This window comes from Patiria miniata, unplaced genomic scaffold (assembly GCF_015706575.1).
Source record: "Patiria miniata isolate m_02_andy unplaced genomic scaffold, ASM1570657v1 HiC_scaffold_4, whole genome shotgun sequence".
NCBI classification, from domain to species: domain Eukaryota; kingdom Metazoa; phylum Echinodermata; class Asteroidea; order Valvatida; family Asterinidae; genus Patiria; species Patiria miniata.
In genome coordinates this window covers 4,159,579-4,439,213 of record NW_024037071.1, presented here as the reverse complement: position 1 = coordinate 4,439,213, position 279,635 = coordinate 4,159,579, and the positions used below count along the sequence as shown (strand labels likewise).

The window sequence follows — 279,635 nt, the reverse complement described above, 5'->3', positions numbered from 1 at the left end:
TTTGGTTGAGCACTGGCTGTTTATGCCTTGCAATTACAAAGCATTAGGCAATAATTGTGAGTGCCATGAGTACATTATGCATGATCAATGCAAAAATACACACTCTAAACATAGTCGGTGTTCGGACCTATACGCTTCATATACTTCAATTAATACACCAAGCGCGTTTCGCAACATCGTACAGGCGTGTTTATTTAACACTAAAGGAGCCGGGTTATTTTGACCATCTCACAGCCGGGGGGGGGGGGGATTGCTCCCCCTCCATAGGTTTCAGGGTTTTTGAATGATCGTCTAATTAATTATTTACATCCATCAATGGTAATTATGCTGTGTGTATATACAATACATCATGGGGAAATTCATTTTTCGCCGGATTTTTTTCGTCGGAATTTTATGTGTTTTGGTATCAAAAGATGCGCAAGACTCCAGGCTAAAAAGTCAGGAAAGCTCGGATCCGGAAAGTTTTTTTTGTGAGAGTATCTTTAGGCATTTTACAAAACAGTGACACACAGACATCCAGACACCACGACCGACCGACAGACAGCTCAGGATCTTTTAATATAGGATGGTCGAATTTAAAAAGCGAATTCATATGACTGAGGAGTCAATGAGGGGAATATAAACAGATGATAAACCAATAGTCAAACGAAGAGCAACTATTCAGCAAGTGTATCCGTTTGAATCCCTGAACCATACGCCACCAAGCCTCAGCCTCCAGCCAGGAATATTGAACAAGTAAGGTCACGTGGTGGGTGGGGGGGGGGGTTGCTAGACCGTATCTGACGCTAGAGGCACTGTTTGTTATAACGCGTACTTAGCGCTGGCGATATACTGAACTTCCGTAGACTTTATTTTCCCTCGCGATATGGCGTGAAAATTGTACGATAAAACAAAACGTAAAAAAATACCGTGAAAGAAACGGAAACGTATATGTTTGCGCAACTTATTACATTCCGCAACGGAATGAGCATTTTTTCCCCCGTTTCAAATATTTCCCGCCAACTGAGGAAGCTCCAAGATATACAGGGAGTTGATGTATAACATTGGTACACCGGTCCGTTACGGTCTGCGCTCAATGCATGACGTCGGCATAAAACACCTCCAAACATGAATGCGATTGAAATGTGCTCAGGTTTGCATTTGTATGGACATAATTCCACATCCCAAGGCGTTTTAATCAAGTTCCACCCGTCCTAAAGAAAAGAAAACATCAGCAAGAGGTTAATGTATAATAACATAACTCCGGTCCAGCGGGTCAGGTATAATCGGGGCAAAAACATTAATCGAAGCGCAGCATTCATCATGTGGTCATCCTATTAGTTCACTCCCATACCAGCGTGCAGAAAATCGTGTAACTAAATCTTAATGCCCATCAGGACAAAAACACAGGTTCCCGGATAGAAATGGCGTTTTTTGCCACCGGGGTTTTATTGGATTGGACCCGGAAACACTTTTTTTCTCCCCCCCCCCCCCGCCAACAAACTCTTCTGATATGTATGCGAGGGCAATGTTTAGCCAGTAGACGGCTAGAGCGGGTACAAACGCGCCGACCACGGTACGGAGCGATTTAATAATTCTAACTGTGTAAAGGCGCTGTGAGCCCGGTGCTCAACGGCCGGAATTTTAGTAGCACACGGTGCGGAGTTATCACCGTGTCTCCCCGTGTAATGGTTTAATATTGACTCTATTATATCTGCAAGGCATCTACGTGCATGAGTGACGAAGTACATTGAAGAGATAGCGTGTGGGGCAGGGGGTGGGCAGAGTTCGCTTCGCCTCGCTAGACAACCCATACCGTTGCTAAATCCCCGGTCCTTTTTATTGCCAGCAGAGGAAACGGAGTGGAAGTGTTAGATATAGATTTTTAGATTGAAATTTTATCAGATTTTGTATTAAACTGTACATTTTGACGAGATGCCAGATTTCAGGGGCGCCTTTTAAGCGTCCGGCTGTGGAGGATTGTTATTTTTGCACGTTATCAAGCGGTATTGTCCTAAAGCAAAGAGATGTAGCTTGATAATTCAAAATGGAAAATGTAAGAGAAATATGAATCGAGCAGGTCAGTCTAACGTCAACAAATACACTAGAAGACACATTTTCTGCCAGTGTGGCAACAATTTTTAGTGACGATTTCATTTAAAAACACGACTACCGTCACTCTTTTCCTTACAGTTGTGCTTCGTGAAAAAAACTCTTCATATGACGAAATTTGAAGCAAGATTCGTATAAGTAGAGTTTAAACTGGAACATAATAATCGAAAATTTCATAAAATAAAATGACCCTACATGAGTCAGGTCTGAAAAAAACCTTTCACAGCTTAAGCTTGGGAGTGGATCCCCCACCTCTTAGCCATGAAATGATATACATGTAATATTCTTATAAGATATATTAGTTCTGTCGCATGAAGCGTTCGGAATTCTTATGATTAATAATTCACATTATGGTTCGCACAGAATTATGGGAATTCTTCGTCGGATAGAATCACAAAAACGTCAGCGAAAAACTCCTGAAAGGCTGGGCAGAAAGAAAGTTACAGAATGCTTCTGGAAATACCCTTGAAAATACATCTTCAGGAAGAACCCCCAAATACGACACTTGCCTCCTCGCTTATTTGAATTATACTATACGACCTACTTTCGCTGAACTTAAGACTCTCAAACGGCCCCTTGAAGTCTGTAGACTGTCCATGTTTTCGCTCGGGGGGGGGGGGGGCTGAGGGAGATGGTTAATTTTCGAAAAAAAGTTGCTAATTGTTTCAAGTGGCGGAATCGGCGGTGGCTTTGTTGGTGTTGGGGGACAACATCTGACTATTGGAGGCGCTGTTGGACACTATCGCACAATAGGTGGCGCTATTCTTGGCGGCATATATCCGCAGGGGCACACAATTTGGCCACTATTGGAAACTGATGGGAGGGTATTATTGCTATTATAGCGGCTGGGAAAGGCTGACGCTTTCGTTTCCTTAAACATTAACACAGAAAAAGAAATGGTACATGTCGCCGCGGGGAACATGCTCCCCCCCCCCAGATCCGCTACTGGCCCAAACCCCGCCCCCGGTTATCACCCACCAAATCTTCGCCATCCCATCCTGACAAGCTTTTTGGTTCACAGATCTAAACGGTTCATTCTCACAGATGGATGAGTGTGATAGGAACGCCTGACTGGCGCCGATAGTGAAATGATTCGGTTATCCAAACAGACGGGCATGCAGCGGGCAGAAATCGTAGGCAACTCACAGATCACTGCGTGTTTTGACGCGGCGATCGATAGGAGAAACAAACCGTTACAGGACGGGTATGGCAAACCGCCCAGCATTTTGTACATGTTGAAAGTTATTGGGAATAAATTGGTAAAACTCATGGCAATGCGGGAATCCTCGAAGATGAAAATATGTATCATAGAGAGCAGTTAGAATTCTATATCGAAAGGAGGCTCAACTGAGCAGCTAAAGCGGTTGGAATCGAATGGCTGTGACTTTGTTTCGGTAGTACAGTGTGAATCAAAAAGGTAATTGAAAATAATAATTAGTATTTAATAATTATGAACTTGTGTTCAATATCATAATTTCAACGTATTACAAGTTCACTTTCGCCTGTACAATGAAATAATCTCAAACTTAAATTTTTTTCAAGTTATAAAGTGGAGGCCATTGCACGGTTTTGACTGTTCATTGCAATTTTGTATTCTACACCTTAGTATACCATTTCGATCTCTAAAACAATTTAAAACCGATGTAAAGCGGATTCTGGTCTTAGGATCTGAGTTTGGAAAAATAGAACCAGGTGCAAAAAAGAAAAAACACTTGGTTATAGGAGTACCAAACATGAGTTCAAATTAATCTGAATAGAGCAAACACAAACAGGTGTCTCCTATGACAGTTGGTATGGAGAAAAGGTAAACTGAAAAACATCCGTAGCACTATAGAGCAACATTGCAATAAACCCGTTACAATAAATTTTCAACTCCGACTTCGCGCCCATTGGACGCACAAGAAGGGGAAAAACAACGACCGCATCATTACTCATCTCGCAACGCCATAACAAGAACAGATAACGCCAAGCCAGTCTCCCATCATTATTACCTCATGATACGGACCCCGAAAGCGCCTGGTGCACTTAAAACCCACAGGGCCCGTCCCCAGCATTGACAATATGACAAATGTCAAAATTTTAGATTAACCATTGCTAACGAGGCAATAAATTTGTCAGCCAGATGGAATATAAGTAGAGAGAGCGCGAAAGGGGAAAACAGTTTGAGAGAGAGACAAAATAAAGACCGGAAAAGATGGATCTGTTGCCGACGGCTAGCGGTATGTCTGGTCTGTTTAGAGCCGACGGATGAGGCCAGACAAGACGCGGTATGAATAATGAACGGCAGACCGAGAGGGGAAAGAAATCCTTTATTGCGATTCATCCATCACAATAATACGGGAAAGATTCGTATATGAGCCACCAAACACCGTGTTCTCATCGTGTTTGTGTCTGAGTGTGCCCTCCGGGGAACAATGCGCCATATTTCGGCTCTTGAAATATTATATCTCATCGAAGATAAGTCAATAATTCATTGAGTGTAATATCTGTATGCGTGGCGGGTGGGAAAAGGGTGTTGCGCACGTACAACTAACTGCAGGACTCAAAACCCCAGAACACTTCGGGCAATTTGGGATATTTAAAAACTAATTTAATACAAGTTGCAAACACAAAAGATCACTGTGTTCCAGTCGTATAGATATGATGATTTTGTCATCGGGTTCTGGAATGCGCGGATAATTTACATTTCTGTCGCGGATTCAAAAGCTGAACGGAATCGCCATATTGGAATCAAAGCGAGGCTAAAATGCTTGGCTTTGAAAAACAACTGATATTTCTGAGCATGCATATGTTTATGCAACTCCGCGCGCAAGCCAATCGGAGCCGCTTTTATTGTGACGTCATTTCGAGCAGAAATTCGTCCAAATCTGTTGATTGGTTAACAGCTGCCTTGTTGGGTTTTTTTACAAACAAAATCGGGTTACCGAAGACACGATAAAAGACGACCGCTGAATGGTCAGAATCTGGCGGTCAAGACACAGTCTTGTATTGCAAAATTAATCACATAGTTTAATGCCAAGTTAGGTGCTTTGAAAGCGCACATGTAATGCGGAATTGATCTTGGCGTGTATTAAAGTCAAATGGAGTTTCGATTTCTACTCACCGCCATTACACAAATGGCCGAATAAGATAGTAATTTCGTTAATTGTTTTTCCCAAACCACACGCGGGACAGCAAGAATTCACACAATGAAAAGAGCAGCTATGCGGTCTGCCTTGTAGCAATTCGAACGTGTCTTACGTTATCTCAAGATCATCCCATCCTTTCTCATTTCTGTCAACCTGGTTTTTTTTTCTAGTTCCGTTCGCCGTTACATTAAGAGAACAGAAAGGTGATAACTTGAAGGAAAAAAAACTATAGCATCTTCTCGGGCCGAGTTATTAGTTTTGCAATCACGGCATCAGGACCTAATGGTACTGGCCTGAAAAAAAACCTCAAACTGCACATTTAATCGCTGGCATCACGCAAATTGCCGGACCCGCCAATTACTGTTTCCGTCCTGACGAATTCTAACAAACCGTTCTCGCAGATTTGCCGAAGATTTTGCAATAAGCTTCCCCCGTCCGCGCTTCGCTACATTCACCGCACCGATGCAGCTAGCTCCACCGGCGTGAAGGCAGTAGTTAAAATCAATAGCATTCAGAGGTAATTAGTGTGAACACTACGCCTTATTGCCTGGTCACAACCCGGCCAGATCGGAGATGTGCCTGCAATATCGATTCGTATAGGTGAGGTATAAAGGCAGTACATATTCCCTGAATACTGCTCCGGACCGGCATCACCAACATTGGGAATTATTCGAAGTCGAAGACTTTTTCAGTACACTACCGATTCGCACACTCTTTTTACTTTTAACAGATCCAAAGCAAATCAGATTTTGTTTTTGAAAATCTGTTAATAGTTATCAGAATGAAAAATATAAAACAATTGTTAAGTACCCTCTCTCATTGTACTAGAACGGCATGGAGAAAAATATGGTGTGCTAGGGTTGGTGTCTACAGCAAATAAATTGAAATAATACAGAACAAGCGTCGTCAAAGACAATGTAGGCCTAAGTAAAATTAAAATAGGGTAAATGAAAATGTTCCCATCAGCATTATTAATGAAACGATATTTGACACGTGGTCATGATTTTGAAAATCATACTGCACGCTTAGCGTTGTGTGGGGAAATAGCTGTGAATGACAAATTAGACGAAAATATTGGATAATTATTCAATTAATATAATTATTTTGGAAAATATATGCAAAACAGAATGAGAAGTTAGACAGAAATATTGATGAGGATAATCATTTAATTATTTTGGAAAATATGCAAATCAAAGCCTGATCAAAAACCATGTTTGAAATCTGCGTGCAATGTGAACTGCGCCGGTGCGCATTTGGGTCATATTCTAAGAATTAAACAGACTGTTGGTTTTCAACCTTGATTATTTTGTTTAATTAAAACCCATATCAACAACCTGATTAAATTTCAGCGACGAAAATCTCCCGATGCATGAATTATGACCACTCCTTCACATTAATACGCCCGATGAAGTTCATCAATTTTAATGGTAGAAGGCCTTTGGGTGTAAGTGCGGCGCGCGCTACGCGTGCAACACCCAAGGCAAATACACACAGACACGGATTATTTCGTTTCCCGCGCGCGGGAATGATTAAATATTGTCCGAGTCAAAGTAGGCCCTTGAAATGTTGATGATACAGTACCGTAACAGATTAATAACCAACGCAAGACAGTAAATTGACGTGATGACGGGACTAAGGCCAGACATTTATCAGATTCCCACCCCCCCCCCCGCTTCGAATACAAAAAAAAATCGTCCAATGTCCCCTCCTGACTGTGACTGATATGGCAGTAATTCGAAGACAGCCTCGAAAATGATGAATGGAAAACGACTTGACATTTCAGTCGGCTGGCCCAGCGATGATTGAGCGTTGAATTGTTTATCAAATAAGTTGCTGGGATCATCTTGATTGATTTTGATTTATTTCGATCCGTCACGTCGGTGACATACATCGCTGCTCCCAGGGGGACTTTGCTTGCAATGTTCCTATCATCTAAACCTATACGCAGCGATCGTTGTCCCGTAGTTAGGGGAGTCGGTGGGTAGAATTTCATTGAAGTGGGTTCGGTGTCACCAATTGGTCGCTAAAAAAGGTTTTCTTTTTGTTTGCTACTGAGACAAAAATGAATTATTGATCAAGAATGAATATGTTCACTAATGGAGGAACTCGGGCGTTTGCAATCTTCGGCTCAAATCATCTTCTCTTTTTTTATAGAGTTTTAGAACATTGCTTTCCAAAATTCAGTTCAGATTATAATTCAATGTAACGCCACCACTCAAAGATAAGCAAGAGTTCTGTAGCTTTTACAGGACTACGATGAACAAATCTGGCAAATTGAATTCAATATCAGCCCGCGTCTCACCTATGCAACCGGGCCCGAAAATTCAACAAGTCCTGTTCACTGCTAAATCGTTATCGTTTAATAGCATTACACGTAGCTTGGAGCAACATATCTCGGTATGATGTGCACAAAATGTTTATGACAATGCATCAGTTGCACAGTGGGGAAAAACAATGCTGAGAATATGCAAGCCCCTTTTAACGAGACACATACCGATGAATTAACTTAACAAGTGCTATTAAAATATGGCTTTTACTTTAGCAGAACTTATTTAAAGACATAAGTATATTTTTCCACCTTCAAGCTTGTTGGACTCCAACCCAAATGATAAAATTGTAAATGAACAATAGTCTTATTTGAATTATCAACGAGAATTATAGTCAAAAGTAAATGATCAGAATCGGTGCTAATATTAAAACAAAATTGGACAGGAGTTACCTAGGCGAGTTTGTGTTTATATACACTGCCGCTGTCCGCATACAAAATCACTTCTCCAGCATGCACCAGATATGTAAACACTTGGTAGACTGCACTCGAAAACAGTAGGCAGTTATTGGCAGCCGAAAATATGTTGTACGTTGATCGAACGGGCGGTCATGAACAGCACTTTAGAAATTTACGAATAATGAAATGCTAAAATATTGGCAAGCGGCCTTTACGACGAGTATTTGTTTCACACATTCAAAAGTGTCGGAATGGCGCACCGAAACAACAATAATAGGACTACATTACATTTCGTCAATATTTGGACAATAATCTAGCGCTGAAAATAACGTTTTTAACATTTTGTTATAGATCAGAAAAAAAACTTTTTGATTGGTATTTATTTCACTATGAAATGAGAAATTAATAAATTATACCGGTACCTTATGCAGGAAAAGTTCCTTCAAACTATTTGAGAGAAGTTCGAGCAAAATCACACAGCCACTTGTTTCAAAACTTGTCCCTTTTACATTCGCTCAAAAAGAAGCATGTGTTTCAAAACGCGGGAAACGGTCGCTAGGCAACATATCGGACTTTTATTCAACTTCACCCGATTTCTGGTTGGCGACTGACAAAAACAGACCCAATTCAAGTCTCGGTCCGTCAAAGAAAGAAAAAAAGTCGAATCGATCTCAAGGGAATGGGAGATTGCAGAGCAGTTAGACATTGTCGTCATCTGGTGGAATATCCATGATGAGATTTTTTGCTGAGTCTGTATGATTGCGTTTTTGTCCCGACGTGCTAGGCTAGATTCGATCGGGGAGGTTGGTTATAATTACGCGATATCTCGGGACCGGATCCGCACAGGCGATTATCGATTCCTCGATGTTGAGCATGTCATGACTGACTGATCAAACCAAACGGGAATCAGTTTATTGCATTTTAGACCTCATTAAAACCAGCAGGCTGGGCGGTGGCAACAACGGGAGAAAAAGAAGGAAACTTTTTAAAGGTCAGCTGCGAACTACCTCGGTGCTATATTGCAAGCCGTTTCAATAAAAATGTGATTGTCAAGGTTTCAGCCTAGGGATGTAATGAACAGTTAAATTATACAATAAAAAGCATGATGACGTCACCAAATGACGCTCGATGCATACTTCAACTCGGCATGAAAAAACGATTATGTTCTTGCTTAAATGACTTCTTACGGTGACATAAAATGTTGCTTGTTATACGGCTGGCGGATCATGAGCCGCGTACGTCAACGGTGAAAGGTACAGCAAAACAGGAAACATAGAGAAAATTGGAACTTATTAGAAAAAAAACATTATCAATTAAATAAGACAGTTCATAAAAAAGTGAAAGTAAGTGCACAGCAGGAACAGAGATCGAACACCCCATTTTGCTGGTCCCAGAGGGCGAGTCTGGTGTCCTTTCATACCTCACTGACTGACTGACCGATTGGCAATTTTCAGCCGGACGTGGCCTGGCTATAAGAGTACCCCTTAACGCCCAAGCATAAATCAGGCTAATTGAGTACGCCAGATGAATGAAAAAGCTTCCAGCAAACGGCTATTCTGAATCAATTGAATATAATTCTGTGCGCTCTACCCGGCTTTACTAGAGCTTGCCAAGTCTTTTTACTATAGCTCGCCAAGTCTTTTTACTAGTCCAATTTCTGTAAACTCATGATATTGAAGTTATATGACTAGTACCATTCGTGCCATTCAAAGATTGACATTAATAACTCTCATCGCAAGCTTGGTAGCCCTTCCAGTCTGTGTAAATTTGTTCGGAATGTTTACTGTCAAACTTCACGAGACAGACCAAACGCTCGCCATTGGCATACGCAACGACCTTTGTTTATACACGCTTTTGTGATGACTGCGCGAAAGCTCCCCAAAATCCACTTTTGAAATCGTGTTATTACCAAAAACAAAGGAGATATTTTGGGACAAAACAGTAGAAAGGAGATCGTTACTGCGATTATAACGTATTCGAATCGGAGGAAACGGAATTAATTCTGGACGTACTTCAGACCTCGTTGACACTCGGTGACATTATGAACCCAACAGTTTCCGCCCCATCAATCCTAGTCACTTTTGTGAATAGCAACTTTGATATAAGATCCGTGTTGTCAAATTTCTCCCCACCCACTTTCGATTGAACTGTCACTTTCTTCCTGCCGAACCGTCTTCCTTTAGTAGGTCCCTAACAGAGACAAAATCCCACCAACAACAGAGAACGGAACAGACAGAGATGCGGTATTACATGCAATTCGACGGTACCTTTATATTTGCCGTACTGCGAGGAAACACACATAGGCCTACACAACTGTAAAAAGACGCGAAATAGGTGACAGGTAAATCGAAGCTTTGGGCCAGGAATCTTTGTCCTACTTTACTCTGTCACCAAAATGGGACTTGGATATGGGACACCTGTTTCCAATGGGTTGAAAGCGGCTCGCGCAAGATATAGCCAAAAGGTACCGATTTACAGTAAAACGGAACTGCGATTGATTGTGGAAGGCGTTGAAGAAATCTGGCCTACTTTCTGAACAGCCCGACCTGTATAACACAGTTAATCCAGAATATGTTTACATCCGTATACATACGAAAATAGTATTACGCACGTCGCAAGCAACCCTGTCATATTATTCATATATAGCGACTTCTGATCTTGCTTACCACTGTTATTATTGATCAGGGGATACATGGCTTTATTGGATATAGGCCTACACGTTGTAAAACTGAAGAAAAAACCTAGTTAGGATCAGGTGGATGCAAAAAAATGAAAATAACTATGATTTTATATTTAGGCCTGAGGACAAGCCCTGTGCGCAATTAAGGATTCGAGAAGATATCAGAAAGACAGGTGATACGATAAAAGGTTATACATCCTTGCAATGATATATGTATGCAGGCCTATACATACAGTGCATGTATATCTAGGGTGGTGTCTATATCTAAATGTACAGAAGGAAACCCACTTTTGACAGGAATTTTAACCTACTTAACTTATTTGAACTTTCTAAAAATGTAGTGAAGTATAGCTCTTCAACCATACGTGGTGAAAAAAATCTTTAAAAAAATCGAATAGTGTTATTATGCTAATTTGAATACAAGTCACCAAAATCACTGTTGTCTACGTGTAAGTCTAGTGTACTGTGTTTTGTCTTAAAATCAAGCTCCGGAGCTCAGTAAAGCGGATGGAATAAAGCCGTCCATGGACAAACAGGTTTGGCACATGAATTTTTAAACTATCATATCTCAGAGACAAAATATGCATTTGCAATCATCTTTTCGTCACTTATAGTTTAAGATCAATATTTTAATACCATAACAATTGAATTTTGGAAATGTGCCCAACAAGTAGGTGAAAAGTGCTGTCAAAAGTGGGTTTCCTTCTTTTTGCACCACTCTGTATACAGACGATATCGCCAAAAAAAAATTGGAAGACGTATTCTCGTAGTTGCAGTATTAAAAATATATAACAAAATGTATGCATGCAATAAATTCCGAATATGAGCTAATCAAACTTTGGCATATCTCTGTTCTGCATATCTCTCAAAATGTATGCATAGGTATTTATTTTTGTGTGTGATATCTAGGTTAGGGTAGAAACAAAAACCCAACTGTTTAACAGTGAAAGGTTTGCCAGTCAAACTCTAAAACATCTTCGAAATAACTACATTTGCGATTTAATGATGTTGTCTTCATCTCCAACACGATCACAATTTGTACTTTAATACCTTTCAATGTCATTTTCACTTGGGTGGCTGGGGTGTGCTGATTGAAATAATCCAAAACCCCTACGCAGAACAAAGCTTTTCCAAACCAATTAAAAACAAATTAGGTGCAAATAAACGCTCAGGTTAGACCTAACGTAGCACGTATAATTGTTCAGGATGGCGTTAAACTATCTTCTCGTTTTTGTTTTACCCCAACCATCGGAAAATGTCAATATTTGTCCACGTGGGTTTTTCCTATGATGAACCTTGGATATGTTTCCTTTTTTTGCGTAGGAGGTCATCCTGTACGACACTTTACAAAATAATCTAATAAATTCCCCAAGGAGAAGGATGCATTGCTGCGACGATAATAGAACATGCTAATGGCGTATGGTTGCTGGTGGCATTGGTATGGGGATTATACAATGCCACACATCCATTACACCTCAAGCGCAAGGGTTCAACTACTCCCCTACACACCTGATCAGAGTGTTTATTGACACGCCGACGGTGGGACGGACCGACAGGTCAATTAATTTACCACTAATTCTGCGTTGATGATAATTTTGGTCATCGCTGGATAGGCTGTCGGGAGGCTGAGAGTTATGCACACGGATTTTGCATTTAAGGAAGAAAGAAAGAAAGAACTAGAAAGCACTCAGAGAGCGCAAACCTCCGCCTAGGCTACACAATTCCCCGCCATATTGTCAGTACACCCAAAAGAAATATACTCGAATAAACGGTGAGGAATCCTTTGAAAAAAACCTGGATCCAGACCCAGATCCGGATCACTTCCAAGTAATTGATTTGTAGTTGTACCAAAGACCACCCATAAAAAAAATTCTCATGCAAATCCGTCCATAACGTTTTGAGTTATCTTGTCCACAGACAAACCAACCAACCAACCAACAAACAAACTAACCAAATCCGATGAAAACATGACGTAATTACAACCGAAACAAAACACAGCGAAACCCCGTTCAGCTTACTCTCAGTTCAGTTATTAAAAAATTTATTTTGGTGCCCGATGTTGTTAGTTTTGATCAATGATATATCTTGTTATTAAAAAAATGGCACATATCCAATTGGAAATAATCTGTTCGTCAACATTAGCCCATTTGTGTCGGCTGTAGCATACCATTAATTTCGACTGAAGCACTTTGGGCAACAACTTAAGTTCTGTACGGAAAATATCAAAGGTCGAATTCACGATTAGGAAAAAAATCAATCTCTCTAGAATAATAAGGTAGGTGTGTAAAGTAAAGCTTTAGGTTTTTAAACAAGAAATCTGAATGGAGGGAAACACCAAAGAATACGATACATCATCTTTTAAACTTAGATATCATATTATTATGGGTTAAATAGTTTTAACCCTTCAAAAATAATTCACGAAAATGTAATAATAGTTACCAGAGTAATGAACATGTTGGAGTCAATCATTAATTAATTTAAATCGACCTCACCTTTACGTGCACTTTTGAAGTGAATATTGTGTTTGTGAATATTTTGAACGCGTTCCACACACCTTTTTTTCTCTCCGAACAGTAGCGATAAATTATGCACGATGGGACTTCGATGTTTTCCGTGTTGCTGCAAGAAATTGTTCCCATCGATACATACGGCCCCGTATTAACTTCACTCTAGCGAAACGATTCGGGGCCAGAAAAAAATTGCAACGATGAAAGAGCCTTAAAATTTTGGGGAGATGCTTGTTTCTTTTTATGGCAATGGAAGACCTATACGAAGACTTGTGTTATGATGGTTGAATTTATAACAAGATTATTGTTGTAATTGACTATATTCACAATGGAAAATAAAGCAGAGGCAATATTTTTTATATTTCGACTTTGCTGTAGCCAATATTACAAAAGTATGGTTTGTACTTACAAAACCTTACAAAAATGTCATTCCTTTTTTACATTCAGCTTGATCTATTTTCTGCAACCAATAACTAGGTAGAGATAAATGTGGTATGATAATTACAAGCTTTGAATATCTAGTGAAAGACGTGCAAAACGTATCTATAGCTCCAAAAAAAAGTCACGCAGTAATGTTAACAATTACACATTGCTCTGCGTCGGTGGTGGCCTCATTCCCTTGTCCCCAGCGCTTATAACCTCAAATTTCTCTGAGCTCTCATTGGAAAGATTTTTTTTGCAGCCGGTGACCCCAGGTCAACACTTCCGTTCGCGCATTTCATCTGACGCCATTAATCAGGCGGTAACCTAACCGCGTCACAATGTGTCGTAAAAGGCCAGAGACCTCGCAAGAAAATTTGATTTTAATCTTGCGTCTTCTCCAAAAGTATTATGTGGACAGACTTGGGATTTAATGCAAATTCTCTCCCCACTATCCAGCTTTCTAACCATGTAGAATGTTCCTGGGACCTGGGAAATGATACATTTAAATCCAGACTAAGCGAGTCGGAACATCTCGAGCTGGGACCCCTCGCTGTCAGCCACACACAAGACAATGCACATGAACACACAGGCCAGAAACCTAGCAAGGAAATTTGATTTTAATCTTGCGTTTTGTCCATAAGTATTGGGTGTACAGACTTGGGAGTTGCTGCAAATTCTAACCCCATTATCCAGCTTTCTTTTTAGAATGTTCCTGGGAAATGCCATCGCCAGAGACATTTCAATCCAGACTGAGCGAATCAGAGCAAATGTGTTTTAAAAGAATTTATCAAAGAATGCAACGCATTATGACCAGTTTAATTCTCTTAAGTGACTGCGTTATAGGTTGGGAACAGAACAAATATTGTCCCCGAATTCCAAAATGCGTGTTTCTAAAACACAACATATACCTGGATAACGACTTGCATTTTAATCGGTTTCCATGACAACAACGGTGATGCAAAAAAAAAATGGTTTTGTTATATGATAAGAGTCATGAAATGTCTGCCGATTCCATGGCATTCCCGAGGTTATTATTCTTTGTATGGGGGGGGGACCTCATTGTGTTTTCAGGTCCTGATAGGGCGTGTCGACAATTTTTGTTGTCATTCTGAACCTGTATTTCAACTCTTAATGCCTTCAAAAGTTGCACGAAATAAAAATGCAAACTTATGGAAAAGATAATTAACTTTGAATGTTAATTTCTACGTTTTGTGAAACTTCGAAACGGTGTAAGGTTATAATTTGTCGTCACTGCTCAGTATAGAGGCTTGCCAGATTATTCTCTCAAATAATATAATCTCTCTTTTTCTCACCAATGAAAAGAAACACTCGAGCGAATGATTCTCAAAAATGAAATCATTCCCTATCTGCCAAGACTTTTCAACCTGCAAATCTATATACGATAGAATAAAACATATGACTCCGGTATGAGTCGAGCGAAGCACGAAAACTCATTTGATATCTGCCTCACAAAAGCACCCGACCCGTGTGTCTCTCATTTCATCTGTCGCATCAGAACAGAAACTGTATCTTGTTCCTTGGGAAGACGTGTTTTCACAAGGCGACGGCCAGCATGGCCGAACGCTGCTTCATGACGGGGCCTGAGGGGGCAAACCCCGGGCAGCTGTCGGCCGTACCGAGTAAGTCCGTACAGCCTCGAACGGCACGAAGAGAAACAGTAAAAAGGCCACTAAAACATTTTCGCTCTTGACTCCCCGTCTCTTGTTCTACTCCTGTTCATTTTGGTGCGGGGTTTGATTGAAGGGAAATCGATGATAACGGAGTGAGCAAAAATAATGACTGAAGAAAAAAAATGACCGATGGATCAGCAGGTGCGTCAGTCGAACACGTGCGAAGAAACTATGAAAACATCCTTTGCTCCTAGGATAGATAATTAAATCAAAGTAATTTATACGAAGATATTAATTTTTTTCTAAATTCCGCATATTGAAGACAAATATGCAGGCACATATATCATAAAGGAATGCATACCTACATCGAATTTAAGAAATCTGGAATTATTGATGTACGCAAGATGAATTGCACATGGATTTCAAGCTCAAGAGCCGTGTCGTGTCCGATTCTAATTCTTCACAGAAAAAGTGCAGATGGCCACTCAGACAAGAGAGATGCAGTTGCCCTATGTGTTCATATACGCATAGCTGACAAAGCAAATACGTTTCCTCTTTTTTTCCTTAGGGTGGGCAATATCCGTTAGTGACCTTGAAAACAGTAAGGCTTAGTGTGCATAGCCGCACAATGCCAAGTAAAACCTGGACTCGGGGATTATTTCATTACGCCATTCCACACACTCACGCTTGAGAGGAAACTTTCCCTTAGTGTAAACAATTTCAATGGAAGCCGCATTACAATTCGCCCCTTAAGTCAAAGCTTCATCTCAGGATGACCACCGTAAAAGGACTTGTATAGGCAGGCCTATAGGAATGCAGTCAACGACCCTGCTAATTATGACGTACACTGATTGTGGGGACTTGCTGTAATTTCCTTATTTAATACAGAGGCTTTCCTTATTTAATACTGAGACTTGGGAAATCAAAAGACATCGGATGTACTGGTTTGCATGAGATAGTTGCCGTCATATCTCACAAGTTCCTGTTGTGAACTCTTTGTGCCCGTCATTCGATACCCTTCATCATAGCGCCCGACGCACTTTGCATTAAAACCATAATAAGTCAGAAGGCAATTTTTACGCCTCCCCTCCACACAATTTTTTAGTCGGGATGCGTGTGAGGATAACGCATGTTCTGATGGCTGCGGATACAAGATGATTGTTTGTTCATGCGCGATCCGAAACCGAAAGGAGTACAGAAACCAGACATTAAATGAAATTGGAAACGTTTTAATTACCAGTATTAACACTCAACAATGAAGTCATCATTGGGCCCATTAGCTTCTTAGGTTGCACATCCGATGGGTTTTATGCACTAAAGGGCTTCGTTTGTTACTCATTATGCACGGTGTGATATCGACGTGAAGTGCAAAACGTATTTCGTTTTCCAAACATCTACTGTTTTTTTCCACCCTTTTCCAATGTAACAGTCACATTTCATTTGACTACGCTATAACATCTACAAAGCTTAAGGGTGATGTAGGCCTTTAAAGGGCCCATGTAATATAATAGTTTTAATGCAGTACTTGAAAATGCACATTGTGTCCCATTTAACTGTATTTTCAATTTTCTTTTTGCCATTTTCAACCGGGGTGTTTTGGTGCATTTTTGGTTTTTATGCTAATGGTAATTTCCATATTCATGAGCAAAGTGTGATGTCATTTCAGGCAAAAACCTCAATGTTATACAGCTGTTCTATTTCAGCACCAAAAATTGCCAGAATTTTGGATATTTTGCTGTCGTAAGTTTTCTGTTGGTGATTTGTTATTGTTTCAATACGTGCATGACAGTAAGTCAACTATCAAACCTCTCTCACACATATTTTTAATGAGTACATTTTTGGTTTCACAAATTTGAAAACAGAAAACCCCTAAATTGAACAGTGTCTGCCTAAACTGACATCACAGCAAGAGCGCCTTCGGTTGTCAAGAAAAGCATGGAATATTTTAAATGCTTAAAGAAGTGCATTTTTGATTAACCAAAAGGAGATGTCAAATAGTTTTAAAAGTAATGGAAAGTCGCACGAGATCATGTCCCAAGTAAAATTCATGTCGTGATCCCTTTTAGTTGAGTATTCTGCTGGCGGAATCGGTAGGCCTCCACGATCGATATCCGTCGCTTTTTGGTCTGAAGCATTTCACACGTCCACTTGGGTGATACGGTTTAATGGCCCCTGAGTGCATTTAACTTAATTGAAACATCAATTAAACCATCACATCAATGTTTGGCAACGCCAAACGTTATAAGGCAACATCAGTGCTGACAACAAACTGCTGTTGAGTGAAACGAAAGCGAACGATTGAACTTCGAGAAGAAAACAACATTTACGACCGTTTGGGATCAGTTAAAATGTCGTTAAAATGAATAAAAACGAGGGACATTTACCATGAAAATCAAACATAAATCAAGTGAAATATATTTTGTAGATTATGTTTATCCGTTACAATATTATGCAGTTGCGATTGAAACCAATCTTTGCAAAATGAGTACAGTTACACCTGGGCCGGCATTCTGTTATACCACTCTTGCCTCGGATTACATTTAGTTTTGGCCCGACTGCAAGTATATTCGACTCGGTTAAAGGTTACAATATTTAGCGATTCGCGAAATGTGAGTTCAGTAACTCAACTCCTTTCACGCAGTACTTCTTAAATTTACTTATGGTCGCGACTTCTGAAAGCCGACTGATTAAAGGAACTATTTCTCAGATTTTGAACGCATGCTATATCTAGTGAAATTATGGGCAACTGACCAAATAAGTATCCAAGTCTAGTAAAGTAGGTCCCAGGGTGAGGGATGGCTATTCACTTGATGTCTTTCATGTATCGGGTCTAAACAACGGGCCGGATAAAGCCCATTCATTGGCGTTACGGGTATCCTACATGATACTGCCCGACTGACAAGGAGTAGTCAGTCAGTGAGCCAGTCAGATAATAGAAAGAGGACTATTTCTTGCTCTCTTGAAACAGAAAGTATTTCGTACGGACCTTGTGCGAGATATGACACATGGTGGAAGCATCCACGCACTGATTGCCACTACTACAGTTTATATAACCAGACAAACACACGACCCACTGTTTGCCGAGAGACAACAAAACAGAAGACAAAACTGGTGTATGCACATACTATCATCCAAACAATATCCAGTGGCTACGGGGCGGCGTAACCAATAAACCCAATGCCTTCACCGGCCTTGGTCGGGGTACGAGGTACTCCATTTATTCCTAAATGCAAACATTTCGTTTGCTTTATTTGTCAGCGGGGATGCTGCGGTTTCTCATTTTAGTTGGTGTATCAGGAGCGAGGAGGTATTTGCAGTGCAATCTATGGGGCAGGCAAATAATATCCAAAAAAGGGAGAGCTATACCATATTATAAATTTACATGCTCAGTGTGTAACATTAACATTGGTGTGCAATAATACAAAAATAGGGCACACGTGACAAATCACTGTTTCATCTTTAGCATCAGGACAAATCAACTTCTAACTTTAGCAATAGGGACTACAATCAAATGCTTGTAAGTTGTTTTGAAGTAAAACAATTAGAACAGTCTCTGTGAAGCGATTATTTTTTGAAAAAAAGACTTTAAAACGATCAAAGAGGCAACATTTGCAACTCATATATGTTGGTGCTGTGGAATTTAAAATCGATGTAAAAGCACTATTCATTACCACGGGCGCTTTATGTAAAATTCACGGTTGTTTAAGCAAGCTCCACTCCCAAACGAAACACATATAGGTTATCCGTAGAAGATTTTGAAGAAAAAGAATCCCTTCAATTTGTGCCAGAAATTGAAAATACCCCAGGCGGAGTAATCTTGTCCCAGTATCTAATCCACCTGTTATCGTACGTGACACCACCTAATGTGCTCTTAGCTAACATTCATGCATGTGTTAAGGAAATAGGGCATGCGATTGGGGCTTCAGGTCTTGCACAAAGTATGCCTCGGTGACATCCAGCGAGTGTGGTATTGTGATCGAATCCTCGAAATACCACGCAAAGAAAAGTGCAGAAGTGCACCCGATCTTTAGGCCTATGTTACATACTCCATCAATATGGTCAGTGAGTCAGCCTGAACACTATATACTGCTGTTTTTTCGTGTGCAATTTTGTATTGCAACAGTTTATAAAAAGGTGAGAGTTATGTGTTTCAGAAAATACATCTTGGTATTCGTCCAAGGCGATGTATTAAAACAAACCTTTAAATTATCAGTTACATGGTAGTAATTCTCTTTTATTTGTGAGCGGAAACACTAGTTTGCTGTTTCGAACATTTCTCGTCATATCTAGATTAGGCAGATACAAATATTAAAAAAAGGAATTTTAGTCCCAATATTATCTCCGTATCTGGCTGAACTTTGTTGGAATCAGATTTTGCTTTTGAATGAAATTTCGCTTGCTTGTCCAAAAGATCTTGTTGGATGCAAAACGTTTGACCACTGCAGATGCAAAAAAATGTAAGTGGCATTTTAATATCCGAGAAAAATGAAACATCATCTTACCTTGATCAAGATCGTCTGATATTCCAGGCACAATAAATTGTAATCACAGGTAGTTGGGAAGTTCAACAGTGTTAACGCTCGAATCCCTTACAGACTCGCCAGGTTAAAGTAGCTTGATCTCTCGACCGCTGATCTGCCGAAGCTTTTAAACTCTCGTCGGCTTGTTGGATGTTGCCAGACTGGAAGATAACCGTCAGAAAGCCGCGACAGTTGGAAACAATAATATTGCCAGCGTCCAGCTAGCTGAACCGCCACGGCTAAATGGGCAAGTTACGCCTCCACGCTTATCCGCTACGTCACGGCGCACGGGCGCGCGAATCACTGCGCGCGAATCTCGGCGGCGGCGTTGACGTGGTCTGGCTTATTCTTGTGGGTTGGGTAAAATTAATCTGCGAGTGCGCTACAAATGTCGCTTACGCTCTCTCAGAATTAACACTCCAAGCCATATTGTTGCATTTATAATAACGCAACAAAAGTCTGCCTGTCATCCCAGAGTTTGCATTGCTATTTCGTTTCGGCTTGGACGGCTGGATGTTGTGGGCGTTATTGGTAATTGGAGTTTGGAGTGAATAGATGAGTAATGACGCAGGCGTGACCAGGAGAATTTCGTTTTTGAAAAGTAGGCCTACAATAGAATGGTTAATCTTCCGGTTTTTCTTGACCCAAAGTGAAAATTGATTAATCCAAGCCAAAGCAATAGACCGGAAGGCATATCACTGTTCCTGGTCACGCAGGGCTACCTCTGACGCGGCCGTGCATCACCTAGCTGTTAACTGTTAATGATTGGCGAGAGGCAACCTTCGTGCTGCAGCCACCTGGCCATTACAGCCGCTTGCAATAGATGTAGCTGTTTTACTTTGTATACGGTCAATTGAGAGAGAGTTATGTACTCATTATAGTTTCACAGAGTTGGCGATTCGCCTTCTTGTAAAACTTCTAGTTCGACATTAACGTTATGAAATCTCTTGGTAGGGCGAGATTGTACTTAGCTGGTCCCCAGCGCCTAATCAAGGGTGCTCGTACCCTCGACTTTTTGTGAGCTCTCATTCGACAGATGTTTGTGTAACCTTTGACCCAGGGTGAACACCTCCGCGTATACACTTCGTTCATCAGGCCGGAGGCTACCCACAGTGCTTAGCGTTTCCTTCACACAATTAAGGATCACCAACGGTCGCCTTCGCACTTGGGTGCGAGTGTCAATCGGTACGTTTTCGTGACACTAGAAAACCCGGTCGAGTACATGTACAGCTGCATGCACAGACACATAGAGTGGCCACCCCCAAATAAAAATGACCGTGCTACGCCACTGCGTTACGTCAGAATAGCTAAAGTGGGAATTAAAGACACTGCCATTACAAAGTACGTTCCTGCTGTTTAATAAACATTTAATGATTACATGGGCAGTTAGGTAAACAACACGTGGGAGGTGCACTTTCAGTGACAAGCGCCCCCACTGCAATAATTTGGAGAAAATTGATTGAACAAAGTCCTGATTAATTAATAATCAGGGCTTTGTATTGGAGGCTGATTAAGAGGAGTCGGAGGTTTACCAATGTCTGTGTCACTTTTCCTAGAAAATCCGTCCGCGAGTTTCTGCAGCACATGTTCTAACTATCCACTTCGTTGCCCAGTCATTCATCAGATAAACCAATGAACCACTGCAATTGGTATAGGCCTATTGTTGGTATTAAGTTTATCATCATTTTAAACGATGACTCTTGGGCTGGAAAACGGTTTAACCACAAAATGGTAATACGTGAAGTTGGAAAGGTAGTGAAAAAGGAGATCGTGAACTTTTATGTAACTGTACTCTGACAATTTGATGTTTTCGTGATATTAAGGCGAGAAGGAACTCCGGGTAAAACATTGTCCTAAAAAATCTTGAGTTGACGGTATTCTCCATACTCGATAGCTTCATTCATTTCTGGAATACGTACCTGAAAGGCAACAAAAAACTTCGCTGACTCGTAATGACGATGTTAACAAAGAGGCTTTTCAACAGTTCTCTGTAAAATGCAAGGCATCCGTGGGTTTTCTTTGTATCAGACCTTGTAATATTGATAGTAATGATATGGAACACTAAATCATGGCCAACTACAGACGAAATTACACCTTTAAAAGGAATGCGGTCTCTACTTGGAGGTTAAGTCTCCATCAAAACTGACTGCGTTGAGGCTTGTTGGACAAGGCATAGGTTCGTAGCCTAATCACACTCGACATGCGAGATTTAAAGATATCGGTGACCTGTATTTGTCTTTAATCAATAATGAAGGATTAATGCACAAAGTGGCCCTTGTTGTGGAGTTTTTGCATCATTGTATTGGTCAGCTGTCATTAAGGGAATTTTCACTAGACACTTTTTTTGAAAACGATTATTGACAACCTTGATTCCGGTTGATTTCTTACTCTGTAGCATATTAAACTCGTCATATTTTTGATTAATGTTATCGTCTAATGTTCTAATGTCCCGAAGACGTGTCACTTAAAATAACAAGTTCGTGAAACATGTAACCGTTGAAAAAAAATATAGAATATGACAAGTACTTTTCAATGCAATATGTGTCTGTTGTGTATTTCGTATTCGCTTCTGAACTTACATCAATGCACACTCAGGAATGTGTCTTGGGAAAATCGTTTAAAAAAAGTTGGAATCAATATAATTTGAATGATCTTTTCTAGACATTCCGTCATTTTTTCGAACTGAATTTTCAATCAGTGCTGCAAAAACCATTTTGCTCATAAAATCACAATGTTTTACCCTCAAAAATCCTCTCTTTAAATTAATATTATCGTCCAACAGGTTGGGGAAGGTATGCCGGAATTAATAGCAGTGATTTTTCTTCTAAAAACGATCATAAATTTACTAAAAATTTACTAAAAATTGAATATACATTTTAATATACATTTAATATATTCAAACGCCCCGGAGGCGAATGTGCACAAAAACGATCTTTGACACAGGTAATTTTCCAGAAAATGTTATTTTTCAATCATTCACTGTATTGGGTTTTTCCCTGTACCCTTTCCGACGCAAAGTCTATCTTATAAATATTTTCATTAAAGGGACGATGTAATGTATTTTTCTTTAATGCAGTCCTTGAAAATGCACATTTGTGCCCCAGTTAACCTTATTTCCATTTCTTTTTTTACTTTGCCATTTTAAGGGCAATTTGGTGCCTTTTTGGTTTCATGCTCATGCAAATTTCCATATTCATGAGCAAAAGGTTTTTTCAGGTAGAAACGTCAAGGTTACAGTTATTGCAGCACCAAATGCTGTCAGTTTTTTGTGTGGATATTTTGCCGTCGTAAATTTTCTTTTCTGTGGTGATTCATTGTTGTGGCAGTACATGGCTGTCAGCCAATGAGCAAACGTTTCTCAAAGATGTTTTCAGTGAGCAAATTATTGAGGCTCGCAAATTGAACAGAAATACCCTAAACTGAGCAGTGTCTTCCTGAAATGACATCACAGCAACATCGCCCTCAGTTGTCTGGAAGAGCATTGGAAAAGCATTGAAAATGCGTGATTCTCGTAGCTATACGCAGAGCCAAAAGATAGCGATAATAATAATCATTGTCAATTTTCTCCGTACGTTCAGTTGAAGCTAACGGTGCTTCCGCATCCGCGGTAACCCATTACACAAAGCAGTAGCCTGAGAACACAGCGTTACCCTTCCGTAGATAACATCACCACGAAACGTGTTTAAAATTCGACCCAATTATTCGACCCCCCGACATTCTCTCCCCTTCCCGTAACGAAGGGAACGGATATTGCTGTGAAAGAACCCATGCCTCAGGCATTAGCTGACATTCAGGAACGTACCAAACGGGTATCTCAGCGATCTAAAAGAGGATTTGTTGCGTTTATTTTGTTACATCTGGAACTGCTCATCTTAATTCACACGTGGTAACGCGTACTATGGAATGCTATAGGGATGTTACATACGAATACATATACCAGTTACAAGATAAGGCGGCATTTTTTTACCTGTAGAGACTCGACGTAAAAACCGACACGAACAAGTATTTTGAGACGTACGCCACTTCAAGCATAATTCGCGATCAAATTTGCAAAGGTTGAACAGATTTCACCTTGGGCGAATTTCGCTGTAAATGCTTCGTGCCATCAATTAAAGGTTGCAAATAGGTCCAAAATGACCTGGAGTGAGCTGACCAAATTACCTTTTTTGTATGCTCTCCGTTTGCTCTCTTAATAGGGAGTGTTCGGACCCTTTCACTTAGTGTTTGTAGCAAGTAATGGTCAAGGCTCTGAACGGACTTTGAACTTGTATTTTGTGGTCAAAAAATATATAGGGATGAAATTTGACCGGATGTTTTTTTCTGCTTTGCAAGGGAGTAAAGGCATCCTTTTGTTTTTCAAAATTTCGATGGACATCAGGACTAGTTTTTAAGGGTTGATCATCTTTGGAGGGGCAAATCTTCCGAAAGTTTACGATTAGGCCCCCTCTTACCCCCCCCCCCTCAAAAATAAAAATGAACCGAAGGTAAGAGTGGTTCAATCAAGCTTTAATTTAATGTCTGTCTTTTCTGAAAGAGGATTACAAATGGATTTGTGATTGTGAGGAATCGTAGTAAAGGATGAATGATTAAGGACTGGGCCTACTGACTGTAAAATGGCTACAAAGTGAAAACCAAAATTGTCCTGCAGACAAGATTTACACAGTGTCTTAAATGACAGGATTTTAAGTCGTCATCCTGACAAGATAGTTTGCCAGACTTGCCAAGGCAGCATGTTCTGTCTTATCAGGATTACGAATTATCTCGTCAGGGTGACAAGTTAAATCTTGTCATTCTAGGGTCCATTTTAATCTCGTCAGCGTGACAGGTTGTGGATTTCAGTGTTGCAGGTTGGCGCTTGGTGGGGCACATTATTATACGGTGAGTCGTCCTATGGGTGCAGACCAGTAAATAGGCCCGAAATTGCCTACACCCGCCAAATCTCGATTTGCATGCACTCAAATTGTTCGGTATTAGAGCATTTTGAGGGCCGAGAACTTGAGGATTTGTAAAGAAAAAAGAAGGGTGGAAGCCGTTCAGAGGATTGCGAGCTCGTATTTCTGTGAAATTTGGATGAAAGTAGGCCCTAAAATGGCTCCATTTTGCAATGGAGCGTTAGGCATTCTTTTTCAAAATGGCGATGGGCTTCAGGACTACTTTTAGGGGCGATCATCTTTGGATGTAATTTTTCCCCAAAACTCATTGGTTAACCCCCCAAAAAAATTAACGATGATTGAAAATGAAAGGTGTATTTCAGACACCTTGGAGAATTGGAAATATTTTAAATACATTTTGGGGAAATGGGCGTATTATCACTGAAGTTCATGGCTGTCTTTTTTACTGGTGTCCAACCCTATAGCTTTGCATTCGCATTTGCGTAAAGGGTTAACTGTCATTAAGTTGTGGGTTTTTTTTAGGGCGGGGAAGAAGAGGAGAGAAGTAGGAGGAGGCCGGAAAACATACGGCGCCAGATCCACAACATCACAAACCACCAGATCACTGTAAGAAACTGAACCCCTTCTATAGGTAAAACCTTGTAAAAAGTATTGAGCAATTCTTCGTCGTCAACCGCCATTTCTAGATGCATTCTATCAGTTGCCACCTAAATTTGTTTCTGTGTCAAGCCAAAACGGGCGCATTCTGTTTTCAGCGGGGAAATTAAGAACGGTGCGAGCGCTGATCAGCTCCGACGTTGCACCTAAACAATGCCATCGTCTTATCGTCGGGAGGAACGATATGGAAGAGGGAATGGGCCCTTTTCCTGATTAGTAGCTAACCCACAAAATGACATTTTGTCATTGATCAAAAAAGCAGGCGGGGGACTTTTAATAAAAGTACGGAATGGAGCGTGCGGTCCCTATTGCGGAAGAGGCAAATTATTACCCCCATTTGTTGAAGCAGAGCAATCAATGATTGCAACCGCGAACGGATATAGCATCGGGGCTCGCTCGCCTCTGCCGGCCAGTTTAGGTTTTAATAAAATAATCCTTGCAACCGCCTTCAAATATGACTTCAATTATAGCCAAAGCTCTTAATCACTTTAGAAAATGCACGAACCAATGGGCGTGGCTTAGACTTGCAGGGGGGGGGCTGTGAAGCCTTAATCCCTGTTGTACATTTGGAAATACAGACTTGTAAAAGAAAAATCCTGTACAAACATTGAAATACATCCTTGGTTTTATAACTTGGCATTTATGCTGCAGCTGATTGCCTCTGGGTACTTGTTTCAAGAATTGTGTTCCAAGCCCAAAATAGGTTTAGGCCTAGATCTTGAGCGAGTCCATGAAATAAGCTTTACCAGTTTTGCGTGTTGAAATGAGGAATTGAATGTCTATATTAATCGAATGTGACGAAACAACTGGTTACCATTTAACAATTGTACATCAACTTGACTGTTGAGATAAAGTTTTATAGCTGAAGGATGCATATAGTGCGCGCCCGAAGGAGTAAAAACACGTTCGTCTAACATCTTTTCAGAACCACACATACTCACAAAATAGATTTATTCACATGGTGCTACCGCAAACTTATCTTGTCTTAACCTCAAAGCAGTTACGAAATAATTCTTTGTCATATTTTGCAACTAAAAAAGAAGAAGACGATTGCATTGTGACCAATTACTTTACAATGAATAAGTGTAATCGTCGCGATGGATCTTCTGATTTAGCTTTGCTTTCCTTCCGGGTGGGGTCGCCGTACACATCTGACGCACTTCTATACGCCTTTGTGACGTAAATAATATGCAAGACAGTATGCGATTGACGTTATTAATGCCGCGTATCTTGATCGATTTTCATTTTTAAGATTTTTCATATGTAAGATTTATTAACCTGCTTCGTTCGGGCAATTCTGACCGATCAGAATAACCCTCGTGGCATTTGATGTTGGGGCTTCTGCACACGAACGAGGAGGGGAATGATGTAACCATAACGTTTTTATAAGTCGTGCGCTGATTCGTCCCGGCGTAAAGCAGCCCCAGATAATATTGTATTTTGTTTAATTGTCACCAAGCGGCATGACGCCAGCACCGATTTACCAATGTTTTATGTAGAAACAGAAAAAATCACTGGTATTTGGTTGATTTTCTCTCTTCAAACATGGCATCACGTTCCTTCCCAATTAACATATGTAAGAACAGGTTTATATCTATAAACTCATTACATAGGAACCATGTTTTTCAATTGTCAATTTAAAACGCTTGTAGATTAAGTTGGAGCTTTAATACCAGCCATAGGTTTTATAGATTGGTCATAAGCGACTTCTCTTTGGCGAAGAAATATTTCAAGGCCTATTTCTATGAAATATCCAACCTCGACGCACATACTATACCTAAACAAAGCGGAAGAAGCACAAGAAGCAGCAGAAGAAGAAGAAGAAGAAGAAGATGAATGACACATGTTAATTTGTGTTGTTTAATTTGGCAGACCGACGACCCCTTTCACACAGCTTAATTGAATATGTTGAAGACGTTTCACGGAAGAGGATACCCGTATTTGATGGCTTGAGGCAGTAATCGCATTATTCTAAGGTCATTCACCCAGGACTCAATGAGACGTGTATGATATCCACGCGCTCTTATCGGCTTCAACATAATCGGTTTGTGGGGATGGACGTTGAAACACCACGATCATTCTGAATGCAAATCCAAGACATTCTGCGAGAAGACAAAAATACAGAACTTTGAGCAAAAACCTTGTCTTATTTGACGAGGAAAACATTCAAACTTTGCTGTGATATGTACATGTACAGCGGTCATTGTGAGTTCAGAGTTCCAACTCTGAATCGGACTTTCGGCTTGTATCTCTGAGGCATTTGGATGAAATTGGTCCCGAAGTTCGATCTATTTTTGCGATAAAATGTAGTGAAATGAAATGAAATGAAATGAAATGGAGGATTTTTTTTCTCCTTCTTCGAGATTGAATGTGATTAACATTGAGGATAAGTAACAAATAAAAAGAGTTATTGGTTTATAAACCATATAATTTGTTTGAGAGGCCTACCAATTAGGACGTTCCTGTTTTTGTTTTTTAAACTAAGCAAGAACAAAACGAAATGGACACCCGCAATTTTTTGTTTGGGAAGCCCAACATTTGCTTATCTTTGCCACAAGCCTATATACAATATTATGCATAGCGTACTACACATTATGTATTGTGGGCCAAGTACTCTTGCTAGAAGTGGTGTTTTGTCAGTTGTAAGACAATACTGGAAAATGATCTGATGAGGAAGCTAACGTAATAAAAACTATTATCAACCGTTCGGTGAGAGCTGAATAATCGATACCCCATTGCCGAAACTGTTAATTATCGGTATAGGGCGTTATAAATTATGTAAAATGTCAAGAATAAACTTACTGTCTTGAGTGAGTCTACTTAAGAAAATTTGCTCTTATTGCATAAACGTTGTCGTCTTCCCTGCTATCAAAAATGGTCCATTCTGCGAAAACAACATGTTCCAATTTCATTAGATGTTCAAGTAAGTGTTTGCAAGACAGACACAATCGATAAGGCTCGGTAGAAAAATACGTGAGGTGGTAATATCACAAGAAATGTACGGTGAATGGCCGCATTTGTTCCCGGCATTGTTATAATTAAATACTGGTGTGAAATATCGATGGTTTAATACAATTCAATTACCATTAAAAATGGATGTTTCGTCACAGTAAGGTTCAGATTCTAAATCAAATTTAAAGAAACATGATAACTGCACCTGATGCGAGTAGGATGATTTTCAGAAACATTTCCCATCCCTCACGGTTTTAATATCCGTCAGGATGATGTCTCTGGCTTCAATACGTCAATGATATCATCAATAATAGCCGGCTATCATGACTCTCACACCCTATAGTCTTTCGTTCTTACTCGCCTATTGACGATCATTCAGGTCATTTATTCCTCGCTCTTTGAGGATTACTCGCCACAGACGAAGAGCAAATTCTCCCCTTTACATCAAGACACCCATCCATCATTCTATTCAGCCCCCAACTACTTGGGACCCCTTTTTTCATTAATTTCGGACCTTTTTTTAATTGCTCTGAGAGGGGGCAAGTTGAACAATATTGGGCGTCGATCACCCAACTCACTGCGCGTCGTATAGACGGCGTCTGCAAGACGAAAGCAGGCGCTGAGCACACAATGTCACACAGTCATGCTTCGCGGCAACTTTGTCTACTTAACTGGTTGATTCATCTTAAAAACGTTGGTCTTATGAAGACTGATTGGAGTACATTTTGATAACTGCAACCTCTTGGAGGATGCTGAGCGGGCAAAGTCCGATGTGGGGTGTTCTTAAGACATTTCGCCACAAACCATTTGTGACAGGATCCAGCAAATCGGGGTTTAAGGTCATTTTGTTTCACTCACTAGGTTTTCATTTGCTGTGAAGAGAGCATACTCTTCTTTTTGTTTTGCACTCAGTTTGACATCTTCCTAAATGCAGACATTTTATTGGTAAAAATAATGACTGTTTCCTTTGATTTCCTCAGTGTAAGATTAGCCCTGGCGATTTGTGACTCACTCTGTTTGTTTAGGACACATTTTTGCACTCTAAACCGCTTGTGCGTTCGGTACGAATAGCCCGAAGTATATAAAGCACGCGACTTTTATCAAGATTTTCAATCTATCTTGATAAAAGTACCGATGTCTTATAATTGACTACCTATACCAGTCATCGCCACCATAAATGTCTTGACTGTTTACATAGGTGAGTGAAGGCTGTGCGAGTGAATGTGATTTTGTTTAAGATGGATTGTTGCAATTATCTCAAGACAAATGGGCATGTTGACAAACACATATTGGGGTGTGTGAACAACAAGAGAACATGCCTTGGGTTGTTTGTTCTCTTTAAATTTATGTTTGCTGTCAAAGTAATTAATGAGCCCCAAACAAAAGGCGGTGACAGTCATTTTCAGCGGGAGCCAATGGCGCGCAATTTCCGATCACCGTTCCAGCCTGTCTTTTTGCAGAAGCCGGCTGATCGTGACAAAACTGCACGTCGGCGAGAAGGTGGGAGATTCTGAAAAAAAGGCAGTTATCTCTCGTTCATTAAAGTGCATCTTTCATAACAAACGCAAGGAGGTATTTGAAGTACGTGCCCACAACAACGTGTATTTTGAAACAACTGTTTGAACCAGATCTGCTGTGAATATAGAATAATGCCGGTTCGTTCTGTAATGCGACGATATTAGTTGATTTCCAAGAAAATTGAATGTAATAAGCTGATTTGTAGTTCTTACTCTTGTTTTTGTCACCGAGTTTTTTGCCAAGGCGCTTATGGAAACTTCCCGGTTCGTTACAAACGTGAATGAAGAACTCAATTTAAAATTCGTATTTAAACAATACGACGGGACGGCCAAGGCGTCAAAGTGACGTTACAACAAACTCATAAAGTGTGACGTACAAATTATTTGTTTTTCTTATAACTGAGGACGGTTGATGCTCCACCTGTCGGAACATCATAATTGATTCGCGATCCCATTCTTAAAGGTACGAACAATCCCCTTGGCTCAGTGGTAAATGAACCGCACCTAGCGAAAGGTGAGTGCTATCCGGAAGCATTTTTACCATTGCCCATTGTTGTTGAGAGCTTTTGTTCTTGAAGAACCCTAACCCTCATCTAACCCTAACTCTAACCCTAACCCCAACCCTAACCCCAACCCTAACCCTAATCCCAGTAACCAGAGTTGGCGCTCTTCTATTTTAGAATTTAAAAAATGGACAGCCAAAATGGACCTATGTGGTTCCCACCCCCCCCCCCCGTTCCCGAACCCCGCCCAACCTGTGCTCTCCTCGGCTAGCTTTGAGCGTTCACATCTGAAGATTTCAGATGCAGCTCAAAATGTATCCATTTCATGTGGTTTGGAAAAAACATTAGTTTTAAAAGGAAATGATGCGCATCCGTTTTTGGACATTTTTTCTTCTGTCCTTGGTAAGAACCCACAACTTTCTGAAATCGAATTAAATTGTTCAGAAAAGAGCCGATTAAAAAGCTAAATACCCTTTTCCTCATTTTTATTTTGTGTTGTGTGGAATTGGATTAGATATTGTGTTGCATCTGAACTATTTATAATTTATTTACTGTTTGCAGCTTTGCGGCATCAAATTATGTCAAATAATCAGGACTCATGCCAGCAACAATTACTTAAAATAAATTGTTTCACCAAAACAAAATTACATAAAAACACGAGTGGAACGAGCTCCACCTTCAAAATCACTCGCCTGGAGAAAATCAAATGACGTCAGAAAACCTACTTGTTGTTTTCATACTGCGGGGAAAGGAACAAATTAAGAAGGATGAGGAGGCCAACAAGTAACGATCGACCAAGGAACCGTCTCGTTCATCTTCGACTTTTCCAAGCAACCATTTCTTCCGTGCCCCCAGTATCGATTCTAAATCAGGTGACGAAAATCGACGCTTTTGTAAAAAAAGGACAAAAAACATGAAAATCGACGCAGGTTGTATACAACCGGAAAGAATATTCCGTTGAATGGTTAATATTTATCTTTGCATAGATTTCGGCAAGCATACACGAAGAGTACGAGCACGGAAGCCTTATTCCGTGAAATGCAGTGGTGTATCCGGGTTTCTTGATTCAGAACAGGGGGAGTTTAAAATGGCTACTCTTATGAAAACCGGCCCGAATTCAAAAATCGGGGAAGGGATATAATAACAGCGGTTGTGAGGTGGTTCTGGCGCATCAATTTATAAAAGAAACTAATCAAAGTAACTTTGGTAAAATGACGCAATGAGGCAGTTGCCTCCCTTGCATCTCCCCTTTGGATACGTCAATAACGAAACGTCCAATCGCAGGGTAATGAAAAGCGCTTGTGAAATTAGAAAAAACTTAAGTCGCTGTTCTAGTTGTCTAGTCTTCAGGTCTAAAGATTGTACATTGAATACGCACCTGCCGCAAGGGGGCGTTATCAGAAACGAATCACTATCATCCGCGAACCGCTCTCGGGTGATAATCGGTTCGTTTAAAAACGCCCTCTGTCGACGGGTGATTGCGCTTCCAAAATACAACAACGTCAAGACCCAAGACGATAATGTCAGGCGTCGCGGGCGTGTCTGTTGTTTATTTACAGCAGCATAGACAATATAGTGCGAGGCTTCACCTCTGGGGATCACCCCCAAACCATGGACGTCGCAGGGGGGGGGGGGGGGCAAGGGGGCACTACCCCCCCCCCCCTCCCCGGAAAACGAAAATTTAAAAAAAAAGAGGGGAGGGAAACAAGGGGGGGGGGGGAAGGAGAGAATTCCCGAGCATACCTCACGCGCTTTATACATGCACGCATGTTGCCTACACTCGGACTTCTTGGGTTCGAGTGACAAAGTTCCCAGTAGTGGACTTGATTCATCTTGTTGACAGCGCCCCCTACCGCCGCGGCGGCTTAACGGCGCTTGCCAGGGATAGGGACCGGATGCTTTGGGGGAAAAAAATCCAGTCTTGTGCCAAGACTGTACAGCTCCACCGCTCGTGCCAAGACTATACAGCTCCACCGCTCGTGCCAAGACTATACAGCTCCACCGCTCGTGCCAAGACTATACAGCTCCACCGCTCGTGCCAAGACTATACAGCTCCACCGCTCGTGCCAAGACTACACAGCTCAGTTCGACCTCTGGTATTTTGCTGCAATGTGTCGTGGAAGGGCATTATTTGCACTCGGTGAGTGACGTAGTCACAGGAAGACGGGACTGAATTTCTCAAAGCTAGTGGAGCATACAAATCAATATTGACCGGCACAAAGACGGGCTTATCTGATTGTTTGGTTCGATCGCTTACGTCTTCGAACATTTTGTCCTCTTTAAACATTGCTACAATACTCTGAGCAATGGAATGTTTACCAATGAGTTTAGAGGAATACGAAGATGGATCCGTTTTTTACCCAGTTACAAAGCTAAAACTTTAAACCAACAAGATTTTTTTTAAGTCAATGGTTTTAACCAAACGTAAATTTCCCGTCAGAGTTGTTTTTAGGCGTTCCATTCGAAGGCGTTTGCGGTACGACTGTATTTTTTTGAGCAAATGTATCCATGGAGATACAAGTTACCTTTTATACATTTTATATAATTGTTAGCTTTTATAGAATTGTTATTGGCAAGACAAATGTTTGACAACTGTCATGCTTTGAGATGCGTTTCGTGGCCGCCTCGAAGCCTTGTTCATACTTGGGGTTACACATCACAATCGCAATAACTATTTCAAAGGAAAAAATGTGAAGGCTCACGCACCAAAAAATAAAATAGACAAATAAAACTCACAAGACTTACGTTACCTTGGTGACAGGTTGGTAAAGGTAAACAAATTAAGAAACAGAAAGGATCTTGTCTAAGATTGAAGTCAACAGGGCCATATTTGGGCCTTGGGAAGAGCTCTGCATGTCGTCTTGGTTTTCGGACCATTAGTGGAACATGTCAGAGTGTATCTTTTCACCGTTGTTACCTATCATTTGTGTTTCTCTGGAGACGAGGTCAGGTGCGCAATGGTACGTCCTTGCACAGAGTAATTTGCCAGTGATTAGGGAAGGACTCTACCTCGTTCCCAGGGTCTACTTTTAATCTGGATACAAAGGCAGACCCTGGGATAGTAACTTGCTTCCTGTACTCTGATTCGATCGCACAGTAGCGAGTAAGCTGTACCGTGTGTACTGGAGGACACTGCCAGGGGTGAAAATAACACAAAGGGTATTACGTGTTATAAGGTTGATTGTGATCGGCGGTTGAATCGCCTCACCAACTATTTCCCCTTGTCCACTTTGCCACACTGTTATCATATTCAGTGTAAAAACTTCATCATGTTGCATTGGATGGTTAAGATTATAACATTGCCAGGGTGAGAGAGAGCAGCTAATGGTAGCGTTCTGCTCGACGCGATGGGGACGAGGTTGGGAGGGATTAGTCTGCTGGGGAGTCGTGTACGTCATATGCGGATGCACACCAACAAGAGGATAAAAACCCGCCGACCTTCCCTGTGTTAAGACTGGTTACGTAAGTCTCCAAAAGAAAGCCTGGTGGATATAAAGGGAAAATTAAGCCGACTGCCTCAGATGATTGTGAGATTACTAAGGGAGAGACTGGCTCAGAAAGCTACCGTTGTGTGCGCACTTAGCACCCACGGAAACACATTTTTATTTCCCAGAGGCAAACTTTTGGAACATCGCTGTTGAGTGCAAGGTGAGTGGTTTCCATCAGTTTATAATCGGGCCTTCACTAAGTGTTGTTCCATGAGACTTATTTTGTGTCAGCATAATGATTTTTGAGATATGGTATTAATGTATGCAACAGACCGAGTGTTCTTTTTCTCTAAAAGATACATGAAAGACACCGATGGAAGCAAAGTAGCTAGTGTACACGCTACGCTCATAAAACTAGTTCATTTCGTCGAAGTGATTTTGATTTGTTTTGTGTTTCGATTTGCGTTTTCTTTTCTGTGTTTGTGTGATTGGTTGGCCTATTTTCGTCTTAATAGGTCATTTCTCAGTTCAATCAGAACATCTAGATGAGATGTTGGTATCGTCAATTTCAAAAGAAATGTTCATTGTACAACTAAAATGAAAGAACCAAATTTTCTTCTTGTCTCTGAAATAGGGATTAACACCATTTAGACATAACTTTAGAACAATTAGGTGACGTCAAAATGTGGCTATGTTTTTAGACTCGACCTTTCGTGGGAACATGGTGAACATGCTAGAGCAAACAATCACAATTCCATTCCAATTATTTGCGAGTCTTGCTCTGAAAGAGAAAATCGTTCTTCATTCAGGCGATATCGATCTCATCGATTCTGATATGTTCCTCTTGAATATACACTCTTTGAAAATGGTGATACCATAGAGCGAGGAGTTCCTTGCATAGAGCAAGGCGTTTCTTGCTATATGGTGATACAGAAGTGCTTGTCAGTAGATGAGAATTCTTCATACATGTATATAAATTACCATCTTCCTCGCGTGACAAACAACTCAAAAGTTTACTTCAACACGGGCGGAAATTCGCACTGAGTTACACTGTAAAAACTGACTGCACCTAATGCACCTGTGCACTAGCACATTTTGTCCCAAAATCATGAACACTTGAGGCTCTTGACAGGAACCCGAGGTAGTTGAGCCTATATGTTTGCAACAACACAAAAGTGAAGCTCAAGTGCATGAGGTGTTAGGAAGTTGCCAGTTACGTATCACATGGTGTACTTGAAGCACCTGGGGTGACAGTCGGCTTAACCTCAGGTGTGTTTCATTCAACGTTGACTCTTCACGTACATCAACTTGTTCGATTCACGTGCATGACGCGGAGTCACTTTTTACCGAACCCAAAACCGACACTTTCTGACGATTAGGCCAAAAAAAAAAAGTCTCCGGTTTCTGGTATGGAGCTGGCCCCTAAAGTGGTGCGGCGACGCGGCTTTTTTTTTTTTTTTTACCTGTTTTTTTTTTTTTGGCTTCAAATGTCGGCTGATGACGGCAAATGGTGCCCGACTAAACTTAGTGCAAATATATGGGAGTCCAGAGAGGCCACATAAAGCTTATTCTCGATCATAACCCTATCTAAAAACACGTTAAAATTGTGCAGCAGCAGAATTCCAGTCAAACCAGTGAGTTTGGTGGTTTTGAGACATCATCTTGTATTGAAAAAAAAAACTTTTTCATTTTGCCGACGCGCATGGCTACGGTGACGCGCGCGCATACCAGAAACCGGAGACTTTTTTTTTTGGCCTTAGGGGCCTAGTGGCTATCGAATCAAAATAAAACTCATATTTCATGTACATGTATATTCACCACCTATATTTATTGTACGTTAAGACCAGGCGCGGTTCTAGAACCAATATTTGGGGTGGGGGGGGGGGCTAGCACGGTCGATCCAGAATTTTTTTCAGGGAGGCGTGCTGAAATGTAGACCAGTTATTTTTTCCAGACACTTAGGCCACCGAAAATCAATAGGTTGGGGGGGGGGTCACGACTATTTCTTCTTTAGGGGGAGACCGTTCGCATGTACATCACAATCCTTCTTTTTGCTACTGCATTTTGTTTTTTACGGAATTTATTTTGGGGGGGCTAGACAAAATTTTGGAGGGGCTACAGCCCCCTAGCCCCCCCCCCCCCCCCCGTAGAACCGCGCCTGGTTAAGACACTATGAATCTGTTAAGAAAAGTAAACACAATCACACAGCATTAATCACCCTGTCTTTTTCAAAGTAAAATACTGTTATTCAATTTTGTTTACAGACAAACTTTTGTGACGCCGCTCTTACGTAAGTTGTAGAGCAGAACAATGTTAACTTCTTTGCTCTGATGTAACATCATACATGAATATTACTTGGACATTACCTAAAACCAACTAAGAATTGTAAAGGACACACAACAAAATGGACATATAAAAAAAAATTGAGGTTATAAACAATCGCATATGAGTTTAGGGAAAGGATGAGTTGAGGGAAAGGACAGTGACAAAAACGTTGAAAACAGTATAACAGGGAATGGTGAATTATCCGATATAACAATAATGAGCAATAACAAAGGAAAGGTATGCGATAATTAATACGCATTCTGCAGTCTCTTGGTGTATGGTCTACATACATATCTCTCTTGTAGCCTTCGCAACTTGCCAGTAAACGAAAATGAAAGTATCATTCGAGCGACGGTGAATCACCGGTATTGCGCTTCTTCGAATTAAATGCCGGATTTTCGTTTACATAATGAATGGCTCAAACTCTAAATTGAAAGTGTTGCCTTAAAAAATTGCAAGTCTGAAAACTAAGTTGAGCAAACAATAATTAGAGACCACGAACAAAATCAGTAAGGAGTGAAGACATGAAGAATGGTCGATAACAAAGCTGCATATAAATTCATAACTTGAATATTCAATAGGAGATCAATTTTATTGACCCGAAATGTTTACCGTCTGGTGATGAAGAACCTGCTATAAAATAACATTTGAGGACGAGATATTGAACAGAATCGGAATCACTCTCCCATCACATGTTACAATCAACATTCCCACAGCCTTGTAGCCAGACATCACTTCGTCATTGCCGGAGGGAACCAGACAGAAACAGTAGAAACCAGTTTAACTAACCGGATTACCCAACACGGCTATAGCTCTTTGTTCGACGATAACTGCATTCAATCAATGCATTTGATTGGCATTACAATTTGACTATAATCCAGATAGTACATGTACACATTGTCACCGCCAGCTTTCGCAAGTCGACGTATTTATTTCAATTTTATTGCAACTAAGGCCTATCGCCATCATGTATTAAACAAATCGCAATGTAAATTAGGGTTTAGACAAGTTACGCGAATGAGATTGCGAAGCGATGACATTAGGAAGCATGTGTTAAACTTGTTTTTGCTGTGACGTCATAAATTCGTGTCGTCGTTCGCCTTCGCGCCAAGAATATGAACCGCGCCTTAACATCGTGGTTCTTTGGGTTCTTCATGTCGCAGAAAAGTTGCGATCATTTTGGCGTATCGAAGCTTTGGGTGGGGGGAGCAAAATGCTTGCTGTACCCGTGAAATTGTTTACATACAGCAGTCCGTATATAGTGATATAAGCTTCTTTTGCATGCACTTTCAAGGCCCATCTGATTCAAGACCGAAAATTGTAAGCCCAAAATCGAAGACAGGTCGAAAACAGGCTATATTATACGCAGACTAATGACCCGTCTCTTCTGTATAAAAAAAGGCATTGGAAACGGATAAAGGGACACAAACTGACAGCATCAGGCGAAGGACAGGAAAACAGGGGCATTGTGAGCGGCTTATTTACGCCTTTAGTTCCTGAAGGAAGCCGAAGAAGACCATGAGCATATCAAAGATTCGGTTAGTCTCTAATTGAGCCGAAGCGATACGTCACGGAATGCATTTTTTTTTAACCAATCAATTTGACTTGTTAAATGTTCATTAATAAGGAAGTGGGACTTCTGGGCTGATAAGAATAATCCATACATTAACTACATTGGACCTGCTTGGTCAAAGATTCAGTTGATGACATTGTCCATGCATGAACTCAATGGGTGGCTTGTGCGTAAAGTGCTCGCCTCTCACCAAGGTGACCACGGTTCGAATCCGTTGGTTCTCCCCTGTGCCACGAGGATTTTTCTCCGGGCCCTCCGGTTTTTCTCCCTCCGGAAAAATCAAACACTTTCGATCTCAGGCTGTGCTCCGTGGTCATATATGGGTCGATGTGGCCGGCAGCCATAGGCGCCTTTACGTGCCAGCGGCCCGACCACGTTGTAGCCGCGTCCTTCGCAATTCAGCATACCAGCTGCGAGTAAGGATGATTAGCCTCCCAAATTAGTATTATTTTTTTTATAATGAGTGAGTTAGTCAGATAGACATTCAATCAGCTACGCATTCAGTAAGAGTACGCTGGCCTCTGCTGGTCGGACAAAAAAGTAACAATCCAATCTTTGGTCTACTATTGTACGGTAATCGAAGGTAGGCCCTGGGAACGAGGTTGCTCACAAGGATGCTCTTACAATAAAAAGAAATAACTTATACCCAGTGAGACAGTCGATCAGTGACTCGGTCAGAAGAAAACAGGCTAGCCCTGTGGTCCGTTAAAAGACGAAAACAAGGCCCTCGGATAATGGATTTAAATATTTGCGCCTGGTGGTCTAGTTTAATATAACCCCGTGCTCATTTAAGTGATGGTCGTAAACAGGCACGTTTTCAAAAGTCCAAAGACTACCGGTAACTTTTGATGTGGTTTGATTGAAGGCTACATTGATAGCTGCAGGGAATGCGAAACAATACCTATTTTCTTTTCAGGTACTTAAGCCCCAACATCACCGTTCTTTCCAACCTCCCAAGAAGCCGCAAACGGGTGTTGATGAGGTGTTATATTTTGATTATGAAAACGGTTATGGCCCCCAAAGAGTTTCAATTTCATTTTCAATTAAAGTCAATGTATGTAACAGAGTACAGTCAATTACTGTATGTTTAAATCGATGCTACTCATCCCTTTTCCCTCTACGGATTCATGAAATAGTTAAAGAAAGAAAAATAGACAAAGAGAGCCTCAAAGCATCAAATAAGCCCTCGCCTTAGCACAATTACATAATTGCAGAAATTGGACGACCTTGTGGTATCGCATGACAGCTAAACAATGGCAAATTTTAAAGAGCTGCTAAGCACAGACAATCTTTGCTCAGCCGAAACAGGTTACCAGCCAAAGTGCCATGCAATTAATATTGCTTATGGCTGGTACTATGCTGGTGTTTGCTATACGTGCCTTAATTTACTGTTAAACGTTTCTGCTATTGGCTTCATACAATAATTGTACCTATATATGGACCACGAGTAGTGGCCATCTACAATGTGTCGAGTAACAATTTAGCAATTTATTTATTTTAAGCCTGGTGCCTTGAAATGGACTTATACCTTTTTCTTTAAAAAAAAATAGAACCTTTATTTCGCGTTTTAAGTACTAGGCTGGTCTGTATCTAAGAAGACTAAAGTGATCCTTATTTTTTTTTACAGGTTGCAGACAAAGCAAAACAGCCGTCGACATGAAGGCACAGCTAGCACTTCTTCTAGCCCTGGCCGCAACCGGCTACTGTTATCGTGAGTATACGATATCCGTGTCTTTTGGCATATAGGAAATGTACACATGTATTCATTTCATAGTTTCGCCTTTAATAACTTGTGGATGGAGGTGTGGACTAGTTCAAGTCTAAAGATCAGACCACGGTCTACAGTAGCGTATCCAGCTTTTCGTGCCGGGGGGGGGGGGGGGGGGGCAACGACGTCTGAACCGTCTTACCGAACTTCTTACAATAATTTTAATTTTTGTTTTATGATCGACGCCATCAGTTGCCCCTTGCCTCCCTTCCCCGCTGGATACGACACTGACGGTCTGCAAATTGCATTTTGTGACCAAGTCTTGACGCCGATTTAAACCGACAATAAAGCTGTAGGCCCTTTCTAAACTGCGTTTCGTCATTGTGTTTGAAAATGTTTTAAATTGGACACATAATAGGGGCCTAATACACTTTGGGTGGCGCCTTGGCCTGTCGCCAACCTACATTACGTCACATTATAGCACTGTCTAAATATTAATCGAGGGAGGCAGTTACGTTCGTATTTGTAAACTGTAGACAAAGCCATATCAAGAACAACAAGGAGTACAAATCACAATATGGTACGGCAAGCGTTTTTACAAATAGAGGAAAACGCCTTCAAGCTAAAAGGTGGTTTTCGGTCGCCGGAAAATCAAAGTATTCAAAGATTGTGTCAAGCGTGTGCTAGTTATGCAAACGTATCATCGCTAATCTGTTGGTACATCCCCCACCCACGTAATTCTGTCTGATCCTTTCAGGTTTTGTGTCCAAAAAAAAGTTGCGGGGGAGTTCTGCAAACAGTTTATTTAACCCCCGGTCTCTTTCATTTTTGCCGCTTGACAATTGAAGTAAAGCTTGGGCGACAGGCTGCAAATTTCTCTAACCTATCTACTCAAGATGTCAAGACCTTGGTGATCCGGGAAACAAGTGGCTTCACAAACTTTCCCTACAGCATACGTCCTCAACAAAAACAAAAACGAGCTCGGAAATTTACAACAGAGGGCGCTGTACAGCAGGGGTAAAGCAGGCCGCCGCAGAGGGCGTGTTTTTAGTCGATGAGCGCAGCCGTTTTAAGACTGAATTTTGGCAAAATATCACCCATTAGTTCTCAGAATCTCATTGACATCTTTCTTGGTTTCACAGCCTCCAGGGAGACGCGATCTGCCGACTCAGCCTGTAACCCCAACCCCTGCTTCAATGGAGGCATCTGTATGGACATGGGCGGTTTGTTCATATGCGTCTGTGAACCCGAATACCTCGGAATGCGCTGTGAAACTCGTGAAACCCCCGGTAAGATAGTTCAATTACCGAATGGTACATGGTTAAATAACAATTTAGATGTTTATCTTGTACTTCATAAATTAAATTCTAAAGTCTTAACCGCTTTCTTCATGCATTACAATTGTGTGTTTTTTTAGAAAATGGAACGTAAATCTCTGAATGAACGTAGTTAGAGAAATCAAAGGCGTTTATCAGACACAAATTCGAGGCATAGGCCTAAATGGTCTCATTTCTATCTAGATGCTTGCGAATCAAAAAAAAATGTGAAATGTTCAGTTTCGTGAGCCAAAATAATGCAGCCAACCCAAATGGAATAGTATTGTCCTTTAATTGGTTAAAACATTCACCCAGAGAAATTTTAGCTTTATACATGAACATTACTGCATGCATAAAGATATGAAGGTGATTAGCGATGCGAACTCCATTACCCTTTTGAGATAAAAGGTGGGCGTTATTTGAAGAGGGTAAGTTACTAAGGTACCCTAATCAAATAGTATCCCTCCACCACATCTTGTAAATGCTAATACACTGACCAGAGGATCATTTGCTGGATGGTATCTAAGCTGACAATGACCAACATTTATCATAACAGTGGCCTTGGAGGAGGAGGATCCATGTGCGACCAATCCTTGTCTTAATGGCGGACTGTGTTACCGTCAGGATCGTCATGGGACGAATCATAGACAGTTCTACTGCGTCTGTAATGGAGAATTTACCGGCAACTTGTGTGGTATGTCGAGGCCTTTGGATTACTTTCTGGTGCACGTTTGCACTACTACATGTAGATGTTTTAGTCAGCATTTGATTCGAAAATAGACACTGATTCCTTGTTCGTCTTCACACTCGTCTTCTGAATGCACACTCGTCTTCTGTAGTTTCTTGGCCTATTGGTAAAACCTGTAAGTTGCATTTCAACATCTTCAGTGAAACCACAAGTAATATCATGAACATGAAGTCCGTTTTTGGTTTACAATAAATGATTGTCGTTATTTTAAAAATAGATATAATCAGCAGTTTCTAATCGTAACTGAATCGTTTCATGGCAGACTTCATTGCCTGAGGCGAGAACCGTGAGTCCTGTTTGTATGCAAATTTGTCATGTAGATATTGTAATCCAACAGTTTAATGCGTTCCAATTGTCGTCATTCAAGACAAACACTATAGTACATGTATACATTATCTATCCTTCACGTTGTTATCCTTTCTTTTACTGTTTTGTTTAACCAGATGCCCAACTACTGACGTCTGCTGCATGTGATGGTAATCCGTGCCAAAATGGCGGTGTATGCTACCCTAAGGCGGACTCGGCGTCTGGCTACGCTTGCCGGTGTATCGACTCTTATGGTGGAGCCAATTGCCAAATGCGTAAGGACATGTAGATTATATTCAATGTACATTGTAGTCAGTTCGCAGTATGCTTTGGTGAACTGTTTTTGTGTGTGTGTGGAAGGCTCTGTTTGAGAATAACATTCACAACCAGTGACGACATTATGGTAATAACATTTGAATATACATGTGCTTGGACGATGCAATCTTGGCTGTTCCCAATGAGTGATTACCTTGATTGTTTTTAGTTGATGGAATATCTACATGAATCCGCTGTCGTCAGCCGCGTTATATTTGGCTTTTTCGTTGAATATGGTTTTTCTTCGCCTCGGTCCACACCCAAAACAATGTATTCATTGATGTATCTCTACTGAATGTATAGCGGCTAATTATATATGAAAAAAGATATTATATTTGTTGATCTTAATCCTGCATTTGTTTAATCCTTGCAGTACCATGTGATATGAATCCATGTCTGAACGGCGGCGAATGCTTCTCCGGGTATAGGAACAGAGGCGACTTCATGTGTAGATGCCCCAAAGGGTTTAAGGGTGAACACTGTGATGTCGGTGGTAAGTACAATTCCTTAAGTGACGTTCCTTTCCCCAACTCCTCTCCAAATTCTTGCATTTAAACGAACGGGGTCAACTTGTACAGACATAAATCTGGATATTATGAAATAACCCTTCACCGCGATGTAAAATTCTAGGCCCCCTCCCTCTCCCCACAAATAAAATCTGAATCGTTGATAACCATTGTGTGAATTAACTATTCGTTCAGTTGATAAGACCCACACCCATAGGGACCCATGAATTATGACGATTAAACACAGTTTTATCTGGTTTCTGGACCCGCGGATATCTCATGAATATTTTTAGAAGATCCCTGATGTGGTTGTTTACGATTACGTCACACGCTGAACGCGTAAATAGCTGGTTTTCATTGGTGGAAAGTTTTAACATTTCAATGGTATACTGAGACAGCGCGCATACCAAAAGCAACATTTTGCTCTTGAAGCTTCAATAAATGGGAAATATGGTATCAAACACTACCTTTAACCTCTGAAAGAGTCAACGCTTTGTTTGCCCATATGGGCTCATTTATATGCAAAACCAAGTGAATTAGATATTTCGATGAAGGTTTATATGTTTGTTTTTTCCACTTATGTTTTGAAGACCCATGCATGGATAACCCGTGTGGGGAAGGGAACATGTGCAAACCGGAGAGTGATGGCGGCTTCAACTGTATGTGTCCTTGTTCCCCTGGAAGCACATGCGTGAACCGACCCAATGGAGGTAGGTCCAAATTACACGCTTTCTTATTTTACCTGCTGGGACTGGGTCCATTTCATGGGACAGTTTAAATTTGCTCAGCAAGTTTATTAGTTATAAACAAAAATGGCTGAGAACCAGTATTATGCAGTATCCACACTGCATTACATTGTGATTGATAACACCTGTTTGAATACTGAACAGATATTCTGTTTGTGCTTAGCAATATTTGTGACATTGGCCCCCATCCACAAGCAAACTGTATCGCGTTTGGATGGTAACTTGTCAGGTAAACAAAAATGTGCCCAGTATAAATAAAATAATACGCTTAGCAAATTCATGAAATAGTTCCAAAATGAAAAGCCTTGAATCTGTATTGGCTATATGACTCATAGTGTTCAAGTCACAGCTTTGGAAAGCCAGTTTGAAGATTATACATGTACAGTGTTATCAACGAGTCACCAGACTTATTATCGAGTGACGACAGCCTGTGGGCGGCTTACAGAATGTCGACAACGGCTTCAGACTTGCCTTCCAGAGTCATGGCTATCTAGGATTGGGAGCAACTCAGATCGACCCAAAGAAATTCTGGTTGACTTTTGTAATCTTTTATCTCGTATTTGTTGATCAACAGGGGATGGAGAGGTAGATGGTGGAGATTCGGAAACGGGTACAGAAATACCAGATGGTGGTGAAACGGACAGCGGCTCGTCTGGTGGCAGCGGTGGCAGCAATAACAATGGTGGTGAGAATTCTATTCCACAGGTCGGTGGAGGAGCTGGTGGTAGCATGACAAGTCGATGCAATGTTATGATGAGACAAACTAATAGTTGTAACAACCATGGGTATTGTCACGAAGATGGGACTTCGGCAATATGTCGATGCTACTCTGGGTTCCGGGGAGTGACGTGTGCGCAGGTCGATCCAGGTAGTGGCTCGAATGGTGGATCGGATGGCTCTGGGTCCAGCGGTGGTTCCGGAGCTGGGACGGGAAGCGGTGGTGATGGTTCTGGTTCTGATAGTTCTGGATCCGGAGGTCAGACAGGAACTGGAGGTCAGACAGGAACGGGAGGCGGTAATACCGGTTCTGATGGGAGTCCTATTCCACAGGTCGGGGGAGGATCATCAACCGGTGACATGACAAGTACATGCAATGTCATGATGCGACAAACTAATAATTGCAACAACAATGGGTACTGCCATGAAGATGGCACCTCGGCAATATGTCGATGCTACTCTGGGTTCCGGGGAGTAACGTGTGCACAGGTTGATCCAGGCAGTGGCTCGAATGGTGGATCGGATAATTCTGGTTCAGGCGGTGGTTCCGGAACTGGGACGGAAAGCGGTGGTGATGGTTCTGGTAGCACTGACTCTGGTAGTTCTGGTTCCGGAGGTCAAACTGGAACTGGAAGCGGTGGTACAGGTTCTGGAAGTTCTGGTTCCGGCAGCGGCTCTGGTGGTCAGACTGGAACTACAAGACCATGCGTTGAAATGATGGGACAGACCAACTATTGCAATCGCCATGGGTACTGCGTTGAAGACGGCACGAGTGCTTTTTGTCGTTGTTACGAGGGGTACCGAGGTTCCACCTGTCAGCATGTTGATGATCCGAGTTCGGGAACTGGTTCGGATGGAGTTTCGGGTGGCGTTGATGTTGGGACTGGTAACTCCGGAGGTCAAGGAGATGGAAATGCCTTGCCTCAGGTTGGACAAGGATCTGGTACAGGTTCCGGTACATCCCAGGTGATTTCTGTACCGTGCGTGGTCATGATGAGTGAGACGAACAACTGCAGCAATAACCAAGGCTATTGCGTTGAGGATAATACCGGTGCAAAGTGTTACTGTCATGATGGGTTTGAAGGCGTGATCTGTAATCGACGCTCACAAGTTTGAGCTTAAAATCAGTCGGCGCGATATTTCAGAAATGAGCATAAGTAGTGTTCTCACTTCTCACTATATCATCCTTTTGAGAGAATATAAAAAACTTAGTTAAATCTGGGGTACGTTCTACTTACGCAAACACTGCTAACGTTTGCAACGTTTGTGCAGGAGGAACAACCGTGTTGGCAAATTGTTGGCGAACGTGAGCAACAAAGGCTAACAATTCTTCTCGAATCGCTTCTTCTTAATGGCTCTTTTCCCAAGATAAGTGACTTAAATGCAGTGAGCTGCCGGAGCTGCAATTTGCCATTTTCAACATCCAAACACTCTAATAATTTAATAACACCGGCGAAATTTTACTCGCAACCAAATTTTGAGCCATTGAAAATATCGTTTTTCCCGATGATAGTATCGTCCTAGCGGGTTGGCACGTTCGCATAACTATCGTTAACGCCAACGTTCGCGTGAGTAGAACGCACCCCTATATTGTAAAATCTAACATCTTGCATTCGTCAAAAACTTATTATGGCTGGAAAGTATCATTTACGTCAACAATTATTTTAAATGTAATGTGATTATGCATAGGTATGTATATGGTTATGCTACTATCTTCTGCCTGTTAGCAAGTTGATACTATACACACAATGTTGATAGAAGTTATGAAGTTAATACAAAAACTGCTAATCACGAACTTAAAAATTTTATATCCCGGTGACGGTGGATCTGAAGTAGTTTTAATTGAAACGCTAAAGGCAACTTCTTCTTCAGGGAAAACTGAAACTTTGTGTCCAAAGGGAAACGGGAAAGGAACTGATTTACATTTTTATTTCGAATTATTAAAGAAGGACAAACCCGGTATCCCATCCTACTTAATAGACTGGTCAGGCTTAAGGATTAAAGTAACCTTTTAACTTCTATTATCTTGTTGTGATTACAAACATTGTTAGCCGTACGCTTTATTACATTTACACAATGTATACAGTAAATGAAATCAGAATAGAGTTTTATGATTTTTTTTTTTAGATTTTTTAAGTTTTGTAATGCTGGACCATTTGTATATCATTCTAAAGGTCGAGTCTTTTTAATTCCTAACTTTTAGCGAGCTGAACCGAATTTTTATTTTATCGATGGACAACGTTCGCCCAAAAACATATGTTGTTTAAAGTCGTTGCCAAAATCCTTAGTGTGAAATTTCGCTTCGTGTTGATGTGACTATAAATACTAGGTTGTGCGCTACCAGAATCGTCCGAGAAACTTGCTTCGTTGGGTAGGACTCGAACCCACGACCTCCTGTTTACTGACTCAGATGTATTAATAATTGATCACTAGCTAGTACGGTACTCGCTGTACTATCGGAAGATCATCAGTACTTGTTAGGTCGTAAGTTCGAGTCTTGAAGAAGTAAGCCAGTGAAGTCTTTTTGCTTTGCTTTGTTGGCGTGTTTGTTTGTTTGTTTGTTTGTTTGTTTGTTTTCTGGCTCCCGAAAGCAATATACATCGTTTACCTTGTACCCTAATCTTCTATTCAAGAAATATCAATATGAATGTACCGTCACCATATTTTTATATTCCTATTTGCAAGAAAATAGACTCACTTTTTGTATGAAAATATATAGAGCAAAGTTCATAATGATACTTGTATGTTAAAGTGTGATAATAAAACTCTCGCACAAGAATATCTTTGTTATTATCAAAATTATTCGACTATCTGATCTGGTTTCAATTTCATCACGTCCAGTGGCGTACCCGGGATTAGGTTGGGGAGGGGGGGGTCCGGTTCAAAAAAATTGACGTTGGTGGCGCCACTTGCACCACTAGTATACTGCTCGAAAATAGGCCACATACATATGACCAAAGTGAAATTTCTTTGCCCGAAATTGAATAAATTGCAACGGGTTAGCCCTACATTTTTCATCAAATTTTGCCAAAAATGACTCTTCTCCAAACGACGCAGAAATGTCTATTGATGCATGGAGGGTATCATACAATATTCAGACTGCGATTATTTGGAAGATTTGGGCACAAATTATCGATCGATTGAGCAAAAAAATGATCTTATTTTTCACTGTTTTAGACCAAAGTTTTCCACGCATTGTTCCTGTCTAACTGCACATCTGTCCAGCAATCGAGTTGAAATGTCTTCTAAAGTCCCTCAGGAGTCTTTTCTGGAAGTTTGGCGCAATTATTTTTTTGGCTAAAATTGAAGAAATTTCAAGGGGTTAGCCTTACATTTTTCATCAAATTTGGCCAAAAAATGACTTTTCTCCAAACGACGCAGAAATGACTACTGATGCAAGAAGAGTATCATACAATATTCAGACTGCGATTATTTGGAAGATTTGGGCACAAATAATCGATTTATTGAGAAAAAAATGATCTTATTTTTCACTGTTTTTGACCCAATTATTCGACGCATTTTTCCTGTCTTACAGCACATATGGCCAGAAATCGAGTTGAAATGTCTTCTAGAGTCCCTCAGGTGTCTTTTCTGGAAGTTTGGCGCAATTTAATTTTTTGGCCAAAATTGAAAAAATTGCAAGGGATTAGCCTTACATTTTTCATCAAATTTGGCCAAAAAATGACTTTTCTCCAAACGACGCAGAAATGACAACTGATGCAAGGAGAGTATCATACAATATTCAGACTGCGATTATTTGGAAGATTTGGGCACAAATAATCGATTTATTGAGAAAAAAATGATCTTATTTTTCACTGTTTTTGACCCAATTTTTCGACGAATTTTTCCTGTCCAACAGTACATCTGTCCAGAAATCGAGTTGAAATGTCTTCTAGGGTCCCTCAGGTGTCTTTTCTGGAAGTTTGGCGCAATTTAATTTTTTGGCCAAAATTGAAAAAATTGCAAGGGGTTAGCCTTACATTTTTCATCAAATTTGGCCAAATAATGACTTTTCTCCAAACGACGCAGAAATGACTACTGATGCAAGGAGAGTATCATACAATATTCAGACTGCGATTATTTGGAAGATTTTGGCACAAATAATCGATTTATTGAGAAAAAAATGATCTTATTTTTCACTGTTTTTTGACCCAATTTTTCGACGCATTTTTCCTGTCTTACAGCACATATATCCAGAAATCGAGTTGAAATGTCTTCTAGAGTCCCTCAGGTGTCTTTTCTGGAAGTTTGGCGCAATTTATTTTTTTGGCCAAAATTGAAAAAAATTGCAAGGGGTTAGCCTTACATTTTTCATCAAATTTGGCCAAAAAATGACTTTTCTCCAAACGACGCAGAAATGACTACTGATGCAAGGGGAGTATCATACAATATTCAGACTGCGATTATTTGGAAGATTTGGGCACAAATAATCGATTTATTGAGAAAAAAATGATCTTATTTTTCACTGTTTTTGACCCAATTTTTCGACGAATTTTTTCTGTCCAACAGCACATCTGTCCAGAAATCGAGTTGAAATGTCTTGTAGGGTCCCTCAGGCGTCTTTTCTGGAAGTTTGGCGCAATTTAATTTTTTGGCCAAAATTGAAAAAATTTCAAGGGGTTAGCCTTACATTTTTCATCAAATTTGGCCAAAAAATGACTTTTCTCCAAACGACGCAGAAATGACTACTGATGCAAGGAGAGTATCATACAATATTCAGAAAGCGATTATTTGGAAGATTTGGGCACAAATAATCGATTTATTGAGAAAAAAATGATCTTATTTTTCACTGTTTTTTGACCCAATTTTTCGACGCATTTTTCCTGTCTTACAGAACATATGGCCAGAAATCGAGTTGAAATGTCTTTTAGGGTCCCTCAGGTGTCTTTCCTGGAAGTTTGGCGCAATTTAATTTTGTGGCCAAAATTGAAAAAAATTCAAGGGGTTAGCCTTACATTTTTCATCAAATTTGGCCAAAAAATGACTTTTCTCCAAACGACGCAGAAATGACTACTGATGCAAGGAGAGTATCATACAATATTCAGACTGCGATTATTTGGAAGATTTGGGCACAAATAATCGATTTATTGAGAAAAAAATGATCTTATTTTTCACTGTTTTTTGACCCAATTTTTCGACGCATTTTTCCTGTCTTACAGCACATATGGCCAGAAATCGAGTTGAAATGTCTTCTAGAGTCCCTCAGGTGTCTTTTCTGGAAGTTTGGCGCAATTTAATTTTTTGGCCAAAATTGAAAAAATTTCAAGGGGTTAGCCTTACATTTTTTAACAAATTTGGCCAAAAAATGACTTTTCTCCAAACGACGCAGAAATGACTACTGATGCAAGGAGAGTATCATACAATATTCAGACTGCGATTATTTGGAAGATTTGGGCACAAATAATCGATTTATTGAGAAAAAAATGATCTTATTTTTCACTGTTTTTTGATCCAATTTTTCGACGCATTTTTCCTGTCTTACAGAACATATGGCCAGAAATCGAGTTGAAATGTCTTCTAGAGTCCCTCAGGTGTCTTTTCTGGAAGTTTGGCGCAATTTAATTTTTTGGCCAAAATTGAAAAAATTTCAAGGGGTTAGCCTTACATTTTTCATCAAATTTGGCCGAAAAATGACTTTTCTCCAAACGACGCAGAAATGACTACTGATGCAAGGAGAGTATCATACAATATTCAGACTGCGATTATTTGGAAGATTTGGGCACAAATAATTGATTTATTGAGAAAAAAATGATCTTATTTTTCACTGTTTTTTGACCCAATTTTTCGACGCATTTTTCCTGTCTTACAGAACATATGGCCAGAAATCGAGTTGAAATGTCTTCTAGGGTCCCTCAGGTGTCTTTTCTGGAAGTTTGGCGCAATTTAATTTTTTGGCCAAAATTGAAAAATTCAAGGGGTTAGCCTTACATTTTTCATCAAATTTGGCCAAAAAATGACTTTTCTCCAAACGACGCAGAAATGACAACTGATGCAAGGAGAGTATCATACAATATTCAGACTGCGATTATTTGGAAGATTTGGGCACAAATAATCGATTTATTGAGAAAAAAATGATCTTATTTTTCACTGTTTTTTGACCCAATTTTTCGACGCATTTTTCCTGTCTTACAGAACATATGGCCAGAAATCGAGTTGAAATGTCTTTTAGAGTCCCTCAGGTGTCTTTTCTGGAAGTTTGGCGCAATTTAATTTTTTGGCCAAAATTGAAAAAATTGCAAGGGGTTAGCCCTACATTTTTCATCAAATTTGGCCAAAAAATGACTTTTCTCCAAACGACGCAGAAATGACTACTGATGCAAGGAGAGTATCATACAATATTCAGACTGCGATTATTTGGAAGATTTGGGCACAAATAATCGATTTATTGAGAAAAAAATGATCTTATTTTTCACTGTTTTTGACCCAATTTTTCGACGAATTTTTCCTGTCCAATAGTACATCTGTCCAGAAATCGAGTTGAAATGTCTTGTAGGGTCCCTCAGGCGTCTTTTCTGGAAGTTTGGCGCAATTTAATTTTTTGGCCAAAATTGAAAAAATTGCAAGGGGTTAGCCTTACATTTTTCATCAAATTTGGCCAAAAAATGACTTTTCTCCAAACGACGCAGAAATGACTACTGATGCAAGGAGAGTATCATACAATATTCAGACTGCGATTATTTGGAAGATTTGGGCACAAATAATCGATTTATTGAGAAAAAAATGATCTTATTTTTCACTGTTTTTGACCCAATTTTTCGACGAATTTTTCCTGTCCAATAGTACATCTGTCCAGAAATCGAGTTGAAATGTCTTGTAGGGTCCCTGTGGCGTCTTTTCTGGAAGTTTGGCGCAATTTAATTTTTTGGCCAAAATTGAAAAAATTGCAAGGGGTTAGCCTTACATTTTTCATCAAATTTGGCCAAAAAATGACTTTTCTCCAAACGACGCAGAAATGACTACTGATGCAAGGAGAGTATCATACAATATTCAGACTGCGATTATTTGGAAGATTTGGGCACAAATAATCGATTTATTGAGAAAAAAATGATCTTATTTTTCACTGTTTTTTGACCCAATTTTTCGACGCATTTTTCCTGTCTTACAGCACATATATCCAGAAATCGAGTTGAAATGTCTTCTAGAGTCCCTCAGGTGTCTTTTCTGGAAGTTTGGCGCAATTTATTTTTTTGGCCAAAATTGAAAAAAATTGCAAGGGGTTAGCCTTACATTTTTCATCAAATTTGGCCAAAAAATGACTTTTCTCCAAACGACGCAGAAATGACTACTGATGCAAGGGGAGTATCATACAATATTCAGACTGCGATTATTTGGAAGATTTGGGCACAAATAATCGATTTATTGAGAAAAAAATGATCTTATTTTTCACTGTTTTTGACCCAATTTTTCGACGAATTTTTCCTGTCCAACAGCACATCTGTCCAGAAATCGAGTTGAAATGTCTTGTAGGTTCCCTGAGGCGTCTTTTCTGGAAGTTTGGCGCAATTTAATTTTTTGGCCAAAATTGAAAAAATTTCAAGGGGTTAGCCTTACATTTTTCATCAAATTTGGCCAAAAAATGACTTTTCTCCAAACGACGCAGAAATGACTACTGATGCAAGGAGAGTATCATACAATATTCAGACTGCGATTATTTGGAAGATTTGGGCACAAATAATCGATTTATTGAGAAAAAAATGATCTTATTTTTCACTGTTTTTTGACCCAATTTTTCGACGCATTTTTCCTGTCTTACAGCACATATGGCCAGAAATCGAGTTGAAATGTCTTCTAGAGTCCCTCAGGTGTCTTTTCTGTAAGTTTGGCGCAATTTAATTTTTTGGCCAAAATTGAAAAAATTTCAAGGGGTTAGCCTTACATTTTTTAACAAATTTGGCCAAAAAATGACTTTTCTCCAAACGACGCAGAAATGACTACTGATGCAAGGAGAGTATCATACAATATTCAGACTGCGATTATTTGGAAGATTTGGGCACAAATAATCGATTTATTGAGAAAAAAATGATCTTATTTTTCACTGTTTTTGATCCAATTTTTCGACGCATTTTTCCTGTCTTACAGAACATATGGCCAGAAATCGAGTTGAAATGTCTTCTAGAGTCCCTCAGGTGTCTTTTCTGGAAGTTTGGCGCAATTTAATTTTTTGGCCAAAATTGAAAAAATTTCAAGGGGTTAGCCTTACATTTTTCATCAAATTTGGCCAAAAAATGACTTTTCTCCAAACGACGCAGAAATGACTACTGATGCAAGGAGAGTATCATACAATATTCAGACTGCGATTATTTGGAAGATTTGGGCACAAATAATTGATTTATTGAGAAAAAAATGATCTTATTTTTCACTGTTTTTTGACCCAATTTTTCGACGCATTTTTCCTGTCTTACAGAACATATGGCCAGAAATCGAGTTGAAATGTCTTCTAGGGTCCCTCAGGTGTCTTTTCTGGAAGTTTGGCGCAATTTAATTTTTTGGCCAAAATTGAAAAATTCAAGGGGTTAGCCTTACATTTTTCATCAAATTTGGCCAAAAAATGACTTTTCTCCAAACGACGCAGAAATGACAACTGATGCAAGGAGAGTATCATACAATATTCAGACTGCGATTATTTGGAAGATTTGGGCACAAATAATCGATTTATTGAGAAAAAAATGATCTTATTTTTCACTGTTTTTTGACCCAATTTTTCGACGCATTTTTCCTGTCTTACAGAACATATGGCCAGAAATCGAGTTGAAATGTCTTTTAGAGTCCCTCAGGTGTCTTTTCTGGAAGTTTGGCGCAATTTAATTTTTTGGCCAAAATTGAAAAAATTGCAAGGGGTTAGCCCTACATTTTTCATCAAATTTGGCCAAAAAATGACTTTTCTCCAAACGACGCAGAAATGACTACTGATGCAAGGAGAGTATCATACAATATTCAGACTGCGATTATTTGGAAGATTTGGGCACAAATAATCGATTTATTGAGAAAAAAATGATCTTATTTTTCACTGTTTTTGACCCAATTTTTCGACGAATTTTTCCTGTCCAATAGTACATCTGTCCAGAAATCGAGTTGAAATGTCTTGTAGGGTCCCTCAGGCGTCTTTTCTGGAAGTTTGGCGCAATTTAATTTTTTGGCCAAAATTGAAAAAATTGCAAGGGGTTAGCCTTACATTTTTCATCAAATTTGGCCAAAAAATGACTTTTCTCCAAACGACGCAGAAATGACTACTGATGCAAGGAGAGTATCATACAATATTCAGACTGCGATTATTTGGAAGATTTGGGCACAAATAATCGATTTATTGAGAAAAAAATGATCTTATTTTTCACTGTTTTTGACCCAATTTTTCGACGAATTTTTCCTGTCCAATAGTACATCTGTCCAGAAATCGAGTTGAAATGTCTTGTAGGGTCCCTCAGGCGTCTTTTCTGGAAGTTTGGCGCAATTTAATTTTTTGGCCAAAATTGAAAAAATTGCAAGGGGTTAGCCTTACATTTTTCATCAAATTTGGCCAAAAAATGACTTTTCTCCAAACGACGCAGAAATGACTACTGATGCAAGGAGAGTATCATACAATATTCAGACTGCGATTATTTGGAAGATTTGGGCACAAATAATCGATTTATTGAGAAAAAAATGATCTTATTTTTCACTGTTTTTTGACCCAATTTTTCGACGCATTTTTCCTGTCTTACAGCACATATATCCAGAAATCGAGTTGAAATGTCTTCTAGAGTCCCTCAGGTGTCTTTTCTGGAAGTTTGGCGCAATTTATTTTTTTGGCCAAAATTGAAAAAAATTGCAAGGGGTTAGCCTTACATTTTTCATCAAATTTGGCCAAAAAATGACTTTTCTCCAAACGACGCAGAAATGACTACTGATGCAAGGGGAGTATCATACAATATTCAGACTGCGATTATTTGGAAGATTTGGGCACAAATAATCGATTTATTGAGAAAAAAATGATCTTATTTTTCACTGTTTTTGACCCAATTTTTCGACGAATTTTTCCTGTCCAACAGCACATCTGTCCAGAAATCGAGTTGAAATGTCTTGTAGGGTCCCTCAGGCGTCTTTTCTGGAAGTTTGGCGCAATTTAATTTTTTGGCCAAAATTGAAAAAATTTCAAGGGGTTAGCCTTACATTTTTCATCAAATTTGGCCAAAAAATGACTTTTCTCCAAACGACGCAGAAATGACTACTGATGCAAGGAGAGTATCATACAATATTCAGACTGCGATTATTTGGAAGATTTGGGCACAAATAATCGATTTATTGAGAAAAAAATGATCTTATTTTTCACTGTTTTTTGACCCAATTTTTCGACGCATTTTTCCTGTCTTACAGAACATATGGCCAGAAATCGAGTTGAAATGTCTTTTAGGGTCCCTCAGGTGTCTTTCCTGGAAGTTTGGCGCAATTTAATTTTGTGGCCAAAATTGAAAAAAATTCAAGGGGTTAGCCTTACATTTTTCATCAAATTTGGCCAAAAAATGACTTTTCTCCAAACGACGCAGAAATGACTACTGATGCAAGGAGAGTATCATACAATATTCAGACTGCGATTATTTGGAAGATTTGGGCACAAATAATCGATTTATTGAGAAAAAAATGATCTTATTTTTCACTGTTTTTTGACCCAATTTTTCGACGCATTTTTCCTGTCTTACAGCACATATGGCCAGAAATCGAGTTGAAATGTCTTCTAGAGTCCCTGAGGTGTCTTTTCTGGAAGTTTGGCGCAATTTAATTTTTTGGCCAAAATTGAAAAAATTTCAAGGGGTTAGCCTTACATTTTTTATCAAATTTGGCCAAAAAATGACTTTTCTCCAAACGACGCAGAAATGACTACTGATGCAAGGAGAGTATCATACAATATTCAGACTGCGATTATTTGGAAGATTTGGGCACAAATAATCGATTTATTGAGAAAAAAATGATCTTATTTTTCACTGTTTTTTGATCCAATTTTTCGACGCATTTTTCCTGTCTTACAGAACATATGGCCAGAAATCGAGTTGAAATGTCTTCTAGAGTCCCTCAGGTGTCTTTTCTGGAAGTTTGGCGCAATTTAATTTTTTGGCCAAAATTGAAAAAATTTCAAGGGGTTAGCCTTACATTTTTCATCAAATTTGGCCGAAAAATGACTTTTCTCCAAACGACGCAGAAATGACTACTGATGCAAGGAGAGTATCATACAATATTCAGACTGCGATTATTTGGAAGATTTGGGCACAAATAATTGATTTATTGAGAAAAAAATTATCTTATTTTTCACTGTTTTTTGACCCAATTTTTCGACGCATTTTTCCTGTCTTACAGAACATATGGCCAGAAATCGAGTTGAAATGTCTTCTAGGGTCCCTCAGGTGTCTTTTCTGGAAGTTTGGCGCAATTTAATTTTTTGGCCAAAATTGAAAAAATTTCAAGGGGTTAGCCCTACATTTTTTAACAAATTTGGCCAAAAAATGACTTTTCTCCAAACGACGCAGAAATGACAACTGATGCAAGGAGAGTATCATACAATATTCAGACTGCGATTATTTGGAAGATTTGGGCACAAATAATCGATTTATTGAGAAAAAAATGATCTTATTTTTCACTGTTTTTTGACCCAATTTTTCGACGCATTTTTCCTGTCTTACAGCACATATGGCCAGAAATCGAGTTGAAATGTCTTTTAGAGTCCCTCCGGTGTCTTTTCTGGAAGTTTGGCGCAATTTAATTTTTTGGCCAAAATTGAAAAAATTGCAAGGGGTTAGCCCTACATTTTTCATCAAATTTGGCCAAAAAATGACTTTTCTCCAAACGACGCAGAAATGACTACTGATGCAAGGAGAGTATCATACAATATTCAGACTGCGATTATTTGGAAGATTTGGGCACAAATAATCGATTTATTGAGAAAAAAATGATCTTATTTTTCACTGTTTTTGACCCAATTTTTCGACGAATTTTTCCTGTCCAATAGTACATCTGTCCAGAAATCGAGTTGAAATGTCTTGTAGGGTCCCTCAGGCGTCTTTTCTGGAAGTTTGGCGCAATTTAATTTTTTGGCCAAAATTGAAAAAATTGCAAGGGGTTAGCCTTACATTTTTCATCAAATTTGGCCAAAAAATGACTTTTCTCCAAACGACGCAGAAATGACTACTGATGCAAGGAGAGTATCATACAATATTCAGACTGCGATTATTTGGACGATTTGGGCACAAATAATCGATTTATTGAGAAAAAAATGATCTTAATTTTCACTGTTTTTTGACCCAATTTTTCGACGCATTTTTCCTATCTTACAGCACATATGGCCAGAAATCGAGTTGAAATGTCTTCTAGAGTCCCTCAGGTGTCTTTCCTGGAAGTTTGGCGCAATTAAAATTTTTGGCCAAAATTGAAAAAATTGCAAGGGGTTAGCCTTACATTTTTCATCAAATTTGGCCAAAAAATGACTTTTCTCCAAACGACGCAGAAATGACTACTGATGCAAGGAGAGTATCATACAATATTCAGACTGCGATTATTTAGAAGATTTGGGCACAAATAATCGATTTATTGAGAAAAAAATGATCTTATTTTTCACTTTTTTTGACCCAATTTTTTGACGCATTTTTCCTATCTAACAGCACATCTGTCCAGAAATCGAGTTGAAATGTCTTCTAGGGTCCCTCAGGTGTCTTTTCTGGAAGTTTGGCGCAATTTAATTTTTTGGCCAAAATAGAAAAAATTAAAAGGGGTTAGCCTTACATTTTTCATCAAATTTGGCCAAAAAATGACTTTTCTCCAAACGACGCAGAAATGACTATTGATGCAAGGAGAGTATCATACAATATTCAGACTGCGATTATTTAGAAGATTTGGGCACAAATAATCGATTTATTGAGAAAAAAATGGTCTTATTTTTCACTGTTTTTGACCCAATTTTTTGACGCATTTTTCCTATCTAACAGCACATCTGTCCAGAAATCGAGTTGAAACGTGTTCTAGGGTCCCTCAGGTGTCTTTTCTGGAAGTTTGGCGAATGTAATTTTTTGGCCAAAATTGAAAAAATTGCAAGGGGTTAGCCTTACATTTTTTATCAAATTTGGCCAAAAAATGACTTTTCTCCAAACGACGCAGGAATGACTACTGATGCAAGGAGAGTATCATACAATATTCAGACTGCGATTATTTAGAAGATTTGGGCACAAATAATCGATTTATTGAGAATAAAATGATCTTATTTTTCACTGTTTTTGACCCAATTTTTTGACGCATTTTTCCTATCTAACAGCACATCTGTCCAGAAATCGAGTTGAAACGTCTTCTAGGGTCCCTCAGGTGTCTTTTCTGGAAGTTTGGCGCAATTTAATTTTTTGGCCAAAATTGAAAAAATTGCAAGGGGTTGGCCTTACATTTTTCATCAAATTTGGCCAAAAAATGACTTTTCTCCAAACGACGCAGAAATGACTACTGATGCAAGGAGAGTATCACACAATATTCAGACTGCGATTATTTGGAAGATTTGGGCACAAATAATCGATTGATTGAGAAAAAAATGATCTCATTTTTTACTGATTTTGACCCAATTTTTCGACGCATTGTTCCTGTGTAACGGCACATCTGTCCAGAAATCGAGTTGAAATGTCTTGTAGGGTCCCTCAGGCGTCTTTTCTGGAAGTTTGGCGCAATTTAATTTTTTGGCCAAAATTGAAAAAAATTGCAAGGGGTTAGCCTTACATCTTTCATCAAATTTGGCCAAAAAATGACTTTTCTCCAAACGACGCAGAAATGACTACTGATGCAAGGAGAGTATCATACAATATTCAGACTGCGATTATTTGGAAGATTTGGGCACAAATTATCGATTTATTGAGAAAAAAATGATCTTATTTTTCACTGTTTTCGACCCAAACTTTCGACGCATTTTTCCTGTCTAACAGCACATCTGTCCAGAAATCGAGTTGAAATGTCTTCTAGGGTCCCTCAGGTGTCTTTCCTGGAAGTTTGGCGCAATTTAATTTTTTGGCCAAAATTGAAAAAATTGCAAGGGGTTAGCCTTACATTTTTCATCAAATTTGGCCAAAAAATGACTTTTCTCCAAACGACGCAGAAATGACTACTGATGCAAGGAGATTATCATACAATATTCAGACTGCGATTATTTGGAAGATTTGGGCACAAATAATCGATTTATTGAGAAAAAAATGATCTTATTTTTCACTGTTTTTGACCCAATTTTTCGACGCTTTTTTTCTGTCTAACAGCACATCTGTCCAGAAATCGAGTTGAAATGTCTTCTAGGGTCCCTCGGGTGTCTTTTCTGGAAGTTTGTCGCAATTTAATTTTTTGGCCAAAATAGAAAAAATTGCAAGGGGTTAGCCTTACATTTTTCATCAAATTTGGCCAAAAAATGACTTTTCTCCAAACGACGCAGAAATGACTACTGATGCAAGGAGAGTATCATACAATATTCAGACTGCGATTATTTAGAAGATTTGGGCACAAATAATCGATTTATTGAGAAAAAAATGATCTTATTTTTCACTGTTTTTGACCCAATTTTTGACGCATTTTTCCTATCTAACAGCACATCTGTCCAGAAATCGAGTTGAAACGTCTTCTAGGGTCCCTCAGGTGTCTTTTCTGGAAGTTTGGCGAATTTAATTTTTTGGCCAAAATTGAAAAAATTGCAAGGGGTTAGCCTTACATTTTTTATCAAATTTGGCCAAAAAATGACTTTTCTCCAAACGACGCAGAAATGACTACTGATGCAAGGAGAGTATCATACAATATTCAGACTGCGATTATTTGGAAGATTTGGGCACAAATAGTCGATTTATTGAGAAAAAAATGGTCTTATTTTTCACTGTTTTCGACCCAATTTTTCGACGCATTTTTCCTGTCTAACAGCACATCTGTCCAGAAATCGAGTTGAAATGTCTTGTAGGGTCCCTCAGGTGTCTTTCCTGGAAGTTTGGCGCAATTTAATTTTTTGGCCAAAATTGAAAAAATTGCAAGGGGTTAGCCTTACATTTTTTATCAAATTTGGCCAAAAAATGACTTTTCTCCAAACGACGCAGAAATGACTACTGATGCAAGGAGAGTATCATACAATATTCAGACTGCGATTATTTGGAAGATTTGGGCACAAATAATCGATTTATTGAGAAAAAAATGATCTTATTTTTCACTGTTTTTGACCATATTTTTCGACGCATTTTTCCTGTCTAACAGCACATCTGTCCAGAAATCGAGTTGAAATGTCTTCTAGGGTCCCTCAGGTGTCTTTTCTGGAAGTTTGGCGCAATTTAATTTTTTGGCCAAAATAGAAAAAATTGCAAGGGGTTAGCCTTACATTTTTCATCAAATTTGGCCAAAAAATGACTTTTCTCCAACCGACGCAGAAATGACTATTGATGCAAGGAGAGTATCATACAATATTCAGACTGCGATTATTTAGAAGATTTGGGCACAAATAATCGATTTATTGAGAATAAAATGATCTTATTTTTCACTGTTTTTGACCCAATTTTTTGACGCATTTTTCCTATCTAACAGCACATCTGCCAGAAATCGAGTTGCAACGTCTTTTAGGGTCCCTCAGGTGTCTTTTCTGGAAGCTTGGCGCAATTTAATTTTTTGGCCAAAATTGAAACAATTGCAAGGGGTTAGCCTTACATTTTTTATCAAATTTGGCCAAAAAATGACTTTTCTCCAAACGACGCAGAAATGACTACTGATGCAAGGAGAGTATCATACAATATTCAGACTGCGATTATTTGGAAGATTTGGGCACAAATAGTCGATTTATTGAGCAAAAAATGGTCTTATTTTTCACTGTTTTCGACCCAATTTTTCGACGCATTTTTCCTGTCTAACAGCACATCTGTCCAGAAATCGAGTTGAAATGTCTTGTAGGGTCCCTCAGGTGTCTTTTCTGGAAGTTTGGCGCAATTTAATTTTTTGGCCAAAATTGAAAAAATTGCAAGGGGTTAGCCTTACATTTTTCATCAAATTTGGCCAAAAAATGACTTTTCTCCAAACGACGCAGAAATGACTATTGATGCAAGGAGAGTATCATACAATATTCAGACTGCAATTATTTCGAAGTTTTGGGCACAAATAATCGATTAATTGAGAAAAAAAGGATCTCATTTTTTACTGATTTTGACCCAAATTTTCGACGCATTGTTCCTGTGTAACGGCACATCTGTCCAGAAATCGAGTTGAAATGTCTATCAAGATCCCTCAGGCGTCTTTCCCTGAAGTTTGGCGCAATTTCAATTTTTTGGCCAAAATTGATAAAAAAAATGCAAGTCTTACATTTTTCATCAAATTTGGCCAAAAAATGACTTTTCTCCAAAAGACGCAGAAAGGACTATTGATGCAAGGAGAGTATCATACAATGACTGCCATCATTTCGAGAATTTGAGCTCAAATAATCGATTCATTGAGAAAAGAATCTTATTTTTCAGTGATTTTGACCCAACTTTTAGACGTGTTGTTTTTGTCTGTCGTAATCGCTTGACTGTAGCACAATTCACTTTATTATGTGCCACACCCTGAAAATTAATCTAAAATAAAAAAAAATAAGACCAACGTCAATGTAAATTTGTGGGCAAGGCAGTTTCATGCTCAATAATCAATGTTTATAAAAAAAAACATACTTGGCACGTATCTCTTACAGTAATTATATACTCCGAATAATAGCAGGGACAAAGTATTAACTCATCAGAGTTCAAACATATTGAATAATAAGTGTACAACAATTGTGCAGCATTACAATTAAAAGCCTATAAATCAGATTAAACTGAAATTAGTTTGCCTTGCAATGTATGCTTTGTGTAGCCTCATGACTGGTGAAGGGCACGAGAACAAGTGGAACAATTTTAACAAGATGAAAGTTTGAACTAAAGTTTGTCTCGTCTGAGTCCTTGCCTAGTATTTCATTTTATTCGCGGAATTAAGTCGCTCGGTTTCTCATTCTTAATGACGCAATTAAATTTATTTTGAAATTCGTAACACTGTTTAGCTATAATTTGCATTGAAAGTCATCCAGTGACGAGTAATACTCAAAGTATGCTTGCTAAGCTATTTGATTTCTGCCGTGATGTTATATGCTTTGAAGTTAAAAACGATATTCAAATGCAGCAGCATAATATGCAGATATTGAAAGAGCATGTATGGCATTATACACATTTGCGATGTTTTTTATAGTAACATGCCAAAGAGGGCATTTTATTCCGAACTCCAAATCTTCATGAACGATTGCACAGCGCCCTCTTTTGTTATTTTATCAAAATAACAACGGTGTCCTAGACCAAACATGGCGCTGAATTTCCTATTGGTGGATTGTCACCCTGTCCAGGCTTATATTTTGGGCATGGATTTCTGGTTTTTTTGTTTTTTTTTGTTTTTTTAAATGCCATGGTTTCAAAATAAAAAGGTTGCAAGGATAGTCGGAAAATAGTCGGAAATAAATAGCTTTCAATTATTAAGCTGTTATGCAACCTAACGACAGTGTATGGCACAAACTATGTACAGTGCGTTCAGCATGCATATTCATCATACGTCAGACGTCATTCGTCCGACTCGGAAGCGATATCATCCTCCCTAAATTGTCACTATGGCTTTTGAAATGACACTTATGGCTTTTGAAAAGACATTGTTTAGTGCGATCGTGTATGAAAGTAAATCAGTGTATGAAACTAAAGCATTTGAGGTGTCGATCATACAGTTACCAATTTGATTTTAGTCCTGTCAATTTGATCCAACAAAGTATTCGTGAGCAAACTTGACCTTCTGCAGCTCTGCGTTTAGTCTCTTGATGAAGTCATCGGGTTGGATCACGAGCGCCATCTGGAGACCAGCATTGTCCATTCGATTCTTCACCTGACAGTTACGTCAAAATAATTGTAAGCATGTAACAAACACAAAGCAACGGTTTAAACGTTTTTTTATGTTTTATGAGTATGTGTGTGTTGAGCTTTGTATATGATGTAGGGATCAGGTTGCAAGAGATAGTCACTGGCTATTTTCTCTGTAGCTGGGTATTTCTTAGTTATTTCTTCTCCTCTCTACTTTTTTTGAGCTACAAGTGCCTTTGGTGCTGTTGATGAATCGTGTTTTTTTTTTCATAACCAAAATTAAATAAACAGGTAGAAAGCACTCAGAGAGCACATTTCTTTATTAAGGCTAAACAATTCCACGCCATATTGTCAGTACACCTAAAAGAAAAACTGGCATAAATGGTGAAGAATCCTTTTAAAAAAATGGATCCAGACCCAGATCCGGATCACTTCGAAAATCGAACCGATTTGTACCTGTACCAAGGACCACCCCTAAAAGAATTTCATGCAAATCCATCCATAACTGTTTCAGTTATCTTGTTAACAGACAAACCAACCAATCAACCAACCAACCAACCAACCGACAAAATCCGATGAAAAAACGTATCCTCCTTGGCGGAGGCAATAATAAAAAAAAAATTGTATGGTCATACCTGGTCTCGCTTACTAAGCAGAGACACTGGTTCGCCATCGATCTCTGTAATGATCCAGTCACACAGCCTCTCACTAAACGCTCCCTGGGCTCGAGTTGTTAGTTTGGCTTCAGCCGCTGGTCCACTTTTCGAGACGTTGACCACCTAAAAGAGGACCACAAATCGAGTACATGATGTTGAATTACAGTTCTTAAGTTTTCAGGCTGGTTCTTCGCAAATTTGCGAGAGCATAGCAAATATTCAGCTCCGAATTCACATTCGGTCGAACACATTTCAAATGTAACAACTCACGCCAGGATTTTTAGCTTTGCATTCACTTTCATACGAACTGGCATTTAGTTAGGCTAATACAAGTTGCGTTCGATTGTTTTTAAAGTAGGCCCATATGTTTGTTCCGTGATGAATAATTGAATGTAGAAAATACTCAATTCGGGCGATTTACAATGTACTGCGCCACCAAGAGTTTGCCGTAGAGAGTCCATAGTTTTAAACTTACGGTCGACAAAACATGGCTCATTTAGTGAACGAGTGTCAGAAGACAACTCGAGCTAATTTGTTAAAGATTGGGCGTAGCGTTCTGTCGCCTTACACAAAAGACCATTTTGATCAAAAGAAAAGAAAAGGGCAGATGCTCGAATCACACGCTTATGAAACTACTGACCGAAATGTCCCGCGTTGCCTGCGCCATTAGTCGACCATCTCCCACAATGCACTGGGAAAAATGAACTCTCCGTGGCAAACTCTTGGCGGCGCACTGCATTGTGAATCGCCCGAATTGAATTGGTGCTGGTAAATACCAATGGTTATGCACTTTGCTACCTTTTTGTTTAATAAGTCATATTAGACCTACCGATACACACTGCTTATCGAGTGTCTATAGAAACATCCCTGGACTCCCTTGAATTCGCTTGAGGCTCTTAAAAAGGTCTCACTGGACTTTTATCCCCAACCTCTGTGTTCGGCAATGATAAATTTGGAAGCGGTGTCTAAGAGCTTGGTCGTTATTTTTTGGGCACTAAAAAGCCATTGCGCACTGTTATTTGATTCCATCGACTAAATTGTAAGTTCATGTCCACTATTAATATAACATACCCTGTTGCCTTCGACTTCCAGCCCCCAGCTTTCATTGACAGACGACCGATGCAGGTTACGCACTTTGGCGTGTGGTAAGCGTCTGATGACCAGTAAGATCTAGACGTAAATGAATCAAAAATAAAAGCTGGTTCTTATCGTTCTAATTTTCTTCTATTTTATTACGATTTTTATTGGTGGACGTGGATAAGTTTTGTGTAAATTGGTCTAATGGTTTGATGTTATTTTTCATGTATTTCATATCTGAAAGTTAGCCTTCGGGTTGCCAAATTGTAAATATTACCAAAAACAAACTGTGTGTACCTCATCTACAGCAGATGTTGCAAAGAGCGTATTAGTGACCGATGGATCCACGACAATTTGCTCATTAATCTGCCTTAGCTGGTCCCCGACATGAAGCTTCTTGGCTACCTCCGATTTCCCAGCTTTCCAACCAGCAACCCTGGGGAAGAACAGGTTTGATATAATGAAATTCCATAAAAGGGAAGCCATTTGTTGTGGCTACAGCCACTTCACATAGACGTGTGTGTGTTACTCCCGGCCGCAGCCAGTTGATTCGGACACAGCCATACTAGAAGCCGTGTGCGTCGTGTCAATAGGCTATCATCTACAGTCCAAAAATTTGGCCACCGGTATCAAATGATCGAAAGGAGCAATATTCAATAGTGATTTTTGGCAAGGTATGCACATCTGAGATGGAAAATGTGTGATAACTTTGCAGTGTGATCGGTGGCAGTTTTTAGGGTGTTATCCCTTTTCTTTCCAAAATGGCCGCCAATATGCTTGTTACTGAACTAATTGCATGTAGTAACAAGCATGTTTTGGTCGCCGTTTTTATTTATGAAGTGATAACACCCAAAAAGGTGCCACCGCTGCAATGCTATCACGAATTTTCCAACTACAGGGGTGCATACCTTGCCGAAAATCGCCATGAGCATTATTCCCCTCATTTGATACCGACCAAACCCCCAGGCTGATGGCCTAGAACGCTTGAACCCATTCAAGGGTTCGTCAAGTTACAAATCAACTAAAATACAAATGGAAATCTCCAAAAATGTATCACTTGACACATCTTTAGAAAATGACCTTCTCTTATTGTTTTCTTCAAAATGGCAGCATGTCATTGCCATCTTTAAACCAAGTAAAATTGTGAACAATAATTTGGTCGGTTACTTTTTTGGATAACTGCAAATGGTTCACTCTATTTCCTGTAAAACCAAATGTGAGTATTTTACTTACCACACGTAGTCAGCTATTCGCACAAGCCCCAATGCATTATCCAACTCGCTCTTCTTCAAGACAACAGGGAAGCCGTCCTTGTGACCAATCTCCCAACGCAGTGTGCTGCAAAGTGAAATGTGACCTCGCTAAGTTTACTTCTTAACTTCCGTAAGGTTTGAAAATGAAGACGCATCAATATTCAAGAGTGCACCGGCTTGCTGTTAAACTTTTCGGTTTAAAATTAAGTTTGTGTGTACGATTTGCTATATGTGTGATTGCACTTATCGCCAATGGTATTTTTACTGAAGGGCACGTACAACGGGCACATTCACTCGTGCAAAAACTATGGAAGCGAATATGATACTAAATGAAACTAAAAGACAAGTACACATAACTTGAATCTGTCATGTATGTACCAGTCATGAATGGTACAAGTAACCGTTCCCTCAGAAAAACAATTCATAATAGGAGTTGCGGATTTGGCAAAAAGATCCGCTCGCCTTAGGGTTTTTTTTACAATGTGCTTGTTACCGATCTGATTGGTCAATGCGCACTGTTTAATTGACAGGCTGCAAGTGTCCATTTTGAACTATTATACTTACTCTATCAACAAAGTTTCTCTGTAATTTGGACAGTATTATATTTGGCACTTACTGGACATCGAAGGAGTCACCACCGTGAACTGGTGAAGGCAGTGGTCTATTGGATAGATTGAGAGACACGTTGCTGTAGGACCCGGCCTTGCGTAAGGCAGCTGGTGAGTCGGGCGGCGAAATAGCCGGGGGAACAACAACACCTACGCGTCGAGGCTTTAAATTCAGCGGCTGAGGTAGGGACACCTTACGCATGGCGTCCGAATCGTCTTGCAGATGTAAGAATCTCTTGTTGGTCAACAATGGCGACATCGGCGGTGCTTCAGTCACGCTAATCTTAGGCGCGGGCGGCGTGTGCACGCTCTCCGAACGTGCGGGCCGAATGCCGTCTTCAAACCCGCCGGAGTTCCTCGGAGACCGATCGTCCGGGGAATCATGATTCGTGAGATGAAACCCAGGGCATGTGTTTCCCCTAATTCTGTGCAAGTTTCCTCTCGGTGGCAGTGATGGAGGGGGCCCCGGGTGAACCAATTCCTCGTGGTCTTGTTTCCCTCTGAGATTGATGTAACGAACATGGGAAACGTCGACCACGCGCTCCTGGTGCATTGGCGTGTTCTCAAGCCACGCGGGTGGACTGACGTTTTTTTGTAAGTTAACGTATCCGATATGCTCTGTAACATAAATAACAATAACAATTTACAGCGAATGAGTTGATTCGTCCATAAAAAAACATAACAACAGAGACATCGACCACAACTTTTTTGCGAAACAGTGGTGAAAAAAATACAATATTTTTTACTCAAGCAAAGTATTCATGGGAATGTTGCTTAGTTTAACTCCTTTTTAACGTAAAACAGTAAGACTTGAGGCTGTGCATGGTGGAGATACTAAATAATGAAAGGTTTGCGGAAACACCATGTGCGAATAATTTCTCAAATAAGAGAATGGTTCTGAAAAAAAAACAGACGTATAAACTCAGTTTATACCTCTGGTTCTTTTCAGAACCATTCTCTTAGTTGAGAAATTATACGCACATGGTGTTTCCGCAAACCTTTCATTAAAACGTAAAACAGACCTAATCACATATGCTACTGTAATATTCTCCCTATGTCCGGCGATTTGTGTTCTATGTCAAGTGCATTAAGACAAATTGCAATTCAAGCGCATATAAGCCGTTGGCACTTGTAAACAGAAGGTCATGGGCTCGATACCATGGGCGTCGCCAGGATTTTTTCTAGAGGGGGACAAAACATATTTTCCCAAAAAATTCCTGTATTTCTCAACATATTCTCGATTTCTCAGTTTTAGAGGGGGGCAGGGACATTTTGCCCCCCCCCCCAACTCATTAAATTTACACCACTATGACTTCGCGCCTCTTTTTCTCTTTTCTTTTCTTCTTTTTTTTTTTTGGGGGGGGGGGGTTTCCAGGGGGCAAATGCCCCCCTTGCCCCCCCCCCCCTCGCGACGCCCATGCTCGATACCCCTTAGTACAGGCTTGTGAATTTCTCGTTCAACTCTTGGAAGCACCGAGTATACAGTAGAAATAAAACTTCCTCGACGGAAGGCCAGATACATACATGAAAACAATATGGAAGAGGTGATGGATAGTCTTATAAAACAATGGTTACGCTGGTACTGGCATAATATTGTTCAAACTTATTTAGGGTGGAATGCTGTATCACAAATTAACAGGTTTTGCCTCGTTGGACAGAGAAAATAGGTGGTCTAACAAGATCAAACACTGATAGTTGAGTTTGATTTTCAGTAGGGGTTGATCCAGCTTTGAATATTGGGGAGGCAACAGTCAAAGGGAGGGGTTACTATAGCAGGTACTTCATTTCTCTATACAAGACTTTCCTATTTTTTGTGGCCCAAGGGAGGGGTCACCTACACTCCCCCATCCACCATTAATCAGGTGACGTAGTTGTGATGATTTTCCACAAAATGTAAAAGCTCCTCACCTGTGCCATCTGAGTATGAGTGTGTGATTTTGCTGAATTCAGCCTCTGTACTCCTCGGCCGATCAAAGTTAAAAGCAAACTCTTCATCACCAGAGTTACGATTTGCGCTGCCTGCTGGAGGCGAGGAGAAGCGTGTCCGATTAGGCTCCTGGCTCTGCTGGAGGTTTCAAATGGAAGTTATGCATCAAAACATAGTTGAATCACAATGAACGTAACACGTCTGCGAGTGCAACACCCATGATAATGATGATGCCTATTGCAACACTGAGAGAACCAGTCTATGGAATACAAACTCCTTGTTTCTATTGCGCATGCCTAGATCAAGGTACTTTGCATACTAACAGGTCACGTGTGAGGGTTCGAATCCATATAAGGATAAATAGGCCATATTTCACAGGAGTTTAAGTTTCATGACACCGGTGTTTGGCCATCTTACACTGCAGGATGTCCCTGGTCAGACTAAGTCAGCATCCGGGTTCTACCTGGCGTTATTACAATGGTCAAAGTTGTTACATTTTTCGGGTCAAAATGACACCTGTTAAGATCCTTGTGCGGGCCAAGCTCTGAGTGTCATTTTGGCCCTTGGCAAAAGTGTAAAAAGTCAAATGCTGAAGGGGGACGCATGGGGACATGTACTCAGGCCTCCAAAAGTAAGAGACTTTATTTGTTTGTACTTTTAATTGACATTTAAACCAGAAAAAGAGCGAAGACGACTGTGTTTACATATTGTGCAGTGGAATTTTTATGAAAAAAGGGGGGGGGGGAGATTCCCCAGCGACAACTGATGTCCAACCCCGCGCCTCCCATTTTGCAGGTTTAAAACGGCCGATGTAGCGTGAATATCCGACTACATGAAATATGGGCTCATTGGTAGTATTGCACATGAGTATGATAATAGCCTATGTATAGATCTTTTTACAAGAGATTGACTTGTCACGTGTGAGGGATTAACCAATAATTGGGAAAAGAATTCCGATTTTAATAGGGGTCGGATTTTCATATGACACCGGCCGCTATGTGCACTATCATATTCTTTGACACTATAGACCTTTATCATGGTGCCACCATTTCAGTCATGTACCCTGTATCCAATAACAGTATGCTAATGTTTTGGGGGTTTTTTGCAAAAAGGAACCAGACTATTTTTCCTTCCAGCCTCGCTTTGGTTACGTTGATTTGAATGAGAAAAATCCTAAATGGCCTCAACATGATAATGGTCTATTGTCCTAGACCCTCCAGCGCCTTCTGCCATGCCTAGACTTGCATCCAGTCTTTATTAGCTTAGGATACGCATCCCATTCTCGTGAGGCAAGACCCGTACCTGAAATAGGTCCAATGCGCTGCCCCTGCTAGGCAACGGCTTCCTTCTTCTTTGGCTTGGCACTTTGCCATCTTGACTTTCCAGTCCAGGGGGTGGGGACAAAGGTGACGGGGGCGGGGTCGGGGAAGGAGGAGGAGGCTCCTTCCAGCCCAGACGAATAAAGACGTCATCGAAGGCATTACACCATGCAGTTAATTCGTCACTGAAAAATCAAGACATAAGATGAAAATCACATTGAGCCTATAAAATACAATAAAAACAAATGTTACAACTTTTAAGTCAGATATATTTGTATTTGGCATTTTATTTAACAATTACAGTATTTAGCTTCCTGCTACAAAATATTTGAATGTGTAATTCATATTTTTTTGGAGACTGTACTATTATGTTTTTTGGCCTTTTGACTGACAGCCCGTGATTACAGCTATAACAGTAGTCTTGCGGTTTTATTCTAAGGTTTTCAGGCTCTCAATAACTGCCGCTTTTGGCTTTCATAGTCATCATAAGTTTCCGTAAATTTTCAACAAACCTTGAATCGGCCTCCAAGTACGTCATATCTTTGTCTTGGAGGATACCGAGCACGTGAGAGTTCTTGTGCTTCTTGGCGGGTATCAACATGCTGTGAATCTATTACAGAGAAAAAAACACAAGTCTTTAATCATTCTTTCAATTTTTCCAGCTGCAAATATTCTGAATGTAGGCCTATTAGTGTAAACGCCTTCAATCGTTATTTTGAAAATTAGGGATGGAGAAACGAAGACCATACGAACTGTTCTTACATTTAAGTCTAAGAATTCAAGAGCTTTTCATCATCGTATGCCCCAGTCAGCAAACCACGCCCTCGCCTTTTGTTTAATCTTCTGGAGCATTCTGTTCATTAGAATCGCTACAATCAGAGCAAACAAATTGTGTTGATTCCAAGTCAAGCAGGCCTAACCCACCCGACCACTTACTCAAAATAATTTCATAAATAATTAAAATATGACATTTTAACTAAACAAAAACAAGTTGAAATATGGAAATTGGGACGTGTGCCTTCTCTAGACACAAGACCACCACATTTGACTGATGTGAGGACCTACCTTAGCATCTTTGGACACCGAAATCTGTTCCACAGTCTTATGTTGACTCCCCGATGGGGCTTTATATTCTTTGATGTTCTTGTAGCCACTCAATGTGAGAAACTTGTGGCCAAAACATCTCAAAACGTAGAATCGTTTGTTTTTATCCTATGACGGTAGAAAAAGATGGTTCCGTTGTTAGGAGTGTGATTTAATTTTTTTTTTAATGCACAAAAGATAAAGTATCTTCAGTCTGTTTTACCTCAGTGCAATGTTTTTTTTTATTTCTATAGCCCCATCTCTAGTGGCATGAATATCACTGCTTTCCTTTAGCGCATTATTATATTCGTATTAAAAACTCTTCTCTCTCAATAATCCATTGAAGAAAGTGTCCCGAAAGACATGTTCTAATTTTGTTCTTTAAACAAGACAAGAAGTTATATTTTACCTTGAAAGATATCTGCGTGCCATCTTTCCTATGCACTTGTTCACCGAGGGTAAGATAGCCGGAGTGGATATGTTCAGTGTCGGCGAAAGCTTTTGGCTGCTCACGCTCCATAATGTCGAGGAAGAATCTGTGAGAAAAAAATTATAGGAACATTCTTTAGGTGCAGCATTGTGATTTTATTTTTATCATAAATGACTGTCGTAAAATGGGTCACGCTCACAGAATGGAAATGGAACGTAAAACCACCGGTGCGTTCATTTTGATTGTGTATTAGGATCCTGTTTTACAAAAATGTATATCTCGTTTGATGTAAAAAAAATAATAATAATAATTGATAAAAATAAAAAAAATTAAAAAAAATTATATCAAGATAAGGCATTTCAGAGTTGCGTTCCATGTGCTATTTTCGAGTTTTACTTCGAAAACCAGATTTTTTTTTATTCAATTGATGTGTTCTTAGTAGTATAAAGGTTATTCACTTTTGAATGAGACATCGAAAGACAAAATCCATAAACGTTTTATTTATTGAACTATTTATTTCAAGAATTTGAAATACTGGCTGCCAGACAACGATTCGGCTCTCGCACGAGGGCGGGCTAATTCGTGCCCAAAATGAAAGCCCTTTTTCAGGGGTTGCAGGCGCCCAAACTCGGAATAAAGTAGTTTGGTTGGTTAAAACAAAACAAAAATATTAAAAATTCGTTAGGGGAAAACAAATCTATATTTTGAAGAGCGCATGGTATCCATGTTAAAGTTTCCAGTAAGTCCCTCAACATGCGCATGCGCGTCGCGGTCATCAAAATTAAAAATGATTACAAAAACAAGCATTTTTCTTCAACTGAAAATATCTCTCTTTAATACCAAACGGCACGTGCTCAGTAAGTATATCCGTGCACGGACACGACCTACCATGCCCGACAACAAATGTCAATTGTCGGGCAGCCGACATGTCAAAACTACCAAAGTAGCAACAACCGAGGCACTTCGCCCCATTGCCACTTCGCCCCATTGCAAACTTTGCCCCATCCCCACTTGCACTATTCGCCCTATGATTGCAGACCAGTAAATAGACTTCCATTTACCTCAATGAAAATTACGTGCACTTCCCAGAAATTTAAAAATACTCACAACTCTGCAAGGTTTTTGAGACACACATCAAATCAAAGCTTTTTCTTCATCTTTTATTTTCCGTTCTCAAAATGACTTTTGAGAGAAAAGACCAAAGATGATCACCCCTAAAAGTGTCCACGCCATTCTAACAAGGTTATCTACGCTCCATGGCAAAATAAAGCATTTTTGGACCTATTTTCTTCGCAATTTCACAGAAATATGAGCTGGCAGTCCTCTGCACGGCTTCCATCCTTCCTCAAGTTCATGGCCCTCAAAATGCTCAAAATACCGGAGAATTTTAGGGCATGCAAATCGTGATATGGCCGGCGTAGGTAATTTGGGGTCTATTTACTGGGCTACAGTACGCCCCTATATCAGCCATGTAGCCAACTTCGCCCCATAGCAACTCACTCTGTTGCAAATTTAGCCCCTCGCGAATTTCCCAATAACTATAATTCGCTCCAGTATGACTTCGGCCGGCTGCAACTTTCCCATTTGTTTGTGTAGGTGTTTAGCGATGGATATAAATTTGCCGAATAATTGCCATGCAATTTGAGCTTTGTTCTCAAGCGCAGATGGATGCAAAAATTTAATAAGTAGCCCTTTGTCATTGAAATATTTTATGTCGAAGAAGTGTCTCGTTCCCCTTACAATTATTCATATACTTTATCCCACGATTTATTCCCTACCGACTTTTGCTGATCCGGTCAATAATGCCGCGTTGTTCGGTCGACCATGTTCTCCGGTCATTCGAAAAAAATAATAATAACTGTTCAAATGGCACTTATCTTCTGGCAACCTACCTTGAACTTTCACTGAAGAGATCGCCGAGCGTCTACATTTAACCATTTAAACTGTTTTGGGGCGATTTACAATTTGCTCATGAAAACTTGCGCTAATGTAGCAGAAGTGTGTTGAACTTATAAAGTATTTCTTGGCCGGTGACTATCCGCAGGCAGAAAGTCATTGTTGAGTCACCGTTTTACTCCAATAAATGTATTATAGTCTACATCAGCGTTTGATGCACCTTTTACTAACGGACAGAAAGTTCCGTGTGCACAGCAGCGCCATGGAATGTTGACCCTGACATCATCCTCCAGATCCACAGCGGTTTTGAAATTGGTCGAGTTTCAATGAAACCCATAACGGGGAAAGTACCACGAATTTGAATAATAAAGGATCTGATGTGATGCAATAATTATGGCACCTGTATTGGACACGTCACTTTTAACTAGCCACGAGGATGTTTGCGATAAATTGAATACATGTATAATTAATCAACCCCTAAAGACCTTTAATTAAACAAATCAACTGTACATCCATAATGAAAGTCCACTCAAATGACTTATAACAAGATCAACGACCGCGGTGGGATAAAATGCCCGCTCTTTTGATGAATTCATCATGGCAGTTTCACGCTAGCGTCAAAATTCAAAAGTTTACCCTAAAATGTGGCATTTCGAACTGCGCGGTTTAATCAATACATGTTTCAAAATATATTTACGGCAGCCGAAGCATTGACACCACTCAGAACGTAGTTTCTAGTTTTATACGTATACAGGAGCATACATGGACTAAAGGATTCGGGTACAGATCAGGCTGTAAAAACAAAACTTACCAGCAAACTCACCAAGTTGTCGACCAGTAGTCCGACCCTTCGAATTTTAATGATCGCAGAGATATTTACAGATGATAACGCTGTACTCTATAGTAGTTAGTTTCACACGATATGATTCCCTTTTGATAGCTGCTAGTTCAAATCCACTTGATAGTTCATTATATACACCCGGTATCCGCAAAGTGTACATTTTAATGGCTGGTGTTGTATGACGGATGCGGAAACCATTGTAAAGTACAGCAATAATACTCAAGGCAGGTAGGTTAGTGTGTGAGCGCATTGAGGATCGCTGGTGCATGCATTGAAGGTCATAGTGCACGGCATATATTTTTTCCCAAGCGTTATTCTTGGTTTTCACTTCCTCTTTGGTGGTTTGTTCGCCTAGGTAGTCCCGGACAATCGTCAACCTGTCGAGTGGGTGCAAGGATATTGCAAACGTACATGCGTTCGCATTCATGGCGGAAATTGTGTTATTTTTATAAATGCAGAGAGGAATAGGACCAGGCTTTGTAATGAATGGTATAGTGAAGTTGTAAGGCCCGTGCTTTTCAACAAATGTCATTTTGTCCATGTTCTATTTTAGCGGGGGGGGGGGGAATTCCGAGACAAGAAATGTTTAAAATAAGACTTTTATTTCTTGGTTGCTTTTGAGCCAAAACACATCCTCCTTGCAAGACACTGTTTTCCGATCCCTATTTATTGAATACGATGAGGGCGGGAACATGTCGTCTTTTTGCGACAGCTGAATAACTATCGGGCAACAATAAACCTAATTCGAAAACAATATTTTTCCATAACTAAACGTGGGTCGAATGTTAATCGATGTTGTATTACTAGCGAAATAGATGGCGTCCGGATTTTTCATCGTCCTCCTTCCCAAGCCGCCGACACAAATTTATGCCCTTGGTGAATGCTAAGCCAATTATTATCTCAAAACAACCGCATAAGTCAGCCTCTTATCTGTATTATAGTCATCGTTTCGGTTTGCGGTAACACCATGTGGTAATAACTACTGCTTAGAAGATATTAGTTCTGAAAAGAACTTGTCCTGCTTGTTATCAACTTTGCTAAGTAGTTTTTTGTTCCGTTAAGAAAAGTCCTGCTGTAAGTTCTAAACGAACTTGTCTTTGGTCTCAACGTTTCGACTAGCCTGCTCTAGTCATCGTCAGGAGACTGAAGATAGTTGGAGATGCTACTCCTTAAGTAGGATTTGTTAGGATTGGGAGTGCTTGCTGGGCATGCCCTGCTCGCTCGGGTGTGTCAGTACCGAAACGATACCGATACCCCACCATGCAAAGCCTCAAATCTTATATATTATAGTCTTGGTTCAAAACGCAAGTGATCGATTGTGAATCGCCTCGCGCCGGCGCAGCATCGCCGTTTGTTTTCGCAGTAATGCGAAGTCACACGAGATACCTCGAACCGAAAATTGTCATCACCGATCACGCGAGGGCGCACTTCAATGAAACTTAGTCGTACGGGCAGCGGTAGGTCATTTATCGATAAGAAACGTCTTGGACCAAGACTAGCAGCTATGAAAAATCAAAACGTGTTGAATTATCCTATAATTGAGATGAGCTATGCTTCTTGGCAGTCCCCAGTAGCACAATCGTTTAGCGCGTTGTACTTATAAGACAGTAACCATACGCATTGCCATGGAGAGATGCAAAGGCTGTGAGTTCAAGCCTCACCTGGGGAATTGTCTGGCATTTTTTGCTTTTTTGAAGAAAAAAAATCCATTTTATTATATCTTTACATTAATGAAGTAATCAGATGCAAAAGTATGTTCTTATTCAAAATAAAAAGCGAAAGCAAAAGAAATTGATAAACAAAACCAATCTTTATTCAGAGACCATCCACACCCATGACGTCTTCTTGCTAAAAGAGCAGTGCACAACATGCGTAAAACCTCGCTCAGGCCAGCTGCATGGGCGTCGCCGGAATGGGGCAAGAGGGGCACTAACCCCCCAACCCCCCCCCCCCCCAAAAAAAAAGCAAAAAAAAGACAAATATAAAAGAAAAGAAAAAAATTGAGGCGTGAAGTCATATTTTCATTTTAATTTAATACACAGTTAACAAATGGGCGTCTGCGTCTGCATGGATGTCAATGGGGGGGGGGGGGGGGTTAACCGCCTTGCCCTCGAAACAAACTTATAAATTGAGAATATGGTAGAGAAAGTACAAGGATTTGGAATACGGTAAAACTATTCTCCAAATCACACAATGAGAAAATCAAAACGTTTCTAACTTGGGCATACATTTTTTTTTTACGTGTTGACATTTTTCCTTGCTCTAAGGAAACGTTGAACTAATATGCAAAACGAGCTAAATTTGTAATGTAACGATTTTTAAGCATGCAAAATCTAATGAACTAATTTTTATTGGTTGTGTTTACACTTGACAATTGAATCCTTCTGAGTATTAAAGCAGTTGAAATACTGTTACATAATACATTATTAATAAGAAAATCCTCACTTTTCTGAGTATTAATTGATTATATAAATTCATTCTTATTTTGTTTTTTTTATGTGAAACTTTTGTGGGGTGGTCCATGGTTGAGATGTTTGCCGAATTCAACTAGACTAATGATCTTCGAAAGGAATAAGGAAGGGGAAAAATATAGGTATAGCAGACAATTATTTAATAGGCTCCAAATTTCTCGCAAAGGAGAAACTCATGATTTGCATACCTTAGATTCTTTGTTGTTTTGGGGTTTGTGTAGATTTGTACACAACTGAAGAGTGGAGGCTCGATCTGCACAGGACTTTGAGTTTGCGTTTCTGTGAAATTTGGATGAAACGACGCCCTAGAATTGCTCTGTTTTCCAAATGGAGTGGGATCATTTTTCAAAAATGGTGGCGGACCTCATTAGGACTACTTTCAACTTTCATGTAAACTTCCCAACAAAAGTCATTGGTTAACCCCAAATGAAAGATGATGAAATAAGCTTTAGTTTGATGTGTGTCTCGATCACCTTGGAGACATGTCTTTTTTCAGATTGTTTTTAAGTGATGGCATTTATCGTTGGGGTCTATAGCAATTTACTTACTGGACTGCACCCATGGCTCCGTGTATAAGTACCCCCTCTACGGTTGCAAAGGGAGAATTGTGAAAGCGCCATATATTGCTCGTGCACGAAGTGAATAAATACGGTAGCTAATTGTATCTAAATTTTATGCAAGTGAAAGAAACACTGGAATATGTATTAAAAGTTCATGCATAGAAGTTATCCCAGATGTTTAATTAAAATAAGATCAATTCGTTTCATGACTCGTTAATTCAGTCTTCTTCCTGATCCTCAGTGGACACTGGCTCATACATGTGAAGGCGTTTGGTCCGTTTACGCATTACGGCAACCAGTGCGCCGAGTACCAGCACGCAGCCAACCAATAGGCAGACAGTTGTCAGAAGGACTGGCAGCTGAACAGACGCCATCTTAGATGTGGCTTCTGAAAAAAAACATTAACAATTCTTACAATGTAGAATTTAATATAAGTTTGCCAGTGTCAGCTAACCAAATCCAACCTAAAAAAAAAAACCAATAACTTTTATGTACATCTTTAACAAAATAAAATAATAATAAATAAATAAATTAGGGGAAAATAGAAACATTTGGAAAATTCCTTGGATTGATGATAGAAACTTCAAGCAAAGAAAATGTTGCTCCATTCAGACAACATCTCAAGACACGTCTGCTAAATCTGCCTAAGACCGATACAAGTCAACTCTACCTATTGCATCCGCCACATGATCCCATCCTATACCCTAACACCCTACCCCTTCGAAGCCATAGGGCGATATCTAATAGTTATACGACCCCACTCTGCCTAATTAACCACGTCCATTAAAAATCATACCCTTCCCCATCCCAACACACCACACCCAACCCCACTCCGCACTACCCCCATCTATCCTATCCAACCCCACCCAAAACCCCCACCATGTTTTACCCGACAACCCACCCACTTCCCCCAACCCTATTCAATCCCCACCCCACCACAACGCACCCTTCTCCACCCCACCCAACCAACCCACTTAAGTCAGGTTCCTTTGCCTACCTTTCCCTTCGTCCTGCTCCACTGATATGGGTCCCTGTGTGATGGCATAAGACCGGGAACCAGACGCAGATCTTGCGTGGCGTCTGCGCAGACTGAGTGGCGAGCCGGAGGTACCATTTTGACACCCAATAGCACACCGAGAGCCTGCATCGCTGGAGTTGCACAGGAGCATGTCACAATGAACGTACACCTTTAGAAAGGGGAAATGTTCTCAAATCGAGTCAAAAATCACACACCCCTTTCCCTATACAGGTGTGAAGTATACACTCTTTTGTCACACTTTGCGAAAACAATAGAGAATGGAACTTAGAAGACCTGTGGCAAGTTTACTAGCAAGTTTAGAAGTAGGAATGGATATTGGCAAGTTTTAGGAATGAGAATTTAATGGACAACTGACAAGCAACCAACTAGGAACTGGAATAAGAACTTACATAGAAATTGCTGTGTTTTGTTGGAAGGTCAGTCGGCCCACTAGTGCAATGAAATACCCAACCACCCCCTCTTTGTATTCTCAAAAGTAAAACAGATGAACAAAACATAAAGGGTTGTTGATCATGTGCCCCCGTTGCTAGGCAACAAAGCGCCCTCTGTTGTTAATGCACAGAGATCTATAGCTCAAGGAACGATTGTACCTACCACAGGCTTGGGTAGGGAACCGACAAATGCAAAGGCATCAATATCAAAACGTTCGATGTCTGGGTGGAGCGATGGATGCAATGCCACAGTGTTGTCTCTGATGCACCTGCAGTGAATAATGAATACACTCTATTTTTCATCGTTGTGGTTCTCGTATTTGGATATAATTTCGGAAGCCTTTTGGTAAAAAAAAATCATCTTGACCTCCCTTTCACTTGGAAGAGAATTAAAGTACAACCAGTTGTTGCGAGGTGAGTAATAGAAGCCATACACGGGCATATTTTGCTCACATCCCAGGATAGTCAACGGAAACACTTCGCATCGCAACACCGATAACCGTTAGTTATTGAAAACAGGAATCGATGTAAGGCTACTGTAACAATGATGAATACGTACGATTTGGAGTTACAATTTTGGAGTAATGTTTTGTTTCAGTAATTTATCAAGACTCGGGACAAAACAAAACCTATTTATATCCATATATAGCTTATTTACAGAATAACCTGTAGCTTAATTGGCTGAACCTTAACATTCTCGTGCGGGAACTTTGATTTGTTCAAGCACGGAGTCCATCAACTCACCCATCTTGGATGAAAGTATAGCCATGGAAATCGTCAGGGTTGGTGGTCGGAGTGGCGCGACACGTCTGAACAAACAGCTGCAGTCCAGGTTCGCTCCAGGTCCGGGCCTCGAAGTACAGCTTGTTACCCATCCCGACGTGGACGGGGTAGTCAACGGACTGGTAGGGCCTGGCATAGTTGTTGCTATGGTAAAGGCGGAGGGAGAAGTTGAAGGTGCCATAGCCATCTTCGCGGAATGTGATCTTGGAGATATCGGGACGGAAACTGAAGATGGAAAGAGGACAACAGTTTCAATACTGTCACAGGATTCTGAATATCTCAGTCTAGGATTAAACCACAGTAATATCCCCCCCCCCCCGAATCTCAATATCTCATATATCGGATTTGGTCTTAGTTCGGCAATCCATACACTGGATTGGAGTCACAATAGCTAGGTCTCGGGTACACTCTGCCTAGTTCCCTCCAACCCACCCAGGTTAAACGATCCCAAGCTTCCAAGACAATTATGTGCTGTATGGACTGGAATACCTCAGTATATATGTCTCGGTTTATAACCCACCTTAGTTCAGCAATCCCCTCCGAGTCCATGATGCACTGGACTGGAATCTTGACGTCTTGGTCTCGGGTTATAACACTGCCTGGCACAGGAACTGCCTCATCGTGGATGATGTTGGAAAACATCACATTGTTCTCTCGAACCTACCAAAACAAAACAAAAATTGCAGAAAAAAAACATGAAAATTGAACATGGGAAGACGTTTTAAAAGCACAATCACACCACATTCATAAACTCATATGCACGAACCGGGGAGTGCACATATAAAGTCCTACACACTGGAGCGCTTGTAAATAACGTCACTTGATCTAAACATTTTAAAAAGACGTTTCCCTTAGGGTTACATATTGCGGAAAGGATCAAAGCAAATGCTGCGTGTGCACACTTTCCATACAATTTTTAGTTGCAACTATTCTGGTTTGGTAACTATATTTAAATCAGATAAGATTTGAAGGTAATAATAAGATAAAGATCTCTTTTGTGGGTTTAGGACAGTATGCTCTTATCTGCCAGTTGTCAGGAGACAAGGAATTCCAACGGTAAATAGAGGTTATGGTAAGACTGGAAGCGATGAAGTCACTTTTTTTTCTCAAAGGCCTTTTCAAATTGGTATAAATATTTTACCAATCAAGACATACGGACATACCTCAATCAGTTGTAAACCAGATTAACTTTTGTTTATATAACATGGCTAACTCTACCTCCATGAGAGTCCCACATCGGTCGTATGTTGTCGCGATCTTGACGTGGGTGGCGTTATGATGACTACCGACGCACGCCGAGTCCAGGAAATGCAAATGAGATGCCAGGGCTTCACCAATCATGGATCGGGGAATGAAAACTGTCATGCCAGAATCGGAGCAGTCCATTGAGGGAGATGGGGGTGGTTGGGTCATCATCACGGGTGGGCGAACAGTCATTGAAGTGGACTGTGTCGTGCGTTGTGTGGAAAGTTGGCTGGTGAGAACCTCACCCAAGAGTGCCGTCGAATGGGTATACTGGGGAGTAGTCCCTTCACTCGCCGCTGAAGTGGCTGCCATGGGCGATTGGGCACTTGTCCAACCTAAGAGGACCAGCAACAGACTAAATATCAGGCAATTGTTTAGATTTTGGCCAATCCGCTCTTTTTCCTTTTTTTTAAATGAGCGGAACATAGCGACGAATCAGGCTGTTTTTGGTGCAGTTATAATTCCTTTTCTCTCCAACTCTGGGAAAGGGTTTTGAATCTTTCCAAAGTGGAAAAGCAGATCATGTTTGCATCTCTACTTTATTCTCAAATTGTTTTTTAACATACCTCTGACTGTCAGATATACACAGCGTACTTCACTCGTGTACCTGAAAACAAATGTTGAATTTACATTAGCTGCGACATACAAATGCTTGCTTTTAAAGTCTGTTATTTGACTTTGGAAAATGTGAACTTAACATGAAAGTATTGTTAAGTCGAGCCTGTCCAGCTAAGCAAACACAACGTTTACTTGTTACCAAATATGTGCTCTTTTTTTACACATACATACAGCGTCACAAGTGTTTCCGATTTTAATTCACCCTATCCCAATCAGATTCATTCCAAAATCAACTGTGAAGCTTTTTTGACCTAAGGAACACACTAGGGGGCGCTAGTTTCGTTAGAATAAAGAAAGTGTTCTCAAACCAAATTCACCATATTGTGCGATCGTGTCCGACTTCCCATGACTTGTGTGTTATTTCCGGCCATTGCCGAGTGCATGATGGAGGATTCAGGAAGTTTAATACCAAAAAAATCCCAGGAGTTTTTGAAAATGAAGTAAATTCTTAACTTACCCGTCCGAGTCTAACGCATTGAAGCAGAAGACATGAAGTCCAGTTTGGTTATTGGAGGGTGTCCAAGAAGCCGTGATGAAATGTTCATTCATTGTGCTGGGCACCAGTGAAATGGCCGATGTTGTCATGCCAACGGGCGAGGTCGTTTCGATCTCGATTATTCTGCAAAAGGGAACCGGATACCAAGACTTTAGTCTTGGGGATCTTTCTTGTTTGTAATAGTTTTCCATTTTTTTATACTAACTTATAACTTAAATGTTTTCATTCATTCCCTTAAGGCAGGTAGGATTTGGTGTAACATTAAATGACATTGTGGCATTCTATTGGTTGAGAAACGTTCCTGAAGTTCATATGTACGAACGACCTCATTCATTCCGCTAAGTACATCACCACATGTAACCGGTAAAATCACATCATCGTTCTCAACGACTTGTGAATATTTTTTGTCACCGTTGTAAGTCATCACAAGTAAACCGTAAGCCAATCATAAGTCGTCCAGCCTAAAGTCAAATTGACTTATTGTCACGGAATTTTGATCAACCTATGATTGACTTACGATTGATTCTTGAATATAGCTATTTGACTTGTGATTGTCTGCTGATTAATTTGCATTTGAATTGTGTCTGACTTGTTATGCGTCTTGACTTTCAATTGGCTTGTGATTGATTAAAGATAAACTTGTGACTGACTTGTGATTTAACTTGGAAATGACAACTGTGAGTTACTCGTCATTGAAATGTGATACAGTTATTTCAAACACTGCAACTGACATGTGATTGACTTGTTGCTGACTAAAGATTGGCTGGCATTGACTTGTGATTGATATTGTGATTGACTTGTGACTGGCTTAAGATTGGCTGGCATTGACTTGTGATTGATATTGTGATTGACTTGAGATTATAGACAGATCTAGGCACGGTAATCGCTGTACACACACGAGGCCCCCTTCAATGGCGAAAGCATTGTGCAACTATTGTGGAAAGGTACTGCACCGTTTAATCACAGATTTTAAATCATTCACCAGAGCGGACTGATATTACTTTGTAATTAATGCTATGTCATGGCTTGCATTTCTCTTCACAAGTTCCAAAAATTGAGATTTTACCTCGCTTTCAATTGAATATGGCCGACTCGTAAATAAAACCAATTGGGTTACACTCACTGAGCACTGGAAGCCCTTGCCCGGATCTGCGTTCTGAACACCTGCCCCGGCACAAGCCCGAAGCGGGCACCCTGGTCAGGGCTGGGGTTTATCAGCGCCGGTTTGTCATTGCAAGCATCGCTGCTCGAGTAGACGTTGACAAGGAACTGGAGTGGGACTTTGCTCTTGGAAATGACGGCGGTTGGCGTGGAGAAGTCTTCGATCACGAGAGCGATAGCATACCATCCTAATGATGACGACACTGCGTTGATGGACACGATACATGTATTCTGGATTAGATGGAAATGACAATCATATTCCTTGAAATGATACCCGAAATGGATGAATGAGGGGCTAAATTTATGCTATTTCTAAGGTCTGGTTGAAAGGAAATTAATCTAATGTCGCATTTTTCCCGAGAAAAGACGTAAAACCGGTTGTTTACTTCTGACGCTGCAAACATTTTGTGGCACACACATGCGTATTTCCATGCGTAAATATAAGTCTCCTTCTTGGAAGAGGAGTTTCCCCCAGCTTATTTGTCCGTATATATGTCAGCCGATCACTTGCATAGCCAAGGGTGCCCTAGGGGACAAGTTCTCCCCTTGCCGCTAAGGTAGGCCTATGATTTTGAGTATGCACCCTAATAACATGCTCGTTCCCCCTACCCACCCCCACCTCAACCCCCGAAAAAAATGGCTACGCCACCGTCTCAATGACGATTCAATGTAGATGTGCGGTCACGACACGTCCGCGTGTCTGTGTACGCATAATGTACAAGTACACAAAGTACATGCTGTTTCCCGCACAATGCAACAATGGGACATGTGCGACTGGAATCACGACTAGCATCAAGAAAGCTTGATTTTTTAGTAAAAAAAATGACCTCCAAAATTCGCTCTCGCAAGATAACACAAAAATTGTCAACTTTTAAACGATAGTTGCTTGGACGTTTATATTCTACTTTAAAATGCTCTTTCCAATTAATTTCATTTCCTTTAAACGCGTTTTGTAGCCCAAAATTATTGGACGCATTCCAGGACGTAGTATACCTTTAATGTTGGTAAAATGGGATTCATGTCTGTTTAGACCCCCAAATGGAATTCGTTTTCCTGAAAGTCAAATTTGAGTAACAAGCAGCTGTAATACTTCAAACAGTTGCAGCCTTGTTTTTGGTACAAAGATACCTGCATAATGAATTCGATTAAAAATCGAGCCTTTTTAAAACGCGTTATTTGCGTTCAAAAGTTAGACTCTAGGTGTATTCACCGAATCCAATAAAGCGCCTGGCATCGGAGTCACGCCTCCTCTTTCAGCTTCGATGGAGGGCCAACGACATCGCACTACATCTCCATCTGGATCCCCCTCTGAAAACGTGTCAAATAATTACATCTTTTGTTATTCTATATCTCGGTAAAATGCATCTTAGCTAACTTGCATTCACTAAAACTTTATATCACAAATTGGCTCCCGATTATTTGTGTTCCTCTATTCAGCCCGTCTCTTACAAGCACGGAGAATAGTTATACTAAACAGCCAGACTGTGCAAAAAAGGTGAAGTTTGTACACGTGGCGTTAATTCGCACAAGTATTACGTTATTTCGCAATACGTACGTGTTGCGTTATTTCGCAATACTATTGCGTCATTTCATTGCGTTATTTCGCAACTCTATTGCGTGTTTTCGCTGTACTATTGCGTTATTTCTCAATATATTTATTGCGCTATTTCGCAATACTAAAACATTGTTTCTCTTTCAAGACCTGGCACGAACGGGCTTCCATATATGGGGGAGTTGATAACGAAATATTACTTGGAATATTGAGCGTTACACTGCATCCTTGCTGTATGCGAGACACTGGCATCCATGATGTAACTGGGGACGAGTTGATGACGCCGTTGTGGGGGGACAGATCAACGTGAGCCTCAGCGCTGTACGCGTTCGATCCCCCATTATGAAGAGAAATCCAACAGCATGTAGCATATCTGAGGAAAAAAAGGATATTAAAAATATGTTATCCACATAACACTCTATTTTATTTACAGTTGTATTGACCATTGCAGTACCTACATGGGCTTTCTATGGTGGCTTTCGCGAATATTGACGTCATATTGACGACTTGCCTGAAATCGCAAATATTGACGTCAGTATTCACGACAAACATTTACGTCTCGCTTTCCGGTCTCAAAAAAGTAACGTCAAAAATTTCACGTCTCGCTCTCCGGTCGCGAATGGGTAACTCTTTTTGCAGACCTAATGCTTGCTACCGACCCTGTCCAATATAGTAATATTCAATCAATCAATAACCCACCTGATATCAAATTCAGTTAATCCTGGTTCGATGGTAAACCTCGTGTGTCCCACTCCCCTCTGCCAATTTTCAGCCTGACTGTAGTCCGTGCATTGATAGTCGACGGTCGATATCTGTTGTTGACTGCACTGCTGACACTTTAAGTTCTCTGCCGCAACAATCAGGGTACCGTCAGTGATGTGCGACTCGTCGCATTGCGATTGGCTGAAACCGACCATCCAATTGATATCAATCTAAGTATAAAAAAGAACCCACTTATGATCATAAAACTTAAAAAAATCGTTCCGCGTACGGTATAATCAAAACTCTGAAACAGATGTGACTGTTGGTTCAATACGGAAGGATGCAGTACCAAATGTCAGAAAGATGCCCATCGATGATGGAGTAAAGACTGCGGTATTATATAGGCGATGGGCTGATGGTTATGGTCAAAATCATCTCCCATGAGCAATTTAGAATGGTTGGCCTTTATTTTAGGGATTATTAACTAAACACATAAGCCCACGACAACTATATTATAAAGAACCCAAATCAACTTCGATTCCATTTTTGGAGGGGGTCCGAAATGAATACAGACGTAGAACGAAATACCGGGGCTCTGTTTATTTAAAAAGTTGGAGAAATAATCACAACAGGAGAGTCATATAAATTGCAGTGAAAGCTTTTGCAGTCAATGACAACTTTGAATTTGGAATTACATGTTGCAACACTATAGGCCTATTGCTTAAAAGGAAAATCCTCTTCTAGGGCGAGGACACATATTTCATGAGAGGTATAAGTTGCAAAAAACAAATTTGTAAGATATTACGTCTGTTCCTAATTCGTATCAATTCGTACGCTGTTAAAAATTTGCCCGTAATTTTACGGTAAAAGCATTGCCAAAAGGGTTGCCAACAAAAAACCGTAAAATTACGGTCAGTTACGGGTTTCCTAAAATGACGGTGGCCGCAATTTCAACACGAATTTCCCGTAGGTTTCACGGTTATTTGCCGTAAAGTAATGGAATACAAAGTGGGGCGGCGTCGGGGATGGATGCAGGGGTAGGGAGGGGCAGGCGCGGTTCTAGAGAAAATATTTTTTTTGGGGGGGAGGGCTAGCAAGGTGGATCCAGAATTTGTTTCAGGGAGGCGTGCTGAAATGTAGACAGGTTATTTTCTCTGGACATTAAGGCCTCTGAAAAAGGGGAGCGCTGATAAAATCCTGGTACCATATTTAAATAGGGGGCGCCGTTCAAATTCGATGATTATTAACACTAGATTACAGAATGGTGTACCGTATTTTGAACAGCCGAACATTATACCAGTATAACTTTTTTTGGGTGTCACAGGAGGGGGGGGGGGGGTTCGACTTATTTTTTAGGAATTTGTATGGGAAAAAAAAAATTGACAGAGCTGGGGGGGGTTGACCCCCCCCCCCCCACCCCCCTGGATCCGCGCCTGAGATGTGTATACGAATCACAGCTTTACAAAAGGCGGCTGTGAGGGTTTGAATGGGGAGGGGTTCTGAAGGGTTACAGATACAAAAGCATTGTGAATCCCAGCATGCATCGGGGCACCAAGTTTTACGGGAAATTCACGTAGCACGTTCTTTCTTGTGACGGTTCGAGTAATAACGGTAATAAACCGTAAAAACTACGGGAAATGGACAGTGTTTTTACGGGTTTTGTTTACAGTGTAGTCTAAGCAGTACAGTTTAAAAGCGAAATTCCAAATTATACCGTACCCTTCATGCGGAAGGAGCTACAGTTTTGATTTATCAAACACGGCAAATTGTAAAAAGCATAGGCTTTAAGTGTCATCGTATTTCACTAAAATTAGAAAACAAAGCTTGAAGCTCTATATTCTTCGAAGAGGATACAATACATCAACGAATTATTTGAAGGCGATTAAAACTATTTAACAGGGGAGGGGCGAAACTCGAAAATGAGTAAATTGAATGAAACAATACAATTTTGTATCGGTATCAGTCATCCAAAAAAAGCAAATACCAATTTGAGGTACGGTTACTAAAAACAATGTACTGTATATAAACTTTTAATTCGCCGATTTAAGACCTAAAATATGGCCCTTCATGAAAAAATCACTCATTTTCCCAGTAACTTTTTGAAAATGTAGTTTTTCGCCCAATGACATACACACTAAAATTTCATCTGAACATTAACAAACTTTCTATTTTTGTGAAATTGTATTGCTTTAAAAGTTGAGATTGGGGTCAGATTGCTGCAGGTTTCGTCATTATGCCAGATGTGTCCCCACTTTACAATAAAAAAAATTATGATTGGCCCTATGATTGGGAAGAAAACAAGTGCGAGTGCACAATAAGCTATGGCCGTGTTACAAGAAGTCTTGCATAAAATCTATCAAAATGATCCCTGCCAGAGCTGAAAAAGTGACGCCGAAAAATGCCACGCCGATGGCACATATGGAACACCATATCTTTGGTCAATTTTTTGGGGACAGACAGGCAGACACCACAGACAGAGCGACAGACATCAGGCAGACAGGTCCCTGACAAGGGCGGATCCAGAACACAATTTTTTGGGGGCCAAAAAAAATTTGGTCCCCCAAAAAGTGGGTCCAAAAATTTACGGCGTGGGGTTCGGGGCCCGCCTAAGGGCCCCGAAATTTGTTTGGATTCTAGATGCTCTGTGGTGCGATCTGAGGCAATTTCTGACCACTTTAACCAATGTTTTTTTGAGGAAAAGATGGTGGTGTACTCATTGCCTGCCTTTATTGCGATGTCACATAAAAAAAAAAATTGGTTTCGTTTTTGGGGGGCCATGGCCCCCTTTGCCCCCCCCCCCCTGGATCCACCCTTGGTCCCTGAGTGCCCAAAATTCTAATCAAAGTCTTTTCATGCGTCAGGTCTACACAATTGGCTAGACTTTGGCGTTATGGGATACTCCGGTACGATAGCACGACCCGGATCTCTTTAAATCACAAGTGACAGTAATTCAGATTGGTATAAAGAGGACACTTTAGGTTATGGCCCACTGAACCCGTTCAAAAAAGACGACGATATCGGAAAACCTGTTTTGGCATTTAAAGTTCATGCATTCTTTTGGTGTGGCAGTGCACGAAAATTAATGTTCAAACGTTTTCGCTTATTTCTACTGTTATAGAACCCTTTAAGAACATTCAAATGATACATCATTGAGGTAAGAAATACATCACTGCAGTAACAAATTAAATTGGGACATCCTGGTCTAACTCCAACAACATCATCGTGCAATTGTGTCAATATAATTCTACATATATTTATATAATTCCAATCAAATAAAATACTAATCTGTGCGCGTAACAAAATGGTTAATTATTTTTTCCTAGCGGTATAGTTATAGGCCTCGTCATTTTGTTGAAAATCACAATAATTGTCTCAGGGAAAATCCATGAAATGGATTTTTGTCAGCAGAGCACAAACACATTAAGAATAATAACCACAATTATTTGATAAATGTCCTTACCTTGTTGGGTTCATCAGTCGCCCTCCAAGACAGAGCCTCGCCCCTGAAGTGGGAAGACTCTACGGTGTCGGTAAGAAACGCCTGCACACCCCACAACAGGAACACCAACGAACCGAACCCGCGAGCCATACCTTACTCTGATGTGCTCCAATTTAGCGAGCCTACACACAATGTTTTCACAATTCGGTGGGATGCACATAAAAGCACAAATCACGCTCCTTTTCAGGCTCGGTTAACTCTGGAGACTTTTATAAAGCGCAATCAATATCCTATTTCCTCAATTTAAGAGAAGACAATATTGAAAAATTATTCATTAAACCTCAGAAGGTACCATTAAAGAGAGAGGGATGTAGTGCATTCAAGAAACACATTGTCGCAAATGACAAAAATTGAAGTCAAACTCTTTTCGATTTATTACATTTTTTTTCAGTTTCTTACGAAAGAAACGAACAAAATACGTAGTATGTAAGCCTTCAACATGTCTGTAAACGAAGCAAACGTATGCTTAATACCCTTTCTCGTAATTGAGTATCGGTCAACACCCATTAGGGTAAAATCGATTCGTCCATCCACAGTATCCAATTGAAAAACTTGAAGTAGGTGATAAAAGACTCGCGTTGGAGGTTTAGGGCAAGGGCACTCTCTCCTCCCTGTAGAACAATACAAAACAAAACAGAAATATGGAAGGCAAAGGGGGAAGGAAAAGAAGATGGTTTGGGTCAATAATTGCGATGTTAATTTTTAGTATATTGAACATGATAGAAACTTTTGAACAGGGCAACTTAGTGCAAATGCTGCCCCCCCCCCCCCCCGTTTACTTACGTTATCTGTAAGGCTTTAGAGAAAAGAACAATAGTATCAGTCTTTGTCGGAGCCATCAGTAAATAGTGGTTTGATTATCCTCCTTATTTAGTTTGCATCTTAAGTTTCGATGCTGGATTTCAAGATCTGTTTATACAGTGGTTGCAAAGGGATCAGTCAAAATCAGGCCAACGAGGCTTGAAATATCAACTTTCGATACCGGAAATCGAGATCCAAGCAGCACCGCAACAACAGAAACATTCATTTCCTCATTCATTGTACAATTTGGCAAGCCATAACGAAGGTCATTAGAGGTGACAAAACCTTTTAAACCTTTTTAAAGAGCAGAGTTTGTGCGAGGCTTGAAAAGTTACACACACTGAATAATTGCCTGGGTTAATTTCACCCAAGCAATGGTGAAAACTGCAACTACCCAAAATTTGGATTGTGCTTTACCTAATTACTTTGGTTAGAATTTCTGTTAAATTGGCGACCAAAACTTGTGGTCACACAAGACCAAATAAAATTTAGTCTGGTTTTACCACAAGTTGGTTGAATTTAACAGAAATTCTAACCCAAACAATTGGGTACAGGACAACATTATGCGTACTTGCAGTTTTCACCCTTGCTCGGGTAAAATTAACCCAGGCAATTTTTCAGTGCAGGATATCTTCACTTTGACAGCTATTGATATATAAGGCTAAAGAATATATACATCGAAATTCATTTTCAATTTTGCTCTTTCGGCTGCTGATGCGCCTAACAGGCCAGATTTAGGCACTCACCTTCTTTTTTTATTCAATGAAATTTTTTTTGAAGTGTTAGTACATCATTGCCGAAGTGCAGCCTACCGACAAGCTGCATGGACACGCCCAGCAGCACTTTATTTAATCACCCCAATAATTCGTGAACTTTTATTTTATAGAGACGAAAACAGTACTAAGGAAGTGTTGTACATAAATGATATTACACTTCCCGAAATTGGAATACATTGTATTATTTTACAGGAAGACCCACCCCAGTTATCTCTGCTTGTTCACGTCCCAGATGTCAAGGAAGTCAATTCCCGCTGGTAAAACGCGGACTGACTTGATGAAAATGTTATCATCATAAACACAAAAAAGGCCTGCATTGTATTTCGTGATAAAACAACCTATGCATTGTGCCAAACCGAATGTATGTTTACCAATATATATATTTTTTTTATTCTTAAATATTAGGCATGCTTGATATATATGGTGTAAAGCATGAGTATGGATACAAGATGGCTTCAGTCTACTGGAATATACCCTGAAAACGATATCATCGGCTGACATTAATATTTGTCTTCTTCTCCTCCTTCATTCATTCATTTTCATGATGACTTGATGAGTTGGACCCATCTGTCCCTGTTGAGCATAGTGTTGGAAAGAGATGGACCACTCAGACCAGTTTCTAGCTCGATGGATGTTTTCAGGGTCATGTTGGGACGCCCCTTTTCGTACGAGGAGCTTCAGGATTCCAGAGGAGAACTTGACTAACTGGCTCATTATGTCGATAAATGTGACCGGCTAGCCGAAGGCGACGCTGTCTGATGGTGGTTGAGATAGGGGGAAGGGCACCATACAGCACAGAGTTAGGGAGATGTTGTTGCCAAGAAACGTTCTGAACAGCCCGCAACGTCCGTGTACAGATCCGTGTTTATGTTCACTCGGATTATCCGTGTTATTTTTAAATGAGGAAAAACATCGATATAGAACAGACCAGTTAGGTTTGTACATTGAGTCACTAGTACTTTGTACTCATCTTTCCATACCTCTGCCAAATAGCCAACTGGTATCACAATAATCGTCTACATTTTTTTCCCCCAAAATGACACTTCATGATGTTGTATCCGTCGCGAAAGTGAAAGTGTAAATTCCAACGATTCACATCAGGCATTTTCCGACTGAGCCTCTATAGTTTGTACGGGAAACATCACCCTGCCAAAATAACATACAAATAAGACAGCTTAAAATAAAGTTCTTACGCTGGTATAGTGCTTAACGTTTTATAGTACTTGCATTTACTTTACTTTTACTTGCACCCTTCACCAATACTGACAATCGAAACAATGTTTCGTCCCAAGAATGCATCTAATACAAGTTATACAATATGCCTAAAAGGCCTACTTATATGGAGCTAATAATTATTATCACAAAATGCAATATAAAATTCTCGAATAAAAAAATGTGAACATATTTTCTGGATAGTTTCTGTTCACTCGAGACACTGACAATGAGGCCCTGAGAAGTCTGTGTAAATGGGGATTATCTGGGTAGTGCCAAACTTATTTACAAACTGTGTAAGTTTACAATGAAAGTCTAAATATACTGAACATCCTTGCAAAATACACTGAACATCCTTGCATAATGAAATATTTAGAGAACTTTTTAAGACTACCTTTCCAGTTCTCATCTTGTATGAAATATCTTTTTAAAAAAACTGAGGAGTTTTGAAGGCGCAACCCTGTATTTTACAGGTTTCTTGGACGATTGTGTTACTGGTAAGGGTTAGGGTTAGGAATAGGAATATGTGCAGTCGGAACATAGGGGTGTCGGAACATAGAGATGTAACCCCTCAAACCATAGATGTTTTTTTTCTGTTGTGCTGTCTTGCACACGTTCGATGATTTTATTAACGTTATACACTCTGTGTACGTCACGTGATCCAATGCTGTGTCAGATTTGACTTGAAGCTTTTATGGGTCAAAATGACACTTCTCTGAGTCAATTTTCCTGGCCATTTGACTCGGAAGTTGTCATTTTGACACACCAAAAATATTGCATTTACACCACGAAATTGTTACATTTACACGGGAAAAGGGTCAGTTTGACTAAGAAAAGTGTCAGGTCAAATCTATTTAACCCAGATTCAGGGTCCAAATTTTACGAGTGTATAATTTATTGAATTTTGGACAGCAAGTTAATTATTGTAGGAATGAAAAATGAGACATGTATAACCAATTTGTCCGATTGGACTAAAACCTGGCAGATGTATTAAGCATTGTATGATGTTTCTATGGAACATGTTGCTCGATCGTTGCGTCAGCATGCATCTTTGTTACTGATACGCAACCCAAGCAATTCTTTTCATGATTTTCTGCATATTTTAGCTTTGATGAAATGTCAAGATGTAACAGTGCGCCCTGATTGCGGCGATATTAGTGCAGTGAAAGGTATTTATTATTTTTTTCACAATAGAGGCCGAGGCCGCCTTTAACACCCTTGTGCAATTAGCATGGTCTATCAAAGTACAAAATAATGAACATCAATTAGAACTACCTGGTACATCCTTGAGATGATGTTGTATATACAAATTTACTGTCTTCTTTTTATTTCTTACTAGCAATCTGGCGAGAGAATACGAAAATCGTTATTTTTAGTAGCGCTAAATATACATATACTATATCACTAACATTTACTATATAGCCATACACTCTGCGACGCGTATTTCTTTTTTCCTTTTTCCCTTGAAGTGGTAACAGAATTACTAAAAACACTAAAATGCTTATAACACTATTCACGGATGATATAAAGTGGATGATAATAAGGGAATAAATTTACGCTTGGTCGGCTTTGAAGGCTAGACGCTGATAATGACCCAAGTCGAAGCGTCTAGACTCCAAACCGGTCTTAAACATAGTGTTAATACCGGACAAGCACATTATTTATTCCCATTCATAAATACAAAGAGTCAAAACATCGTTTCCAACGATTTTGTTCAGCAAGTTTACTTTATGTTTTTGATATGTGCCTCTCACAAGTAGTGAACTCCTTATAGAGATTGGCGCACGCGTGGCGCGTACTGAGCCATGTGGCGCACAACGCAGCTGTGTCGGGGAACGGCAGCTGTGTCGGGGAACGCCGCTGTGTCGGAGAACGCAGCTGTGTCAGAGAACGCAGCTGTGTCGTTGTAGCGTGAGTTTAGGACAATGAAATACTGACTCATTGGTAGTATTGCGCATGCCTGAGTAAGAATTCGTTCATCAACCAATAAAAGGGTATATAGAAGAGACCATGATTTCATAAGAGTCCAAATTTCATGTGACACTGGAAAAGTGTTTAAGACCAACCAGCCGGTGTTTTATCAACCGTTAAGACCGGCCACGTGACGGACTCTCGACCAATAGAAATGGGTAAACTGTCTTAGGTATTCATGAATTACATTTAATACCGAATCGGATGAACCCTCCCCTGTCTCCCGGTGCATGAGAACAGCCTATGGAAACCTCTCCTGAACTCTTTGTATTTGAACGCATAGATGAATGGATTCACCACCGAATTACAAAGTATCACCACTTCACTCAGATCGTAAAAAAGTGGATCAACGATAACATTAAAGGACAGTAAAGCGTAGATTATGTTTACTGGTATCCATGTTATGCAGTACGCTGCCGCAACGAACATGAGAACATTGATAACTTGTCGTCTGGCTTGTAGCAGCCCGTCCACCGCCATACCGTTAGCCCGTTGTCTTTGCGCGCTGCTGTTGATGCTCGCCAAGATCTGCGTGTACGGCACGACTATCCCTACCAAGTTGACAATCAAAGCAAACCCGCCCGTGGCCACCTGAACGACTTGCATGAATACATCACTCTCTGCAGTGGCACACTGGTTCAGTTCTGCGTCGTAGTAGACTGATGTCAGCCCTACTACAAGAGCAAGCAGGAGCGAAATAGTCCAGATGGCAACCAGGGCTTGTGCTACTCTGGCGTTTGTCACGTAGTTTGGATAGTGAAGTGGATGCACGATAGCGATGTATCTCTCTACGTTCAAGCAAAGCAGAGAGAAGGAGGACGCCAGAGCGAAAATATAAAATGATATCCGGTGGTAGAACAAAATACACGTAGCTGAATTGATGAGCGTCACAGGGACATATCTGAAATGAAATATCAGATTGGAGACGCAAACAAGCGCATCAGCCACTGCCTGGTGAGCTATCAGGAAGTTGGTATAGGTATGTAAGAACTTCACGCCAATAATGGTCAGGACCACCAGCGTGTTGCCAACTGTTCCAACGATACTAAGACCAATGTGTGCTGCGAATATGTAATCACTGCTCGTAAAATTGAATAGTTCATCCATACCTATATTCTGCAGGTTATCAGGGTTTCTGGCAGTTGTGACAAAGAACTACCTGATGATTGTCCACTTGTGAATATCAAACAATGCGTTGTGGTTATTCGGATGGTTTTAAGTTTTACTCCGTGTCATGCAATGATGATGGGAAGCAATATCCAATTTCACTGAAGCGTAGGTCAAACAAAACTTTGCGATCATCTAAAATGATCGGTGATGTCTTCTTTAGCTTGTGTATTCACATTGCAGGATGCTAGATGCTCTTCTCGTGGGGGTATCCCAGCCAATTGCAAACAAGCAATGATCCGATGATCAATCCCGCTAGACACTGAGGCAGTTCAGGCATTCGTGCCTGGTCTACAAAGACTAAGGCCTAAAGGATACAAACGGGGAAAAAAAACGACTTAAACGTTGCGTCATTTCTAAAATGTTATTGTAGTCATGTTGGGGTACAGCCTTGAAATAGCTCGGGATCGTGAACATGACCGAAACAAAGAAGGAAATGCAAAATAGCAAGACACACAGGAAACCTTATTGGGAAAACAGGTATAAGAAAACTTCAGTTATTTTTCATTTAATAAAAAGATAAATCGATTATATAGAGAAAAATCATGCAAGCTGTTAAGGCGTGTACAGTAAATGAACGATAGAGTACAGAAGTGACTTTATATCTGAGAAGTATTTCTTAAGCTTATACTCGGCTGATTTGTGGTTTATAAAAATTAAAAATGTTATAATTCAAATCCATCACTTATCATACAGCAGTGGAAGAAAATGAACGAGCAATAGGACTATTTTGTCAAGGCTTACTTCCAGCTGTGAAAAAGTCAGATTTTTTCTTAAATGTAAATATAACTAAATGACTTTAGAAAACGTTTATCTGAAAAGGGACATCACTATTGTTGAAAAAAATTTAGTAACAGGTACGGTCTACTTACCTTTGAGCGTTCTACCTAGGATCACTTGCTTCAACTAAATGGTGTTCGGTTGCCTGGCTAGCTGAGATTTATATATGCTATACATGTAGGCCCTGTAACTTGTTTTCACTCTATTTATAGTAGTTCTAATTTTCTCTCGAGTAAAACTTCAAGAACTGTTTCAAATGCCAATAACCCGATCACAAATTACAGGCCACTTGGTTTACCATAGCAGTAACTATTGAAAGGACCCGACGGAGCGCCCGGGGTGCCTTTGCGTTGTCGAGATCCCGATAATAAAGGTGTCCGTCTCAGAACATTGTTTTATATCCCGCCAGGCAGGTGTGGACAATAATCGCCAAGGATGTCATCATTCATTATTAAAAACTAATAATTCATTATTAAAACTAATCTCAAAAAAATTGAGTTCTTCGAGTCACCATGGTTTTGAGAGTGACGATCCTAGCTCTAAGCAAAGTCCACATCCTGTTCTTTCGACAAACAACACCGTGATTAACCTCGCCCTAAGCAAACCATTTATAATTTAAAACCAAATTTGTCAAAAGCGTATCACATCGCGATTGCTTTGGTCATCAATCCAGCTGGGACGAGTGTCTTCCGAGGAAAACTTAAAACAAAAACACAGTTTACGTCGTAGATTGCTTTTGAGATTTGTTCACTAAATGCCAATGGCTGAGCTGTAACACAATACATGTATATTTAGTAAGATTACACTGGGGCAATTTGGAAAAAAAATTGCCATGTGCGAAATGTAATTATCAAGCATGCGGTAATCTGCAATTGGGTTTAATTATCGGCTTCGACTCAACCGAGTGTTTGAGGAAAGCTGCAGGCTCTCCAGAAAGTTAGAGTCAGAAATACACACAACTCCTGTATTATATGACTTCGAGATAGCACAAAATTGTCATAATTTAGGATTTGCTGTGACGGTCATAATAATTGCTGAACGCTCAAGAAGCAATACATCATCTCTGTAATTTCCCCAGAGTGAAAATTTACTGTTTTCGAGTCAAATTTCACTCCCACAGACTAAACTGGGGACCAGACATTTTAGACTGAAATCGAGATTACTGGAGTTACCCTTTTTGCAAAGAATGTTAATTAGATTGATTTTCACTTTAAATTTTTCGAATCCAATCCTTGGAATTAGGGAGTTATTTTGAAAAGCTTAACCCGAGTTCAAACTGGCCTCCTGCCCCTTTTGAGCACAACGGTGAAGGCAACAAAACCCGGAAACTTTTCCCTGGTTTTCGTCAAGTTTTTGTCAGCAACAGACTAACATGAACCGATGGACATCCCTTTGTGATAGCACTTCGATATGGTTATTAATTTGAATGGGAAAAAATCAAGATGGCCGGAACATGATAACGGTCTATATCCCAAACCGTTTTGAACACGTGGTTAAAATACTCCACACAACGGTTCTCGTTCAGTTCTTTACAACTGAGCACTTTGAACAAAGGATAACCTGTCATAACAATAACACCGAGGACCTGAGCCAAGTCCTCGGAGGTGATCGTGAGCAAACTTTATGGGGCATGTCAAGAAAAAATGTCAGTCCTCGCATGATGGTCCTCATATGGATGTAAAACTATAAATGATCGATGGAAATAAATGTCAGCATGTAAAACACTGATATTTGTGCTCATTTTATTTCTGCACTAGAAAACGGGCAATACAATGTAGCGTGTTTTCTATCAGCCTTTTTATACGTGTCAGAAGCATTAGGATAGCTACAAAAATGTGTTTGTAAAATATCTTCTTTCAACTAAATGAAAGCAGCTTCATTTAAGGCGAAAGATTAGGATAGAGAGTACCCAATTTCAGCATAGCCCAGATTTGTCAGCGAATACAAGTCTTTAACTTTTGAAGAAAAAAAAATTCCCATGATTATTGTTTCGAAATGTTGCAATCGATACGAAATAAATTGTATTTGTCCTTAGTTAAATATCATCTTACAGATCGTCTGTAGCTTCAGTGGGGGTGCAATAAATAATTACATCACCTATAGAACGGGTTTTCAAGTACATGTACATGTAGTTCATATTTCTTCTCCAATGATTATGACATTTTACCAGAATAATACATGTACAACATAGTGTCTACTTAGGAATTCACTAACACGCCAGACTTCAGGATGTCTCATTAATGAATACATTTTAAAACCTTTTTTTTGTTTTAAGAACGAAGAAAAATTGACTGGAGCGGGGCTGGAACTTGCAATCTCCGGATTGCCGTTCCAGTGCTCTACCAACTGAGCTATCCAGCCCTATGTTGACGGTTCCCCACTCTGTCAAGGTCTTTGTCAATGTCATTTTTAAACATGTTAAATCCGATACAGTATTCTACATCTGTCTACAGTCGAAGCCTGATAAGAAGAGCACTGTTACATGTAATACAACATCCTCCTTGTAACAAGCAACATTTTAGGTACCACGTCTACAGTTTTCTTTGTTTTCCATTACTGCTTAGGTACCTGTTATAACACGGCAGAAGTCCAAGGGACTGTGTTATAAAGGTGTTCGATTGTGTATACATTTAGAACTTCAGGCCCTATAACCCTTCAACCGCACAAATACAATATTTATCTTTGATATTAAGAAATGTTCGTAAAAAGTTTCACTAAACTGGTATAAGTTTTACCTGTGCTTTTTTGTTTACTTTACAAAGCTTTCAGCATATGTTTTGCTTATTGTATAGCCTATGCAATACACCATAAAAGATAATAAGCTAAACACGAAAGTAAAAGAAAAAAGCACAACTACAAGATATCTAAGAAAATAAAATCTGCCAACAAAAAACCGGCACTCCCTTAAGAAATTTCAAATAAAACAAGGATACTAAAGTCCCTCTGTAATAGGTAAAGAAATTAAGGAATTTCAATATAGGAAAAAAATTTAAGATATGTAAATTAAATCTTCTGAGATTACAGAAATGAAGGTATATTTCCAGGCATAAGATGTCTGGGTGAAAAAAAGAATTTCTCTAAATTTTGAAGTTCACACAGCACAACCACAAACGGACTTCTACCAACGTATAGATTAACGCCTGCACAGGTATAACAGCAAATTCTTTTCCCCCTCCAAAATACCCTGAAATATTCACCCTCAATTTTATAAAAATATTTCAAAGAGATGTTGACAATTAGGTAAGTAAACATTCTTAGTAGAGTCTGAAATTCTGTAAGAATCACTTCAGTTATCGTACAATGTTAAAGAAAGAATATCTGTAAATGACAAACCAAAGCGTCCCTAGCCATGTTAACTAACACTGTCACCAATTCCCTAAAAGATTATTCAAAAAAAAAAATTATATCAGCCATAGCGCTCCCTTTTCCAATATGTCTGATATGGCAATTCACTGCAAATATTGCATTGGATCAATAATTCCATTATAAACGTTTTAATTTTTAAAGTCTTTTTTACAAATTCGCCCTGAAAATGACAAATCAAACCAAGAAATCTGCATATTTAGTTACAGAATAATTCATAAATTTCGGATTATTGCAATTGTTATTTGATGGAAGTCCTTTATGTGAGCACGTACACCATAGGGCCGATTTAGCCGACTACATGTAATCCTATACAATAGCACTCCTCACCAGCCAACGACAACCATAGGGCCGATTTAGCCGACTACATGTAATCCTATACAATAGCACTCCTCACCAACTAACCATAGGGCCGATTTAGCCGACTACAGGTAATCCTATACAATAGCACTCCTCACCAGCCAACGACAACGCTAAGTCACAAGTGAGAGCGTGTCAGTCAGTTAGTTAGGTACAAGGAGAATACTAGGCTGGATCTCTGAGACCAGCACAATGTACACAGACGAATACAAACAACACACTTTTAAACAGAAAAACGTAAGCACACGTCCCATAATTTAAAGGGAATGCAAATCATTGGCTTTTGCTGTAATTTTCAGAAATGAACTATTTGAGGGGTTAGTATAATAGATCAAATATTGTTACGCTGATATGTTTGAAATTTTGTGTTCGAAAATGCTGGAAAAACCAAGACAAACAAAAATGTTCAAGTAGTCTGGTTCCCTGACTCCACTAAAGATAAAATGGATGAATTTATAGATGCCAGAAAATTGTAAGGTAAGGGAACCGGTCTAGCTGCTCTGCACCCGTTAATGAACATGTAACAAATAGCAAACAAAATTTAGACCGAAAAAAGGGTAAATTTGTAGCAGTAGTTGAAAAATAGTTAGGTTTTTCCAACGGTGGTCGGCCGACCACCATTGGAAATGTATACAAAAATACAATTTTCTTGAAAATGACTTCACACCTGGTGCCATAATTTTACAGGATGCTTTAGACTGTCATTTACCAACATCCTAGTAAGGTATTTACGATGTTTGCAAATGTTGTATATTCCCTTTAAGAGAACATAATCTTTCAGGAGTATTTTAGACTCAACGAAATGTAATTTTGAGGTGCACACAATGATATTTAATCATATAAGGACATTAAAGGTGATTTCATGATGGACATGACAGAGTGGATTTTGCGTGTGGAGTTTTCACTTGAATGACATGATTGTATTCTTGATGATGCCAACACATTCATGGAGCTGTTCTTCAGTTATGACAAGGGGCGGAGCAAAGCGAATGATGTCACCATGGGTCGGCTTGGCAAGGAGTCCGTTGTCGCGCAGCTTTAAGCAAACTTTCCAGGCGTCAAAATCTGACAGAAAACAGTACAAAAACACGTCACAACCGTCAGCACAACTGTCACTACTGAACCGAATCAGGAGTTCTCGATATACATTATTTTCCTTCTAACAAAATGTCCTAGCCATACATATCAATGGTTTATGTCCCTAGACATTGGAAGTAGGAGGTTGCAATTTTTTTTGGACCATTATGTATATGAATAGGAAGGGATGATCTGTACCTTCAGTGTCGCGTATGACGATGGCATTAAGCAGGCCCTTGCCTCTCACCAACGTCACGATATCTTTATCCAGTTTGTTGAGTTCCTCCCTGAGGATGACCCCTAAACGCTGCGAATGTTCAGCCAATTTTTCGTCCTCCAAGACCTATACAAATGGAACCAAAATCAATCAGATGAAATCCTTACACAATCGTACTAATTTGGAACATTTATAAAATTTGTGATTATGAACGCTGTGCATGGACAGCAGATGAAACCTTGGTACCACTTTGGAGGGCGCCAGTGAAGGACAATATATTGTGTAACGTTCATCATCGTCAGGTTGACTCTTGTCGAAATGCAACAATGGCGCGCCATACATCACACTCGCCCATGGCCGTCCTGATCTCAGCTGCGGAGGCTAGCCCAGTGTCCCGACACAGCTGGTCCACGTAGGTTAACGTCCGCCCACCTCGAGAGGCTACTCCATGTGTGGGTTCCTGTGTTTTTTGGTTGGGGGGGGGGGGAACTAAATACCATGCAAGAAATAATTGTTCCATACCTCCAGGGAAGCTATAGCCACCTTGCATGCCAGTGGGCAGCCGCCGTACGTTGAGCCATGTTCGCCTGGCTTAATAGACAGCATTACATCATCGTCAGCAAGTACCGCAGACACCTGACGAGCACAGACCACAACACAATCAGCATTACAACGACGACCACTTGCTGTACTAAACTTGTTGATAATTGCTCAGATATCATTACTTCTTTTCAAACTTGGCTGTTATAAATTTAGTTGAATGTTTGAAACGCACCAAACATGTTTGACATGTATTTTAAAATTATAAACACTGCGTACTCGGTGTTACCCCCGATTGATTGTGAGAAGAAAAAAAACACTCGGGTGGGACTCGAACCCACGACCTCTGTTTACAAGTGCATATGTCTTACCACCTGACCACCAAGACATCTCACAATCAATCCGGACAACACTGAATATGATTTAACAGCTTTATAAAATATGTCGGTGAAGAGCAAAACCCAATTCTGAATCAACTATACGCAAATCCTATTGTACATGTATTAAAAACCTTTACATACACCAGCCTAAATTGCATGCCCAGTCAAGATGTTAGAAAGGCCGCCAATCTAGATTTGCGGGCCCCGCACCTGTTAACAAATTGACAAAGACCTTAACAAAATGTTAAGAACTACATCTACACACCAAAATATTCTTTCAAGGTAGCTGACCAGCTGATATTTAACATTAGATGCATATTAGAGCCAATGTTCCAATCATGCGGGTAAAGTAACTGTCAACGTAAATGTGGCTTTTTTTAAAAGGGTTTTAATGCGTGTTAGTCCTCATTTCTAGCGTCATTGTGCCGGTAGCTAGATGCTTAATTAATTCGTAGGTAGGGTTAGAGGCGTCTGTCTCCGGAAAAGATCGAGATATCACCGATGTCAGCAGGGTTAGGCTTAAGTAATATATTCTCCCTGTTGACGAGACAGACGTATCCCCATACTGCGGTTTGGGCACTGGCACGGCGACGTGACTTTCTACCGTAATCCTTCTGTCTTTCTATTTATTATGATGTACTTTACATTTATTGTTGATTCTGTAATGCGCTTTTGATCATTTATATGCAAAAGGCGCATTATAAATTTTAAATTATCATTATTGTTATTATTATCTGACAAACAATAACACCTTGCAACTTATACATTATTTAATAAAATCAAGGACCTTTCTATTTTCATCTTCTCGATACTGCTCATGGGACCCATGGGAGATCAGTTCTGATAAAAGGACTGAATGGGCCACCCAGTATGGGGAAGAAATCAATACATAAATAAATAAATAAAAATAAATATTAAATAGGCCAAAAAAAAAAGTCTCCGGTTTCTGGTATGCGCGCGCGTCGCCGTAGCTATGCGCGTCGGCAAAATGAAAAAGGTTTTTCTTTCAATGAAAGATGATGTCTCAAAACCGCCAAACTCACTGTTTTGACTGGAATCCTGCTGCTGCACAATTTTAACGTGTTTTTAGATGGGGTTATGATCGAGAATAAGCTTTATGTGGCTTCTCTGGACTCCAATGTATTTGCACTAAGTCTAGTCGGGCACCATTTGCAGTCATCAGCCGACATTCGAGGCAAAAAAAATCAGGTAAAAAAAAAACAAAAAAAGCCGCGTCGCCGCACCACTTTTTGGGCAAACTCCATACAAGAAACCGGAGACTTATTTTTTTTGGCCATAATTGAATAGGGAAAAAAAAAAAGCAATTCAGATATTTGGTGTGGGATTGAATATCTGATGTATGACCAAATGTTCGGATGAGTATAATCAGCACAGCCCTAACTAATCCGCAGACTAGCACAGCTACTCACAGGGAAAATGCCACCTGACAGCGCCTTGCCGAGCAGTACCATATCAGGCCTCACATTCTCATGATCTACACAGAGTCGCTTGCCGGTCCTGCTTAGCCCAGTCTGGACTTCATCCGCAATAAACAAGACCTGCGAGGTCAAGGACACAATGGGAACAAATAGATCAATATTCCGCGGTTTTTATCGTCGTCATTTGTATGGACTTGGTAGGACCATGAAGGTTTTACCCCTTGTGTCTAAGGCCAAAGAGTTAACATCTTCACAATTTAAAAATTAATTCTTTCACAAATGTTGGGGTAGCAAACACTTCAACTGAGATAGAAACAAAAACTAGTAAATAAATTTGGGGGCTAATCATCACTTATTCGCAGAAGAGTAGCTGAATTGCGAAGGACGCAGCTTACAACGTAATCGAGCCGAAGGCCTGTAAAGGCACCGCCACACGACTCATGTCTTACCTTGGATCACTGCCAGAGATTGAAAGTGTTGATTTTTGCGGAGGGAGCAAAACAAGAGAACCCACAGAAGAAAAAAACAGAAGAGAAGAGAATCAATGAACAATTCTACTCGCGAATGACCCGAGCCGGGAATCGAACCCGGGCCGCAGCGGAGAGAGGTGAGCGCTTTACACACTGTGCCACCCATGCCACCAGGTATACAGTTTCATCCGTGGAATGTTTGAGATTTTTAAGGGGTTTTGAGATTATTGGAATCAACTAATGTAACCCAATAACCGATACATCAATAGTTTAATCCAGTAACTGATACTTGTTGCAACCCCAATATATGCCATCCTGAATACACCTGGCATAAATGACATGTAGCTGACACTTACATTGTTCTTGCTGCAGAGCTGTTGCACACCGGGTAGATACCCAGGGTCGGGGACTACCACCCCGGCCTCCCCCTGGATCGGTTCTACCATGAATGCAACTACGTTGGGATCCTCAAAAGATTTCTGAAATGACAAAAAAGAAACAGGCATGTTTCAATAAGTTGTTTCAAAGGTAATATACAACAATTGCTTTGCTGTAGTTTTCAGAGATGGATGGATTTTGGGGGTTAGTGTTTTATAGCAAATATTGTGTCCCTGACATGATTTAAGTTTCGCGTTCATGGATGCTGGAAAAACCAAGCCTGTTCTTGTAGTCTGGTTCCCTGACCCTACTTCAGTAAGGTATTTCATAATTATTAGCTTACCCTAACCCTAACCATATCCCTACCATTTCCTCCGTGTTGCCTGATTTTGACAACCACTCGACGCAAAGAGGGACCAGTAATTTCACAATACTTCCCCCAAATCATGTTGCATGTGTATACAATGCCCTACCTCCAGCGCTGCCAGGTCATTGTATGGTATGACCTCAAACCCTGGCATGTACGGCCCAAAGCCTTCGTAACTGCTGGGATCCGTCGAGGTTGATATAGCGGCCAGCGTACGGCCCCAGAAGTTGCCCTCAGCAAAGATGATCTTGGCTTGATTGGCGGGCACTCCTTTAACTGTGTAACCCCACTTTCTGGCGAGCTTGCAGGCCGTCTCGCCTGCCTCCACTCCTAACATGCAAAATCAATAAGCAAAGATCAGTCAAGTCTGTCACAAGCTAATATGGACTTGTGAGGACAAGTTAGGACATTTGATAATTGTAATGGACTTGTGAGGACATGAGAGGGCTTGTTATGAACTTGTGAGGACTTGTGGTGCACGTATGAGACTTGTGATGGATTTGTGAGGACATGTAAGACTATTTGAGAACTTGTGGACTTGTAAATACTTGTGATGGACATCTAAGGACATCTGATGGAGTTCTGAGGACTTGTGATGCACTTGCGATGCATGTTTGAGGACATATGATGGACTTATCAGGCCATGTGAAAACGTGTGAACTTGTCAGGACATGTGAGGACTTGTGATGACGTGAGGACTTGTGATGCACGTTGGAGGACGTGATAGACTTATCAGGACTTGTGGACTTGTCAGGACATGTGAGGACTTGTGATGGACTTGTATTGACATGTGGTGGATTTGTCAGGACATGTGAGGACTTGTGATGGACTTGTAAGGACATGTGGTGGACTTGTCAGGACATGTGAGGACTTGTGATGGACTTGACAGGACATGTGAGGACAAGTGATGGACTCAACTGCAACACTGCAAGCAACAAACCTGTATTCATTGGCAGCACCTTGTCGTAACCAAACAATGATGTGATATACTGCTCATAATGTCCCAGGATTTCGGCATAAAATGCCCGTGACGTCAGAGTAAGGACCCCGGCTTGTTCCTGTAGTGCACTCACAATCTTGGGATGACAGTGGCCCTGGTTAACAGCGCTGTATGCACTCAGAAAATCATAGTAGCGTTTGCCTTCAACATCCCAGACAAATACACCTGTTACAAAGCAAATCAGAGAGAGTGATCCTCAAGGTTCGTTAGCACTACTTTTCATTTAAAGGTGCACTTTTTGTCCATGGATCACCAAAATTTAATGGGTAATTCCATGAGGAAGTGGACATAGCTAAAAAAAATGAATTTATGAAATTTTCAAAACTGCAAGCATCAAAGCTGCAAATGTGGCATCATATTAATGCGTAAATACCTAGACAATAGCCCTTGAGGAGACATTTTACAAATTTAGGGGCCAATGTGTGACTTTAACTGTCCCTGTTACCCTGGTACTTTGCAATTTACCATCAAAGTATCATTCAGAATGACTTACATCAAATTTTGTACAGGACGACTGTACTATGGAGTGCATCAGAAACATAAAATCACAGATAAAAAAAAGTGGACCCTAAGGCAAGATTACCATATGCGAAATTCACTCATTTTCCTCTGTATTGACTAACAAGCCCCCAGATAGCAATTTCATGTCATCAAAGTCAATTTGAGCAGTGAGAAAATACAAGCATTTTCTTAGAAAACACTTAGAATTTTTCAGTCCACTCTCATAGGGTTTGTACACAGAGTGTTGAGTGAACTTCGTATATGGAAATCTTTCCGACCCAAATTTTATCGAATGACCCACATACATTACCTTTGCCCTCTCTCAGGGCCACAGGAAGTGGTTGATAGTTATGCGCACCATAGCGAGATTCTCTGTCAAACACCTGTTGGGAAGATATGGCCAGCCCGCTTTGTGATCTCACAGCAGATGAGACTGAGGGGCTTTGAAGAAAGCTTCTACACAATCTGGACAGCATGCTGTATCAAGTTTTTATACTCCCTGAAAAATCTGTGACATAAATATGAACAGAAACGAGGTTAAGAATGTAGTATCCAGACGCCACTTCAGCGGTTGTTTACAAAGTCTATGGAGAGTCAAGAAGATTTTTGTAAGTATTTTCTAACAAGATTGGATATGTTTCTCAGTCCCGGATCCTGACCTTCATTGAGATGATATACGAAGAATAAATCAGTGTCAGGATGCAACATTCTTTCCAAAATGAGATTTTTCAGATTTGACACTTTTGTGAATAATGGCAGCCCAAATTCGTCCGAATTCAACCCGAAATTACAAAGACCTCTGAAGGTAATGAATTCAACGTTTTTGCTATATTAATATAATAATAAATAATAACACAGGTTCTTAGCTATATAGACTAAATATTGCGCTTTTAAAAAGATGGACTATTAAAAAAGCAGTTATGCCTAAGTTAGCATAGAATACTTGGGAGAGATCATTTCGCTCTTGATTTGATTTTCTGCTTCCTCTGGCCACGCACAGAGTATATTGAGGCCACACACACACTGAACATACGGAGGAAGTCCTGTATGGGGCTACATCATGTGATATACCCGTTGCTAACGTTGATTACAAAACCGCCACGTTCATGGGTGTCTCAGCTGCGAACAGGACGGGCTGTACTAAATAGCCTTGGGGCATATTGATATTGCTAGGCGGCCTAATCTGCTAACAGTAACAATAAAATTCAACATATGATTCCATTTCAGCACCAAACCAACGCATTCAGGTATATTTTACTTACCTGTATTTACTTGTGTTGACTGGTACTAGTACAGACAACACGTGCAAAGTACAAAAATACGGGTAAAAACAAAACTACGCAGTGACCCTGGATTATTATACCCTGCAGCTAGCTGGATATCGATTTCCACGTTGCTTTAATAATTATTCTGCTGATGTTTCAGGATTTCAATCTCCCCTCTTCAGTACACGACTACGTCTGGGTACGCGACAAATTACCTGCTTGATCAATTATAGAGGGCGCTATATACAGTTCACAGTTGTTCGGCTTTTCGGGCGGGCTCATCGAGTTTCAGAGCTCAAGTTACTCTAGGAGGGGGTGGAGTGCAAGTGGAAGGGGGATGTGATACCCCCGTAAATCGTTTTCGTCGGCAAAGAGCGTTATATAGGGCCACATGCTGGATTGTGTCCAGTGATCGTCCACTTCATTTTAATAGTGCCATTTTACTAACCCGCAAATTTGTGGTCAACACCCTCCACCCGCCCCTACGTATTGTTGTCAAATTGTGTATTTTGTACATGAGAACAAATCAAGCCTTTTTTTTCTGAAATGATGCTGGTAATATATAGTTTTCGATGGGGCAAGCTGGGAGAGGACCCCGGAGGCGAGGCTGCGGGCGTTGTCCATAGAGTGCAGTTAGTACTGGACCAGTTTGTTTGCGAGAAGGAGCCAAGTTGATCGAGCCTCAGTAATTTCCTTAATTGTTCCCAGCGGGCGCCTGGCCATGCTCTTGCATGCAGGGATTTCGAGGGGAAATCCCTTCACCGTCCAGGGGCGAGTACAGGCCTGGAGATCTAGACGGCTATGGGTCATACTGTGATCCCGGATCCTGAAGGAAGCATTAGGCCTATGTAAAGGAATATTCTGGATTTAGCTTGTTTCGCATGTTGCATGTGCATTTTCTTATACACTATATGTATAGGTGTAGGCTGGATTTCTGCTTTGATGGAAAACTTTGCTCTTCTCCCCCGTAAATTTTAGCGAATCAATTTATTCAGATAATCAATTAGGCCTACATGTATTGGGCAGAAGTTACACTAAGAATTTGTATTCAGTCAATGAAGAGTCAAATCCGAGTATGGTCGAATAAAAAAAAAGCCAACAAGTCGACGAAGGAGAAAACAACGGATACATATGCATGAGGCACTCGTTTTGCCATGGTGAACCAATCCATCAATAATCAGTCATATCATCGGTCAACCAACCATCAAACCATGGAGCTATAAGCTCGATGTCAAACCATGGTCAAACGTACTTCACTTTTGGATCCAAATCACGTTGTCTACCAAAACCTATAGTATATCCACTTACCACTGTGAAAGGAGACGCCTTGCAAAGGGTGCGGATGTTTGACTGCACCAATTTTGCGAGAGTAAAGCAATTGATTGAAAATATAGTTGTAGAGTTTCTTTTTGCATGAGTCGTTTGGTTTTGTCGAGGCTGCAGATGAGATGTGGTCATTTGCTTTTCTCACTCGCTCAAAGGTCATCACAAACAAAGGTCGACCGCGATATGATGGGTCGAACCATGGTCCAAACACGCGGGTCAAATCAGCTTTGCGGGCGCCTAACCTAATCAGAAGTGTTCATATTGGTCGAAAGGATTATGCGAAACGAAACAATAGGGCCTTACAAAATATTGGAGGTTAATTACCCCCCCCCCCCCCGGCTGGCTACTGCACTGAGCTGTGTATAGACTAACCGTACAGTGTTTAAACCATTAGTAAACAATACTTGAGTCTGCAATTCATTTCCGTTTTTCAGTTCAAATTCAGTTTCATTCAGCTTTGCTTCAGCCCACTTTTTAGTGCAGTTTGGGTTTCAACATCAAAGTGTAAACGTTGACCTGCATCTCCAGATTTAACATGATGCAAAAAACACGCCAGCATTTGGAATTGCTGTTGAATAAAGTCACGCATAAATTCTCAAAACACATGAATCCGGTGAATCGACTTATCTTCCAAAGAAATTGACTTCAACTGAGTCTCCATATGCATTTGCAGCCGCACTTTATTTTGTTCACTACATTATTTAAAAGGACCTCTATAAACTGTGAATGGATCAACGTACTTGCCACTGTTTTTAAATAACAATGTGTGATGTTTCAACTCAATAACCAATAACTCAAACTTATTAGAGAACATTTTCATTCGCATTTTTTCAATGTTAATTGACACAACCGGATTTTCCGTTTTTCCTTTTTTCCAAGGAGGCTTAAGTTCGTTACGTCGTTCGGGTAATGAAAAATATTGTTAATGTTTAACATTAATTTCACAGATATCAAAATCAAAAATAAGCTGCAACTGTACTTCTAAGACTCTATGCATTAAAAGCATTTATAAAACTGGGTAAATACGAAGCAAAAAGTATATAAGGCATAGTTCAGTTGTTAACGTTGCTATCGCCGGACTTTTCACGAACAAACCGAAGTATGCAATTGAACCCTAGATGCATTCTGAACTACATGTATGTGACATTGGAACTTAGAAGTTTGCCAAGGATTGAACATCTTTTAGCCTCACACAAAAGGGCTCACCGTCTCATCAAGTTAGAAAGAAATGAAGGCTCTGGCATTGATAGCATGACTTGTCTAATAAAACGTGTTCTTAAAAAAGTTCAAAGCAAGAGCAAAACGTTTTATCCTATATAAGATTGTGTTTATATAGCATATATAACAGTACAATAGAACATGCAAGAAATCATGGGCAACATGGCAATCGAGGTTGATGTAATTGGCTTATGTATTATAATTACACTATCAATAAAGCAAATTTATAATGTTACAAAATTCCGTGGAACAACAGTCCAAGAACCGTTTCAATTGTTTTAGATGGCCAAATTGTCAAAGTGTGCTTGTCCTTTGGTTGAAGACAGACGATGAGAAAAAAATGATATCATCAGCCACTGTGCAACACTTGTCTGGCTCACTCTAGCCACTGTATCTGTAGCGGAAAGGAGTCACAGGCAAGCACGTTAACCAGAGAAGTAACTTTGCAGATGAAAAACAAAATATGTTATATAATAATGTTGTTTCTTTCAATTATCATGCACTGATGCACTATAAAAAGCATGCCCCCACTTTTCCTCTGTATTTAGGAATCCCGCTTGTTGACTATACAAAACGGATCCCGTCAAGGACTTACCCGGAGCAGCTATCTGACGGGCGGTATCGGTAGTATGTCCAGCAATTAGCTGAGTTCAACTGATCCTTGCAGCATGCATTCCAGGGACGAACATCATACCGCCAATGCTGAGCAGTGCTCCAGATACTGGCCGGGCTGTATCGATCGGCAGTTCCTCCGCCAGGTGGGCCCACAATGATACTCCCACTGGATCGGTAACAGCACTGTTGGCCAGAGCCCGAAGATGACGGGCTGGCGGATCTATAGCAGGAAGCAGCGCCGGGATGGTTGGTAGAGATGCCGTAATTGGACTCATCGAAGTTGGAATCACCTCTAGCCTGTGATGCGGTGCAGGGGCAAGGGCTAAGACCTGACGGTTCGTCCTGTAAGATACTCAGGAAATCGCTGCATGCGCACAATACTAATGCCGGAGAGGTCAGGGCTACGAAGAGCAACACCAGGTTCTTCATAGTCATGCTGTCAATAGAAATACACAATGAAAATAAGAAAGAACATTACTTTTACTTTGATTTGTAATTGGGCACTGCAAGGATTGTACTTTGTCGACGTATGCAACCAGCAGCGATTTTGTTGATCTCTGTACGAGTTCTCCGTTCCGCTAGTCCACATGTATTTTAGATTTTCGGAAGTGAGAGGTAATTTTTTTGGCACGATATTTCTCTTACACGTCATGCAATTTTTCAGTTTCCACAAGTTGAGATGCTGGTAACAATTTTACCAAGGTATTTTTCGAGGGTGATATTCATGAGAAATCAATGTACCAACTTGAAATAGTTTTCAAAATTTTGATTTTTACACGCAAATTTTCCTATTTGAGGGGGCCGGAAGCGCGCCACCAAGGTTCAACTTTCAGGGTCTCAAAATCGAAGGCCACTACTTTAATACCGGAAGAGCTTATCGCCAGCAAATTATACGAGACCAGCAAAACTAGCGAACGACATAATCTGTTTTGTGGTATAGTATCCATGTGTCAGCGAAAATGAAAGATTAGTTGTCACGCAATCTACTGAAGATCTTGAGATTTTGTTGCATCAAACGAAAAATACACTAAAAGCAAATTTAATATCATGTACGTACCACATACTATCATCCGAAGCAAAATCAAGTATTTATTATAAAGTATGTTACTGACTCAAAATGCGTAATAATGATATGCAAACCAGATTCGCTGGTAGAACCCTACACATGAAAATAATATGACTTTACCTGACTTGTACGTGGTTGTATGTCTCTAGCTCTCACAAAAGTCGCAGTAAGTTCTTTATCTGGAGTAGTTCTGGACGTGCACTCACAGCTGATGGAAAGGATCTGACAGCGCGTCGCGCCTTTTATACAGCTAAGTTTGGCACGAAACCAATGTTGACCGCCATGTGCGAGTATTAGCTATAATCACGTGAACTTGAGCCCAAACATTTAGAATTATAGGCAAGTATATGCCCACTGTTGTTGTTGTTTTTTGTTTTTTTTAATTCTGTATCTATCCTTGCAGGAGACACTTTTTTTTTACGTGATCCCGGATCTTGAGGTCAAGGAAAGTCTCGCACGCGAAGTTTCTGGCACTTGCTTCACGTGCGATGTGGCACGTAATTGTTGTGTTCTACGTCGTACAGCAAAATCTTTGCACAAACTTCAAGAAATCATATCAAATCGATTGACCCGTAATGCTCATTAGCAATAAACAAATTCTATTTCTCGAACTTCAACTGTGACAGTGACGACTCCAAGTTCCTTACATTTCAAATAAAGAAAAAACCAAGAAAGAACTAATAGAAACGACAATGTCGATCTCGTTCTTGATCATTTGATATTAAAAAATACGAATCGATTTATTTTTCTCAGTGACTTCGCAATAAAGGCAGACAATGAGTACACCGCCATCTTTTCCTCATTGGTTAAAGTGGTCAGAAATTGCCTCAGATCGCACCACAGAGCATCTTGAATAAAAAAATATAAAAATTCGGAAGCGGGCCCGAGCCCCACGCCGTAATTTTTTTGGACACACTTTGTGCGGGCCAAATTTTTTTGGACCCCCCCCCCAAAAAAAATTGTGTTCTGGATCCGCCCTTGAATCACTTATGTCATTTTCCCCTTAGAAACAAAGATACAAAAACCATGACTGAAGTTGTCCATTTATTTCATTGTAGGCATGCAAAAGAACATTGTCTCATAAACACTAATTCAGTCTTTCAATTCAATTCAGTTCTGTCTTCAGCTCATTCAGCCATGAACAGGTATATTTAATGTGCACTTTGCTTTTAAGTTCTCTTCTCAAAGTTTATAAACGTTGATTTGCATCCCCAGATTAAACACGGTGCACAAAATACGCCAGTATTTGGAATTGTTGTGGAATAAAGTCACGCATAAATTCTCAAGACATTGAATCGACTTATCTTCCAAAGAAATTGATTACAGCTGAGTTTCTTCATATGCATTTCCAGCCGCACTTTATTTTGTTCACTACATTTTAAAGGATCTCTATACATTGTGAATGGATTAACGTACTTGCCACTGTTTTAATTAAGACATTTTAATGGTATAGTCTTTCGTGCGTGTTTTGGGGTTTTTAACCTTTGATGTTTCAACTTAATAGGAAAATCAGAGAAAATTACATTCGTATTTTTGTCAATGTTAGTAGTCACAACCGGAGAAGTTTCACTATCTCACAATTTGACATCCATTTTCCTTGTTTCCAGGTGGCGTATGCCAAAGCTTGGTACGTCGTTCGGGTACTATAATGTTTAACATTAATATCACAGATAATTGTGCAAAATCAAAGATAGGCTGCAAATGTACTTTAAGAAAAAAAGCATTCTATTACAATCTACGCATTTAAATGCATTTATAAAACTGGGTAAAACGAAGCAAAAAGTACATGAAAAAAACATTAAAGGAACACTTCACTGCAAACTCTTCATAAACGACATTCTATAATTCAGTTGCCTGCGTTGCTTATTAAAAATAAAACTTGTAGTGTTCTTAAAAAAATTCAAAACAAACGTTCGTCCGATCAAAACGTGACTCATCCTTGTAACAGTAAAATAGAACATGCACGAAATTATTGGCAACATGGCGATTATTGTGAAGTAATTGTCTGATGTGTTGTAATTATATCATCAATAAGTCAAAGTATATATAATGTTTAACGTTTAACATATCACATCTGTTCAGCATATCACATATCACAGACATGCATAATCAAAAACGGGCTGCATATGTACCTTGAGCCTTCTATTACAATCTATGCAGAGCAGAATACTATAATTAAACATTAAATGCATTATAAACTGAGTACATACGAAGGAAAAAAAGTACTTAAAAAAGCATTAAAATGAACACTTTACTGCAAATGTTCATAAACGGTATATTCTAGTTCAGTTGCTTGCTTTGCTAGTCGTCTGATGTTTCACGAGATTTGTGACTTGAAGGAATAATCAACCGATTTGTGTCAATGAATCCTAAATGCATTCAGAATGTAACATTGGACACCAATATATAAGTTTGCTGAGGACAACGTGTTAATCTCGCACCCAAAGAAAGAAGTTAAGGATTTGGGCTAATAAAACGTGCACTTTTGATGTTCAGATCAAAAACAAATTATATATCCTTTATTACATTTTTTTGCGGTAACAGTACACTATGACATGCGAGAAATGATTGGCAACATGGCGATTTTTTAACATAGAGGTTATTGTTACGTAATTGGTTTATGTATTAATAATATTAATACATTATCATTAAAGCAAATTTTAATGTTACCAAATTTCGTGAAACAACAGTCCAAGAACTGTTTAAATTGTATACTTTTAGATTTTAGATGGCCAAATCGCCAAAGCTAGTGGTCACATTTTGGTGGAGATGAGCAAAACAGAGCCACCAAGCCACAAGTCTTGTCTGGTCGTCACTCTAGCCACTGTATCTGTAGCGGAAAGGAGTCACAGGTAATTACACAATAAGTAACTTCTTCACACAAAAAGCAAAAAAATATATTAGAATGTTGTTTCTGTCAATTATCATGCATTGATGCACTATAAAATAAAATGCCCTCACTTATTTCCCCGTATTTTGAACTAACAGAACACCCCCCAACATGTTGACTGTTGTTCATAACAAAACGGGAGTCAGGTTGGCATAGCGGTACTTGCCTCGATCACCTTCCACCACTTTGACCCGGGTTCGACTCCTGTCCCTGGGCCAATGTGTGGATTGGGCTTTCGGTCCCTACCTGATTCCGTGGGTTTTCCTCAGAATATTCTTCTGGGGTTTTCCTCCCACCTCTAAAACTGTAATTTCTTCACATTGTCCTCTTTTTACTGGGCCCCCATGGGAAAGCATTGGATTTCACTACACACTTACCCGGAGCAGTTATCGATCGGGCGGTATCGGAAGTATGTCGCACAGTCAGACGAATCCACCTTACCACTGCAGCATGCGTTCCATGGAACAACATCATACCGCCTGTGCCGCCAAAAACTATAATTGGGGCTGTATCGATCGGCAGTTCCTCCGCCAGGAGAACTAGTAATGATACGCCCAGTGCTGCTGTAACAGCACTGTTGGCCAGAGCCCGAAGATGACGGGCTTACCGATCTGTAGCAGGAATCAGCGCCGGGGTGGTAGGTACCTATGAACCAATTGGACGCCTCGAAGTCGGAATCATCTCTGGCCTGTGATGCGGTGCAGGGGCAAGGGCTAAGACCTGACGGTTCGTCCTGTAAGTCACTCAGGTAATCGCTGCATGCGCACCACACTAATGCCGGAGAGGCCAGGGCTACGAACAGTAACACCAGGGTCTTCATACTGTCAACAAATACACAAATGAAATGAAATTACTTTTCTTTACATTTTTAGTATGGCACTGCAAAGATTTTTTTTCTTCACCTACGTAGCTTATGCAACCAGCGAGCAGCGATTTCTTGTTGGGCGGCGGGTGGGGGGGGGGGGGGGGGGGGGGGGGGGGGGGGGGGGGACTGGGGCCACGTCCACCTGACCAGCTACATAACTGTGGGATTTAGAAAAGCAAGGGGGTACACATGAAATAAATGTGTACTTATATTTATTTTATACATGCACGTCGTATTACGCTCATTTTCCGCATATATGCATTTAAGTGAAAAGCGATGCCGACAAGCAATTTCTCTGAGGTTTTTACTATTGAGAAATATACATCAAGACTTTATTTTCATTTTGGTTAGGCCTAACCTATACGCACTGGGATAAATTATCGGGGGGGGGGCGGGAGGGGGGGGGGACATGGCGTTCCCCGCCCCCCAAAAAAACATTAGTTGGGGACCCATCCCGCCCGAGATCTCCGCCCATGTATGCATTAATGATGTGCATCGGGTCGGGTCGACCAGGCCAAACCGACCCGAAACATTAGAGATATAAACCGAATCCGAACCGAAACCGATCTTAACTCCCTCAAACCGACCCGACCCGACCTGACCAAAAAAATAAGGTAAAACCGACCCGTACCGACTCAAAGTTACTGACTCAAAATGCGTAATAATGATATGCAAACCAGATTCGCTGGTAGAACCCTACACGTGAAATATGACTTTACCTGACTTGTACGTGGTTGTATGTCTCTAGCTCTCACAAAAGTCGCAGTAAGTTTTTTATCTTGTGAATACTGGACGTGCACTCACAGCTGATGGAAAGGATCTGACAGCGCGTCGCGCCTTTATACAGCTAAGTTTGGCACGAAACCAATAATGACAGCCATGCAAAATAATGGAAGTATTAATGACAGCCAATAATGACAGCCATGCAATAATCACGTGAACTTGAGCCCAAAAATATAGAATTATATAGGCAAGTATGTGCCCACTGTTTTTTTTTATTTGACTGGATTAACGCACTTGCCACGGTTTTAATTAAGAAATTTTAATGGTATAGTCTTTCGTGCGTGTTTTGGGGTTTTTTAACCTTTGATGTTTCAACTTAATAGGAAAATCAGAGAAAATTACATTCGTATTTTTGTCAATGTTAGTAGTCACAACCGGAGAAGTTTCACTATCTCACAATTTGACATCAATTTCCCTTTTTTCCAGGTGGCGTATGCCAAAGTTTGGTACGTCGTTCGGGTAGTATAACATAATGTTAATGTTTAACAATAATTTCACAGATAATTATGCAAAATCAAAGATAGACTGCAAATGTACTTTAAGAAAAAAGCATTCTATTACAATCTACGCATTTAAAAGCATTGATAAAACTGGCTAAACGAAGCGAAAAGTGCATAAAAAAATTAAAGGAACATTTCACTGCAAACTCTTCATAAACGACATTCTATAATTCAGTTGCCTGCGTTGCTTATTAAAAATAAAACTTGTGTTCTTAAAAAAATTCAAAACAAACGTTCGTCCGATCAAAACGTGACTCATCCTTGTAACGGTAAAATAGAACATGCACGAAATTATTGGCAACATGGCGATTATTGTGAAGTAATTGGCTGATGTGTTGTAATTATATCATCAATAAGTCAAAGTATAATGTTTAACGTTTAACATATCACATCTGTTCAACATATCACATATCACAGACATGCATAATCAAAAACAGGCTGCAAATGTACTTTAAGCCTTCTATTACAATCTATGCAGAGCAGAATACTATAATTAAACATTAAATGCATTATAAACTGGGTACATACGAAGCAAAAAAAGTACTTAAAAAAGCATTAAAATGAACACATTACTGCAAATGTTCATAAACGGTATATTCTAGTTCAGTTGATTGCTTTGCTAGGCGTCTGATGTTTCACGTGATTTGTGACTTGAAGGAATAATAAACCGATTTGTGTAAATGAATCCTAAATGCATTCAGAATGTAACATTGGACAACAATATATAAGTTTGCTGAGGACAACGTGTTAATCGTGCACCCAAAGAAAGAAGTTAAGGATTTGGGCTAATAAAACGTGCACTTTTGATGTTCAGATCAAAAACAAATTATATATCCTTTATTACATTTTTTTGCGGTAACAGTACATAATGACATGCAAGAAATGATTGGCAACATGGCGATTTTTTAACATAGAGGTTATTGTGACGTAATTGGTTTATGTATTAATAATATTAATACATTATCATTAAAGCAAATTTTAATGTTACCAAATTTCGTGAAACAACAGTCCAAGAACTGTTTAAATTGTATACTTTTAGATTTTAGATGGCCAAATCGCCAAAGCTAGTGGTCACATTTTGGTGGAGATGAGCAAACAGAGCCACCAAGCCACAAGTCTTGTCTGGTCGTCACTCTAGCCACGATATCTGTAGCGGAAAGGAGTCACAGGTAATTACACAATAAGTAACTTCTTCACACAAAAAGCAAAAAATATATAAGAATGTTGTTTCTGTCAATTATCATGTATTGATGCACTATAAAATGAAATGCCCTCACTTATTTCCCCGTATTTTGAACTAACAGAACACCCCCCCCCCCCAACATGTTGACTGTTGTTCATAACGAAACGGGAGTCAGGTTGGCATAGCGGTACTTGCCTCGATCGCCTTCCACCACTGTGACCCGGGTTCGACTCCTGTCCCTGGGCCAATGTGTGGATTGGGCTTTCGGTCCCTACCTGATTCCGTGGGTTTTCCTCAGAATATTCTTCTGGGGTTTTCCTCCCACCTCTAAAACTGTAATTTCTTCACATTGTCCTCTCTTTACTGGGCCCCATGGGAAAGCATTGGATTTCACTACACACTTACCCGGAGCAGTCATCGATCGGGCGGTATCGGAAGTATGTTGCACAGTCAGACGAATACAGCTTACCATGGCAGCATGCGTCCCATGGAACAACATCATACCGCCTGTGCAGCCGAAAACTAAGATTGAGGCTGTATCGATCGGCAGTTCCTCCGCCAGGAAAACTAGAAATGATACTCCCACTGGATCGGTAACAGCACTGTTGGACAGAGCCCGAAGATGACGGTCTTGCCGATCTATAGCAGGAAGCAGCGCCGGGGTGGTAGGTACGTATGAACCAATTGGACGCCTCGAAGTCGGAATCATCTCTGGCCTGTGATGCGGTGCAGGGGCAAGGGCTAAGACCTGACGGTTCGTCCTGTAAGTCACTCAGGTAATCGCTGCATGCGCACCATACTAATGCCGGAGAGGCCAGGGCTACGAAGAGCAACACCAGGTTCTTCATACTGTCAACAGATACACAAATGAAATGAAATTACTTTTCTGTACATTTTTAGTTTGGCACTGCCAGGATTTTTTTCTTCACCTACGTGGCCTATGCAACCAGCGAGCAGCGAATTCTTGTTTGGCGGCGGGTGGGGGGAGGGGGAGGGGGGACTGGGGCCACGTCCACCTGACCAGCTACATAACTGTGGAATTTAGAAAAGCAAGGGGGTACACACGAAATAAATGTGCACTTATATTTATTTTATACATGCACGTCGTATTACGCTCATTTTCCGCATATATGCATTTAAGTGAAAAGCGATGCCGACAAGCAATTTCTCTGTGGTTTTTACTATTGAGAAATCATACATCAAGACTTTATTTTCATTTTGGGGGCCATTCAGAGTTTTCAATGTTTTAAAATTTCGATCTTTTTTCCAAATTGTGGGGGGGTGGGTCAAGCTAAATAATTGAAAATCGAAATTCACTTTCCATGGAAAAAAGATTTAAAAAAACAAAGAAAGATAGATCTTTTGACTTGCCTGAACTACGCGCAAGCGTTCCGATATCGCGATGCGTGTTTCTTTTCCAACTTTGTGTATGTACTGTCAGTGGCGTAGCCAGGATTTTTTTCAGTGGGGGGGGGGGGGGGGGGGGCCCGCTGGGGGGGGGGGGCTGGAACATTTCATGGGGAGGGGGGCGTCATGTAGATCAATGATAATTTTTTAAGAAACTCAAAATCTCAGTGGGGGAGGCGACTTGGGGGGCGACAAGGTTTCATGGGGGGGGCTGTCGCCCCCCACGCGCCCCCCCCCCCTCCCCCGTGGCTACGCCACTGCAGGTCATACAGTTAAAGTTTATGTAAACTTGTATGAAAAGTAACTCCCATGATCTATTTGACACCAAGTTTGTGTTAACTTGCCGGTAACGCCCTAAAAAATTATCCAGACAAATATGTTTATTTTGTAACATTTCATGTTCGTCTGTCGGTCTTCTATGCTGTTATGTTTACTTTTAGATACCTTCAATGGTACTATGTTTAATTAACCTGTTCATTTGTTAAATTAAACTAATAACGCACATATAGTTGCCAAATATGGCACTAACAAGTTTGAGGTCGGCAATTTCGTCTTTAAAAATCTGGGTACGTCGGGTTACCGTACACACAATTGTCCTGGAAACAACAGTACCAAATTACAGAAAGTCGTACGCAAGAGCTCCCCAGCAACAGTGGCGTCACCAGACTTTTCAGTCTGGGGGGGCACAGGGGGGGGCACCAGCATTTGATGGGGGGGGGGGCACTTAGGTGGATACGGATCGCCGTCCTGGAGGAGGGGTCTAAGGGGAGGGGGTGCCCCCCTCCCCTTTGGAAAATTTTCGCATACGGAGGATGGGCTAGATGCAAAATGGTGCCACATTTGATGCTAAATTCGATCTGAAGATATCTCCAGAAATTGCTATTTTTGAGGTAATGATTTTAACAACGCGCAGAATTTTGCAGAGGATGGGGGGGGGGGGGGGCACCAGCATTTGATGGGGGGGAACTCGGGGGGCACTAGGTTTCCCAGGGGGGGGGGCACGTGCCCCCCCTGGCCCCCCCTTGGCGACGCCACTGCCCAGCAAGTATCGCTGACGCCATTATGATTCCAAAATTTCTCACTGTGTCACACAGTGAAATAACTAAACAGCGTCGTTGTATTGTGAACACATAAAAGAATTCAAGTCGCGTTCTTTCACACTTTCTGCAAGTCGACATAGATATCCTTGAACCACTGCCCCTGCTTTGCATAACAAGTGCACACGAACTGAACGATTCGACTTTTATTCAAAGAAATTTCTATATACAGTCACCAGACTCTGTTCAGTAAAAACCCCGTCAAAACGAAAGCAAACAATCCACGTGCATAACGCACGGCTACACCATCGTACAGTGTGGCAGGGACACCAACAAGTAACACAACAACTAAATTTTTTTAAAAAGTTGATAAATATTCTGATTGAATTTCGTTAAAAGATACTTGTTGGTGAGGTATCACATATTCTAGCAAATTGATAAAATGTACAATATTACAATATGCAATTTTGAGAGAAATGGGCAAAATACTGCATAAATAATTTTACTTGATTATATTCATAATACACAAACCGACAATTTTCAATTTCAGACCCACAACGAGAAATATTGTTAACACTGGGCTTATTGTGAGGAGTTGTGCTGGGAATCCATGAAGATGTTATTTTTAAAGCCCCAGAGAGAAAAATGCAAACCATAAAAACAAACAACCTAGTTAACATACATAGGTCTACACTCACATTAAATACACACACTAAAGAAACAACAAGAAAATACCCGGGAACAAAATGAAATAAGACACAATTTTACATTGACGATAAAATAAATATGACTGCAATAATTCCTCCCTCAGTTTTGAAAGATAAGATTCACAACCTTCAATAGTTAAAACTTTTTCTAATTTTAACACGGTGACTTCGGAGAACATCAATGAGGCAATTGAACAGTTCTATTATCTTGTAATCCATGTGTCTAGGCCTATCAGTTCTAAGTTTCAAGTGGTGAAACGTTAAAGGCTGTGCGACGGAGATGCCCTGCAATTCATTCCTGAAATTATTGTTGCATTCCCCATGAGTTCATTAACTTTATATTAGAATCAACATTATTATCTAAACAGAACTTTCACACAGTGACTTTACTGGTTTATTTAATTCGTGGGGATTCCTCCAACGTCAGGCTTTTCCTTGGTTTCAACACCGGTGTCGGAGTCTCACAACACTAACTGGGGGAACCAAGTATGCCAAAAATTCTAGCTGAACCGAGTGGACACGGTACGAGCTTTCGCTTCGCAGAGACGGCCGGACTGAAGCGGGAGCGGACCGCTACAGTGACGGGGAAGCAACAGCTGGACGGGGCCAGCGAGTGTACCGGATCACACTATAGTTCGAGCCATGGTGTGCATGGTCAACCGGGGCCAGTGGCGCAGCCAGGAATTTTTCAGTGGGGGGGGGGGGGGGGGGGGGCGCTGGGGGCTGGAACATTTCATGGGGGGCGTCATGTAGATCAATGATAATTTTTTTAGAAACTCAAAATCTCAGTGGGTGGGGGGGGGGAGGGGCGACTGGGGGGGGGGGGGGGGCTGTCGCCCCCCTACGCCGCCCCCCCCCCCCCCCCGTGGCTACGCCACTGTGTACTGTACATGTACGTCATGTAGGCCTACGTGTATCCAATCGCTATACAAACTGGACTATTCAACCACTGGACTCCAAGACTACGAGGACCGCAGCCTGTGATGTGATGTCTGCCCAAACCTGATGTTTTCTTTCGCTCGTACCCCCGCCCTGCAAACAGGGCGGGGGGGGGGGGGGGGGTACGAGCGAATGTTTTTCTCAGCTACCTCACGTGACAGGCACAACCTCGTGTGTCACATGTCATCCACCTCATCCAGAAAACGACAAAACCACGGTCATCTTTGTGGCTTCCAAAACTGCAACCTGTCATTCCCAACAGCATATCAGCTGGCAAAACACAAGAAAACTGAAGGTCACCAGTGCAAAAGAGGAAGACCGACGGTTACACCTCTATGTTCCGACACCCCTATGTTCCGACTGCACATATTCCTATTCCTAACCCTAACCCTAACCCTAACCCTAACCCTCACCCTAACCCTAACCGGGAGTAACACAATCTAGGTTGTCGGAATATAGGGGTGTCGGAACATAGAGCAGTCACCAGACCGACAACTTCACGCCGTCACTGAACTAGACACACATGTACATCATGGTGTTCAAGTACATGTACATGCAAGTGCATGTACATGTACATGTTCAGTTTTTTATTAATCGAAATTAGGGGTGGGTGGGTGGGTCAAAATAATTTGGAAAAAAAGTCGAAATTTTAAAACATTGAAAATTCTGAATGGCCCCTTGGTTAGGCCTAACCTATACGCACTGGGATAAATTATCGGGGGGGGGGGCGGGAGGGGGGGGGGACATGGCGTTCCCCGCCCCCAAAAAACATGAGTTGGGGACCCATCCCGCCCGAGATCTCCGCCCATGTATACATTAATGATGTGCATCGGGTCGGGTCGACCAGGCCAAACCGGCCCGAAACATTAGAGATATAGGGGCCTAAACCGAATCCGAACCGAAACAGATCTTAACTCCCTCAAACCGACCCGACCCCGACCCGACAAAAAAATAAGGTAAAACCTACCCGAACCGACTCAAAGTTACTGACTCAAAATGCGTAATAATGATATATATGCAAACCAGATTCGCTGGTAGAACCCTACACATGAAATATGACTATACCTGACTTGTACGTGGTTGTACCGTCTCTAGCTCTCGCAAAAGTCGCAGTAAGTTCTTTATCTTGTGAATACTGGACGTGCACTCACAGCTGATGGAAAGGATCTGACAGCGCGTCGCGCCTTTATACAGCTAAGTTTGGCACGAAACCAATAATGACAGCCATGCATAATAATGGAAGTATTAATGACAGCCAATAATGACAGCCATGCAATAATCACGTGAACTTGAGCCCAAAAATATAGAATTATATAGTCAAGTATGTGCCCACTGTTTTTTTTGTTTGTTTTTTTAATTCTGTATCCATACTTGCAGGAGATACTTTTTTTGAAAGTGATCCTGGATCTTGAGGTCAAGGAAGTCTCGCACGCGAAGTTTTTGGTACTTGCCAGTGTTGGAGCAAAGGCTTTGACCCTCAAGGCCAAGGCCAAGGCCAAGGCTTTGACCCTCAAGACCAAGGCCAAGGCCAAGGCTTTGACCCCCAAGCCTCGAGGCCAAGGCCAAGGCTTAACCCTCAAGGCCAAGGCCAAGGCCAAGTTTTATTTAATGACCACTGATATAGAACTAATTATAGTCACATGAGTGACACATTATCACGCAAGGGCGGATCCAGAACACATTTTTTTTGGGGGGGGGGGGGGCAAAGAAATGTTGGTCCCCCCCCCCCCAAAAAAAAGGGGGTCAAAAAATTACGGCTTGGGCTTCGGGGCCCGCTTAAGGGCCACCTGGGTGCTTATTCACAAAGCACCCGTAAATGTTTGCGTTGCGGGGACCCGTAAGTGGATGTTAAGGGCACGTAAGACTTGCGTTAAGTGGTATTCACGAAGCACCCTTAGAGTTCCCTTAGTGGACCCGCATGTTGCGGGCACCCGCAACTAATTGGTTGAACATAAAAAAAAACACATGCCAAGACATTTATCCCATTTCAGAGTTCTTGCTCGTAGAGTCGATTAAAGATTAACTTTTCTTTGTTTTCTGAGCAAACAATCAACACCAATCAAGCATGTCTTTAAGAGCATGTTCTTCCACTCATTTAAAGAAAAAAAAATGAATCACAAAAATTTATCAATGCTTTCAGAAGTTATGCATGTGTTACAAACGTAGCCCATTTTTATAGCTGTCCTTGAATGTCATTGGAAGCTATTGAGTTTAGTGAGAATCATATTACAGACAAACTTTAAAATGCCAACAAGACTTTAAAGGAAACATGCAGTGGAAATTCAGCTCATCTTGTTCTCTTGCACATTATTATGTGTCGCAACAATACATACAAGATCGTAATACTTGTTTTCGTTGGAAGTGACAAGAAAGTGGTAGTTTTTCAATTGTTAGCAAATCCTTTCATCAATACAATCGCATGTAAGCCCCCCCCCCCCCCCCAAAAAAAGTTGCCGGTTTCTGGTATGGAGCTTGCCCAAAAAGTCGTGCGGCGACGCGGCTTTTTTTTTTTTACCCGACTTTTTTGCTTCAAATGTCGGCTGATGACTGCAAATGGTGCCCGACTAAACTTAGTACAAATAGGCCTAGGCCTATATGGGATTGGGAGTCCAGAGAGGCCACATAAAGCTTATTCTCGACCATAACTCATCTAAAAACACGTTTAAAATGTGCAGCAGCAGGATTCCAGTCAAACCAGTGAGTTTGGCGGTTTTGAGACATCATCTTTCATTGAAAAAAAACCTTTTGCATTTTGCCGACGCGCATGGCTACAGCGACGCGCGCGCATACCAGAAACCGGAGACTTTTTTTTTTTTGGCCTAACCAATTGCAAATGAGATCAAAGAAAGTCGTCGCCTGAAATTCCCCTCGCAGTTTAGGTTTAACAATAATGCGAATGACTCATGTCCTTTTGGTTTGACAGCACTTGATTCACGATCCGGGTGGTGCAGCTAAAAATAAATGTTGTATAGGCTATTAAAGATTCAGAAACTCCAGACAAACAATTTTGTGAAATGGTTTACAGTTATGGTTACGAGAAGAAAGGACGACGTGCAGGGTTGAACTTGTGTAGGCTTAGGCCTATTCACACTACCTTAGTAACACGCAGGTGTTTATGGTAAACATACATGTTTATATATAAACGCAGTGCATGTTACCAAGGTGGCCTGAATAGTAGGATTTATTTTTTAGAGATGTGTGATGGAAACACAAGACCGACATTATTTTATGATAGAAACACACATTGCAAATATACTTGTTGAATTATGAAAATTTGTGTAAAAAAGGAGAAAGATTGCAAATTGCAAAGACTAAACAATTAATCAATTGGAGAAGTGCTGGCTATGAGCTAATACATGTATTTTGATGGTCCTTCTGAGGGAAAATTATTTAATATACCAAGGTTTGCAGTTTGCTCTGAGTGCTGCACTTTTCTCTATATCGATTGTGATTAAAAGTATTCACACGTGTTCGTTTTAAGTTTTTTCTGTTTTTTTTTAAATATAAAATAATAATTATTTTACAGTTGTGTCAATCAAACTTGATGTTATTGCCGAAATCAATGTAAATAAAATTGTCTCTTTAATTAGGCCTATATCTCGGGACAAGGCTTTCCATTGAATTTGTGTTTTCGTGATTTTCATTGTAATTGCAGGGAGTCAAAAAGGGAAGTCAGTTGCATTTTCTCCTTTTTTGGGGGGGGGGGGATGAAGTTTATAGTTAACATGTAAATTCAGTATTTAGTGTTTGGTCATCCTTGGGCCATGGGGTACATCCGTGTCGAAGATTGGGGGTGGATATGACCCCAAATCCTCCACTTGTGGAAATTCGGGGGCGAAAGGGGGGGGGGGGGAGGCTGGACACACCAGATGACGTTAGGGGGCTCTGTTTATGGTAGCATATATATAGATTTTCCCAGCCAATTTCCTGAAATGTTCATTCACTTCTGAAAATCGGTCATTCATTTTCGTCTGAATTTGAGAATCGCTCTGAACACGCGTTTCATGCATTTCCGCTATCAGAGCATTCGATTTCATTTCCATTCAATCAATTAAGTGATTGAGCAGCACATTTCGTTTATGCTCATTCAGATTCGTTTACAAGACTTCCTTTTCGCTTTTAGAGGGCGATTTCAAAAATTAGTCATTTTATTTCACTTTTAGTTTAATGTTATGTGATGCAATCTGCTAATGTTTGAATGTTTAAGTCATTCACGAAATTGTATTCCAGAACTCTGCGCGAAAAGGTATGCTCGCGTAAATGAATGCACAGGTAACGTATTTGGCCGTCTGTTTCTCAAAACCGAATGCACGGACAATGAAAACGATTGAACTTTCGTTGAATTGAAATGGGATTAAAGACGTGCATTCAAATTCAGACGAAAATGAATGACCGATTTTCAGAAGTGAATGAACATTTTAGGAAATTGGCCGGGAAAACCTATTATGGGCGCTATTTTGCTTTTGTCGCACAAGGAACTCCTTGTCAAAAGTGCATATGAACAGTACAAACATAACTCCTTCAAAGTTACCCACAAAAAAGCTTCGAAAAAACTAGTGGCGACTCGACTGCTAGTGTCCAAACAAGCTGTTTAACATGATAAGCAAGTAAAAAGTGGAACTTACTGCAAGAAAATAAAGAAAAGTTTGATATATATTTGTACACAAAGCTGTAGAGACACTTTTGTTCTGCTTTGAATGACATCACGCTTTGGCTCATGAATATCGAACTGTTCAATAGCATAAAAATTAAAATGTTGAAATTTCTCCCTTTGACTACTACAAAAGAAGGTTGAAAGTCAAAGTAACATGGCAAGAAAGCTGTTTTTTATCTATTTAAGTAATACAAATTTTTTTGCAGGTTCCCTTTAATAATTGAACTCAAGACGGAAACCACTGTCAGAATGTGTGCTTTCAATATATAAGAAACAAGTTAGCTCTTTTTAAAAAAAAATATTGATGGGATTTTTGTATCCTTTCCCATGCTCTTCATTCAGTGGAGGTGGGAAAGTCCACGTTTCATTGTACTCAATGGGTGTTCAGTTTGCATCACGTGATGAGTGGTAAACAAGTTTGTGATCGTTTTATTGAAATAGACATAACTTAGGATTAGACTGTGCAATTTAAGTGAAATGTTCACACTTAAAATCCCATAAGATGTACTTCGTCCCATAAAAAAGGGCGGCAGTCGCTTCCCAAAAGTGGAGGACATACCTATTACGGCATGGAGCGGGCCCCGAAATTTTTTGGATTCTAGATGCTTGCTCTGTGGTGCGATCTGAGGCAATTTCTGAGCACTCAAACCACTTTTGTGAGCAAAAGATAATCCTTTAAACATCATTTTTTGAGTTTGGAGTCATTGAATCAGCTACTATAGAATCATTATGTAGGCTACAATTTTTATTCGGGGATAGAAAAGTGTGTGTGTGGGGGGGGGCAACGATATGATATCCGCCACTAAAAAAAAAAAACTGGGGGGAGGACTTGTCTCCCATCGATTTACGCCCATGAAAATGGAACGCGCCAAATATTTTGAACACATTTTTCAAATTCGGTCACTTTCTTTTTAACTCATCCTATAGTTGGTTCATCCGGTCACGGAAGATGAACCGGCACGTCGATTCAGTTCGTAGATCCAAAATACATGCCAAGAGTGCCGCCATTGTGACAATCGAGATGATCCACGCAAGTTGTGGTGTGCTTGCGGGACGTCTGGAGGTCCCGCAAATTTAAGGGTGGTTTACGGGCACACGCAGATTTAAGGGGGCTTCGTGAATAACGCGCAAGTGCTTAAGTGAGGGTTGTGGGGAAGTTGCGCGCCCGCAAGCATTTACGGGTGCTTTGTGAATAAGGACCCCCAGGGCCCTGAAAATTGTTGGATTCGAGATGCTCTGTGGTGCGATTTGAGGCAATTTCTGACCATTTTAACCGATGTTTTTTGAGGAAAAGATGGTGGTGTACTCATTGCCTGCCTTTATTACGACGTCACATAAAAACAAAAATGGTTTCGGTTTTTTTTGGGATGGCCCCTTTTGGCCCCTGGATCCGCCCTTATCATCACGAATTGCTCGTTACGAAGAACAACATTTCTTTAATTGCAATCAACATGCTCGCATAGGCCTACACCGTTTTATGACTGCACTGTATCTATTAAAGTATAAGTTCAGGTCTTCAATATGGTTTAACTAAACAAAATAATGATTTACTTCTATATTGACACACAATTCTGCCAAGTGTAACAAAAGGGGGATCCAAGAAACTGATTTGGGAAATTTTATTTGCTGGCCCAACATGGTCAGAAATATCAGCATTATCTAAAACAGATACATGCAAATCTTTAGCACTTATCAGGGAGACATATACAACCAATCAGATCTATTCCATAGTTATATGCAATTAAAGTGATCATCTCATTAGCCCCACAAGTGTATGGAATATTTTTGCAGCAAATCTACTACAATGGTAACAACATGTGATGCTATAAAAGTGGAAGTGTGCCCAACACACAAATCTACAGGGTGCTTCCCTCCTCCATGGTAATACGATTAAAATGGTAACAGCACAATTTCGAACAGATTTATCTAGAAAATGCAAAAATCTATGGGCCTTGAAGAGCCTTGACTCAAAATTGCAAGGCCCTGAATCCTCAAGGCCAAGGCCAAGGCCAAGGCTTAAGCCCTCAAGCCTCGAGGCCAAGGCCAAGGCCCTAAAATCCAGCCTTAAGGCAGCCTTAAGGCCAAGGCCCAGCATCAAGGCACTACATCACTGGTACTTGCATCAGTGTGATGTGGCCCGTAATTGTTGTGTTCTACGTCGTACAGCAACATCTTTGCACCAAACTTCAAGAAATCATATCGAATTGATTGACCCGTAATGCCTATCAGCACTAAAACAATTTTATTTCTCGAACTTCAACTTTAACAGTGACGACTCCAAGTTCCTTACATTTCAAATAAAGAACAAACCAAGAAAGAACTGAGAGACTTGAAATACATTGATATTTACGTCTTGTATACAACTTTCAATAATGTACAAATATTTGCAGAGTTTATTTCAAAGCGCGATATACGCCATTATGAATTGTTCTCATTTGCAATACTGCTCTCTCCTTTATAGTGGCTGCCCAAAAGCAATGTCGACGGCTGGTATATAAGTATAGAAACAGGTGTTCTACTAATTTTATTCTTTACAGTTTCATTACCGGTGCAAAGTGTGTACCTTTTTCAAATGGATATGTCACGTTTTGGAAATACACTCTTCAAAATGGAAATTAGGAATTAAGTTCTGCTCACAAAATTTGCACTCACTTTCTTACTTTGATTTGGTTTTGTTGGGGCTGAGATGGGTCGCTTGCACAAAGGTCACCACATACAAAGGCCGACCGTGATGATAATGGGTCCAAACTTCAACCGGCATCTCTGAGACAACACGCAGGTCAAATCAGCTTTGCGGCCGCCAAACATGATCAGAAGTGTTCACCATGGTCGAGATGTTGATTTCAAACGAAACCAGGGCCTTGACCAGATCCTCTGCGTCTTGGAAACAAAATCTTTTGATCTGTTTTCCTGCTTTTCTGACAAAGGACAATTGGCCACTTTTTGGCCTTCTGAGTAAATTCTGATTTTTCGGTAGCAAATCTTGATTCATTCTTCGGATAATAGGCCTATACTAGGCTTGGATAACGACAGTTATGCCGTATTTACCTCTCAAAACATTTTTTATACAGAAATCTACTTCGACTATAGGTCTATATGAGTGACTTCATAACAGACATTTCCATATTCTCGATAATTGTTTAAGGATAATATTGATTTTGTTATTGTTTTGTTGTTAGTTTTTTGTGTTTAAAAAAATGACTTCCACGTCATTCACCATGCAAACTTTACTCCAAAAAACCTTTCGTGACGCTTGTCCCCAACATGCCCGCACTTTGTATCATATCACTAACACATTCACAAGCTTGAACACCGTGAGCATTTTTTTCTGTTCAAGGTTATTCATGTTTACTGAGTACAGCAACAAGACCTCTGCTCAATCAATCTGTAGATTTTATGAAGAAGAAAACATCAAGAATTGGTGTAACCTGGATCTAATTTGTGGGTGATGACGTGTAACCCATATCAGTGTGCGCTTGCGCAGTTGAAATACCGAACTGGCTTGTTTCTGAAGTTCGTGGTAGTCATTAGGTGGAAATTGAAGGAGAAATAGAAGACCAAGATGTCTTTTAAGGTTTTCAAGTTGTGTGAATAAACTTAAATGACTAATTAGTATGAAAGAAAAACTATATATATATTAGGTTGACCGTTAGACTGAGCCTGAGCCCCACTAAATCTAGAACCCATCGGCTGTAGGCAGGTAAACAAACGGCAACTAAGCCAGGAGACCTAGAAACGACAATGCCGATCTCATCCTGGTCATTTGAAATTAAAGTTTTTCAGAACATAAGGCATTGTTCTTACAGCTCATGCAGCCATGAACATGACGTATATGTGCACTTTGTTTTTAAGATCTCTTCTCAAAGTTTAAACGTTGATTTGCATCCCAAGATTAAACACGGTGCACAAAATACGCCAGTATTTGGAATTGTTGTGGAATAAAGTCACGCATAAATTCTCAAGACACACGAATCCGGTGAATCGACTTATCTTCCAAAGAAATTGATTACAGCTAAGTTTCTTCATATGCATTTCCAGCCGCACTTTATTTTGTTCTCTACATTATTAAAGGATCTCTATACACTGTCAATGGATTAACGTACTTGCCACTGTTGTAATTAAGAAATTTTAATGTTATAGTCTTTCGTGCGTGTTTTTTGGTGTTTTTTTAACCTTTGATGTTTCAACTTAATAGGAAAATCAGAGAAAATTACATTCGTATTTTTGTCAATGTTAGTAGTCACAACCGGAGAAGTTTCACTATCTCACAATATGACATCAATTTCCCTTTTTTCCAGGTGGCGTATGCCAAAGTTTGGTACGTCGTTCGGGTAGTATAACATAATGTTTATGTTTAACAATAATTTCACAGATAATTATGCAAAATCAAAGATAGACTGCAAATGTACTTTAAGAAAAAAGCATTCTATTACAATCTACGCATTTAAAAGCATTGATAAAACTGGCTAAACGAAGCGAAAAGTGCATAAAAAAATTAAAGGAACATTTCACTGCAAACTCTTCATAAACGACATTCTATAATTCAGTTGCCTGCGTTGCTTATTAAAAATAAAACTTGTGTTCTTAAAAAAATTCAAAACAAACGTTCGTCCGATCAAAACGTGACTCATCCTTGTAACGGTAAAATAGAACATGCACGAAATTATTGGCAACATGGCGATTATTGTGAAGTAATTGGCTGATGTGTTGTAATTATATCATCAATAAGTCAAAGTATAATGTTTAACGTTTAACATATCACATCTGTTCAACATATCACATATCACAGACATGCATAATCAAAAACAGGCTGCAAATGTACTTTAAGCCTTCTATTACAATCTATGCAGAGCAGAATACTATAATTAAACATTAAATGCATTATAAACTGGGTACATACGAAGCAAAAAAAGTACTTAAAAAAGCATTAAAATGAACACATTACTGCAAATGTTCATAAACGGTATATTCTAGTTCAGTTGATTGCTTTGCTATGCGTCTGATGTTTCACGTGATTTGTGACTTGAAGGAATAATAAACCGATTTGTGTAAATGAATCCTAAATGCATTCAGAATGTAACATTGGACAACAATATATAAGTTTGCTGAGGACAACGTGTTAATCGTGCACCCAAAGAAAGAAGTTAAGGATTTGGGCTAATAAAACGTGCACTTTTGATGTTCAGATCAAAAACAAATTATATATCCTTTATTACATTTTGTTTGCGGTAACAGTACATAATGACATGCAAGAAATGATTGGCAACAAGGCGATTTTTTAACATAGAGGTTATTGTGACGTAATTGGTTTATGTATTAATAATATTAATACATTATCATTAAAGCAAATTTTAATGTTACCAAATTTCGTGAAACAACAGTCCAAGAACTGTTTAAATTGTATACTTTTAGATTTTAGATGGCCAAATCGTCAAAGCTAGTGGTCACATTTTGGTGAAGATGAGCAAACAGAGCCACCAAGCCACAAGTCTTGTCTGGTCGTCACTCTAGCCACTGTATCTGTAGCGGAAAGGAGTCACAGGTAATTACACAATAAGTAACTTCTTCACACAAAAAGCAAAAAAATATATTAGAATGTTGTTTCTGTCAATTATTATGCATTGATGCACTATAAAATAAAATGCCCTCACTTATTTCCCCGTATTTTGAACTAACAGAACACCCCCCAACATGTTGACTGTTGTTCATAACAAAACGGGAGTTAGGTTGGCATAGCGGTACTTGCCTCGATCACCTTCCACCACTGTGACCCGGGTTCGACTCCTGTCCCTGGGCAAATGTGTGGATTGGGCTTTCGGTCCCTACCTGATTCCGTGGGTTTTCCTCAGGATATTCTTCTGGGGTTTTCCTCCCACCTCTAAAACTGTAATTTCTTCACATTGTCCTCTCTTTACTGGGCCCCATGGGAAAGCATTGGATTTCACTACACACTTACCGGGAGCAGTTATCGATCGGGCGGTATCGGAAGTATGTCGCGCAGTCAGACGAATCCAGCTGACCACTGCAGCATGCGTTCCATGGAAGAACATCATACCGCCTGTGCCGCCAAAAACTATAATTGGGGCTGTATCGATCGGCAGTTCCTCCGCCAGGAGAACTAGTAATGATACGCCCAGTGCTGCTGTAACAGCACTGTTGGCCAGAGCCGGAAGATGACGGTCTTGCCGATCTGTAGCAGGAATCAGCGCCGGGGTGGTAGGTACCTATGAACCAATTGGACGCCTCGAAGTTGGAATCATCGCTGGCCTGTGTTGCGGTGCAGGGGCAAGGGCTAAGACCTGACGGTCTGTCTCGTAAGTCACTCAGGTAATCGCTGCATGCGCACCACACTAATGCCGGAGAGGTCAGGGCTACGAACAGTAACACCAGGGTCTTCATACTGCCAACAAATACACAAATGAAATGAAATTACTTTTCTTTACATTTTTAGTATGGCACTGCAAATATTTTTTTCTTCACCTACGTAGCCTATGCAACCAGCGAGCAGCGATTTCTTGTTGGGCGGCGGGTGGGGGGGGGGGGGGGGGAGAGACTGGGGCCACGTCCACCTGACCAGCTACATAACTGTGGGATTTAGAAAAGCAAGGGGGTACACATGAAATAAATGTGCACTTATATTTATTTTATACATGCACGTCGTATTACGCTCATTTTCCGCATATATGCATTTAAGTGAAAAGCGATGCCGACAAGCAATTTCTCTGAGGTTTTTACTATTGAGAAATCATACATCAAGACTTTATTTTCATTTTGGTTAGGCCTAACCTATACGCACTGGGATAAATTATCGGGGGGAGGGGGGGGGGGGGGCGGGAGGGGGGACATGGCGTTCCCCGCCCCCAAAAAACATTAGTTGGGGACCCATCCCGCCCGAGATCTCCGCCCATGTATGCATTAATGATGTGCATCGGGTCGGGTCGACCAGGCCAAACCGACCCGAAACATTAGAGATATAAACCGAATCCAAACCGGAACCGATCTTAACTCCCTCAAACCGACCCGACCCGACCCGACAAAAAAAATAAGGTAAAACCGACCCGAACCGACTCAAAGTTACTGACTCAAAATGCGTAATAATGATATGCAAACCAGATTCGCTGGTAGAACCCTACACGTGAAATATGACTATACCTGACTTGTACGTGGTTGTATGTCTCTAGCTCTCGCAACAGTCGCAGTAAGTTCTTTATCTTGTGAATACTTGACGTGCACTCACAGCGGATGGAAAGGATCTGACAGCGCGTCGCGCCTTTATACAGCTAAGTTTGGCACGAAACCAATAATGACAGCCATGCATAATATGCAAGTATTAATGACAGCCAATAATGACAGAATTATAGGCAAGTATGTGCCCACTGTGTTTTTTTTTTTTTTTTTTTTAATTCTGTATCCATACTTGCAGGAGACACTATTTTTTAAAGTGATCCCGGATCTTGAGGTCAAGGAAAGTCTCGCACGCGAAGTTTCTGGCACTTGCTTCAGTGTGATGTGGCACGTAATTGTTGTGTTCTACGTCGTACAGCAAAATCTTTGCACCAAACTTCAAGAAATCATATCGAATTGATTGACCCGTAATGCCTATCAGCACTAAAACAATTCTATTTCTCGAACTTCAACTTTGACAGTGACGACTCCAAGTTCCTTACATTTCAAATAAAGAACAAACCAAGAAAGAATTAAGAGACTTGAAATACATTGATATTTACGTCTTGTATACAACTTTCAATATGTACAAATATTTGCACAGTTTATTTCAAAGCGCGATATACGCCATTATGAATTGTTCTCATTTGCAATACTGCTCTCTCCTTTAAAGTGGCTGCCCAAAAGCAATGTCGACGGCTGGTATATAAAGTATAGAAACAGGTGTTCTACTAATTATATTCTTTACAGTTTCATTACCATGCAAAGTGTGTACCCTTTTCAACTGGATATGTCACGTATTGGAAATACACTCTTCAAAATGGAAATTAGGAATTAAGTTCTGCTCACAAAATTTGCACTCGCTTTCCTACTTTAATTGATTTGGTTTTGTTGGGGCTGTTCTCGCCCCGGACGGTGAAGGGATTTCCCCTCGAGATCCCCGCATGCAAGAGCATGGCCAGGCGCCTGGCAGGGAAAAAGGAACTCACTAACGAGGCTTCAACTTGGCTTCAACTAATAAGGCTTCAACTTCTTACTTTGATTTTGTTTTGACGGGGCTGGGGCTGAGATGCTAAATTTGGTCATTTACTTAAGGGCAGGGGTGGCGGAACAGGGCGGGCCGGCCGTGGGTGGGGGGCAATTTGGTCATCAGGTTACTAGTGTCGTATTTTTTCCGGATTGATATTTGTAACATAGCTTCTCTCTAATTGTAAATTTTGGACTCAAAATGCTCTGTGGTGCAATATGAGGCGATTCCCTGCCACCTCCCCCTGATTTTTTTTTTAGCAGTATGTGTTTAAAAATGTAAGAAAATTTGTTTTATTTGTTGCAATGATACTCTTGCTCCTGTAAAGTTTCTTCTGTTTTCAAATTTTAGAACATGTTTACAATGTATATATTGTTCCAAGATCAATGCTTTCTGATGTTTAACCATTATTAGTAGTTCCTAAATGTTTTATTACAAATTGAGATTTACTTCAAGTTGTCAATATTATGTGCGAGAACAAATCGCATGAACATTTATTCATGTAACGATTCATTGAATTCAAGTTTGAAGTCAGTGTGATTTAATCAATCTAAAACTAAAACAGGGAGTTACTCCATGTTAAGTTCACACTTTCGCTTTGTATTTCGAAAGCTAGCTAAATGTATTCTCCCCTCAACATTTCTCTTTCCAACATTATAAACCCGACCATGCGATGTAGAAAAACCTACAGCTTGTAGAAAAGAAAGTGAAAATGGTGTATATGCTCAAGTCATAATAAACTAATCATTTTTCCTGAAGTGTTTTAGTTATTATTATTTTTTGGCGATAATATAGATTAAACAATGGGGAGTTTTTTTGTCTTGTTTGAAAAGGTGTGGCTTTGCATGGAAATTTATTACCGGGACTACACAACTCCAGTAATTTCAAATCCAAACGTATGCGTGGGCCTACCCCCACGAATCAAAATGGTTCGGTCTGTTTATAATTACACAGTGCTGGATTATGAGAGCCGCATGAATGCGTAGTCCGCATGTCGGTAAGAATTACGTTTACGACAATGAGTTATTTATCAAAGGTCAACTACGGTTCACTTCGACAGCGCTCGTTGCGTGCACCATGTTGCGTTACGTTGAATGAACATCAATGCGAATGAACGTGTACGTTACGCGGTGCTCTTGCTGTGTGTACGTACATGTACATGTACATGTATCGTGTAGAAGCCTACGGTACGTCGTAGCGTATTATTACGCGTTGCAGTACCGTGAAATACAGTGCGGCTTGTTTGACCCATCAACCAACGTAAAAACTCGCTTTGTTTGCCGTTTTCCGGCTGATAAGCCAAAGCCAACCCGACAAAATGGATTCCACTTTTCCCATGATGGACGAGTGTGTAACGGTCAAGCAGGAAGTCGTATCTGATTACGAAACGTCACAATCAGTGGATAATGAACAAGGGAATTTATATCATGACGGAAACCATGATCATGACAAAATGCCTGCAACATGGAGCATGTATGCAGAGAACGTTACGGAATCGTCTGAATCCAAAAGCACCGTGGATGGTAAGTCATGCTTTTCGAAAGAATAACGCCATTCACCGGCGCGGCAGATTATTCTCGGATACCATGGAGGTATAGGCCATACCGGTTTTCGAGGGCGTAAAGGATTTATTTCAAGCATGTTTCAAGCATGCAAGAGAAAAATACCGGCATCATTAGTCCGGACCTACTAGGTTTCCATATTTTTGGGGGCCGGCGGTGGAATTAACACGTACCGCACACACAAATCAACTGGTTGTGTGTTATGGTATGTGCGAGTACGAGTACGAGTGCGTCGCGCCAAGTTCAAACCGCCTCAAAAACTTGATGCCTTGAAAATGGGTGCACGGAAACATTTCCATGGGTTGCACTGGACTTACGTACGGATTCTCAGCGGCTGGCAACTAGCTAGCTGCCCCGACTAGTGTTATGATGGTGTATCAAGGACTTTACTTTATTCCCATGAGCTCCAGTATCAAATAATAACTTCGATATTCATTCATGTATATATTTTCAAAGTCTTGTATTTGTTTCTAAAAATAAGTGTTAATTCTTAACTTACAGATTAGTCCTAATCTTATGACCCATAGAGCTGTATAATCTTTATTATACAGCTCTATGTTATGACCTAAAAAATGACTGCGTAATTAACGTCATAATTTGTTGGGTAGGCCCTACGTCGCAACATTTTACGTATTGTAACGCACTGAATTTGTTGCGCAACGTGAAATGTTCCGCAACCAACGCAATGATGAACTTACGCTAGTTACATGTAAGCCTTATTAACAGTATTACAGTAATTCGTATCTGCTACCATTTATAAAATATCGACAGAGTCATTTCGAATATTATGGCGCAGTAAAACTACAGGCCGACAATTAGGGAGATCGAGCGTAAATGATCTGCGCTAGTTTCAGCTACAGCCGAAAGCATTCAATTTATTAATATTAAGGCCAATGATGCGAAACAAACGTCACGATTCTTTCGCAGCGAATTGCGGTGTTGCATGAATTTAGGTTTTATGAACTGTGAATCGGGCCGTGGGCGTTATGTATGAATTTCTTCCGTGTCGCCACAAAATCGCACGTGTTCGCATTCGTGCCAAGTATGAACCGACCCAGTAACTGTGGGGCGCTAAAACTCATTTTTCTGAATTTCGACTTTGGAGATCGAAGCGAATGAGCGTTTTAGTCATTACCGTGATTTTGGCATCTTCTCTTATTCCTCCATGGACCGACCGAAGTCAAAATTGGAAAAAAAGGAGTTCTATAGTGCTCCTGGGTCTAGACCCGGCCGCGATGGTTTTTTTATATAAAGAAAACTAAAGATACTTGGGATTTCTGTGTACGTGAACCTTGCGATGGGACTTTTTGTTCGCCGAGTAAATGAACAGATATATACACACGCCCAATATCCAAACCTCAAATGAGCGAAAGACGCGAAATATTCAATATGACAATTAAGTTTTTTGCAGTAAAAATCTGCCAAGGAAATGAATACAAAAACTGCAAAAACTCTGCAGTACGATCGTCGCAAACCGTTCTTTGTACACTTCATAAACATATAAATATATAAAACATATATAAGGATGGTAGTGGTAGTCGGCATCATTTTAAGAGCGTTGCATTTAAGTTGTTTAATAAATATCTCCAACTAGCCTCAATTTTCATTTCTTCCGAACGAATTTACAAAGAATATGATATCCTTGAACGAATAATGTTTTTAGAAAAGGCATAAAGAGGCACTGATTTGAAAAAGAAAAAGGAGACTTCGTAATATTGAGCTTGTTCCACAGGTGGTTTTTTTTTCAGTCACAAGGCGGATGAAATCAGTTGTTTTTATTTTACATCCATATTTATTTATTCATTTTTAGATTCTGATATTGATGATGACGCAGCGGTGATGACGGACAGAAGAACTAGGTGCATAGGTATGGAACAGAGTGATTAAATGAGTTTGGTCATAGAGGTTTAGCCTGTCGGGTTAAGTTTTTTTCTTGAGAATCTGGAAGTGTCTGATTTGCATAATAATTTTAAATCAAGCGAACCCTAGGCTTTTTTGCTAGGATGTAGCCTCAATCCTGCAAAATCCTCCAATCGGCCTCATGGAAAAATAGCAAATATAGCCTCAATCCTGCAAATTCCTCCATTACTTCTTGAATATGGTCCACGGAGGGGTGACCACTGCCTGAATCCTGCAAAATCCTGCGGCAGTGACTGTCAATATGTTGAGGCTTGGCCAGTGACATCCTGGGGCAGTACCAAGGACTTCAAGCATAATACAGGCCTATATTTATGCATGGCTGAGCAAAAACAACACAGGGTCCGGCCCAAGACCTTGACACAGTGCATCCTACGAAATCAGTAACGCACTTTTGCAATGTAACCTCAATCCTTCAAATTTTTCCACTTTGACAAAGAGGATTTTTCAAGGATTCAGGGCGGTTAGTGTTAATCTTAAATCATGCTGCAGAAAGTTATCATGTATGCCTACCTCTTGGCCTATCAGACTGGGTACTACATGTAGTTGAGAATTTTTTTTTTTTTTACCCATATATGCGGATAATTAGGATGATCAATTTGAAGAAAAAAATTACAATAATAATGTAACCCTAAAAAGAATCATCAAAATTTCATATTATCTTTTTAAAGATGCCCAAGGGAGTTGGGGCTAGTGTTAAATTGACTTATGTTAACATTTCAGGGGATGATCTATTTCAATATGACGCCGAGTCAGATTCTGATGAAAATGACACCAACACATTACAGCATCACAAACAAGATGTCGGAGAGAAACTTCCTTGGACCAGGCAGGTGGCTACAACAGAACTCAGGCCGTTTTCTCCAGCAGTAGCTGGTCCAACATCTGAAGCATCAAAGACCCTGGAAGCACCAGTAGATTTCTTCCACCAGTTTTTCCCCGAGGAGCTTTATAAAGAAGCACAAATTGAGACGAATAACTACGCAGAGTACTATCAGGAGAAGAGGAGAGACCTGGGACGTGACTGGTGGGAATGGACTGATACAAGATGGCATGCTGTTGAATCTAAACAGGACATCAAGAAGTTCCTTGGCGTCTGCATTACTATGGCCGTCCATACTTTGCCAGACCCTAGAGATTATTGGTCAAGGAAGAAACATGTCTGCAACACGCTCATCGCCAGGTCTGGTATGACCATGCATCATTTTGAACGAGTCATGAATTACTTTTATCTCAGTAACCCGTGGCGAGACCCCGAGAAGATAGCAAACCCTGAACGGCGAGTCGAGGCCTGCAGTCGTGACCCTTTGTACAAAGTCAACAAAACTCTCCACGAGCACGTCAAGAGATCCTGCAGGGCTCACTACCAGCCACATCGAGACATGGTCATCAAGGAGCTCACAAGAAATGTCAAAAGCAAAACAGACATTAAGACAAAGGGCTGGAGACTGCTGGTTCTTAAAGATGCATACACGGGATACATCACTGATCTCCAATGGTATCGCGACACTGATGTGAACTCCGAAAACAGCAGTCAAGGTATGACTCAAGAGAAGGCACTTACCGGCCTCGTCAAGAATCTGTCAGGCCTTGGACACTGTCTGTACGCAGATAGTGTGTTCATATCTCCTACAATGGCAATGTACTTCACAGAACTTGGCACTCATGTAACCACCGACTGTTCCAACTGGCCTGGTGACATCTGCACCAGTGGAGACATTGAAGTAGGCAGCACTTTGTCTGTTCAGTACAAGGTGGTCACTGCGACAATGTGGAAAGGCAAGCGACTCAAGCGATGCCTGTCAACAATGCATAATGGGCAGATGCAGTCGGTAACCTTAAAACTTTGCCATCCAACAACACGAGAGTACTCCATCAAGACGGTACCTTGCCCATTGACAATTGCAAACCACATGACTTTGGTGGGTATCTTGCCACAGTGCCTGCTTTTGTCGGAAGGGACTATGGTACAGAAATTGACCAACTCGTGGTGGAAGCGACTAGTTTGGCTTCTTATCGACATCTGCATGAACAATGCGTATGTTATGTGGACAGAAAGCAGAGGGAACTGTCTGTCATTAACAGAGTTTGCCATGGAGGTAGCTTCCAAGCTGATGGGTTATCCAAGCAAGGCATGCCCCAAACGGTACATTGAGGTGAGCACAGTGCCAGCTACATCCGAGGAAACAGCAGAAGCAAGTAGCTCACACAATGCCGCTCAGAAAGCCATGGTGTCCTACTCTATGGTGCCAGAATTTCAAGTTCGGTACCCTGAGCTGCAGCCAAGTGCTGTCTCGGAAGCATCCGACTTCCAAGAGGTGGTCCAACCAGATCGAAGCTCACCGGCCCATGAAAGCACCGATGCTGACACCGATGAACATTGTCTAGTCAAGTTCCCTGGTAGAGGTCGCAACTGTAGGCAGTGTTGCGCAGATAGAAGGAGAACCCGAAGTGGGCGGCGACGTGACACCCAGTTTGGTTGCAGCGCATGTCGTGTCAACCTTTGCCGCTCTGGCTGTTTTGTCAGGTTTCATGAGGCACATGGAATCAACATATCAGCAGCTTCGATGGCCGAGGTCAGGATGCAACCTGATCCGCCACCATACAAAAGAATGAAGCACTCTTTCTGAACATGGTAAACATGTCTCGAGATTGTGGTTTCAAAATCAAGCCCAGCAATTAACTTTATCATAACTACCACCGATTTGGACTATAAGATTGTTTCTCATAGTTATAAGATAATAAACAAAATGTATTAACTGCTTTGAGAAATGTAGCAAAACTAGCTCTCTGAGGTGATCCATGACATGTTCCATTTTCCTTCAATGTCACTCTCCAGTTGTACTGCATCATATGTTAAAGCAGTCGATATCTGTTGAATATAACATGTGTTAAAGTTGAATGCTATGTGCATAGTACATTTCAGAGAGAGGGTGCCGTGGAACAGTCTATTGGGCTGTGGAATAACAAATACCAAGTGACATGTTCTGGGCCAATCAAAAGACAGAATCTGTGGGCGGGGGTGTTATAAAAACAGTGTCATTACAGTGTAAATGAAGATGCTATATCTCAAATTTTTGTTTCAATAAGAAACTTGTATTGAACAAAGCTTAAATGTTTCAGTAATTATACATGTACACATATTAGATGTGCACTTTCTATTTATAAACATTAAAAATAGACAAACATTTTAGAGAAATGTTCAAATGAACGTACACTAAAGATGAACTTCCTTGAGAGTACAGATGTGAGACAATGTAACTTCAAAAATTCAACCATACACTTTAAACAAACTTTCATCAAATAATGCATAGCCTATTGACCTAGTAACTTTGCTGTATTTGAAATAACACATATTAATTTTGCTATCCTATGATGTAAGACCAATATATGCAGTCACCTAAACTCACCAGCAGTAGTAGAGGGAACAAAAGAGCGTGGTACATGTACAATGAATATCATCAATATCATCAAATATATCAAAAAAGCAAATAAGTTGTGTTTTTTTGTTAATCTGTGATCAATTTATAAATTTGAAGAAAAAAAATTCACTGATCTATCTAGCTGTTTTGGCAGTCTTCGGATGTGTTCATTTTGAAATAAGTAAGGTGTTTTAAAATAATTTTTAAAATTCAGCGGAATTATAAAGTAGCATTGTATACATGTAAGTAACCTCAGCAATTTATGCGGAACTTGAAGTCATAGACGCAGCATAGAAGTTTTTATGACATCTTGACAATAGATCATGTAAGTTATTTCAGTTTTCTCAATTTCTTAAGATATGGCGGACATAATTGAAAGATGATACATGCGTTGGTTTGGGCAAGTATGGATAAATAGGTACAGAAGTTTGCAACAACAAAAATGGTGCCCCACTATTGTGTTTTCCATTTTTTTTTAAAAGGCTGTTGAAAGCAGAGGAAATTAGGAAAATGGCGATGAGCTTGAAAGTTTGGTCTTAAGTTGTGGAGGGCCTGTCTCAATCCATGTGCTGGAGGAATTTCCAGACAAGTTGCAGACATCGTATCGGATACAGAGTTGCAAGATTGTGAACAATTTCCCCGCAGTCTTCCCGCAATGAAGTTGTCAGTATTCGTGAGTCAAGCAGTTGCTAATGAAAATGTTCCCGGAACATGTCCGGGACGAATGCAGAGCTTCTACCGGACAAAGTGAATGACTCTACCCGCAACTTGTCCTGAACTGGTCCCAGATATGAATTGAGATGGGTCCTAAGATTACTTTCTTAAAACTAATACATGTACATGTTACTGCACTCTTAAACAGTCTTCATAACGTATTTATCCTAGCTTGAGAACACAACCAAGCCTGACGCATGTAATATTGATAGTTGTTCTTATAAAAATTGAAACAACTTAAAGAATTTTTCAGATGTTTGTAGGCTTATATAAGTTAAAATATTGATTGAAGCTTGCTGCTACATATTTAGTGATGTTCTTGGGATTTACTTGGTCTTTCTCCTTTGGTGCTGAGTGATGAGGTGCTAGCTTTCTGTGTGGAGTCCATCTTGGATTTCTTAGGAGGCGGTTGAGTTTCATCTTCCGAAGAGCTTTCCTGTGATTGAACCAAAGATGATAACATTCCTATTAGGTGTGGCCAGTTATCATGAAATACAGTGGAGAATTATCTGCTTTACACAGATTAAACAAAAAAATTAGCAAAATATTCTGAAGACTCACTTCTTCGGAGCTGGAGCCGGAGGCCCTGTCCAAGACGTCTTGAAGTGCTTGTTGGTTGATTCTGAAATCCCTGGATGTACTGAGCTTCACATGCTGCATCAGATCAACCTGTGAAAGAAGAATCCAGGGTCTTCATGGGTGGCTAGTGTGTAAAACGCTGGCTTCTCACCAATTAGGCCCGGGCTTGGACCATATGTGAGTAGAGTTGAGCGTATCCTGTGCCACGAGGATTTTTCTAAGGGCTCTCCGGTTTTCCTCCCTCCGCAAAAATCAACATTTTCGATCTCTGGCTGTGCTCCATGGTCATACAGTGGCTGCCAAAGGCGCCTTTACATGCCTACGGCTCAACCACGTTGTAGCCGCGTCCTTCGCAATTCAGCTTCTCAGCTGGGAGTGAGAATGATCAGCTCCCAAACTATTATTATCATTATCTCAGTTTGTTATGCCTGTGTTACATTGTAGTTTGAATGAGTGGTGAAAACATACAAGATATTAAGATTCAGAAGTGTTGGAGAAAGAGACAAGCTATGACGTCATTCCTTCCCCCCCCCCCCCCCCCCCTCCAAAAACAACCTTGGGCCAATGCAAAATTCCAAAGGCAATCTCAGCTCCCCGGGGAGTATACAGCTCAATACAGCCCTTTCGACACAAAGCAGCTAAATCCAACCACAATAACCATCTCTACACTCACAGGTACCCATTTATACCTGGGTTGGGACAAGCAATCAATGACAAAGTACCTTGCCCAAGGGCACACGCACCACAAACCCAGGCTGAACCCACAACCTGCAAAATCACCCGCAGACCACGCATTCAATGCTCCAGACCACGAGGCCACGGCACTCCACATGGACTTACTTTAGATTTCTTGGACAGTTTGATGAGGTACTGTTCAAACTGTTCAATAGCGTAGACCAGTGCCGGGATGCCTTTGGTCTCTCTCATGACACCCTTGGCTTTGCTGTCTCCTTCCCCTTTCTTCTTGTCCTTCGCTTTGCCTCCTTTAGCCGTGGCATTGTTAAGTCGCTCGCTCTGTGAAGTCTTAACGACCAAGAAAAAATTGGACTGAAATTTTGATTTCTGAGATGTTGAGATTTTTTTCTTGTAAACTCATCATTTTAAACTGGTAACTGTACCCCTATTGGTAATCAACACGGATGATGACCAAATGGCCAACCCTAACTTCTTATCAGCTGAACAACTGTACACAGCTCATTTGGACAAATTGAGGAGCAGGAAATGATTCGTTACATTCCGTGTTATTTTGTAAAAAAAAATCAAATATCTGAAATATCCAACTATATACATATTCTCTGGAATACTGCATTTATATTATAATTATCACGTAGTGGAGACGTTACCTTCAGGATAATTGAACCACAATAGAGTGCAGCTGACCTACGAAGTGTCACGCCTCTGAAGTGTGTCACACGCCTCATGCTCGGACACCAGACAATTTTGTAATCAAATGCCTCCGGCTAAAAATATGTTTCGGGGGTTGTTTTTGTGTTTTGGTCAAGCGTTTTAGCGACCTCGGTTCTGCGCAGAGATGCAATAGCGCCACGCAGCGGAGTTCTGCATGAAAGACAGTGGTGGTTCAATCAAACATGTTCCTGGTTATGGTCGCAAAAACAACCCCCCCCCCCACGTTATCGACTAAAACAAACACCCTCGTCCCTAGGCAAGCCAAGGTTACATTATGATGGCCTTTGCCGCTTGCACTGTCTCACTCCCAGCTTTTGTGTGATCTTGACATCTCCAGTACGTTCATTTTGAAAAATACTCTTTTGTAAAAAAGGTTTCATGTGAGCATCAGGAGCTGTCAACAGTGTGTTTAATGTCCCTCCCAGAGATCTCCCCAACTCTCCCTTTGAAACTCTTCCGCGAATAGTGCACGGATTCCACTGCAATTTGAAAACCTCGATTTAACTTTGAAGGATGATGATAGAATATTTGGAACTGCATTAAGGTAAACTCCTTGTTTCTTTGGCTACTACCTGTACCTGAATGTAGTTGATCATCCCATAGGCATACTGTGTGAGCAGTGTGGCAACCGACTTGATAAGCTTCTCAAACCTCTCAGGTAAGTGGCCAGCTTGTTGAGTGTACACAGCCAGATACTGAAGAGAATCAAGGAAGAAAAAAGGAAGACCATCTGCTAAGACTGAGAGAAGGATGCCACAGAACCACCGCTAGGATTAAGAGAAATTACCTCAGCACCTAACAGAGTCCAGAGTTTGTCACATTCAGTACGCCCAACTTAAACCTTTTTTATTTTAAAAGGTCTTTGTGTTAGATGAACAATTGGAATAGCAAATCATGTTAGAAAAACCTGTGACAGAAATGCAAAACTCATCTTTTTAATTGTGTAAAGCTTTTGTGCGGCTATTTTCATGTCTGCATTTGTGTTTGAGACAGATGAATGAATAAAACTGATTCATCTAAACCAACACCAACAATCAGTATACATGTACAAACATTTTGTTGCATTCATTGCAATTACAGAAAAAACCTGTGACAGAAATGCAAAACTCATCTTTTTAATTGTGTAAAGCTTTTGTGCGGCTATTTTCATATCTGCATTTGTGTTTGAAACAGATGAATGAATAAACTGATTCACCTAAACCAACACCAACAATCAGTATACAAACATTTTGTTGCGTTCATTGAATTTACAGCTCAAAAGGTGAAATTCCACTCCATCTGATTTCAATATCTTCCATGATAGCGTACATTTGTTCCAATTTTCTGCGCCTAGGATGCGAAAGAAAGTATTCCACACAAGGGAATGAGGAGTTAGCACTCTAGCTCTATTTGAGTTAGGAAACATGATCTTGGATGAGTCGACATAGAAGAAATCTTACTATTCTGTTACTCTACTACTTCGGATTGTGGAAAATGTGCAAGCAATTTACTCACATATTTACAGAGAATTGTCAGAGTTGTGTAGATTCTGGTGACGGCTTTGAACGTGGCATCGACACACGGGCCGACGGGAATGGCCGATTGGATTAACTCGTGGAACGTGTTGGTTAAGCGGCATAGTCTGGCACACACTATCCTCTCACAATCCTCATGCTGAGTGAGTCCGTTGCCATCCGTGTCTATCCAAAATCAATGAGATAATGTTAGGAACGCACTGTCCTCTGATAACATTGTCAAAACAGAGTTAAGTGGAGAGGCCAGTACGACTGATACCACAAGCATGTACAGTCTATCCATAAATATTAAAAAATACCAGCACTCTCTTTTTGCAAAACTTATCTATATAGTCTGAAGGTACAGTCAGTACTGTTCAAAATCAGGAGTGAGATTGGACAAAAATGAAAAATCCACGAACTTCGGTTGACATGTATACATGTAATGTACATGCATTATTGTACATTTACTTGTATAGATGTACATGTATTATATACACGTACATTTTTACATGCGCGTATGTCCGTGTATATGGCATGCACATTTTATGTACCGAAATTTCTGTAATGGTTGCAATTTTGTCGCTTCTAGAAAACAAATGGGAAGAAAATTAGGAAAAACCTTTCTGGTCACAGCTGAAACTCACCACAGAGGAAAATCAACACAGCTTCAAGAACGAAAACAAAAAACAAAATGAAAACTTTCCCGTAAAATAAGGAGAGAAGGGAACTAACCTTTATCGGAATCACTGGCAAGTTCGGCTTTCATGCGAAGTAAGACCCATTCTGTCTCCTCTAGACTGCGGTCAATCTGAGACATCAGCAGTAACTGTAACAAGGTAAGAAAACCAGAAGAAAAAAACTGAGCAGTGTGGCCACTCCTTGAGACCTTTCCCAAGATCGCTGGAATTCAGGCAAGGCCTTGGAAAAGGTTCTCCAGACCTTGGGATTGTTTTGGGTACGAGTGTGGATGTGCAAGACGTTAATTGCTTCATTTGGTTGGCTCTGCATGTGTGAAGTATTTGTACAAATAGGTGTTGGCTTCTATTAAGATTCATCATCCTGAAATCTTGGAAAATGTTGGACATTTTTCTAAAATTATCTTGGGATTTCATGTTTGATGAGTGGTCACAGTGACCAATCAGAAGGTGCGAAACACAATCCTGCTGGAACTGCAAGGGGGAGAAAAAAAAAGAAATACGGCCTGCGTAGGAAAGACGAAGGCCTCGAGTTTTTCTAAGAGGATATATTTTTCAGTAGAATGAGGGTCATACCAGAACAGTTGGAGCTGCAGTCTTTTTGTTGACAATGGAGTAATGAGTGCTGGGTTCAACTACGACTTCCTAAAAAAGAAGACGATAAATTCAAGATGTTAACATGTAATTTATTCAAATCTACAAAAATGTACAATACCATTTCAATTTGCTATTGCGGTATATTTGATAGCATTGCTATTGCACCCCATTAATACTTGCTACTTGGCTATATTTGATAGTGTACTATTTTACTTGTCAATATTTACTATTGGGATATATCTCATAGGATTGCTATATTACCTCATCAATACTTGCTACTGGGCTATATTTGATATTGGGCTATATTTGATATACTATTTTACCTCATCAATATTTGCTACTGGGCTATATTTGATATTGGGCTATATTTGATATACTATTTTACCTCATCAATATTTGCTACTGGGCTATATTTGATATTGGGGTATATCTGATATACTATTTTACTTTATCAATATTGGGCTACATTTGCTACTGGGCTATATTTCATAGGATGGCTATATTACCTCAACAATTTTGGCTATTGGGGTATATTTGCTACTGGGCTATACTTGCTATTGGGGTACATTTGATAGCATGGCTATTTTACCTCATCGATATCACCAATTTGACTGTGTATGTCCTGGGCCACGTCCAGCAGCAAGCTGACTGAACTGTTACATTGCTGAGTCAACGTGAATAACATGCTCATCAAAACTTTGGCCAGTCCCGAATCATCTGGAAAAATGAAAAAAAGAAACCAAAGATGACATTAATACTAACTCAATCACCGTCAATAAGATGTTGAATAACGGGTCACATTTACTTTAAAGCTGTGTTCCCCGTCCTTAACAAATTTTAAAAAAATTATCTTGATACATTATTAACTTGTTTGTTTTATTTCAACCAAATACCTTTTTTTCGCTTTTTTCTGGGTGTCTCCAACTCCACTTTCTTGGTTGCTCGAGAAGGGGGTTAATGTCACCAGAAATACTACTGGACTAACACATGAATTTCGTTGACTCAACTTACCAATGTTTTGTTCCGCACACACTTTAGACACCCAGTCATGTAACTGCGCAAACTGAAAAGACGATTTGTCAAGAAACAATGTGTGATTTGTTAAAAGGCCATGTTGGAAAAACGTGAATTAATGAAATGCAAATGAAAAGTTTAGCCCTTTCAGATATTCATGGATTTCAGTGTTCTTTTTTTCTACTGTTGGGCATCTGCAAGGAGAATACCTACAAGAGTTTTATGTTATCAGTCTTTGCAATGATTATGTAATTGAAGAAAGCATGGTGTTACTTATGAAAGCATGGCGTTACGTATGAAAGCATGGCGTTACGTATGAAAGCATGGCATTACGTATGAAAGCATGGCGTTACGTATGAAAGCATGGTGTTACTTATGAAAGCATGGCGTTATGCATGAAAGCATGCGTTATGTATGAAAGCATGGCGTTATGTATGAAAGCATGGCATAACGTATGAAAGCATGGCGTTACGTATGAAAGCATGGCGTTACGTATGAAAGCATGGCATAACGTATGAAAGCATGGCATAACGTATGAAAGCATGGCGTTACGTATGAAAGCATGGCGTTACCTATGAAAGCATGGCGTTACCTATGAAAGCATGGCGTTACGTATGAAAGCATGGCGTTACGTATGAAAGCATGGCGTTACCTATGAAAGCGTGGCGTTACGTACGGGACTTAACCTCAAATATCTCTCCCAGTGGTCTCCCTCCAATGTAACCATTGATGACGGGGTACATTTGCGTGGAGCCCATACCAGCGACAGCAGTGATGGGATTTTTATATGACGGACTTTGTATTGTCACACTGTTTTAACGTGTATTTGAGTATTTTTGGTTTATGTTACCTGAGCTCCGTTTGAGTGTAGGTGCTTGGACAGTAACATGATGATGTGACAGAGCTGTATGGCATCCTTGATGGAGGAACTATCATCATCGGCAGTCAGTATTCCCATGACGAGACGCTGACAAGAAATCAATGTTAGAACAAACTCAGTCAGTTAACTTATCCCCGACAATTAAAGACACAAAGGATGATTTACGTTTATCCAAAAAGTAACCAACTGAATTATTAATCTAAAAGCTTACTTGGATTAAAGATTGTAGCGGTACTAAACACTCCGTGAAATTATTCCATCTGGCTTACTGTCATTTGCCAGAAATCAAGAAATGTATGTGATTTCCAATAATCTGATCGTCGGAAATAAAGAGTTCTGTTTTTTTGGTTTTGCACTGTTTCACTGACAGTGTAATATCCACTGAGCTGGCAGTTCAACAGGTCATGTTTTGAACAATCTTCTTTGGGATAGAGTGTTTTTTTTGCCGGAAACGAACAAAACGCATGAAGGCAAATGATCTTACAAGCCAATAGTGAGGAAACCCCTAATGTACCTGCAGCTTCTTGATGTGTAGATGAACCGTGTCCTCCTCCGACACCGTGTTTCGTTGACTTCCTTCGGCATTGAGGTTAGGGTCAATCCGTCTCAGATAATCAGCAACACGGTGGGAGTATCGACTACAGACCACACTGACTGCTGTAGACAGGCCTTCCAGGCACAGCGATGACACAGCTTTACCCTAGGGTCAGACAACAAAACAATATTGTGATTCTAATTCAGTGCTCCTTAGTCTCCAAGTGCTTCACAATATTACCCCTGTTCGTCGGGCCATGAGAGCAGTTTTCTGCCACATATCTTGTGGTCAGCGCAATCTGGTCTCTACCCTCGCATGTATCCATTTATACTCATGCATGTTTACGTTTACATACCTAAGTGTGAAAACCTGTGAAAAACACTCACATGTGAAAACTTCTTTAACTCACACTGTGAAATTTCTTTCTATGATTCCCTTGAGCGTTTCTCTTCATTTTGTGACTGATAAACCTAACCCAAAAATGTCTCGAAACCTGTTTTCCAGAGAGGGGGAAACCTTGTGTGGACGTGGGCAAGTCCACACAACGTATCTGAAACCTGGTTTATGTGGACCTCTTTTGTTGGGAAGTCCACACAGTGAATGTAATGCTGGTACACAGGTACCCATTTACACTCCTGGGTGGAGAGAGGCAATTGCCAAGAAACACAAGCAACAGTCAGGGTCAAAACCCTGTATGCTTTTATGAAGAACACTTAACAAACGTTTGCCCGACGTGCTAAGTTTTTTTTTTTTTTTTTTAATAATTTTTTTATTATTATTATTATTATTTTATTAAAAACCACAAATCGTGACCCAAAGGTCAAATTGCATGTGATCATAACAATTAAAACTTTAAAATATATATTAAGAGTACATGTACATTAAAAAAACTGTAACAAAAAATACAGTTTATGTGGACATAGGCAATAAACTGGGATGCAATCGAAACATCGTGCCTAAATCATTACTCGATGTTTTTGTCATTTTTCACAAAGCAATTGTTCATGAATATTCATACTCTGCCTATCTTAAATTTTAATCCACCAAAAAGATTTTACCTTTTCCTTTTTGCCTTGGTCTGCTGGTGTTATGATGTCTGTAGTAAACTTGTGCAGAAACACTCTGAGGAATAATTCATAGTTAACATCGTGAAAAAAAAAACACAGGACATTTTTATTTAGTGCTCTGAAACATTTTAGATGTAGCATGGTCAGGGTTGCCAGTTGGGTTTTGCTCCACAGCTTGAAAACTACGGCACGGTCACAATACATCATACATACACACGTCGCAAATATAACACACGTGTTGCGTACCTCAACAATACATCCGTTCGTGTAACACGCTAGCATGGTAATCCCTATAGAGCAGCGTGTGCACAATGATTTGCGACTCGCACACACTTGGCTTCGACTTAGGGCGTCCAATTATATTTCTTTGGTTCTCGTTTCCGACTGACCCTATTATCAGTTCCCGATAACGCACTTAGCATCATCTAATCCAACCATCTATACAGATGCAACTGCATTTTTGTAAAGATTTTTACATTTTTGTAAACAACTTTAAGAACCACATAACTAGAAAGGGATGGCCTTATCGTTCACGGTACAATGTGAACGTAGTGTATCTTTGAATGAACGTTACATGAGGGTGTTGTAGCCTGCAGTCTTCCGTAGTTCAGCTTACCTGGAGACTAAGCAGCAGAAGCGATAGAGTTTCTCCTGGTTGGTCCCCGCTGGTCCGTCACAATGCCCCTTGTCGTTAAGTTGCTGGACCTTCTGAATGGCGGTGCCGACGACGTAGCGAACAAAGTCCGACTGTTCACGTAGCACGGCGAGGCACTCCTGATTGTCGGGATTGTCATCCCTGCATAGGCAGGAAACGATACAATTGTGATTCGCAAAAAGTCAGGTAGAAAATCCAAAATGTACGGCCGGCCCATGTACAAACAGCTGTAAGTTTGAACGGAATGCCTTGCGGGCCAGTAGTTGGTGGAACCTGGTTCATGTTGATTTCAACACGGGTAGGTAAGACGATAGTTTGAAAAGGCCTTATAAAGCAGATTTAATCTTAAAGGTGTTGTACAACATTTGCAAGTATTATAAAAAAAAAAATACCAAGTTTTTGTGAAATACCTCACTTGACTGTAAGTATACAATAGTCTCAAGCATCCTGTGAAAACTTTGCACCCTGGTGTGCCGTCATTTTCAAGAAAATTAAATTTTGTATCGATGTTGGGAAAAAAGGGCTTTTTGTCTTCAAATACTACCCCCATGACCAAATTTAGTTAGTCCACATTTTGTTACATATATCTGCGAATTTGGTTTATACGTAGGTGATAGTGCCCTCTAGGGGAATAAGAAACAAATTCAATCTTGGAGAAAGACTACTCTGTATGACAAGGAAAGTTCAATGCCTACGTGAATAGGGCCTTCATCATGCCGGCCACAAACTTGACGGACAGGAGGCTACGAACAGCTTTCTGACTCGCTTTGTTCTTCTGGCCGCTTTTCTCTCTGAGTATCTCCGCAAGCTTGTGGTACTTGCCATAGAGCTGCAGTAACTGCTCTCCACTAGTGGCAGCGCTAAAAAGGATCAGAACATATTAAAGTTATTAATTACAGGTATTTAAATTCTGCAATTAACATTTGACAAGGCTTAATACCTTCTTTTGTTGCTTTAACCCCAACCTTCCCTATTCCTCCAAAATCCACTCAGAAAAATGGAGGATTTTGCAGGATTGAGGCTATATAGAAAAAAATGTGTGGCTGATTTTGGAGGATGCACTGTGTCAAGGTCTTGGGCCGGACCTTGTGTTGTTTATGCTCAGCCGTGCATACTTTTAGTTATAATTGGAAATCCTCCGCACTGCTCCAGGATGTCACTGGCTCTGCCTCAACACATTGACAGTGATTGCTGGAGGATTTTCAGTAGGATTTTTGGGTAGGTAGTTTGCTATTCCTAATTAGTCTTGGAGGATGACTGCATTAAGGAGTGCATCAGAATGATAAATCATAGATGACAGCAAAATTTAGACCCCAAATTGAAAGAATTTAAATGTATTCACGCAATTTAGGGGCACCTATATCTGTAACACTATATCTGGCAATTAACAACAATCCAACATTAGCTTGATCAAACATCAAAAACAAGGAGATATGATTGTGGGGTTTTTTTTGGAAGAAAACATGCAGTTCATTCAAATACTACAAATTGAAGTAAATATTATAGTAACTTCTCTTTTGTGCCTTACCTGCGGTCATTATTGGTGGAGTTGTACACCATAAGCACTTCATACACACCTAAGACTAAGTTGGCAAATATGGTATTTTTGACTCCTACGCCGCTAGTCTGGGAGAAATCCGCAGATTTGTCCTGATGCAAGAAAGTGAACAAATATAAAAATGATCTCATTGATCAAGTGAATATTCAAATATAATTTTTGTTCAATTTAAATATTCAAAAATGAGAGAGGTCTAATGGAGATGACGAAAAACGTCCACGATGTTATTTTAATCATTTTAGTTGGGTGGTTTTGTTGAAAAAATTCTGTTGAAATCCACTTTCACACCCGATTTGAGAACTTCCATGATCAATTGAATATTAGTCCAAATTTCTTCTTTGATTAAAATCGGTCAAACATCATGACATATATAGTTCTAATTGACTCTTTGTAAATTTTGACGAGCACAGGTTTACCCAAATCCTGATCAGACAGCCGCATATTAATCTTAATCAGCATATTTTGAATATTCTAATTTTTGATCAAGATCAAGTTGGAATACTGGAATAACTAAATTATTCAAAACTGAACAGCCCTAAAAGCTGGTTTATACTCCATGCAAAGCGGATTTGACGTCATAAAACATTCGCTGCGAAATTCACTGGAGTTGAAATGTGTTCAACTTTTGTGATTTCACAGGACAAACGTCTCTTAACATCATAAATTCAAATTAATGCTTTTATGCTGTGTATGGACCGGCCTTAAAGCTTACCAATTCAAAATCTTCCAAGTCACTCTTAATCATGCGCTGGGTGAGAGAACTGAGCATCTCTTGCTGTTGTTGAATAAGGCTTCTTAGATGCTCGTCATCTTCATCAACATCTTCATCATCGTCATCCTCAGCTTGCAAGATCAGCTTCTTGCATCGTAGGACGCAGTGACATAGCGATTGCAATAGGTGGGACTTCACAAAGAAAACAAAGCAGAAATCAATTAATAACAATTATAAAAAATAAAACTGGTACGTACAGTGAATGTAGCACTTTTAGTTGAAATGGTGGAAAACTGTACCGTTATCACGATAAAATTCAACACAAGCATAAAGTGGGGAGATTTTAGATTTCTTTTGAAAACAAAAATGTAGAAATCTCGAATCGAGGCAGAATAGAGACAATCGGCAAAGTTTCACACTGACCAAATTTTGCCTGCGCCGTCTTTAATTTGTGATGTTTCAAAACTTCAGTCCATTTCTTTGTTCAACTTTAACTTGTCAATTTCTTTGTTCAACTTTAACAATTTCTTTGTTCAACAAAACTTCAGTCAATTTCTTTGTTCAACTTTAAATCTCATATTTGTGTATATATATATTTTTATTTTTTAATAATTGTATAATATTTTTTAACCAGTCCTGTAATTGGCGGTTTGTTCTGCTGTTGGATGTGGATAATAAATAAATAAATAAATAAATTGTTTATTTATCAAATGGTGCATCTTACCACCGGTTCCGTGCTGGAGACTTGATCTGCCTGTGCCATGATGCACTGATTCAGCTTGATGGGGGGAAGTATGTCCTCGTCAGGTTCGTAATACCGCGTCCACTGCTTGCTCAGCATCTCGACAATGGTGTCCTTCAGCTTGGAATTGTTGTACAAGACTTCGTACAAACCCTGACAATAAATCCATACCAAACCAAAACAGTGAATGACAAATTGCACTGATAACATTTTCCAAGTCTATTAAAGATTTGGTTCCATTACATAAACTTTGGAATATTGGAAAACTTATTTTGAATCTTTTCTGTTGAAATTTTCAAATAGGTGATCATCATATCAATTGTTTAACCAGTTCGCGCCTGATGACATACATATACCTGCAAAGGTTTGGCGGTATTTGGAACGGATGATGGATAAACACGCAGGGAGCGAGGCCGAAAAATATGTCAGCGACTTGCTTGCAGCGAGCCAGGCCAGAAATATAAGTGTGCTGCCCGAGGGTGATGGCTTCAACCCGCCTGGTTTGAGGCCGAGTGAAAAGTAATCCCGTAATCCCGTGCCTCGCTTCGTTCTTGTCAAAATAATCCTAGCGCGAACTGCTTAATAATCAACAAGGTTGTGTTCACTGAATTGAAAATGAACATTTAGACATACTGCAAGCTAAAATGAACCAATCAGTCTCCGTACCGCCGTAAACTGCCCTGCTTATTACTCCCAATACCACCCCAAACTGCCCTGCCTATTCAGTGTTTTTAAAATACATCTGTGAAGGGCAAAGCCCAATGTTGAATATACATCACCCCAACGCAAATTCTATCTATGAATAATGTAGTACAGGTGCCAATGTGTTAATATACAGGCTGACCCCCAAAAAATGCAACTCTAAAACAATTGCCTTTAAAAAAAAAAAGTAGTCATTTTTCATCCTGTACCCAAGTACCTCAAACAGTGAAACATTTTGCTGTGCAATTATCCTTCAATTGTGCAATTTAATTAGTATTTTTACATATTTATGATGGTGAAAGAGTACAAAATGGGACAAAAAAAGGATCAGATGCCTGTTCAGGTGGAAAATAAAAGGCATTTCCATCAAATCAATTTTTACTCTTGTCATATTATGTGCCGTGTTGTTGTAAGGATTAGGACATGCACAAAAAGGTACGGTGAAAATCCCTTACTGTGGTATTTTTTTGTGTACAGGATGAAAAATGACTACTTTTACATAATTGGCATTTTCTCAGCAACCCAAAGTGCTATTTTCATGATTGTTCTAGTATTTGAAAAAAAAGCTTTAAGCTTTAATCTGATACCAAAAACATACAAATCCACCAATCCCTTCTTTTAAGGCAAATGTTTTAGGATTGCATTTTTTTGGGGTCACCCTGTGTAGTTTGCATAAACTGCATGTGCATGTTTTACCTCATACAGGATAAGTCTAACGTCTGCCTGTTGGGTGAAGCACCGACGGAGATTCCCAAGAATCTCAAGACACACCATGGCCTCGTAGTGGCTGGGCTGGTGACTTCTGGTGTGGATGTCTACCAAAGTCTACAGCATTCAGATGAAAATATGCATCAATAACTTATTTTGGAAACAAAAAATCTGCGTAATGCCAGAAAAACAATTGTGTGTTCACGGCTTAGTCCTAAAAGTTATCCAGGCACATAGGTAGGAAAATAATTGTATACTGTAATTTGTTTATGTTTGTCTGTCGGTTTATACTCACTTTGTTTACTTTAGGATATCTTTAATGGTATTCTGTTTAATTAACCTGTTTAATTGTTTAATTAAACAATAACACACACATGAAAAATTGCAGAGGAAAAAAAACTGTGTATTTTCTAAATAATAATACTTTATTTTGTTTGGCCAAATGTGGCAATGAAAAGTTTGAGATCGGCAATTTGGCCGCGAAAATCTAAGAAGGTTTACTGTAAACCCACCTTTTTTTTCGGCCTAATTATTAGTAACATGCCCCACAATAAATAACATGGATAAAAAACTGGGGAAAGATTTTCACATACGAAGTTCACTCAACACCCTGTGTACAAACCCTATGAGATTGGACTGAAAATTTTTAAGTGTTTTCTAAGAAAATGCTTGTATTTTCTCACTGCTCAAATTGACTTTGATGACATGAAATTGCTATCTGGGGGCTTGTTAGTCAATACAGAGGAAAATTAGTGAACTTCATATATGGAAATCTTTCCAAAACTGGTATGTGTACTCTCTACATAGGCATGGGGCACGTGTCTTCAAACAAGTATAAGCCAAATACTCTTTACAGGTTGTAACAGTTTGAGAAGATCAACGGGTTTTTTTTCTAATAAAATTTGACATTAAATTTGAGATTACCTGACTGGAGGACGACATGTAGGACTGGCTGGAGAGCTGACTGGCGGACAGACTCTCATAAACCTGGAAACTTTGGAGAATCTGAAGATATCCCGAAACGGCAATTTTACGGGCGTCGCCTTGTCTGTGACAAAACGTAAGTAAACTATTTCACTAAAAATGACGAAATAAAATCAGGATTCAGAAACATTCTAAAAACTGCCCCAAAACTTAAAAATTTCAGGAAAAAATATTTGTACATAAGGAATACGCCTTGCCTAATAGTCTAAATTGTTTGCTTGATTGAATAAAACTAACGTCCTTCCTGATGGTGTGTTCATGTAAGAAGTATAGCCCAACTCCCTACTATTGCATCGGGGGGGGGGGGGGGGGCTGGGATGGGGTTCGAACCATGAGAATCTCATATTACAATGCACATATTTCTTCTTAATATAAAAATGTCTTGACTATCAAAATCGCAATTCACATAATTGAATAATGCGATAGATATAGATACAGTATATAACACTTGAAATAATGAAAAAAATGGAAATTCTCTTCAGAAATTCATTTAGGAATTCATTTTTCATTTCACAAAAGAAGAATACTTTTCAACAACACTGAAACCATTAATTTGTGCCTTTTTTGGAATGAAAATTATTTTTCGAGTCAATTTTCATGTGAAACACAGTAGATAGTAGTGTTGTTTCAGTCCATTGCAAGTCTTCACCCCACAAGTCCATCACAAGTCCATCACAAGCCCATCACAAGTCAAATCACAAGTCCATCACAAGTCAAATCACAAGTCAAATCACAAGTCCATCACAAGTCCATCACAAGTCCATCACAAGTCCATCACAAGTCAATCACAAGTCCATCATAAAATCCATCACAAGTACATCACAAGTACATCACAAGTCCGTCACAAGTCCGTCACAAGTCCGTCACAAGTCCGTCACAAGTCCGTCACAAGTCCGTCACAAGTCCGTCACAAGTCAGTCAGACTCAAGTCAAGTTACAAGGTCATACAAATACAATGCGACAAAGGCAATGGTATTCCTTTGTCGCTGTTCGTCCCCCGTTCCTTGTCATTGGAAAGACCTATGATGTTATGAATTGTGATGTACTTATGACCGGAATTGTGATGTACACAACTACAACACTGAGCCCCGATGAGAGACACTGACCGTGCGAACATTGCCTTGCGGAGTACCAGCATGAGGGAGTCTTTAAGCGACACGTTGAGTTTTGTCAGTGGTTGCACAGCTCTCAAGAGCCCCTCGGCTGAGGATGGAGAGAGGAACGCTAGGTAGTCCAACGCTTCCCGCACCTTGCGGAGCGAATCGAGGAGAATCTGCGGGGCTGAGTTGACTGTATTGGCAAGAAGACCTGTGGAAAATTGGTTAATAAAGCACATGGTTCATTCAACAGCATGTCCAGAGATGCCAACTTTACAGACTACAAAAGAGTAATGATTCTTCCTGCAAAGAGTAATGCTAATGTAAATACATAGGACAACAGTCAAGTTTAAGAGTAACCACAGAACTTTTCAGAGTAACCACAATGTTGGCGTATAGGACAGCTGAAAATTTCAAGAGTAGTAACATGCCTCAAAATCCTAATAATTACTCCAAAAGAGTAATGGTTGGCATCTCTGCATGTACCCAAAAAGTGTTTCCTCTGAATTTTTTTGAAATAACAATACAACCATGAGGTAAGTTTTGAAATTTTTTAATTGAGAAGATACTCCCAATCCTTGGCCTAAACCGCTACGAGTGTTGTTTAATTTCCTTCATGCCTCACTGCACAATGGTCAATTGATCACAATAGCATTTTTTGGACACTGTGACCAAGTTCCTTGCCTTAATCAATTTCTGTGCTGTGTTATGTAAGCTGGGTAAAATCAACACCAGAAGGAATTGATAAGAACTCAAAACAGAGGTTGATAACGTCAGAGCAATCCGAGTGGAGACTCACCGATATAATGAGAGACTGGTGCCGAGCCTTTGGTGACGATGCGGTTGAGGAGTTGTTCCAAGATGTCTGGGCGTACCATCTCATGGGCCTTGAAGGTGGTCAGCAGGACCTGGCAGCCCAGGGAACAGGCTTGTTGGTTGGGACTGTTGGTAGATGCCTGGTGCTCTAAAAGTGTCGCAAGGTATCAACAGAACTAATGTTCATCGAGCAGTTTGGAACCAGGGGAGGGTGGATTGGGGGTGTGACCTGGTAGTTTTAGGGTTAGAGACTCATGAACAGGGGTCAGAAGTGGGATCCAAACTGCAGGTAGTTAAATTGTACCTTTCGGTAACCTACCTGTGGATTTTCCGAGAGGTCCGACCTTGGGCCCAAATGCATCCATGAGCGTGAATCCCAGCTGTACCAATCCTTGGGTCACATGATCCCAGCCGTAGGAACTGTGCAAAAATAATTTTAAAAAAACCCAGAATAGTGGTTACTGGATGCCAGATGAAATGGTTGAGTTTGAGATCTTTAGAAAAAGAAAGTTCAGGACACTTATGCAGTGACTTGGCTAGTCCACTCTCCAAAATTGTGTCTGTACAGTTAGTGCTGCAGCCGAACCATCTAACTGAACCAAAATGCTGGAAGCCCGATGCTACACCTATCATTCCAGTTATGGGTTGTGCTATGGCCACCGTATAAGGGGGCGTTGCCCGTTTTTTGAGCCCATTTTTTGTTGAAACATGATTGCAATTTAGTTAAAATTTCTTTGAGTCATTACACAAAATTGTAACAATATTTTGATATTCATGTGCACCACCAAATAATTTTTTCTCTGATTTTGTCTCCCAAATTTGAATTTCACAACCAAATTTGGCTCAAATTTCAAGCCAATGGACTGAGGCACATAAAGACTACTAGAAAACAAACACAATCAGTATGTATACATGCGTACTTTCTGGCATGTGACATATGCGTGCCTGTGGAATGGCAAGAAGACTAAACGGTTTGAAATTTATGGTCAAAATGAATAAAAGACGGCAGCCCAAATAGGCCATAATGATAAAACCCTGAGATATTTCGGACATATTTTGAGGGCGCTGTTTAGTCCAGGTAAACTCGTTCTTTATTGGACACAATTTACCCAAACAAAACAGCGCCCTCGTATTGTGTTTGCCAAATCTCAAAACATTTAACGAGATGCCTGTTCCTATACTTTACCTGTTTTGAACTGTATCCAAGATAAGCTCGCTCACATCTGTTGATATTGGGGCCAATTCTACAGAACAAATAAACAAATACATTGTGTTTATTTCCTGCATATATAAAGATTGGGTTAAAGGCAAGCAAACATTAGAACAGTCTATGATGGAACCAGAATTTCAGGACTTTCACTCTTTACCTGCAATCCAATGAGATGACTTTTGTCTGGCCGCATCTTTGAAACTTTTCAAGATGGCACTCTTCAAAAAATCATAGATCTAAAAAAATCAAGGAGGAAAAAAATAAATACATTTGCTGTCTGTCAGGAGTCGTAAGGCTGGCTCTAAGGTCATGCGAAAGGGAAAGCAAAGTGAATGTGACGTCACAAATCATTCGCTGTGAAATTCGCCAGAGTTGAAATGTGTTCAGCTTTTCAAAATTGCAGCGCAAAAACTTGATTTTAAAAAACCCAGTGTGTTACTTATGCCATATCTAGGATTAACGCAACAAATCTGTTATGCAGTTCAAAATTAAATTACGATCAATTTTCACAAATCTTAATGTAGCTGTGCGATGTTTTCATTCATTTAAACATCTTGGACGAGGATGATAACAGCTTTTACGATGGCTGTTTGTTCTGACACAAAACGGTCATTAAATCATCTCCGCCGCCATTTTGAAAATAGTCTGGCCCGACTTTCTTTCAGAATCATGTGGCAACTCTGAAAATACTGTAACAAGTAAAACTCATTTACTTCAAAAAACAAAGCTGTGAGTTTGTGAAGCTATCCGTGTACATGTACTTACTGGTTCTTCAAATCTATGGATCTGAGCTACGGAGAGCGCCAATGCGACATTGAACGGTGACAGAATAGCTGAACTATCAATCATCTGTCCTGCCTGTGATGCAAATAAGAGACAAATTGAGGATAACGAGGTTTACAAAATACAACATGATTAATAGGCACGAAGTAAAAAAATACTGCAAGTAAAACTTGCGCGATCCTACTGGCATCCTGGAAGTTTGTATACATGTACAGGCAGTTAGTAAGGACAATTTTCAGTGACGGCCTTGATTGTCCACCCGGCAGGTACCAGTTCTCAGGTGAATGGGGAGTTTGGGTGAGACACGGGACTCCGTGCGGCCTAACGTCAGTGAGTCTTGGTGCATTCCCCTTGCCACTGCAGCATGCAGGGTCATTAATAGTAGACCTACTACTGACAGATGTTAGAGTAATAGTAATACTGAGCTGAGCTCTCCAGAGACCTCGTAAATATCAGTATTGGAAAGGATTTTTTTTGACATTGGCCTTCTCTCCACAGACCACTCTTACCTTGAGAAACTTGATAAATTCACGGCCAAGTTCCTGGTCTTGCTTGACGGCGAACGTCACGTGGAGAATGACCGTACATGTTAGAGTAATAGTAATACTGAGCTGAGCTCTCCAGAGACCTCGTAAATATCTGTATTGGAAAGGATTTTTTTTGACATTGGCCTTCTCTCCACAGACCACTCTTACCTTGAGAAACTTGATAAATTCACGGCCAAGTTCCTGGTCTTGCTTGACGGCAAACGTCACGTGGAGAATGACCGTACCTTCCATATGACGCAAAGCATCCTGGGATATGGTGTTTAAGGCTTCGGCATTACTGTCAATTCAAAATGAAAACCGAAAAATAAAATTATTTATCAAATTAAGGTATGCTCACGCTGAAAAACTAATTTGTATAATTAACATGCGTCCCAATGAATCGGTCTTGGTTTCACGTCGATCTCTGATAAAAGTATTTTGAATGAAGATCTGCCAAATCCTATCAGTAATGAAAAATTAAAATGTTTTGTGTCCCCTAACCTAGTCCAAACAAGGTAAATAAACTGAAATAACAAAGTGGTTACTTTTGGCTACATCGAAGAAAAAAAATGAATGAATCTTCTTACAAATGTTGATCTCTTTGTTGGTCCTTGCAGAGTTTATCCTGTTCACTGATATAGGTTGTCAGCCCTTGCAGTACCAGTTTCTTATGGCCCTGTAGATCAAAACAAGGAATTGGAAAAGACTATACTTTCATGAAATTAGTCCCGGTAGGCGTTGGGCCAGCAATCCTATCTGAACTAGAAATATGAAGTCGGTTTGGACTTTTTGGTGGCAACACGACAATGGGTGTTCTTAGTCTCTGTGAGGGGGCTAATTTTAATTGTTTGCTGCCACGCTGTCAAGTTGCTTTCAAAGGCACAATTTTGTCAAAATTTTAACCCCCACCCCCATTATTTTATTTTTTTTGGGGGGGGGGGGGGGGAGGGAGTCGCACATGCCTTGTTTGAACTGTTGGGACAGTCCCCAATAATCCCCAACAATAGTTGGGACTGTGCCAACGATAGCTGGGACTGTGCCAATGATACCTGGGACTAGTGTCCCAAGAACAGTTGGGACCATTGCCATAGGTGGTGCGTAACAGAGACACTAGCCTGCAGCACATTGTACTCGTACCTTGGTTGATAGGAGGAGAAGTTGATACACCAACGGTGGTAGTTCCTGCAAGTCAACATCCTTGCACAGTCTCAGAATCTTAGTGATGACAAATTTCAGCTGATCGCTGCTCAGCGCAACATCCCTATCAACAAGACAAAACATTCGGGCTTGTTATTAGTCAATGACAAGGGATCCAAGTGTTTCTATCATTTTTAATCTTCAAATAGACCAATCGAGGCATGCTATCATTGACAGAGGACAAAGCCATTCCTTTTTTTTTCGTGAGCGTCAGGCATCATCAGCAATGCGTTCAAATGCCATTGCCAAGTGGACCCCCAACTCTCCCCTTGTAACCGTTGAGGGGGTACTTGTGAACGGAGTCTATTGAAGGAGCGCATAGTGTATACCTAACACGTGAATGACTACCAACCTGAACATGGCAGCCAGATGAATGACGCAGTGTGGGTCCCATCTACTAGATGTCAGGGTGTTGATCACGTGCTTTTTATATTCCACTCCCGTCATGTTGTTGTTGCCGTAGGCGACCGTTTCCTTGGCAGCGAGAGACGAGATGATTTTGGGGAGGAGCTCAAAGGCCCTGTCAAAAAAGTGCGGGAATGAGAAATCAAAGAAAATATCAGGAAAAGGACACAAACAACACACACTTGGAATTTGTCTTGACATTTTGTGATGAAACTATATTGTAAGTGCAACATATTGTAATAATCTGAAAATGTATGCAAAATATAGATGTTAAGCCTTTTCCCAATGATATACCACAGAAAAGGATGTGCTTTCAATTGGCCTATCACGGTAGAATTGCCTTAGAATCGGGTCAACGCAACTTGTGAAATATAGGCCAATAACAGATATACAAACGGACGCAGAACGTGCAACATCTGAGACAAACAAAACTTAGCGTACAAACATTCTATAGGTTTGTCTCAGGGGCGTCACTAACTTCCAAACGGCAATAAATCACTCTGAGTTTTTCTTTATTCTGAGACACTTGCTTTGTTTATCAATCTCTTCATTTTGTTTAGTTTGTGCCTGTTTCTTACTTTCCACTCGTTGGGTCTTTGGATTTGACGGCATCCGTGAACACACCAGCTAGCTCAGCTAAATGACTTGCTGGAAGACTGTCTGTCTGCAAGAAAAAGATCAATAAAAGATGCATGAAACAAAGAGTATCTTCAGAAATTCAGGGTATACATATCAGGGTTCCCATAGGATGCATAACGTGCATCAGCTGTGTCGTATTTCTAACACGTCAACGGTGCATATATTTGGAACATTTTCAACACTGCGCAATGCGTGCTTGATTGCGTAAAATACGCACTTGCAGTTTTCCTACAGAGATGGCCGTATTTGAGAGAGACCTATTGCATATATACCTCCATCAGCAGAAAACCGACGATCTCTGACGCTACTCTGTTGGTGAGATCCTCTTCTTGCAGTAAACTGATTGCGGTGTTGTAAACATACAGCCTTCTCCTCATAGCGATCTGCTCACTACCACTCGCACCTTGGAAGATGATACGTATCAAGTCTGCAACATTGCCTCCATCACGTCTGCCGGCGTGCACATGAAGCATCTCAGATAACTGAACAATGAATTAAACAGCAATATGCAAACATACATTCTGTGTAAAGTTGTCTTTAGTCAAAACCAAATTTGCCAGATTTTGTTTCAGTAACTTTCACATGTTTTTCTGCAATCAAGGTTTCAGTTATAAACAAACATGACAGGTACTCGAATTGCAACCAAAACATAACCACAAAATGGTGATCATTTTCAGGCATGCAACTGGGAAGTCACACCAAAAAAAAGGAAACTCAAATCTTTCCCAGACTTTGTACAGTGTTTTTCTATTTTCAATGGCACACATTGGAAGTGAAAAAAGAGGAAATCAGCTGATCCAAGGAAAAGTGGCATGCCTGCATTTTGGGAAACGAGCGGGGTCCTGCTGATTATGGTCATGTGATCATGGTGCAAACCAGATCTATGATTTGTAGGGACACAGAATTTGGGAACCAGACTGGCGTGTCTGAGTAATTGTCCATGTTAAATCACGCACCGCATCAAAATCATTTCTGTCTTTTAAGATGCAATGATTTGACCATCACCTCATCATTGGTTGCTCTCTTCAGCAGTCTCATCAGCTTATCCTTCTCTTCTTTGCTGGCAAGGTCTAGCAACTCTTTGCCAAGAGTCATGATGCATCAGTTCTGAAGTCCTCCTGTGATAAATTCAACCAACCAAATATAAACATGAGATGTGCCAAACTCAAGTCAGTAACTAAACTTGAGTATCTATATATTCTTGAGTTGCAATGTTCATTGACTGCACTTGACTACTTCACTCGGTGTCTTATTAGCTTGGCTTGAGTAACTCCAGCTCTAATGCCTATCGCATAGGCATTAGAACTGGAGTTACTCAAGCTAGTGTCTTAAAAGCTATGGAATATATAGCCACACAAGCATCTCTGATATGTACCCAGGTGACATTTCTTCTGGTGAAAGTCGTCTAGTTTATTAAGCGACAAAGTTCACCAGAAGAAACCGCTGTGACAGTGACTCGCACTTATAATCTGTGCTAAAAGAGGTATTAAGTCTCATTTCCTTCCAAATCAAATCAAATTTACTAATCAAATTATCATAAACCTACATGTAGCTCTACTGAGTGGACCGCTATAGTAATGCGGGGGGTACCGTAGTTCCAGCGCTCCACCATGTCCACTCATAAAAAATATCGTCCATGTACCTGTTTTTGAAACAATCAAGTTTTCAAGGTTTGACCTAAGGACACACACACACGCAGAGTACGTACGATTATCATACCACACAACCAGTTGATTTGTTGTGTGTGCGGTACGTGTTCCACCACCAGCCAAAAAAAATTGTAAACCGAAGGCCATGTCGATGTTTTTCTCTTGATTGAAATAAATCCTTATACCCTTTATAACCTGTTCATCGAGGATATTTTTTTATTAGGCCCAACATAGATCTATAATAATTATAAATACATGTAAGGTCAAGTTAAAAAAAAAATCAGTTGATCGTCCAAAGCCCGCATCTTTTTTTTGAAGCCGCATCCTTTTATTCATTATTTCTATTTTTTTTTGTATTATACATTACTCATTAGGCCTATAGGTCCTATTGTATTATTAATTAGGCCCTATTTTTTTCTCACCTCAAAAATCTATTTTTATCTAAGTAAGAGTAACACCTACTTTAAATCTTACATCTAGGGCCTAGGCCTTCACATGGCCTTCTTCTAATTCTATGTTAAAATTTAGAACTGTCATTTCTTTGACCCTTTTTTTTTGGGGGGGGGGGCAAATTTTGTTCCCCCCCCCCCCCTTCATATGCAGTGCAACATTTAGCTTGAGTAACTCCAGCTGACAATAAGTGTCAGTGACATGCTCATGCTACATCATACATGTGAATGAATATGACATGTATGAGCATGTGCAAGTTGCAACGACGTTACAAAAATCAAAGTGCGTCACGTTTATACTTATATGATATATCGGTAATCCTTACTTTTAGGACACCTCTATTTTTTACGAGTTCTGTTCAAAACTGACTTTTGCAGATGTCTGTCCAGTACCAAAGTGACTTTTGCAGGCTAAAGCAGTCTTTAGAAGTCAAGAAGGTGTCATTGCCAATTGTTCAGATGTGCCACGAAGTATCAGAATGTCAATTTTGAGTGTCATTTAGTCAACTGTTTTGGTGAGTCTTTCCCTTCCTATATAGGAACGGGGTCCTAAAAGTAAGGATTACCGATATATCAACAATATCATGGCCCATGCACTCACTCAGACTACCCTGCGTTTTGTACCAAGTTGTTTAAAACATTTTGCCAGCTAAACTTCATCAGGCTAGTTAATTAGTTGACACGGAAACAACTCCAAGCAAGTCCAGGGAAGTCCAACAAAATCTTTCACTCAGCTTATTTTGCGCGCGCGCGACCGATTGGTATCGCTTGAGGGCGCCGTTCATGGCCCACTGTCAAAAAAAAGAACGCCCCTCCATTAAAATAAAAAAAACAAACACCAGCGCTAAATGCCTATACTTCAAAATTCTTTTACAAATACTCAGAACTCTCACAGGTATTTGAGCTGCACAGAAAAATGATGATCAACATGTCATCTTTCATTTTCTGTTTATTTTTTGTTGGGTTGACCATTGACTTTTTGAGAAATTCTCACCCAAAGAAGACGACCCCTCAGAAGTATTGGAAGCCCCAAGTCCGGGCCAGAGCTCATTGCCATATCTCTTTAATTCCCCAATTTTATGACTCTAAGAAGTCTGTAATACTGAATATTTTGAGAGACTGCATGGGCTCGGCGGGTGGGTTTTGGCCTATTAACCGGTGTGCACCCATAATGTCATGTCCATCCATTCCTAATTAAGAACCCCCTCATTTTTTTTTTTTTGGAATTTTGACAAAATTTGTTTTCTGTTGAAGGCCGACTCTGATGCCTACTCAGTAACTCAGTTAGTCGGGTTTGGCAGTCAGTCAATCCGTAAGGGTACGTCATTCATTCGGGGAGTTAGGCCGTCAGTCAGTAGGCCAACGTCAGCCAGCAAGTCAGTCAGTCTTGCCCCCCGCCCCCCGCCCCCCCCCCCCCCAAAAAAAACCCACATAAATTGTCGGGGGACATTTCCACTAACTTCCGTCTCTACCCACACAGCCCCAGCCATGATGCAATCAGTGCAGTTGCTTGCAGCATCCTCGTAGGTTAAGGAAACCACGACGAAGGAAAACAAGAGAGATACATGTACAGGTATTTAGGGTCATTTTTCACAGTGTGTTTTAATGTAAAAAAAAAAAAACGCATCATACAGCGTACATGTAGTATGATCATAATAACAACAGTGGAAGACGAAAAAAATAGGACTTAATGAAAGAATTAAACTGTATTAGTATATGGTAATTATGTACATAAACCCAATATCAGTGTTTTCCCCGGGCGTATATTTTCCCAGACGAAAAACACCGAGAACTAGTGGGCACACCAACAAATATTTATCAAAGCTTCAATGCATTATACACTGTACATTCATAAAACGTGTATCGAAAGCAAAACTTATAAAATTGTTAATAAAAATCGATATACCAAACTTTGGTTAATTCATTTATTATTTACACGAAAAAAAGTTAAATCCTGCCAGGACCAAGAACACGGTGCCTCTCCTCTTTAAAAATTGAATTTCATTCGAAATCGCAAAAATATAGTGCTTTATTTCAAAGGTCTTTGGTGCCGATCCACAAAGCTTGTCTCAATTATTTACGAAGAAAATTGAAAAGAATTTTATCCCCCAACATCTATAATGCGGTAGCCATTTTTCGACTTGGTTATACGAATTTCCAACAGAGCCAAAACTCTCAACAATTAACCATTCACATTGTGAGAAATCCATGCTCACATTTCAACTCTACGAGCATACCAACTCTTCAGAAAATGACTGGCATCGATGGGCGCTCCCTGGAATTTCTTCCCGCGACAATTACTCTTTGAATGCAAAATGTTCAAGGTGTACATGTAGCTAGCCGCGTGTGCAAGTTCATATTCTACTCTTGAATCTTTCCAACTAATAATACTTTACAATAAAAAAAACACCTTAAAAAAACCCTTTTACTACCCTGCTTCTATAACTCATTATTATGACATACAATATCTATAATTTCAAATGATAAACCCAAAAAATATCCATTTAACCGTGAAACAACATTATAGGAAGTTCCATTTTGTGATTCACACAAAGTTCTACGTGTCAATTTACATTCCTAAAAAGGCTTAGTTTGATTAATATCGGAATACGTTATATCTTAGGATATTTACACTTGAATTCATGTGGGAAATATGCCTTGTGTAATACATGTAGTTTTTAGGTCATGTACAACAAAAGTCAAATTCGTAGTTATCAGCAAATCAATATTAGTTTTGAAGGATAAGTGTAATTATAGTATACAAAACTTATAAATTCAAACAAACATCAACTGGAACGCTTGTGCTTATTAGACACCTATTACATACATTGTTATTGTGGATCAAGCAAATAAAATAAAACACTGAATAAAAAAACGAGAATGACTGTGCAACATCTATGTTCAACAAAGTTTAATGTATTTTCCACCGTTCTATCCAAAGAGAAAAGGTAAGACACAAGCAGTATCTGAAAAGGCTAATATAAAATGCTAAATAATGGGAACTAATCACAATTTAGTGCGCCATCAAGAGACACAAGTTTACCCCAAAGAGGTCTGGGGGCGATGACATCTGCGCTCAAAAGAATTGGATATTTGAAGCCAATAAGAGGTGTCCTGTTTCTTGGGGAGTTACATACAAGTATTATTATACTTGAAGTATTGTGCCAAATGGCGTAATTATGGGGCCCATGTGCACTTCCCCCCGGATGTTCGTGCCCCCTCCAGTGCCCCCCCCCTTTCCCCTCCCCCCCCCCCCCCCCATTTGAAATCTTGAATTGAACAGATCTAGAATTAAGTACAAATCGCTTGCCTTCAGGAACCCCTTTGAAAAATGTGTGCACTCCAGGTGCCCACTCAGAATGTTAGCCTTTGTTACACCACTGAAAATAAAAAATAAAAAATTGTGCTCCCCCCCTCCCCCCCCAAAAAAACCCTACCCAACCACAAACACATTTTTAAGCGATTTTCTAGAATGGAAATGGAAATATTTTCTTGGCTGTTGTAATAATATGCATAACTATTTCTTTGAATCCACAGATCTTTGTTTTCCTGGTACACTTTTAGAAACGATTCAAGAAGATGTGTTTGGCCTACGGGCCTGAGCTCTGAATGGAATCAGAAGCGTTCTCCGACTCACACTCCGTGAAGACAAAACTGTTAGAATTATGATCGACGTTGTTCAAGGCAGTGAATTTGACCGGCATGCCGTCCACGGGATGGGGCGTCGGTAACTGCGTCATCTTCAGCGAGTCGGGCTTGAGGAGCTCCCAGTCACAGCTCCGCGCCAGTTCGATGACCATCATGCGCATCAGCATCACGGCGAACGACTTGCCGATGCACGACCGTGGCCCACCGCCGAATATGCAGTAGTTGTAGCGGTCGCCGTTGCGGTCCTCGCACCGCTCTGAGGAGAAGCGATCGGGATCGAACTTGGCCTTGTCTGCGAACGTGTCGGACAAGCCAACAGTCTCACGGATGCTGTATAAGACCGTCCATCCAGCCGGAATCTGCTTGCCCTGTAACGTAACAAAAGTACCAACGTTATATTCAAGGCCATTCCGAGTTTTCCCTGCGCACTCCATGAGGCCCCCTTCAATGGCGAAAGCATTGTGCAAGCTATTGTTCAAAGCAACTGCCCATGACGGAAAATCTGAACAATAGCTGGGCTGGTTACAGACAATTCCGAGCACGCTATAGCAATTCTATCACGAAGCCCCCCTTTAATGGCTAATCATCCGTCACACTCACAGGGCAATTGCTTTGGACACAAAGGTATACACAATGCATGTTTTTCCACTGAAGGGGGCCATCAGTGTACACTGATCACGTGCCCAGATTCGCCAATACGTAAATGAGCACTGACGAATATTGAAGCAATTTGCTTCGGCAGCTTGATGGTTTACAGGCTTAGTTTTCGCGTCCCTTATGTTCACCTTCCCCTTTCATTCACATTAGATTTGCCTGAAGAAAGGCATGATTTCTGTGACACTTAATTTGTGATGCAGCCTCAACCCTTTACGTCGTTTTGAGAGGAATGATGTCAAATTACTCTGGTCAAAGAGGACTTTTACAAAGTACGGCTCCATCAAAACCGACTCCAATCAAAATTGGAGAGAAAAAATCTACAAGAAAAGGCTCCACGACCTGCTCGTTGAAGTAGGTCCAAACGCGAATTTATGAAAGCAATTACTGCCCCACTGAGACCGTCTGAAATTGATGATGTCGGTGTCACACGCATTCTGGGTCAAACGTGAAAAGTTCACACCATTTTTTGGCCTGGAAAGTGTGACCTATGAGAGCAAAAAAATTCCTTCACTTGTAAAACCCAAGGACAAAAAAAGGACAAACTACCATAGCATATGACGGTTTGATGTGCATGATTTGCGCGGTATTCTTATAAATATGTAAAACTATCTATTCATTTTTCGCTGCCTTGCGTATTATATGAATCACTGCATTCAGCGACATGTTGATAATAATCTGAATTCGTATAATTATCACATTGCATTTTTTTGCTTAAAAGGAACCAGAATGAGGAACGACCGATTATATGCGTTAGAAAGTCATGATCACATTTTTTCGTTTTTTTTTCTTTGAACGGAAAAAGTGTACCTCTAGCTCTTCAGGATAATGTAAACACCACTTCCTAACATTTTAATTGATTGCTGTAGATGAAGGTATATGGTAATTGATATCTATAAGAAATTCTGCCTACTTACGTCCAACTCAAAAGTACGGAGGGCCTTTCTGAAAGCGGCTCCGATGGGTGGCGACATCCGCAAGATTTCCTTCACTACATTGGACACGTACTTCAACTGGTTCATGTCTTCGAGCGACAGCGGACTGCCGGCCTGTGTCATGCCGTGGTCGGCTAGCTCACGGCGGACCCTGGCCAGGACGTGCTTGTTGTTGTGAAGGTCGCGGAGGATGCTGCAAGCGGCACTTGCAGTGGATGCGTACCCAGCCACGAGAAGATCGATGGCGTTGGCCACGATTGCCTTCACGATGAAAAGTGAAGAAAACAAATAGTTGCTTTTATAACATGCGATGACTTACCATTTATGGCATTTGCGTTGATAAGAACAATTTACAACAGATGTCTGTACTTGGGGTTTCAATTATTTTAAGAACTCGGAAAATGTTAAAAACTAACTGTTCCGCTCTTGGCTTATAATCATTGCATTGGTTTTGGCAGAGAGAAACAAAACTCGGTCATCGTTTCCTTGTAAACTTTGTTTACATCACGGTTGATTGTCTCTGACGATGTTTCAAAGGATTCACTCCGGTTCCGCCAGCACGGTTCCCCAAAGGGCAACCAATACTGGGCATTTAATCCAAATACATCAAAGCATTCGTGTGTAAAGTCTGCAATGTTTCGTAAATTATAAAGAAACGAGAAAGCCCATCAAAAACAGCATGACTGGAGTAAACAATTGTTTACCGGAGTTGAAGGAATCTCCCCGGTCTCTGTGTCCTGTTCCATCAATATGCGCAATGCATCCTGGGTATCATCATTGTCCATCTTACGGAGTATGTTTTCCTTGATTCGCTTGGCAATGAGGTCACGTGCTTTCAGACCCTGTGAACAGAAATTGGTCACACATTATTACTAATAGTACATACGTCAACCTAAAGTGGAAGAAGAATATTGTGCAACCCAGCGTTATCGATAAGACTGTCTTTTTTGTCATTATGGTGTAGGCCTGTACAATGTCGTAAAGTTGAGTCCGTTTCACTTAATAGGCTTTTAACGAGGGAGATTTTTATTCAAATAACCATGTTGCAAACAGTACTGCTGTGTTCCTTAAGATTAAGGGATGTATGTAAGCTGGTTATTGCTCAAATCGTTTGCATTTCCATCTGTCCACTTTTTGCTGCCACTGTTTCATCTGACATCTTTCTTGTGTAATTCTGGCTGCACTCCTTCATTTCTTCTTCCTCCATGAGTGATATAAATGGTGAAGCAAACGACCCAGCTAACAAAAATAAATTAGTTTGAATGACACTGGAATGTCGCAAATTACAAAAAGTTCAACAGGGACAGGAGAAATGTCACACTTTGGATCCGAAATTCATGGAAAGACCCACAGTGGAATCAAAAGAGTAATTCCGCGTTGCTAAAAAATAAACAATGAAAACATGTCTTCCGCACTCCTAGATTACGCCATTTGACACTCTAAAGCTAGCGTTGAAAAGTTAAGATCAATTGGAGAAAAATCTGATATTGCACACAACACCACCTTGAAAATTTGAGATTTCTTGTAAATATTGCTCAACGGAAGATCAGGGTACGACATTTCGGTCCTTTAAAAACCGAACAGCGTGAGAGCTATATGCCTAGTCTTGATTTCAGTCACACATATTTCTTACCATGCTTCGGCTCATAATTCGATAAAGTTTACTTTCTGCTGGAAACACGTATACAGGATAATCAAAAATGGCGGCCGGGTTGGTTGGACAACAACTTTCTTAAATTTAACTCCGTAAGTGTAAGAAGTTATGGGTTTCCTATGACCTCGGGCTTTGAAATATTCTATGTAAACAACAATTGAAATCAGTATATTTTGGCGATCCTAGGAAAAAGTGTATGTACCTTTAAAATCAGAGGCAAAACGTGCGTGCCAAAATGATTTGTTTGTTATAAAGTTACATTGTGTGTTTGTTATAATGTTACATTGTGTGCGCTATTTATAGCTGCTCATTTCGTAACGTTCCTGAATCTAAGGCAAAGGCCGTGGTTAAAAAAAGACTTGCAAAACAAACAAGAATTGACAGAACCAAGAGAAAGAAAGAGAAAGCGGGAACGTTTCAATCAAATCAGTGGCGCCTGACACAAGAATACACGCACGACAAATTTCCCTGTTCAACGAAAGTAGGCCTAACCATACGACACGCAAAAGTACGGGGAGCCCTACAATCTGCGTACGGCGGGTGAAGGTCGAACGGGCAAGACACTCCTGTAACTGTGCGAAAACAATGAAGAATCGGACAGAAAAATTGAATGGGAAAAATATCCCAGTTTGAAAACACACCCAGTTGTTGACAATCAATTTACCAATATTCGGGATGACCTCTTCTAAAAAAGTGTGTCATTTCTATTGACACAAGCAACAAAAGCTAAAAATGTTGACGTGCAAATTTCCGCATTTTGAAAATATTTGCTGCTTACAAAAGACGTGTGAGTCGAAAACGTGATTTTTTTTAGTGAGGGGTAACGTTGCGCAAGTAGTACGGCAGATAGTGGGATTGTTCATTTGATGATAAAAGCAAGGAATTTGGCACACAGCCAGAGTATGCCATGAGAAATATATTTGGCTATAGGGCCATAGCATATTTGTCTTTTGAAAAAAGATATAGGTAGAATAACAATTAAGCAGTGCCAGCCATTTTGAAATTTTTGAAAATTGCATGTTATTCTGCCTATATTTTTTCAAAAGACAAATATGCGATGGCCCTTATAGCCAAATATCTTTCTTAAGATGACTGTGTGCCAACTGCCATGCTTTTATCATCAAAGCGAACAATCCCCACCAAACAATTTTCCCAATCTGCCCACTAAAAGTATCTAGAGGTGGCCCGTTGCTGAAACCGCGTAGGACTACCAGGATTTTTAGAATCGGTGTTTTCATTAAAACGATAATTCCCAAAACTTATCCCTTTTCGATGCTTTCCCTTCCCCTGGCACAGGGGCCAATAATAACCATGTCTCCCTGCACTAATTTGCATGGAATGTTGCTTTCTGCGGCTTGGCACGTGCGTGTCGGGTCACAGGTACAAATCTGGGCGCCAATTGCTATGTGTATTGATTTCAGCGCTATAGATGTGTCCTGGGGGATTTGTTCAAGTTTACACACATCCCTTTCAGGAAGTTTTTCCCTCACTGTAAACTACGGTCTGTGAAGGGAGCGACCGTGTACTTTCCCCCCTCGATACAATGTTATATATTTCGGGGGTCTAGTGTTTGAAGCAAACCGCTTTACTATAGGCCCCTTTTGTGCCCCAAGGGAGTTTTGTTGACAATGACGGATACTTGGTGTACTTGCGCTACAGTCCAAGCTGACAGTTATGCACTCTGACAGCTACAGTTCAATGAACTCGGGTAAAAGTTGCGCTATTCCTGTCAGTATTTCACTGCTATACCGTTTGGCAGCTGGGAAAACTGTAAGCAGCTTCCAGAAGGCCTAAGCAGCTTCCAGTAAGCAGCTTCCATAAAAAATAGCTGTCCGAGCAAAGCACACATGAATATGCTTTTTGATCCAAAAATGTGTATACATTTCATTGAATAAGCTATATATGATTGCCCTATCTTTGTCCGTGTGTAGTTGTTTAAGTCTTGTCCTGTCCCAGGGAAAGCTACAAAAGCAGTGCTTCACCTTTTTCATTTATGTTGACATCGTTTAATGTTTATACTTAATTACATACTGTCTGTGAAGAATGTTTTGTTTACACATTTTTTTTTGTATGAACTGTCACTGAGGATGTCAATGTAAAAATAAATGTCGAATTGATTTGAAACAATATGACAAACTATCTTATCTTTCATTAGAAACCCAAAGACACGTACGGCATCAACTGGATCCAAGTTCGGATAATTAAAAAAACCCATACCTATCTTTAGATCAAAACGTTTCTATTAGCCTATACAATATTTGTAAAAGTATACAAAGGCATTGTAATATATTCACCTCGTTTGTTTTGTTTGTATAATTTTTGTTGTTGAAATTTTTGTTGAAAAATATCACAACCTTGATTGTCATGAATAGAGATTCATGAGAAAGTAGTCTTGGTGTACCGTTTATTAATTCGCAACCACTTTCAATGTCAATTTTCAATTCTGACGGAGAACACGCTTTTTCAAGTTTTAGTGAAAAAATTAATTAATTAATTTTAAAATATTTGTGTTGGACCTTGGGCAGGCAGTATGCATGTTTGCTCACTTATGTAACAGTATCATGCCTTAACACAACATATATGACAAGTTGTCATTGCATAATAACATTTATTTCATTGTAAATACCGTGGCGGCAAGGTAGTGTCGTGACAATATTTACATAAGCAACATGAGGATGAGACAAAGACATAATTTGACCAACCTAAACATCTGAACATTTCAAGATTGACATAAAAGGAAGTGATGACTCCATAATAGGTAAGTGTCTCTTACATGCAAAGTATATGCAATTTCTTTTTAACCTCTTGGGGCACATCTTGGGTGGGTAAATGTCTTAAAATGAGCTTACCTTATTGAAGCCACCTCCAGGTATGTTGATGGGCAAGCAGAAGAGGCAGTAAACGATGTCTTCAAAGTAGTCAATCAGTGAGGCAGTCTCTGACTTGCTGCAGTCGAAACCGCACAGGACTTTGCCAGCGACCCTGAAAGTCAGAGCTCTGCACTCGGGATACACTGCCACACCATTCGTAGCCTTGCACCAGTCGTTGATCGTCTCAATGATGAGAGGCTGCACCAGGGAGACGTAGCCGGACAGCGCCGTGTGGGAGAAGGCACTGGCCACGTGCTTGCGGAGCCTGGTGTGGTACGGGCCTTGGCTCTGCGACAGACAATCGGAACCGAAGATGATTCTGGTCGTGGTCGGCCAGTACGAAGTCACGATGTCGTTTTCGCCGTGGAGAATCTTACGGATGTTATCTGCGCCTCGGACGCGGACCGTTGGGCGGCCGAACAGATGTGTCTTAAAAATTCGACCGTGTTGCTGGAACTTCTTGTCGTAAAAATCTGAGCCCTGCGTAAAAATATCAGTGAAATGTAGAGTAAATTTAAAACACCGAGACTACTAAAACAAGTTTTACCCACCTTAGACAAAAAAATATATGTGAAGGCAGTTTTGTTGACAATATCATCTATCCCTCAAAAAATAAAATACTTCAAACTTCTTCGTCATGTTCTTCAGTAATCTCATGCTGGTCAACTTTCATAGCCCAAGTTTCAAATTAAATCTTAAAAGGTGGCCATTTTGATATTCAAGATGGCCGTCATTTGGATGCTGGTTAAAATAATAAAGGAATTCAACCTTAAGAAGATAACAATTATTGAAATATAAAAATAAAATCCTTTTAACGAAAACAAAATCAAAATTACATTTCATGGCGTATATACTTTGGCCGGTTTTATTCATGTCAATTTCAATTGTCTTGCTGCTACAACTCAAGATATTTTTAATTGATATAGTGCACTATCCTAAATGGTATTATTTCCCACATTGGAAAAAAAAATATTTAATCGCATTACAGAGTAAACACAAGTTCACTTGTGCCTGGACAAAGAATGGTACGTACAAAAAGCTTTTATACTCAAACAAGATCCGCTATTCGCAGAAACTTTGTGTGACAATGACATGACACACGCCGACACATTACATTGTAAATGATATTTTTTGAAAGCCGTGCACATGCCAATCGCTTTCGTTCGTTTTACGAATTACACAGACAAATGATTATACTTTGTAATTCAAAGCTTTCATGTTCTCGCAAACGTTCAATACCCAATCCTGTCTCGATTCCTCTAACATTAAACTGTACGCGTTGATTAAAAAAATCAACGCACAACAGCAAGAACATTAATACGTTGATTCTTATCATCCGTAGTCACATTTTTTAGTCGTGGGCTAACCTCTTTTGAATACCAAGCGCGGGTTCTTGAAACAAAGAAATTGTCAGGTACCTTAAAAAATACCCGGCTTGGTAAATCTAAATCAGTTTAAGAGGCCATGATTCATAAAGAACTCTCGAAATGCTTGTAGGTGAACATTCTTGGCACAATCAGGGAAAACGAAACGACGTTGTTGTTGTTGTTGTTGTTGTTTAAAAATGAGAGGGTAAAGAAGTGGCTTTTTCTTTTTAAGGCGAAATAGAGAATACGGGATCAAAATTTTGTTTCCTGGTGGAACTGCGCCTGCCTTCATAGCCTTCTGCATGCAATCGTTATATGCGCAAAATGCCTAACCCTAACGGTGGACAACGAGCCCGGAAAAAAGGTACACTTCGAGAATAAAGACACCTCAAAGACGGATAATGCTTAAAATGGTCGTCAACTCGGCAAAAGTGTTCAGCAATTCGAGAAAAGCTTACCTGAAGAGCGAACGAGATGGTTTCTCCGATCAAGGGCCATCCCATGCCACCGTCCGGCAGAGGGGTATCGAAAGCCGGATCCCTGCTTAGGAAGAAGTACTCGTACCACAAACGACGCATCACGAGTAGCAACACCATGGGCAGTAGAAGGGGTAACGCAAGTGGAACAATGTACTGTCCCACCGTCCCGATCATCGGGGTATCTGGTGTCATATTGGCTGTATATCTGCTGAAAGAACGTGGATATATTTTGACAAAACTTTGAGATGCCTTCGTATTTTCAAGCAATTTTTTTGTTGCTGGTGCTATCTCTGTCCTGCGTGAACTAAACTTACCTAGCCGAGGTGCTGTGAAATTTATACCAGGAAAACAAATCTATTTTAGTATGAATGAAATGAACTTGTGAACCCAAAAATTGCTCGTGAAAACGAACTTTTACTATCGGTGGGTAAAATGGCTCAAGTTCAGGGTGAGTTCAAGCGAAAAGAACAACATGCCAAGTCGGCTTTGTCATGGTAACTAGCTGAACCTGTTTCTTTTGACTATTCCCAGCGAAGGAGGGTAAGCAATCTAAGGTCATCTCACAGCCCTGACCTAGAGGCTGATTTGGGTCACGGAATAAAACCCCCTCCCCTCTTAGCACTATCAGTGCCGAGTCAGACAGGCGGAGTTGCTTGTCAAAAGATTGCGAGTGAGCAGGATGGATAATTGTGACGAATGCAAACCTACAACATGTGCTACAAACACAAATTACTGTATAAGAGAATACATACAAATGATTAATTCCATGATAAGATACAAACACGATACCCAAAAAGGTCAGTCTCGACCTTAAATTTTCCATTCGATTAGCTCATAAGAGAAAATCAGCCTTAAAAAACAATCCCCACAAAATCACTGCATTTAAAACGTACTTTCATTTCAACAACAATAAATTTCATGGTGAAATTCATATTGAATTGTAGTAGTATCACCCATGGACCCTGCACCCAAATAGGGAGTCTGGTCCCTGTCATAACAAACCTCAACGCCGCAGCTTTTGAATTTTGGAGTTTTCTGGATTGTCACAAATGAACCGTGTACGTTCACGTACATTGTACGTACGTGGTTCTCTGGGTGTACTTTCAGATTCTATGTGTAGCGTGCTTTGTTGGCCATGAACTTAACAAAATTGGGGCGGAGATAATCGAGCTACTATGACCCACATAAAAGCTGACGTACCGCCCACTGCACCCTGACCCAGTAAAAAAAAGTTGACGTTTAAATTTGCCCACTTTTAATCAATTAATGCTGTGGGTCTGAAGTGCACATGACGTTCCACTTGCTGGGAATGTCCTACACCCCTCCTTTTCTACGTTGACTCCGTGTTGCTGCCGAGATAGACAGAGATCATTGCTGTCATGTGCTCACTTTTGTAACCGTTGTTACTTTTAGTCTCATTTTCTTTGGTTATGTTTGTTTGGTTTTGTTGTTTTTCATTCACACTACAAATAATGACACTCCACTGAAGTCAAAGTAATAGTGACAAACAGCATCCTTGAAAGTATCTGCGCCAAAGAAAATTGAACAATATGGTGAGAAAAAAATGTCTGTCACCCTGAATTCAACCCTGGCAAAATGTACACCGGCTGAAAATACATCGATGTCCTGAACAGTTTGGGGTGCATTGGTGGAATCTTTTGCTTTTGGGGATTCTTTTTTGATATTGTGAATATGTTTTAAGTTTGTCAATTTCTTCACTTGTCTTCAGTTCAGGAAGTCGTGATATTTTCCAGTTATGTTAATGAACGTATTGGCAGGCTTGAGTGTTTATGGACATCCCACTATACTGCAGTGACGTAGCCACAATGCGTAAGTGTTTTTGGCCTTGCGAAAGACTAAAATGCAGTTTAGTAATATCCTTTCACCATGGCTGCATACTGGCATAAATATTGATTAGAATGTGCAAGCCATTATAGATCTTTGTGAAATCAATAAACCACCAGTTTCATTTATCCTATATGACTGTCAGGGTTTTTTTGAGATTCTGTCTCATCCACTTCAGCCTCAGTATTAAACCCACACAGAGGCTGTTTAAAATAACCAACCTATCATTGCAAACAGTTAAACTTCAAGTACTTGCCCAAAAGTTCACCGACATACATGCACCCTAAAAGCAGATTGGTTGAAATAACCAATAGATTGGTAGGATTGGTAGATATGTGTCCAACCAATCTCGGTTTGGTCGGACACATTTCTGCCAATGCTACCAATATATTGGCTATTTCAACCAATCTGCTTTTTCATAGGGTGTGGGAATGAAATATGGGTATGGACATTTGAAGAAACACAAGTATTTGCAGTTGAAAACCAACAAGAAAAATGTAGATTAACATAGCATGTCTTTAAAATATCCAAGCACTAATATCGACTCCTTATAACGAAAAAATACACACCAAAAGTGTTTTCTCTCCGTCCATCAACAGCTTAAAGTTGAACAGAATAAACATAAGTTTGAATTTTAGACAAGAAAAGACCGTTTCCATTTTAACTTCAATCCTTGCTGCATGTATTTTCTCTGCAAGTGTTAAGTCGATCCCCCGTGTCAGCGTTATGATTATGAACAACTTCCCAATTGATTCTGACTGGTAATCAGGATAAAACCTTTTGAGTTTTATTTGTGGAATTATAGCACAAAACAAACGTACATCTGATTTTCTCTAACTATACAACAGGTTGTCACACACACAAAAATGTACGTGTAAAACAAAACATCTACAAGTAAATCCTTAAAGTACCAGCTTCGGGCTAAGTTGGGATGGTATGGAGGGAGATATGCAATTAGTAAAAACTAAAATAAATCAAAAGGGCGTTCAAAAGGAAACAACTTACTAGATTAAATTTAAATTGGACGGGTCTGCGCATCTTGAGCTTGGCCCGAATTGGTCACAATATCGCCTTAAATAATAACCGATCCACATGATCCATATCAACTTTCATCTTCATGTGAACAATATGTAAAACATCGACGAACGTTTATTCAAATAACTGGTTTTTTTTGGTAAAACAGAAGTTGGTTTTTCAAGTGTGCGTCAAAAAATATATACATTATTTGCATTTAGGCTTGAAGGAGCGCAACAAACATCGAATCGACATCAGGGCGACTTACCTTTTTTTAACCGGAGTTCCGCGCTGATCACTGACGAGAGTTTTCTGAACTACTGCCGAGTTGCAGCTCTCTGGGTACCAATGGCCTTCGCTGTGTACATACCTGATCCCTAGAAATGCTGCAAATAACGTCACAACAGCTTTATCTAAATACAAAACATTATTGTATCAAGGACTGTCGCAGGGTATTATTACGTAATGTGAAAGGGTTCAATCATTCAAGGCCGTTTTGAGTAAATGGTATTTGTTGGGTTTATGCGTTGCTTTATGGTTTATACATGGCTAGGAATCTAGGGAGTGATGGTGCTTAGCAACAACCAGGCAAGAAACAGTTCTAATAGGTTTTACAGTTGGGCAATTCCGTAAAGTCTAATTCTCTGCGTACATCCGACCACAGGGTGTACAAGGTCATTAAGGGTGGTGGTACCTTAGTTTGGTCTGTACTGAATTGTTTTCTACTCATTAGATGTCACATTATTAGTGATGTATCACATTCACTTTTCCAACAGAAGCTCATTAAAGTGTCTGACATGTTACGACAATTGCGCAGTTGTTAAAATTTCGCTCAACAACATCAATGTTCGGAGAAGACCTATCAAATGGGAGTGTCCTTTTTTGTATTTTTTGGGCCTTATTAGGGAGTATTTTGTCTATTTTTTCTCTATCTGCCGCGCATGCTGTCAGACCCGTAACTCGTTAACTCATAGTAGTTCTCTTTTATTGTGAAGTACGCTAAGTGGCAATTACAAAAGTTGGACTTATCAAGCAATTTTCAAATAGGCATAATTATTTTAAGAACTCTTTCAAAGAGTATCTTATCTCCCAATATGTAAGATACGTTTTTTTCCTTCTGTTTGTTCTCCAGTGTTGCCACCTCTCTTGCAGATTTAGGGTGTTTTTTCCCCAGACATTTTTCTTTATTTCTGGTCAGATCATTTTGTCCCCTTTGTTTATCATTGTCTTTGACTCTTTTAGCTTTATTAATTATTTCATGTCTTTGTATTCTCTTCTTAAGGCACTCCGCTACAAGCCTTGGCTTATTAGGATTTTGCCTCCACAATACCATCTTATGCATTCTGATATGTATTGTTCAGTATGGAAATAATTGTAATATTGAATTGAATTATACGCCATGATTATACCATTCCGGTGCGCAACATTCTACGAAGAGTGTTGCATGGCCGGCTGAACTAAAGAATGCATTATTGTACTATACATGTATATAGAAGCTGTCTATTGTGTCGATTCTCCAAAACCTTGAGAAATCGAAAACGTGTCTGATAAGTGAAAGACATTACGAAATTACACGCGAAAACATAGTTGAAAGTGCGGTTAAAGAAACGTATTCACAAATTTCATCACAAACGTCATGTGTTATGCACCAAAAGTGAGCGAACTATGCAGGCTAGGTAACAACGAAATAAGAAATTTGGCAATTAATCCTATGCATATCGAAAAAAAAATCATAGACCCTACACCGAACAAAATGTCAGTTAATTCACACTTTCAGATCAGCCAGGTGTTATTTTGAAAGAAAACTTTTGGAAGTTGCCACGAAGGGATATCAATCAAACAGAGAAAAAAATAATTAAGGTAAGGAATTCAGACATAAAATAACAGAACAATGATCAAGTTGTTGATAGGCCCTTGATTCTTAAATCTTAAAACGCAACAATCCGAAGGTGAAAACGAAACCTACTTCGTTCGAAAAATCAAATGAAATGCGAATTGTAATGTATAGCTTAATTTTTCTAAATAAACGGGGAAAAATACTTTGAATGCTACCTGCTAATGTGGATAAGAATATAGCGACTTGATGAGCGTCTACAGTCGATAGAGACTGTAATTGGATAATACAATAGACAGTTTCGAAACAACACAGAGATTCTGATGTTCTGTTTTGAAAAACTTAAAAACGGAAAATAATTGAGGTAGTTATTTACCTTATGTCTGTCCACCTTATTGGCCGGAGATTCACTTGTCCACGACTACGCAGTTTCCAGCGTGTGTGTCTTTTATATAGACGCCGAGCACCGGTGAGATATCCTTGCTGCAAGTGGTACCCTTGACATCTGCGTGCGGACGGCTGCATCATTGTTATATCTCAACGGTGACCTACCAGTTACTGCCTTCTTGTCAAGGTGACTTTGATTGCTCAATATTATGATAAATGATTTCACACCATCTGCTTGGCTGTCACTACGAGTACAAAACAGCTGTTTCTTTTCTTTCTTCGACTCCTGCCTACTCCCTGGCGCTGTGATTGGTCCACCGCGGAGCACGTGGCTCGTATCTGGAGGCCAAGGCATCTATGGTCTTTTGAAGCTCGGGTATTGTTTACCTGTACCTTTGTGCTAAGCTGTGTGAACATGCGACTCTCGTTACGTGTCTTACTCTGAAGCTATGAGGGCTTTGACACGAGAAGCATTGCCAAGTTCACCGTAGGACAGGGAGTATAAGGAAAGGTCAACTAGAGGACACACGGTAGAGGCTACGCACATTTGATACTATCCGCCTTCGGGGATCATCGAGCGAGGCAGGATGAAAAAAAGGTGCAAGCTATCTCATTGTTACAGCAGCATTGTCAAGGGGGTAATAATCGATGTTATTAAAAAGCTGAATTCAGGGTTAGGGCGAGAGGGACCTGACCCGGTTTTTGAAAACTACGGCTTTCAAAAAATTCATGATTTATAATCGCATCTTCGCGTTTGCTGCGTTTTCAATAATGATGCGTCCCTCGTTTCTGTCGCCCCTTAAGTTCAAATTATTGATGATTGAATATCTAGCCCAATCCCGCCCTCGGCTGTACAGATCGACGTGTTTAGCTCCGTCACCTAACCCATGCGCTAGTCTTAGAGTGTTTTTTTTTCTTCATGCAACACTATCTTACATGATGGTGTCAAGATCTTCAAAATCAAAGCGAGGCAAATAACGCAAACACGAATGATGCTTAGCGTAGTTTTTTATGCGTGAAAATGGTACACTGCAGATACACCTGGCACAAAAAGGAACTAAGCAATTATTATTATCATAATTGATTGGACATTTCTCGGTGAACAAAAAAACGAAATAAATGTTTTGTCACGGAAACTTTCCGGTTCAATTTGATACCTCCTTTGGTAACACTGTGTAAGAAATAACAAGAGCGCAAGCGCTGGAGCTCCTGAAACCCTAAAACTAAAAGTTGAACTTTGCGAGATTCTCAGTGGGCATTGCAACACACATTAATTAAACGCGGGGCCTGCATCATTGCAGTTATCCGGTTGGTTGATGAATCCAAAATATATTTGTATTGGTATGGTATTGTTTTTATCGCTATTTGCATACAGGTTAGGTATACAATGGAAATGGCTGTGGCTCATTAAACCTAAGATTGTATATAAAACATCAATTGCTGCTAATGTCCGAGATTTTTGTGCTTAAAAGGACCAAAAACATCGTCATGACTGCCACAGGACATGCGATCCAGCAACTTGTCGAAAGGTATACCAAAAAAGATGCCGGGCTTGAAAGAGATATCATCATTGCGGTTGTTATAAACTGTTTATTTTGCTTGAGGTTTAGGTAAAAATCCGATTTTGTAGAATGTCTAAAAGTCTGTTCATGATGCAACTGTAAAAACATTTTCCGCACTCACAGTGGTCAGGGTCATTGTGCTTTCTGTACCTTAACATGAGTGAGTATTATGCTAAAAGTTTTTGCTTGAAACGTTTCGAAGGGTAAAAGCGATTGCATAAAATTTATACCACGGCGGCGCAACTCGGCATATTTTTTTTTTAACCATGGAAAAACTTCCTTCCTCCATACATGCTTCAACTGCACAAGAAACGTACATCGTCATTTTCTTTGAAAACCGACAGAAAACGTAGGTTTCACGGTTTGCAAACATTTGCTGTAAAAGTACAGAGAAGAATTGGTGTAATAATGCATGATATTGATTTACAATATTTGTGTGGGTCTCAACAGTAAGTAATAAAGGTTACAAATTCAAACTTTTTCCGCAATCGGGCAACAAAAAAGCGTTTGGCAAGGCGGGATCGAACACTTTTTATGAAAAGTAATGTCGAAAGGGGTTTTCTACTTGAATGACTAAAACGCCTGAAAACGAACTTTTCTCCTACGAAATAGGTTAGCCTATAACAAATTTTATTTTTTAAAAGAAAAAAACTTGGTGTGAAGGTACATAATTGTAAATGAGTATATATGAGGCTATTCAAGCCTTGGCAAGGAAAAACAACATCAAACGCAAATATGTAAATACAGATTATATCAAATATATTGGTATGATAAAAAATGATGATGAAATACATGGCTGATTGGTTCTGCGGCCTCCTCGGCACGTAGAATACAAGAGGTGTGTCATAACACGATGAAGAATTTCCGCAACTACGACCCATTTCTTTTCCCATCGTTTGCAGCCGTCAGTTGACGACCAAAGCTTATTCTTTGTCCAGATTGTCATCGGAATCCACAGTCACCGAATAATTGTGAAACTATCCCAGTCAGGTCGACGTGTGAACCCTGGCAAGTCAGCATAAATATTTTTCACCACCAATTTTTGTCAGTATTTACGAGGCCCATGGGGGCAGACGGCCCAGCCTGACCCGCGTGGCCCAGATTCTATGAACCGCTCCCAGTAATCAACAGATCCCTCATCCAAAATCGTGGTGTCAGATGGGGACAATTTCCGTAATTTGTTTTTCCGTTGCAATCGGATGCATGATTCATTTCCTTGTAAACACATAAATTGAACTGAATTGCTATCGCAGGACTGAATTTATTTGCTACGGGGTACGCACGCTGACTAAGTGCCAGGAGGCGCCCAAGCCCTGAAAATGGGGGCGGCGATCCCGGGGGCATGCCGGGGGAATGCCGGGGAAAGTTGGGAACATTCTCCCGAATGTTTTTTTTTTTTGCTGGAGGCGTAAAATGTGTGCCGAAGTTACCTGAATTTTCAAAATAATGTTCCCCAGCTCCAAAAAAGGGGGCATCGACCACAAAATGAGCCTAAATTGAACAATTCGTATCGCAAGGAATCTGCAAAAAGCGCGGATACGTACGTATATGGGCCCTGTTGTACTTGGAAGAGCGCCCATAATATGCGGATGGCGTCATGCTCCAGCTTTTCATGCTCCAGCTTTTCATGCTAGCGGTCCCCACAACCCCGTCAGGAAATTGCCGTTCCTGATTTTAAGTATAGGGTTCCGACTTTGAACGGACAGGCACGCAGGATATTAGTGTTATTCTATATTTAAGCTGAGACAGAAACCCACAAGAGCTATAGGAGCAACATCACTCCAACTTGAGGAGAATTTGGTACATCCTTGCTCCGCCTCCTCCCCGCACAAGACAGGCATCTTGTGCTCCGGTTGCCAACGGACGTGCGCAGTCTCTCCCCTCTCCAGGTACTAAACCCATCCAGCACGCAGAACCAATTAATGGGATGTCAGCTCACCAAAACTCCATGTGTCACATTTCATTTTTTTTTGCTTTGCCCAGATGGGCTATATTTCAAGATGATAATTGGCATCGATCACATGACAGCTCCGTGAAGTAGGTTGGTACGTGTACACCGTGACCTTTGGGTCGTTTTCGACTTGGAGGCGTGCGGAGGCAATGCTACCGTCAATCACTGAGAGACATTAAAGGGAAAACAGCTGGTAAAACTGGTGGATCTGTAGCCTAGTTCTGGTTCCTGGAGACGGGGAAGCTGTATATACCCCCCCCCCCAAGGATCAACAATAATTTACAATGGCAGGATTTCTTAGGCATCACAAAAATTCAAAACTGAAACGATTCAGCTTGAGCCAGCCATTTTGCTCGGGTTTTAAAAAAAAGAAAAGGTTTAATGTTCAATTCAAAGGAAGGACGGGATCGAATTAATTAGTAAACGGCACCTTATTCGTGAAAGATACCACGAGAGATGTGGCCGTTTTAGCGGAGTCGCTACCATTATGTACATCCCTCCACTCGACATGGTATGATCCAACCCCACCCCCTCCCCAACCACTCCCTCCAAAAAAATGTCAAGACAGAAAACAAAGGGAGGTGTAGGTTACCTTTTTTTAATGTCCCCAAATGATATTATATTTTGAGGCCCGAGAACCAGTTATGTTTGTTTCAAGAATTGTGGAAGGAAATCCGCAACAGGATTGGGGGAGTACTCGGTCGGTGTGCCACTATAGCTGGAAAGACCTAACTGAATCTTCCAGGAACGACAGTTTTAAGTGAAATTGTTGAAATGCAAAATTGTTCCTGTATTTTCCCCCCGGGGTGATTGCTGTATGATACATACTAACCTTTGGCACTTGGCGAAATATTAGATATGATTTCTGCATACTTTGCCCTTCCAAAAAAACTCCGCCAAAAATGTGGATGTCAAGACGGGAATGCTTCAGTTAAGAGGTCATTGACCTCCAGAACACGGAGCCACTATCCTGCATGCCCTGTAGGCCCACGCCATTCTTTTCTCGCGTGTGTTGTTTCCATACCAAGAAATCCTATACATAATCTGGTTAAGTGCATCGAAAACTAACAATAATATGGTTGAATGAACTTACGAAGACAAAAATGTGGAAAATAGTGATCCTTTTTATTGATTTATTGTGCAATATTACAATTTTGACGCAATGGCATCTTATAAAAGTCAGTTCTGAATTACTAGTTCTGAACAAATGCGGATCCGGGGGGGGGGGGGGCAACGGAGGCCATGCCCCCCCCCCCCCACCAAAAGAACCTGATTTTGTTTCAGTGACGTCGCAATAAAAAGGCAGGCACTTCGTGCACCACCATCTTTTTTCTCAAAAGAAAAATGGTAAAAGTGGTCAGAAATTGCCTCAGATCGCACCACAGAGCATCTAGAATCCAAAAATCCCACTTTTTGGGAGACCAAATTCTTTTGCCCCCCCCCCCCCTAAAAAATATTGTGTTCTGGATCCGCCCTTGGTTCTGAAGTGTTTTCGTCCTGGCAGTTCACTATTGAGTACTGACCCGGCCTGTATCTGTAAAGTAAAGTACACAACAACTTAATTGTAGCTCTCGATTGTATAAGCGCCCGCAGATATAAATAGTCCTGAAAGCCGAAAAGATATCTTTTCCAAGTAGAAAAAGCAATCGTCATGCCTGCTACGTTTTGAACAATTGTGATTTTTATGAAATGCGTCAATGCGCCGGTATTTTTGTACATAGAAAAAAACATACCTGTCCTATTGTAGTCACACGTATGTGTTACTTTCATTTTCATTCATCCTTGTCTCCCACACGCAAACACATGAACTGCTCTTGTGAAATTTGTTTCCCTTAATATTTACAATGACACAAGCAAATAACAAATCAGTGTATTCAACATTTTAGCGCCAAACTGACGCTACTATTTATAATACATCCCTCTTGTAGAGTCGATGCATGGGAATCATAAACTGTTTACAACTTGAGGTATGGATTTCCCAACAATCGTATGTTCTCTTATATTCACTCATATTTTACTCTAGTCATGTGAGATGGGTCTAGATGGAACAAATTGTTCAAATAAGTAGACCAAAACGTGATACAGTGCTTTTAATATTCAACAAACATAATTATCAGATACTAGTTTTGAGTAGATATAGCTTTTGGTCACACGTATTCGTCACCGTTTTGACGAAGTGCTAATGACAAATCCGTCAAAAACCGAGATAGGCTCTCTTCTGAGATGTTTGGATATTCAAACATTTTTATCATATATCCTCTGCATGCTTACAAAATTTCGAGACATAAACTTCCATCGTTCGTTAATTACGCTAATTACACAAAGTAGTGAAAGTGCGACACACTCAATTTTTCGTTTTGACGAAGTGTCGAATCTCTACTCGTCACTTAGTCTCATCGGTTTAACACGCGTGCTACAGTTAGATTTATGTTATCGTGTCGTCAACAATGTTTTGATATGAAAAGGACCAAATGCTGTCCGAGAAAAAAATTACATAAGCTGTCATTTTGTCATCACTAAGACGAAGACGCTTAGTAATGATGATAGCCAACCCCATCCCAATTGTCTTGAAACAAATGAGACGAGAACATCCCTTCATTTCGCTGCCTCCGGGTACCACTGTCAACATTTTTGGCAACGGCCGCAACGAGGGGAAATAATGAAGTTCAGGTTCGGGTTCAGCCCAGGTTCGGGTTCAGCCCAGGTTCAGATGAAAGCTGATCTACGTCAAATGTCGCTACTAATATTACTCCATCACAATGGTTGGCCCTTGGGCCGACCCGCTTGCCATGTCACAACTGATTGCGTGCAACATGTCTGACAGTCCGAGAAATCTGACGTCGATCGCTTCAATTTAGTTGGCACAATCCGGTTTTCCAACTGCACACGACCCTATATCAGTGTGATACTTTGTATTTTGCCACTAAAGGGTTTAGTCTAATGATTTTATTTTGGCGTGTCTTCCATGAAAGGCATTGCCATTTTGCTTTTTCTTTTTTACATCAAACCTACAGAAATGCCTTCCTTCCTGCCTCAAAGTTTCCGGCATGTTAACAGTGGACCTCATCACCGTTGACCCGGTGTTTATCATTTCAGCCATTATTGCGGCGGGAACCAGTACCAAAAGCAAGAGGGGTAGTTGAATGAAAAGTGGGTCGATTTGTTCTTTTTCGTCCGTAACAACAAAATGATTAAAAGCGGGGAGAGTATTACCATAAAAGCGGTTGTGAGGTGCAGGCGCTTTCGTTTCTGAAAAAGTGATTTCAACAACTCGGAAACCACCTTTTTGAATACCGGACCCGGTAAATTTCATGACTTTCAAATTCTTCTTCAGGTTTCCAGACCATGTGTTATTGAAGTAACAGTTAGTGCCAACATTCAATGGCATGACTTTTGAGGTTGGCCTCCGCAGGTGTTACAAACTAGGTGTAGGCTGTGGCCAGACGAGACAATTTGATTCTACTAAAACAGAACCCATTCAGTGAGGGATGCTAAATTTCACAACAATTAATGCGGCCTGACGTTGCAAACTTTACAAGTTCTTCTTCAGAGGCAAAATGACAGAGATACAAGAAACAAACATGTAGAGACTCACAAGCATGCAGGGCTAAGGGAAACACCAAATGGGATTGGTGGGGCACATATGAATACCAGCGTAGGTGCTTGTCAAAAGTTATGATGACGTCATCGTCCGAAAGGGCGCCCACCAAACTTCAAGTATTGTACCAATCCTCTAGTATTGTACCCAAAATTTGGGAGCAAAAGGATCATAGCCGAATGTTCAGTTACATGGTTTTCGTTTATAACGCTTGCCGAAATTCCTTTTCGTGGCAATTTTGGGGTGTAACTTTTTGCAGCGCGCTGAATGAGAAGTGAGAAAGGAGAAAACTCTGTGTGTCACCGTTAGTCAATGTAACAGACTTGCTCTTGTAATGTCAGTGACGTGAATTGATAAATTAATGTGAATTGTAAGGAATCACGATAACTTTACATTGTGGCCGAGCTGGTGAACGTTCTGGAATTGTAGCAAACTTTCTCCTATCCGGAAGGACAAAAAGTATGTTGCATGCATGTGGGAGGACCAGGCCTGGTTTATCTGCCCGTGCGTTAATCCGCTACTGAAAAAAATGCTGTCTGTCCCACGACAGGGTTTCAATAAAAAATCTGTACTTTCTGCATCTGCTCAACAGCAATGCCAGGGTAAACTCGGCACTCAACAAACACGACAACGGGAGGCCTACGGCGAGGAATGATACGCCCCGCGTCCAACTGACAAAACTGTAAACGAGAGTTGGGCAACTGTGTTGTATTACATGCCACTATTTATGGAACGCCCTCCTTGTATGACCTGTAACCAAATTGGGATCACTGGCTGTCCATCAACTTTCACTGTAGTTTATTTACTAAAAACCTTTAGTTGTTGATTATGGAAGGGACAAATATGTACACCCAAGAAATTTAACGGTAGAAAACTATCAGAACGGACGCGGCAGGCATTTTACGCGAACACAATCTGTGCCATGAACAGCGTTCCTGAATTATTTTCCGGGCATTTACGGGCATATTATTTTTTTGGAGGACAGCTTCGACAAACATTTGCGTTAGTCAAAGCCCCGTCTCCTAATAATTCAGAGTCTTTTGTACTTTATTTACGCAGGATTAATCCTTGAACTTTCAATGAACCGTGTTTTTTCTCTCGTCTGTGACGCACTGGTGACGTTTTTGGGCAGTGGCGTAGAATGAGGGTGGGGCATCAGCTTTGAATGCGGCCGGATCCGACCGGAACCCTTTTTTTCCGGGGCCGAATGGCCATGGCGCCAGCCGCCACTCCAAATTCGAAAAGCGGAAAGGGGGTGGGGGACCACAGGACCTCATTTGACGCTCAGATTTTTCCCCTATAAATGTCTCTTTTTAATATTTATATTTCACATAGGCCTACTCTACCTAAGTGCGAAGGGAATGCATTATCAGAAATCCTCTGTTTGTTTAATTCCCTGAAATAAATAAAAACAAGATTATTCGGTGTGAAGTAATCTAAACATCCCGGGAAACGTACACGGGCAATGGAAGCAAGGCAAGGGGAAGTCTCTTTATAATAAAAATACTTTGAAAAGAATGAATTTCGCTCCCGACCAACCCGGGGGGGGGGGGGTACCGAAACCTACTACAGTATTCAGACGAAACCTCCGTCGCCGCGCCATTACAAAGGAAACTCGTCCCGTACACGATCCATCACGTCACAAAAATACAATCCTGGGGTCGAAAGTGCACGACCTTCCGTTAAAAAGCATATTGTTCTCCCCAAATTCCTTTCCACAAAATACCTTTTCATAGCGAGCCCATACGACCTTGTTTCTCAGCAACAAACCCCAGGTTTCATAACTACATCTATTTCGTAACTATATCTTCACTGGGCCGTACAGTTGAAACTGCTTTGCATCACGCTGCGTGACTGGCACATTGTTATCAAAATAAGGACACCGTCTTATTTACCACAAAAATTGGTCTGAACAAACACTGATGGCTATCATGCCAGGCTTCTGGCACGAAAGAAATGACACGGCGTATCAAGGTTGGAATTCTGACCCCAGTTTCTGAGTACGGTCTCCCTGTTTTCACGGAGGTTATCTGGAGGTTATTTTGCGACGACCAGAGGTTGTTTTGTTGCTACATCTTTCCGTTAGCATAATGAAACGAAACTGATTACAAAGCTAGCGTTCTATAATCTATTGATCAGTTTGCAAAAAGCAGGGAAACGAAAGTTTTTCGATGGGCTCAGCCAATCCGCTCAATCTTTGGTGTGGGAAAAGTTGCTGCTCTTTTAGTTTCATTTTGACATGACGGCCACGAATAAAAGAAATCAATCGATCAGTCCATGATTCTCTTTCTCAGTGCTTCCCAAGCATTTGTTTTTCATCCAAGTTTACCCTACTATAATTGCAACTTGTGGCTTTTTCATAATCAAATCACTGATATTCTTTGAGATTGAATTGACAATGTATCCCCTCCCACAAACACCGTGTCAAATCTACTGCAAGGAAGTAGTCAATAAAAATGCCACAGAAATGAGAACTCGGTAGAGACACCCGCAAATTACCCTGGCTTGTCCGTCAGGAAGCTATTACCGAATAAACCAACACGATCTGTCATTGCCTGCCTGACAGATTTACGCACGAGTTAGGTTTGCGGTTTAAAGCACGTTCTTGTCACTCGGCCCTTTTCTGCGCGCGACCTACAACCGACCCCGGCAGTTTGCAAGCACTCGCGCGGTAATACCCGAATTGACCGAGGGGTGAACTTTACAGAAACGGGACAAGGGAAGGTAGCCAGCTAGCTAGGGAATGGCATGTGCCGGGGCCCGGGACCGTCAGCGGCATTTCAAACAAGAAATCCCCGTGGGGTACGGGTCTCGGGAAACGAAAGTTGAAGGAAGTTCTGCACGAACAACACACCTGCGACTATCCGGAATACTGGGAACATGTGACGTCAGTCCACATTCTGTGTTTGTTGAATAGTCTGCAAACATCGAACGCGCACAAGCAAAACAAATCTTTTAAAAACAGGTTTACTTTTTTCCCCCTGGGGAATATAGGCAAAACAGAAAACCATGAAGTGTAGCATGCCCGAGGATTCTCGTCTTTAAACCCCTATTATTTGTAAATTTTAAGAGATCAACAATCGCGTGAAGTGGCGTCTAATTTCTCCCCCCCCCCCCAAAGTTGAGAGGGCAAGTACTCCACAAAATAAATACAATTCGTTGTTCTAGCTCTACAGGCTAATGGATGTTCCGAACTTTAAAGTAGCCCGAATGCCTTGAAATTTTTTTTGACTCGATCCTGATTTCTGACACTGATCAGTGCATGACATTGGCTCGAAATCACAAACACATGGGCGGCAATTTCCTCTGAAAATGCTCCAATCACAAGGCTTCCTCCAACGACAAGGCATCAAACAATAAATACAAATCAACAACGCCACTCATCCCCGTTACCTTTATTCATAATCCTTTAAACAGAAGACGGTGAAGTGAGTGCCTTCTACATAAAGTAAAAATCAAGCCTAATCGTTAACAATACCAAGTCGACAATAAAGTAACTGGTCAATAAATGATTGGATATTTGAACTCTATCTGTGCCTTCATCTCAGTTGAATAAATGATATCTGGCTAATTCTAAAAAAAAAAGTTTACATTCATCTTAAAAGTGTAACGAACACCATTTGCAAACATTCAAGAATGAAACCGTCAAAATATCATGAAATGTCCTATTAAATAATGGGATCAAGCATCTTGAGAAATCACTGCGCCTATCATTTTCGAGAAAAGAGTAGCAACCATCATGTCCTTGCGATGGTTAGGTCCAAACCATCGTGCTTGCAATGCTTTGCGTCGAGAAAAATAAAGATGCATTGTTACAGTTTTCTCAAAAAGTATATCTACTGAGCTGAAATTTCGAAAGGTATTTAATATCCTGCTTCAAATTTATTTTACTGTACCCTGAATCGGCAAAACACATTTTGTTTTGTAAATGGTGTACATTTACCTTCAATATCTTGCACCTACTTCTTACAAAAGTAACTAGTCTTTTATGGTGACATCGTCATCATTGTGGCCAACTTAAATTAAGAAAAAAAGGAGAGACTTGAAGATGATACCTAACAAATATCAAATCCTTCTTTAAGAACTTATGCGATCTAATTTTACTCTTCACTTGTTATGACTGACACAATTACACAAACAGATGTGTATTTTGGTCTATTTGTGTAATGATGCTGAAATGATGGAAACTGAATACACATAAGAGAACAGTCACAGAATCATATACATAGACACGTTTACCAGTTATAGTGGAATTTGTTTCTTCTTTCAAATTGGTCAAACATTAAGATGGCTTTCATTACATGAGCTACCTTTTCTAAAACCTTTGTGGTCATGTTTAGAATTTATCATTCTTTTCCCTTGATTAATGCTTAGGCCACTTTATAGTTCACTTTTTGTAATCTACAAAAGCACATAGAAGACGTACGCATTAGGCTAAATACAAAAATAATCTCAAGTTGGAAAAATACCTGATTGTAGCTGGAAGCACAGTAACATATGCAAGCAACCTGCACCGATTTTATTTAAATCTTCTCAGGGAGAAAAAAACAAAACAAAATCTTTCTTGGACACAAGAAATCATTTTCAAATTTCTCCACATTTCATACACACCAATATTGACAGGGACAAATCAATGCGATCAAACCACATAATAATCTTAATTATCAAGTTCATCGAGGAATACCCAAATTGTCAGACAGGAAAAAGGAAGACAGTGCATTTTTTTTTGTTTTTTTGCATAAGGCACTTTTGAAGAAAGTTAATACTTATGACATCTATTGCAAAGAATTTTACTCAATAAACCAGGATTTTTTTTTTACATTCTACAAACTACGTACTATTATTACCACACAGGCCTTTACCTACTACATGATTACAAACCAACTCAAGAGGGTTTATCAAAAGTAGAAATACCACAAACAACATTTAATTTTAGGAAAATATACTCTATCTGGAAGACTTCAACAAAATGGTTGGTCAACCATTTTAAAAGAATGTTCCATCTCCCACCCCTGCAAAGAGGCACATGGACAACTTGTCTTTAAAGTTCTCTTTTTTTATAGTTAATCTATTGTTAAATACTGTAAGGTTAACGCTACAAAAGAAATTCCAATCACCGATTATATTTTCAATTATTGCTCAATTTTAGTTCATGATACTCTGAATTTTTTTTTCATGCAGGAAAATACACTTTGTGTTACAATGTTTGTTTGTTATAATTTATACTGTCATTTTTCATCACCAAAAACTACAATACATTTTTTATCTAGTATCCATGGTTATATCAACAAATCAAAAGGTATTCTAAATCGTCTCTAATGAAAAACAAAAAAACCCAAAACTACATTTACTTTGTAAAGGTAGTTTCCGCTCATTTGCAACCTTCAAGTTGGATATTTGATTTGCTTTAGAAACTGTCTTGCTTGAAAAACAGTTGACTCCTCTTAATACACAATTTGCGGACCTAGCTACAATGTTTGTTGTATCCACATTTTGTCTGAGAAGGGTGTCGGTCTCATTCATTGTACACAAACGCACGGTTGGACCCGAGGCCATATTTTCACCATAGCCAGAATGTTGTATTAATGAGAGTCAACTGTACCTTTTCATCCGAGATGCTCTAGGCATTGAATATCTTCTTGACTGTGACGCCCGGCACGCTGTAGATGAAGAGGACGACAAAGGCAATGATGATGATTGCGACGAAGAAGCCAATGATGTACCACTTGTAGTTGTTCCAGATGATGAACTTGAGCGTCTTCCATGGCGAGGTGAACCACAGGAAGGATGTCTCAGGACGTCTGTTGGAAGAAAGTATATATCACATCATTTCACACTTTTTAAGTTAATAGGATCATTTTTTTTTTAAAGCAACGAAATTGCTCAAAATCTCTGCTTTTGCTGTAATATTCAGAAATGGATGGATTTGGGGGTTAGTAATTTACAGTAAATATTATTACACTGACGTGCTTGACGTTTTGGGTTCGTAGATGCTGGAAAAACCAAGAAAAACAATCGTGTTCTTGTAGTCTGGTTCCCTGACCCCAATTAAGATGAAACAGAGCAATTTATAGAGGTAAAATTTTTTGTTATGGCAAACACATCTTTGCTTAATGATCTGTCAAATTATGAAATTATGTATAGCAAAAAAAAACAACCCAATAAATTTGTCTTGCATTTTGTGATGCAAATCAAGGAAAAACACTGACTGCCTATATATCACTTGTTAAAAAAGGATAATTTTTGAAATACTAGCTGCATGTAGGTTTTCCCACACAGCAAAACCTTTCAGCTCATTATAATTGTAGGTTTTTTTTCCATACTACAAAGCCTTTCAGCCCATTAGAATTGCTGTAATCTTATAACGTCTTGTCTTCTAAATTTATAATTACCATCAACCTCAACACAACATTAAGGGATTCTCAACATTAAACAGGGACAAAATCTTTCCTGGATGTTTTGATTTGGCCATTCACATATCAAAACAACTCTGCACTATGTGCACCAAAAATGTTTGTGCGGGAAAACTTCAGATGGAGGCGAAGAAGCACGTCTTGGTGCCTGCTGCTGCATGTATCATCCAGAGAGACACACCAATTGATTGGGATTAGTTTACCTGGGGCAAATTTTACTCTGTCACTTGCACTTACTGCGAGTCACTTTGACATGATGTCAACAAGTTGCGCCGAACCATCACCCAACAAAAACCATTGGGACAAGGACGCAAACAGTTTTTCTCAACAGCTTTTTGATTTGGGCCTGATTGCATTCAATAACAAAGTATCAGAAGTGATCTATGTACTGGGCAGCGATCCAACTGTTTGGCTCTGCATGGAACCAACCACACGTCTTGCAACAGCTCTAGAGTTTAAAGGAGGAAACGGAGGTCAGTCGCAGGCTGAGGGGGAGGAGGCGAAGGGAAAGGAAATTTGATTTACTAGTCTCTGAAGGAATCAAGTTGGAAAACTGAAGTGCAGGCCTCAATTCAAGGTGTCAGAAAGTACGAGGTTGCGGACCTTCCACAAAATTGGCTTTAGGGTGCAGACCAGTAAATAGACTTCCATAGACCGCAGTGATAACTACACCGATTCCAAAACTATTTAAAATAATCACAAGTTTCTGAAGTATTTTAGACACGCATCAATTTAAAGTTTATTTCATCATCTGTCACTTTTTGTTCAATTTTATGGGGGTTAACAAATGACTTTTGGGAGAAAATTTATTCAAAGATGATCATCCGTAAAATTAGTCCTGAAGCCCATTGCCATTTTCAAAAGGATGCCTACACTCCATTGCAAAATAGAGCAATTTTAGAGCCAAATTTCATCCAAATTTCACCGAAATATGAGCTTGCAGTCCTCTGCACCGCTTCCACCCTTCTGTTTTACAAACCCTCAAGTTCATGGCCCTCAAAATGCTCTAATACCGGAGAATTTGAGGGCATGCAAATCGTGATTTGGCCGGCGTAGGCAATTTAGGGCCTATTTACTGGCCTGCAGCCTTAATGAGTAAAGGACTCCGTGCATGAACATTCAACTTGACGACAATAAGTAGTTAATTGCAATTCTGGATTTGAATGGACCGGTTTTATTTTGTGTATGTCCAAACTTTTGGAACTCCCCTTCCCCCCACGCAGGTTTGGTTTTCACTTACAAACTGACGTTAACCAACGCCAGTGATCTGAAAGATGTTTGACCTCTAGCAACCGTGAGTAGCTCAAGCTTCTTCCACTCCAACGATTTCAGCTTCAGTTATTAATTCATTTTGCAGGTTCCAAGTGTTGGTTATTTTAACATGGAGGTGTCGGGTTCAATTACCGGCAATGACTTTTGACCTTTTGTTTGCCTGCTCCTATCAAGTTAATCATCTGCATCCTGCGTCAATCTTGAGTCAACTTTCCTGGAAACTGGCATTCCTGGGCAATTTTTGTTTTCTTTGCCAGGCGATCAACGGACGGGAGGGGGTTCAAACAGTCACAAAAATTCAAAATATTTGCATTTGATTAAAATCTGTCTGTAGCTTTGTCACGTGCAGGACGATTGCTACGTCGTTGACAATTGAGTCCCTCCAGATTAAAGGGGATAAGCCGACGGGAGAGGATTCTTTAATAACAATGGATTAGCGATGGGAAGGATCAGGGTTGCTAGTTTCTGAAATACTAGGTGAGACACAATTACTGAGATTACTGGCTTGAGCTCATCGATGGATCCAAAGGGGTGTGGAGGGTCCCCCCCCCCCCCCCCCCCGATCCACCCTTGGAGCTGAGGCTAATCTCTACAACGATTTTGTGTGCCCTTATTTCAGTCTTGATATGATCAGTACACTTGCTCTTGATCTTTGTTTCCACAAGCTTGGCAAAGACACTAATTTCTTTTCCCCGATAATTATAGTTACACTCATCAAAATATGGCACAAAATCTGAGTCATTTTTTCAAGTCCATGCCCAATAGGTCAGGTTCAGGGCAGAGTCATTCTTCAGTGCAACTCAACTCAACTCAAACGGCAATCTGTTTTGCTTTGACTGGAAGTCTGAGTCACAATTAAAACACAACTCTGTCTCCTGCCCCCAGACGGGAAAGTTTAAAAGACAGAAATTTCATAGTCAGTCTCATCCATCCACCTCACTTTAACGACTAAAAAACATTCAACAAGTGCATGTTGGCCACCGAGTAACCAAGGACTCTTTCATGAATGACACAACAATGACTCTCTTGATTGTCCTTGGATTTCTTTAAGGAAATGACGTTTACACCTTTTAAACAGAATAAATTCTAAGTACATTTACAAATTTTCCAAAACATTTTGAGGACAATTATAATCAAAGAAATATACCTCCACGCGATCTTCCTTTGAGTTAAACATACATAGTACAAATCATTAACAATATTTTCAAACCTATATAATTTACAAAACCTTAGAAGCACTGCAGTGCAATCAAGTAACGTTTTTACTTTTTTAATGACTGCCCGCTATTTATCAATCATTGTTGATTTATACTGTCAATCACTCCATCCTGCAGACATAACGGGCAGGAGCCAGCCTTTGTAAAACGGCTAAACATTTAAACGGTATTTAAAATATGTGCTAAACGTTTACAAAAATAAACGGAAAGTTACATCCTTAGATTTCGTGCAAAAGTACCTTACAACAATGACAAAAAGAGAGTCGGGCAAAGTCTTGAACGTCATTGCTCCCCTTCTGGATTCAAATCCTCAACCAGACTTTTTTTTCTGCATTGAAGCTTCAAGTTACAAGTGTACAAGTACAAGTACAGACCTACAAATTTCTGCCAAATGCAAAGTGAACCGACATCAAGATTTTTTGGTTGAGATGCAACAAAGTTCTTACACACAGAGAGAGTGCTTTAATGAACAAATTATATAAGCACACAATATGGACAATAATTCACTAGTTCTAAGACTTTTACCAATTCTCCCAAGGAGCTGTTGTAATTCTCAAACTTTCGCCACTTGGTACAAATTCATGACCAACTCAGACTAACTCTTCTAAATTTATCCCCTTACGAAAACAAACACCACCCACAGAAAAACAAATCGGACCATTTCATTCCCACATTGAATCCGGAGATTAGAAAACAATTCCGATAACGACAAATTTATGGCCTGTTGATTGTTGGGCAAGCTCCCTTAATGATGGGGGTTTTCATTTACCACTTGCGCCTACACTGGCACTCAAGCGGGAGTCTCTGCGGGAGAGGTACATTCCAGAAAGCTTAGCCGCTGACTGATTGAAAAAGCTGATGTGATGAAAACCGAGAACAATACTGCACACGGACTCAAAAAAAGTTTCAACAATAATGCACTTGGGCCAGGAATTCTCTTGTGTTTTCCGATGATGCCAAAACACACAATTGAGACCAGTGTGGGTTTTTGTATTATTCTGTCAATCAAGACTGTGTGAGCCACAAAGTCAGCTGCTGCAATGGGCCAGCTCATCAGAACGAAGTTTAAACCGTGCCACAGCTCATGGGGACAAATAAATGAAGACACCAAGTTTCTTACTGAAGTGTATTGTATTTGATGTTTTGCAATAACTGGGCCTTGTTAAATTGGAAACACAATGTTCAAAATGTGCTTTGAGAAAAGTACAGGCTTTAACCCCCCCCCCCGAAAAACAATAAGGTAATAGTGATCTATGACAAAAACTAGAAAGCACTCAGAGAGTGCAAACCTCCGCCAAGGCTGAACAATTCCCTGCCATATTGTCAGTACACCCAAAAGAAATACTCGCATAAATGATGAAGAATCCTTCGAAATAATCATGGATCCAGACCCAGATCCGGATCACTTCTAAAATCTATACTGATTTGTACTTATACCAAGGACCACCCCTAAAAAAATTTCATGCAAATCCGTCCATAACTTTTAGAGTTATCTTGTTAACAGACAAACCAACCAACCAACTAACCAAATCCGATGAAAACACAACCTCCTTGGCGGAGATAAATATGTTAGAAGCTTGAAACTGGAATGATTCTTTTTTTTTGAGATTGACCTTTCAGCAGGCTCTTTCTAATGGAATTTTTTTTTTTCTCACAGAAATCAAATATGCATCACTTTGGGTCCAACAAAACCAACTGGTCAAATACAAGCATAGGAAATAAGCAAGGGTCAATCAGACATATTACTGTTGGAAAATAAGTCCATTTGTTTTTCAAAAGGAAACCACTTGTTTTACGGTGAAAAAAACACTGAATATTGTCTCAACAATTACCATGCAGTCAAGGTGTTGATGACATTTCAAAGTTTGTTAACATTTGATCTAGGGGTCTATGATTTAGCCAAGTGAGCTCCTTAACCTTTACCACCCAAACCCTTCAAAATCGAACTGCATGTTTTGTTGGAATCTGTTGGAATGAGTACTGAACAAGTAAACTAATTATGCTTTATAATTATGCTTTATATGGGGTCAGGCATACCACCATAATCAGAGTCCAACAGTTTGGGTGTGGAGTTTACCATATGGTGTTGGATTTTGCAAGAGTGAGGAAGGTTCCTAGTAAATCACTGAAGGGGGTTAGGGTTAAACAAGGGAAACAATCTATCCAACTTTCACTGAAGTTGGTGACATCACATGATAAAAATCCACTTGTTTAACAACAGATTCCCAAATAACATTTCCAGAAAATCACACCTTTGTGTTTCAAAATGCTTACATAAACATCTGTAGATATTTAGATAACAAATCATGTGATATGCATTTCGTAAGTGACTGGTATTGCATGGATGCCTACTTTTAACAAAATATGCAAGAGGACTTTTCAGTGTTAGGCTTTTCAACAACGGGGACAGTTGGGAACAAGGCCTTAGACCCAACAAATGAAAATATAGACAGGCACAGCTGATCAACACAATCATAACAGCACAATTAACATAGTCCGACTCCTAATATGGTGCGAGAATTGTGCAATATGTATTAAATTCACTGTGCATTAAAAAGAAATTTGAACACCTTTTGTGAATTCAATAATGTAGTTGTCTTTGCCTTATAGCTTTGCAATGATTTACAGTGTATGATTACAACATTAAGACGATCGGCATCAGTCGACTCTAAAAAAAAAAAAATCAACAATCGCAAGAGAAGAAAATTTTAACATCTGCGCAGTGACAGAACATGTTCCCGACAGGAGCATGGTTGCAATTGTTTTGTGTCGGAATGCCGCTTGTTCCACGAGAATTTCACGAGCTCTCAGTTTTCTGACCCGAGCATGACTTTTCTGCTTGATGCCGTAGCGGCGCAAGCAAATCGCAGGTCGACCCAAGAGCTTAACAGTGTTTCCTTTGAATGTAGTCATCTGTGATGTTTGCTGAGCTCCAAATGGAAACTGTTCAGGCAAACTCTTGGTAAAGAGCTGTCGATAAATATATAATGTGGGTAATATCAACTTACTTTGGTGGATCCAGTGTCGGGTTAGCGTTAGGATCATCCCTGGCTGTGCCAGCTGGTCTTTCCTCGGCCTCCTGTTCAGTTACTATCTCCAACTCAATCTCCAACTTGCCCTAGGGTCCAGAAAAAATATTACATCTTGAGATTGAGGAGACGCTCAGGCACATATCCTAGATGGGATAGGAGGATGTTTCCACCTTTTCTGACCAGGGGAGTGGCCAATGTATCACGCCCCCCCCCCCCCCCCCCCCCCCCCCCAGATTTGGTTGCTAAAACATAAGATCTTTGTTCTTGGGAAAAAACTTGTAAAGACAAGAGTAGCATCCAAGCCACTCCCATGTGAACGTACGTCACAAAATCTTCGCAGCAAAATTCGTTGAGTCAATTGCAAATTTCTGACAAGTTGCAGTGCGAAAACTTGACTTGTGGAGATTGTGGAGACGCCCATCACAACTCTGTGCCCGTTTTTGAGCCTCGTTTGTTTAAAATGAACTTGTGTATACAGCTTTTGTTTGTGTACCTATTTCTGAAGCACTTGTTGGTATTTGTAAGTACTTGAAAGTATTTAAAAGTGTTAATGTTCCTGGTCTGTTCCGCCAAATGCACTTTATCTTTGTGAATTTAACTGTGCTTAACTTTTTTTAATGTTGACAGGGCCCCAATGGAACCAGTTTTTTAACTGTAAACAAATGAAAAAATAGCAAAAACCCCAAAACACCCCAGCCCTCAAAGCGTTGTGAAATATACAAATGTACATACGGTGAGTTCCCGTTCTCCGGTCTCTTCACTCATGCACGGCCACCAGCCGTTGACACGCTTCTGCTCAAAGAGAGACACCATGGGGACTTCCTTGCCTTCCTTGTTGTCAGGTAGCTGCTTCAGGCCACACTGACGGGATTTCTTCTTGGGCGCTGGCATGCTGTTCAGGTTCAGTTCCAAGGTACCTGAGAACACGGAAACATGGCACATTGTTTCACCGTACTTTCTCATCTCCCAGTTGAAACTTGTACGGGGTGTCTCAATAACAACTGTTGCAATCAATCCATATTCATTAAAAATACTAGCTTATCTACAGAGTCTGAAGGTGTAGAAGATACTCTACACAATGGTCTTTATCCCATCTTATTTGGACATCCCAGTCCAGAGATACAGCTCATTAAATGAAAGGACTTGAATTCCAAGTTGAGCCACTTGGTATCAAAGGCATTCACAAACAAAGAAGGTGAATAAAGTGGCCCAAACAGATTTTGACAGTCTTTGCAAGCTTTGCCGTAACTTTTAAATAGAAGGTCCAAAATCATACGCAGCAAAAATCCTGCCAAGGGTAAAGAAACACTATATATCATTTAAAAAAAATGAATTTTGTTTCCTAAAATAACCAACATTGTTGGAGACATTTGTTTTGGAGACACCCGGTACGGTACATTTAATGGTTCACTTTTGGGTCTTTTCATGAAGATGGGGAACATTTTGCGACATTATGACACACTTGTAAATGAAGTATACATAAGAGTTGACTCAGAACGACCGAAGCAACTTTGTTTGTTTCAAATTTTTTTTAAAGAATGTATTGGAGCATTTTGGTGCTACACAGCATGATATTTTTTAAATAACAGCTACCTGACAAGTCTAAAGGACACTTACAATTAAAAAATAAGTCAATACTTATGTGGATCTGTTAACATCTGAAGATAATCACTGACTGAAACGAAATGAAAGTGAAGACTGGCTTACCCAGGAAGTCATCAGCAGAGAACTTGTCGTTGTCCCACACTTGAAGGGTGAAGACCGGTGGCACGTGGGTCTCAGTCTTATCCAGGCTCCAGAAATGTTCCTATCAGCAAAAAGGAGTCAGGATGGTGAACAATCAGAACTTGATAAGTCTCCTAAAAAAAATCCCATCTTCAACTTACCTCAATTGGACTTAGCTACAAAGTATACTACAAAACACAACTACTAAAAAAAACCTAGAAAGCACTCCAAGAGCGCAAACCTCCGCCAAGGCTAAACAATTCCCTGCCATATTGTGGCAATGTGAGATCCTTCGGTGGGGCATGAGAAATACTCAGATGGGAAACAACTGAAGCGCTATGACCGCGAGTGTTAGAGGACGCCATCTATTGACATGCTTGTCAGTACACCCAAAAGAAATCCTCGCATAAATGGTGCAGAATGATTTAAACAAAATCCTGGAAACCAGACCCAGATCCAGATCCAGATCACTTCCAAAATCTAATTGATTTGTACTTGTACCAAGGACCACCCCTACAACAATTTTTATTCAAATCTGTCCTTAACTTTTTGAGTTATTTTGTTAACAAACCAACCAACCAACCAACATGATAAAAACATAACCTCCTTGGTGGAGATAATTATTCGGGGGGGGGGGGGGGGATTTAGAAAAGGAGAAAAAAAAAGGTCTGTTGAGTGCTAGTCCCCTGTAGAGGAGTAAAGAGGACTCACCTGTAAAAATAACCCATTAACAATTTGATAAAATTGGTAAATAAAAAATTATCAAACCAAGAATTGATTATACCACAGATGATTAATATTTAAAGTAAACAATTAAAATATTCCATTTGAAAGCCAGTGACAAGTAAATTTATAAACAAGGGTTTGTGTGTTTAGAAAGAACTGTTTGAATAAGGGAATAAATTTATGTTTGGCCAGTTTAATCATGTACATTTAAAACTCGTTATGGGCCTGGACGCAGATATTTGGTTTGGGCCATTATCCGCGTCAAGGCCCCTATCAAGTTTTTAACATACTGTTTCATACTGGCCAAAGACATATTTATTCCCATTCACAAATACATTTCGGTCAAAAAGACAAAACAAGTCAAAAATTTCAACGATTTTTTTCAACAACATTACCTCACGTTTTGTGAAACACCCTCTGGCCATGTCTATGGTATGGCGCACGTAGTGCTAAATATATATTTTAAAACCACTCATGTGACAGGCTCTCGACCAATAGGAATTGGTGAACTGTCTAAGGTATTTTTCAATTTAGTTTTAAAAATAGATACGGATGTTAAATCTTGTAAGGATTTGTGCAAAAAATTCCAGAATTTTAATACTTTTAGTGATCTGTGTGATTAATTTCCCCAAGGTACAATTCCATAATTAATATATGTATAAGACAAGATTAAAGTGTTACATAAGGTCAGCAAAATATTACTTTTTTCAAATATAAAACTTTAGTCTATGAATTGTGCCTACATTTTTTTAAATCAATGTTGCAAACATGTAAAGTTTAATCAATACGATTCTTCCATGATTATTTGTTATCAAGATATAATCCAAGGAGTTCGATGGAATCTGTTTCAATAATTTTATTATTATCAATAAAAGAATTCCTTGGGGAATGAATTTCGAGAATTACTAAACAGAGTGCAGTTAGTCTTTCTTTGTATTTAAAAAAAAAGTTTGATTTTATCCAATCAATAAATAGTGACTGAACAGAATCAGTAAAATAATTAATTTCATGTCAAATATTGTAATGTCAGTGTTAACATAGAGGCAACACAGTGCCTGGTCTAGTGGTTCTATTATTAGCGACACCCCAACAGTTCTGAAGTCTTTAATCTTAATAAGACCTTTCACACACACCCTAGGGGGTTAGGGTTAACATTTATAACTGGGTCAGGGAAAATTAGAGGGACTATCATCTTTAGCCCTAACCTTCCTCAATCCTCCAAAATCCTCCAGACAGTTTTTGGGGAAGGATTTTGGAGGATTTTTGGAGGATTTTGGAGGATTTAGGCTGAAGTAAAGGTTGATTGTGGAGGCTGCTTTGTGCCGAGTTGGTAGGCTGTACCCAGCATTGTTTATGTTCATCATGCACAATTGAGCCTTGCATTATGCTCGATATCATCCGCACTGCTTCGGAGTGTTATCAGCACTGCCTCAACCCATCAACAGTGATTGTTGGAGGATTTTGAAGGATTGAGGCAGTGGTCACCCCTCCACTGAACAACTTCAACGATTTTGGAGGATTAGGGTTTGAATCAGTATTTGTCTTGATGGTGCTAAAATTGTCGTCGCTTGAATACTTACTCCTGTTGGAAACAGCCGCCTCTGAGGATTTATAATGTTATATTTAGACAAATTGAAAAATACAGAGTTGTAGGTTCCACGTTTAACGGGATCATTATAGCTAGAGACATTGGAGTTGACATCATGAATTTAGATTTGGAATTCAATCTGGTCTAAGGAATGGGAGACTTTTGAGACGGTGGTGGCAGCAAACACAACAGTTCTTTGCAATTGTCTATGTCATGTTTAAGATAAAGCGCGCATGCTCAATATGACGCAAACAATGGAAAGAGGACCGGTGTGTTTGCTGCTACCAACGTCTCAAAAATCTCCCATTAAAGGGTAAAATGTTGGCTGAACATCTATGACAATACCAGGGTTTGTTTGATTATCTTACAACCTACTACCCAATACCGACGACTGCATTTTCCACCGTGCAAATACTACTTCATTCTTCATAAACAAAAGAACAACCAAATTTAACGCAAACGCAACAGAACGGCAGCATTTAACTAGATACTCTTGTTAAAGCCTTCCCTGTCCGGCTGACAAATTCAGCTACACGTACGCCATCACAGCAGTCAAAATCAACCAAGCGACTGTTTTCAGTAGTTAAGAATTCCCTTATTCACTTGATATAGCCATGCCTTGACTGGAGGTGATTGATATGCCAGCTGTACCAACCAGTTACATCTTTTGATGGAATTTGACTAGTACGTGTTTAAACAAATGTGATCTGAGAATATTTCACAATTTTTTTGTTCTACTGTTCATATGTAAGAGATTTAGAAACAACTGAAGCTAAATGATACTGAAATGGAGAATTGCGAAAAAAATGGTAAAGTTTTTGAAGAACGTCTCAAGGAAACAAAGGAGATTTTTTTACCTTCTTCCTGATAACCATGACTTGCTCGGGAGGAATGTAATCAATCGGGAAGACAAAACGCCAGTTGAAGTTGCCTTCTCCGTTGAGGGAACGATAGTGAACATCAGTCTGCTGCTTGTCATCCTGACCGCGCATCCAGCTACAAAATAAGACAAGGTTTTTCTCAGTATTTTACTTAACTCTTTCAGTGCCAAAGTCGTACATGTACGAGGTATATTTGTTAGTTCGAAATTGCCAACCTCGTACATGTACGAGGTAATGTTCGTACTTAAAATCGCCAAACCTTGTACATGTACGAGGTAGAGTAAGCATGTTATCACAAGGGGGAGCTCTCACTCTTTCTAATAATCCATTTTCATTCAGGTACGACCTGTATTTATTTGTTAATTCGAGTTCTTGCGAGAGGGCGCAGCACTGACACTCGTATTTTCTGCAAAATGTGCGGAATTCCCCTGTGTGCAGGACAGTGTTTCAGGGTGTATCACTATGTACGTGACTACTATTGACTTTCCAATGTACCAAGGATATACCATAGAGCAACGACAACAAATTTAGTGAGTAAAACTTACTTACTTTTTTTTTTACAGAATTTTGAACAATTAAAAAAAACCCTCAAAGTTGGGCACTTTAGGGTTAAACTTTTCAAATTTGGCAGGCACTGAAAGAGTTGATTGACATGTCAATAAATGGGATCTACAAACAGCCATAAATTGTCAACGGAATTTCCGATTGAAGTGCAACAACCAGTATTGTAAGGAGAAGTTTATTCTCTTTCCTAATACCTACAAACCCTCATTCAACCTCTGCCCAGTTCTTTCTCATTTTGCCAGAACGCCTCACAAATCTGACAGATAGTTAAAGGACTTAAATTTTTAGCAGTTAAATTTTAATTAACATGCAAATTAGCAGCTATTTTGCATGAGACTTGAGCCAATGACTGACCCTTTGACATAGATATCGCTCATCTTCTCTCCGGTGATGGAGGTTTCATCTAGGATGACATCCTTGGTGTTCCAAATCACACATCGCAGCACGTACCTGAAGAGAAAGTCACGCAACATTTGTTGTATCCAATTCACAATCCAAGAAAATCCTGTTTGATACCACTATGTGCATATAAAAATGACAGCGTTCTTGCTTGACTTGTTAACAAGCATTCTCTCGTTTGCGAGAGTATCATGTTAAGTACACACATGATCTTTGTTAACTATTGTGGGGGGTACTTGTGCACGGAGCCCATACTAAAAAGAACTGCCCAGAATTTGCCTCATTTTATGAACTAACTGAACTTGATGCAAGATTTGGCCTTTATAGACCTTTATCATGCTACCACCATTACAGTCATGTTCCCTGTATCCAATAACAGTACTGAATGATAATGTTTCTTGTGCAAAAAAGAACCAGACTATTTTTCCTTCCAGCCTCGCTTTGGTTACGTTGATTTGAATGGAGGGAAAAAATCAAGATGGCCGCAACATGATTACGGTCTATTGGACATACTTTTTGGGCTGACGTGGCATGATGTCTCTCGGTTCGCCTGGTGGACCCAGAGTCAAGGGGAAGACGTCTATCCACATCTGCAGCTTGCCTTGCTCAATGCCCGGCAGCAGGGGGCTGTAGATCGGCCTGGTCTCCAGATGTTCCTTGACCAATCCCTGAGCACGGAGGACGTGGAGTGCCAGACGCTCATCGGCTGGCCCCTCGTGGTCAGTGTGGATCTTGTTCAACTCTGTCAATGAATATCAACAAAACATGTAAATATTGACATGTATACAAAATAATGAATGAAAGGTTTGCGGAAACACCATGTGTGGATAATTTTTTCGGCTAAGAGAATGGTTGTGAAAGGAACCAGAAGTATAAACTGAACGTTCCGGTCAGTATGCCATGACCGTCTTCAGGAGAGTGGCTATACAAAATAGCTTAAATGCAGGTGCACCGTTGGTTCAAACTAAATGAAGCAACGTACACGTACATGATGACAGTAGAATACCCAGGTTTAGGGTCTTGGGTAGGGGAGGAGTTTCAGAATGGATGTTTTTGAAAAAGTGGCCTAGACTTCTTTTGCATTTTTCATTTTTTCATTTTTTTTGGGGGGGGGGGGGGAGGGAGGATTATAACCAGCTTTTGTTGTTTGACAGATTCAATACCTCCTCCATTAGGAAAAAAATAGAAGTGTAGACAACATCACACACTCACACATCTTCGTAAACACCCTGGCAATCGTGCACCCCTATTGTACCTAATCATTCCTTTGTTTGTAACTTTTTAGCAACAACTCTCATTAGTTTTGTACACGAATCTCAATTGTGGACGTTCGGTCAATTGTGGAAATCTTGTTTGTGCCCTAACCCTTTTGTCCTAGCCCCACGATTCCTGGTCTTTACATACTCACCAAAACCATTCCTAAATACGTCTAACTGTAAATCTACAGCCAATACCATGTGCCAGTAAATATCTTTGGGGAGTTTTCGTTTACAAGAGAGCCCAAGCTTGTGCATACTCAATGGAAACTTTTTCCAACTCACCGAAGTCAGCCAGGTTGTACATCTTCCCGTCGACACCAACTTTGGTCGCTCCGTAGTAGAAGGGCCCAGGAATGTTGTTCTTCTTGCAGTAGTCGTCCAGGATCTCCATAGGCTTCTGTGTGTCACGCCATTTGTTGGGTCCGGTCCTGCAAGTCATTTAGATCATAATTTCAGGGTAATTTCTAAAATGAAAGACCAGTTTTACAAGGCTTGCCTGTAGAACCTACACCACAAGTGTATCAGTCTGGTAAGGTGTGTTGCATGTGCTTCCACGATACATATCTGGGCAATATATTAACCCTAACCCTTTTGGAGGATTGGGAATGAATGGTGTTTGAAGAAGAGGAGGATTTTGGAGGATTCAGGATGAATGCATTTTTTGAGGCAAGAGTGTCTGAAGATTTTGAAGGATTGAGGCGCTTGGTATCCTCCATTTGAACATAAGTGCAAAGTTTTGTGAGGATTTTGGAGGACTGAGGATTTTTAAATTTTGGGCGATTTTTGAAGGATTGAGGATGGTTCCTAGCAGAAAGGGCCTGGGGGGTTAGGGTTAGGTCTCTGTGAAAGTGGCGAAAGTAGATTGATCGTTTCCATCATGTTACCACTACAGCTACAAACTTTTTGACCATTCTGAATTCATTTAGTAGAAATGTGTGCACTCTTTGAGCAGCTTCACTATACGCCTGCCTTGTCTTGTCTTCCAAAAGGTAATGTTTTGGACTTACACAGCGTAAGTCTGCGGCAGTCCACAGCTGGCGCGATACTTGGTCAAGTAGCGGTTCTCCAGATCGATGACGGTCTCTCCGATGATGTCGTCTTTGCTCAGGAGATCATGATCCCAAACAGACACAGTCAAGTCCTTGTGAACTGGCAAGAAGGTCTTGATCTCAAACATCCTGCAAATCAAATACATAGATTTGATGTCATTGTATAAATGTGATCCATCATCACAAAAAGAGTACAAAGTCAGACTTTTTTTTAGGAATTGAGATCTTTGTATTTCTGGATTTAGCGGGAACAAGGGCTCTCTAATAGGATAGAACATTTGGGGGTACCGAGTTCAATAACGGAAATATAGATCACAAACTATACTAAAGTTGTAAAAGCAATTGTTGAGAAAATGGCAATAAAAAATCCCCCAGTTGTATTATTGTGACTGAATAAAATGGGATGAAAATAGGTTTTCAACAGGATTTATAGGACTTAAAGGGAATATACAGCGCTCGCAAACATCTAACAACAAAACTACCAAATTATTATGAAATACCTTACTGGACTGTTAGTGAATGAGAGTCTAAAGCATTCTGTAATATCATGGCACCTGGTGTGCTGACATTTTCAAGAAAAGTGGTATTTTTGTATCAATTTCCAACGCTGGTCGGCCGAAAAATGGCTTTTTTTCAAATACTGCTCCCAATTTACCATCATTTAGTTAGTCTGAATTTTGTTTGCAATCTATTACACACCTTTGAATGGGTACAAGCCAGCTAGACTGGTTCCCTGGCTTTACAATTTTCTGAGGTCTATAAATTGCTCAATTACAATTAAGTGGGTAAAGGAACCAGACTACAAGAACATAATTGTTTTTCACGGTTTTTCCAGCATCTACGAACACAAAACTTGAAACAAGTCAGTTTAACAATGTTTGCTATAAAATACTAACCCCCAAATCCATCCATCACTGAAATTACAGCAAAAGCAAATGTTGAATGTCCTTTAAGCAAGTCTAGTTGCATTCCAAAACCTACATGTATCTGCATTCAGGAACCATACTCACTTTCCAAAGACTGGGTTGAGGGTGTTTGGAATATAGTCATCGTCCTCACTGATCTTCTTCCTGCCCAGCTGCACTTTCAAGAACGGATCAGACTAAAGAAAAAACCCCAAAAAACCAATTATACTTGAAACAACTTGAATGAGCACAACATACAAGGTCTCTCGATCTTGAAAATTGGAGGTGTCATAACGGTTATGAACATGATGCAGTTGAATTATTTGGCATTTGGCATAATTATTTAATGGTGATCATACTGCATAATTTATTAAGAAATATACTAGAATACTATTTGCATAGTTGACTACCCTAGTCCAACCATCACTGACTAAACAGCATTTGATCAGAATTAGTCAAGCTATGGTTAAAGATACAAGGGATAATTTGTTTTTTGCACATTTTTTTTCGTTTCCAGCAACAAAAGTGCTCTAAATCCTATAGAGTGCGTATTAACAACTAACCTGTAGACGTTTTAGTTCAGTGGCTACTACACATTTTGAGAAAACAGACAAAACATGTGCACAATTTTTGGGGTCTTGTAACTGGATTTCGTTGCTAATGCACGTACAAAAAAAAGCATGCCTACGCGCACATTATTTTGAAATCACAATCAATGTTTTCTTTCTTCTGAACGATACCATTACAGGCGGAATGATTTCAAAGGGTACTTGATACCAGTCTCATCTTCACTTTCAGCAAAAAAATTCTATCATTATATCGGTAAGTAGTTTTCGGGATAGTTGCAAATAATTCTACGTGGTTTGAAAAGAAGTTAAAGTGGAGTGCTGTGGCCTCATGGTTCAGGACACTGGATTCGTGGTCTGCAGGTAAAGCTGCGGGTTGTGGGTTCAAGTCCAGCCGGGGTCATGGTGCGTGTGCCCTTGGGCAAGGCACTTTGTCACTCATTGCTTCTCTCCACCCAGGAGTAAATGGGTACTTGTGAGGGCAGAGTTGGTTTTTGTGATTGCATTAGCTTCCTTGCACCTAACAGGCTGCATCGAGCTGTATACTCCCCAGGGAGCTGAGATGGTATTTGGAATGTTTCATTGGCCCAATGTGCAGGGATAATATGAAGCGCCTTGAGCACCAGTCCTGGAGGATACGTGCCCTTTATAAATACCCACTATTATTAAGGTGCTCATCAAACTTGGACTAAGTCACTTACCAATCCGTTGGGATCCTGTGGCTGCAGATCAATGCCTTTGATGACATACAGACGGACGACACACTCCACGGGGTTGCTGGGGGGTAGATGCTTGAAGACCTTGGGTGGAAGTGGGGCCTTAGGGTCTCCGGGCAGAGGATAGATGCGGAATAATCCCTGCGTTCAAAACACACATTCAAAAGCTCAGTGCAGGTCAATGGACCTTATTCACCAGAAAGCCATTTTGGTTGGGTTCCCTGAATGTGTTTATGAATTGTGATCTGTTCAATAGGATGGTACCGGACTAATTTTGACCGGCTCCACAAAAAAGGGTATTAAGTCGCGCTAAGCATTATTGTGTAATGGCCTGATCAACATTAAGAGGGTCAGGGGTGTGAGTGACCACTGATAAAAATAGCTGAAAACAGCTGAAAAAGGTGTAAAAAAGCTGAATTTTGGAGACCTCCTATACTTTTGTACACAGCAAGTGAGGGAAAAAGCTGAAAAAAAAAGGTGAAATCCAAAACCAAAAAAGCTGAAATCAGCTTTAAAGCTGAGATTTCACACCCCTGAGGGTGAACATTTCAAAATGTGATTTTCACTTTTTATCATGAATGACATCTACAGTTTCAGGTTTCACTCACAGAAATGTTGATTTTGATGTGGAAATTTTGAGTGGAAAAAACAACCATTTTGTGTGCATAGTTCTGTTGTTCTACAAGAAAGCCAGCTTTTTCAAAGCCCATTTTCTCAGTGGTGTAATTTGAATTCCAAGGAAGTAATTGATATGCAAATACGTCATATCTCCAGAACGGGAGGGGCTATGGAGCTCTATTATATACCAAGTGAAAGCTTAGGCCTACATTGTCGGCTTTCCTGCCATGTATATAACTCAATTTCAGCCTTTTTGCAGAGCCGGTCACATTTATGCATTCTAGCCCCACTTCCATTTTTTTTGTGGCTTAAAACATTAGGGTATGTTTCATCACAAATTTAAAATGATTCATTAGCTCTGACTGGTGTAATGTGCAATTAACTTTATGTCATTGCTTTCAGTTTTCTTCGCAAGTTCCAAAAATGAAGATTTAACCTCACTTTAAATTCAATATGGCCGACTCGTGAATAAGGCCCATAGGCTCATGTTCAAAGAATAAAAGGAGTGAGATTGAAGAAAATAAATAAAATCCATGAAAAATATTTAACAGAACGGAGCCCCAGAATGCGGGGTCTATCTGCAGAACATGTACCTGTATGGTTTTGCTACAGCAGGTCAATCCTTTACGGTAGCTCTTAATAAATTATGACTAACTTCCTCCTTTTCAATTTAACAGTTTACAAACTTTATCTGAACTTTCTTACCAATCAAACTTATTATTTTTCCCTAGTCTGTACATTCTTGTGCAACACTCACTTTGAATTCTCCAATACCACTGGATTCCTCGTCGTCTTTATCCTTGTTTTTTCCTCGGCTCAGTTCATAGGTGTTGCAGAAATCCGAGAATTCATTGTACGGGTCCTGGTTCTCCAAGGGACCAGTGTAGATCTAACGGCCAAGAAAAATAAAACCCAAAAATATAACTTGCCATAATAAACAGAGCGTTCCCCTTCAACAATACAGCTCCATATCTAGTATTTCACGTTTGTAGTTTTACGAAACAAGATCGGAAGATAAAAAGCTTCACTTTACAGGTGATAACAGACGACATTGTCCTTATCGTTATTAAAATTTATAAACACCAAGGAAACCTGATGTCCTTAGTTCATCCTTTGTTGAAAACTGTCCTCGAACATGTGTGTGCTCAGTCTACGAAAGACTGTTACATTACAGGAACAAAGGGAAAGACAATGCCTTGTCCTAAAATATAATGGTAAAATACGACTTGGCGCGCTTGTGAGTGGTGACAAGGCGCCCTCTACTGTTTGTGCATGGAGTCTATCATGAGAAATTCTAACTTACCTCCAGTGTGTCATATCCTCGCTCTAGGTAGTCGCCACACTTCTCCACTTCGTCGGTCGATGCGTAGTACTTGGACCACCAGTCGATCTCATCCTCATTGACCTCCTGTTTGATGATTCAACACACACAGAATCAAAGATTATATCATTGTATGAAGGAAAACAAAGACACATTCAAATTGTAAATTACATTTCTATAAATGTATTTATTTCTCTATTTGTATTTATTCCTACTCTACTCATTCAGAAAACAAACACAAACAAGAAGATGGTAGATGTACAGTCTATTATTACCGTCAACATGACAATCACTGTCAATAAACATTTTCTCAATTCACTATGTTCAGAGTGAAACTCCAACATGCCATGCCACTGAATAAAGACTTCAGTCCCAACTCAATGAACAACACAAACATGAATGCACGAATGTACATATTTATCTCATTCAAATGTTGTATCCATGATGTCAAAGTGAACCACCATAACATAAAGGATGCTACAATGTCTTCAACTTTTCCTTATCCTTAGCATTTTGATGTAATCCATGAGGTATGTCAATTCAAAACTAATATTCTTCTAAAAACCTTCCAAATGTTTCGGAAACCAAAAAAAAAAAAAAAAAACGGTTAAGAAACTATTCAAAGAATCGAAGATTACAATTTTTGTCATTCCATCCGTATTTTCTTCCAAATCATCCATATCAAGTGATATTCGTATGGATGAAATACAACAGTATGGGCTCCATGCACAAATGCCCCTTCAACGGCCAAAAAAGGAAAGTTAGGGGAAACCTAGGCTGGTTCCCATTCCATCCATTGCGGACTTTGAATGTAACTATATTTATGGGAGGCGGGGACTAGTCTAGGGGAGACCATCGAAAGAGACATTCGCACGCATCCGCGGGTCGACGATGCTTGATGCTCAACCCCGGTAAGACGCTATGGCTTAGCTTTGTGCACATTCAGGATAAATCAGCCGTGCGTACTTCGCGCACGAAGCAGTACACACACGCGGTGTGTTCCGTCCATGGGGCTTTCAAAAGTGGCATAAAGCGCCCTCGTTTGTTGGCGCACGGAGCCCATAGGATCAGGTTATGCCAACCGTGTGACCATTCCAAGTGTTGGGTCTGAAGCAACACTCCTTTTTTTCATAATATAAAAAAGGAGCCAATTGATAACAATGAACATGATAACAAACACAAGGAACAGTGATGATTTACCGGAATAAATGGCTTATCCGAGTCAGAGGATGGCAGCTAGATGAATTATGGGAATTGAATGGCATTGTTAGTACAAACAAAAGAACAATTGAAGAGTCCTTTTGCAAAAACAAAAAATAGTTATCTCCATTTTTCACCTTTTTGAGAAAATCCGCTTTAAAACAACGCAGAGCCCATTACATGTGCACAAATGTGGACTGCCCATTAAGTCATATCTTGAGAACTCTTGACAATTTCACTTGAAAAAGATTTTTTATATTGGCGTTAAATGGCTTTTGCAAAGGAACTCTTCAATTACATGTAGGTTAATTTTTTTTGTTAATAAAAAGGTCAATACCACAAATTGTCCATCGGATAAAATTTCCCATGTTTAATTGTGACAAGAATCCTGCAACCCTTTCAACATGGAATGACTCCTAATTTTCACAGCTGCTTACACCATTAAATATGGGTGTACTGTGGTGTTAAATTGGACACAAAATGTCACCCCTCTACAAATAATATAAAAAAAAGATACATGGCTAACAATTACCAAGTTAACCCAGTCACAACTCCCAGCCAATGAACATCATCTCATAAAAAAAAAAACAACGTTGTTTTGGCTCCAAACAGAATTTATAATATTCACAATCTACAGCTGACCATTTTTGTTTTAATATTGCAATTTTGTTATCATCTATTGTTTTTGCCTTCCAATACTTTTAATACCCAATCACCTTCAAGTATAAACTTGCCACCTGAATTTCCTGGGAGCAGAAAAACTTGAAATTTCCTTATTTCTATCAGAAGCAAAAGTTTTCCTTTTTTATAGGGTCCAAGTGGGGGTGGGGGAGGGGTTAGAACTTTCTTCATACCACATACCTCAGATGACCAAAACTACCTTTATAACTAGTCTCGGCCAAGACCTGCATCTTCACACTTTACCTCACAACAAATGCACACTTGGAAAAAAAAAAGCTAGGCTTCGTATTTGGCCAAGGAACTGAAGAATGAAATGCTGGTTGCTGGGGGCTTCATAAGCTTGCTGGGGCCGCTTTTGCGATTTATAGAACTGCAATTATTTTTTGGACAAAGAAACACCTACCAGCAATGTATGCACCCTTTTGCAAAGCAGCTTGGGACAGCATAGGATAAGCAACATACAACAGATTTTCAAACCATCCAAAAACCTTAACCAAAAACCTTAACCATAAATCATGATATTATTCATCATGATATCTGACCCACTGATCTCTATGAATAATTGTTGGCTACTCCAAGAAACAAAAAAATGAAGCCAAATGCACTGGTTCCTGATCCCTCTGTTTGAATGGGAGGAAGAGCCAGCCAGTCTCAACCACTCCCATCATATGAAAAAAAAAACTAAAATAGAACTGTCTTAAAGCATACCAGTATGCATTTTTGTTCTGAACAGAAAATTTACAAAACTACATTTTTTTCCTGTTTCATATATATATTCTTCAAACAACATTCTTCACAGTTTTAAAAAGGACCTCACTTTAAAACATTTTAGTCACTGTTCTAGGACATGATAATCTTTATGAAAATTACTTATTTTTGGCTGGGTGGGGTAGGGTAGAAAATTGGAAGGAATTTTTAATTTCTGCCCCAGCTCTACAAACTCAACCAAACGCGTTACATTCACAGAAACCCAACACCACACATACACAGCGCTCACAAAAAAATCTCTCAAATCATGGCACCGAGAAATCCTCTCCAAACTATCCTTCTACAAATAAAGGAGAAAAGCAAACCAACAAATAAAAACCCAAATGCCGAGTCCAAAATGATGAACCCTCCATATTCCACAGACCGTTTGGTACCGGTACTGAGCCACAACACCATACCTACCGGGATGTAACTGATGTGTTTTTTACCAAAAGCCACCATCCGTTTAAACTTCTGCAACGGCATCCAATGGTGTTTCAAAAAGAATCACACATTCAAATGACGATTTCAAACAACTTTAAGCATAAGGTCGGAAAAACATTCAAAGCATATCGGTTCTATGTCACTGAACGTCAAACTCATGTCACGAACTGGATGTTAGCGTCTCAAAATGGCGTCATCCTAGAGACGACGAGTTGATATATTGACTCTAATATCACTGTGTTATTTCCGTCTACTTAAGAATTAATTCCATACATGGAGAGTTAATCTCCCCAACTCACCCCCTGAAAAAGGAAAGTTCATGTGGACCATTCTATAAATTTAGGGTCCAAAATATGACATATTTCCTGTCCCTGTTACTGGTTCTTTGTAATTTACCATCACAGCATAATTAAGAATGACTTTAAAAAATATTTATTTGACTGCATTGCTATTCATAACCAATCTTGGAAGATGACTGCATTAAGGAGTGCATTCAGAATTTTAACAAGAATCAAAGATGCCAGATGCAACAGGGGCAGGGAAAAAAGTGGACTGCAAATTAATAGAATGACTAGTATGCAAATTTAAAGATGTCATATTTGTGAGGCGTTCTGGCAACATGAGACAGAGCTGGGCAAAGATCAAAATGAGGTTTTGTGGGTATTTGGAAAGAGAGTAAAATTCTCCTCACAATACTGTTTGTTGCACTTCAATTGGACATTCCGTTGTTGACAAGTTATGTCTGTTTTAGGTTTGCATTTATCAACATGTCAAAAAAGTAAAATACTGAGGAAAAGGCTTTTAAGGTATCGAGTTTGGTATTTGTTAAAATGAAAGATGCCAATTGTTTTTCCGGACAAACCTTTTTTCCCTACAATTTGTATTCTATTTCTTTAAAAGATATAGCAAAGATTACAAATATGAATAAATCCACTACGGCCTATGCCCAGTTCCGTCTCATTTGTCACATTTAACATGAGCAAAACAAGGCTTGGAATGTTCCTGCTCCAGAGATTTCTTGGGCACATTGAGCTGAAAACAGGACACCTCAATAAAAGGTGAGTTTACGTACCTTCTTGACCGTCTTGACTGCTTCTGCGGCTGGTTCGGCCTCAGTGGGCGGTACTTCCTCAGGCATGATGACCACATGATCAGCCTCGCCGGCACCTGTGCTGCTGACTGTACTCCCTCCCCCTGGAGTTCCGGTGCCCGTCTGTCCCGCGGGCTTGGGGCCTGCAGGTACCTCATCTAACAAGCACACAAAGCATATATCCGAATGATTACCAGTGTTAATATGTGGTGTTAACCCTGAACACTGTTCTCATCCACATGAGATATAAACTCAGGCTTGGTTGGTTGGTTCACACGTGGTACTTGACCGTTGAGACAGCAAAACCTAAAACGTCTCAAGACAAGATCAGATTGTAAGCATTCTAAGACACATGTTTGTGTATGGTGTAAATCATAGACAAACTTTCTGCAGCACCTCTCATTGGTTTTGTACACAGGACTGTTCTCACTTCAGGGATGCAACTGGAAAGTAACCAAAAACAAGGAAATTCCAATTCCAAGATTTTATACATTGTTTTTCAATTTTGAATGACGTAAAAAACTGTAAAAGTAAAAGCAAGGAAATTGGCTGACCCAAGGAAAAATTGCCTGCCTGTCACTTTGGTATATGTCCTCCATCATAAAAAAGGCATTTCCTTGTGTGCGTGTGTCCTTTATTTACACCATAACATGTGCAATTCCAACTATTTTATTACCAAATGTATCTGGAAATAGTGAAGGTTTGCAGTAACACCATGTGGATATCTGTTTTGGGAAGGTGTGTGGTTCTGAAAAGAACCAGTTGGTTGGTAAGGTGTGTGGTTCTGAAAAGAACCGGTTGGCTGAAAAGGCGTGTAGTTCTGAAAAGAACCGGTTGGTTGGTAAGGTGTGTGGTTCTGAAAAGAACCGGTTGGCTGGAAAGGTGTGTGGTTCTGAAAAGAACCGGTTGGTTGGTAAGGTGTGTGGTTCTGAAAAGAACCGGTTGGCTGGAAAGGTGTGTGGTTCTGAAAAGAACCGGTTGGTTGGTAAGGTGTGTGGTTCTGAAAAGAGCCCGTTGGATGGTTTTTACAACCAACCGGTTCTTTTCAGAACCACACACCTTCCCAAAAGAGATATCCACATGGTGTTACCACAAACCTTCTCTATCTATACTACCACCATGCAAAGCTTCAAATCTTACATTTTAACTAGAAAATTCATGAATCTAGGAAGCACAAGAAGCATACACAAGTTGATCTGATGAAAAATAGGTGCAATTTGCAAAATGGATGTTTACACAATGAACACCGATCTCCTGAAAGTCACCCTCAGATGTACAAATGACAAAAAAGCTCATTATGAAAGCACACAATATGGGCCCCTCACAGATGGCTCAGTAACAAACTGTTACACAAATTACAGTGTTAATAGTTACCATAATGGTAGAATTAACAATATTAGCTTGCTAAATATTTCCCATTGAACATACAGGTAAGTAAAGATAAAATATTATAGATCTTTAGCATTAAAGAACATTAACCCTAACCCCTTGAGTGATTTACTAGGAGCCTTCCTCACTCTTGCAAAATCCAACACCATATGGTAAACTCTACACCCAAACTGTTGGACTCTGATTATGGTGGTATGCCTGACCCCATGTAAAGCATAAACAGTTTACTAGTGCAGTACTCACTCCAACAGATTCCAATTTTCAATTAAAGTACACGTACCAACATTCATCTATAGAAAAAACCTGACCGAAATATCAATGACAGAAAAATCGTGAAACAAGTTGTACAAGTTTTACAAGTAAGCGTTCTATGTGAGCTACTAAGAGTGCATATCAAAGGGTGACATCAAACTGGACAGATAATATCTCATGTTTGAAACAAGAACACTAATCATAGATTTGTAAAAAAAAAAAAAAAATACAAACAAAGCTTGCTCATTTTGAACTTATACCTTAACTGCAAGTTCAATTATTTTTTCGGGACCGATTTTTTCCTTCCATTTCCCACGTTGTAATGTCTCTTCGCACTGCATTCCTCAAAATGATGTGATATCAATGTCCTAGGCCTTTTACACACGTCTCATGGATTCAATAAAGGTATGAATTAATGATTTCAGAAGGCAGAGTAATGTTTTGCGTAGCTAAATGCACTTTTAGTGTGGGATAGTACACGGCAGCTCTAACCTCCACTTGTGCTGTGGGCACTTTCAGCTATTCTGTTGACACTTGCACTTAAAAGCTCCCCCATCAAGTTGGCAACTGCCTCTGGTTCCATTTCATCACTGTCTCCAAAGAGTAATTCTGGAGAAAATGAAAGGAACCAACAAAACCAGTTGGAAACCCCACAGATATCGCATCTTTGTTGTTTTTAACTTTGATGATTTGGGTTTTTTTTCTTACTATACAATCTGTTCTTACAGTATGATTCAGTTACAACTTACACAGCAGTCTTTATGTTACTTGTGTCTACGATCGTTTGGTGGATTTTAGCTCCTCGTGCTTTTGACTTTATGCTGATTGTACAGCATATCAGGTTGTTGTGGTCTTATTCCTAATTGAACCATCCTTTACAAAACATGGGTTCTACATAGTGAGTGGGTCTACAGTAAATTAAACTGCTACTCATTCACTCTGCTATTCTGTCCACCTTGATAATATGTCTACCTGCCTAATCTAGCTAGTTTTGGGTCTGGCCAATGAAATATCAATGTTTGTAATGGCCTTTTGTTCATATTTGACACTTTCACTGTACGTCCCCCGCCCACTTTATGTCAATTTGATTGCAATATGTAATGGCAAGTAGGAATGATGCAGAATCTACTAAATGTTGATCTGATTATGCAGAAATGACACAACTATGACCGACAACGCTCATTTACTGATCAAATCCAAGTTAGGTTATTCCGAAATATTACAATATTCTCTGGCAAAGTCTCCAGTATAAACCTACTTGTTTCATTTTTCTAGATATGGTTGAGAAAGTATTTCACTCACAAACATCTGACATCTTTTTACATCTACATTACATGTAACTTAACCTATGGCATCATATCATAACCTGTGTCTATTGATACAACAATATATATAAAAAGCTGATATTACTGCAACTTTTTTTTTTTTTTAAATTGCCTAGGTGCAGTGTAATCATAACTGTATGCATTACTTTTTTTCTGTCATTTCTCAATTCAAACGTGATCTTTTAAACACTGGTTAAACTAACCAAATTAGTGCTCACAACTTAAAGAAGTTATCAGTAAACTAAAAAAAAGTGAGGTTGTCCAAAATCCTCTTTCCCATATAATAGTTTACCCAACTGAATCAAGAAGGGAAACTCAGGAAATGAAGACTTAAAAAATAGCCTTCAGATATATTTTTCTATTTGCTAGACACAAATCCCAGTTAGTCATGCCATCTCCTCATGAAATTGGCAAGTACATGTATGTGTTAAAGTTTATGTAAGACAAAAGTGCCGAAGGCGATTGACAGGTATGATTACATGTAGGTGGTGCAATACTGCCACGTTTATGACAACACTTTCTTTATCAAGGGAAAACTGTAGCGTTCTCACTTCAACTTTGAAAACCAAAACAATGATACATTAAATTAGTGTTAATTATGAGTGTTAGTTATCCACAGCGGCCTTTAAAACAAAAAAAATGTGGCTTCCCAGTTTCCTGCTAATGAATCAGCTTATCAACACTGCAGACCCTACTGAGAAAAGACATTTACAATAATGTATAACAAGCATGATAAGTGAAGAACAAAGGAAGCCCGCAAGAATATTAAACCCCAAAAGTTTGCAGTCGTGTACACAGTGAATGCCAAGTGATTGTTCCAATTTGATAACACACTTGTCGGTATAACATGCGTACCAGTATGGTGCTGCAGTACTCAGTGCAAGCTGTACAATTCATGCTGTTAGTTGCACGTGGGTTCTTTCTACAAATTTTGGGTCCTTTTGTTTTACTGTCCCTGTTACATCTGACGTTAATGCAGTCATCTTCCTGGAGTGACTACGAAGAGCATACTATCTACCTAACAAATTTGAAGTCATTCTCAATGATACTTGTACATTGTATAGGCAACTAAAAAGTACCAAGGTAACAGGGACAGGAAAATGCCACATTTTGGACCCTTAATTTATAGAATGACCTACATACATTTAATAGTTAGCTTCTCTGGCTGTTAAGGTCACCAACTGGCATGCAGGCAAAGTACATTCATGAATATTCATGACTAAATAGTTTATGCATATTCATGAATATTCATTACTAAATAGTCAATACACTGTAGCAGTATTACTCATCAAAAATAAAACACTCATCAATGTACAATTATTTCAGTTAATTTCTTAAACTGCACTGAAAAAGTGAATAACATAAAAAAAACTATAAGATGCTTTATTTCTTGGTTGGCTGATCCAAAGGGAGTGTACCTTAATATGCCAGCATACCAGGATCAGTATTGACAGTTATGTAATAACAAAAACTGAATGGCATTCACAGATATTAGTTCCAGTAAACCGATTCCACTTAGCAGAAATACAGCCAAATCGGGCCTGTTACTGACAGAATACCAATTGTTTACTTATTATGGAGAAAAAAGTGCTTTTCTTTTTAAGTGAACAGTTTAGAAAAAGGCAAGATCACCAGAATTGGTTACCATTTTCACTGCCATAAAGCATGAGCATTATATTAAGAATGAAGACAATTCATGAAAAAAAAAAAGAGATAAAAATTTTGTTATTTTCAATGTGTGGTGTAGAGAGTAGTTTCAGATGAAACAGACTATAAATAGCAACCTTTTCCTTGGAGTAGACCGGTGTCTTCCTGAGCACCATCGGTGGCTGTGGACCCATCCAACTCTGAGGAGGGAATGTCTTTGACTGGAATATCAATGCAGACTTGGCAACGGACGACTGCTTTTTGTGCTCATCCAAAACAGATTCTTCAAATCACCAAAACAATTTAGAAAGGCCCCCAAAAAAGTCTCCAGTTTCTGGTATGCGCGGGCGTCGCCGTAGCCATGCGCGTCAGCAAAATTAAACAGTTTTTTTTTTTTCAATGTGAGATGATGTCTCAAAACCGCCAAACTCACTGGTTTGACTGGAATCCTGCTGCTGCACAATTTTAACGTGTTTTTAGATGGGGTTACAATCGAGTATTTGGGCCTCTCTGGGCTCCAATACATTTTGCACTAAATTTAGTTGGGCACCATTTGCAGTCATCAGCCGACATTTGAAGGGAAAAAGAAGCCGCGTCGCCGCACCACTTTTGGGGCAAGCTCCACACCAGAAACCGGAGACTTTAATTTTTTTTGGCCTAAGATATTATGCATAATATTCCTTGAGGCTTCTTAGTAGTAATCAGGTCGACTGGGTACATTCACATTTTGACAAAACAAATCTAACTATTCCTATTCACGCTTTATCTAGTCAATGATGTTGGGTAAAAAGTCATTTTCGTATTAAAACTCATACACCACCAACAATCCATACATTTTGGCGGGTGCACTACGAAAGAACATATCCTCTACTGACTTTGTGCACACAATACGTCCCTTCGTGGTGCGACCGACGATTTATTTATAATATCCCATCCAAAGTTTGCATGTTTCAGAAGACAGCACTTAAAGATAACAATAAGGAATATTTCTATTATGTTAGTATCTGCCAGAAATTGTCAAAAAGGGTGCAAAACATACATGTACAAATATTGAAATTTGAAAGTAACTTATTCTAGCTTTACATATTGTATACTGCAGCATTCCGTGAGACCGTAGGTTGTTCGGAGTTGACCACAGGAATATGTTGACAATAAAAATCACTGATCTGGGTTATGCCAGGGAATGGTGTTAAAAATTGGAGATTTGATTAAATATAAACTATATGACCCACAGCAATTAATCTAATGACCATGCATGCACCTGAACACAAATATCAACAAAATAAAACAAAAACAAATAAACAAAAAACAACAGCATCATAAAAGTTTCATGTCAGAGCACTACATGAAAAGCATCAGTTACACTTGTGTTTTTGACAAAAAATATTCACTTCAAATTCATCAAACAAACCGCAAAGGAAAACTGACTACATTTACTCTTTGATCCCCCATGCAAATGGCCTAAATTTCAGCCCAAACTGCCAACTTTCAAAACTGCCAACAAAGCAACAGACCACAACCGACCAATGAAGGATTTCTGGCAATACACGTACCATTACATGTCCTCAATGAGGTTAAAGTCTGCAGATTAACGGTTCGGTTCCATCAATAATCAATTTTTCTTTAAAATTCAGGATTTGGAAAAGGACGATTTGGTTAAAATACCAGGATTTGAACGATATCAATCAAGTTAGCACATTAAAAACAATGGTTGCAGTAGCAGGGCTTTGTGACGTGTGTCTGTCTTTATCAAACACATTCATAAAGAAACTGGAATGTTTGATAATGAAATGCTACATTTTGGTAAAAAAAAACACTAAATCTCAATGCCTGATGTAGCTGGCAAGAACGGTGCATGATTGCTGTTAATGGCAGTGGTAGAAACAATTGGATGGACATCACAAACATAATTTGTTTATAATACGAGCCAAATGTTGATGAGGCAGTCTGAGAAAATGAAGTCATCAGGCATGTGGTTAGTTCTAGGATTATGCTGAGAAACGAACTCACCTTTATTACTGAAAGATACGTTAGGGGACAATGAGAAATTAAACAGGCGGTAACTTTGAGGTTTACCTCAAGAATTTACAGGTTACCTCTAAGCAGGCGGTAACTTTGAAGTGTACCTCAAGGTTTTACAGGTTACTTCTAAACAGGCGGTAACTTTGCGGTGTACCTCAAGGTTTTAAAGGTTACCTCTAAACAGGCAGTAACTTTGCAGTGTACCTCAAGGTTTTACAGGTTACCTCTAAACAGGCGGTAACTTTGCGGTGTACCTCAAGGTTTTAAAGGTTACCTCTAAGCAGGTGGTAACTTTCAGGTGTACCTGAAGGTTTTACAGGTTACCTCTAAACAGGCGGTAACTTTGAGGTGTACCTTAAGGTTTTACAGGTTACCTCTAAACAGGCGGTAACTTTGCGGTGTACCTCAAGGTTTTAAAGGTTACCTCTAAACAGGTGGTAACTTTGCGGTGTACCTCAAGGTTTTACAGGTTACCTCTAAACAGGCGGTAACTTTGAGGTGTACCTCAAGGTTTTGCAGGTTACCTCGTGGTTCTACCTTGATTTACCGCTTGTTTAATTTTGCATTCTTCCCTTAGGGAATACACCATAGTTAAATAGTGAAGTCTTGAGGTGACTTGTAAAGAAGAGAAAGTCCCGATATTTCTAAAAACGAAACTAACCTCCGTTTCCAGTCTGCTGTTCCGGTGGTGGCGGAGTGCCGCTGGTCGGTTCCACGGCAGGGGTGACGCGATACTCGGTCAGATTCTTGATGACGGATATCCCGACTATGGGTTTACGTCCGAAGGCGCGGTGATCGCGAACCTTCAGGTTTATAGGTGGGGTGTACAGCTCTTCCTTCGGCAGGTCCTGCCAAAACAGAAGCTCAACTTTATCTCTGTTCTTCTACATGAGACATTCATACCTTACCCTTACATTAACCACTGAATGACCAAAAAAACCTTGCATCTTGCCACCACAACAATTCAGTTAGTTATTTGTGATGAGTTCACTCAAAATCAGATACTTCTATTGGGCTGTTTTTCATATAATTTGCAGGTTTTTGCACGGTTGATATCTTAAACATGTCTAAAATAAACTGTAAAGTTCCAGATCTTAAATCTACATTTTTCCTCTAAAGGTGATGCAGAACTGTTACAAAATTTGAAGAAAACAAAATTCATAACCTTCACTTTTTTCTCTTAATTTCTCTGTTTTCATGTTTGTGGAATCAAAAACATTAAATGGGAATAATTTTGCCGAGGAATGTCTGTCTTAAAAAAAATATTAAGGCTAAATTGTAAGGAGCAAGATCAACATTTTAACAATATTTAAAAAAAAATATTCAACTAGCTGCTAAAAAAGCCTGATTTTACATCCAAGCATTTTAGTTTCCGACTACTCAAAAATGTAAGAATAATCTTGGAGAAACACCAAGTATTTATCTTTTGACTTACTACTTCCATGAAGAGGAGCGGGGAGTCAAAATTGGGATTCTTCTTGGTGTTCTTGATGACCTTGGACGAGATGATTTTCCCACCAACTTCAAACTCTATGCAGGGTGAAGTGACCGATGATAGCTGGAACTTCTTCATGTTACGTACACCCCAGCACAGGAACTGAATAAAGACAAATAAAAAGACTTCTTATAATAAAAATAATAATGGATACCTACATGAATATAGTGCTTTTAACTAAAATTATACTGCTTTACATTATTAATATCCCTGATCATTGGGTCGATAAAACTTTTCAAAGGCAATCTCAGCTCCCTGCAATCTCAGCTCCCTGGGGAGTATGCAGCTCCATGCTGCCATTTCGACGCAAAGCAGCTAATATCAACCACAATAACCGTGTTTGCCCTTACAGGTACCCGTTTTCTCCTGGGTGGGGAGAACCAATGAGTGACAAAGTGCCTTCCCCAAGGACAAACGCACCACAACCCCAGGCTGGACTTGAACCCACAACCTGCAGATTCCATCCTTCAAGCAGCATGATGTTTTCAAATTAAGTTGAATGACCAAATATAATTAGCATTGCATCTATTCGAACAATGACATTCCAAATCTGAAGAACACAAGTACAAAAAAAAAATTTGGCACGTGCACTGCATTAAACAAGGTACCCAAAGAACCTATCAACATTTCTGGGGAATGAACGACAGTCAACTCAAGGCAATTATCCCCCTCAGAGTAGGGTCACACTACGGGCTCCGTGCATAGGCAGGAGATGGCAGTCTGTCACCGCTCACAAGAGTGCCACTTAGACAGACACACCGTGTGCGTGCACTGCTTGACGCACATATGGCGCAAAGCACGCAAACCATCTTTGCGCGAGTGGTCTCCCCAAAAACTCTCTCTTTGTTAGGCCAGTCCTCAAATTAGAATCCTTTCCCGGACCGTTTGTGGTTGAGCCCGCCCAGTGTGTCGAAGGGATTGGGACTTTTGGTGGAACCGATTTGGCCCGGATTAACTCCACCAGGCTTCTGCGTCACGCTCTGGTTCATCACAAATCTCCCTGAGTCACCAGTTCGAACCCATCGGGGCTTCACGCTGCAGTAACTGGGCGGCTTCCGACTTCATACCGATCAGGGTGAAAGGGATTAGCTTACCGGGCCCGGTACCCAAACGGTCTGTAATCTGATGGCTGGCCTTACCAAGTGAAGGGGGCACTTGTGCATGGAAACCATTTGCAAAATCCTGAAAGATTGTGAGCCTTACCTCGACCCCAGTCCTCTGCATGACAGGCCGGATGCCATTAGGCACTAGGTAGAGGTCTCCTCGCATGGGTGGCATAAAGGGCAGGTCTGATGTCTCCGACTGCAACGTGACAATCAAACCACAACATGAAGCAAAACATTACCAAAAACGACCTTCTGTGAATAGGACCCTATTTGTATCACTGCCTTGAAATTGATTAATTTCAAAGCACAACTTAAAGTGTACCATTTTAGTCAATGTGGGTACAAAGCGTTAAAGTATGTACACCTGGGCCCAATTTCATGTCACTGCTAACCACAGAATTCTGCGCTTACCATCACCATTGTGTGCTTACCACGCTAGCAGAAAACTTCTGTGCTAAGCCTGTAAGCACAGAATCCTTAGTTACAGGAGGTATGCATGCGCAGAAGCCAAATTCCTAGCTAACCTGTGAAATACGCTTACCGTAAGCGAAGAATGTTCTGTTATAGTAAGCAGGGATTTTTGCTAATGGTATTAAAAAGCAGAACCCAAAAATTGGGCCCTGATCTTTGATTTTGGTGTTAAAGGGTAGTTATATTAACCCTTACCCTACTTGACCCTCCAATGCATGCCAATTGTGCCTCAAGAAAATCTCCTATGTTTTTTGCATGGCCCTCCAATATCTGCCATGTCATTTCAAGGGTAACTGGACAGGCACTCCAATACATGCCACAGAGAACAATGAGAGTCCTCTGATAACAAAGTGAGTGCCCCCAGCTGGTCAGTATCAGGCACCCTCCAGGGCCTCCAACTCCTGCCAATTGGAGCCTTCACTGTTAAGACTTGTTATCTGCCAAATAACTGCAGCTGGAGGGCATTGGCATAACCAACTGACATGCAGTAAACTACCCTCAGAGAGTAAGGGTTAAGGGCTAAAATCCTAAGCCTGAGTTACACTAAATGTCTAAACTTACAAACTTTACTGCAACTTTTCCTGGATATTGATTGATATGACTCCTGATGTAATTAATCAATGTCCTACCATTAAGAAGAGTTCAAACGAAGCCAGTAGTTCTCCGGCGGTTCCTTCCCCCATGATCAGGGTATACCATGCCAAGCGCGCTACACGCTGATCGGCACTGTCAAGCTTGACCATCGGCTTCATCACAACACGTCCCATAAACTCATCACTACCCTGTAACGTTCACACGAAAAGTAGGACAATCAGTCAAATATGTTTCAAATTCATTTGACTGACTGACTGACTGACTGAACAATGTCTTTAACTCAGACTTTTGGGTCCAGATGGACTAGGCAAACCTTCTTTTTGTTTTGTTTTTTTGTTCTAAACAACGGCCAGTGTTGTAGTTGAGACCATCACAAGACCATCATAAGACCAGTCACAAGACCATTCACAAGACCATTCCAAGAACATCACAAGACCAGTCACAAGACCAGTCACAAGACCAGCACAAGACCATCACAAGACCATCACAAGACCAGCACAAGACCATCACAAGACCAGTCACAAGACCAGCTCAAGCAGAAGACCAGCCACAAGTACCAGGGCATGACAAATGACAAAGGAATGCCTTTGTTGCAGTTCGTTTGAATAGCTTGTGACTTGAATTGAGACTGGTCTTGTGATGGTCTTGCAAGGTCTCGACTACAACACTGAAACAGCCCGACTCAAAATTGTTTATCCAAAAATTGTGAAACTGAAAGCTTACAAATGTATCGTCGTCGAAGACTTCCACCACGATGTCAGGTGGATTGGCGGCGAGGATGTTGGGATCTCCCGGTATCTCAATCTCATCGTAGATGAGGGTCTGGTCCCAGTGAGGGCACAGCGTCTTCTTCTTCAGTTCAGTCTTCTGGCTGCGGTTCAAGAAGCTCACGTAGGCGAATGGATCTACCAAAAACGGAAACCAACGAGCAAGATTTAAAATAAATAAAACAAGATTTGTAGGGAGTTACGCTGAAGTTATCATTGGAACTATTTTTCCTATGAGAGTGGCCCATCACAAGGCTCTATCTAAGGGCCACTCAAGGTGAGGGCTACACAAAGAAGGGATAGAAAAGGAAATCTAAGCTGGCGTTCATCTCCGGTTTCCTAGGTATGACATGACTGATTTCCCATGGATGGGCTGCCAGTCCATCGCGGGTTACGCTCCAACTAATGCCGGGTGGAGAGAGGCAAGTAAAGCGGCTTGCCCAAGGACACAACATATGACCAACAGCTGGATTCGAACTCCTGACCCTCTGATCACGAGTCAGCAACCCTCACCACCGGGCCACACCATTCCAGTAAATCTGTGGTGGGAGTGTGGTATATTTGACATCTAGCTAACAATCAGCAAGTATCTCAGAACTCAGAGAAGTGCTGTTCTTTTTTGGAATTGCTCCGTTTGGCAAATGGCACATTCCCAGCGGTGTTCCAATGTAGGTCTGGCAGACCACAACAATTTTTCTATTTCGACATCGTACAAAGTACATACCAGAGAAGCTGTCGGAATCAGCAGCAATGAGGTCCCTCGCTTGATAGATGTAGGCACGAAGCTGATACTTGTTGGTCACTGTAGAAATGTAAGTACCAAATATTACAAATCGGTATTGTGCGATTTTAAGATTTGCATTATTTCATTGTAAGGTTGTTTTGAGAAGAAGCCTTTTGCAGTTAGATTGTCGGAATTGAAGTAAAATCCATCACCAGTCCAGTCGGAAGTAACAGAAGATGAACAATCTTGAGACGGGAGTTGAGACGGGGCGACCTGTAAGGAACTCGACTAGAAAACTGAGAACTGTACCTGGTACAGTGAAGTGGCTTGCCCAAGTAAACAACATATGACCAACAGCTGGATTCGAACCCCTGACCCTATTTGCGGTTCGAACCCCTGACTAGAAAACTGAGAAGTGAACCTGGAATCTGATAAGTCTATACTCACCGTTGAAGTTGAGGAACATCCTTGGCACAGAGAGACTGGCTTTGCTTTCTTCATCCCCACTCTCATCATCCTAAATAGAGATGATTAATTAGAATGGACCATCACAACCTGCTGGCCTATTAACCCCAAACTGGACATATACCATTTACTGAAGCAGTTTAGTAAGTTTACTTCATTTAACAATTAAAAGACTGTAAACATATCCTTTTAGAGCTGTAGCAATGTGGAAACTTAAGCCAATAACCTTCATGCCATGTCTGTTTATAGAACCAAAATGGCTCCATAACAGCGCCTCATTTGCTGATAAAAATTCTGCAAGTACAACTTGCGCGATCCCCCTGGCATCCTGCCAGTTTGTATACATGTACAGGCAGTTAGTAAGGACAATTTTCAGTGCCGGCCTTGATTGTCCACCCGGCGGGCACCAGTTCTCAGTTGAATGGGGAGTTTGGGTTGAATGGGAAGTTTGGGTGAGACACGGGACTCCGTGCGGCCTAGTCTTGGTGCGTTCCCCTTGCCACTGCAGCATATGCTGGAGTCATTAGTAATACTGAGCTGAGCTCTCCAGAGACCTCGTAAATGTCCATATTGGAAAGGATTTTTTTGACGTCAGCCTTCTCTCCACAGACCACCTTTCAAGTTTGGCTGGAAAGCCAGGGGGATAATAAGGCCTTTTCAGTTGTAATGAATCACAGTAAGGTATCACAGGCTGAGAGTGCATTCCTAGTTACCTTGCCCATGGAGAAGACGGCCTTAGCTTTGGGGGACTCTGCCACCATCTTGCGATGCCATCTGCGGCGGCGTACCAAGTCCATCTTGCGCTCCGTGGCATGGAACTTCAAGTTGAACAGCGGTGCAAACTCCCAGCCTTCTCCGAGATCTTTCTTCTTCTTTTTCTGTAAATCAGAGAAGCGTACCATAAGTAAACGTGGGCCAATATACTATCTATGCTCTTTTGATAAACTTGATAATTTTTTTTTCTCCTCACAGAATGGCAACATGTTAGAATTTAACAAGAGAAACTAGTTTTGTTTTGATTTTGAAAAAGAGGTTTTTATTTGGGTTGTTTTTACGCACAAGCAGATCCTGCACTAGGCGTAGACTGTTTCTCACTCCCTACATGTACATCATTGATACTGATAAGGGGACAGGAACCAGTCTACCTCTGGATAGCTAAATTTCTGTTGAGTCACAAATAATCTAAAATTTATAAAGCAACCCTTCCAAAAATAAACCTGGGCTGAAGTCTTATTTATCTTCAATGTGTCACTCAAAAGTGAATATCTTTCATATTGCTAAAAAAGTATTCATATATTGAAAAAAGAATGGGTAAGAAACTCCAATATAGCATGAATAGTACATCTTTAATACTTCTGCTGTTGCCTACTAGGCTCCATTACCAATTGGGAAAGTAATGTGTAAACAACAAATTGCAATATCTATAAAGAAGATTTGGCGTTCCAACAATGCTAACAGAATCTGATAAGATTTGTCACTTGCGTTACTTACTTCCAGTGCCTTGGGGTCAACCACCAGAATACGTGGTCGGACCCAGCGTCGACGACGACACAGATGATAGGTCTTCTCCACGGCTCCCCAACTGCCGATGGTAGCCTCCACACAGTACTCAAAACCTTAGAAAATTGAATCATTATAAAACCTTAAACATGCATTTCATACACAAAATACATATTTAAGTAAATACTGCTTGGGATTTGCAAATCAACATCAATCAACATAGGCCAACAGGGCGGCATCGCAGTAAATGTGCCACAGGTAAAGTATTAAAGTCTGTTTCTACGCCCATCTTTGATCATGTGACCAATAAGGTCACGAATATGCACGAATTACCTTCTTATAATTGATCATGGGACCCATGAGGTCATGAATATGCATTACTCTTCAAGCTCTGTTAATATCCAGTTGCCAGGCATTCTCCCACTCCCCATATCCCTCCCCCATTCATCACTGATCATGTGACCCACGAGGTCATGAATATGCATAACTAACCTTCTACAACAACAGCTCTGTTAGTGTCCAGCTGCCAGGAATCCCCCCTACTCCCCACCCATCAATGATCATGTGAGGTCATGAATATGCATAACTAAGCCTCTTCATCAACAGCTCTGTTGATGTCCAGCTGCCAGGCGTCCTCCCACTCCCTCCCTCCTCCAATCCCCACCCATCATTGATCATGTGACCCATGAGATCATGAATATGCAGAACTAACCTTCTTCATCGACAGCTCTGTTGATATCCAGCTGCCAGGCATCCTCCCACTCCCTCCCTCCTCCAATCCCCACCCATCATTGATCATGTGACCCATGAGGTCATGAATATGCATAACTAACCTTCTTCATCAACAGCTCTGTTGATGTCCAGCTGCCAGGCATCCTCCCACTCCCTCCCTCCCTCCTCCAATCCCCACCCATCATTGATCATGTGACCCATGAGATCATGAATATGCATAACTAACCTTCTTCATCAACAGCTCTGTTGATATCCAGCTGCCAGGCATCCTCCCACTCCCAGCCTTCGGTTGGTTTGATCTCATCGCGGGCAGCGCAAGCATCTCCTTTCTACAAATAATGAAAAGAAAAGAAGGAAATTCCAGAGGGTAAGTTCAATCAAAGACCACAGGTTAACAAGTGGTCGATTCATGCGCATGTACGAAAAGTCCAACAAGGGTCTCTAGTCCAACAAGGGTCTCTAGTCCAACAAGGGTCCAGATGATCCTGATTCCTTGCTGTGGCCTGTAATGTGCGCCATTGATAACCAGTGACGCAACCAACCTCATTAGGATGCTCCCAAATAGTGGACAACATCAATTAAATCAGCATTGACTATTTACCTCACTTTGGAGCAGTGCAGATGATATTCAGTATTATGTAAAGGTTAAGGTGAAGGTCCCATAGCCATTACTGGCCCTAGGGGCAGTGGGATGTTAGAGGTCCACTGTGTCTTGGGCGCAGCATATGAGTGGCAGTGCCCAGTCCTCTCCTCTCGCCGTCTTACCTTCCCTGAACGAATCAGGTACCCATTTCACGGTTGGGTCGTCAGAGAGAGTTTTCCAGTTTTTGGTTGGAATGGGCTTCAAACCGCCAACCTCCTACTCCGTAGCTCCACGCTCTAACTGCTTGGCTACGAGGCCCCCCTAGTACACTATAGGCCTTAACTATACATGGCTGCACATAAACAATGTAAGGCACATCTTAGGACCTTGTCACAAATGCATCCTCCGAAACTAACCGGCATGTCCAAAGTGCCTGGTTGGATTTTTGTTGGATTGAGGAGGGTTGGGGTTAATGCAACTGAAGTGAATGACTTTACCACAGAGGTGAACGGCACAGATGACGTTCCCCAGTAGCCACCGGGTATGTTTCTGGATTCATGTTCGTAGACATCCTCCAAGAACTTGGTCATTCCAGCATCAGCATCATACAACAGACTGCAAAATACAACCAAAAAGTTCAGAGTTAGTTTCTTGTACCAACAGTTATTTGACTTTCCGAAGGAAACAGCTGCCTGCTGTCACAATAATTATTCAAAAAAAACACTTGTGAATCAACTTTTCCATCCCAGAGTTGAACAAAACCTCTCGGCATAATCAAGGCATCCAAAGAACAGTGAATCCCATCTTATTCTATGTTGTTAAAGCTGAACTGCATAATGCTCTTCAAAAACTTCAATTTTATTCCAATAAATGTTTTAATATTTTCTATTTTGGACGTCTGCAATGTTCTAAAAGAAAAAAATTGGGGGGGGGGGGGAGGTTTACAAAAATTGAATGACTAAGGCTGCCAATAATTTGAAATTTGTAAAATAATTATTCCAAAACTAAACAAGGGCCCCCTTTTTTTTTGGTAAGACGTCTCATTCAAAAGCGAATAACTTTTGTAGTGCTAGAAAAACAGCAATTAAAAAAAACCTAAAATTTTAGGGTGAAACTTTTTAAAAATGGGACCGAGGGAATATCTGTAAAGTGAATCCAATGAAAGTCCTTGGCCAAACGAGGTATTTCACCTGAGTTCTGGGCTGACATGCCAGTCACTTTCCCAGCGCCAGCCTTCTGGAGGGGTGAAGCTCTCCTTCTTCAGTTTGATCTGCCGAACAGAGAAGCCAATCAAATTACATCTTGAATACTCGTACAATGTTACACTGCCGTTCTAGACATGTGCATCATATGCAAGTGCATGCATGTTGGACATTTTTGAGGCATTCTGGCAAACTGAGGTCAAAATGATAGTCGGTGGGTATTAGGCAAGAGAATATAATTCTCCTTACAGTGCTGTTTGTTGTTCTTTAATCGGACATTCTGTTGACAAGTTGTGGATATGTGAAATTTGCAATGACCAACATGTCATAAAAAAGCACATACTGAGAAAAAAACCTCCAAAGTGACTGTTTTGTAAGTCGTGAGTATGAAAGATGACAATTGTTTATCCTTTTAACACTTTTATTCCATGATTGCCACAGCATTTCTTTAAAATACGTGTAGCAGACATATATCAAAGACTATAAATATCCATAAATCTGAAAATCGACACAAAACACCACCATTTTTTATTGCATTTTCCTCCACTATTGCCTGTGCCCAATTCTGTCTCATTTTGCCAGTACGCCTCACAAATGTCATTTGAAAATGAAGTTCACTATCTTAAATCAATGGCTGCACAAACACGTACGGATAACACATGCATTAGGAGAGTCAATTTTTTATTCAAAGCTTGAATCCTTAAAGAGAGCCAATATCACTGCCACATATTTTTGTTCATGCCGAGCCTTAACAACTTTTTGGACTTACGATACACCATTTTTCTTACGACACTAATTTTCTTGTGATATCAATTTCATAATGCAAAATGCAATAACATGACAACTTCTCGCTGACTGTTCAGTCACCGACGACCCTACTGTGAAATATTCACAACTTAGGGCTGAAGATTTTCCATCCAAATAAAGGGCCAAAAAGCGCTAGATAACCATCACCTTTGATCACTGATTTTGTTAGGCTACTGGAGCATAATGAGGGAGTGTGTGGCCTAGTGGTTAGGGTTCGTGACTCATGATCAGAGGGTCCGGGGTTCGAATCCAGCCGCTGGTCATATATTGTGTCCTTGGGCAAGGCACTTCACCCCCACTTGCCCCTCTCCACCCAGGAGTATAAATGGGTACCGGCATTAGCTGGGGAGTAACCTGCGATGGACTGGCATCCCATCCAGGGGGAGTAGAAATATTCTCAGTCGTTTCATGCTACTGAAACCGGAGATAAACGCCGGCCTGATGAGCCACATTGGCTCGGGACAGACTTTACTACTTTTACTGGAGCATAATACTCTTTACACCGTCAAGATGACATACCTTTCCTGTGGAGTCAGAGAACTTGGGCCGTGGCAGAGCTCTGCTGGTCCAGTTTCCTAGAATGCTCATTTGATTCTCGTACTGAAAAACACAAAACAAAGGTGTTATATTTCTAGAGTCTGGTACTGTACTATTGTGTCGGCATGCAAAAAAAGTCTTACCTACTGATTTATCTGATTATTCTAATTAAAAGTTACAGAAGTCCAACAGTTAAAACAAATAATAACTTGGCAAAACAAAACAATTGTTGTCTATTGTGCTGTGGTTCACGGGTCTGGTACACAGCGTTGTATTCGAGTCCATCACAAGTACCTCCTCACCCGTCTGGTCAAAAGTCCAGTCACAAGTCTAGTCACAAGTAAATCACATATCCAGTCGCAAGTAAACATAAGTCCAGAACCAAGTAAATCACAAGTCTAGTCACAAGTAAATCACAAGTCCAGTCGCAACTAAATCACAAGTCCATCGCAACTAAATCACAAGTCCATCGCAAGTAAATCACAAGCCAGTTCCCAAGTCCAGTCGCAAGTAAATCATAAGTCCATCACAAGTCCAGTCACAAGTAAATCACAAGTAAATCATAAGTCCATCACAATTCCAGTCACAAGTAAATCACAAGCCTTTACACAAGTCCAGTCACAAGCAAATCAGGAAATCTTACACATACAAGTCCAGTCACAAGAAACAGGGAATGAACAATGACAAAAGAATGCTTTTGCCACAGTCACATTTTAATATTTTGTGTCTTGAAATCCAACCACGAGGACCCTAAACTGACTTGCGATGGACTCGCGACAACTTGTCATGGACTCGACTAACACTTGTTTACACCCTTGGGGTCAAATTTAAGTTGAAATGAGAAGACACTGGTAATCTCACTGTTTCAGCAAAGACAGCGATGGAGGAATCGGTCATTCCTTTCTGGAAGTTCTCCGAGTCGCCCTCCAGGCCCAGCCACAGCTTCATGCGTAGCATGCCCGGGATCTTCTTGGCTCCAATGTTCATGGAACTCTTGCCAGCAAACTGAAATCACCAGGAAATAACAGAAATGAGTACATGTTTTATGGTTAATCACATGGATGCAGTGCTAGAGATAACTGTTTCCAAATATGACGTACATTTTACATCTACAAATATTGACGTAATCAATTAAATGTTTTTCGTTCCACAACATAGGTGTCCAGTGCATTTTTTTTCCCAGTGAAAATAACACATCTTCAAGTGACTGTTGTGTTCAAAATGTCATTTTAGAATCATAAAGTATGCATAAGGTAATATTTAAAAGTTTGCATGCAGTGGTTTGAGCCATTCTGAGGTGGACGTTTTGCAGTGACATTGTTTTGTTGCCGGTAAAGGTAACGTGTAATGGGGGTATGATAAGTGATAAAATGTGGAAATATAAGAGAAATTTTGGCCTTTAGCAAATAAATCCCAAACAAAAGATATAAAGACAAAGTCTTAGGTGTGAATTCAGATGATGATATCGACCGGAGAGGAAAGTGTAACATGTGCATCAGAAATTGAAAAAAAAATATAAGAGTGGGCAATGTTTCGTTGATTTAGAACATGAAACAGAGCAACATCATGATCAGTGTGTATAACTCGGGTGAAAAACAGTGGTATGATTTCTATTTTCTCTGCATGAAAAAGAAGACAGATTGACAAATTCTTTTAAGCAATACCTAAGTGGAGTGACAACAATCATGACAAAATCCTATATAAACAGATCCTACGCTGTCTGTCTGTCACGTTTCTGTAAAAGGCCCGAGGTGAATGCTGAAGCACAAAATGCGGTCATCCAGTGTATGCAGGTCCTTAAATAATATGCTCCGATTTCACTGTCCTCTGAAGTCATCATTTGGCGCGTGAAAAAAATGATTTATTTGTGTTGTTGTGCTTTTTTGGCAATTTGTTTCTTCTAGACTTTCAAAAGTTAAATATTACAATATTATCTCCATGAAAACACTCCAAACATATCGCTATCTCGCAAAACATAACGTTCCATGATGAAAAATGTGCCAAAATTGCTTCACCAAGGTTTATCACGCCCACTTGGGGTCAACATGCAAATTGAGGTCAGAGTATTACATTAGTGTATAAATACAACTCCACCAAGTTAGCGGGTGCCGCACGAAGTGCGACATCCCGCTAGTATATTAATATTATTTCAAATTGAAATTTAACTAATATTGCAAAAACGTCTTTGATGAAATAAGTTTCCCACTCGCCATATTAAGATGAATACTTTTGACAATTCTTATTTAATTTAAGTCAAAAGAAATAACAGACACACCAAGCAAATTACTAATTTTGTTTCAATACGCTTAAAACAATGTACATAGTACTTGTACACTGTTTTTAGCATGTTAAAACAAAGTGAATTTGATCAGTTGATGTATAGTACATGTAAGTGAATAAACAGAACACCTGAATGTTAAGAAAAGACCTTTAATTAGTTATTAAAGGGACGGGCAGGGGTTAATTATATCTATAGACCGATCTGGGCTGCTTCTCCCCAATACAGGGACTCTCCACAGCTCGCTACGGTGCTTCACACAATGCAATTCTCTTGTTCAGAGCTTTGCAAAATGCACGTGTAATATGCGCACATGCATGCAAGCGTCCCAGTAGTGGTGAAAAAAACCCCAAACTGTAACCATTATTGTAATAATTGAATTAGTGTACAGACCAATAAGCCTCTGTACTGATGACGTCACACTTTGTTTACATGTGCGCTTTTCTATGGGAGCCTAGTATGGGGGCCGGACAATTCATAGCTCCATAGAAAAGCGCACATCTAATCAAAGTGTGACGTCATCAGTACAGTACAACACACATTCATGTCTATCATGAATGCCCCCTTCAACAGCCATCTTTCGGATAATCTGTTATAGGATAGTTCTGTTGTAGTACAGCTAGCACAATCATTTCTCCATTGAAGGGGGCCTCCATGATGGAATTGACAGCATGCCCAAATTGGTCTATAGGAAAACTGGGAAGGGGCTACAGAACAGATGTCTCTTGCATTAACGAGGCCTCATCAAGCATACAGTAACAACACTGACCAAAAATACACCCATGTATGTATTTAAAAACATGGAAGTCAGCAACGAAATCCAATGCAACAATTCAGCAACAAGGTGCATTCCTCCATCACAACTGCCTCCGGGCAATTATCTGCAACACTGGTGTTAAGACTGGTGTTACTAGTGTTAATTACATATACACTTTACGGGGTTATTCCATGCAAAATTAGTGAAATTTCATAAAATTTGTCTGGTGTCAGACTCAACTTTGGATGAAACATTGGATGATTTTGGTTATTACCTCACTCAGATTACCCAGAGTTAGCCACTTGTCGTTTTCAATTTACTCTCATGTTCTGCTAATGGCTAACCAAGGTCAGAACCGACACACCCCGCTCACGGGTGAGGCTATGAACTAGAAGCGCTTGGTTACACTGGATAAGAGTGCTGGATATGACTCTTCCATAGACAGACTTTCAGATTCTTAAAATCATTTCTTCTTTGACAAACTGAACAATTATCAGAACAAGCAATAAATGTGATTTTCAAATCCATTGAACGATTTTCTTAAGATTTGTTAAGAGGGCCAGTCTAGTGTCCTCATTGTACCTACATGTATCTGAATGACCGACCGACCAACCGACCGACCGACCAACCGACTGACAGTCACTCATGACTTACACTGACTGTAGACTGTTGGAGAGAGCTGGGCAGTGCTATCATATAGGATTACCTCGTAATGCCAATAGAGTACCGAAGTGTGAGGTCATTTAGAACCAGGAAGTATTGTGCAAACGAATGGAGTACGCGCGCGTGTTGGTTCACGGGCTGAATCACGCGCTAATGTCTTTTACCCCACACATTATGCGCGTGATGTATTCACTTCGGTACTCTATGAAATGGCTAAATTCTGGCCCATTTTGTTAACAAGTGCATAACAAAACTTCCAGTGAATTGTCATTTTGAATGGATTGAATAGAATTTTGTGCACTCTGGGTCTAAGCTTAAGGCTACTGGCTTTGCTCTGACTTATTATTTACATCTAACTATTACTTCGATCCTCAGCTAACTATACAGTAAATTTTCCTAACCAGCCTAAAAACCTTCAATGTTAGTGCACCTACTCCATTAGGTAAACCACTACCACTCACTGCAACTGGTAATCACTATAGCAGTTGCACGTACTTCTGATGAGAACGTTTAGTATCTCGAACAAGCACCTTGTAGTTCAAGTAATTCTCTAGCTCATACCATTTACCATAACATGAACACTATTCCAAACCAAGTCAATGTAAGAAGAGGAAAAAAGTACTGGTAACAGAAATAGGCCATATTTTTGAGCGAATGAGAATGCTGCAACAACGACATTTTCTCGATGCCAATACTAAAAAAAATATGTTGACAAGGCATTTTTGTAACATTACCTAAATCCAGAAATCAAAAGGTTTTGGACTGTAGCAATGCAAAAATGTGAGATAAGCTTCGCATTTGCTTAAAGGGCCCATGTAATTTGTTTAAATGCAATCCTTGAAGATGTACCTTTGTGTTCCATTTAACTTTATTTGTAATCTTCATATTGCATTTTCAAGGGTATTTGAGTGCCTTTCGGCTTTCCGAAAATTCAGGAAAGAAAAATCAGTGTCAAATCTGCTTTGATAAAAATTCACCAAGGAGACACTTTTTTTCACAAATGTTTTCAATAAAGCAAAATGTTGGGTTTACAATTTGAAGAAAAAAACCCAGCAACAGCGCCCTCATTTGTCAGGAAAAGCATGAACCATTTTGAATGTTAAATAAAGTGCACTTTGCAAAATTGGTTACCAAAAACGGATATCTCGTAGTTTTTCTACATTGCTCAAAGGAATGAACATTTGCTACAAATCTGCTCCAGTGTAAAACTCACTTCGTGGACCCTTTAAAGCCTCAAACAATGGGCAGTTGCAACGCCCTCTATCGCTCACGAATAAGGCCTATTAAAACAGTGATGGTGTCAAGGCATGCGGCATGTACATGTTAAGTGAAGTGCATGAGTAGCAGGCATGTAACCCTTGCCAGACGAGAGCTTGCGTCCTTTAAAAGAATCGCTTGCCTACCGTGGATGGGCCTTGCTCTGGCGGCCGTGGGGGGGACTCGGGCGTTTCTGGCGTCTGTTGTTTTTTGGGGAAGAAAACTGATTAACTACATGTGGCATACATGTATCAAACATGCCACCTCCAAAATAATGACCATGACACTGATACAAACAAGACAGTGGAACTCTGCTAAAGCTCCATGTTTTCTGTTTTCAAGTCCGAAATGAACGTGAAATGAATTAGTTTCTTATGAAGTTCGAGCATGCAAAACATACGCTAAAATGAAAATTAAGTCAAAACAAACGGAACAATCTTTAACTGCTCTCAGGAACTAAAACAAAATGAAATTCAAAATGAAAAGATATTAATTGTGTGAAAAAGACAAACTGTCATTATAATCAAATTTTGGAAGGAATGCAGTGTCCAGACGCCACTGCTTTGGTTGTGTAGAAAGGCTATGGAGAGTCGAGTGCATTTCAAAGTATTTTCTAACAAATTGGAAATGTTTCTCAGTCCCAGATTCATGTTTTTTTTCCAACATTTTTGCAATGACTGACCTTCGTTGAGATAATATATGACAACAAAACTTGGCGTCAGGATGCAACAGCCTTTCCCAAATTTCTTGCCCTGGCCTGGACTATACATACATTGTAAAGTACAGGTATTCTACTGTAAGGAAAACTTGAACCAAGTTGTTGGGACGTTAGAGAATCCCTTCAACATGTTTGGTCCCCACAACTACGAAAAAAGTTCAGTACGTCGCAATTAAATTACTGCTGCGGATGAGAATGGGAACTTCGCTTGATGAATTGGCATTCCCATCCACATTTCGCAACCAACTTTCCCCACATTTTTCCTCTCAAATTCACAGCCAAATCGGTGCGGAATCGATGTTAAAATTAGTTCGAACCAGCACAAAATATTGTCTCATTTTTGAAGTTATCAGTCCAGGAACAACAGGGCAATGTATGTATGTGAATGAAATGTACAGTAAATGTAAAACATATAAATTGTTAACATCATAGTTATGTTATGTTTTATTATATTAAAGGGTAATAAAAAGAATAGACAATTTATATTGAAAATATTTTGTCAAGTATCTAAAAAAATTCAGCCGAAAGAAAAACATTTGACACTTTGCTATAGTTACAAGTATAGGAGGAGGGTTACCCAATTAACCTGTCGCGGTAGAATTGCGTCAACGCAGCTTGTGAAGTATTGTCCAATTACATGATGTACAAATGGACGCATACTGTGCAAAATCTTAGACAAACAAAACTTAATGTACAAAATTCCATAGAGTTGTCTAAGGGGTGTGGCTAACTCGCAAATTGTAATAGGTCAATTAAGATCTCCGCAAAAACAGGCTGTGAAAGAAAGACTTTATATGGATACTGTTGGAAAATTGCAAAGTTACTGTTTAGACGGCCCGATACCAAAAAAAGACAAAATGGAGAATAAAATTCATGATTTTACCTTCAAGAAGATGCTGTTGAGCTTGCCACAGAGTTTACCACAGGCATCAGCATGGAGACCAGAGTAGAGCAGATCATAAGCAGGAATACGATGGTAAGCAATACGCTTACTGCCGCTGAGCATCCAGATTACAACATCTGGCATGCTGTTTTGAGGCTGAAGGGGACAGACATTTCAATTATCAAAGTTCTGAAAGCAATATTCTCATAAAACATTTTTTTTTTCTCTACTTATTATCTATTGAAAATCTAAAAGTATTTTTAAAATTCACTGTCTAACACATTTGTTTTAATAAAATATTTTCTTTTTTGTCTATTTTGGGCACTTGTTTGGTTTGTTTTAGCACACAAATGGATCTGCCCTACCAGTAGACTGGTTTCTTCCCCCTTCCTCTAAACACACACATTATCGATGCTGGTGAGTAGGGCAGGAACTAGTCTTACCTGCACGTTGGATTATTATCGGGCCAGAAAATGATTCGAACTTTACAAATAATTTTTATATAACTAAACATCGTTCAATGCTTTTTTTCAATGTCTAATTCAAAACCACATAACTTTTGAATTGCCCAAAAAATGGCAATTTTTTTTCCCCCAAGGTGAAACTCGAAAATAGCATGTATAGTACATCTTTAACCCTAACTCCCTAGGGGGTGTGCAAAATCGTATTGAAATTGGAGGATTCAGGACTGTTAGGGTTAAAATAAATAATTACTGAAATGAATAATTATTGAAAATATTGCAAACGAATGACTTTAATAAATTTTTTTTTCCCCCCAAGGTGAAACTCGAAAATAGCATGTACAGTACATCTTTAAAATGAATAATTACTGAAATGAATAATTATTGAAGATATTGCAAACAAATGACTTTAATACATTTTTTTTTGTAATATGACCTCATTTTTCATTCAATCAATAATGCAGAGTAACAATTGGGTAATTACACATACAGGAGTCTAGAACCAGACCAGACTGGAACCAGACTAGACTATGTTTCGAACCAAGACGTTCACTTAAAAAAAAACGTCAACGTGAACTGGCGAGACGTGCACGTTCTCTGCCCACAGCATTGGCTCACCTCGACCGACAACTCCTCCAGTATGTGAAGATAGCCGTTGATCTCTTCCAGGGCTTCGTTCACATCGGTAGCGTTCTCTCGAAGTTTAGTAGCTTCCTCCACGATGGTTGCCAGGCAACCCACACGCGTATCGTAGCGACGCTGATCCAGAATGTTAGCCTTGTCCTTGGTGGGGTCGATCTCTGGCAGCGGAGCACTTTTGAGGAAATTAATAGAAATTTGAGAGAAGAAATAATATATTGCACAGAGTTTTCTTCCCCGAAGGGGGTAGATGGGTTGTTTGAAGTCCAAGAGGCAGTGCAGTAAAGTATAAAGACCGAAGTCCTGAAGCAATTTATCAAGATTTGCATTATTGTGTGATGTCCAAAATCAACAGGCTTACGGGGACCCCATGACCAACCTATATACATGTTTTTAACACACTGCGGTAGTTTGGGTACATTTTCAGGGACGTCATTATTTGTGTTACCTGCAATCAGCAATAAGGTGGTCAATCATTCCTATCAGCTGAGCGGCAACCTCCGCGGGTGGAGCCCCTGCCTTCAGACTCATCTTGACTTTCTCCATGTTGGCACTCTGTAAACGAGATTGGAAAACGATTGATCTGTTAAGCTATGCCCCATGCGGTGATTAATGTCCGATAAACAATAATGTCCTGTAAAGTCTGACAATTGCTTGCAAGGGTATATGGCACACGGCTGGAAAGCTAGTGTAGCATTGTAGAGGTGCACATGTTGTTGACCACATGCTTTAATTTAACCATCCCAACCTATATCTGATTTTATTTTCACGGAGAAACTACATGGACACAGCTTGTTACACAATGTCAATCTTGTTATGCTTTCCACTAATTCTGGATATATAATGGTCTGAATTAATTAAAAATGTCATAATGGTTCTACATGACAAACAAAACGTTTCAGGTTAATAGTAGTAATATAATGGCCTTATGGCTATATTTTAATTCTCCTTTTAACTAAAAATGAAGTGAACTGAACAAATACAAAATCAACTAGAATTTTACTTCAAACCAAGGTTCGTTTTCAGTGTGTGCATTTGGTACAATAACAAGTCATTGCACAGTACAAATGAAACAGAGCATACCAATATCAAAAGGTGTGAATGTAAATAAATCATACACATCATCCTCAAAAAAGAACCCTTACCTAACAAAACACTTTTATTCTCTTTATAATAGAAGACAGTCAACTCACCAGGCGTTCCACTTTGCGCAGCAGCAGGTTGAGTGTATCCAGTCTGAAGCTGACGTCTTCCCAATCCGAGTTGATGACGACTAGGGGCTTATTCTCCACCCAGGGCAAGAAGTAATACTCGCAGCCGTCGTACACGGCGTTGGTCGGCTGAGTCGTTGAGGCCTGCGGCGCACAATTCTCGTCCAACTTGTTGCCGTAGTTACCGATGCTGACCTCAAATTCCACCGGGTCGTCGCTTTCGCTGACCATGGTCGCGTCGATGAAGCAGGCGTACAGGACGTATTTGCGACGGCGGAGGTATTTCTGGACGCGAAGGACGTCTTGATGACTGATCTCTTCGACTTGAACCTCGGGGTGCTCGCCCAGTTTGGTCTCCAAGCTCATCAGCACACGGCCACGGTAGGCAACACCTTCCCCCTGTACACAAACAAAGAATTCAAGTAAACATCAGAACTTCTTTGGGATAATTTGCTCATGAAAGAACATCATCTTATGAATAGTTTGGTTGCACTACCCGCTGCTACATTAGATTCAAACCAGCGAGCCATCCCGGCAAGCTTGGTGGTCGAGTGGTTAAGACGTCTGCACTAGTAAGCAGGAGGTCGTAGGTTTGAGTCTCACCGGAGTAGTTTGTAAATTTTTTCTCACAATCACTCGGGACGACACTGAGTATACAGTGTTTATAAATACGATGGTGAAGGGCAAAATCCACTAATGAATTTACATCACTCTGATGCAAATTCCATCTTATGAATATCATTAACAGAATACAATGTACTATTCCATGCACAAACACTTTCAACACAACCAGCTACCAACTCCTTCGCACATCCATAGTCCACACCATGGCAATTTTTGGAAGGTAACATCAACTCAATCATATTAACTGTACTATTATTGAGGCAATGTGCTCAGTCAGCCATGACTACAGATATGCAAATAAAGCATCAATGGAAAGCTGATAAAGCAACGATACAACCACACTATCAGTGTTCTGAATTCATAACTTTACCTTGCTAACTCATTATCTTTCACAGCTTTTTTTTTTGTACAAGCCTTTAGAGCATGCGAGGTGTATTCAATGAAAAACCTGTGCTAGGATTTTAAATGAGATTACCTTGCCCATATTCAGATCTTCGTACTGGTCTGGAAGTTCTGAAAACTCTCGGGTCGATCCGTAGAAGTTGACAAAGCACGGACCAAAAGTTGGCAGGAAACCTATTATTAGAAAAACACAGGACAACCACCACTGACATAAAAAAATGAACTTACATCTTTGCCGAGAAGAATATTATCACATTACTAATATGTAAAGACAAACTTCCTGTTATGATGTGCAATATTAACTTGGGGCAAAATTATTAAAATACATCGTTCAGTACAATACCCGAAAAACAAAACTATATGAGCATGTTGCAGCTCAAAACTAATGAAACCCTTCTTTCAAACATACTTGTTCAACTAAGTGATAAAGGAGTTACTTTGAAAATAGAATAAACAATAAGGGGGATATTGTTGTGTACATGTACTGGTTTGATGTCGAGCCGTCATCTTGCATGAGTATCTGTAACTGTTACAAGGGGCTATCCATTGTCTGAAATGTTTCATCTCACAATATGTATTTTTATGTGTATTTTTTTTTATGAAGCACACGTATCGCCCAGTATTGGTGCTCAAGGCGCTACATCATTACCCTGCTCATTGGGCCCATGAAACATTCCAAATACCATCTCAGCTCCCTGGGGAGTATACAGCTCGATGCTGCCATTTCGGTGCAAAGCAGCTAAAATCAACTACAAAACCATCCTTGCCCTCATGTGCAGCTACCAATAGTGTCATGAAAGTGAACATAGTGCAAACATACCAAACGTTGTCATCATGACCATGCCCACTGCTAATAACAATTGCTACAGAAGTCTTAATGACATATATAAATGTGTAACTTGTACGCATATATGAAACACTTGTCTAAGATGTAAATAACATTTGAAGTTTCCCCCAGGGAAGTACATTAGCTTTCAAATGCCAAATGGTTCCCGTGGCTAATTTCAGAAATCAAGTTAAGTGCACAAAAGCATGGATACAATGTGTTTCAAGTTGGGGCCGTTTCAGTGAGTTTGACAATGTTGAGGAGAAAATGGCAGGGTTTGTGACATCTTGAAGAGTACTGGGTCCATCAGTTCTTCAGAAGATGCAGAAGCATTCTGTTGGATGATGATACATTTAGAAAAGTGGAGGCAACTTTCTCAAAATCTCACCTTTTCGGGCTTCACAGTCATTCATAACAAAGAAAAAAAAATAAAGACTTCTTTTTACTGTCCATGATGTTGTAAAGGTCAGCACATTACACATTTTCCTCCACATTTCTGACTATTTTTTGGGTTAGGGTGTCAGAGGAATAGCAGGGAAGGGGACCACTTTGGAAACTGCAGAAAAGAATTATACTCCGGTTGGAGTATTACAAAAGCAACACGATTTGACAAACAACCGATAACAGCCAGCCAAGCAGCTAAATAGACAGTTTAAGGTAAACCTCTTTATAAACGCTTGGAACCTCAGAAACCCAGTACTTGTAAACAGGCTAGTCACCTACAGTCAGATCATATTTCTTGTAGTCACTGTGACAGTCAAATTCCATCAACAGACAAAAGCAGGTGACTGGTAGGTACAGCTGGCTTATCAATCTCCTCCCGCCAAAGCATGGCTATATCAGGTTTCATATCAATCACAGCCACTGAATCCTGCTTTATGAAGGCAGGGAGCACTCAACTGTTAAAAACAGTCACCAGATTTATTTGACTGCTGGGCTGGCCTTGTTGAAATTGCCAGCCAGAGAGGGGGGGGGGGGAATATTGGGATAATGGAATATAGCTATTTTTAAACAACATGTTAAGCACCAGTGTCAGATTTTGCAGCTGCGTATAGAAGGGGGGGGGGGAGGAATTTTTCCAAGGAATCCCAAAGGGACTTCGTAGGATTTACAAAACCCGAATCACACACAAGCACTGGCAAGAGTTACAGCTTGACGGGAGTACAAAGGCCAGGACATCAACAAGCGAAGCTATTGCAACTAAAAAAACCTGCAATATCCCAGGATCAAAATATTTCAATCCAAGCAACGGCCAGACAAAAAAAAAAAATCAAACAAATATAATAAAATGTGTTCAGGGGTAAGTCCAAGAAAAGGGCCTCTTTTTGGTCCCATCCGCAACGCCAAGTTTCTTCAATTACATATATAACAATTACGCCATGTTTTCTTCAATTACATAATCACCGCAAAGACTAACAACATACAAATTATTGTGGGTATTCTTCCTTGCAGATGCCCAACAGTAAAATAAAAAAACACTGATATCCATGAATATCTTAGAGGGTTTAACTCTGGTTGCGTATGGAACACAGGGAGCTCGATTTCTTGGACTTGCCTTCCTGCATAATTACATGGTAGCCTTAACTCAATTTCCCTGGAAGCATAGAACATAACAGTTATAAGTCCTAGCCCTACGGTGCATTCTGCAAAACATTTCACTAAGTTAAGTGTGACAGGATGCGACTGACTTTTTAACATAATGCGATGACTTCTTTAACGTATTTGCTCGACGAAAAAACAATAGCCATCTGATAGTTAGGAGAGCTAATCAGATTATTTCTCACGATAACGAGAAGTTTCCTAATGTAAAATCAAAACAATAAATGAATTGCCATGGTTAGCCTAGGCTTGTCGATGGCAGATACTGCAATTAAAATTTGAACCAAAAGGATTCAGTAAAGGTCAAATAAGAATTGTAAAGAAAAACTACCTACAAAAAATTATCTGTTCATATAAAGAAAATAAATGGATTAATAAACATACAGTGTGGATAACAACTTAAATTGTGAGAAATAAAAATCCACGCAAAAAAATCAATTATACTAAAGGAAACATTTTTAAGTAGACGCTAAGACGTTGATGGGTTACCTGGTGTGATACGTCCTTCCTCCGCAACATCTTCCTCTTCAAGGTTTTATCAAACAAAGTGCAAAGTATAATTCTGTGATTTCTCATCTATGTACATACCACCGAAGTGCTTCAACTATAATCTTGTGCATACACCATGCACAAGTCAAGGAATTGCTTAAATTTGCAGAATATTTTTCTAAGATTGATACACATCTTCTGCCTAAACATATGTGTGCGTCCACAAGCGTGTTAAGATTAGACTGGTGTGCACATCCATGTATTGCGATACACATTGTGATCATAGAGCTATATTAAATTACTAAGAGCGCTAACTCACTGTAAAAATGAAGTACTTGTTTGCCCACATATGAGAGCACACAAGCCCATGTTTAACCCTGTGCAGAGTGACCTGCTGCCCTTTGGGCCCCAGGTAAACAAATTTTTTGAATAAGTTTTATTTTTTAGGGCCAATAACGTTCACCTCCTATCTAATCCTCATTCAACCCTTGCCAAATCAGCTGGTTCAATGAACTTTGCAGCCAGGGCTAAACCCAGGCCGTGTCAACAAACTTTCGACCAGGCCTCCTGCCAAGTCTCATTGAAACATCAACAAAGACCTGTAACTTGACACAGCCATCTCCCTTCATTACTGCATACCACAGCCGCCAGTCAATTATCTTTCCAGCGCACTGTCTGGCAACTGTCTGGACACTGTCTGGCACGTGGCTTTTTGTTGTATTGCTATGAATAGGGTCTTGCGTAGTGCGGGAAAGTACCTGCTGCCCAAAGTGCAGCAGTTGACGAGTTGTTGCAAAGTTTTTTTGTAAACGCTTCGCAGGGTTAATCCTCTGGATACGCCACTGTCAATGTGTAATGGGTGTCTTACCTTCCTCTCCGGGCGATGAAATGGAGGAAAGGTCAATGAAGGCAGTCCCAATGTAGTCATCGGCAGACACGCGATCCCTACAAAATAAAGATCACATCGGCAATATAATTTCATGTTTTAATATGGGTCACTGTGCTTCTGCTTTCCTGGGGGGGGGGGGGGGGGGGGGGCTTTGGCAGTGTAGCAGTCAAGCCAATCACAAGTCCTCCAGTCTCAAGTCAAGTCACATGCTATTCAAATGCACAGTGACTTTGAAATTCCCTTGTCGTTATGTTCATTCATTTGATACCTTGTGATCAGACTTGTGAATCGACTTGTGATTTACTTGTGACTGAACTCGTGATGAACTTGACAACACTGGGCTTTCGTGCAACTTGCTGCTTTAGTCAAGTGTTGCTTAAAACGATACCACCCACATAGCAGTGAATACATGGGGGGCCAATGGGGGCCATGGCCCCCCCCCCCCAAGAAAACAAACCTATATTTTTTTGAGTTTTTTTAAGTAACATCGCAAAAAAGGCAGCCATTGCGTACACCACCCACAAAACTAAAAAAAAAGCAATACATTTGCCCCCTCCCCCTTGCTTTTCATATTAAATTTGGACTTACTTTTAGGGAGCAAACAAAATTTTGGCTCCCCAAAAAAATTGTGCTCTGCTTCTGACCTTGCACCCATACCATGGATAGAGTGGGCACCACTCTTAAAAAACTTATTATTTGATCACTGGCTTCTGAATGGAAAGTCAGTGAACATAAATTAAATAAATAAATTCTAAAACGGATTTTGTTTTCATTTTACATTCTGAAACATAAAAACATAGTAAGTATTCTGTCATTTGCATATGAAAAGGGCAGAGTACTGATTATTTTGTTGTTAATTTAGATTATTTGTTTAAGTTGTGTAAACTCACCAGTCTCTCATTTGAAGCTTCAGTTTCTCACACATGGATGGGAACTACGCAATCAAACAAAAATATACAAATATCTTAAAATACTATCAACGAGAAAACGATATCTAAAATGTCCATTAAATTTTCTAAATGTTTATTTCTGCTGAAAGATGACACAAGTTTTATAACAACTCTTAACAAAAAATATATTTTAGAACCTGAATCACAAAACAACACAAGTAAGTTAAAAATACACCCAATTGATTTTACGAGGGCATGTTTGTGTCTCTGTCCATATCAGAGTTGGTTTAAGTAAATTAAATCCAGTCACTCAAAATTATGAATTAAAATATCATAATTTGTTTCACTGATTTTTTCTCCATTTTTGTTTGTATTTTTTGCAAGGTTTCAGTGATGGCGTATGACAATTGAAAAGAGAAAAGAAAGATTACCCTGATCGGCACTTTCAGCTCTTGGTTCCAATCTGGATGGTCATTGGTGTACTTGACGTCGGTCTTGACCTGTTAACATGTTCAATACAAGTCATTTATAACATGACATAACGCATTTTTTTTTACTATGTTGAGAAACGACCATGAAGGCCATTTAGGACCAGTGCCGTAGCTTAACTGTTCCCCGTCAGTTCTTGCTGTAATATTTATAGTGGCTTCTTTATACTTATTTATACCTACGTGTATATGAGTTTCATTTGTGCATGGCTTTAATTAACCCTAACTCCCTAGCATAATTTACTAGGAACCATACCCATTCTGGCAAATTCCAACACCCACATGTACAAATGCACACACACACTGTTGGACTTAGTTTCTGGAGGTATGCCAACCCCAATGTAAAAGACCATCAGTTTCGGGGTACTGTACCTATCCCAACAGATTTCAACAAAACCTGCTGTTGGGATTTGATGGGTTGAGTTCGGTTAGAGTTAAGGTACCATGGTGATTTTTGGGGCAGCCCAGATGTGAGTTTTGTATCAGATTTTGAACTTGCTGCATTGCTGAAAACAAATAAAAAGACAAAATATATTGCAAACGTGTGATTGAAAAAAAATGACGGGAAAAACAAAATGACAGTTGGCCTTACCTTCTTTCCTGCAAAGGATGCACTCAGGTAAGGGTCCACCAACTCCTTCTTGCCACTTCCAGATCCCAGTATGTTCTTGATCCCCTCAAACAACCCAGCGTCCACTAAAATAAGGAACAAACATCACAGTCCGAGTCACCACAGTCAATCGCATTTTGGTTAGCATAATCGAATATCAATAACACACAGCAAATGTTTGGGGATAGCCTCCCTCGGTGATCTCAAAATAATTGGACAAATTTCTATAATGCATGAGAAGAAACATCTGCTGATTTTGAATAATTATTAGAGCTAGCAACATAATTCTCCAACAATTTTGTTCCATATTTATGCATACCAAGCGTATGCTAAAATATATCAAAAATGTGAATTCAGGAGGCCTTACACAAGCACACAACTAGCATGAATGCACGTTGTTGAGAAAAGTTGCCTGCTGTCAGAATTCCTATTTTTCTGGAAAGGTTCAATTCTTTTTACTTATGGGTTTTTGGTCTCCTTAAAAGACAGCTCAATTCCGTATCTCACAAAATATCAGTGTTGTAGTTTGAGTCCATCACAAGTCCATCCCAAGTCCTTTCACAAGTCAATTGCAAGTTAAGTCGCAAGTCAATCACAAGTCTGGTCACAATTAACACTTAACAGGCATTGAACAACAGTTCACAGTTCATTTGAATAGCTTGTGACTTGGCTCGAGGCTGGAGGACTTGTGATGGACTTGTGATGGGCTCAACTACCACCCGGCAAACTATCAATTCATGTACAATTCATGTACAATGGGAGTTTGGCTGAATGAAGCGAATCCTAGCTTACTTTGTGGGATATCTTCGGCATGGTAGATCTTGGTAATAAACATGCCCTTCCTCAACTGCATGCCAGCTGGACGAAGCAAATTGCTGCAAAAATGAAAATCAGATCAAACATGAACGCCATTTTCAAATTCATTCAATAAAATATCAAAAACTATGCGGGATTGAAACAATTTTGCATAATCTTTCCCCTCAAGAAATCCATGGTGAGCTTCATTTGCTTATCAACTGTCACAATGGTGAGATAGTTACTGTTTTTAAGGGAAAATTACCCAGAGCAAATGGAATTGGAATTTCTAAGAACTTTACAAGACTATACAAAACAGGAACTTCACAAAGTTTTGGGAAAAACGTATCTATAGGACCATCTGTAGAGAAATTACAATAATTGCACAACACTCACGTTTCTATGTCATCAGATTCATCACATTTCTTGAAAACCTGAAAAAAAAGACCAAAAAAACCCATTTTCACATATTTCCCTTCAAAAAGGCATACAATCGTAGATTTTAATTTTTTTTTCTGCCCCAAAACTGTGTTATGTCAACAAACACATGTATATTTTTGAAGTAAGTATAAGGAACAGTTTAAAAGAATATTCCTAAAAGCAAAGGCAAGCCTTAGTGGGCACGTGTGGTCTAGTGGTAGAGCACAGGATTCATGATCGTGAGGTTGTGGGTTCGAGCCCTTCCGTGGCCACGCGCGTTGTGCCCTTGAGTAGGGCGCTTTACCTCAATTACTCCTCTCAACCCAGGTGTTAAATGGGTACCGGCATTATTCAATGCTGGGAAGGTAACAGACTCGCTGTGGAGGAGGTGTGGCGATCCCCCCACAGCAGCATTTCATGGACTCGAGTCTGGCCCAATCGCTTCCAAAGAGAGATGGGCACTCCGTTCTTGTGAACACAGGTTCGTCCCCTTTACCTTTCCCTTTACATGGGCCTAAATATTTCCAAGCATTTTGTTGTTTAAATGAACATGATGTATAAAATCAAACCAGTATTTGCTGGCCCAGGGGAGCTAGCCTAGTGTCATCTTTGTATCTAACTCACTGACTGACTGACTGACTGACTGTCACTGCCAGGCAGTGCTATCATATAGGATTACCCTGCAATGCCAATGAATGGCTAAATCTGGCCCATGGTGTTAACCAGATGCATGGAAAGACTTGGGCAAATAGCCATTATGAATCAATTTAATAGTATTCTATGCACTCTGGGACCAGCTTTATTGGGCCTGCCGTGTCTTGTTGGACGAAAAGGTGACTTCTTGTAAATATATTTTCTGCCGGTTTGGTACAACTTACTGAAGCTTCGTCTCCCGCCGCGAGTACACTGAGCGAGGCAAGGACGTAGCCCTTGGCCCCGGCATTAGCATCCTCAGCGTTGGACAGGAGAAGCCACTTGTTCATGATACAGTGGTTATCGGCCTCATAAATCGTGCCGATGTCCAGCTCAAAATTGCCAATGAAGGCGTCACTACGAAGCTTGCGGGAATTGAACACCTATGAAAAACAAAATAAACAACAAAATTTTGCCTTTATTGGTATGCAATGGCTGCCACTACAACCAAAACATTACGTGTTAGTGTGCTGCTTGGTGCAGATACATTGTATAATGTAAGTCAACGACATCTTGCCAAATATGGTTCTCTTTTTTTAAGGTAATCAAATCATAAACTCATTGCAAAAAAAACAAAAATTGACAACACGCACTTGGCATCATTTAATCAACTCCAACAATTTTATTCCAACATTTATTTTCATTTATTTCGACAATAAAGAAATAAAAAGGGACGCCCTTATCACATGACCACAAAGATGGTGGAATCCACGACATGGTATCTCACCTGAAAGTTGACATTGTCATCAAAGAGTTCGGCTGGACTGGCATGGAAGTTGAAGAAGAAGACCTGCAAGGGAATCCAAACAAGAACGTTGTTACAGACTCAACTTACTTTCAAATCAATTAATAAAAAAAAAAACATTTTGTGAAACTGAAGGATTTCTTTCCAGGGGTAACACAGCATGGGGTCCTAACATTTTTCTGAGGCCAAAACCTAAAGACGTTCCTGTGCTTATCAACAAATTAGTTGTATTCTTGTGTGCCAAGTATCTTCGAACAAATATTATTTCATGTATCTGAAGTCATGAAGATGTCACATAAAGTTTGAAAAACATTTCGTGAAAACTACAAACACGATGAAAACTGGCCATGTTTTGTGCACCATCTTGGAAAACGAGTGTATGACACGTACACTGGTTCCCAGTGGTTTTTTTAACACATATAATTTACGAACTGGCTGGTACCATGCAATAATATCATTATTATGCTAACAGATTTTTCAGCGTTTCGGTTTTGCTTGCAAAAAAGTATCAATCCGAATCCGAATGCCGTGATTTAATTCTGCATTTGGTTGTGAATGCAAAATTTCAGGCAGAAATTTGAAATTTGTAACTTTCAAGAGTGAATTCATATATTCGTATTGTTTTATTAATTCGTAATAATTCAAAGTTTTTTGCAATAGTTGGCAGCTATATGTACATGTCATGGACCAATCAAAAGATGGGAAATCTGAACCGCATGGGGGAAAAGAACAATTCACGTACCTCATCCCAGTAGGGTCTGTTGGTAGACTTCTTGACCCTCGTCATCTTGGTCTGGTTGGAGACTGTCAACTTCAGCACGGGGTGGATGTTGCCGCCGGCCAGCTGCCTGGCCTCCCAGACCTTGATGCGCACCTGGAAGTCTTGGGGTTTCTTGGACAGCTTGCCCCGACGCTTCTTCCTCTTGCGCATCCCGGCGCTGGACATCAAGAGAGATTTATACTTGATGTTGCACTAAGTAACGCCATTATTTAATCTAAATTACATTTCTTCTGAGCAGTTTTTTTGCATTTTTGTACCCAGTTTATAATTCACACGTGACTGAATTACACAAAAAAGTGAGTCCCATTACTTTGAAAATACAAATGAAAAGAGCATTCCTGTAAAAAGAACTGTACACAGATGAGCATCATGTCAATTACGTTTTGTAACGTGTTAAAAATAATACCCCAAACAGTGCATAACTATAAAGCGCACACATCCACCAGATATGGTGCTCAAGGCGCTACATGTACATCATTGGGCCTATAAGATATTTTAAAGACCATCTTAGCTCCCTGGGGAGTGTACAGCTCGCTGCTGTCATAGTGCTAAGCAGCTTAAGAAATTCACAATATCCATCTCTGGTCTGACAGGTACAACTCAACTCCTGGGTGGAGAAAAATAATTGGTGACAAAGTGCTTTGCCCAAGGACACACGTACCCAAACCTCTCAGGATGGACTCGAACCCACTACCTGCAGAGTTGTTGCTACTCACATTGCAGCTTTACCGCCTCCACCCCCACCGCCTCCGTCTTCATCACCGCCTTCATCTCCTTCACCTCCTTCATCACCACCGCCTTCTTCATCCTCGTCTGCATCCCCTTCATCGGCATCACCATCTGCTGCAGCGGCTGTGGATTATTAACACCAAATTATGGGTCATTCTATAAGAATGTTTACCTGTCCCTTTTTACATCTGACATCTGTGATTTTATCATTCTGATGCACTCCTTAATGCAGTCATCCTCCAAGAGTGATTATGAATAGCAAACTACCTACCCAACAATTAAAAAATTGCTTGGAGTCATTCCTAATGATACTTGAATGGCAAAGTACAAAGTACCATGGTAACAGGGACAGGAAAAATGTCACACTTTGGACCTAAGTCTAATGACCCACAATACAAAAGTGAAAACCTCTAACCAATATGATCATAAAGCTCTTTCACACTATCAAAATATTTGAATGTAAAACGGATCAAAAAGACTTTTAGAAATTGTTTTTCTACATGTCACTTTTGTCATATTATGTACACGTATGTACATGTACATCCATGAATTTATCATGTTTAAACAGTAACGGTACACTTATGTTCTCTCCATTGCAGAACTGTATTATAATGTACACAGAAACCTAGCCTTTCTTGTATATTGAAATGAATTCTTTTTTTGGTTTTGTCATCCATTCCACTCTTACTGTTGAAATTTGGTCCGCAATGGAATTCCCTGCGTAGTGCACAGTACATCCATTGTGCATATGTCTACACTTGTGCAGTGTGAGCTATTCAATTGTGTGGTGGATACATGTACATGTAAAGTGAAGTAAAGTCTTTTATGACTCTGATGAATTACCCCTTCTTTTGTGCCAACTCAAAAGCCAGACAAAGTATTCCACCATTCTTAAATTGGCCTCTCAATACAAATATGGGCGACTATGGATTTGTGGTTATAAATACTTTAACAATGGGACAGCATGTGGCCAATTCATTAACAGCCGCAATTCGGGTGGATTAATATGAGAGCAAACAAGTGGCACCAGGGCCTGATGCCCATATCTTCTATTGTCTGCCCCCAGTTGTATCAACTTTGACTCCATGACAGAGATACATTGTATAACTCCAAAAAAGACTGTTAGAGGATAGCCAAGGTTTTACACATGAACAAGTATTACATTGGATGTACATGTACATGTATGTACATGTACATGTATGTACATGTACATATCACAAGTGAAAGGTTAGTTGAAAGGTCTGGGTTCAGAACTTTCACAAAATTATGGTTTCCCTGCTTACGAATTACGGAATACATGGTACACCCAGCACAATGTGTGTGACAGAGGGGTACTCCCCCCCCCCCCCCAATCTACCTATTCACACCATATTGTTACCCAACACATCCCCTAGATAATTCAAAAGAATTCCTGTGAAACTGGCAACACAATGACCTACACAAAAGAGGGGGAGGCTCCTTTGTCACATATCACAGAATTTAAAAAAATAAAAAACTCTGCACTTTATTTCCTCCTCTGAAAATATTTCATTGCATGCTACATTATGAAGATGGACACACAAAAATAGACATTCATACTATTGAAAATAAATACCAAAGTTCGATTCTTAGCTATTCAGTCAATTGTGGGCTAGTTCTTTTGTGTCATGTGATAGAGGAAACCCAATAAATCATCTGATGCAAAAAATTAATTCAGGTGGCAAACTCCACACTCTGGTCACCACCAGATAATTAAATGTCAAATCGAAGCATTTTTCTCAGTACCTAAATGCGGGTTCAGGTACAGGGGACAAACCTCAGTATCTGAAACTGAAACTAAATTTGACTTCCTGGAAATTGCTTTCATCTCTAAAAGTGCACTCGATCTTTAATAACGTATACATGTAACCTATGCCGTAACCTATGCCTACACAGTGTGTCATTAAATGCATTGGCTGGTTTTCATTGATGTGATGTAAGCATACAGTGCTGAGAAGTCCTGTTTATGACTCTGGCTCATCCCTGCTTACTCAAAACTCAAAAAGCCCTCAAGCCAGGATAATTTAACAAAAATATTTTCCAGGAGGATTAGACATGGTTTTGTAATAACATTACACATTTTGTAGTGACACATTTTGTAATGTTATACATGTATAACATTACAATAGATGAGCAATTACATACAGACATATGGCCAGACGATGGGGATCAGCTTCCTATGAGCATGTATCCATTTCAAGGAATGATGAAGTACATTTGAAAATGTAGCCAATTTTATAGCAACACATCGATGTGCTCATTAAACACAGAGCTAAATTAAAACTTGATTTTACACCAGAATTCCAACTGTTTCTAAATTTTTAGATTTGAAGTAAATTATCAATTTGTGAGAAACATGTTTTAGAGCCTACAGACCAATTCGGGCACGTTATCAATATCAATTCTATCGCAAAGGCCTCCTTTGATGGCGAAAGCATTGTGCTAGCTATTGTTCAGATAATCCATCACAGGGCAGTTGCTTTGTACAATAGCTAGCACAATGGTTTCTCCATTGAAGGGGGCCTTGTGACTGCACAGTGATCGCATATTTGGATTCGTCTATACCATTCCGGACTAGTGCACCTTGATGTAACCAACTGTCTATTAATTAACCCTAACCATCCCAAATCCTCCAAAATCCTCTTTGCAAATTGGAGGAATATGCGGGATTGAGGCAATATAATATACATGGCAAAAGTGTGTTGCTGATTTCGGACCTTGAGTTGTTTATGCGCAGCCATGCATAAATTTAGGCCTACATGTTTAAATTATACTTGAAATCCTCTGTACTGCTCCAGGATGTCACTGGCTCTGCCTCAACATATTGACCGTGACTGCCGAAGGATTTTACAGGACTGAGGCAGTGCTCACCCCTCCAAGGACCACACTCAAGAAATAATGGAGGATTTTGTAGGATTGAGGCTATACTGCTATTTTTAAATGGCGGCAGCTGGAGGTTTTTGCAGGATTAAGGTTACATCCTAGCAAAAATGAGCTAGGGGTAAAGTTGAAGGTTGATCTTGTTTCCCTGAGTTTGAGTCCCTGAAACACAGACTTCCAAACAAATCTCAGATGCGAATTCTTACCTGTTGCTCCCCCGCCGCCGCCTCCCCCACCGCCTTTGGCTGGACCTTCAGCTCCTGGAGGTGGTGTGTACTTTATTTGAATGGAAACTTCTCCCTGTAAATAGAAGACTGAGCGTAAGTACTGTATTATGTACACACACCCATGATCCCATCTCCAAATGCTTGGCCGACAAGTCTAGCCGCATAGTTTAACATAAACCTTGACACAACAGCTCTTGATCAATGGTGAATCAACGTACTTTTTTTCCAACATTTTAAGATCAGTATAGACTACACAACGGCGCGACTGCCGATCTCACACAAGTCGTTGTTTATTGTACCAGAAATTAATAACCCGTGATATTTGTTTTAATATTACTGTAACATCAATACCAGCCATGGAAACGACCTATATTCCAACTTTCACTCGGGAGGTAACACACTGAGTATACCGTGTTTAAAAACGTCCGTGAAGGGCAAAACCTAATTTGATTTATATCACCCCGACGCATCTTATAATGACCTATATCCACTGTTAAACAAACCCCACTGAAAAATTGTCTATCATTAATCTAACATAAAATGTACACACCATGTAATTATTGTGTTAGGGCTTTATTTAGCCTTCTTCATACTCAGATCTCCGACCTTTTCACCATGCCATTCTTTCAAGAATAACACCTTTTCATCAGATGATCTAGGCGGGTACTGGAATAACTAGACTTGTGTTAGTTACACATTAGTTGACTGAAAGTAATCCTACACGTCCATGCATGCAAAAGGTAACGCCATTAGCCTTTTAACAGAAAATTCTTCTATGTAGGAGGGTGAATCATCAATTTTTTTTTTATACAAATTTGCATTTTGCAGCCCCTTCCAACCACTTTCTACTGTCAACGAAAACTTCCTTTTTAATTCTCCTTTTTTTCAGGATGGGGGGGGGGGGGGGCCGCATTTAATAAAAAAAAAATGAAAATGTGTTGTCTGTCATAAACATAATAGGACATAATCGAACATAATCTTGTCTGGGAGATTATTCATTGATACGAGTACATCATGACTTTGAAAAGAGCATATATCAGAATACCAAATATTCAGATTTTGTTTATTTTTTTAAAGTTACCCGGTAGCATTAGCTGGGAAAGAATGTTCACTTTGTTGAAAGGGTACATGGAATGAAAATAAACATTTGAACAGTGTAGATCAACTTGTTTCAACGTGCATTTCACATAAATATATCCCTAACTTGTTTTGTTAGGCAAAAAAAAACACCAAATATTCGGTCTCTGGTCAGACCAAAGTTCCGGAATTGACGCGGCCACGCGGCTTTTTTTTTTTTTTTTCTTCAAGCTTGGATTGTACAGACAAGATGGGTACTAATTTGCTTTTTTGGTATCCTCATGTACATTGGTGTCCTCCATAATTTGCCTTGGTGCTTTCGATCATTTGCCTTGGTGCAATTTCCCATTCCTTGGTGCTCTTTGGTAAAAAAAAATTGAGGAGGTGCGGAAATAGAGGGCGCTGTTGGAGCTACCACAGAACATCTTGGGAAAAAAAAAGATCGACGCGCATGATTAAAATCGACGCGCGCGCTGACCAGAGACCGACTTATTTTTTTTGTTGGCCTTAACATCATTTTTTAACAATTTTAAATGAATCCCTTCTAGTAAAGTTTCCGTTTCTTACTGTTGTGGGTCGTTTATTGCCGTCCAGTAGCTTGAGAGTGTTGTTGAGTGAGTGACTCTTAGACTGAAGCAGGTCACGCAAGGGCACAGTTGCCGACCCCAGTAACCTGTGCATGGCCAAAAACAAAATGACATTTCGATTACTAATTTGAGTGGGATCGTCATACAACGCATCCTGGATACCGAAGGAACAACACAATTAGCCCACAACCCACACAGCTTGTGAGTTGGATATTATGCAGTACACGTACTTGCAGATGAACAGATAGACGGTAACTTCAAGACAGTACTGTATGTACAGTATATGTACAAAGAATACCGTATACAACAAGTTGCATATGATGTACATTATTGTCCATGGCATTTTGTATGCACATGACACCCTCAGATTCACCTTGGGTGCTATTTACACTTCATGGTGTACAAAACCAATGGGATAACAGATTACTTTTGTAAAGTGTACAGGGGTGGCTTTTCATGCCATGATGTCTGGCATATGTGGGGGTGGGGTTGTGCATGGTTGATGTCCTTGCAATCCAAAGTAAATAGGAATTCTGTAACTTGTGTGCTGTAAGTGATATGCGACAACTGTTAAAAACAAAAAGCTTCTTGCAACAAAACAAAATTGCAGCACACCAGGCATTTTGATTTTACCACGTTCCCATTTAAGGGCTCAATATTCAGACTGCCAAATGTACTTCACATGTAGCGATAATATTTCATAGCCCCAAAATAAATGCACCAAATATCAGAGTGCATGCAGTTTATGATTACAAGTTCTATGTACATTTGTAATGGACTTTCCACAACGTACGTTTTACTCTGATCAAAACTCCAGACCCACTGTTTGACACTGAACATGCATGCATGACACTGTACAATACAAATTTTCCTTGTATGAAAGCTGAATTTTGTTTAATAATAATTCAGCAACACGTACCAAGGTATGACCTTCAAAAGCTCCAAAACCCAGACGCTTGTATAATAAAGTACATGTGAATATTTGTTCTGTAGGTGTACAGCTTGCTCTATGGTTTCACAAAAGAGCAAGGAGAAATAATGTCTGCTGCGATGTGGTCCAATGCATTTTGCACAGCACCCGAGGCATAGCTGAGGGTTTGCGGTAGAAACATTGTAGTCAAACCCCTTTTGTGACTTTGTGCGGTTCTGAAAAGAACCGGTTTGGTAGCCCAACCCCGCACCTATTGATATTCTGCCATGCAAATCCTCAAGTCTTACTTATAATTGAAAATTCTTCGGGAACACCAAATTGATGTACAAAGGGCAACACAGTTGATGTATGTAACATGTACTCTAGACATGCATGAGCTTTTAAACTACAATTTTACGTACATGTAGCCTGTAGGTCACAACGTTCACATGTTCTACAGTTCTCAATCAATAAAATTTTGTAATGGTATCGATACATGTACATGACAACAAATTACACGACAATTACACAAGTGCCATTAGGCCAAAAAAAAAATAAAAAATTCTGCTTCCGATTACATGGCCTTTGAAAATAGGGTAGGTAGGTAATTTTTTTTTGGCAGGGGGTGGGGCAGTTTTTTTGTGTACGATCATATAGAGGTGTCTGGGTGAAGTCAAGTGTAAAAGGTAGTAATTGATGGGTTTGGGTTTTTTTCCCCTCATTTCCCCCTCCCCCCCAAAAAAATAGGGGCTGTAAAAATAGGGTAGGTAAGAAACCGGAAGCAGAACTATTTTTTTGTAGGCCTTAGTTCGTGTACATGTACCGTAGCCTCCCACTGTGTTACATGTTCCATACCCTCCCATGCTATTTATGTCATGTACATGTACATGTATACATGTACATGTACATGGTGCTACTTTTAGCATTTCATGTCCAGCAGGAAAGCACGCAAAAAAACCCTAAAGGTTACATGGTTTGTGCTGCTTAGATAGGTCACACGTATTTGAGGCAAATGCCACCCTTAGTGATCCACGTCACAGCAGACAACATGCTAAAAAAAAAACCAGTAAAATATTCCACCAAGTACATAAATTATACACAAAATAAAATTATCATACATATATACATGAATACAAAATAAAATTATCATATGTATACATGTACATGTATACACATACATGTATACACGTACATGTATACACGTACATGTATACATGTACATGTATACACGTACATGTATACATGTACATGTACATGTATACATGTACATGTACATGTATACATGTATGTATGCATGTACATGTATACATGTACATGTATGTACATGTATACATATGTACGTGTATACATGTACGTGTATACATGTACATGTATACATGTATACATCAAAGGCGATACATCTACATGTTTGTGTATTACAATGTACACTGTACACCTACAAATATACAGGACACATGTAAGAGATAAAGTAAAACAATAGCAGATCCGTTCTTCACGCATGAACTGCTGTCACTATTGATTAATTGAATATGGCATAAAAATAAACACTGGTACACGCTATGGCTCTATTATTACAATACCAACTAATTTACAATGTATGACATCCAAATACACACGGTATTATACACGCTGGTATACACCATACGCATGCATGCATTGAATTTACTTCGTATCAACTTGCCACAGTAGTCATTTGCACATGATAGAAGTCGATGTGATGGCTAAAACAGTGAAAAACATGTTTTATCATACATGTATAAATTACAAAGACATCTGTCGCTGATATTCTTGAACATCAGTGTGGTTTACATTTGTGGTCTTCTCAAGTTCTGCTGTTCATGGTGCCACATGCATAATTTAGGCCAAAAGTAAAGAAAAATACTTCTGCTTCCGATTACCCCATATACCCTTTTTTGTCAGCCCCTACCCTAATTTTTTTTGGGGGGGGACAAATGAGGAAGAAACCCCGAAAACCAGCAATTACTACCTTTTACCCTTGACTACATGCAGACACAGGTCTCCATATGATTGTACACAAAACAAAACAAAATTGCCCTCCAAAAAAAATTCCCTACCCCCCCTACCCTATTTTCAAATGCCATGTTATCTGAAGCAGAATAATTTTGGGTGGTTTTTTTTTTGGCCTTATACATTGTAGGCTATATATACTGCAAATTATCTACCCAAATCTGAAGTTACATGTTTGTAGATTTTATACCATTTTTGGTAGGTTAAAAATGACAAAATTCTTTCCTTCGTAACATCTGAACCAAATGAAATTTAAGACTTTCGGATTTGGCAGACTTTAATGTAGCGTCAACGTCACATGATTGATTTCCCGAGTTTATTGAAAGTGCAAAGTTTCATGTCCGTGTATGTAAAACACAGTAAGAGATGGCACCTTAGATCAAACCAACTGACTGAGTTCCTTCCTGCTGGTGTAGCCATGACCATGAAATCCTGGGGCACGTTTTTGGCGGTTGGAACCACTGGTTCCGTTGTTGGTCATTAATGCCTTTTGGTAACCTCGACTGTGTAGTAATTATTCTCATTTGCTGCACAACTGAGGATGCCAAAGTACATTTACTCAATCAATGACCAACAACCAAACCAGTGCTTGCTCCAAGCTGCCAAAAAACGGAACGCAATCATAAAAAAAAACAATCTCAAGATGTCAATATTTTTAAGACGTCAACATTGCGTAATCAGTGGACAATACCATGATATCAATGTTTCAACACACTCACAAAAGGCCTCATATTAGTAATCTCTAAAAACTGTCTTCCACAATGTTACATTTTTATTGCAAGAACAATGAAATCTTGACAAGGAAACAAGTTCAAAATTTGACTTCAGCAGAGTTTTGAGTTAAGCAGAGTTATATCATTGTTATACTTCTGAAGGCAAAGGATCCTTTGTTTGACTTTACAGTTGTTTTGAGTTATCAGAGTTTGACTTATCAAGATTTCACTGTACATACATTTTTATCCCTGCACTGTTTTTGCAAAATCATAAATTTTCCTTTTAGTGGATTTTTCGTTTATACTTGCCTATTGCGTCCAATCTTCTCATGATCCTTCACTTCGATCTCGATGGAATCTGCCGATGTGATTGGCTTACCACCGAGATCCCAGTTAAATGTCTACAAAAATAAAATATGGTTGTTAAAAATATATCAGTACATACACAGGCGCGGAATTCACACTGTCATAGTTATAAGGTGGTCTCATCAAACTATTTTTGTACGAAGGCAAGAGCAATGAAGGTATTGGATGCCATTTTGGATGTTTGGAGCTTCAGTTTTGGGGTCAACTAATTGTTGTACATGCAGTTGTAAGAATTATTTTATCACTTTAAAATACGTGGTTCATTCCTGCCTTGACCTTTAAAGCAATGGAAGGCATTTGCATATTATTGTTATATTAATAATATATATTTCAATAATATTGAATTTTTTTGTAATGTTGTGAAACAAAACCTGCTGGATCTCAGACTGGAAACCATTTTATATTAGGCCAAAAAAAAAATATACGGTCTCTGGTTAGACCAAAGTTCCGGAATTGACGCGGCCATGCGAATTTTTTTTTTTTTTGGCTTTTTTTTTTTTTCTTCAAGCTTGGATTGTACAGACAAGGTAGGTACTATTTTGCTTTTTTGGTGTCCTTATGTATATTGGTGTCCTCCATAATTTGCCTTGGTGCTTTCGATCATTTGCCTTGGTGCAATTTCCCATTCCTTGGTGCTCTTTGGTAAAAAAAATTGAGGTGCGGAAATAGTGGGCACTGTTGGAGCTACCGCGGAACATTTTGGAAAAAAAAAAGATCGACGCGCATGATTAAAATTGACGCGCGCGCTGACCAGAGACCGACTTAATTTTTTGTTTGGCCTTACAGACAATTAGTAAATTCAAATAATCAGCAAAATGGTTTGAGCACTGTCTGTTGTCACAGCCTACTTTTTGTCCGACACATGGAACAAACTTAATTTGGCTGGTGTACACAGGAGCTTGTAATATTTAACCGTGGCCAGAACAGTCTGTCTGTTCTATAGGCCTAATTCTGGCATGGCCATGCCTGCTTAATGTGAATAACTACACATATGGATTACATGGTAATCCACTCCAGCCTTGGATGGTTATTTTGGTAATAATACCATAGGCCTGCTTAAGGATATTTTTAATACCGAAAAATACTGACATAATTTTTAAGTAAAATGCTGAAATACACACTACCTTGGTATTGCATTTCGATACTGTGATATTTCGATCATGTCTATAGTAAGGTGGCCAGAAACAAATAAATTACTGAATTGACTAGATTTGTACTTCATGATTACGTCTTTAATTCTTTGTGGTAACGGTATCTGTGCCGTCATTCACAGTAAAGAGATGTGACCAAAAAGACAGACCAGGGAAATGCAAACAGTCACGACAGTTGATATCTGCAAAACTCAAAGGTTCTGCAGTGATAGCTTGTGAATTGCAAACGTATTGGTTGCTGTCTGACAATTACAAATGTAGTGTCTTATCTCATTGCTGTGAATGACAGCACAGATACAAAGATTTTAACAATTATTCATACAGAGCTAATCTAGACAGATTTTTTCTCCTATAAAACTGCTTTGACAGACAACTGGCCACAAACGAGAACGTACACCCAAGCTCAAATAAATTCATTAATCAATTCATAATTACCTCATTCCAAGTTGGATTTAACTCATCACTGATGTGCTTTGTCTCTTTCTTGGACCCTTCAAGAAAATATATGAAAAACAGAAATGTGTAATAGCATAGTATGCAAGCAAACTTACACATCTTTGCAGGAATGCCAAATTTAACGTAAAACACACTCTGGTGCAGAAATTGTTTCAGCTAAAATACTACAAAATTTGTAAACAAAATAACTTTTTTCCTAAAAAGAAAATCAAACTACATGTACGTGAACCCAATTAAGTTAACATCACTTTGCAATTCCCAAATGACAGAAGTAATCTCTGTTGAACAATTCTGTTTGAATGAAGACACCTAAATAAAATGTTCAAAAACTACACTTGTCTCAAATATTTTTACAAAATTCCATCATGGCCCATTTATAATTCTTTAGCTCAGTGATATATTATAATGGACTTATTAATATTCTTTGTTATTCCCAACTATACCTGTTTTTATTTTGCAATTTTTGTCAATGTCATACATTTAATTTTGTAATTGTAGGTCTGTAGCTGAAATGTAAACCTGGTTTCTTTTATTAGAAAACAACATAAAATTCAGATATTCTTATGTAGTTTCCAAAGAATATTTCCAATTCTCCAAATCTCAAAACATTCAACAGAAAACAGCAAGGCAACTGTATATGTGAATGCCTGAATCTGTGAAAGAAACTGCAGCTGCCTGAATTAAATTTTTCTGGTACATGCCCTGGCCCAAAACTTTCAGAAATTCTAAAATGCTGGAGTAAAATTGAAAACAAAACCTTAATATTTGACAGCCCCAAAACCCCAAAATTTTGGTAAAAGTGTAGTTTCGGACACCTCTATTCTTTTTTACTAATGCCATTCAAAAATGACTTAATTGCAAACCTCATTTGTGCAACCTCAAAGCTAGCAGTCTTTTTTACATTTATCTTCTGTTTTGGAAAGAATGTATCCAGACGACCAGACGCCACTTCAGCGGTTGTGTACAAAGTCCAAGGAGAGTCAAGAACATTTTCAAAGTATTTGCTAACAAAATTGGAAATGTTTCTCAGTACCAGATTCATGTCTTTTCAACATGATCGACATGATTAAGGTGATACATATGGAGCAAGAAACGAGACGATCGGTCACGCACCATATGTCATGCAGCATTGCTACACTGCTACAGAATTGAGCATGCGCAGTAACGATCGAAAGTTCACTGGTGCACTTCAAAATATTGCATATCACGTATAGCAGACCTACCAGCGTCACCACGTTGCACCATACCACCACGCGCGTGCAGAATACACGTGTACATGCTCCATCCACGATATCCATTTTTCCCTGCCGTCGCCCGCCTCGTTCTTCATTCTTTTAATATTGTTCAATTCGTTTTCGTCAGTTGTTGACAGTATACATGGTAAATACGCCAACCTCTTTAATAGATATGTTTTCTGGTCGGGATGCCGAAGAAAAAGGTTGCGAAACTTAATTTCACAACATTTTTAAGTCAACTCGAAGCAGACGACGAGGCAGTTGAACAATATCAGCGTGCATTGGAAAAAATCAACATTTCTTCAACTTCGTTTCGTCAGTTGAGTACCGATGAACAGTTTGGAGTAGTGGTTTCGCGATTTGGTTTTCTGGAAGTTTGCAGAGTACAACGAGCCATTGAAAGCAGTGACGTTTCTTCTTTTTTTGACGCAAATTTATTTAGTGAAAGTCTTGGAGCAGATTCACAGCTGTGCCAATTTTTGTTAGCGGTGCGTAGGCCTACTTTGTCTGCTTCAACTTCCTCTTCCACATGCGAATCGCCATCTTCCTCATCCTTACAGCAGCCGTCACTCCCAAGCTCGTGCTCTTTGATCTCATCTAGTTTTTCTCCTGTAGATTCTTTTGATTTTTGTTTGGTCCCTCCATATTCTACATGCATTTCTTGTGAGGGTAACTTGGGACACAATCACGTGGATGGTACCAAGGTTAAGGTAATTACCTTAAATGGGTGCAAGATTGGCCGAAAATCCACGTTGCGATGCCGCCACTGCAGCTTAATTTATAGATACGATTCATATGGGAATGCAACTCTTGGTTTCAACTTATACAAGGAACAAAGACAATTTGTGAGAGCGTCCAATACTCTCTACCTTGAAAGGCAACTGTTGGAGCTGCAGTGTAGCCTGGCGTAAGTTTATGACTTGAATGTTATTGTTAAATCGCTTTTTCATGTGTTTCTACCACCATTTATCATGTTTCATTGTTGGCAGTGTATATTTTGCCGGAGACGGCAAACCTTTAGTAAACGTTAGTTTGCCGGATATGCACTGAACATGCGCAGTTAGCCTACTGTTTTTTTGTACTTAAACATTTTCCGGTGACAAATTTTAGTCTGGCTCCATGTCAAAATTATCGATGTAACCTCGTAATTTTTTTCGTATTCACAAGATGGGATTCAGACCATTTTATAATTTCGGACTTTATTTCCCTTTTAAAAAAAATCCTCCAGAGCCACAAATCTGACAAAGAAAAGGTAATACTCTGCAAAAAAATGTTTGAGACATGTTAAAATAATAAAAGAAGAATATTCGTATTTATTTGGGGATGAGAAAAAAAACCTTAAAATTGTGCTGCGGTCTGAATCGAACCCGAGACATCCCGCTTACTAGGGCTTTTGCTTAACCACTACACCAATCGTGCTACACAACTTTTGGTGGGAATTTAATACATCTTATAATTCAGCCCTATCTTAAAGAGTACAGCGCCCTCTGTTGATATGGATTGCCGCCGGCAAACCTTTAGTAAACGTTAGTTTGCCGTCATTACCTCCGGCAAAATATCCACTATCTTCATTGTTTGCAAGTGATCATGTAGTGTAGGGCCCCTGTTTTGTTTTTATCAAATTTGAGTCAAAAATATGGGCAAATGTCCATACTGGCTCACCACTATACATGTACCTGCCGCCAAACACATCAATTTTCACCTCACCTTGTGATTTCACCCATGAGGAATCCAGGAAGCTGTTTTCAAAATGCGTTTTTAGAGCACCTTTTGGATGCACACGTCGTGCAGAACTGAGTTGAAGCAGTCCAAAAATTTGGGACTCTCCCTACTGTGTATGAGAGTCCCAAAACTGAAGGTATTTAAAACATGCAATTGCAAAACAAGAAAATAGACTGGCACCTAAAACAACCAGTGGAAAAAATGTCATACTCGATCACCACATTTTTCAATAAATTTTCAAGCACCAACAGTTGCATCCTTTATGGTTATTCCCTCCACTTTCCCTCCTCTACTCTCACCCTCTCCTTTCCTTTATTTCTATTTATCATCGAGATTCGAACCTCGCCAACACAAGACTCTTAACTGCTATGCCGCGCATGATGGCTGTTGCAATAAAATGCAATAAGATTAATCTAAATTGGACGTATTTGAATTAGCCATTGAAATGAACTAAATATTCCTGCGAAAATAAATATTCACAATGACGTATTGCACTATCATTGGCCGGCTCATGCAACGTCTTGGTTGTCATGGTTGTCGATGTTATGCGTATAACGTACAGCAGTTTTGACCGGCTGCTTCAACTTAGTTCTGCACGACGTGTGTATCCACAATGTGCTCTAAAAACACATGTTGCCTAATTTTCTATCGCATTTACACAGTTTCCTGGATTCCTCTTGGTTGAAATCAAAAGGTGAGGTGAAAATTGATACGTTTGGCGGCAGGTAAGTGGTGATCGAGTATGGACATTTTCCCCTCGTACCTTGGACATCTCGTACCTTGGACAACTCGTACCTTCAATTAAGAGGACTCGTACCATCAGAATAATCAAAATGGAAAGATTTCCATATATGAAGTTCACTCAACACTCTGTGTACAAACCCTATGAGAGTGGACTTAAACATTTTAAGTGTTTTCTAAGAAAATGCTTGTATTTTCTCACGGCTCAAATTGACTTTGATGACATGAAATTGCTATCAGGGGGCTTGTTAGTCAATACAGAGGAAAATTAGTGAACTTCGCATTTGGTAATCTTGCCAAAAAGGAAAGAGTACACTGTACGTGCGTGACTTAGTATGCACAGTGTGTGGTTCCTTGACTCCGAAAAGATAACGATTCTTTTCAAGTCAAAGTTAATTTCTATCCCACAGAACCACATTCAAGATCTAATCGCTTTGCCAGGCAGCATTATTTTCCGCATTGGGCCTGGCGGGCGCGAGCAGCAGTCGGTCGTACGCGGTACCGATGCGGGTGACTCGGAGCGACTCGGAAGCGGCCGGCCTGCGCGATGCGCGCGGCGATTATATGGATCAATAATAGGAAAAATGTTGCAACCTGACACCACTTTTTTCTTCATATATCATCTCAATGATAGTCATTCATTGCAAAAATGATGGTAAGACGTGAATCTTGGATAAACCCAGTGCCATAATATTTGCACGTAGCCTAATTCTCTACATGTAATGGCAGACTGCATCAATGTCACCGTGCACAGACGTCCATATTGACCGGTCAGCGCGGCGCAAGAACCGTGTCACTCACGGATGGCTACTGCATGTAGGTTGACCGCCCACATGCCGCGTGGGCCTGTGCATGTTGCGCAAACAGTGCGTGTAACCTGCCACGTCCGGCTTCGCAATAGGTGCACATGCATAGGTGCGCATATATGTGACCTTGACTGTTTCCTGAACAGTGCAAGCATCCTGAAAATCAGCTCATGGTTGCAAAGTGCAATGTCTGTAGTTGTTGGCCTGATGTGATTGATCTTGGGGTATTTTGATCACGAAAATTTATTTTGTACTAATTATAATACTTTGTTTATTTGCAGAAATCATTCTTGGGTCAGCTTCGTTGGTTTTGCTGAGTCGTTCAATGATGCATTTGGTCTTTCAAGGCAAGCAGGTACCTGTATAAACTCTGCAAAACCATTATGTGGAAGTGACATTCATAAATGGAACTTTTCTGACTTTTCAACGAATATTGTCATTTCTTACAGATTTCCCCCAAAATTTGATTTTTTTACGGATTTTGCCACACAAGAATTTGTTTTGATTTCGAAGATGATCTTGTGTTTCCTGATATTTTTTTAAATTTTATTTTCCTAAATTGGCCCACGTACTGTTTGATATAAGTGTTGGTCCAATGTCCATGTTGCATTGTGTGATTGCCTTCTTTGATACCCTAGTGTATTCACATGCACTGCATTATGGCAGCTCGGAGTCTCTGTGTATAAGTATGTTGTGTCAGTGTATAAACATTGTTTTAAATGCGTATGTTCATATTTTAAAAGAAAACTTGCATTCCAAGCAAATTGACTTGCATCAATTATTGGAGTTTCATTGTGATCCTCTTTGTTTTCTCTACTATGTAGTTTTTGAGAGATCACAGACATCAGCTATCCAATTGACAGAAAATAGAACCACGTACCTGGGCCCGTTCCACAAAAAATTGAAATCTTGGAATCTGTTGTACAGATTGTCCATAACGGTCTGGTGCACAAAGATACTATTCACACATTTGTGCATCTATACTCAACATACAAGTGTGTACATGGAGAATTAGAGATCCCAATGGGATTGCATTTTGTTTAAATGTAAGTTGCATTTTTTTTTTTTTTTGTGTAACATGTTCCTTTTAAAAATATTCCTTAAATTTACTGTTAACTTGCTTATTCACTAAGGTGTCACTTCCAAGCATATTTCATCAGCCTTCTGCAATGGAGAGTTGGAAAATGAATTACGTGATCTTCAACGACTTGATATGTTTGGCCTTATGAAGGCCAACAGTAAATCCGACCGAGTCAAGATCCTTGAACAGGTTGAGTGTATACGGCGCCAGCAACAATATGCTCATCCAAAGTGCCATCCGAACTGTGCAGCAAAAGGTTGGGTTTTTTTTTATTTAAATTCATTTAACTTGCATCTTCACCTGTTTACATCAAGCCAATGATATATTTCATCTGCTTAATGTATGTTAAAAATCGTTTGTAAATGTCATATTCACGAGTACCACTGTTGACACCCCCTCTCCCACCCCCCCCCCCCCCAAAAAAAAAAAACAACAACAAGGGTTTAACAAAATGGACCTGGATGCACATGTCCCGATTGATTGATTCTGTTGCATTTAACTGAAAAACTGCAGGAAAGCATTTCTTTTTGATCTCATTCTGTTTTCTTCCTTTGGCTGTCTTCCTTCCTTTTTGTTCCATCTTACTTTACCTAATTATTGTAACATCTTTTTGGGTATTTATCTTTGTCATACATTATCTTGCATCTAAGCATACACACAATGTATATACATTGTCGGCTAAGTCGTTATGGCAGTTTGGGCCAAAATGACTTTTTTGCTTCTTGCCAAAAAATTGTTTCATGTTATCTTTTTAATTATACTGGAAATTAACTGCACGTAATTAAAAAAGGGCTTAATTTTGATTTAACATTTGTATTCTTTTTATAAGGTCGCTAATTGGAATCATTACGTTAAAAAACATGATTATGACCAATGAGTTATCAATAACAGGCCACCAACGGATAATGACCTTTTATTTCATATTGCACCTAAAGTAAGCCCAAAAAGCGTTATGGACAAAAGGTCACTAACGGATAACGACCATTTGTTGCACACAACACCTGAAGGTTTGGACTACAATGACTGTGTTTTCTCAGAAAATAACAAGTTTAAAAGCCAAAAAAAAATTCTATTTACGGAAATATTGACCTAAATTGTCCCAACTAACATATTCAACGTGGTAGACAGATTTCTTTTATCAACCGACAATCGAAATTTCAAACTGTATTTTCTCAAATTAAAAAAAAAAAAACGCTAATGATTTTATAGCAACGATGACATCGTGATGACATCATTGTATGTCATGTCGCTCTTGTTTGTGGCTAGACTTGACCCAAGTCAGTAATTTGTGTTGACGTTGATCATGGTGGTCTTTCTATGTATTGAATTATGACGTGTATGAACAAACCAATGCCATATGGATTGAGCAAAGCAAAGTAAGTTTGACTCGGGTCACGTCTAGTGTGTGCCAGGCTTTTGAGAAGGTCCTGTTGTCTTGAGTTGTGGTGGGGCAATATAGAGATTTTTATCAATTAATATGCAAAATGATGTGCAAAATAACATGATTTTTTTTTTTTTTTTTTTTTAAATAGTTTAAGAATTTAATATTCATTTTACATAAATAGGTTTGTTTGCTTCCAGGTCATAGACATCCAATTGCCATAAAACTTGATGCGGAGCCTGAGGATGTTATTACAATGTATGAGGATTTAGTCCAAAACATCAACCCCAAAAACCCACATTTTGGAAGGGGGTAAGGGTAGTTTCAGTTTTGATATACTGGTGGCATATCTGGTAATGCGTCATCCTTGTAAGAAGACAGGAATGATCTCATTGGACCCCCCTCCCTTCATTTTATTTCAAAAGCATGTATTTAATTTTGTTTTTTTATCTTGAATAGGTTGTGGCCGAGTGTTCGTTGCGGATGGCATCTGGAAACTCAGTTTTCCTCACTGCATGCATAAATGCGAGGTAAATGTGTTTGCTATCATTCAGATTGTAAGGATTGTTACTTGTCTTGCTTAACATTTACTTTCAATCAAATTCATTTTTTCTTAAAGTTTGTTGGTTATAAACTGTAAGCCAAATTGTCGTTCATAGTTTTGTCACTTTCTGGCAGACAATTTCTTGTGTTTTGTTTTTGTGTATTACATTTTATTTAATTATTTTTATTATTATTATTTTTATGTTTTTGTTTTTTGGCAGTTTCCTCAAAATCGCACAATAACAAAGAGTACTTTCTGGAAAACACTGAATATTTTTCAGATTTTAAAATATTCAGTTATATGTTGTCCAGATATTAAGCACACCGTGTTTGTACGTGTACAAATGCCAGTGTCTGTATCGTTTCGGTTTGCGGTAACACCATGTGGTAATAACTACTGCTTAGAAGATATTAGTTCTGAGAAGAACTTATCCTGCTTATTATCAACTTTGCTAAGTAGTTTTTTGTTCTGTTTAGAACAGTCCTGCTGTAAGTTCTAAAAGAACTTGTCTTTGGTCTCAACGTTTCAACTAGCATGCTCTAGTCATCGTCAGGAGACTGAAGATAGTTGGAGATGCTAGTCCTTAAGTAGGGTTTGTTAGGATTAGGAGTGCTTGCTGGGCATGCCTCATCTATATTTATCTACTTTTAATTTCACATCATTTAGAACAAGGTTTCAGGCATTCCAGTACCCAGTCTACCTGATGTGTGTACCAAATCTCCGGTGAAAGGAAAGGCGTTCTGCTTAGAGCATTGTGCAAATGCAAAAGAGTTGAAAATACCAACTGACCTGCATGCTTTTCTTAAGCACTGTGACGTCAAACAACCAGATCCTGTCTCCAAAGGTACCAGTTTGTATATGTACAGATATGTCGTCCAATATTTTTATCCCCCTGGCTTTAAGCGCGAGGGGGATATTTGGATGACGTATTCCTTTTGTGTGTCTGCATTTGTTTATGGTGTAAATCCAGGACACACACGTGCAACATCATCAGTGAATCGAGGACAGGAACCAAATTGAAGATGACTGCGATTAGAAAACGTGCACAAAAACAATGAAAGCTGTTACAAACAAATGAAAATGGACGAGGAACAAAAGAAAATCCTTGATTTACACCATCAACAAAAATGCTAGTATGGGTGTATGTATGCGTGTACATGTATTTATGTTGTAAAGTCTCACTTGCTGTATTTTTTTAAATGTCATGACCATATTTATGAACTCCCAATTGGTCATGCATCACGTTTACCAACTACGTGATTTTCTTCATATTTAGTAATGATAATTTTTGTATCTTATATTCTTTACAAATATGCATAGTTGGTATGAATTAACATGTCATATGTCTGTTAAGTATAATGGCAATTCTATGAATTAGGAGTGTCCAAAGTACCATGCACATTGGAAAATGTACAAATAACCTAAGTTTGTAAAAAAAAAAAAGGGAAAACAGTATTAACGACTGCTCTTCGCTCATGTAATACACAATGTAGAAAATCATAAATGCCAATACCAATTGAAACTTTCTCTACAAAGTCTTGTGTGGTTTCGAATGAACTTGTCTCTCTCTGATGTTCCAGGCATGCACCTTGCAGGTCCTCTGATTTTCTTGTTTATTTCTTTTCATGAATGCCACAACAAATTCAAATACAATATGCAAAGTCTTTTATGGTTTTCCATTTTCTGTGAATTCCCCAGTTGCATTACTGTAAAAGTGTCTCTGGCTTTTTCTTTTGAATATTTATTGCCTTGGAATGGTCTCTATGTATACAAACAGATTCCAATTTGTAAAAATTGACAGTAACAATACTTGTTATCAGTTATAATGTAGTTTATAACTGTAAATGATGTACCCTTTTGATTTTTTGTCGAACTGAATTTGCATTTACATGTACAAATTTATGTAAATTTAGGTAGAAATGAACAATAATACCATAAAGAATTAACCCTTCTTTTAAAGGTCCATCTACATCTACTGGCAGTCAGGGCAGTGATAAGATTGCTGACAAGCTCTGCCTGGCACCTGGTGCCAGCTGTAATGGTTAGTGCAAATTTTCATGTAAAATTCACTATGCGAGCAGCTACCTATATTTGTCAACAGCAATGCCCATGGTCGTGGGAGAAGTCATATTGAAATGACTCCGTATTCAGTTCTGTTCACAGTTGGGGCTTCAGTTTGTAGTGGATAATTCTTGAGAATGTACATAAATGTTTGTTAACATTGATCAAATTTGATTTAATAGCGGAAGATTAATTTGCGAAAGGTTATTCTATTCCATTCACCTCTTCAATATTATTATTAATATTTTTTTTTTTTTTTTCTTGTCTTTTTTATTAACAGCACAAACGATAGCCAAAGTGGAAGAAGTTCTCTCGAAATTACAGCCAGTGCCATCTACTGGGGAATCTGTAGTGGATGCACAAGGTAATCAAATTGTTATTAATTCTTAATCCTACTCTTTCTAAATCATTCAACATCCCCCCATGGGCTTGTGGCAGATGGGCCATGTGTATCAAGCTTATCCAAATTGAATTGCTTTGGAGAAAAGTGGTGGTGTTAATGGATTTTGATGGACTAGGTCCTCTACTTCTTTAACCCTTACCCTACTAGACCCTCCAACGCATGCCAATATGTGCCTCAAGAAAATCTCCTATGTTTTTTGCATGGCCCTCCAATATCTGCCATGTCATTTCAAGGGTAACTGGACAGGCACTCCAATACATGCCACAGAGAACAATGAGAGTCCTCTGATAACAATCAAGTGCCCCCAGCTGGTCAGTATCAGGCACCCTCCAGGGCCTCCAACTCCTGCCAATTGGAGCCTTCACTGCTACATCAAAGTATCCTCCAATTAACTGCAGCTGGAGGGCATTGGCATAACCAACTGACATGCAGTAAACTACCCTCAGAGAGTAAGGGTTAAAGTTGGTTGGGAGTTTGTGTTAATTGGTATTCTGATTTAATTCCAATGGCGGTGTGAAACACACTGTATGCTTTGGTGGTTTATGTTGGCTGGTTGGTGGTTGGGCTGGTTGGTTGGTGGGCACTTTACTTGGCTGCATATTGTATTCATACAACTAAAGTATTACAGCTTTGCAATCAAAGACCTTCTGGCTTGATCTTTTTGTTTTTGGGGGGTTGGAGTAGGGGTGGGGTAGGGATGTTTAGGGGAGGGTTCAGGTGGGGTGTAGGGGTTGGTGGGAGGGGAGATGGGGTAGGTGGCTGTAGGGATTGGAGTAGGGGTCGGGGTGGGCTGGGTATGGGTAGGGGTAGAATGGAGTGGGTGGTGGCAGGGTCCAGGGGGAGGGAGACAGGGGTAGGGGTGCATGGGGTGGGGAAGGGTAGGTGGTGGGATGGGGTAAGGTTGTGGGGGGGGGGGTGTGGTGACGGTAGTGTGGCTACATGAATATAACAATCTTGTTCCTCATTTGTGGGAACTACACACAAGTTCTCCCACGGTAATATGGGGACCAAAGACACTGGGGGGGGGGCTGCAAAAAGTCCCCACAACTAGGTCCTAATTACACTAACAATGAAAATCTTCCCCAAAGCGCGGTGACGGCTAACCCATGATTCCTGATCCCCTTCCATCAAGCCCATCCCCAACCCTACCTTCAGCCTCCCTGCCCACCTTCAACAGCGAGCCATGCCGGCTTCGCCGTTTTTAGTTATTTGATAATGTACAATGTGTTGATTTGCAGCTTTTAAGCTTGTTAAATTCCAGTATTAAAGATCACACAGTTCACTGAGTTGGCACGATGAAGAGAAAGATTGAGGTTTTTTTCTTTGCGTTTTTCGTAAAAAATTCCTTAAACATTAAATACCTAAAACATTATATATTGTATATAATAATGGTGGAAACACTTCAAAACATACTGGGGATTTGCAGAACATGTCGATGAAAAATGTAGCAAAATTGCTTCACCAAGGTTACCGCACCCGCTTCGGTTCAACATGTAAATACAGTCGAGTCTTGTTAATACAAACTCTTTCGGACCTAGCCAAATTGTTTGTTATATCAGAATTTTGTATTAAGAGGAACATCAGTCCCATTCATTGTGCACATAATTTCACAGTCAGGACTAAGGCTTTATGTTTGTTATAACCAGAATTTTGTATCAACAGAGTTTGTACTAACGAGAGTCGACTGTAGACCAATTAAGCCCTGGCTTGTTGGGATTTGACCTATCACAGCCGTGACTCATGTCCGACATGCATGCTCAAAAGTTTGTCATGTGTATGTGCGTGTGTATGACATTTGCGGCTGACACATGCAGTGTGGTATTGGAGGGGAGCACATGTTGGTTACCCACATGCGCAGTCTATTGTGGCAAAAGTAATATTTCAATATGCAACCCTTTAACACTTATCATACAAATTTGTATTATAAATTTTGAAGCGTAACCGTGATTGTACACCTTCTCGGAAATTTGTCAGTTGAGAGTGGCCCCCATAATTGTAAGATCATCTAGCTGGCAGGGGGCGCAGTATCCTGTAATAGTGTTACAATTTTAATTATTTTACTGTTAAGATACACTATGGCTTTGTTACCTGATTGTTTTCTGTTATTGTTAATCATTTTGCATTGAACACGCTTTCAAGTTTGGATTTTGATAATTTGGTCATGGAACGGCCATGCAACATAATTTTCAGAAATGTGCATGAAATCTGATTGCTTGAATTTTTCATTGACCTACAGGGACCAAGAGCTTCTTAAGTCAACACAGTGCCTCCATGTCCACCATGATGAAGGATTGTGTTGAAGAGGTTCCCTCAACTTGCAAGAAGGATGTTGGGGCAAGAAAGAGGCTTCAAAAATGGTCTAGAGGACATCTGTTTGTTGTCAGAGCTGGTGGCCATATTGAGTTTTGGCAAACCTTATACAAGTGAGTGTTACATTTTTTGCACATGGTATACATGTAGATCAAGTAAATTGGTGCAATAGTATCTTGGCAATGTTTTTTGTAAACTACCTTGTGCTGCAGGCCAATAATACAGTCGATTCTCATAAATTAATACAAATTCAGCCAGACCTAGTCATAATATTTATTATATCACATTTTTATGTTAAGAGGAATGCTAGTCCGTTTCACTGTGCTCATAAATGCACGGTCGAGATGAAGGCTTTGTGTTTGCTATAATCAGAATTTGTATTAACAGTGCTTTAACTATAGTTGATTGTAACACGCACAGGCATTTTTTGTAGGCAGGCAAGGCTGACTGGTTAATATGTCTACATTAGCTCCACTTGTTTTTGTGTGGTATTCAATCCCTAGCGCCTTTTGCACACACACTCTTTATGTGTAGTCTGGTTAGACAGTCTATTGTAGCCATAGACATATAATAAAACCTATACACGACATTAATTACGCTTAATTACGCAATGCGCGAATGTCATGCATATGTCCTCTATTTACGTGCATACTTCTTAGTTATTCTATACGCGCTGCATTTTGTTCACAGGCACAAAAGCAAATGTGTCTAGGTTTTATTACATGTCTGGTTGTAGCAGACCATGTATAGTCCGTTGTGAATGCCATCCGTGAGGTATTGTGCAGTTTGCACTAAAGTGTACAGGCTAAGGGGGGGGGGTCCCTCTTAGAAAGGAAACCCTCCCCCCCAAAAAAATTGAGAGAGACAAGTAATAGTACAAAGTTGTATTACTGATCATAAATGAGGTGGGGGTACATGTATGTCTTGTCAACCCTATTTATAGAACATCCCAGGAACATCATGCTCCATTGAAATATTTTAGTAATGATTTGTGAAGTTTCGGCCAAAAATATTGCACCAATCCTCTTGAAATGACCCGTTTCAAGTATTTGAAGCATTATTTTAGTATATAAGCAGTATATGTACTTAGACCACTGTCAGAGGTCTCGGGCCGAATCATAATGCACTGATGACGTCATCACGTGACATCATTGGCATGGAGTATTTAGTGGACGTCTCTGTTGACGTCCAACCTTTTTTTTGCAATGTCGCGGGTCCCTTACTGCAGAAACTACAATGGGTACATTCATCACAGATCTGTGTGTTGGTAGGCATCCTGATATTGAACCAATATGTTATGCTCCATTGTAAATTTTTTTTTTTTTGCTTTTGCAGGTCGGAGTCACCCTCCCAGGTTTTCCTGATACTAGTGTCTTGGCTATCTGAGTACTTGAAGACGGTTCCTGTAAATTCCTGGTCGAATGTAGCTGTTGTCTATGACAATATGTGTCACTTGGACAATATGAAGGTTGCAAGGAAGCCTTTACCACTCGATTGGCCCTGGTCCCAAATGTGGTTGAGTCTCCACAAGTGTGTGGATAGATTGCACATACGGAACCACACAGACAAATTATGCAAAACAAAGTATCACCCCAGTGATCACCTTGCTGAGACAGACAACACACTTAGTGCTGAACAGACCTTTGTGTGGCTCTCAAGATTCAAAAAAATCTTATGTGCCATGCCAAAAGTGAAACATATGTTCTATCTTCACAGGATGGTAGTTCGCCGTAACAGGTATACTGCGTATTGTTATAACAGTGGTACAACCCAGTGCTTCCTGTTGTAAAAAGCACAAACACTACCTAGTAACATAGGTTAGAGCACAGGACAGTGATTTCAGATTTTAGGGTTTGCATCGTAGGGTGTCAGTGTCATTTAGGTTTTTGGGTAACACCATATGGTCATAACTACTTACACTATGGCACAGTTAGTTATGTTAAAAATAGTGTTGGTTAGTATACTGGAAATGACGTGCTTAATATTTTGTTACGTTGAGTATATTTAGTTGTAAACCAGTCTTGCTTATTTCTTGCAATTATCTTCACTGAACAAGTTTGTTCTAATTTCAAATAGAACAAAGTAACCAGTGAAAGTAGATATTTCCACACGTTGTAACTGCTAATCTTATAGACATTGATTTCCACCAACCAGTTCTTTTAAATTGTTGGCAGTTTACTCTCCTATGGGCTTCATGCACAAGTATCCCCTCAACAGCCACAAAAAGGAGAGTTGAGGGAGACCTAGATTTCATTACATATTTCAAAGGACCCAAATTTATTGTGGGTGGGGCTTAGTCTTGGCAATCATCAAAAATTGTTCACACTTTAGTGTCGATGAAATCCGACGCTCCTGCAAAGATGCTGTGGTTAATGGCTTTAAGGCATTCAGGAAGTCATGCATACTTCCCACGTGAACAAACACTGTTATGCAGGTGCTTAGTGTTGCCGATTAATATGGATCTCAAAACTGGTTTAAAAAAAGCCCTCATTTAGTGATGCACGGAACCCATAACGGTCAACTATCCAGTGCACTGTAAACCACTAAATTGTTGTTCCACTTGCAGTGCACTGCACCCATTCTGGTTGTTTAAGGGCAGCATTACCAGACCCAGCTGGAATTGTTGCATGCTCCCATTAAATGCTCTGCCTGTTGTTACTTTACATGCAGCCCCAGATGTCTGAAAAGAATTCTTGCCATATACGGACAAGATGGGTCCCCTCTGGCAAATATCTTGCTGTATTACAATGTAGTGCATATGAGCAGTTTTCCTGATTTTACACTAAATTTTTCTTTTTTTGCGTGTGTTGTATTACTAGAATTTTTTGTTTACAGTTGTGAAGGTGAAACAATTGTGTTATACAGGGCGAGTCAAAAAACACGAAACCAACATGTCTGGAACACTTTTTTAGTGAGGTTCTGCATGTAGGGCTTTCAAAATCTAGGATATGACAGCCCAATTCAAAAGCTTTCCTTCAGAATTGGAATTAATAGAATCACTCGTGTACTTTCCAAGTTCCAGAAATTTCAACGCAACCACCGTTATGTATTTAGGTCCACGCACACAAAAAGGAATTGTTTTTTCATCAAAACCAAAACAAATCACATAGAGATGTGTTTGCATGGTTTTCGTTTTGCTGAAAGAACGCACGCCTTTTCCTGTGATCCATGGACAGAACTTTAAAATGGTGGTCGTGTTTAAAATACTGTAACTTAAAAAGTACGTGAGTGAATTGAATGATTTTTGTACTAAAAGAAAGCTTAAGAATCGCGTTTTCATATCCTAGATTTTGAAAGTGCAACATGCACAACTTCACTAGTCCCGACATTTGGGTTTCATTTTTTTTTTTACTCAACCTGTATTGTGTTATTATGAGTCGTTCAAACTCAAGCATTTAACTGTTCCTTAATTGATGTACTTGTAACTAAATGTTTTAATATGTGTTTTTTTAACTGTGTAGTGAGTGCTAGTTTGTGTACATATGCCTTTATGTCCCACGTGAACAGATTTCAGAACTGTTACTCCTAGATTGACTCTCATAATTTATTTGACAGTTAGGGCATACATTATGAGGATAACGGGTAACTTTACCCAATACTCTTACTAGTAAATCTAAGTGTGTCAGATTGTCTTTGCAAGGCTAAATGTTGGTAAGCTTTCTAAGTTTATAAATGAAGTTTGTTTTCTTTCG

The 279,635-nt window shown here is 40.0% G+C and overlaps 13 protein-coding genes and 1 non-coding gene across 28 annotated transcripts; 4 read left to right on the top strand and 10 right to left on the bottom strand.

Moving 5' to 3' along the window:
• The first annotated feature begins 33,686 nt into the window (after positions 1 to 33,686).
• Positions 33,687 to 46,693, top strand: LOC119739789 (neurogenic locus notch homolog protein 1-like). Its single transcript, XM_038214863.1, has 8 exons — positions 33,687 to 33,874; positions 39,180 to 39,263; positions 40,403 to 40,549; positions 41,133 to 41,270; positions 41,768 to 41,905; positions 42,319 to 42,438; positions 43,042 to 43,161; positions 43,772 to 46,693. The coding sequence occupies exons 2-8, from the start codon at positions 39,209 to 39,211 to the stop codon at positions 45,028 to 45,030; spliced, it is 1,977 nt and encodes a 658-aa protein (XP_038070791.1). The 5' UTR covers positions 33,687 to 33,874; positions 39,180 to 39,208; the 3' UTR covers positions 45,031 to 46,693.
• Positions 46,694 to 60,500: 13,807 nt separating this feature from the next.
• LOC119740002 lies at positions 60,501 to 73,113 on the bottom strand. Of its 4 annotated transcripts, none has more exons than XM_038215185.1 (12): positions 72,821 to 73,113; positions 70,093 to 70,219; positions 69,666 to 69,812; positions 69,113 to 69,210; positions 68,584 to 68,785; positions 67,263 to 67,416; positions 65,363 to 65,972; positions 64,727 to 64,831; positions 63,791 to 63,929; positions 63,488 to 63,586; positions 62,396 to 62,539; positions 60,501 to 61,785 (listed from the first exon to the last, which is right to left on the bottom strand). In XM_038215185.1, exons 2-12 carry the CDS (start codon positions 70,201 to 70,203, stop codon positions 61,654 to 61,656), a joined length of 1,941 nt encoding a protein of 646 aa, XP_038071113.1. In that variant the 5' UTR covers positions 70,204 to 70,219; positions 72,821 to 73,113; the 3' UTR covers positions 60,501 to 61,653. The 4 variants fall into 4 exon arrangements, with proteins under 4 accessions (XP_038071113.1, XP_038071111.1, XP_038071110.1 ...); XM_038215183.1 differs by having other exon boundaries at positions 67,263 to 67,419; positions 72,833 to 73,113; XM_038215182.1 differs by having other exon boundaries at positions 67,263 to 67,419; positions 72,821 to 73,112.
• Positions 73,114 to 74,414: 1,301 nt separating this feature from the next.
• Trnai-uau lies at positions 74,415 to 74,519 on the top strand. The gene is made up of 2 exons: positions 74,415 to 74,452; positions 74,484 to 74,519. It is a non-coding gene; the product is annotated as a tRNA-Ile (tRNA).
• A 344-nt stretch (positions 74,520 to 74,863) lies between these two features.
• LOC119739745 lies at positions 74,864 to 87,594 on the bottom strand. The gene is made up of 13 exons (XM_038214789.1): positions 87,369 to 87,594; positions 83,906 to 84,138; positions 83,407 to 83,579; positions 82,865 to 82,962; positions 81,617 to 81,885; positions 80,455 to 80,616; positions 79,946 to 79,986; positions 79,353 to 79,714; positions 78,655 to 78,794; positions 78,096 to 78,359; positions 77,515 to 77,620; positions 76,879 to 77,068; positions 74,864 to 76,269 (listed from the first exon to the last, which is right to left on the bottom strand). The coding sequence occupies exons 1-13, from the start codon at positions 87,495 to 87,497 to the stop codon at positions 76,100 to 76,102; spliced, it is 2,337 nt and encodes a 778-aa protein (XP_038070717.1). The 5' UTR covers positions 87,498 to 87,594; the 3' UTR covers positions 74,864 to 76,099.
• Positions 87,595 to 92,289: 4,695 nt separating this feature from the next.
• Positions 92,290 to 93,641, bottom strand: LOC119739744 (galanin receptor 2b-like). The gene has a single exon (XM_038214788.1). The coding sequence runs from the start codon at positions 93,272 to 93,274 to the stop codon at positions 92,357 to 92,359; it is 918 nt and encodes a 305-aa protein (XP_038070716.1). The 5' UTR covers positions 93,275 to 93,641; the 3' UTR covers positions 92,290 to 92,356.
• Positions 93,642 to 98,570: 4,929 nt separating this feature from the next.
• On the bottom strand, positions 98,571 to 106,935 carry LOC119739743 (ornithine aminotransferase, mitochondrial-like). Of its 2 annotated transcripts, none has more exons than XM_038214787.1 (9): positions 106,780 to 106,935; positions 104,517 to 104,714; positions 103,646 to 103,870; positions 102,812 to 103,035; positions 102,317 to 102,439; positions 101,482 to 101,610; positions 99,654 to 99,767; positions 99,113 to 99,257; positions 98,571 to 98,902 (listed from the first exon to the last, which is right to left on the bottom strand). In XM_038214787.1, the coding sequence occupies exons 2-9, from the start codon at positions 104,680 to 104,682 to the stop codon at positions 98,739 to 98,741; spliced, it is 1,290 nt and encodes a 429-aa protein (XP_038070715.1). In that variant the 5' UTR covers positions 104,683 to 104,714; positions 106,780 to 106,935; the 3' UTR covers positions 98,571 to 98,738. The 2 variants fall into 2 exon arrangements, with proteins under 2 accessions (XP_038070715.1, XP_038070714.1); XM_038214786.1 differs by lacking the exon at positions 106,780 to 106,935 and adding an exon at positions 105,469 to 105,631.
• Positions 106,936 to 107,459: 524 nt separating this feature from the next.
• Positions 107,460 to 110,039, bottom strand: LOC119739570 (sushi domain-containing protein 2-like). The gene is made up of 3 exons (XM_038214552.1): positions 109,817 to 110,039; positions 108,611 to 109,066; positions 107,460 to 108,409 (listed from the first exon to the last, which is right to left on the bottom strand). Exons 2-3 carry the CDS (start codon positions 109,063 to 109,065, stop codon positions 108,397 to 108,399), a joined length of 468 nt encoding a protein of 155 aa, XP_038070480.1. The 5' UTR covers position 109,066; positions 109,817 to 110,039; the 3' UTR covers positions 107,460 to 108,396.
• Positions 110,040 to 112,179: 2,140 nt separating this feature from the next.
• LOC119740138 (sushi domain-containing protein 2-like) lies at positions 112,180 to 121,219 on the bottom strand. 2 transcript variants are annotated; one of them, XM_038215347.1, is made up of 3 exons: positions 121,073 to 121,219; positions 112,964 to 113,407; positions 112,180 to 112,526 (listed from the first exon to the last, which is right to left on the bottom strand). In XM_038215347.1, exons 2-3 carry the CDS (start codon positions 113,404 to 113,406, stop codon positions 112,514 to 112,516), a joined length of 456 nt encoding a protein of 151 aa, XP_038071275.1. In that variant the 5' UTR covers position 113,407; positions 121,073 to 121,219; the 3' UTR covers positions 112,180 to 112,513. The 2 variants fall into 2 exon arrangements, with proteins under 2 accessions (XP_038071275.1, XP_038071276.1); XM_038215348.1 differs by lacking the exon at positions 121,073 to 121,219 and adding an exon at positions 114,171 to 114,277.
• An 8,726-nt stretch (positions 121,220 to 129,945) lies between these two features.
• Positions 129,946 to 131,995, bottom strand: LOC119739579 (sushi domain-containing protein 2-like). Its single transcript, XM_038214559.1, has 3 exons — positions 131,814 to 131,995; positions 130,618 to 131,061; positions 129,946 to 130,181 (listed from the first exon to the last, which is right to left on the bottom strand). Exons 2-3 carry the CDS (start codon positions 131,058 to 131,060, stop codon positions 130,169 to 130,171), a joined length of 456 nt encoding a protein of 151 aa, XP_038070487.1. The 5' UTR covers position 131,061; positions 131,814 to 131,995; the 3' UTR covers positions 129,946 to 130,168.
• Positions 131,996 to 134,044: 2,049 nt separating this feature from the next.
• On the top strand, positions 134,045 to 139,869 carry LOC119739736 (piggyBac transposable element-derived protein 5-like). Its single transcript, XM_038214775.1, has 3 exons — positions 134,045 to 134,375; positions 136,225 to 136,281; positions 137,055 to 139,869. Exons 1-3 carry the CDS (start codon positions 134,171 to 134,173, stop codon positions 138,959 to 138,961), a joined length of 2,169 nt encoding a protein of 722 aa, XP_038070703.1. The 5' UTR covers positions 134,045 to 134,170; the 3' UTR covers positions 138,962 to 139,869.
• On the bottom strand, positions 139,406 to 164,331 carry LOC119739735 (Fanconi anemia group I protein-like). 3 transcript variants are annotated; one of them, XM_038214774.1, is made up of 34 exons: positions 162,629 to 162,704; positions 162,478 to 162,597; positions 161,745 to 161,954; positions 161,412 to 161,497; positions 160,781 to 160,948; positions 160,369 to 160,492; positions 159,819 to 159,907; positions 159,433 to 159,529; positions 159,214 to 159,246; positions 158,687 to 158,779; positions 158,079 to 158,157; positions 157,898 to 157,955; positions 157,031 to 157,131; positions 156,695 to 156,859; positions 155,905 to 156,106; positions 154,739 to 154,862; positions 153,803 to 153,931; positions 152,387 to 152,557; positions 151,663 to 151,854; positions 150,921 to 151,042; positions 150,088 to 150,252; positions 149,354 to 149,533; positions 148,729 to 148,792; positions 147,650 to 147,835; positions 147,106 to 147,222; positions 146,253 to 146,304; positions 145,831 to 145,958; positions 145,221 to 145,289; positions 144,682 to 144,775; positions 143,948 to 144,132; positions 143,032 to 143,148; positions 141,887 to 142,069; positions 141,029 to 141,136; positions 139,406 to 140,903 (listed from the first exon to the last, which is right to left on the bottom strand). In XM_038214774.1, the coding sequence occupies exons 2-34, from the start codon at positions 162,565 to 162,567 to the stop codon at positions 140,775 to 140,777; spliced, it is 4,110 nt and encodes a 1,369-aa protein (XP_038070702.1). In that variant the 5' UTR covers positions 162,568 to 162,597; positions 162,629 to 162,704; the 3' UTR covers positions 139,406 to 140,774. The 3 variants fall into 3 exon arrangements, with proteins under 3 accessions (XP_038070702.1, XP_038070701.1, XP_038070700.1); XM_038214773.1 differs by lacking the exons at positions 159,214 to 159,246; positions 162,629 to 162,704 and adding an exon at positions 164,172 to 164,331 and having other exon boundaries at positions 159,400 to 159,529; positions 162,478 to 162,590; XM_038214772.1 differs by lacking the exon at positions 159,214 to 159,246 and having other exon boundaries at positions 159,400 to 159,529.
• A 2,501-nt stretch (positions 164,332 to 166,832) lies between these two features.
• On the bottom strand, positions 166,833 to 180,417 carry LOC119740072 (cytochrome P450 26A1-like). 2 transcript variants are annotated; one of them, XM_038215275.1, is made up of 7 exons: positions 180,247 to 180,417; positions 178,305 to 178,422; positions 175,157 to 175,383; positions 173,311 to 173,811; positions 169,512 to 169,649; positions 168,790 to 169,068; positions 166,833 to 167,586 (listed from the first exon to the last, which is right to left on the bottom strand). In XM_038215275.1, exons 3-7 carry the CDS (start codon positions 175,367 to 175,369, stop codon positions 167,161 to 167,163), a joined length of 1,557 nt encoding a protein of 518 aa, XP_038071203.1. In that variant the 5' UTR covers positions 175,370 to 175,383; positions 178,305 to 178,422; positions 180,247 to 180,417; the 3' UTR covers positions 166,833 to 167,160. The 2 variants fall into 2 exon arrangements, with proteins under 2 accessions (XP_038071203.1, XP_038071201.1); XM_038215273.1 differs by having other exon boundaries at positions 175,157 to 175,382; positions 178,305 to 178,449; positions 180,247 to 180,416.
• Positions 180,418 to 190,745: 10,328 nt separating this feature from the next.
• LOC119739967 (myoferlin-like) lies at positions 190,746 to 263,782 on the bottom strand. 7 transcript variants are annotated; one of them, XM_038215127.1, is made up of 51 exons: positions 263,639 to 263,782; positions 261,996 to 262,087; positions 258,016 to 258,121; positions 256,351 to 256,444; positions 253,234 to 253,369; positions 252,479 to 252,674; positions 251,719 to 251,781; positions 251,177 to 251,374; positions 250,275 to 250,312; positions 249,876 to 249,958; positions 249,066 to 249,169; positions 248,417 to 248,485; positions 247,986 to 248,029; positions 247,075 to 247,151; positions 243,366 to 243,466; positions 242,249 to 242,665; positions 241,504 to 241,610; positions 241,035 to 241,230; positions 239,956 to 240,111; positions 238,501 to 238,554; positions 234,261 to 234,404; positions 233,382 to 233,462; positions 232,044 to 232,123; positions 231,351 to 231,468; positions 230,497 to 230,599; positions 229,530 to 229,654; positions 228,752 to 228,916; positions 228,021 to 228,090; positions 227,574 to 227,651; positions 226,806 to 226,987; positions 226,118 to 226,270; positions 225,115 to 225,213; positions 223,852 to 224,013; positions 223,078 to 223,264; positions 220,532 to 220,594; positions 217,915 to 218,031; positions 215,764 to 215,939; positions 211,602 to 211,706; positions 211,056 to 211,187; positions 209,666 to 209,821; positions 208,504 to 208,595; positions 207,452 to 207,622; positions 206,727 to 206,872; positions 205,699 to 205,927; positions 205,141 to 205,236; positions 204,199 to 204,337; positions 203,334 to 203,354; positions 201,010 to 201,109; positions 200,035 to 200,219; positions 199,279 to 199,388; positions 190,746 to 193,169 (listed from the first exon to the last, which is right to left on the bottom strand). In XM_038215127.1, exons 1-51 carry the CDS (start codon positions 263,756 to 263,758, stop codon positions 192,989 to 192,991), a joined length of 6,417 nt encoding a protein of 2,138 aa, XP_038071055.1. In that variant the 5' UTR covers positions 263,759 to 263,782; the 3' UTR covers positions 190,746 to 192,988. The 7 variants fall into 7 exon arrangements, with proteins under 7 accessions (XP_038071055.1, XP_038071056.1, XP_038071059.1 ...); XM_038215128.1 differs by lacking the exon at positions 203,334 to 203,354; XM_038215131.1 differs by lacking the exon at positions 217,915 to 218,031.
• A 962-nt stretch (positions 263,783 to 264,744) lies between these two features.
• LOC119740011 lies at positions 264,745 to 279,129 on the top strand. The gene is made up of 9 exons (XM_038215200.1): positions 264,745 to 265,801; positions 268,445 to 268,518; positions 269,297 to 269,500; positions 271,085 to 271,155; positions 271,836 to 272,013; positions 273,130 to 273,210; positions 273,511 to 273,594; positions 275,870 to 276,056; positions 277,279 to 279,129. The coding sequence occupies exons 1-9, from the start codon at positions 265,083 to 265,085 to the stop codon at positions 277,730 to 277,732; spliced, it is 2,052 nt and encodes a 683-aa protein (XP_038071128.1). The 5' UTR covers positions 264,745 to 265,082; the 3' UTR covers positions 277,733 to 279,129.
• The last annotated feature ends 506 nt before the right edge of the window (positions 279,130 to 279,635 follow it).

What these genes read in the sequence shown, in the direction of transcription:
- LOC119739967 (XM_038215127.1), bottom strand. Translation starts at nt 263,758, where the DNA reads ATGTGTAAGTTTGCTTGCATACTATGCTATTACACATTTCTGTTTTTC. An exon ending in AGCTGAAAGTGCCGATCAGG is followed by an intron (nt 248,030 to 248,416) that starts GTAATCTTTCTT and finishes TTGATTGCGTAG; the next exon opens with TTCCCATCCATGTGTGAGAA. An exon ending in TTCATCGCCCGGAGAGGAAG is followed by an intron (nt 243,467 to 247,074) that starts GTAAGACACCCA and finishes TTCTAATAATAG; the next exon opens with GTTTCCTGCCAACTTTTGGT.
- LOC119739743 (XM_038214787.1), bottom strand. Translation starts at nt 104,682, where the DNA reads ATGCTGTCCAGATTGTGTAGAAGCTTTCTTCAAAGCCCCTCAGTCTCA. An exon ending in ATGACCTGGCAGCGCTGGAG is followed by an intron (nt 102,440 to 102,811) that starts GTAGGGCATTGT and finishes TTGTCATTTCAG; the next exon opens with AAATCTTTTGAGGATCCCAA. An exon ending in TGGCTATAGCTTCCCTGGAG is followed by an intron (nt 99,258 to 99,653) that starts GTATGGAACAAT and finishes CCATTTGTATAG; the next exon opens with GTCTTGGAGGACGAAAAATT.
- LOC119739570 (XM_038214552.1), bottom strand. Translation starts at nt 109,065, where the DNA reads ATGACTATGAAGAACCTGGTGTTGCTCTTCGTAGCCCTGACCTCTCCG.
- LOC119740138 (XM_038215347.1), bottom strand. Translation starts at nt 113,406, where the DNA reads ATGAAGACCCTGGTGTTACTGTTCGTAGCCCTGGCCTCTCCGGCATTA.
- LOC119739744 (XM_038214788.1), bottom strand. Translation starts at nt 93,274, where the DNA reads ATGGATGAACTATTCAATTTTACGAGCAGTGATTACATATTCGCAGCA.
- LOC119739736 (XM_038214775.1), top strand. Translation starts at nt 134,171, where the DNA reads ATGGATTCCACTTTTCCCATGATGGACGAGTGTGTAACGGTCAAGCAG. An exon ending in ATCCAAAAGCACCGTGGATG is followed by an intron (nt 134,376 to 136,224) that starts GTAAGTCATGCT and finishes ATTCATTTTTAG; the next exon opens with ATTCTGATATTGATGATGAC. An exon ending in CAGAAGAACTAGGTGCATAG is followed by an intron (nt 136,282 to 137,054) that starts GTATGGAACAGA and finishes TTAACATTTCAG; the next exon opens with GGGATGATCTATTTCAATAT.
- LOC119739745 (XM_038214789.1), bottom strand. Translation starts at nt 87,497, where the DNA reads ATGGCTCGCGGGTTCGGTTCGTTGGTGTTCCTGTTGTGGGGTGTGCAG. An exon ending in AATGCGTTAGACTCGGACGG is followed by an intron (nt 79,987 to 80,454) that starts GTAAGTTAAGAA and finishes ATTTGTTTTCAG; the next exon opens with GTACACGAGTGAAGTACGCT. An exon ending in TGTATATCTGACAGTCAGAG is followed by an intron (nt 79,715 to 79,945) that starts GTATGTTAAAAA and finishes TGGTCCTCTTAG; the next exon opens with GTTGGACAAGTGCCCAATCG.
- LOC119740072 (XM_038215275.1), bottom strand. Translation starts at nt 175,369, where the DNA reads ATGACACCAGATACCCCGATGATCGGGACGGTGGGACAGTACATTGTT. An exon ending in GGGAGATTCCTTCAACTCCG is followed by an intron (nt 169,069 to 169,511) that starts GTAAACAATTGT and finishes TTCATCGTGAAG; the next exon opens with GCAATCGTGGCCAACGCCAT. An exon ending in TCCGTACTTTTGAGTTGGAC is followed by an intron (nt 167,587 to 168,789) that starts GTAAGTAGGCAG and finishes GTTACGTTACAG; the next exon opens with GGCAAGCAGATTCCGGCTGG.
- LOC119739735 (XM_038214773.1), bottom strand. Translation starts at nt 162,567, where the DNA reads ATGACTCTTGGCAAAGAGTTGCTAGACCTTGCCAGCAAAGAAGAGAAG. An exon ending in CATCTGGCTGCCATGTTCAG is followed by an intron (nt 160,493 to 160,780) that starts GTTGGTAGTCAT and finishes TCTTGTTGATAG; the next exon opens with GGATGTTGCGCTGAGCAGCG. An exon ending in AATTTATCAAGTTTCTCAAG is followed by an intron (nt 158,780 to 159,399) that starts GTAAGAGTGGTC and finishes TTTGCATCACAG; the next exon opens with GCAGGACAGATGATTGATAG.
- LOC119739579 (XM_038214559.1), bottom strand. Translation starts at nt 131,060, where the DNA reads ATGAAGACCCTGGTGTTACTGTTCGTAGCCCTGACCTCTCCGGCATTA.
- LOC119740011 (XM_038215200.1), top strand. Translation starts at nt 265,083, where the DNA reads ATGCCGAAGAAAAAGGTTGCGAAACTTAATTTCACAACATTTTTAAGT. An exon ending in TGGTCTTTCAAGGCAAGCAG is followed by an intron (nt 268,519 to 269,296) that starts GTACCTGTATAA and finishes TTATTCACTAAG; the next exon opens with GTGTCACTTCCAAGCATATT. An exon ending in TTTTGGCAAACCTTATACAA is followed by an intron (nt 276,057 to 277,278) that starts GTGAGTGTTACA and finishes TTGCTTTTGCAG; the next exon opens with GTCGGAGTCACCCTCCCAGG.
- LOC119739789 (XM_038214863.1), top strand. Translation starts at nt 39,209, where the DNA reads ATGAAGGCACAGCTAGCACTTCTTCTAGCCCTGGCCGCAACCGGCTAC. An exon ending in TGAAACTCGTGAAACCCCCG is followed by an intron (nt 40,550 to 41,132) that starts GTAAGATAGTTC and finishes TTATCATAACAG; the next exon opens with TGGCCTTGGAGGAGGAGGAT. An exon ending in ATTTACCGGCAACTTGTGTG is followed by an intron (nt 41,271 to 41,767) that starts GTATGTCGAGGC and finishes TTGTTTAACCAG; the next exon opens with ATGCCCAACTACTGACGTCT.
- LOC119740002 (XM_038215183.1), bottom strand. Translation starts at nt 70,203, where the DNA reads ATGGAGCGTGAGCAGCCAAAAGCTTTCGCCGACACTGAACATATCCAC. An exon ending in GCACGCAGATATCTTTCAAG is followed by an intron (nt 69,813 to 70,092) that starts GTAAAATATAAC and finishes CTACCGTCATAG; the next exon opens with GATAAAAACAAACGATTCTA. An exon ending in CTCATACTCAGATGGCACAG is followed by an intron (nt 65,973 to 67,262) that starts GTGAGGAGCTTT and finishes TTTATGTTACAG; the next exon opens with AGCATATCGGATACGTTAAC.